This window comes from Hemitrygon akajei, chromosome 11 (assembly GCF_048418815.1).
Source record: "Hemitrygon akajei chromosome 11, sHemAka1.3, whole genome shotgun sequence".
Classification (NCBI taxonomy): Eukaryota; Metazoa; Chordata; class Chondrichthyes; order Myliobatiformes; family Dasyatidae; genus Hemitrygon; species Hemitrygon akajei.
In genome coordinates, this window is record NC_133134.1 from 76,972,300 (window position 1) to 77,260,657 (window position 288,358).

The window sequence follows — 288,358 nt, forward strand, 5'->3', positions numbered from 1 at the left end:
TCACAAAGATGCGGCAGGTTGTAAGGACTGTGGGGGGGTGGGGGGGGTTACAGAGAAAGGGAGAGATGTAGAGGCCTGGCAGAGTCACAGAAATGGAGAAGGGAGTAGGGGCCTGAGGGATAACTGACACGGGGATTATGGGGTAAATTGAGGATTGGGGTTATAGAGGGGTATAGGGTTGCAGAGGTCAGAGACGTGGAGGAGTGTGGGACTGGAGAGGTTAACAGAGATAGGGAGGGTGCAGGTACATGAGGGGATGACAGAGATGATGAAGGGTGTAGGGGTGGGGGCATTACAGAGATATAGGGAGGGGAGAGGAGCAGATCTGAGAGAGAGGGGCAGACAGACACCGGTCAGTGTACAGATCCCCCTGAGAGGGACTGAGAGATACTGGTCAGTGTACAGATCTCCCCTGAGAGAGAGGGACTGAGGGACACCGGTCAGTGTACAGATCCCCCTGAGAGAGAGGGAAAGAGAGACACCAGTCAGTGTACAGATCTCCCCCTGAGAGAGAGGGACTGAGAGACACCGGTCAGTGTACAGATCTCCCCCTGAGAGAGAGGGACTGAGAGACACCGGTCAGTGTACAGATCTCCCCCTGAGAGAGAGGGACTGAGAGACACCGGTCAGTGTACAGATATCCCCTGAGAGAGAGGGACAGAGAGACACCGGTCAGTGTGCAGATATTCCCCTGAGAGAGAGGGACTGAGAGACACCGGTCAGTGTACAGATCTCCCCCTGAGAGAGAGGGACTGAGAGACACCGGTCAGTGTACAGATCTCCCCCTGAGAGAGAGGGACTGAGAGACACCGGTCAGTGTACAGATATCCCCTGAGAGAGAGGGACAGAGAGACACCGGTCAGTGTGCAGATATTCCCCTGAGTTAAGAAACTCTACGGACAACTGTTATTACCTTACAGAATCCTGAACCAGCATGGGTAAATTCATAAACACACCTCAGAACTGTTTCTGCAACCTACAGACTCGCTTTCAAGGACACTTTACACTCTCAGTATTTTTGTTTATTTGCATAGTTTGTCTTCTTTTGCACATTGGTGCTTGTCAGTCTTTGTTTATATATAGATTTTTAAAGGAATTCTATTGCATTTATATACTTTCCTGAAACACCTGCAAGAAAATGGATTTCAAGGTAACATATAGGAGGATATACATACTTTAATCATAAATTTTACTTTGAACTTTGTTCTTGAAACTACAAGGGTAAAAAGACCCTGAAGGAAGTTATACACAGGCCTCTGAACAATAGCCAATATGTTAGGTACAAATTATAATGGGAGCTAGAAAAGGCAATCCTACAATAGCAATGGGGGATTTCAATCTGCACGTACTGTAACTCAGCAAAATCATGTTGACGCTGCATCCCAAGAGAAGGAATTTGTAGAATACCTACAAAATAGTTTTTTCGAGCAGATTGTATTTGGTCCCACCTGGAGAAAGGTAAGTCTGGATTGGGTGTTTGATTAGGGAGCTTAAGATAAAGGAACCCTTAGGAGGCAGTGATTATAATATGATAGAATATGATAGATTATGAGAGGGAGAAGCTGAAGTCAGATGTATCAGTATTACTGTGGAGTAAAGAGAATTACAGAGGCATGAGAGAGGAATTGGCTAAAGTTGATTGGAAGGGAACACTGGCAGGGACGATGGCAGAGCAGCAATGGCTGGAATTTCTGGGAGAAATTAGGAAGGCGCAGGATAGATTCATCTCAAAGAATAATAAAATCTCTAAAGGGAGGATGAAGCAACCATGGCTGATGAGGGAAATCAAATACAGAATAAAAGCAAAAGCAGAGGACATGTTGCGCATTCACTTCGAGAGGAATTGAATATAAAATTAAGGACATAACACTGAGGTTTTATACGTGGAATATTGACTGCAGAGCCGGCTGGTGATGCAGTGACATCAGCGCCAGACTCCGAAGCGAAGGTTCCCAAGTTCGAATGAGTGTCCAGTCCGACTGGGAATGTCCAGTCGGGCCGCTCCCAGACACACTTTCCATCCGTGCCGGGTTGAGTGTCGAGCTCACAACTCGGCCTCGTAACAAAAAAAACAACTGCGCTGTGAGAAGGACGTGGGGGACCACTCACAGAATCTTTCCTCCAAGACAACCACTTGAAAAAAATAAGTGGTGGCCGAGGCTGTGGCACAAAAAAAAAATTGGCTGAAAATTTGGGCTCTGTATCAGAATCTAGGAATCTGACAATGGAGAGGGTCCAGAGGTGGTTTACAAGAATTATTCCAAGACTGAAAGGGTTGATGTATGAAGGGCGTTTGAGGCCACTGAGCCTGTACTCACTGGAGTTTATAAGAATGAGAGGAGATCTCATTGAACCCTACCAAATATTGAAAGGCCAGGATAGAGTGAACATGGAGAGATATCCCCCTGAGAGAGAGGGACTGAGAGTCATTGGTCCATGTACAGATCTCCCCCTGACCGAGAGGGACAGAGAGACACTGGTCCGTGTACAGATCTCCCCCACCCTCAAGAGGGACAGAGAGACACCGGTCAGTGTACAGATCTCCCCCTGAGAGAGAGGGACTGAGAGACACCGGTCAGTGTACAGATCTCACCCTGACTGAGAGGGACTGAGAGACACCGGTCAGTGTACAGATCCCCCTGAGAGAGAGGGACAGAGAGACACCGGTCAGTGTACAGATCTCCCCCACCCCTGAGAGGGACAGAGAGACACTGATCAGTGCACAGATCTCCCCCAAGAGAGAGGGACTGAGAGACACCGGTCAGTGTACAGATCTCCCCCTGACCGAGAGGGACTGAGAGACACCGGTCAGTGTACAGATCTCCCCCTGAGAGAGAGGGACTGAGAGACACCGGTCAGTGTACAGATCTCCCCCTGAGAGAGAGGGACTGAGAGACACCGGTCAGTGTACAGATCTCACCCTGAGAGAGAGGGACTGAGAGACACCGGTCAGTGTACAGATCTCCCCCTGACCGAGAGGGACTGAGAGACACCGGTCAGTGTACAGATCTCCCCCTGAGAGAGAGGGACTGAGAGACACCGGTCAGTGTACAGATCTCCCCCTGAGAGAGAGGGACTGAGATACACCGGTCAGTGTACAGATCTCCCCCTGAGAGAGAGGGACTGAGAGACACCGGTCAGTGTACAGATCTCCCCCTGACCGAGAGGGACAGAGAGACACTGGTCAGTGTACAGATCCCCCCCACCCCCGAGAGGGACAGAGAGACACTGATCAGTGCACAGATCTCCCCCGAGAGAGAGGGACTGAGAGACACCGGTCAGTGTACAGATCTCCCCCTGAGAGAGAGGGACTGAGAGACACCGGTCAGTGTACAGATCTCACCCTGAGAGAGAGGGACTGAGAGACACCGGTCAGTGTACAGATCTCCCCCTGACCGAGAGGGACTGAGAGACACCGGTCAGTGTACAGATCTCCCCCTGAGAGAGAGGGACTGAGAGACACCGGTCAGTGTACAGATCTCCCCTGAGAGAGAGGGACAGAGAGACACTGGTCAGTGTACAGATCCCCCCCACCCCCGAGAGGGACAGAGAGACACTGGTCAGTGCACAGATCTCCCCCGAGAGAGAGGGACTGAGAGACACTGGTCAGTGTACAGATCTCCCCCACCCCCGAGAGGGACAGAGAGACAGCAATGTGTGTGTTGTAGGAGCTGTAGACATTGCTGAAGAATTCTCGGCTGCAGCCACCTGTCAGGGAGTGCAATGAGTGCGGTCGGAACTGATGTGGAATAAAGCACACACACACACACACACACACACACACGTCTCAGTAATCGATCGGGAGCGGACAGTTGATGGATAGGGCCAGCACGGCTATGAAGCAGACACAATGGACAAGGAGCTGAGCTCATCAGGATAAAAAAATCTGCAGTTTATATTGCGGGCAGTTGGTAAATAGTCAAACTTCAAAGATTATTGTGCTGGGTGTGCTTGACGGCCACTTCTCTTCTCTATCTGAGACGCTGGATTAACCCTTGCACGGCCAGAGAGCTCTTGCTTCCATAAGACCATCGGAGCAGAACTGGGCCCCTTGGCCCATCGAGTGTTCTGTGTTCCCAACATGCCTGATTCATTTTAACTCTCAACCCCATCCTCCTGACTTCTCCCCGTAAACTTTGACATCCCTACTAATTAAGAACCTATCGACCTCCACTTTAAATATATCAGGTGACTTGGCTTCCACAGACGTCTGTTGTAATGAATTCCACAGATTCACGCCCCGCCTCATCTCTCCTCTAATGAACTCTATTCTGAGGCTGTGCCCTCTGGTCCTAGACTATAGGAAACATCCTCTCCACATCCACGCAGTCCACGTCTTTCCCCCAGATTTGCCGCTGGAAATCTGAAAATAAAAAGTGCTGAAATTCGTGTAAATTCTAAGTTAGAATTTTATTGTGTTTTATATTAATTGTTTTTATTTAGTGATACAGCACGGTAACAGGCCCTCCAGGCCAACAAGCCCACCCACCCCGCCCAATTACACCCTTATGACCAATTAATCGAGTTGCCCGTACATCTTTAGAAAGTGAGGGAACCCCCCGTGGTCACAGGGAGAACGTGCGAACTCCGCACAGACAGCGGTGGGATTTGAACCTGTATCGCTGGCATGCTAACTGCTAGCCTACTGTGCCCCGCCCAGTAGCGTTAGTCCTCAGGATTAAGTTGGAGACGCAAGTTTAATGTGAGAGAGTAAAGATTTAAGGGCAATTCCTCAGACAGCGGCTGTTCCAGATACGGATCGAGCTGCAGTGGGGGTTAGCTGAGCTAGTTTGATCGATCTGAAAGTTAACTTGTAGGTTGAGTCGTTGGTAAGGAAGGTAAATGCAGTGTTGGCATTCATTTGGAGATACCAGGATATAAAAGCAAGGATGTAGTCTTGAGGATTTATAAGGCATTGGTCAGACCGCACTTGGAGTATTGTGAGCAGTTTTGGGCCTTATTTCTAAGAAAAGGTGTGCTGGCATTGGAAAAGGTTATGAGAACGATTCCAGGAATGAAAGGGTTAATGGATGAAGAGCATTTGATGGCTCTGGGCCTGTACTCACTGGAGTTTAGAAGAATGGAAGGGGATCCCATTGCAATTTATCAAATACTGAAGACCTTGATAGAGTGGACATAGAGGGGATGGTTCCTATAGTGGGGTAGTTTAGGACCAGAGGGCACAGCCTCAGATTAGAGGGACATCCCTTTAGAACACAGAAGAAATTTCTTTAGCCAGAGGGTGGTAAACCTGTGGAATTCATTGCCACAGACGTCTGTGGAGGCCAAGTCACTGAGTATATTTAAAGTGGAAGTTGACAGGTTCCTGGTTAGTAAGCTGCCAAAGGTTATGGGGCAAAGGAGAATGGGGTTGAGAGGGGTAACAAGTCAGCCATGATGCAATGGTGGAACAGAGTCAATGGGCCGAATGGCCTGATTCGGCTCCTGGGTCTTATGATCCTTTAAGCTTCCAGCCACTGTCTGCTTTCCCCTTCCGTTTGAAGTTAGACACGCTTATTTTGCTTAAACAGAGTTGCATAAAGCAGTTTACTTCATTAACTGAATTTAAACTTGTCGTCAGAGGACACAAACTCATAGCTCATCATTATTCTGCATCCCAGACCAGCAACACTCCGGTTTCAGCCATCTCTCCTGTTGGTCTGAGTGGAAATCGAACAAGTTATTACTCTTCACAACGAGGTCTTTTCTCTGAACTTTGATGAATAAATTATGCGTTAATCCCTTCATCTCCCTGTGGTTCACACTTTTCCTGAGTTAGAATCCGAAGCTTTTCTTTAACTGTTAGCAGGGCGCTCTGTGGCTAAGGGACAGTGAACGACGTCTGATCCTCTACTTCCTTCGATGCTGGGAAAGGGCCAGTATCTCAGTAACAAACTTTTACACAATCAGGCTTATGATCACGGACGGACACACACTCAGGGGTCACTTCATTAGGTACAGGAGTGGAACCCGGCATGGCCTTCTGAAACGTAGTCTGTCCATGTCGAGGTTCAACATGTTGTGCATTCAGAGATGCTCTTCTGCACACCACAGCTGTAACAGATGATTATTTGAGCTACTGTCGGATTGAACCCATCTGGCTGTTCTCCTCTGACCTCTCCCGTTTTCTGCCCACAGAATTGCCATTCACTGAACGATTTTGTTTTGGCTTTTCGCCCTGATCACCATGCTGTGTCATACGATGTGATGATCATGGTCTTCCACTGTCCCCTCTTCCCTTGACCATATTGTCCTTGGCTATCATTTTCTACAGAAGTGGGTTTGCCATTGCCTTCTCTGGGCAGTGTCCTTACAGGATGGGTGACCCCAGCCATTATCGATACTTTTCAGAGATTATCAGCCTGTCATCAGTGGTCCCATAACCAGGACTTGTGATATGCACCAGCTGCTCATATGACCATCCACCACCTGCCCCCAGGGTTTCATGTGTCCCTGATCGGTGGAGGCTAAACAGGTGCTACACCTTGTTCAAGGGTGACCTGCAGGCTAGCAGAGGGAAGGATCGCCTTACACCTCCCTTGATAGAGACGTATCTCCTCCCCACCTCTGTAAACTCTAGAGGCCGCCATGCATAAAAATCTCAGAAGATCAGCAGTTTCTGAGATACTCAAACCACCCCATCTGGCACCAACAGCCAATCCACATTCAAAGTCACTTAGATTACATTTCTTCCCCATTCTGATGTTTGGTCTGAACAACAACTGAACCTCTTGACCACGTCGGCATGCTTTAATGCATTGAGTTGCCGCCACATGATTGGCTGATTAGATATTTACTTTAACGAGCAGATGTACCTAATGAAGTGGCCACTGAGCGTGTGTCATGAGAATCATTGTTTTGAGGCAGCAGAACAGTGCAATACATAAAAATTACTACAGTTAGAATAAGAATGCATAGCAATCAAATACATTGTGCAAAAAGAGAGCTAAATGGTGAGGTAAAGTTCATGGGTTCATGCAGAAATCTGACGAGGAGGGAACGAAACAATTGCTAAAGCATTGGGAGCGTGTCTTCAGGCTCCTGTACCTCCTCCCGGTGGTACGAATGAGAAGAGGCCATGTCCTGGGTGATGGGGGCCCTTCAGGATGGATGGTGCTTTCTTGAAGCCTTGCCTTTTGAAGATGGTGGGGAGGCTGGTGCCGGCGATGGAGTAGCTAAGTTCACAAACCCCTTCAGCATCCTCCAGTCCCGCGCCGTGGACCTTCCATACCAGACAGTGCTGCTACCAGACAAAATGCTCTCCATAGTCAACCTGTAGAAATTCGCTAGTCTTTGGTGACATGCAAACATCTCCCCAAACTCCTCATAAAATATAGCCATTGGTGTGCCTTCTTTGTAAGTAAGTTGGGTCCAAGATAGATCATCCTAGAAGTTGACACAAGGAGCCTGGTGGTTGGAGGTAGTAACTGTTCCTGAACCTGGTGGTGTGAGATCTAAGGCTCCTGTCCCTCCTGCCCGATGGTACTAGCGAGAAGAGGGCACGGCCTGGATGGTGGGGAGCCTTGAAGATGGATGCTGCTGTCTATCTTGTAGTGTTCCGTGTAGATGTGCTCAGTGTTGGGGTGGACTTTGTCTGTGGTGGACTGGGCTGTATGTAGCCTTTTCCATTCCTGGCCATTGGTGTTTCCATCCAGTACTGAGGTGGCCTACAGGGAGGAAGTCATCTCTCTGACACAATGGTGTCAAGAAAACAACCTCTCCCTCAATGTCGCAAAAACAAAGGAGCGGGTTGTGGACTACAGGATGAATGGAGACAGGCTAACCCCTATTGACATCAATGGATCTGGGGTTGAAAGGGTGAACAGCTTTAAGTTCCTCAGCATAAACATCACCGAGGATCTCACGTAGTCTCTGCGTACTGTCTGTGTGATGAAAAAAGGCACAATAGTGCCTCTTTCACCTGAGACAGTTGAAGAAGTTTGGTATGGGCCCCCAAATCCTAAGGACTTTCTACAGGGGCACAATTGAAAGCATCCTGACTGGCTGCATCACTGCCTGGTATGGGAACTGTACTTCCCTCTATCGCAGGATTCTGCAGAGAGTGGTGCGGACAGCCCAGCGTATCTGTAGATGTGAACTTCCCACTCTTCAGGACATTTACAAAGACGGGTGTGTAAAAAGGGCCCGAAGGATCATTGGGGACCCGAGTCACCCCATCCACAAACTGTTCCAGCTGCTACCATTCAGAAAACGGTACCGCAGCATAAAAGCCAGGACCAACAGGCTCCGGGACAGCTTCTTCCACCAGGCCATCAGACTGATTAAATTGATTTGAATGTATTTCTATGTTACATCGACTGTTCCATTTATTATAAATTACTATGATTGTACATTTAGACGGAAACGTAATGTAAAGATTTTTACTTCTCATGGATGTGAAGGATGTAAGAAGTAAAGTCAATTCAAAACCAGTCAGGAAACCCTCCACTGTGCATCTATAGAAGTTTGACAAGTATAGATCTTGCTTTTCCACAGTCTTTTCCCTCTTCCCTGTCCTATATGATTTATATTCTGTGTGAGGTCTGTACCCCATGCCTGTGATGCTGCTTTTTCACTGCTTCTGCTCCTTGTCCTACCTGACAGTAAACTGGACTTGAGGGGATCACTGGATGCTCCAAAATACCTTCTGACTGAGCAGGCTGAAGTAGTTCCACAGAGCGATCGGCGATTCAGGTAAAGCACTCATATTGCGCTCGCTAAAGAGCGCCCCAGCGAAGGGGATTCGGCACGTCCCTCACCGGATTTCACCGGTGCATCCCGGCTCGGTACAGACACAGCTCTGCCCGTGACCACAAGAAATTGTGGGGAGTCGTGGACACAGCTCGGCCCTTCGCAGAAACCATCTCCCCCTCCATGAACTCTGTCTACACACCCCGCTGCCTCAGAGAAGACCCCCCCCCCCCCACCCCAGACATTCTCGTTTCTGTCTTCCCCTTTCGGGCAGAAGATACAAAAATGCTTGAAGCATGTAGTGCCAGGGTGAAGGTCAGCTTCTGTCCTGCTGATATCAGACTCCAGAATGGACTCTCAAATGCTGGAAGCTGATCTCCCAGTCGACTTCATCGTAACCCCTGCACTGTAACTGTGACGCCCGATTGCAGTGACCAGGGGACATAATTTTAAGGTGAGTGAGGGAAGTATACGGGAGGTCAGAGGTATGTTTTTCACACAGAGAGGAGTGGGTGTGCGGAACACCCCTGCCAGGGACGGTGGTGGAGCCGGATACACTTAGGGGCATTTAAGAGATAGGAAAATGGAGGACAGTGTGGGAGGGGAGGGTTAGATTGATCTTAGAGTGGGTTAAGAGGTTGGCAGAACATTGTGGGCCGAAGGGCCTGTACTGTTCTATGCTCGTCTTGTTTTCCTTTTGCCCTGCCTCGACGTACTGATGTACGGGCTGATCTGGCTGGCTGGCGCGTAGACAAGAGCCTCTGTACACGTGACGATTATAGGCCAATTATCAATTCCCGCTCCAATGGAAGGGGCTCAAGAACCAGACTCACAGCGACACTTATCTGAGACTGCCTGACCCGTGCTGCCTCCCAGCAGAACAACCCTGCCCACCCAACTCCGCTCGTTCTCTTCCTCCAAGCTGCACTTAATCTCTTCACCTTCATTGATCCTTAGAATCACGAGAGGCCCACCGCATGAGAGAAGCCCTTGAGTCAACCGTCCATGAGGCCGCAAGAGAGAGGAGCAGAGCTAGGCCACTCACACCATCGAGTCTGCTCCATCACGGCTGATTTATTTTCCCTCTCAACCCCATTCTCATCTTTGTCAATGTGCTCTGTTGCATTTTTTTGTTTTGTGGCTGCCTGCAAAGAGACAAATCTCAAGATTCTATGAAGTCTACATACTTTGATAATAAACGTACTCTGGAATACTCATGTCAAGGTGCTGCTTATTAACTACAGCTCAGAGTTTAACACCATTATCCCTACAGTCCTGAACGAAAAACTACAGAACCTGGGCCTCTGTACCTCCCTCCACAACTGGATCCTCGACATCCTAACTGAAAAAGCACAATCTGTGTGGATTGGTAGTCACACCAATCACCACTGGCGCACCTCAGGGGTGTGTGCTTAGCCCACTGCCCTACTCTCTCTACACCCATGACTGTGTGGCTAGGCATAGCTCAAATACCATCTATAAATTTGCTGATGATACAGCCATTGTTGGTAGAATCTCAGGTGGTGACAAGAGTGCGTACAGGAGTGAGATATGCCAACTAGTGGAATGGTGCCGCAGCAACAACCTGGCACTCAATGTCAGTAAGATGAAAGAACTGATTGTGGACCTCAAGAAGGGTAAGACGAAGGAACACATACCAATCCTCACAGAGGGATCAGAAGTGGAGAGAGTGAGCAGCTTCAAGTTCCTGGGTGTCAAGATCTCTGAGGATCTAACCTGGTCCCAACATATCGATGCAGCTATAAAGAGGTCAAGGCAGAGGCTATACTTCATCAGGCGTTGGAGGAAATTTGGTTTGTCACCTAAAACACTTGAACACTTAAACAGATGTACTGTGAAGAGCATTCTGACAGTCTGCATCACCGTCTGGTATGGAGGGGGCTACTGCACAGGACCGAAAGAAGCTGCAGGAAGTTGTTAAATCAATCAGCTCTGGATCCGTGGTATTCAGGGAGCGGTGTCTCAGAAAGGCAGCGTCCATTATTAAGGACTCCAGCACCCAGGGCATGCCCATTGCTCACTGTTACCATCAGGTAGGAGATACAGAAGCCTGAAGACACACACTCAGCGATTCAGGAACAGCTTCTTCCCCTCTGCCATTCGATTCCTAAATGGACTTTGAAGCTGTGGACACTACCTCAACAAGTAAAGGCCAGCATGCCATAAGCCTCCCGACCTGCTCAGGCACGTAGGTGTTTCCCAGAACACTGCTTGCATGAGAGGGTGTGAGTTAGAAGGGGAGGCTGGACAAACTTGGGTTGTTTTCTCTGGAGAGGCGGGGACCTGACCAACATTATCAGAGGCATAGATAGGGTGCACAACCAGAGTCGATTTTCCCCAGGGTAAAAATGTCAAATACAAGAAGGCACACATTTAACGGGAACCTGGGAATGTTTAAAGAAGATATGTACAGGTTTAATGTGAGAGGGGCAGAGGTTTAATACGAACCTGAGGGGTAACTTCTTCACCCAGAGGGTGCTCAGTCTATGGAACGAGCTGCAAGACAAACTGGTTGAGACAGGTACATTAACAGCATTTAATAGACACTTGGAAAGGTACACGGATAGGAAAGGTTTACAGGGATACGGACAGGTACACGTATAGGAAAGGTTTAGAGGGATACGGACAGGTACGCGGATAGGAAAGGTTTCGAGGGATACGGACAGGTACGCGGATAGGAAAGGTTCAGAGGGATACGGACAGGTACGCGGATAGGAAAGGTTCAGAGGGATACGGACAGGTACGCGGATAGGAAAGGTTCAGAGGGATACGGACAGGTACGCGGATAGGAAAGGTTCAGAGGGATACGGACAGGTACGCGGATAGGAAAGGTTCAGAGGGATACGGACAGGTACGCGGATAGGAAAGGTTCAGAGGGATACGGACAGGTACGCGGATAGGAAAGGTTCAGAGGGATACGGACAGGTACGCGGATAGGAAAGGTTCAGAGGGATACGGACAGGTACGCGGATAGGAAAGGTTCAGAGGGATACGGACAGGTACGCGGATAGGAAAGGTTCAGAGGGATACGGACAGGTACGCGGATAGGAAAGGTTCAGAGGGATACGGACAGGTACGCGGATAGGAAAGGTTCAGAGGGATACGGACAGGTACGCGGATAGGAAAGGTTCAGAGGGATACGGACAGGTACGCGGATAGGAAAGGTTCAGAGGGATACGGACAGGTACGCGGATAGGAAAGGTTCAGAGGGATACGGACAGGTACGCGGATAGGAAAGGTTCAGAGGGATACGGACAGGTACGCGGATAGGAAAGGTTCAGAGGGATAAGGACAGGTACACGGATAGGAAAGGTTCAGAGGGATACGGACAAGTACACGGATAGGAAAGGTTCAGAGGGATACGGACAGGGACACGGATAGGAAAGGTTTAGAGGGATACGGACAGGGACACGGATAGGAAAGGTTTAGAGGGATACGGACAGGGACACGGATAGGAAAGGTTTAGAGGGATATGAGGTTTAGTGGGCAAATGGGATGGGAATCTTGATCCATGCTAGCTGATGGGCTGAATAGCCTTTTCCAGAGCTGTGCTGTACTGCTCTATGTTTCATATTCTGCAGACGCCTGTGGGGGGGGGGGGGGGGCATGAGTGGGAGTGGGTGGGGAATTAAAGAGACAGGCATCTGGGATTTTACTAGCTATAAACAGGGTCAATGCAGATGGGTGCTAATTGGTCAGCACGGATTCAATTGTTCGATTGGCCTGTCCCTGTTCACAATACATTTCTCCATACCTTTCAGCTCAGGGTTTTAAGATTCAAACTTATTCAACTCTAATTATTTTGACGCAAACATTCAACAATTAAATTTTCTGCAGTTGCCACTTGCCTGGCCACAGTTTTGAAATTATATAATTATCGTGTTATAATGTGTCTGAGAATAAATTGTTGCCGTTAGTAACACCACTTCCACTAAATCTAATTAGTTCAGATCATTTCAATGCAAAGTAATGGCGCTAGCAATGAAAAATCTCAAATTGATACTCCAAAATGCAAGTGGGAATTTAATACCTGGCTAAGTGTTCACTGAAAGGAGTTTTAAATCGAGAAATTTGGGATTATCATCTAACTCAGCGCGCTGTGCGAGAGGCAGTGAGAGAGAGCGCTGGCTGCGGGAGGGGTAATGAGGGGGAGTGCGCTGGAGGGGCAGTGAGGAGGGAGTGCCGGAGGAGGGGCGGTGAGGAGGGAGTGCCACAGGAGGGGCAGTGAGGAGGGAGTGCCGGAGGAGGGGCTGTGTGGAGGGATCGCCGGAGGAGGGGCAGTGAGGAGGGAGTGCCGAAGGAGGGTCTGTGTGGAGGGAGTGCCGGACGAGGGGCTGTGTGGAGGGAGTGCCGGACGAGGGGCTGTGTGGAGGGATTGCCGGAGGAGGGGCGGTGAGGAAAGAGTGCCGGAGGAGGGGCTGTGAGGAGGGAGTGCCGCAGGAGGGGCTGTGAGGAGGGAGTGCCGGAGGAGGGGCAGTGTGGAGGGAGTGCCGGAGGAGGGGCAGTGAGGAGGGAGTGCCGGAGGAGGGGCTGTGTGGAGGGATTGCCGGAGGAGGGGCAGTGAGGAGGGAGTGCCGGAGGAGGGGCAGTGAGGAGGGAGTGCCGGAGGAGGGGCGGTGAGGAGAGAGTGCCGGAGGAGGGGCAGTGAGGAGGGAGTGCCGGAGGAGGGGCTGTGAGGAGGGATTGCCGGAGGAGGGGCTGTGTGGAGGGATTGCCGGAAGAGGGGCTGTGTGGAGAGAGTGCCGGAGGAGGGGCTGTGTGGAGGGATTGCCGGAGGAGGGGCTGTGTGGAGGGATTGCCAGAGGAGGGGCTGTGTGGAGAGAGTGCCGGAGGAGGGGCTGTGTGGAGGGATTGCCGGAGGAGGGGCTGTGTGGAGAGAGTGCCGCAGGAGGGGCAGTGAGGAGGGAATGCCGGAGGAGGGGCTGTGAGGAGGGATTGCCGCAGGAGGGGCAGTGAGGAGGGATTGCCGGAGGAGGGGCTGTGAGGAGGGAGTGCCGGAGGAGGGGCTGTGTGGAGGGATTGCCGGAGGAGGGGCTGTGTGGAGGGAGTGCCGGAGGAGGGGCTGTGAGGAGGGGCTGTGTGGAGGGAATGCCACAGGAGGGGCTGTGAGGAGGGATTGCCGCAGGAGGGGCAGTGAGGAGGGAGTGCCGGAGGAGGGGCTGTGTGGAGGGAGTGCCGGAGGAGGGGCTGTGTGGAGGGATTGCCGGAGGAGGGGCGGTGAGGAGGGAGTGCCGGTGGAGGGGCTGTGTGGAGGGAGTGCCGGAGGAGGGGCGATGAGGAGAGAGTGCCACTATGGAAGAAGCAGGCAGGAGGGGGTTCTGCACTGTGGGAGGGAGCACCATGGGAAAGATAGTGAGGAGAGTGCACTGGGAGAGTTCTGATGAGGAGGGAGCCCCGCACTGCGGGAGGAACAGGAGGATGGTATCTTGTCACAGTACTTAAACTTCCACCAGATCAGGAGGGACTCTCCCTGTGAATGAGATCCTCTCCGGCATCCAGTCGGGTGCTGTGGGTCCTTGGCAAGCCGTTGCTGCCATACCGACACCATTCTGTACACCAAGGTAACCCCCCCCCCCCCACCCCCCCAGCCCGTCCCACCGAGGGTTGGTTCTGCCCCAGCTTCAGCCATCTGAGACCAGGGCTGCCGATGACACAATGGCCTCAGGTTCTTCCTTCCAATTCACCAACCAAGGGGCAAGGGTCCCGGACTCCGCATGGAGGGCCAAGCCCAGCAAGCCAGCAGCCTTCTCCCGATGGAGCCCCGTCCTCAAACCCCCACCCACTGCCCCTCCCTGGCCTCTGGGACATGGAGCCAGCCCACGCTCACCGGGAAGGTTCCCGGAGGGCGTAAGAAACAGTGAGGCCGGAGAACGCCAAGCTCCTCTCCTGGACTGACTTACTGGAATTTTGTTTAATGTATCTCACTATACTGCTGCCACGAAAATAAAACACATTTCATGACAGATATGAGTGATGATAAACGGTCTCTATTGTAGACTGAGAGTGGGAAGGGGGCAGGGAGAGGGGAATCAGATCAGGCATGTGTTGTGAAATTTGTGGCTTTGCAGTAGCAGTTCAATGCAATACATAATAATTAAAAACTGCAATTCCCAGTAAGTATAAATATGTTAAATTAAATAAGTAGTGCATAAATAGAAACAAAGAAATAGTGAGGTGGTGTTCATGGGTTCATTGTCCATTCAGAGATCGGATGGCGGAGGGGAAGAAGCTGTTCCTGGATCACTGAGTGTGTTTCTTCAGGCTCCTGTACCTCCTTCCCAATGGTAGCAATGGGAAGAGGGCGTGTCCTGGGTAATGGGGGTCCTTAATGATGGACGCCGCCTTTTAGAGGCATCGCTCCTTGAAGATGTCCTGGATGCTGGGGAAGCTAGTGCCCATGATGGAGCTGACTGAGTTTGCAACCTTATGCAGCTTATTTCGATCCTGTGCAGTGCCAACTCCACACCCCCGCCCCCCCGGCCACCCACCCATACCAGACAGTGATGCAACCAATTCGAATGCTCTCCACGGTACATCTGTAGAAATTTGTGAGTGTCTTAGTTGAAGTACCAAACCTCCTCAAACTCCTAATGAAATATAGCCGTTGTCACGCTTCTTTGTAACTTCATCGACACGTTGGGCTCAGAGTAGATCCTCGGAAATGCTGACACTCAGGAACTTCAAATTGCTCACACTTTCTGCCTCTGATCCCTCGATGAGGTCTGGTGTGTGTTCCCTCGTCTTACCCTTTCTGAAGTTCGCAATCAATTCTTTGGCCTTACTGACAGTGAGGGCAAGGTTTTTGCAGAGACATCACTCAACCAGCCGATCTATCTTGTTCCTGTGCCTCTTCTTGTCACCACCTGAAATTCTGCCAACAATGGTTGTATCATCAGCAAATTTACACTGTGCCCAGCCACACAGTCATGGGTGTAGAGAGAGAGGAGCAGTGGGCTAGGCACACACCCCTGAAGTGCACCAGTGTTGATTGTCAGCGAGGAGGAGATGTTATTTCGATCCGCACAGATTGTGGCCTCCCAATGAGGAATCTGAAGATCCATTTGCGAGGGAGGTACAGAGGATCAGGTTTTGGAGCTTTTTGGTTAGAACTGTAGGAATGATTTTGTTAAACACTGAGCTGTAGTCGATAAGCAGCAGCCCGCCGTAAGTATTAGCTTTGTCCAGGTGATCCAAGGCCATGTGGATGGCCAATGAGATCGCAGCTGACATGGACCTATTGTGGCATTGGGCAAAGTGCAGTAGGTCCAGGTCCTTCCCGAGACAGGAGCTGATTCTAGCCATGACCGACCTCTCAAAGCATTTCATCACCATAGATGTAAGTGCCACTGGATGACAGACATTAAGGCAGCTCCCCCTGCTCTTCTTGGGCACTGATATCACTGTTTCCCTTTTGAAGTAGGTGAAAACTTCCGACTGCAGCAATGAGAGATTGAAAATGTCTTTGAGCACAGCAGCCAGTTGGTTGGCACAGGTTTTTCAGAGCCTTACCAGGTACACCATCAGGGCCTGTTGCCTTGCACGGGTTCACATTCTTGTCCTCCGTTGACCTCCAAGTCACAGGGTCAGCTGGTGCTGCAGGGACCCTCATAGCTGTAGTTGTATTCTCCCTTTCAAAGTGAGCATGAAAGGTGTTGAGCTCGTCTGGGCGTGAAGCTTCGCTGCCATTCATGACGTTGGGTTTCGCTTTGCAGGAGGTAGTGTCCTGCAAACTCTGCCAGAGTTGATATGCATCTGATTCTGCCACCGACCTCTACTGGAATTGTTCTTTTGCTTCCGAGCTATCCCTCCATAGTTCTTACCTGGCTTTCTTGTATAATCCTGGGTCACCAGACTTGAATGCCACAGATCAGGCCCTCAGCAGACTGCGAATCTCCCGATCCATCCACGGTTTTTGATTCGAGTATTACGATATGTTCTCGTAGCCACACACTCACCTATTCAGGTTTTAATGAAGTCAGGGACAATTGTGGCGTACTCATCTCGACTCAGAGATGAATTCTGAGAGCAGTCCTTCACCTCTCTTGTCCATATCTCCTTGGTCCTCTCTGCTGGTGCTGTAGTCTTTAGCCTCTGCCTATACTCGGACGTTACGGGCGTGGGCGTGGGATTGCTCGGTAAGTGCTCTCGATGCTGATATGACAGTGGTCCAGCGTGTCGATTCCTCTGCCTCCACCAGTGACATATTGGTGACAATTACTTAGAGACTTTTTCAAACTGGCCTGGCTGCAGTCCCCCAGAATGATGGGAATGGCGTTGGGACACACCGTTCCATGCCTGTGGATTACGTAGCTCAGTCCGTCTCGAACAAGGGTTCTCAAACTCTTTATGTCATGGACCAATACTATTAAACAAGGGGTGTTGTCCCCAGATTGGAAGCCTCTGGTCTAGAGCTTGTTTGACACGGGTCCGAGGTGGGATGTACACTACTACCAAGACAATGGTTCAGAACTCCCCAAAACACTCGACCATTAGGTGTTCCAGGGTGTGTGTGTGTGTGTGTGTGTGTGTGTGTGTGTGTGTGTGTGTGTGTGTGTGTGTGTGTGTGTGTGTGTGTGTGTGTGTGTGTGTGTGTGTGTGTGTGTGTGTGTGTGTGTGTGTGAGAAGCTGATGCACCATCAGTAACTCTCTCTGTGACGTAAAGGCAAGGTATCGGCTTTTATTGACTGGAAGAAGGAACAAGCAGTGGTTGACCACCACACTACATCCTGGAGACAGAGAGGCCAGGCTCAGACCTCCATCACCTTTATACCAGGGTCTGTGGGAGGAGCCACAGGAGCAGTCAGCAGAGGGGCATGTCCAGACAGGTATATGTAGTTCACCACAGAAGTGACTAGTGCAGTAGTGCTTGTAGTTAGTGCATGCTGTAGGCTGTAGGCCGCATAGTGCTCTCTGCTTACAGCTATTGCCACTGGCTAGCCTCCTCAACAGAGGGTGAAAAGAGGAGCCGAGTGTGTAAGCCTCCTCCTGCCAGTACAGAGCCTCTCCACCACCAAGACTCCTGCAGTGCCTCCTCGTGGCCACACGCGGAAACTGGGTATCTTACAGTCCCAGGCTAAACTACAGGGGATCTCGGAGCAGCAGTGGGCCCCAGAGACGCGGTGCGCAGGCCCACCACTGTGGGGATACACCCTGGTGCCCGTCAACCACTGTCCCAGCTATGGGTAAATAGCCCCACTGCCTTGTGGTAAGTCTGCAGAGACGAGGCTAAGGGAGCACATCCTGACAGAAAAGCAATGCGCTGGCAGCACGCAATAGGCGGGCCCTAACAGACCAAGGACCCGGCAGCCTCCTGCAGCTGAGATGTGGGACCGGTTGTCCTGGGTTCACCCTTGCCACCGGCATTTACCCCATCATCGAAATGGTCTGTTTCTATTCTGAGTGTCAATGACTCTACAGATGCCGTAGAAATGCCCCTGACGGGCCGTGCCTCAGCCCGGTACTCACCAGCCGCTCTGGTCTGCACTGAGGAAGCTGCAGAGAGCGGTAAAGCGTTGACACAAGATAGCCGGGCGGACGTGGGGGCTCTTTTAGAGTCAGCGCGATAGTGTCACGGTCAGCAAAACACTTTACCACCACAGCGTTTGTACGTTCTCCTTGTGACCGCGTGGGTTTACACCCACATTCCAAAGACACAGGGTTAGGGTTCGTACCTCGTGGGCATGCTATGCTGGTGGCAGAAGTGTGACGGCCCCAGCACATCCTCGGACGGTGTTGGTTGGCACATTCACTGTGTGACAAATAGAGCTCACCTTTATCTTTACCTTGAGCCAGCCCAAAATGTGCCAATTGTTTATTCCCCTCCAAAGATGCTGCCCAATGCCCACAGATCCCTGAAAGTTGCCTCACAGGTAGATAGGGTAGTGAAGAAAGCTTATGGGGTGTTAGCTTTCATAAGTTGAGGGAGAGAGTTTCAGAGTTGTGGAGTAATGATGCAGCTCTATAAAACTCTGGTTAGGCCACACTTGGAGTACTGTGTCCAGTTCTGGTCACCTCACTATAGGAAGGATGTGGAAGCATTGGAAAGGGTACAGAGGAGATTTACCAGGATGCTGCCTGGTTTAGAGAGTATGGATTATGATCAGAGATTAAGGGAGCTAGGGCTTTACTCTTTGGAGAGAAGGAGGGTGAGAGGAGACATGATAGAGATGTACAAGATATTAAGGGGAATAGACAGAGTGGACAGCCAGCGCCTCTTCCCCAGGGCACCACTACTCAATTCAAGAGGACATGGCTTTAAGGTAAGGGGAGGGAAGTTCAAGGGGGATATTTAAGGAAGGTTTTTTACTCAGAGAGTGGTTGGTGCGTGGAATGCACTGCCTGAGTCAGTGGTGGAGGCAGATACACTAGGGAAGTTTAAGAGACCACTAGACAGGTATATGGAGGAATTTAAGGTGGAGGGTTATATGGGAGGCAGAGTTTGAGGGTCAGCACAACATTGTGGGCTGAAGGGCCTGTACTGTGCTGTATTGTTCTATGTTCTAACTTGCTGAGTTCCTCCAGTACATTGCCTGCACTGTTGACAGAGCAATAAACACTGCCAGTCCTTCACAGGCTCAGCACCCCTCCCACCCGGTCCGTCTTCATGGAGCAGCACCTTGGGAAGGTATGACAGCCAGGCCATTCCTTTTCCTCCCTCCGGCCTTCTGGGAGGAGATACAGGAGCCAGGAAGCCCAGAGGGCTCCGCGACATTCGCTCGGCTCTGCGCGGAACTGGGGCTGAGGCTGTGGCCTGTTCCGTGTCTGTGGACTTACTTTGGGTCTGAACACTATTTATTTACTTCATTATTTGCGAGATTTGTCATTTTTTTCTCTCTGCACATTGGGTGTTTGACAGATCTTTTTAAAAAATGCGTTCTTTTGCGTTTCTTTGTTCTGTGGCTGCCAGTAAGGAGACGAATCATGTTGTATCATGTGTACATACTTGGACGACAGACAGACGGACAGTCTTTATTGATCCCGAGGGAAATTGGGTTTCGTTACAGTCGCGCCAACCAAGAATAGTGTAGAAATATAGCAATATAAAACCATAAATAATTAAATAATAATAAGTTAATCTTGCCCAGTGGCAATAAGTCCAGGACCAGCCTATTGGCTCAGAGTGTCTGACACTCCGAGGGAGGAGTTGTAAAGTTTGATGGCATCTCGGTGGAATGAGTCTCTGGCTGAATGTACTCCTGTGCCTAACCAGTACATTATGGAGTGGATGGGAGACATTGTCCAAGATGGCATGCAACTTGGACAGCATCCTCTTTTCAGACACCACCGTCAGAGAGTCCAGTTCCACCCCCACAACATCACTGGCCTTACGAATGAGTTTGTTGGTGTCTGCTACCCTCAGCCTGCTGCCCCAGCACACAACAAATGAACTCTGGATGAGTACAGTCCGAGGATATGCTGGCGGCAGCCCACGAGTGTCCCCATACTTTGAGTACCAACAGAACACGCCCACAACTCACCAATCCCAACCTGTGTGTCACCACGCTCAGAATTGGCCCAAGGGCGAAGCGGGTCGATAGTTCACAGACTTCAATGCGAACAGAGTTAGAGGAAAAGAAAACAATAAATGCCAGGTCAAACAGGGTCGTTGACTAAAACTCTCAACTGGAAAACGAAGCCGACACTGCAGCTGAAAGGGATAACTAAGTGTAAAATGTCTACCGCTAGTCTGCAGAGTCCATTGACTCGACAGTCCAGTTTCTCAGGCAAGGCCAGATGCAAGCGGGCAGCGAAACATTGCCGTGCTTATCTCATGCCTTGACAAGCACGACGACGCAAAAAATGGAGTTAAATACCCTCGCAATGAAATAATTAGCCGACACAAGCATATTCACGAGCGTAATTGCCGTTATCTGCTGTGCTGCCGAATCCGTGGTTGTAACACCGTGTGTCTTTGGAATGGGCGAGGAAACATGAGCACATGGCCACGGGGAGAAGGTAGAAACTCCTTAGAGACAGCGGTGGGCCTCAGACTCCTGTCTTGTGATTGCTGGCGCTGTAGAGTGTTACACTAACCACCGCATGACAGCAGCACCACTTTGTTGTTTTGCCCCGTTGCTGTATTTATCATCTTACTATTACCATCTACACCGTTTACTTTGTCAGCTTCACGCGAGCGAGGAGTTTCATTGCACCCTGGTGTATGTAATAAGCTAAATTAACTAACTTATCTAACTAACCAAGCCTGTCGGGAGCCAGACTGCTCAACGTGATCGACCCGCTTCCCGACCTCAGGAGAGATCAGACGCAGCGTGTTGTGGAACAAGCGTCTTATTCACCACTTCGAGGACGTGTGCCAATGCATTAGACTCCCGTCGCGATGTTTGTGCATCTAATTAACCTAATTGAGGGGATTTTTTTTCACTGCGCTATTAGCATATTTCTCCAGAAAATCCCATCAATCAGCCGCAAGGGGCTGTCGAGGGCGTTACCGTGGAGGCTACGGCCTTATTCACTCCATCCCTTCCCTCCTGCTGTTGTCAGGGTTTAACGAAGCAACAGCTACTGTCAACCTTCTAGGCTGGAGGGCCACGATTAACGAGATTGCTGGTTCCCTCTCCTGCCCCAAACATCTCTGTCCCCTCACCTCCACTCCATTCTTCCTCCCCATCCCTCTGCACTGTTTCCACTCACCTCTCACTCCCATCCCTCCCCTTTCCTTCTAACATTTCCCCTCACCTTCCCTCCCCTCCACATCCCCTACATTCCCTCTTCTCCCTCCTCAGTTCCTCTCTCCTACCCTCCTCACTTTTCTTCCCATCTCATCTCTTCCTCTCCCCTCCCCTTCCATCTCACTCATCCTACCTCTTCCCCCTCTGCCTGCTCATCTCCCTCCGCGCTCTCCCTCTGTAGAACGAGGGGAGAATGGGACCAGACTGTGCCAGGGATTCAGGGGATCAGGGAGTGGGATCAGACTGTGCCAGGATTTTGTGGAGTGGGATCGGACTGTGCCAGGGAGGGGTTTGGTGGATAAGGGGGGGGTGGAGTTTTCCGGGGAGTGAGATTAAACTGTGGCAGGTGTCCAGGAGTTCAGAGTGGAATTGGAGTGTGTCAAGGGTTCAAAGGGTCCGAGTGGGATTAGACTGTGCCAGGTGTTCAGGGCTCCGAGTGGGATTGGATTGTGTCGGGGTTTCAGACGGTGGGACTGGACTGTGTCGGGGTTTCAGACGGTGGGACTGGACTGTGTCGGGGTTTCAGACGGTGGGACTGGATTGTGTCGGGGTTTCAGACAGTGGGACTGGATTGTGTCGGGGTTTCAGACAGTGGGACTGGATTGTGTCGGGGTTTCAGACAGTGGGACTGGACTGTGTCGGGGTTTCAGACAGTGGGACTGGATTGTGTCGGGGTTTCAGACAGTGGGACTGGATTGTGTCGGGGTTTCAGACGGTGGGACTGGACTGTGTCGGTGTTTCAGACGGTGGGACTGGACTGTGTCGGGGTTTCAGACAGTGGGACTGGACTGTGTCGGGGTTTCAGACAGTGGGAGTGGACTCTGTCGGGGTTTCAGACAGTGGGACTGGACTGTGTCGGGGTTTCAGACAGTGGGATTGGACTGTGTCGGGGTTTCAGACAGTGGGACTGGACTGTGTCGGGGTTTCAGACAGTGGGAGTGGACTGTGTCGGGGTTTCAGACAGTGGGACTGGACTGTGTCGTGGTTTCAGACAGTGGGACTGGACTGCGTCGGGGTTTCAGACAGTGGGATTGGACTGTGTCGGGGTTTCAGACAGTGGGACTGGATTGTGTCGGGGTTTCAGACAGTGGGACTGGATTGTGTCGTGGTTTCAGACAGTGGGACTGGATTGTGTCGGGGTTTCAGACAGTGGGACTGGACTGTGTCGGGGTTTCAGACAATGGGAGTGGATTGTGTCGGGGTTTCAGACAGTGGGACTGGACTGTGTCGGGGTTTCAGACAGTGGGATTGGACTGTGTCGGGGTTTCAGACAGTGGAACTGGACTGTGTCGGGGTTTCAGACAGTGGGAGTGGACTGTGTCGGGGTTTCAGACAGTGGGAGTGGACTGTGTCGGGGTTTCAGACAGTGGGACTGGATTGTGTCGGGGTTTCAGACAGTGGGACTGGATTGTGTCGGGGTTTCAGACAGTGGGATTGGACTGTGTCGGGGTTTCAGACAGTGGGACTGGACTGTGTCGGGGTTTCAGACAGTGGGATTGGACTGTGTCGGGGTTTCAGACAGTGGGAGTGGATTGTGTCGGGGTTTCAGACAGTGGGAGTGGATTGTGTCGGGGTTTAAGACAGAGGTATTGGACTGTGTCGGGGTTTCAGACGGTGGGATTGTACTGTGTCGGGGTTTCAGACAGTGGGAGTGGATTGTGTCGGGGTTTTAGACAGTGGGACTGGACTGTGTCGGGGTTTCAGACGGTGGGACTGGACTGTGTCGGGGTTTCAGACGGTGGGACTGGATTGTGTCGGGGTTTCAGACAGTGGGACTGGATTGTGTCGGGGTTTCAGACAGTGGGACTGGACTGTGTCGGGGTTTCAGACAGTGGGACTGGATTGTGTCGGGGTTTCAGACAGTGGGAGTGGATTGTGTCGGGGTTTTAGACAGTGGGACTGGACTGCGATAGGGACTCAGGGAGTCGCGTGGTTGGGGGGAGGGTGGAACTGCACACTGCACCATCTATGAGACATTAAGTGTCACCTCACGGTGGAGCTGTCCTCACGCAATTCTGGCATCACAGGCGGATCGTGTCAACCTAAGTTGTGTCAGTGAGGGACTCTCAAGGGCAGCAGGACGTGCTGGAAAGTGTTGCCTATACAAGTACAAACAGAACACAGCCTCCGCTGTCGGCTCCTGAGGGCTCACTTAATGAGCAGAATCCCTCATGGACACCCACTCCCCACAGACCCAGCTCATCCAGCACTTCGTCACCCCCACACGCAGCCCAGAGTTATCCCTACATCCTCCCACCAGGTTAACAGGACGTTGTGGGGGAAGTTTCAATCTGTGTCTGACCCTGGGAGTGTGTGATGGGACAGTGTGGAGGGAGTTTCACTCTGTGTCTGACCCGGGAGTGTGTGATGGGACGGTGTGGAGGGAGCTTCACTCTGTGTCTGACCCCGGGAGTGTGTGATGGGACGGTGTGGAGGGAGCTTCACTCTGTGTCTGACCCCAGGAGTGTGTGATGGGACAGTGTGGAGGGAGATTCACTCTGTGTCTGACCCTGGGAGTGTGTGATGGGACGGTGTAGAGGGAGTTTCACTCTGTCTGACCCCGGGAGTGTGTGATGGGGCGGTGTGGAGGGAGTTTCACTCTGTGTCTGACCCTGGGAGTGTGTGATGGGACGGTGTGGAGGGAGCTTCACTCTGTGTCTGACCCGGGAGTGTGTGATGGGACGGTGTAGAGGGAGTTTCACTCTGTGTCTGATCCCGGGAGTGTGTGATGGGACGGTGTGGAGGGAGCTTCACTCTGTGTCTGACCCCAGGAGTGTGTGATGGGACAGTGTGGAGGGAGATTCACTCTGTGTCTGACCCTGGGAGTGTGTGATGGGACGGTGTAGAGGGAGTTTCACTCTGTCTGACCCCGGGAGTGTGTGATGGGGCGGTGTGGAGGGAGTTTCACTCTGTGTCTGACCCCGGGAGTGTGTGATGGGACAGTGTGGAGGGAGTTTCACTCTGTGTCTGACCCCGGGAGTGTGTGATGAGACGGTGTGGAGGGAGCTTCACTCTGTGTCTGACCCCAGGAGTGTGTGATGGGACAGTGTGGAGGGAGATTCACTCTGTGTCTGACCTCGGGAGTGTGTGGTGGGACAGTGTGGAGGGAGCTTCACTCTGTGTCTGACCCCGGGAGTGTGTGATGGGACGGTGTAGAGGGAGTTTCACTCTGTCTGACCCCGGGAGTGCGTGATGGGACGGTGTGGAGGGAGATTCACTCTGTGTCCGACCCCGGGAGTGGGTGATGGGACAGTGTAGAGGGAGCTTCACTCTGTGTCTGACCCCGGGAGTGTGTGATGGGACGGTGTGGAGGGAGCTTCACTCTGTGTCTGACCCCGGGAGTGTGTGATGGGACAGTGTGGAGGGAGATTCACACTGTGTCTGACCCTGGGAGTGTGTGATGGGACGGTGTAGAGGGAATTCACTCTGTGTCTGACCCCGGGAGTGTGTGATGGGACGGTGTAGAGGGAATTCACTCTGTGTCTGACCCCGGGAGTGTGTGATGGGATGGTGTGGAGGGAGCTTCACTCTGTGTCTGACCCCGGGAGTGTGTGATGGGACGGTGTGGAGGGAGCTTCACTCTGTGTCTGACCCCGGGAGTGTGTGCTGGGACGGTGTGGAGGGAGCTTCACTCTGTGTCTGACCCCGGCAGTATGTGAAGGGACGGTGTAGAGGGAATTCACTCTGTGTCTGACCCTGGGAGTGGGTAATGGGACGGTGTGGAGCGTGTTTCACTCTGTCTGACCCCGGGAGTGTGTGATGGGACAGTGTGGAGGGAGATTCACTCTGTGTCTGACCCCGGGAGTGTGTGATGGGACAGTGTGGAGGGAGTTTCACTCTGTGTCTGACCCCGGGAGTGTGTGATGGGATGGTGTGTAGGGAATTTCACCATATGTTTAATCAGCCAATCAGGTGGCAGCAACTCACTGCATAAAAGCATACAGACATGGTCAAGAGGTTCAGTTGTTGTTCAGACCAGATATCAGAATGTGGAAGAAATGTGATCTTAATGACTTTGACCGTGGAATGGTTGTTGGTGCCAGATGGGGTGGTTTGAGTATCTCAGCAACTGCTGATCTCCTTGGATTTCTCTGGAGTTTACAGAGAATGGTGTGAGAAATAAAAAACATCCAGTAAGTTCTATGTGTGAGAATGCTTTGTTAATGAGAGAGGTCGGAAGAGAATGGCCCGACTGGCTGAAGCTGGTAGCAAGACGACAGCAACTCAAATAGCCACGCGTTACAACAGTGGTGGGCGGAAGAGTGTCTCTGAATGTAGAACACGTTGAAAGTTTAAGTGGATGGGCTACAGCAGTGAAAGACCACGAGCCAGTGAGTATATCACTGAGTGGCCACTGAGTATATCTAAATAGAAAATTAAAATCTTGGAGAATTGTGCACGGCAAGTGTAGCCGTGCTTCCAGCAGCAACATAGCAAGCCCGCACGTCATCAACCCTTTGGACTGTGGGAGGAAACCGGATTAGCGGGAGGGAACCCATGCAGTCGTGGGAATAACATCCAAACTCCTTACCGACAGAGGCAGACATCGGCTCCCAATCTTCATCGGCACCGCGAAGCTTTGTGCTGACCGCTACGCCACTTTGCCACCCTACCTACCTGCTTGTTCAGAGCGGAGGGGAGGTTCCTCAGAAGCAGCGAGGAGAGAAAATCCAGTCAGCAACCCCTGATATTCAAGGTCATTGCTATCACTGTGACCCTCCAACAACGTGGACAGATTAAACCCATCCGGCACTTTGTCTTCCCTCTTGCCGATTCAAGTGCTCATAGAGAATCAGAATCAGGTTCATTATCACTGACATATGTCATGAAACTTGCTGTTTTAACATAAAATATACTTTAAATTACGATATCAGTGCCAACGTACTGAGGCGGTGTTCATTGGTTTATTGGCTGTTCATAAATCTGATGGCAGAGGGGAAGGAGCTGTTCCTGGATCACCGAGTGTGTGTCTTTTTCCCTGTGCCTCCTCCTCGATGGTAGCAACGGGAAGAGGGCCTGTCACGGGTGATGGAGGTACTTAATGACGGATCCCACCTTTTTAAGATGTCCTGAGGAGGCTGGTGCCGGAATGGAGCTGGCTGAATTCACAGACCTCTGCAGCTTTTCCTGACCTTGTGTAATGGTCCCTGCACACCAGACGCTGACGCAGCCAGTCAGAACACTCTCCACGGTACAGCTGCAGAAACTTGGTAGGATCTTTGGTGACATGCCAAATCTCTGCAAACTCCGAATGAAATATTGCCTTCTTTGTAATTGCATCAACATGTTGGGCCCAGGATGGATCCTCAGAGATGTTGACACCCAGGGATTTGAAGGTGTTCATCCTTCCCACCATTAACCCCTTCAACTGGTGCCTGTTCCCCTTCCTGAAGCCCACAATTAATTACTTGGGCAAACTGACATTGAGTGTGAGGTTGTTGCTCACACACCACTGAGTAAATATGAGAGCCCCTGCCTCCATCACCCCCTCAGGCAGTGCGCCCCAGATTCCAACCTTCCCCGCCCCCCCAGGGGAAATTACAGGGAAGGTTTGGAAAGAGCAATGTTTCAGATAGTATGGACGCAGGCCATTCGGCCCAAATGGTCCATGCCAACATTCCCATCTGTACCAGACCCATTTGCCTTTCCTATCCGTGTACCTGTCTGTATCCCTCTAAACCTTTCCTATCCGTGTACCTGTCCGTATCCCTCTAAACCTTTCCTATCCGTGTACCTGTCCGTATCCCTCTAAACCTTTCCTATCCGTGTACCTGTCCGTATCCCTCTGAACCTTTCCTATCCGTGTACCTGTCCATATCCCTCTAAACCTTTCCTATCCGTGTACCTGTCCGTATCCCTCTGAACCTTTCCTATCCGTGTACCTGTCCGTATCCCTCTAAACCTTTCCTATCCGTGTACCCGTCCGTATCCCTCTAAACCATTCCTATCCGTGTACCCGTCCGTATCCCTCTAAACCTTTCCTATCCGTGTCCCTGTCCGTATCCCTCTAAACCTTTCCTATCCGTGTACCTGTCCGTATCCCTCTAAACCTTTCCTATCTGTGTACCTGTCTGTATCCCTCTGAACCTTTCCTATCCGTGTACCTGTCCGTATCCCGCTAAACCTTTCCTATCCGTGTACCTGTCCGTATCCCTCTAAACCTTTCCTATCCGTGTACCTGTCCGTATCTTTCTAAACCTTTCCTATCCGTGTACCTGTCCGTATCTTTCTAAACCTTTTCTATCCGTGTCCCTGTCCATATCCCTCTGAACCTTTCCCATCCGTGTACCTGTCCATATTCCTCCGAACCTTTCCTATCCATGTACCTGTCCGTATCTCTCTGAACCTTTCCTATCCGTGTACCTGTCCGTATCACTCTAAACCTTTCCTATCCGTGTACCGGTCCCTATCCCTCTGAACCTTTCCTATCCGTATCCCTCTAAACCTTTCCTATCCGTGTACCTGTCCGTATCCCTCTAAACCTTTCCTATCCGTGTACCTGTCCATATCCTTCTAAACCTTTCCTATCCGTGAACCTGTCCATATCCCTCTAAACCTTTCCTATCCGTGTACCTGTCCGTATCCCTCTAAACCTTTCCTATCCGTGTACCTGTCCATATCCCTCTAAACCTTTCCTATCCGCGTACCTGTCCGTATCCCTCTAAACCTTTCCTATCCGTGTACCTGTCTGTATCCCTCTGAACCTTTCCTATCCGTGTACCTGTCCGTATCCCTCTAAACTTTTCCTATCCGCGTACCTGTCCGTATCCCTCTGAACCTTTCCTATCCGTGTCCCTGTCCGCATCCCTCTAAACCTTTCCTATCCGTGTCCCTGTCCGTATCCCTCTAAACCTTTCCTATCCGTGTACTTATCCATATCCCTCTAAACCTTTCCTATCCGTGTACCTGTCCATATCCCTCTGAACCTTTCCTATCCGTGTACCTATCCATATCCCTCTAAACCTTTCCTATCAGTGTACCTATCCATATCCCTCTAAACCTTTCCTATCCGCGTACCTGTCCGTATCCCTCTAAACCTTTCCTATCCGCGTACCTGTCCGTATCCCTCTAAACCTTTCCTATCCGTGTACCTGTCTGTTTTTTTTAAATGTTGCTAATGTATCTGTCTCAACCACACCATCCCATCACACACTCCCGGGGTCAGACACAGAGTGAAACTCCCTCTACACCATCCCATCACACACTGCTGGGGTCAGACACAGAGTGAAACTCCCTCTACATCGTCCCATCACACACTCCCGGGGTCAGACACAGAGTGAAACTCCCTCTACACTGTCCCATCACACACTCCTGGGGTCAGACACAGAATGAAGCTCCCTCCACACTGTCCCATCACACACTCCCAGGGTCAGATACAGAGTGAAACTCCCTCCACACCGTCCCATCACACATTCCCGGGGTCAGACACAGAGTGAAACTCCCTCTACACCGTCCCATCACACACTCTCGGGGTCAGACACAGAGTGAAACTCCCTCCACACCGTCCCATCACACACTCCCGGGGTCAGACACAGAGTGAAACTCCCTCCACACCGTCCCATGACACACTCCTGGGGCATGGGTTCAGTAAAAAGTTGTGAGAAAGAAAGATGGGGAAATAGAAAGTGAGACCTGAAGGAAGAGAGGAAGGGAAGGTAGAAACTGATTGAGGAAGAAAAAGGGAGGGAGGGAGGAAGGAGGTGTGAGGGCAAGGGTGAGAAATTGTGGAAGAAAGCCAAAGGAAGGAATAAAAAGAAGATGAGGAGAGAGGAGAGAGAGAATGTGGCAGAGAGAGATAAAGAGAAAAACAGAAACAGTGAGAGAGAAACAGAGAGAAAAACAGAAATAGAGAGAAAAGCAGAAATAGAGAGTGAGAGAAAAACATGGAAAGAGACAGACGGATAACCGGAAAGAGACAGACAGATAACCGGAAAGACAGAGGTACACAGGAAGACAGTAAAAGATAGAGAGAAAGCAAGTGAGAGTTGGAAAGCAGGTCTGAAACACAAAGACAGACAGAAAGGGGAAAATGGAGAGAGCAAGATACAGCACGAGTTCCCAGAATCTATCCAAGCTGATCTGACTGACAGCAGCTCAAGTCTATGCAAGTAAATCCCATTGCGAGACTCTCTTTAATTTCCTTTATTGAAATCCTTTAAAAAGAAATAGAACTGTGTACAAAAGTCACTGTGGTGAAGACCATCTCCGCGGCAGGGGTGCAATATCTTCTCAGAAGACAGAAGGCGAAGTTTTCACAGAAAGTAGAAATCCAAGAGGTACCTATGTTGACCTCCCATGCTCCCCCTCTATTTCTGCTGCCCCCTCACTCGAGGGAGCCAGTGGGAAGGTGGGGGGAGCTGGGCATGGAGGACTGGGCTGCATTCCCACTTTGGAGCAAGAAAGTGTAAGAGACACTTAAGGACATTGTCCCTGAGTAAGACCAACCATTGCTGCTAGTCCAACCAGCAAATTTTGAGCCTCGTCTCTTTTCTGATTGGTCCTGTTCGTGGCATTGGCTAATGCCAGAAATGTTCCTGGTTTGGTTGCTGGGGTGATAGATTACAGCACCGCCTCAGATTGGTCCATCTAGCGTTGTCATGGAAATGGGGCCTACTTGACAAGGCCTCCTTCCTCCCCCCGGCATTTTGCCATCATTGTCTTTAGGAGCTGAGGGCTTGGGGGAATCTCGCTGCCTCGGTGAAAGAGCCTGACTCGTGGCTGGGGTTTCAAGTCTTCGAAGCCAGGCAAGCCTAAGGTCCATTGACGTGAATGACCTCCAGCCATGCTGCCTTCTCATGGCCCGGCTCACAATGCTTCAAATCAACCGTGGTTGGCATTGAGCGGAATCCAGAGTCAGCAAGGATGAGGGGAACATGTCCTGAAACAAAACAATCAACAGGAAAAAAATCAGAATGCTCAAAGGATTAATTGTACATCCATTACAGCTAAGGTTGTAGATATTGTATGGAGGGGAGGGACTAGTTTAAGCATTGAATTAGCACATCAATCAGTTCAGCACAACACCCTGGGTCGAGGGGCCTGCCCTGTGTTGTGCTGACGAATGCTCTCTGTACCCTTCTACACGATCCACAATGCCACCAATCTCTGTATCGTCTGTGATGTTCCATACCAGCCCCCTCTCTCATGCCCCTGTTCTTGCCCCTCTACCACCTCTGCTTCCCATCCGAGCAACAAGCATGGGAGACCAAGCTGGTCACCAGGGAGACAATGGACAAGGTCTAGTGGCTGGAATCCCACCCAGCCAGGTCCTGCCCCTGGACCACCCCCGACAGAAGGCAGAGACTGGGAGAGTGAATCAAGGGTCCTTCAATAGCTTTTACCAAGCTCAATAGCAATTTAAGAATAAAAAAAATAAAAATCAATATGAATAAAAAATAGTTTGCTCTAGGTTCAATAGCTCATCAAAACGCTAAACTACGCGAAAACAAATCATTTGTCATCTTCCACAGGCAGGGAATTTCAATGGTGAACAACATTTCCCATGAAGCGCGTTAGAATTCCCAGAAGATGACAGGGCCTATGAGCAAATGGGGTCAAGCCCGAACGGTTCCCAAAATTCCCACATTAACATGGCTGCCCCAGCAATATTCCCACTGCTCCTCGAAAGCCAAGGTTCTCAGAGGGGAATTGAGGGAGAGATGCACTGTCTCGCTGCCCCTCCCTCAGCATGGCACTCCCTCCTCTAAAACTCTCCTACTGCACTCCTTCCTCATTGCCCCTCCAACAGCATAGCTTTCTCTCCTCTCCGCCTCTCCTACCGCACTCCCCCCTCACCACCCCTCCAACAGCATGGCTTTCCCTCATCTCAGCCTCTCCTACCACACTCCCTCCTCGAGCGCTGCGCTTACTCCTCACAGCCTCTCCCATGGGAGGGAGGTGGGGAGCAAGATGGGAAGAAATAGGGGAAGGAAGGTATGAGGGGGGAGAAAGTGGGAGAGCGAAGGAGAGAGGGATACAGAAGGAGGAGATCGAGGGGGCAGAGGGAGATGGAGAGGGCAAGAAAGGAAAGAGGGTATTGAAGAGGGCAGACAGAGAGGGAGAGGGGTTTGATGGGGAGAGAGACACCCACTACCCAGCGAGGGTGAAAGTTGACATGCCGGGAATGCAATGATCCTATGGTGTGGTTCCTGAATGGGTTGTGCATTTCCACCTCCTTGATTTACTTCCCCCCCCCCCCCCCACAATGATCCACCTCTCTCCTGTGCAAGGGGCAACAAACAATGTCGTACTGAAGCACCCTCTATTCCCGGAGCTTTTCAGGAAGGGAAGCATTTCCCCAACACGACAGACCCCTCAGCTAGCCTGGAAACCACACTAACCTCTATGTGTTGGGAGGGGAGGAGATCACCTACCTACTTTCAGGTGGTCCCGGGCGAGTCTATCCTTTCCTTGAAGCGAAACCTCCAGCAGTAGCCAGACTTTCTGAGAACTGTCAGGGAAGTGCAGCTAAGAACCTGTGCCATCCTCAAGGTGAAAAGCCTCTCCTGAAGAACACCATTTCTTGCTTGTGAATTCAGGAAACATGGCACATCGAACTTACAGAAGTTAAAATTAGTTGCGAGAATTAATGATAACTGTCATGACCTCCTCAGCTTCAAGGTGTCCACCGTTGAAAGTCTACTAAGCGGGTGACAGAAAAGCTTGTGACTTGGGAGAAACTTCTTCCCTCTTTGGCTCAGTCATCTTGGTGTCACCTGGAGTGAGAGGAGTCCAAGCTGAGAAGATTTGTGATCAAAACTAAAAACTTTGGGTCGATGGGGAAAGTCAAATACTTGTGGCCAGGGAGGGCAAAATTTCCTGGCCAGTTCAGTCGATGATTGAACTATTGGGCAGCCGTCTCTAAAGCCATGAGAGGCAGGAAGTGCTAAGCAAACTCAGCAGGCAGAGGAGCATTCCTGGGTACAGCTGCGATGCACCCCCTGTGTCCTTAGATTTGGAAGCATCTGTAAGGGGGAATAAAGGAAAGGTCATCTCATTTGAATCCACATTGCCACCCCATCTCACTGCCCTCCCACAAACAGATTCAGCTCTAACTCCATCTACGGTCTGCAGGTGAAACCAACCAAGTGGGCCAAATCTCAAATAATAATAGGTCAGAGTTCTGGAAGGAGACAGGGAGCCTAGGGGCTTGGTGTCATGACAACAAACTCACCAAGCTCACAAGAGCTGCTCACTGACTTCAGGAAGGGGCGTGGGGCAGCGTACACACTCCTGTCTACTTCAAGAGTGCTGAGGCTCAGGGGGCTGAGAGCTTCAAGCCCCTCGGAGTGAACATCACCCATAGTCTGTGCTGGCCGCGGCCAAGAGAGCTCACCAACGCCTCTACCTCCTCAAGAGGCTAAAGAAAGCTGACATGTTTGACTCAGGAAAACATAATCAACAACCCCACCCACCCCAGACATTCTCTCCTCTCCCCCTCCCACCAAAGCCTGAAAGCTCGTCCCACCAGGCTCGAGGACAGCTTCTACCCCGCTGTTAGAAGACTACTGAACGAACCTCCTGTACAACACGTCACAATCTAGCCTGGGTCCAGAGGAGATTTACAAGAATGATCCGGGTACGAAAGGCTTACTGTCATGTTGTGTCTGAGCCTGAACGCGAGGGCGTTCGTAAGGATGGGCGGCTCGGTTGGTAGAGTATCAGACTTTCAGCCCGAGGGTGCAGAGCTCAAGCCCCCGTGCAGACACTGCCTTTATATCCACACCTCAGCCGCAGCGCCAGGGTCCCAGGCTCAATTCCACCGCTCTCTGTCAGGAGCCTGCACTCTCTCCCCGCGACTGTGTGCATTTCCTCTTGGTGCTCCGATCTCCTCCCACATTCTGAAGACATATGGGCCAGCAGGTTGGTTGGTCGCGAGTGTAATGGCAGCGCGCGATCGGAAGGGCCTGCTGTACCACGTTGTATCTCTAAAGGGTGTAATTGGGCGGCATGGGTTTGTCAGGCTGGAAGGGACTGTTACTGTGCTGTATCTCTGAATTAATAAATAAAAAATACAAGAGAGTTGGGGCTGGGGCGGGGACGGGGGGGTCAATGAAACCCAGCAGACAGTGAAAGGCCTGGATGGAGTGGACGTGGAGAGGATGTTTCCGTCAGAGGGGGAGCCTACGACCAGAGGGTACAGCCTCAGAATAGAGGGAAGTCCCTTTAGAACAGAGAATTGAGGAAGAATTTCTTCTGCTAGAGGATGGAAAATCTGTGGAATTCGTTGCCACAGAGGGCAGTAGATACGGAATCATTGGCTGTATTTAAAGCAGAGATTGACTGCTTCTTCTTTGGTGAGGGGTTAGGGGTCATGGCGAGAAGGCAGGAGAATGGAGTTGAGAAGAGAAAGGTTGTGATGGAACGGCAGAGCTGATTCGGTGGCCCAACAGCCTAATTCTGCTCTCTCTGAAGTGGGCAACCCCGAGCCAGTCTCTCCCACAAGATACACGTGACATTACTAAACTAATATACCAGGGGAACACCTCGCCCTGTAGCTCCCCCCACTGCGCCCCCAACTCAGAAAGATATTGGCCCTTCTTCCACCATCGCCAGGTCCAAATCCTGGGAACTCCCTCCCGGACAGAGCCTTCCCCACACGGACCATAGCGGTTTGAGATGGGGGGGCGGGTGGTCCAGCCCACCCCCACTCCAGCCCCTCGAGGGACGGTCTGGCCTTGCCGAGGATGATAGTTTCAGACGTGGCAACACATGTCAGAAACCAACACTGCGAGAGCTTTGGCAAGCAATTGTCTCAGTGACTCACTGACGAGATGTCATTTTCTTGTCTGTTGACGAGTCTCCTCAGGCTATGCTGGAAGTTTCGGGGTGAGGTGGCAGCTGAGAATTTCTCAATGCCAAGCTTGTCACAGGGAAGCTGCTCTTTCTGACTCGGTTCCTAAACCTGTTGGAATAAGTTCCAACGGCAGGAGAAAACCGGTTTCCATGATAACACGCACGTAGTGCTGGAGGAACTCAGCAGGCCGGGCAGCATTTGTGGACTGAAATAAACAATCGACATTTCGGGCAGAGACCCTTCAGCTGTAACATCAACTGTTCAGTTCCCTCCATGGACGCTATCTGAGTCTCTCCGACAGAATCTCTTACATCAGGGTGCCGTTCAGATCAAAGGCCCTTGTGAGATTGGACAGACTTGGGCTGTGCTCTCCGCAACGACAGAGCTGAAGAGAGACTTGACAGGGGTTTGTAAGGTTATGAGAGGCATAGATAGATTAGACAGCAGGTCTAATGTCAGAGGGACATCATCAAGGGAGATGCTCCTGGAGTGTTTTGTGTATGTTGCTCAAGATTTCTAGTGTCTGCAGAACCTCGGGTGTCTCCCAAAATGTTCCCTGGCACTCCCTCAAGTATAAATTGTGGATACTTTGCCTCCATCTGGATATACAGTGGGATTCCTGGAGGTTTCAGCTGACAGAGATCCTTTCCCCTCTCTCCACACCCACTACCCCCTGTTACTCTGAGCGATAGGGGGATTATAGTGGGTAGAGCTGCCTTCTCATGACATCAGAGACCCAGGCTCGATCCCAGCCTCATGCGTGCGAGTGCAAGAGCCTGTGTGAGAGTGAGTGAGTGAGTGAGTGAGTGAGTGTATGTGTGTGTATCTCTTATGTGAGTGTGTGTATGTCTGTGTGAGTCTGTGTGTGTGTGTCTCTCTCTGTGACTATCTCTGTATGCCTGTGTAAGTGAGTCTGTGTGTGTGTCTGTGTTTATGTGCGTCTGTGTCTGTGCATGCGTGTGTCTCTGTGTGAGTGTGTCTGTGTGCGCATGTGTCTGTATGTTAATGCTGAGTTCCTCCAGCACTTTGAGTGTGTTCTCAAGATTTCCAGCATCTGCAGAATTTCTTGTGTATGGTTTCCTCGTGTGTGTATGTGAGAGAGAGTGTGAGTGTGTGTGTGTGTGTGGGTGTGTGTGTGTGGGTGAGTGTGTGTGCGTGAGTGTGCGTGTGAGAGTGTGTGTGTGTGAGTGTGTGTGTGTGTGTGTGTGTGTGTGTGTGTGTGAGTGCGTGTGTGCACATGTTACTCTGTGTGGTGTTTTCACATTCTGCCTGTGACCACAAGGGGTAAATGAGCTAGCATGGATGCAACGGGCAGAACAACCCCCAGGTGGAATAATGCAAGTTACAACAAACAGAAGCAGGGGAGGTTATTCAGCCCTTCTTGCTTGCCTGCTATCCCTGTTAGTAGAATCATGGCCTATCACCTTCCTGCACTGATCCACTTTAGATTATGAGGTAAAAGGAGGCCTTTCAGCCCATCAGGTCTACCTGCCATCCACCTCATTTTTCCTGTAAGCCATTCTCCGGCAGATTCTACCCCTCACCCTCACAGCAGAAGAGAAGTTTACAGCAGCTAGTTCACCCACCAAACCCACGCTTTCTGTGGAACACGGGATGGAAGCAGATCGCCCGGGGGAGGCCTGGAGGTCAGGGCTGAACCAGGATCACTCCGAGCTCTACCCCCTGTGCAGCATACAAACCCGTAACTCCCTCACGAAAAGCTGCTGTCATACAACAGGGGACGCCCTGGGAGCAAACTCCTCTGGTTTTGATTCCTGGCTCCACTGGCAGGGCAGAGTGACAAACAGCGCTCAGCCCTTCCTGCTGTTGCCCCTACCTTGTTGCGCCCTCTCCTTGGCAGGCTCCTGCGACATCTGAGTGACTGGCTTCAAGGCTACAAAGGGAGAAAGATGAGGAACAGTAAATAACCAAATCACATTTCACGCGGTCAACCTACGGACATCACGAGAGGCAAGTCATGACAAGAAGATCTTGATCTGTCTCGTTGTAACAGGGGTTGGTGCACAAGGATGGAGGAGGAGAGGTCAAATCCCCGAGTGGGTGTAAAAATCGCTAACAACTCGCCCTGGTCCAACCACGGACAAGATAGCTCGCCAACGCTTCTACTTCCTCGGGAAATCTGGCATGACTCCCACCGACCTTTAACAGATGCACCACAGAGGGCAGCCTACCCGGGTGCATCACAGCTTGGTAGGGCAACTGCCCCGCGCAAGAACGCAAGGGGGTTTTGCTGAGCTGTGTCCACGATACGAAACCCGTGGATTCTGCCTGCACTTCCCACCCGCTCAGCTAAGCAGCCAACATCGGCAGAGACCCTCCCACCCCAGGCTTCCTCCGTTCTCTCTCGTGTCCAGCGAAGGAGAAAACTGTATTCATGTGCCTGTAACCCTACACAACCAAATGAAACAACACTCCTCTGGACCACGGTGCACCCGCAAAACACAGCACAAAAATATCATCATAAATCCATTAATAAATTATAACTCAAAATGCAGGTAGTGCGTAGCACAGGTACACAGTAAACAGCTCCCTGTCCCAGTGACGAGACCTTGGTGGTGACAGGGTGTTCATTCGTCTCACAGCCTGAGGGAAGAAGCTGTTACCCAGTCTGGCAGTCCCAGTCCTGATGCTCCTGTACCTCCTTTCTGATGGTGGTGGGTCAGAGAGATTGTGGGATGGGATTGTGGGTAGGGGTTCTTAATAGTGTTTTGGCCCTTGGTCTAAAACACTCTTGGTAAACGTCACAACTGGGGAGAGGGGCAGGGAGACCCCAGTGATCCTCTCAGAGGCTTTTATTTGAGAACATGTACCACCAGGGTCAAGGTCAGCTTCTAAACTACTGAACGGACCTCTAATATGATAAAAGATGAACTCGATTTTCCCCAATTTCCCTCACTCTCTTACTCTCTCCTCTCTCCTTCCTCTTTCCTCTCTCTTTTTCTATTCTCACTCTCTTTCACTAATCCCTCCTCTCTCTTCTTTCTCCATCCTTGTCTCTGCCTCTCACTCCCTCTTTCTCTCTCCCCGTCTCTCTCTTTCTCTCTGACTCTGTCTCTCACTCTGTCTCTCACTCCCTCACTCCCTCTCTCTCCCCGTCTCTCTTTCCCTGTCTCTCACTCCCTCTCTCTCCCCATCTTTCTTTCTCTGTCCCTCACTCCCTCTCTCTCCTCGTCTCTCTCTTTCTCTGTCTCTGTCCCTCACTCCCTCACTCAACAACAAAGATTTTCTGCAGACTTTGTTCCTGATATGACCACCCCCGGTAGACACTCCGCTCCCTCCAGCACCCGGCAAAGGTGAAGGAAACGCAGATGCGTTCCCTGGTCGCGGAACCTGTGCAGGTGCTGCGTGTGATGGTTTTCACCTTGGCGGGAAGGGGCAGGCTCTGGAGGGGCTGTTGGCATTTCCCAGGCAAGTAAACATGATGTGCTTTGTAGACTGTGCTGGAGGGAGGGGAGTGTCTACCGGGGGTGGTGTTTTCGTATCAGGAACAAAGTCTGCAGAAAATCTTTGTTGTTGAGTGAGAGACAGAGGGAGTGAGGGAGTGAGAGAAAGAAAGAGGGGGACAGAGAAAGAGAGGGAGAGACAGAGAGGATGAAGAGAGAGAGAGAGGAGGGATTAGTGAAAGAGAGTGAGAGACAGAAAAAGAGAGGAGAGAGGAAGGAGCGGGAGGAGAGAAAAGAGAGTAAGAGAGAGAGGGATGGGGTTTACAGTAAAAGAGGCAGTAAAAGAGTGGCACAGAGAAAAAGAGTTAGGTAGATAGAGAGAGGGAAAGAGGGAGAAGGGAGGAGGAAGAGCAGAGAGAGGGTGAGGGGGTGTGAGTTGGAGGGGAAATGAGACAGAGACACGGAGGCAGACAGTCACAGCAAGAGCAAAGAGACAATAGTGGAGGTGAAACACTGTGACAAAGAGATTGCGACAGGCAGGCCGGCTTGTAGAATGGTTCTGCCAAGACACAGACCGTTTGTGAGGAGAATTGCTGTGCAGGAACCTCTGGAACCTGAGGAAAGGACTCACTGAGAGGACAAGGATCTCTCGCTCCTTGTGGCTGCCTCAGGGTGGTTGCTGACAACAGGGGACACAGTGCCACGCACCACCCAGGCACAGCTCGCAGGCAGACCGACATGATGGATGCTGTCTAGATAATGACTCCCGTCAGCTGAGGGAACTGGCCCTGGAATCACGGAGACACAGGGGAGGCTCCTTCTAAATGCCTCCCATTCCACTGTCTGCACGAGTGATGGACTTCCTACAGCATCCCATCACACATTCCCGGGGTGGCGGGTGAATATTGAAAAAGAACACGCTCAATCTACGGCGACCTTAGAGGAGTTTCGAGACCGTTGGGCTCCGCGGGGTGTAAATGCCATCGTGGATAGAGATGGCAACATTTTGTAATAATTTTTTAAAAAGAAGGAAAAAAAAGGGGTCAGACACAGAGTGAAACTCCCTCTACACCGTCCCATCACACACTCCCGGGGTCAGACACAGAGTGAAACTCCCTCCACACCGTCCCATCACACACTCCCAGGGTCAGACACAGAGTGAAGCTCCCTCTACACCATCCCATCACACACTCCCGGGGTCAGACACAGAGTGAAGCTCCCTCTACACCGTCCCATCACACACTCCCGGGGTCAGACACAGAGTGAAGCTCCCTCTACACCATCCCATCACACACTCCCGGGGTCAGACACAGAGTGAAGCTCCCTCTACACCATCCCATCACACACTCCCGGGGTCAGACACAGAGTGAAACTCCCTCTACACCGTCCCATCACACACTCCCGGGGTCAGACACAGAGTGAAACTCCCTCTACACCGTCCCATCACACACTCCCGGGGTCAGACACAGAGTGAAGCTCCCTCTACACCATCCCATCACACACTCCCGGGGTCAGACAGAGTGAAACTCCCTCTACACCGTCCCATCACACACTCCCAGGGTCAGACACAGAGTGAAACTCCCTCTACACCGTCCCATCACACACTCCCGGGGTCAGACACAGAGTGAAGCTCCCTCTACACCATCCCATCACACACTCCCGGGGTCAGACACAGAGTGAAACTCCCTCTACACCATCCCATCACGCACTCCCGGGGTCAGACACAGAGTGAAGCTCCCTCAACACCGTCCCATCACACACTCCCGGGGTCAGACACAGAGTGAAACTCCCTCTACACTGTCCCATCACACACTCTCAGGGTCAGACACAGAGTGAAACTCCCTCTACACCGTCCCATCACACACTCCCGGGGTCAGACACAGAGTGAAACTCCCTCTACACCATCCCATCACACACTCCCAGGGTCAGTCACAGAGTGAAACTCCTTCCACACCGTCCCATCACACATTGCCAGAACTAATAATCTACTCTGGCTAGAAGATCTCATTCTCCTGTCTCTGTAACCCACTCCATCCTCTACACTTTTCCCCCTCTTTCTGACCCCCTCCATATTCTTCCCTATCTCTGTAAACCCCTCTGGTCCCTATACCCCTCCCTGTCTCTGTAACCCGTCAGTTGCTACACCCTGCCCATCTCTGAAACCCCCTCCAGCTCCTACAGTCCTCCCATTCCTGTAATCCCCTCATGTCACTACACCCCTCCCCATCTATGTAACCTCCACTAGTCTCTGCACCCCTCCCAGTCTCTGTAACCTTTGCCTGTCCCTACATCAACCCTCCCCCCCAACAAAGAGGGTTTTAAAGATACAACACTCTTCAGGAGGCAATACTTAATCCTCAACAGGACCACCACCCCCTATACACAAGATCCATAGTAACAGACACAAAATGCTGGAGGAACTCAGCAGGTCAGGCAGCGTCTGTGGAGAGGGATAAACAGTTGATGCATCGGGCCAGGACCCTCATCAGGACTGGAAAGGAAGGGGGAAGATGCCAGAATAAGGAGGTGGAGGGAGGGAAGGAGGACAAGCTGGAGGTGATAGGTGAAGCCAGGTGGGTAGGAAAGGTAAAGGGCTGGAGAGGAAGGAGTCTGATAGGAGAGGAGAGTGGACCATGGGGGAAAAGGAAGGAGGGATACCAGGGGGAGGTGAGGAGAGGTAAGTGGCCAAGTGGGGAATGATAGAATAGGGAAAAAATTACTGGGAGGAGATATTGTGCCGTCATATTGAGGCTATCTAGATAGAATACGAGGTGTTGCTCCTCCACTCTCAGAGTGGCGAAGAGGAGGGCATGGATTGGTATGTTGGAACGGGATTGGGAATAGGAATTAAACTGGGAAATTCCCACGTTCTGTGGATGGAGCAGAGGTGCTTGATAAAGGGGACCCGCAATTGACATCGGTCTCGTCCCTGTAAAGGAGCCCACATCGGGAGCACCGGATACAGTAGATGACACCAACAGATTTGCAGGTGAAGCGTTGCCTCACGCGGAAGGAGTGTTTGGGGCCCGGAATGGAGGTGGGGGAGGAGGTGAACGGGCAGGTGTAGCATTTCTGTTGCCTGCAAGGATAAGGGTTAGTAGGGAGATTAGTGGGGAGGGATGAACGGACAAGGGAATCACAGAGGGAATGATTGCTGCAGAAAGTCGACATTGGAGGCAAAGATGTGTTTGGTGGTAAGGTCTTGTTGATAGTAGTGGAGGTCGCAGACAATGATGTGGAGGCTCATGGGGTGGTAGGTGAGGAGAAGAGGGACTCTGTCCCTGTGAAGGTGGCAGGAAGATGAGGTGGAAAGGAAAACCTCATCCTGGGAACAGTTTCAGTGGAAATGAAGGATCTGAGAAAATGGAATGGCAATTTTACGGGAAATAGTGTGGGACCAGGTACAGTCAGGATAGTGCTGGGAATTGGTAGGCTTACAAAAGATATCAGTAGACAGGTTATCTCCAGAGATGGCGAAAGAGAGATCAAGAAAGGAGAGACAGCTTTCTGAAATGGACCAAGCGAATTTGAGGGCAGGGTGGAAGTTAGAGGCAAAGTTGATGAAGTTGACAACACATGAGGCAACACCAATGCAGTCGGCGATGTGGCGCAGAAAGAGTTGGGGAGCGTTACCAGGTGAAGGCCTGGAACACGGACTGCTTTCTGTTTTACGTAGCCAACTAAAAGGCTGGCATAGCTGGGGCCCAAACGGGTGCCCATGGCCACCCCTTGAGTTTGGAGAAAGTGGGAGGAGCCCAAGGAGAAATTGTTGAGGGCGAAGACCAATTCTGCCCGATGGAGGAGGGTGCTGGTTGGGTCTTTAGTCAAGAAAGAAGCGGAGAGCTTTAAGGCCTTCTTGAGGGAGGATGGAAGTGTAAAGCAACTGAACCACCGTGGTGAAACCCAATGAAGAACCGCCCTTTCCACCCTCATTCCTCTGGGTCTCCTACGTTTCAGTCCCATCCCCTCACAAGCCCAGCCTGTCCAACCTGACCCCGCCCATGTCACTGAATTCAGCCGGTGCCTGGTCAAACGTTCCCTTGGCTGCTGGGTGGCTCGGGAACACGAGCTGATGACTTACTTGTGGCACAGCAGACTGATACCCTGAGCCGGAGGCATTTCTTGTCCTTTGGAGGTGGCAAGGCTGTGGAAAACAAAAGCAGTTCATTGTTCGGACATGAACGAGACACCCGGTGCAGAGATCCAGCATAGATATAAGCTCTTCAGCCCACCTCCTCCGTGCTGACCCTCAACCTCCCGATCTCTTTGTAGTCTCCCCACACCCCCAGATCCTACCACGGGAGGGTCAAATAACTCGCTGACCCTGCATAATCCAATTCTGACTGTTCAACGTCTTCCCCAACTTCTCCCCGCCCCGCCCCAGCTGAGTGGGGGTGGTTTTCTTTCTTCCTCACAAGAGTGACCCATTTAGGGATGCCTCCTCCCCCCGCCGTCCCCCACTCCCAGGGGGGCTGATTCCCCAACCCAGAGGCTGTTTTGTCCCTGAAACCAACAATGGGATTGCAAGACAATCGCTGCCTTTTGACTTCAACGAATGATTCTTCACAGACCCTCCTCCATGGGGGCAAAGTCCCATATTCTCCCCCCTCCCCACTAATGCACAACATCTTGCAAACCCCTTATATTTGGCTCCAATTTTACAGTAGGCCACTTGGGCCATTGGCTCAGTGCTGGCCCCCAGCAGAATGAACAGCGTCCCTCTCCCCCACTCTCCCCCGTCCAGCATTTTTGTGATCTAAGCTGAAACGGGGAAGATTTAAAAGGAACCAAAGGGGAAACTCTTCCCACCCAGAGAGGGGTCGGTGAATGGAACAAGCGGCCAGAAAAAGTGCTCGAGGCAGGGTCATCTACAACGTTTAAGAGGTACAAGAGCCACATACACAAAACGCTGGAGGAACTCAGCAGATCAGGCACGAAAGTCAAGGATTCAGGCTGAGGATCTTCATCAGGACTGGAAAGGAAGGGGGAAGAAGCTGGAACGGGGGCGGGGGGAGGAGGTGTACAAGCTGGCAGGTGATAGGTGAAGCCAGAAGAGCGGGCAATGAAGTGAGAATCTGGGAGGTGATAGGTGGAAGAGGTAAAAGGCTGAAGAGAAAGGAATCCGATGGGAGAGGAGAGTGGGAAGGAGGAGGGGAACCAGAGGGAAGTGATAGGCAGGTGAAAGAGGAGAAGAGAAGGGGTGAGAGGGGAACCAGGTGTAGAAAGAGGAGAAGGAGGAGAGGGAAGTAATTACTAGAAGTTTGAAAAATAAATCTATGTTCATACTCAAACACGAAGAAATCTGCAGATGCCGGAAATTCAAACAACAACACACACAAAATGCTGGTGGAACGCAGCAGGCCAGGCAGCATCTATAGGGAGAAGCGCTGTCGACGTTTCGGGCCGAGACCAGGAGTCCTGACGAAGGGTCTCGGCCTGAAACGTCGACTGTACTTCTCCCTATAGATGCTGCCTGGCCTGCTGTGTTCCACCAGCATTTTGTGTGTGTTGTTATGTTCATACTGTCATGGTTTAAAAGGCAGGTACAGGTTTGGAAAGGTGTTGAGGTATCTGGGCTATACACGGGTTAATGAGATGAACTCAAGGAGGCCATGTGGATGAGTTGGGCAATAGAGGAATACCAATAAATAAGGAAATCGATATCACACACTCTGCTCCAAATGTAAACCTAATCCCCTCAAACACAGGTCATTAAACAGCCCGCTAATCTGAGAGATCAGCCCAGTAAACCTTCTCAACACCGCCACCGATTAAAGTATCTCCCCCTCCAAATTCTCCACATAACTCCCCCAGTACCGCAAATTGTACAGATCAGTTTACAACAGATCAGACTCCAAACAAAAATACCTTGGCAAGTAAGAACTTGCCGGAACAACTAAAATCCAGTCTGAATGGAACTCCAGGGGAATCTTTCATGACCAGGGAGCCCACCCTAGCCCTCCAAAGAGATGTGGCCTGGTGCGCACAGGAGAGTTTGCAGATGCTGGAAATCCAGAGCCACACACGGGAAATGCTGGAGGAACTCAGCAGGCCAGGCAGCTTCGAAACAGGGGAATAATCAGATGATGTTTCAGACTAAGACGCGACCCTTCATCAGGACTGGAAAGGAAGGGGGCAGCAACTACAGATCAGCTCGACCTCCTCTCGCCTCCCCTACCTACTTGTTCTGGCTTCTAACCACTTCCTTTCCAGTCGTAACAAGGGGCCTCGGTCCAAAAGGGCTCGTTACTGCCTCCGTGACACCACGCACCCTGCTGAGATGCGGCCTCACCCTTGCCGCCCAAAATCCCCCATCCCAAGTCAGGCAGCTGTTGGCAGATTCCACACGGGAGGGTTGGGAATGTTTGCTTCTGCCCCACCCTTCCCCGTCCTTAACCCAGAGGGGCAATTAGAGGGAAAACAGAGCCATGGGACTGTTGTGCTGAGGGGAGAGGAAGGAGGAGGACGGAGGGAGATAGGGGTGTGAGGGGGGGTGAGAGTGGGGTAATTAGTTCAGGTTGTTGGAGTGTGTGTGCGTGCACGCCAGTGTGTACGTGATTCAGTGCGTGTGTGCACGTGTCTGTGTGTCTGCCTCTGTGTTTGTGTCCGTCTGTCCGGGTGCCTGTGTGTTTGAGAGAGAGAGAGCGCAAGGAGAAAGAGAGAGACAGTGTGAGAGAGGGCAGTAGCGACAGAGAAAGAGGTTTAATAGGGACCTGAGGGGCAACTTCTTCACCCCGAGGGTGGTCAGTCTATGGAACGAGCTGCCAGAGGAAGGGGCTGAGGCAGGTACATAAACAACATTGACAAAGAACTTGGATGGGTATTTGGAGGGGCGAGGTTTAGAGGGATATGGGGCGACTGCTGGAAATTGGGACTAGCTGGAAGGACATTGTCGTTGGCATGGGCTTGTTGGGCTAAAAGGCCTGTTTTCGAGAAATAGAGAAGGAGAGAAAAAGAGATCGAGAAAAGAAGGGGGAGGGGTGGTCTATATAAGGGTAAAACAGAGAGAGGGACAAAGGACATGGGGTTTGGGGGCAAAATAATGAAGGATTCTGTTGTGAATTCAATACTTCAGCAAAGTTGTAAATATGTTGTTTGATTAAGCATCCTTTGTTGTTTACATAATTGATTACAGATTATATGTAAAGATATGTGAATGACGTATGTCATCACAGCTCCGCATCGTATTGCTAAAGTAAAGCAATGAACCAACACAGTTATTCTTGGCTCCGCATTTTTCTTTCAATTAGTTTTTATGTTTTAGAATTCCAAAACAGACACAATTGTGACAGGGAGCAAGGGTGAGTGTGTAAGTGAAGCGAGCAGAGAGCGTGATGGCGATGGGGGGCTGAGTGTGATGGAGATGGGGGGCTGAGTGTGATGGTGATGGGGGGCTGAGTGTGATGGTGATGGGGGCTGAGTGTGATGGTGATGGGGGCTGAGTGTGATGGAGATGGGGGCTGAGTGTGATGGTGATGGGGGCTGAGTGTGATGGAGATGGGGGGCTGAGTGTGATGGCGATGGGGGGCTGAGTGTGATGGAGATGGGGGGCTGAGTGTGATGGAGATGGGGGGCTGAGTGTGATGGAGATGGGGGCTGAGCGTGATGGAGATGGGGGGCTGAGCGTGATGGAGATGGGGGCTGAGTGTGATGGAGATGGGGGCTGAGCGTGATGGAGTTGGGGGCTGAGCGTGATGGAGATGGGGGCTGAGCGTGATGGAGATGGGGGCTGAGTGTGATGGTGATGGGGGCTGAGTGTGATGGAGATGGGGGGCTGAGTGTGATGGAGATGGGGGCTGAGTGTGATGGAGATGGGGGCTGAGTGTGATGGTGATGGGGGGCTGAGTGTGATGGAGATGGGGGCTGAGTGTGATGGTGATGGGGGGCTGAGTGTGATGGAGATGGGGGCTGAGTGTGATGGAGATGGGGGCTGAGTGTGATGGAGATGGGGGGCTGAGCGTGATGGAGATGGGGGGCTGAGCGTGATGGAGATGGGGGCTGAGCGTGATGGTGATGGGGGGCTGAGCGTGATGGAGATGGGGGCTGAGCGTGATGGAGTTGGGGGCTGAGCGTGATGGAGATGGGGGCTGAGCGTGATGGAGATGGGGGCTGAGTGTGATGATGATGGGGGGCTGAGTGTGATGGTGATGGGGGCTGAGTGTGATAGAGATGGGGGGCTGAGTGTGATGATGATGGGGGCTGAGTGTGATGATGATGGGGGCTGAGTGTGATGGAGATGGGGGCTGAGTGTGATGGTGATGGGGGCTGAGTGTGATGGTGATGGGGGCTGAGTGTAATAGAGATGGGGGGCTGAGTGTGATGGTGATGGGGGCTGAGTGTGATGGAGATGGGGGGCTGAGTGTGATGATGATGGGGGCTGAGTGTGATGATGATGGGGGCTGAGTGTGATGATGATGGGGGCTGAGTGTGATAGAGATGGGGGGCTGAGTGTGATGGAGATGGGGGGCTGAGTGTGATGGAGATGGGGGCTGAGCGTGATGGAGATGGGGGCTGAGTGTGATGGAGATGGGGGCTGAGCGTGATGGAGATGGGGGCTGAGCGTGATGGAGATGGGGGCTGAGCGTGATGGTGATGGGGGCTGAGTGTGATGGTGATGGGGGGCTGAGTGTGATGGAGATGGGGGGCTGAGTGTGATGGAGATGGGGGGCTGAGTGTGATGGTGATGGGGGGCTGAGTGTGATGGAGATGGGGGGCTGAGCGTGATGGCGATGGGGGCTGAGTGTGATGGAGATGGGGGGCTGAGTGTGATGGAGATGGGGGGCTGAGTGTGATGGAGATGGGGGGCTGAGCGTGATGGCGATGGGGGCTGAGTGTGATGGTGATGGGGACTGAGTGTGATGGTGATGGGGGCTGAGTGTGATGGAGATGGGGGCTGAGTGTGATAGAGATGGGGGGCTGAGTGTGATGGTGATGGGGGCTGAGTGTGATGGCGATGGGGGCTGAGTGTGATGGAGATGGGGGGCTGAGTGTGATGGAGATGGGGGGCTGAGTGTGATGGAGATGGGGGGCTGAGCGTGATGGAGATGGGGGCTGAGTGTGATGGTGATGGGGGGCTGAGTGTGATGGTGATGGGGACTGAGTGTGATGGTGATGGGGGCTGAGTGTGATGGAGATGGGGGGCTGAGTGTGATGGAGATGGGGGGCTGAGTGTGATGGTGATGGAGGGCTGAGTGTGATGGAGATGGGGGGCTGAGTGTGATGGAGATGGGGGGCTGAGTGTGATGGAGATGGGGGGCTGAGTGTGATGGAGATGGGGGGCTGAGCGTGATGGCGATGGGGGCTGAGTGTGATGGTGATGGGGACTGAGTGTGATGGTGATGGGGGCTGAGTGTGATGGAGATGGGGGCTGAGTGTGATAGAGATGGGGGGCTGAGTGTGATGGTGATGGGGGCTGAGTGTGATGGCGATGGGGGCTGAGTGTGATGGAGATGGGGGGCTGAGTGTGATGGAGATGGGGGCTGAGTGTGATGGAGATGGGGGGCTGAGCGTGATGGCGATGGGGGCTGAGTGTGATGGTGATGGGGACTGAGTGTGATGGTGATGGGGGCTGAGTGTGATGGAGATGGGGGCTGAGTGTGATAGAGATGGGGGGCTGAGTGTGATGGTGATGGGGGCTGAGTGTGATGGCGATGGGGGCTGAGTGTGATGGAGATGGGGGGCTGAGTGTGATGGAGATGGGGGGCTGAGTGTGATGGAGATGGGGGGCTGAGCGTGATGGCGATGGGGGCTGAGTGTGATGGTGATGGGGACTGAGTGTGATGGTGATGGGGGGCTGAGTGTGATGGAGATGGGGGCTGAGTGTGATGGAGATGGGGGGCTGAGTGTGATGGAGATGGGGGGCTGAGCGTGATGGCGATGGGGGCTGAGTGTGATGGTGATGGGGACTGAGTGTGATGGTGATGGGGGCTGAGTGTGATGGAGATGGGGGCTGAGTGTGATAGAGATGGGGGGCTGAGTGTGATGGTGATGGGGGCTGAGTGTGATGGCGATGGGGGCTGAGTGTGATGGAGATGGGGGGCTGAGTGTGATGGAGATGGGGGGCTGAGTGTGATGGAGATGGGGGGCTGAGCGTGATGGCGATGGGGGCTGAGTGTGATGGTGATGGGGACTGAGTGTGATGGTGATGGGGGCTGAGTGTGATGGTGATGGGGGGCTGAGTGTGATAGAGATGGGGGGCTGAGTGTGATGGTGATGGGGGCTGAGTGTGATGGCGATGGGGGCTGAGTGTGATGGTGATGGGGGCTGAGTGTGATGGAGTTGGGGGCTGAGCGTGATGGAGATGGGGGCTGAGTGTGATGGTGATGGGGACTGAGTGTGATGGTGATGGGGGCTGAGTGTGATGGAGATGGGGGCTGAGTGTGATAGAGATGGGGGGCTGAGTGTGATGGTGATGGGGACTGAGTGTGATGGAGATGGGGGCTGAGTGTGATGGTGATGGGGGGCTGAGTGTGATGGCGATGGGGGGCTGAGTGTGATGGAGATGGGGGCTGAGTGTGATGGAGATGGGGGCTGAGTGTGATGGAGATGGGGGCTGAGCGTGATGGAGATGGGGGGGCTGCGTGCGGCGGCGATGGAGGGCTGAGCGTGATGACAATGGGGGGCTGAGCGCGGCGGCGATGAGCGAAGCAGCATAGAGATTGTCTCTGAGACTGTCAGTTCCCAGGGTTTGGGGGGAGGTCGCCTGTGTGTGAACCAGATATCAATCTCAGCCTCAAAACTGACAGAAGCATCCCCGACACTCGGTAGTCTAAAGGACGTCCAGACGTTTGCAGCCGTGACCGTTGTGCGGAATCTCATGTTTGGTGGCGGGTTCGGGAATGCAAGCTGTCACCGTTCTCCTGAACGTTGGAGGGGCGAGAAAGGGAGGGGGGGCCTGAGGGGGGGAGAGAGAGGGGGGAGAGAGAGGGGGGAGAGGGGGGAGAAGAAAAAATGAGAGAAAGGGTATTAGAAAGGGTGAGAAAAAGTTAGAGAGAAGAGAAAGGGATGGCGAGAGAGAAAAAGGGAATGAGATATAGAAGAGAGAGAGGGTGGGGAAGAGAAAGGGAGGAGGGAGGGAGAGAGAGAATAGTCTAATTCTCTCCTATTGTCTTACGGTTTTATGTGAGACTGAGAAGAGAAAGTGTGAGAGAAGGAGAGGAAGAGAGGGGGTGGTGGGGGGATAAAAGTGGAAAGAGACAGGAAGAGAGGGAGAGGTTATGATGGAGGGGGAGAAGAGACGAGAACCAGTACAGGAGTTGAGACAACAAAATAAAATCCTAACACACTGCAGCAACATTATTCATCGCAATAAAACACAATTGACAGGAGCTGGCAGGGAGAAGATTTGATTTTTTTCCCCTGTAGTCCAGTGGAGATGCGGCAAGAGATATGAGGAGTAAAATCAGATTGCACAGATACAGTGCCACCAGCCTCCATAAAAACACTCTCTCTGCCACTGACAGAGATGGATTAAAAACAACACAATAAACGCAGTTTTAATATCAGGCTGAGAATCACCGATCGGTGTTCCTGTCCTCAGGTAGAGGTTTAGTCTCACACACTGTTCAGAAAGAAATCTTTCAAAGTCCAGGTGAACCGTCCCAGTGCAGTGCGCGAGAGGGGCGACCTAACGGGGGAGCGTTGCGCGGGATGGGTGGCGACGGGGGAGTGTCGCGCAAGAGGGGTGGCGACGGGGAGGGGGCGTAGATGGGGGAGAGGGCAGTGACAGGGAGGGACGGGTAACGGGGGTGGGGATGGTGATGGGGAGGGGCGGGTGACAGGGGGTGGGGATGGTGATAGGGGAGGGACGGGTGACAGGGGGTGGGGATGGTGATGGGGAGGGGCGGGTGACAGGGGGTGGGGATGGTGATGGGGAGGGACGGGTGACAGGGGGTGGGGATGGTGATGGGGAGGGGCGGGTGACAGGGGGTGGGGATGGTGATAGGGGAGGGACGGGTGACAGGGGGTGGGGATGGTGATGGGGAGGGGCGGGGTGACAGGGGGTGGGGATGGTGATAGGGGAGGGACGGGTGACAGGGGGTGGGGATGGTGATGGGGAGGGGCGGGTGACAGGGGGTGGGGATGGTGATGGGGAGGGACGGGTGACAGGGGGTGGGGATGGTGATGGGGAGGGGCGGGTGACAGGGGGTGGGGATGGTGATAGGGGAGGGGACGGTGACAGGGGGAGGGGCAGAGACAGGGAGGGGTGGTAACGGGGGAGAGGGCGTTGACATGGGAGGGGCAGTGATGGGGGAGCTCTGTGCTGTGGGAAGGACAGATTATCTACAGCTCTGTGCCTGACCTTGATATGAACTGCAGGCCTCCTCTTCCAGGACTTATCTAACACCATTTCATCTTTATTATCTCAGAGGCACAAACATAATTGGACAAATTATTACGCAGAGAACAACAAAATACTAAATCGCTGACAGATTCTGTAGCAGAGAACCGATTTATAATTTCCAATGATACTGTACTTGCAAATACGGTTTTACAGGTGTTTGTACTTACTGTACTTGCAAATACTTGCAAGTATGCACACACCCCTGGGACCCCCTGTAAACACTGACACTCCCCGGGACCCCCGGTAAACACCGACACTCCCCGGGACCCCCTGTAAATAGTGACACACCCCTGGGACCCCCTGTAAACACCGACACTCCCCGGGACCCCCGGTAAACACCGACACTCCCCGGGACCCCCTGTAAACAATGACACTCCCCGGGACCCCCTGTAAACACCGACACTCCCCGGGACCCCCTGTAAATAGTGACACACTCCCCAGGACCCCCTGTAAACACCGACACTCCCCGGGACCCCCCTGTAAATAGTGACACACTCCCCGGGACCCCCTGTAAACACCGACACTCCCCGGGACCCCCTGTAAACACCGACACTCCCCGGGACCCCCTGTAAACACCGACACTCCCCGGGACCCCCTGTAAATAATGACACACTCCCCGGGACCCCCTGTAAACACCGACACTCCCCGGGACCCCCTGTAAACACCGACACTCCCCGGGACCCCCTGTAAACACCGACACTCCCCGGGACCCCCTGTAAATAATGACACACTCCCCGGGACCCCCTGTAAACACCGACACTCCCCGGGACCCCCTGTAAATAGTGACACACTCCCCGGGACCCCCTGTAAACAGTGACACACTCCCCGGGACCCCCTGTAAACACCGACACTCCCCGGGACCCCCTGTAAATAGTGACACACTCCCCGGGAACCCCTGTAAACACCGACACTCCCCGGGACCCCCTGTAAACACTGACACTCCCCGGGACCCCCTGTAAATAGTGACACACTCCCCGGGAACCCCTGTAAACACCGACACTCCCCGGGACCCCCTGTAAACACCGACACTCCCCGGGACGCCCTGTAAATAGTGACACACTCCCCGGGACCCCCTGTAAACAGTGACACACTCCCCGGGACCCCCTGTAAACACCGACACTCCCCGGGACCCCCTGTAAATAGTGACACACTCCCCGGGACCCCCTGTAAACACCAACACTCCCCGGGACCCCCTGTAAACACCGACACTCCCCGGGACCCCCTGTAAATAGTGACACACTCCCCGGGACCCCCTGTAAATAGTGACACACTCCCCGGGAGCCCCTGTAAATAGTGACACACTCCCCGGGACCCCCTGTAAATAGTGACACACTCCCCGGGAACCCCTGTAAACACCGACACTCCCCGGGACCCCCTGTAAACACCGACACTCCCCGGGAGCCCCTGTAAATAGTGACACACTCCCCAGGAACCCCTGTAAACACCGACACTCCCCGGGACCCCCTGTAAACACCGACACACCCCGGGACCCCCTGTAAACACCGACACTCCCCGGGAGCCCCTGTAAATAGTGACACACTCCCCAGGAACCCCTGTAAACATCGACACTCCCCGGGACCCCCTGTAAACACCGACACTCCCCGGGACCCCCTGTAAACACCGACACTCCCCGGGAGCCCCTGTAAATAGTGACACACTCCCCAGGAACCCCTGTAAACACCGACACTCCCCGGGACCCCCCTGTAAACACCGACACTCCCCGGGACCCCCTGTAAACACCGACACTCCCCGGGACCCCCTGTAAATAGTGACACACTCCCCGGGACCCCCTGTAAATAGTGACACACTCCCCGGGACCCCCTGTAAACACCGACACTCCCCGGGACCCCCTGTAAACACCGACACTCCCCGGGACCCCCTGTAAACACCGACACTCCCCGGGACCCCCTGTAAATAATGACACACTCCCCGGGACCCCCTGTAAACACCGACACTCCCCGGGACCCCCTGTAAATAGTGACACACTCCCCGGGACCCCCTGTAAACACCGACACTCCCCGGGACCCCCTGTAAATAGTGACACACTCCCCGGGACCCCCTGTAAATAGTGACACACTCCCTGGGAACCCCTGTAAACACTGACACTCCCCGGGACCCCCTGTAAATAGTGACACACTCCCCGGGACCCCCTGTAAACACCGACACTCCCCGGGACCCCCTGTAAATAGTGACACACTCCCCGGGAACCCCTGTAAACACCGACACTCCCCGGGACCCCCTGTAAACACTGACACTCCCCGGGACCCCCTGTAAATAGTGACACACTCCCCGGGACCCCCTGTAAACAGTGACACACTCCCCGGGACCCCCTGTAAACACCGACACTCCCCGGGACCCCCTGTAAATAGTGACACACTCCCCGGGACCCCCTGTAAACACCAACACTCCCCGGGACCCCCTGTAAATAGTGACACACTCCCCGGGACCCCCTGTAAACACCGACACTCCCCGGGAGCCCCTGTAAATAGTGACACACTTCCTGGGACCCCCTGTAAACACCGACACTCCCCGGGACCTCCTGTAAATAGTGACACACTCCCCGGGACCCCCTGTAAACAGTGACACACTCCCCGGGACCCCCTGTAAACACCGACACTCCCCGGGACCCCCTGTAAATAGTGACACACTCCCCGGGACCCCCTGTAAACACCGACACTCCCCGGGAGCCCCTGTAAATAGTGACACACTTCCTGGGACCCCCTGTAAACACCGACACTCCCCGGGACCTCCTGTAAATAGTGACACACTCCCCGGGACCCCCTGTAAACAGTGACACACTCCCCGGGACCCCCTGTAAACACCGACACTCCCCGGGACCCCCTGTAAATAGTGACACACTCCCCGGGACCCCCCTGTAAATAGTGACACACTCCCCGGGACCCCCTGTAAATAGTGACACACTCCCCGGGACCCCCTGTAAATAGTGACACACTCCCCAGGACCCCCTGTAAATAGTGACACACTCCCTGGGACCCCCTGTAAATAGTGACACACTCCCCGGGACCCCCTGTAAACACCGACACTCCCCGGGACCCCCTGTAAACACTGACACTCCCCGGGAGCCCCTGTAAATTGTGACACACTCCCCGGGAACCCCTGTAAACACCGACACTCCCCGGGACCCCCTGTAAACACCGACACTCCCCGGGACCCCCTGTAAATAGTGACACACTCCCCAGGACCCCCTGTAAACACCAACACTCCCCGGGACCCCCTGTAAATAGTGACACACTCCCCGGGACCCCCTGTAAATAGTGACACACTCCCCGGGAGCCCTTGTAAATAGTGACACACTCCCCGGGACCCCCTGTAAACACCGACACTCCCCAGGACCCCCTGTAAACACCGACACTCCCCAGGACCCCCTGTAAATAGTGACACACTTCCCGGGACCCCCTGTAAACACCGACACTCCCCAGGACCCCCTGTAAATAGTGACACAGTCCCCGGGACCCCCTGTAAATAGTGACACACTCCCTGGGAACCCCTGTAAACACTGACACTCCCCGGGACCCCCTGTAAACACTGACACTCCCCGGGACCCCCTGTAAACACTGACACTCCCCGGGACCCCCTGTAAATAGTGACACACTCCCCGGGACCCCCTGTAAATAGTGACACACTTCCCGGGACCCCCTGTAAACACCGACACTCCCCGGGACCCCCTGTAAATAGTGACACACTCCCCGGGACCCCCTGTAAATAGTGACACACTCCCCGGGACCCCCTGTAAATAGTGACACACTCCCCGGGACCTCCTGTAAATAGTGACACACTCCCTGGGAACCCCTGTAAACACTGACACTCCCCGGGACCCCCTGTAAACACTGACACTCCCCGAGACCCCCTGTAAACACCGACACTCCCCGGGACCCCCTGTAAACACTGACACTCCCCGGGACCCCCTGTAAACACTGACACTCCCCGGGACCCCCTGTAAATAGTGACACACTCCCCGGGACCCCCTGTAAATAGTGACACACTCCCTGGGAACCCCTGTAAACACTGACACTCCCCGGGACCCCCTGTAAACACCGACACGCAGCACAGAAGCTTCTGTAGATACTTTTTGTTTTTCCCTTAAGCCATGCTACACAGGAAATGTCAATTGTACTCAACTAATTAAACTAGTAATTAAACACCTAACGAAATCAATCCCAGCTGCCTGCACTATGTCCACTTCTCTCCATTTTCTGTCCATTTATTTGCCTTTGAAACAGCATCTTCGTCTCTTCCTCCACCATCATTGCCAGCAGCCCATTCCACGCTCTGTGGTAAAACAAACAACACTGCACATTCCTCACCCTCTGACCCTCCAGAGAAAACTACCCAAGTTTGTCCAACCTCTCCTATTCCTCACACCCTCGAATCCAGGCAGCCTCCTGGGGAATCTCTTCTGCACTTTCTCCAAAGCCTCCACATCCTTCCTGTAATGGGGTGACCAGAAATGAACACAATACTCCAGCTCCTGGCTGACCAGGGTTTTGTAAAGCTGCAACATAACTCTCCCAATTCCTTTACTAATAAGGCCAAACCCTTTCTTACTGTATGGCCAGCAGCTAAGAACTTGGATCCCAAGACCCCTCTGTACATTAGTGCTGTTAAGACTACAAGACCTTAAGACATAGGAGCATATTTAGGCCATTGAGCCCATCAAATCTGTTCTGCCATTCCATCTTGGTTGACTTATTATCCCTCTCAACCCCATTCTCCTGTCTTCTCCCTGTAACCTATGACACTTGGATTAAACAACCCCTGCTTTAAACATTCCCTATGATTTTGCCTCCACAGCTGCAGCCATCTGCAGCAACAAATTCCACAGATTCATTACCCTCTGGCTGAAGAAATGCCTCCTCATCTCAGTTCTAAAGGAACATCCTTGTATTCTGAGACTGAGGCCTCTGGTCCTGTCATTAACGGTTCCGAGACTGAGGCCTCTGCTCCTGTCATTAACGGTTCTGAGACTGAGGCCTCTGGTCCTGTCATTAACGGTTCTGAGGCTGAGGCCTCTGGTCCTGTCATTAACGGTTCCGAGACTGAGGCCTCTGGTCCTGTCATTAACGGTTCCAAGACTGAGGCCTCTGGTCCTGTCATTAACACTGTACGGCCCCTTTACATTTGACCCCCAAAGTGCAACACCTCCCACTTAGGACAGACTGAACTCCACCTGCCATTTCTTTGCCCATGTCTTCAAGAAACTGCGAGGTTCAGTATTGCCAAGGCAGCCGAGAGGAGGGGATAAGAGGGAGAGTACGAAGGCCGTCTCTGCTTCACTCTCACTCCCTGTGGACTGCTTATCCCAGCACTACTACCTTCGCTGGGGCACCCAAGCTGGGAATGGGAGGCTGGCCGAGGACGTTGGGAATATTGTCATTTAGTGGGGGTAAAGGGCAAAATCTCAGCTTCAGTCAAACCTTCAGAGCCAGACTCAGCGCCACTCCCACTGAGGTGGAAGGGCTTGCACTGGACTCCGACTGAAGAAAACTATTACCTCAAATGCAGTAAAACTTTGTTAATTGTTCTACTATGATCTATCTGCTCCTCCAGACCTTCGTGCGTCGTCTAATCCCGTCTCCACCCTTGTCTCCTAGCAACCAGGCCAAAGTTTGTTGTGAGCTGTGTTGTTGGACTCGATATCCAGAGGCAGGGATTAATTCAATATGATCCTGTCCTATGAGAGAGAGTGACCACCAGCTAAGATGGTACTTAGAAACATACCTGGCTCAGGAAACGTCCTACCTAGAGAAAGCTGGAGTGACTAAGTTACCTCGGCCCTTTTCTCGGTGGTAACAAGAGGCCTCCTGGTTGGTACTGTGGAGACTTGCAGGCTCAAACGCTCATTTAATATCAGAGAAAGAATGCAATAGTCAGCCTGAAATTCATAATCTCAGGTTGAGATTTAACCCTAATCCTGTCCAACGATCAAGGCTGATGAGGGTGTGCCTCAGTGGGAAAGTGAGGGTGTGGGGGCGGGGGGAGAAACATAGCCAAGGTTTGCTTCCAGACGGGTGTTTGAGGGAGGGAGGAGGGTTTCAGGTGTGTGTTGAGACTTTAAAATGCACTGGTGAGGCCTCACTTGGAGTATTGAGAGCAGTTTTGGGTCCCCTTATCTTAGGAAGGATGTGCTGAAACTGGAGAGGGTTCAAAGGAGGTTCACAAAATGATTCCAGGATTGAACAGCTTGTCGTATGTAGAGTGTTTGATGGCTCTGGGCCCGTTCTCACTGGAATTCAGAAGAATGAGGGATGACCTCATTGAAATCTATCGAATAGTGAAAGGCCACGATAGAGTGGAAGTGGAAAGGACTTTCTCTATGATGGGAGAGTCTAAGACCAGAGGTTGCAGCCTCAGATTAGAGGGACGATCTTTTAGAACAAAGACAAGGAACAATTTCTTTAGCCAGAGAGTGGTGAATCTGCGGAATTCTTTTCTGTGGAGGCCAAGTCTTTATGTACACTCGAGGCAGAAGTTGATATATTCCTGATTGGTCAGGGCGTGAAGGGTTACAGGGAGAAGGCAGGAGATGGGGCTGAGAGGGAAATGGATCAGCCAGGATGAAATGGTGGAGCAGACTCGATTGGACTAATGGCCTAATTCTGCTCCATATCTTATGGAGAGACGAGGGGAGGGAGAGAAATGAGGTGATTCCAGAGACGGGTGTGGTACAAGGCCCAGAGGGGCTGCAGAGATAGGGAGGGTGTTACCGAGATGGTGGGATGCAGGGGCCCATTCAAAGAATTCCCCTCCACTTGAAAACGAAAAGGCCCTGCTTCTCCCGACTCTACAAACATTGCCCGGACCTCCCCTGACCACTCACAGATATAGTAATAGTCCACACCAGGCTGGAACTCAAAGCCCAGCGTGAAGGGCGTGAAGAGCTGGATCTTCTCCGAGAAGCGGACAGGGGCGTAGGGGGCGAAAGGCCGGTTACACTCCCACCGCTTGAAGGCCTTGCCCTTGGAGTTGCAGTCACCGTAGCCCTCGGTATCCACCATGTAAAGATGGAACGACTCCGTCTGCTCCAGCGGCGTCTCGGCAGGGTAGTGAGGGCAAAAGATATCCAGGTAGTCGTTGATCGACACCTTCACCGTGTAATCGTCGACCTCAAACCTGCGGAGGAGACGGGAGTCAGTCAGAAACCGATACTACAAAACGTGGAACAGTACAGGCCCTTCGGCCAATCTGCTGGGGACGTCAGCAGCCCAGTGTCTGCGAGCCTCGATGCAACCTGGACACCGTCCAGTGCGACGTGCGGGATGCGTGCCTGTGGTAGGCGGGTGGGGGTGAGCAATGAAGCTTGTTTTGCTGTTGTTGTGTTTCGTGTTGCTCTGCCCGGGATTGTGGCCATGATACATCGGTGTCGGAATGTGGTGACATTAGCTGTCAGTCCCAGCACACCCTTGGGTGTGTTAGTTCCTAATGTCTATGATGTATTTCACTTACGTTTCAATGTACCCGTGATAAATAGATCTCCATATTGTTCCAAACTTGTCCCTCCTACACAACTCATAACCCTCCATCTTGCTTTCATCCACAAGAGTCTCCTAACGCCTGTGCCTCCAACACCACCCCCGACAGGGCTTTCCACACATTTCAGAACCAGGATCAGAGGCTATTCTAACCGGTTGTCTGACAGCCTGGTATGGAAACACCAATGCCCTTGAACAGAAAATCCCACAAAGAGTAGTGGGCATGGCCCAGTCCATCACGGGTAAAGGCCTCCCCACCAGTGAGCACAGCTACAGGGAATGTGGTCGCAGGAAAGCAGCGTCCATCGTCAGGGACCCCCACCACCAGGTTCAGGAACAGATATCACCCCTCACCCATCAGGCTCATTGATCCAGCGGGGATAACTTCACTCAACCCATCACCGAAGTGTTCCCGCAACCTCCGGGCTCATTTCAAGGACTCTTCATCCCGTGTTCTCAATATTTATAACATTATTATATCATTATTCCTTTCTTTTTGAACCAGAGGGTTCTTTTTGCATTTGCACAGTTTTATGGTCTTTTGCACGCTGGTTGGAGCGGTGATTCTATTGTGGTTATTGGAATTATTGAGTATGCCAGCGAGGAAAATGAACTCAGGGTTGAATATGGTGACATAAACGTACTTTGAGAATCAGAATTACTGACATACAGTGTGTGGTAGATAGACTGGAAGGGACGAATAGCCTACTGCCCCCATGCCCTGCGGCCTTAGGGTCTATGGACATTTGAAAGCTCTTTGGCAGGCCCCTGGATGAAAGAAGAACAGAGGCGTGCTGCAGGACAGAAGGGTGAGGTTCATCTTAGAGTAGGTTATGAGGTTGGCACATCGACGGCTGAAGGACCTGTACTTTACTGTAAGGTTCTATGGTCTATCGTGTAAAGAATCGGTTGTTTTATGGCACCAACACGGTACTCTACATAAAAACTTACGAGTTTCAATAAGAAATATTTTTTTTTAAATAGTGCTAAATAGCAAGGTAGTTAGTGTCCATGGACTTTGGCGGCAGAGTGGCTGTTGAGTGCGACTCCTCTCCAAGGAAGCTTGGCGAAGATCACTCACTCGTTTTGCCTTCACAGCCCACTGCCTTTTGAAGGCATCCTCGATGGGTGAGGGCTTACCACAACGTCACTGTAGCGCCCTCTATTACCGTCGTCATAATTGTTCTCCCGTGCTGAGTAACGATCTGATCTCTACGAACGGTGCACATACAAGAGAAAATCTGCAGACGCTGGAAATCCGAGCAACACACACAAAATGCCGGAGGAACTCAGCAGGCCAGGCAGCGTCTGTGGAGAGGAGTACAGTCGACATTCTGGGTTGAAACCCTTCGGCAGGACGCTGCCTGGCCTGCTGAGTTCCTCCAGCATTGTGTATGTGTTGGACGGTAAGCAAAACAAGCTTTTCACTGCATCTCGCTGCATGTGACAATAGCAAACCAATTCCAAGAGGGCTGTGAGTGCGCCCTTGGACACAGGTCCCGCGTTCAGGCGATCTGCCTGTGTTCGGTATACAGGCCTCATGTTGAGGGGGATCTGTGCGTGTCCGGTACGCAGCTGATATTCAGGAAGTATAAGATACCAACATAAAACCCACTGGAAGATGTTCTAGAAACAATTATTTTTTCTCTAATTTATTTACTGGCTTCTCACCCCTCCCTCACCACTCCTCAAAGGGTAGGTAGGAGGAAGGTGAGCCCACAGATACACAACACTCACAAATAAGCCTGAGTTAAAAATCAATTCTGCTAAATCTACACAAGAAAGATCACAACTAGAACAAAGACACAGTCCATTGTAGTGCAAAGAGGTCACAGTGTTTCTGTACCGAGGTGGTGATCGGGGTTGTGCCGGTCGGTTCAGGAACCGAATGGTTGAAGGGTGGTCGCTGTTCCTGACCCTGGTGGTGTGGGGCTTCAGGATTCTGTACCTCCTGCCGATGGGAGCTGTGATGATGGACGTTCCCTTTTTGAGGCAGCGTCCGATGGTAGGGAGGGGTGTGTCCAGGATGTAGCGGGCTGAATCCACCTCCTTCTGCAGCTTCTGACCAGAGACAGCATCCCATCACACACTCCCAGGGTCACACACAGAGTGAAACTCCCTCCACACCGCCCCATCACACACTCCCGGGGTCAGACAGAGTGAAACTCCCTCCACACCGTCCCATCACACACTCCCGGGGTCAGACGCAGAGTGAATCTCCCTCCACACCGTCCCATCACACACTCCCGGGGTCAGACGCAGAGTGAACTCCCTCCACACCGTCCCATCACACACTCCCAGGGTCAGACGCAGAGTGAAGCTCCCTCCACACTGTCCCATCACACACTCCCGGGGTCAGACACAGAGTGAAACTCCCTCTACACCATCCCATCACACACTCCCGGGGTCAGACGCAGAGTGAATTCCCTCTACACCGTCCCATCACACACTCCCGGGGTCAGACGCAGAGTGAATCTCCCTCCACACCGTCCCATCACACACTCCCGGGGTCAGAGTGAAACTCCCTCCACACCGTCCCATCACACACTCCCGGGGTCAGACGCAGAGTGAACTCCCTCTACACTGTCCCATCACACACTCCCGGGGTCAGACACAGAGTGAAATTCCCTCCACACCATCTCATCACACACTCCCGGGGTCAGACACAGAGTGAAGCTCCCTCCGCACTGTCCCATCACACACTCCCGGGGTCAGACACAGAGTGAAGCTCCCTCCGCACCGTCCCATCACACACTCCCAGGGTCAGACCAAGAGTGAAACTCCCTCTACACTGTCCCATCACACACTCCCAGGGTCAGACACAGAGTGAAACTCCCTCTACACTGTCCCATCACACACTCCCGGGGTCAGACACAGAGTGAATCTCCCTCTACACTGTCCCATCACACACTCCCGGGGTCAGACACAGAGTGAATCTCCCTCCGCACCGTCCCATCACACACTCCCGGGGTCAGACACAGAGTGAAACTCCCTCTACACTGTCCCATCACACACTCCCGGGGTCAGACACAGAGTGAATCTCCCTCCGCACCGTCCCATCACACACTCCCGGGGTCAGACACAGAGTGAAATTCCCTCCACACTGTCCCATCACACACTCCCGGGGTCAGACACAGAGTGAAATTCCCTCCACACTGTCCCATCACACACTCCCGGGGTCAGACAGCAAGTGAGTCTGATGTTGCTGACTGATTACAGGTCAGATCTCGCTGAGTATTTTGTTTATTGGAGATTAATAATATCCGTCTCATTATGTAAGCGGTTCAGGATGAGGGCTTTGGAGACATACTGTGCCGTGGTGAAAGTTGAGACGTTGTTTCCCTGTGAAATATGATTCTTTTGGTAATGGATTTGGACAAAATATCATTTGTAATGCGCAATAATTTTTTATTTTCAAACTGAGCTGTCAGCGGGGACGTGATTTTTCACTCTGAGATATGGACCCCCACCTCCCTAAACACCCCTCCCTCCACGGTGGCTGTAGTGTGCACTGTCCTCAAATCGCACCCTGGTTACTCGGCTGGGATACACCGTCAGCCTCACCTGACCCTGACCCCTCTTCCACCCGTAGGCTCCCCCTCCACCATCCCGACTGGGAGACACATCGGCCATTGCCCCACCATCGGAGGGGGGGGCAAATCCCAGAATTCCCTCCTCGACAGCACCGTTGGGTGCTCCCTTCCCCACACAGACTGTGGCGATTTGAGACCGTGACACCCCCTCTGCCCCCACCCCTCAAGGATTTGCGAGAGAGGGGCAATAAACGCTGGGCTTGTAGAGTGGCGGTGAGAAGGTTATCAGTTGCTGCAGGCACTCTTGATCAGCTGGGTAAGTGGGCAGCGGAGCGACAAATGGTGTTTGGAATACTCAAGTGCACTGCAGGAAGACGGACGAGGGTAGAACTTTCACAGTGACTGGCTGGGTTAGGGGAGAGCAGAGGGACTGAGGGCTTTGTCACCGTTCGACACGCTGGCCTCATCGAGTGTAGGAGTTGGAATCTTGTGCTACAGTACGTACAAGATGTTGGTGAAGCCACACTTGAGAGCATCATGTACCGTCTTGGTCACCCTGCTCTCGGAAAGACGTCACTACTACAGAGGAGATTTAAGAGTTTAACAGGAACTCGAGGGGAAACTTCCTCACTCAGAGGGTGGTCAGTACATGCAACGAGCCGACAGAGGAAGTTTTATGAGGCAGGTTCATTAGCAACATTGAAAGGACACTTGGACAGGTACATGGATAGGAAAGGTTCAGAGGGATACGGACAGGTACACAGATAGGAAAGGTTCAGAGGGATACGGACAGGTACACGGATAGGAAAGGTTCAGAGGGATACGGACAGGTACACGGATAGGAAAGGTTCAGAGGGATACGGACAGGTACACGGATAGGAAAGGTTCAGAGGGATACGGACGGGTACACGGATAGGAAAGGTTCAGAGGGATACGGACGGGTACACGGATAGGAAAGGTTTAGAGCGATACGGACAGGGACACGGATAGGAAAGGTTCAGAGGGATACGGACAGGTACACGGATAGGAAAGGTTCAGGGGGATACGGATAGGAAAGGTTTAGGGGGATACGGACAGGTACACGGATAGGAAAGGTTCAGAGGGATACGGACAGGTACACGGATAGGAAAGGTTCAGAGGGATACGGACAGGTACACGGATAGGAAAGGTTTAGAGGGATACGGACAGTACACAGATAGGAAAGATTCAGAGGGATACGGACAGGTACACGGATAGGAAAGGTTCAGGGGGATATGGACAGGGACACGGATAGGAAAGGTTTAGAAGGATATTTATGGGAATCTTGCATACACCAGGTGGGCCGAAAGATCAGTTTCCTTGCTGGGTGACTCTGACAAATCGACATGGATGTGAATGGGAGATTGACTACCAGCGCAGACCTGGGAGGCCGAAGGGCTGGTTTCACTGCTGGATCGCTGTGCTTTCAGAAGGAATGGTGACATTTATTAAGTTTTAATTTTACCTTACCCCAGGCAGTGATGGCAGAGAGAAGGGGGGAGGGGCAGAATTCATTGTTGCATCTGCACTGAAATCTGGTTGCTGGCATCTCACATCAGCTGGCAGCGTGTCCTTCCCCTGTGTCTGTACAGCCACAGATAGTGATTCCATTAACCCCCGGGCCCTTCAATATTCATCAGGCCAACTCCCTTCCACCCCGCTGCGGGGGCAGCAGCACTGCCGGCAACTCAGTCAAGGTTAGAGTCTCCTCACAGCTGTGAGCCGGGAGAGGAGCAGCACGCCGAGGGAGGGGTAGTGAGGAGGGAGTGCCATGTTGAGGGAGGGGAAGTGAGGAGGGAGTGCCATGCTGAGGGAGGGGCATTTTATTTATTTTAATTTGCGATACATCGCGGAATGTGCTTGCAGCACTTTGAGCCGCGTAGCCCAGCGACACCTGACGGCCCCTGATTTAACCCTGGCCTGATCACGAGGCAGCTTACAGTGACCAAGTCACCTACCGACCGGTGTTACTTTGGACACACGAGGCCGCGGGCTTAAAGAGGATGCCGGGACTGAACTGAAGGGCGGAGGAGGGAGGACCGGGCCGTGGGCAGCGGTGGAGGGGCAGCATTGGGCGGAGGAGGGAGGACCGGGCCGAGGGCAGGGTGGGGGGGAAGCACTGGGCGGAGGAGGGAGGTCCAGGCCGAGGGCAGGGTGGGGGGGCAGCACTGGGCGGAGGGCAGGGTGGGGGGGGGGGGAAGCACTGGGCCGAGGGCAGGGTGGGGGGGAAGCACTGGGCGGAGGAGGGAGGACCGGGCCGAGGGCAGGGTGGGGGGGAAGCACTGGGCGGAGGAGGGAGGTCCAGGCCGAGGGCAGGGTGGGGGGGCAGCACTGGGCGGAGGAGGGAGGTCCGGGCCGTGGGCAGCGGTGGGGGGGCAGCACTGGGCCGAGGGCAGGGTGGGGGGGGAAGCACTGGGCGGAGGAGGGAGGACCGGGCCGTGGGCAGGGTGGGGGGGAAGCACTGGGCGGAGGAGGGATGTCCGGGCCGTGGGCAGCAGTGGGGGGCAGCACTGGGCCGTGGGCAGCGGTGGGGGGGCAGCACTGGGCGGAGGAGGGAGGACCGGGCCGTGGGCAGGGTGGGGGGGCAGCACTGGGCCGAGGGCAGGGTGGGGGGGCAGCACTGGGCGGAGGAGGGAGGTCCAGGCCGAGGGCAGCGTTGGGGGGGCAGCACTGGGCCGAGGGCAGGGTGGGGGGGGAAGCACTGGGCGGAGGAGGGAGGACCGGGCCGTGGGCAGGGTGGGGGGGCAGCACTGGGCGGAGGAGGGAGGACCGGGCCGTGGGCAGGGTGGGGGGGCAGCACTGGGCCGAGGGCAGGGTGGGGGGGGAAGCACTGGGCGGAGGAGGGAGGACCGGGCCGTGGGCAGGGTGGGGGGGGCAGCACTGGGCGGAGGAGGGAGGACCGGGCCGTGGGCAGGGTGGGGGGGGCAGCACTGGGCCGAGGGCAGGGTGGGGGGGGAAGCACTGGGCGGAGGAGGGGAGGACCGGGCCGTGGGCAGGGTGGGGGGGAAGCACTGGGCGGAGGAGGGAGGTCCGGGCCATGGGCAGTGGTGGGGGGGAAGCACTGGGCCGTGGGCAGCGGTGGGGGGGCAGCACTGGGCCATGGGCAGCGGTGGGGGGGCAGCACTGGGCCGAGGGCAGCGGTGGGGGGGCAGCACTGGGCCGAGGGCAGGGTGGCAGGGGAGTGGGGGCGAGGGAGATCTGGGCCACGGGCAGTTGGGGGGGGGGTGTAGCACATTCATCACTCAGACTGAACCGTTGAAGATGGGGGCTCACTCTCACCCTCTCCAGATGTGGAGCCTTAACTCTGAAAGGGAAAAGGATGCCCCGTCACTACACCGAACGACAACTCTCCACCCCTGATCTCGGTGTTAGAGACTCACTCTAGTTCAGTAACACCTTTCACCATTCAGAGATGCACAGACAGACATTCTCCCCAGGGCCGGGGAACCTAGGACTGGAGGGCACGGGTTGAAGGTGAGAGGGGAGAGGTTTAATAGGAACCTGAGGGGCAATTTCTTCACCCAGAGGGGGTCAGTCTATGGAACGAGCTGCCAGAGGAAGGGGATGCAGCAGGTACATTAACAACATTTAAAAGACAAATGGACAATTGCTTTCGCGTTGTTATTTTATTTTGCGATACAATGCGGAACAGGCCTTTCCGGCCCTTTGAGCTGCGTGGCCCAGCGACTCCCGATTTAACCCCAGGACAATCTACAATGACGGATAACCTACCAACCGGACTGTGGAGGAAGACACAGCACCCAGTCACAGGGAGGACGTCCAGACGGAGTTGACAGTGAACTCCGAACTCCAACGCCACCCCAACCGCTACACCACCGCGGGGTTCGAGAAACTGCGGAGAGTAGCGGACAAGGCTCAGGCCGACGCACACGTCAGCCTCCTCTCCGCGTGGCCTTGGGAGAGCAGCCAACGTCATCACTGAGTCCTGTCCCACCACGGACACTCTCTCTTCTCCCCCCTCCTAATGGGCAGGAAATACACAAGTCTGAAAGCACGTACACCGGCTTCAAGGACGGCTTCTACCCCACGGTGCAATGCACACAACCTGAAATTCCTACTCTTCACAGACTCCCACAAAGCAGAAAAAAGCTCATGGATTGACAGAGACATCGGAATCCCAAAGCCCCCCCCCCCCTCCCCTTCCCACACACGACTGGCAGACCTCCCCCCACCCCCACCTGCTCCGGCAAAACCCACTCCCCCACCGACGCAAAGTCCCCAAAGAGGCCTTAATGTAGAGCCCGTCAAAAAACGAGTCCATCTCAACACTTCAGTCTGTCAAACAGGCTCCCAGAGAGAGCGCCCCTGCAGCAAGTGAGAGCGGGAGACCGTCTCGCTGTTACCACCCGCTGCACCGCATCTCCCAGCACCCCACCCCAGACCGACAGGCTCTCACTCACCGTCTAAAGAGCCAGCTTGAGTGTAGGGGCCTTCTTCCAACAGAAGCACCCCCCGCCTGCTGTCTAGACGTCTGACTTTTACCATACCACTGAACGGACCTCTCACACGCTAGAAGATGAACTCGTGATCTCTCAACCTACCCCGTCGTGACCCCTGCACCTCACTGCCCTCTCTCTGGAACTGTGACACTCTATTCTGCATTCTGTTTACCTCTTCCTACTTACGTTCCAACACGTGGACCGACCTGTGTGGATGGCACGCAGACAAAAGCTTCTCAGAGCATCTCGGCACATGTGACAATAATGAACCAATTACCAAGGAAACGGATGGGAAAAGGGAAAGGAAATAGGCCAAATGTGACCAACATCGTAGGGAACCTCGGTCAGCAAGGATCAGTTGGGCCAAAGGGCCTATTTCTGCCTCACAGAACTCGGTACAGAGTTGGGATAAGTGACAGGGGAGCATTTAAGGATACGGGAGAGCTAATTCAAAGTCAAAAGTCAAAGTAAATTTATTATCAAAGTACATAAATGGCACCGTAGACACTTCCTTGCAGGAAAATAGAAAACCATAAGACATAGGAGCAGAATTAGGCCATTCAGCCCATCAAGTCTGCTGTGCCATTCCACCATGGCTGACGAAGGGTCTCGGCCCGAAACGTTGACTGCTCATTTCAACGGATGCTGCCCGACCTGCTGAGTTCCTCCAGCTTGTTTGTACTTCTTGATTTGACCACAGCACCTGCAGTGTACTTTGTGTTTACTATTCTCCTGCCTTCTCCCCGGAACCCTCGATATCCTGACTAATCAAGATCCCATCAGCTCCACTTTAAATATACACAATCTTGGCCTCCAAGGCCGTCTTTAGAGATGAATTCCACAGATTCAGCACCTCCTGGCTCCTTATCTCTCTGGTCCTGGACTAAATACAAATATTTTACAAAAAACTATACACCAACAAAGGCTGCCGAACAACCAAATGTGCAGAGGGAGACAAACCACGCAGATCAAATAAATAAACAATACGGAGATGAGTTACAGTCCTTGAAAGCGATTCTGTGGGTGATGGAATCAGTTCAGAGTTGTGGGGAGTGAAGTTATCCACGCTGGTTCAGGAGCCTGATGGTTGTAGGGTAATAACTGTTCCGAAACTGGGGGTGTGGGACCAAAAGCTGCTTCCCGATGGTAGCAATGAGAAGAGAGCTTGGCCTGGATGGTGGAAGTCCCTGATGATGGATGCTCCTTGTAGATGTGCTGAGCAGTGGGGAGGGTTTACCTGTGATGTCCTTCACGCTGGAGAACGTAGTTACTTAGTGAGTGACGCCACATCGCGTGGGCCCCTTCCTGCTCTCCGATCCACGCCAGCAACCCCACCACCCTGACTTAACGATGGGACAATTTACAATGACCAAAACCTGCCCAGTATACCTCAGCTCCCACGGGAGGACGTACAGAGACTCCTGACAGAACGGCAGGGCAGGGGAACTGAACGTCAAATTCCACAACACACGGGGCAGTGGTAGAGTCACACCGACCGCTATGCCACCTTGCCGGATTTGGCGATGCGAGGGGGCACTGGCACGGGGGAGGCCTGAGGGGTGGGGATGGGACAGATCCTGATGCCAGGCCTCCCGACGCCCGCCTCTCCCTTTCAGGCTGACCCACTGCCGGCAAACAAGAATAGCCCGGTGAGATTTGTGTTCGCATTCGAGGCTGCTGTGAGCCACTAATTAAATCAACATGCTTCATCCCAGCATGAAGACTAATCCACAGAGCTAATCCGATCAAAGCACAATTAAGTGTTGGAATTATATCTGTTCGATGCACGCGTGGAGGCACAACACCAGGAAGGAGAGAATTCTGAGCTCCCAGCACCATTCCCGAGGACTGGATCCCTCAAATCCATCGCTGCTTTGCAACAGGAAGGGCCTCGGCTGACCGGCTCGTCACAAGTAGCGCTTCTCCCCCTGACGTCAGGGCAAGGGCCATACAGTGGGCATGGAACACAGAACAGTACTACACAGTACAGGCCCTTCAGCCTACAGGCTGTTGCCCTTAAACTAATCCAAGAGCATCCTTCTCTCCCACATAGCCCTCCATCTTTCTTTCATCACGGGCTGATCCAAGAGTCTCTCAGCTGCCTTACTCCACTCTCAGTGTAAAAACAAACCGTCTCTGATATCCTCCCTTACATCACCTTAAAATGCTGCCCTCCCATATCAGCCATTTCTGCCCTGGGAAAACAGTGTCGGCTGTCCACCCAGCTGCCTCCTATCTTGCCAAAATTCGCGGATGCTCAAGTCCCTTATTCAATGTGCTGATCCTTAGGACCCAGCGGAACCCCAGACATTATTTAACCTCTCTCAGTGGGGTGGACATTAGGACCCAGCAGAACCCCAGACATTATTTAACTTCTCTCAGTGGGGTGGACATTAGGACCCAGCAGAACCCCAGACATTATTTAACTTCTCTCAGTGGGGTGGACATTAGGACCCAGCGGAACCCCAGACATTATTTACCCTCTCTCTGTGGGGTGGACATTAGGACCCAGCAGAACCACAGACCTCATTTAACCTCTCTCAGTTGGGTGGACATTAGGACCCAGCGGAATCACAGACCTTATTTAACCTCTCTCAGCGGGGTGGACATTAGGACCCAGCAGAGCTCTGAATCTGCAGTGTTTCTGTTCACAAAAATAATCACAAACACGGTTGAAAATAAAGTGGAAATAATAAAGCGATCGGAAAGAGGTGAAAGGCCTTCGGTCAATCGAAAAGCGTTAGGCTACGTCAGTCAACAATCGGAACAATTTTAAAGGATAAAGTGAGAAAGGCTCTGCAGAGTCCTGAGGCGGAGAGTCGCCAGTCGCGTTCGAACGCACACCAGCGACTGTCCGCCCTCTCCCACTGGGAGACTCAAGACCGCTGCAGAGACCCAGTGTTTCCTGTTGCCCCAGAAGAAGTCCACTAACTTCCTCTGCATTCTTGCAACAAACGGGGCAGGAGGGGCCAAGGTGACCATCCGATACCACAACATGGAGGCCACCAGCTGGTTTATGACCGCCACCCTGCCTCGATAGGAAAGCACCCTGAGAAGGCCTGACCAGCGCCCCAGCCGGGCCATGACTTTCATCTCCAGGTCCTGCCAGTTCGCCAGCCAGGTCTCCCCAGAAGGACTCAGGTAGACTCCCAGATAGAGGAGACGTCTAGTGCTCCATTCAAAAGCTCTCATCTCCTCTGGCAGGGAGTCCACCTGCCACTGACCCAGAGTCCGGAACATTTCGCCCAGTTGATCCTAGCGGAGGATGCTGCCGAGAAAACTTCTTGGCACTCGTGCATCCTCCGCAGGTCATTGGGATCTGTCATCATGAGGAGTACATCATCGGCGTAGGCCGACAGGACGACCTCCATGTCCAGTTCACGCAGAACCAGACCCGTCAGCCTTCGCCGTAGGAGGCTCAGGAATGGCTCGACACAGATCGTGTACAATTGACCGGACATGGGGCACCCCTGACGTACTCCTCTCCTGAAGGGAATGGGCGCTGCCAGTGATCCATTGATCTTAACAAGGCACTCCACGGCAGAGTATAGGAGCCGAACTCGGGCCACAAAGTCTGGTCCGAGCCCAAAGGCCTGCAGAGTGCCCACCAGGAAACTGTGGTCTACCCGGTCAAACGCCTTCTCCTGGTCAAGAGAGAGAAACGCTGCCCGGGACCCAGTCTCCTGCTGTAGGTGGATCAGGTCCCGTACTAGGTGGACATTGTCCTGGATGGAGCGGCCCGGGACCGTGTAAGATTGGTCAGGGTGAATCACCTGTCTCAGTACTGAACCAAGACGGTTGGCCATTGCCTGGGCGAAGATCTTGTAGTCCGCGCACAAGAGGGTGACCGGGCGCCAGTTCTTAAGCAGGCGAAGGTCTCCCTTCTTGGGCAGCAGGACCACAACAGCTCACCACCATGAGAGGGGCAGTTCCCCGGTGGCTAGGCTCTCCCCTAGAACAAGGCTGTCATCGACCCCCAGGACATCCCAAAAAGCCTGATAAAACTCTACACTCAGACCATCTAAGCCAGGGGATTTACCCCTCCAGAGTTGCCGAAGGGCAGTAGACAGCTCCTCCCGAGTCAGGGGAGCGTCCAGACGCGCTGCGTCCTCTGGGCTGACCTTTGCTAAATCTTCCCAGACCTCACTGCACGCCCCTGCATTTGACGGATCTGGTGAGAATAAGGACCGATAGAAAGTGCGGACTTCTTTGATAATTTCGTCAGGATCCGTGATGGAGGAGCCATCAGCAGCCAGTAGCTCCACCAGCTGCTTTTGAACTCCCCGCCACTTCTCCAACGAGTAGAAGGGTGAGCCGCGGTCCAAATCTTGCAGCATTTGGATCCACGACTTCACATATGCACCTCGGGACTGCTGAAGCTGCAGATGCCTGAGTGCGTCTTTCTTCTCCTGGTATTCCTGCCACATTTGATGGTCTCCACCGGTCGGACCAAGACGGGACTCTAGGTCAAGCAACGCTCTCTCAAGCCGCTCAATCTCAGAGCCCTGCCTCTTTGTCGACCCCCTAGTGTACTCCCGACATAAAAACCGGATGTGGGCCTTGGGCCTTGCCCACATCCCACCACAGCCGTAGGGAGCTGAACTCTCTCCGTCTCTCTCTCCAGGTGGCCCAGAACGCTCGGAATGAATCCCGGAATCGTCTGTCCTCCAGCAGCCGGTTGTTAAAGTGCCAATACCCGGATCCCACCCGAGGGTGCAGAGGAGTAAATTCCATGCACACAAGGTGATGATCCGAGCACGACACCGGCCGCATGGAGGACGCCGACACGCGGGAGACATAAGCCCGAGAGATATACAGGTGGTCTATCCGGGAACCTCCCTCTCTAGATCTTCTGGAGAAGGCGCTAGACTCGGGGTGAAGATTCCGCCAGCTGTCCACCAAGTCAAAGGAGCCGACTAGCTCCTTTAACTTTTTCGCCGATGCAGGGTCGCGTTGGAGGCCCGAGCGGTCCTCCACCTCGAGGGTACAGTTGAAGTCTCCCCCGAGGATGAGGCAGTCCCCAGGATCGATGGAACTCAGCAAGGTGGACAGCTGACAGAATAGGCGCGTCTGCATCACCCCGCACCTCGGAGCATACACGTTGACAAAATGCAGCGGTACTCCATCCAGGCGCACAGCCAGGTGGAGCAGACGGCTGGGCACAACATCTTGGACTCCTACAATTTCTGGCCGGAAGGCTGGGGCCAACAGGATCGCCACCCCGCTAGAGTTGGAGCTGAGGTGACTCATGTAGACCCCGCCCTGCCACTCCAGGAGCCAAGCGGACTCGTCCCCCGGGGTGGTATGGGTTTCCTGCAGGAAACTCACCGCGTATCTCCCATCCCTGAGGACTGAGAGATTGTTATATCTGCGGAGAGAGCCCCTGCTACCATTTACATTAAGACTAGCTATGGTAAGTTTCATGTTGGGAGCACACTAGGCCTCAGCACCAGTCCCCTTCCCACTGAGAGCGGTGGCGCCCTCAGCCACACAATCCCGAAGAAAACCAAGAATATACTTTGCCTTCCGGGCCCGACTGCTACCATCGCTACCCTGTGACCCACCATCTCCCGAAGGAGCGAGGCTGCTTTCCACCCTGATGTCCCTCACCAGGTCATCCAGGAAGGATTTCAGCTGCCGTCTGTCATTCCCTGACACAGCATTCTTCTTCCCCTTCCCCTTCCGTCTAAGGATGACTCGCAGGGACTTCACCAGCCTCGGCACGCTAGGCCAGCGAAGCGAGGCCAGTTTAGGCCGATGCTTTGCACCCACGGAGGAGTGAATAAACTCTCTGATCTCCTCCACAGGTATCAATGGGAATTTTTCAGGAGGGGTGAGGATGTCCATTGTCTCACTATCAATAGATTCTCCCTCCAACCCCTCACTGCAGACAGATCCCCCATCTTCCTCCTCATGTGGTGCATAAGGTGGCTACACTTGTAACCCACACTGCACAGCGGGTACCTCCCTCATACCTTCCCGCTCCACCGTCGCATCAGTCTTATCCACAGTTACGACGATGGAGGGAAAATCCCCAGGGACTCCCTGCAGGCCATTAGTTGATGGGGTTGGCATGCAGGTTATATCACCCTCCCCAGGAGACAGGCATGAAGGGGACCCCAGCAGCTCTGGTCCAATGGATTCACCGGCAGCCTGATGCTGACAGTGAGAGAGCCTGGTCTCCTCTCCACTTGTCCTACTTAATACATTTGCCTCCAGGGAGGCGCTTACTGCTAAGTCCTGGGTGGAGGGCTCCAGGTCTGTTTTAGTTGTGCAAACAGGCCCAGCACTAGCTTCCTGCACAACCACACCACCCACCACAGGACTGGTGGCTACATCTGGGGATTCAGGGTTAGACACAACTTCCACCCGGATTCCCACCCCTATCTGGGACTCCCCCGCATCTACACTCTCTGCCCTCTTGGGGGAACATTCCCTTCTCCTCTTCAAGCCGGAGGAGCACACAGGTGCGGAATTCACCGATGGAGCGTTACTCTCCGCTTCCATCACCCCGTCAGCTGTGCACTTCCCCGAGCTTCCCGCTCCACTTCAGGGCAAATGGGCGTGAGCTCTGCGGTCTCGGGGGCCGATTTCTTAATGTGTTTGGATTTCTTCCTCACCTTCCTTCCCCGCACAGGCTCCACCCCGTCCCTCGCCTGAACCTCCCTGCACGTAGCCTCAGGATCACTCGCCTGAACCACAGGGGCAGGAGCAGAGACTGGAACAGACGTAGGAACAGGGACAGGGGTAGAGACAGGGTCAGGGGCAGGAGCAGGGGCCGGCACAGGTGTAGGAGCAGGAATGGGATCAGGGGCAGAGGTAGCTGGGGCACTAGTTCCCGAAGTGGACTCCCTGGGTTTTCGGGTGCTAGGACAATCCCTCCGAAAGTGCCCCACCTCCCCGCACGCATGGCACCGTGGGCACTCAGAGCTCCAATACACCTGATAATCTACCCCCTCGTGCCGGACAGTAAACCGGCCCTCAACTTCGTCCTCCTTTTCCAGCTGCATGAATACCTGTCGCCGGAAAGAGATTACGGTACAGAGGGTGCGTCTCCTGAATTTGTGCCTGATGGCAGTTATTTCCGACCGTACTTGCCCCAAGCGTGCTAGTGCGGGAAGCAGGTCCTCGTTGGGGATGAAAGGCTTTACGTGACCGAGGACGATGCATTGTGTGGGAGCTGTCACCAGCTCCATCTGTAAAAAGATGTTTTCCACCGTGATCCCTCTACTGAGAGCCCGATGCACCAACTCATCATTCCTCAGGTAAAACACCGCCTTCCCGAACTCTTTCTCGGTGGCCAAAACACTATCTCTCCCCAACAAGTCCTCCATAGCCTCCGCGCACTTTTCCAGGGTAGTTCCAGTTCGCAAAATACATTGCACCCCGCGTTCCACTTTCACCGACCGAAACAGGGCATTGTCCGAGGCTGGAGAGGCAGTCGCCTTTGCATAACTCCCCGAAGGCCTGCGACTCCCTGTAGACCGGTCCGGCATGTTGCTTCTGTGTCCGAATCGAGAAAAGGCTGGAAAAGTTTGTACTCGACGGTACCTTGCTGGCCTGGCGCCAGAAATTCCAATGCCAGGAAAGGCTCCGTTAGTCCTGCTGAACTTCCAGGCCGTGAGAGGTCGAGACGTCTCAAACGATGCTTCGGCTCCTACACCAAACGTGAGTCACGACGATAAAGATGGAAGGAGGTTATCCCGATGTCAGTGGGGGAACAACGGCGTTCACTCTGTGTCTGATCCCGGGAGTGTGTGATGGGACGGTGCGGAGGGAGTTTCACTCTGTGTCTGACCCCGGGAGTGTGTGATGGGATGGTGTAGAGGGAGTTTCACTCTGTGTCTGACCCTGGGAGAGTGTGATGGGACGGTGTGGGGGGAGTTTCACTCTGTGTCTGACCCCGGGAGTGTGTGATGGGACGGTGTGGAGGGAGTTTCACTCTGTGTCTGACCCCGGGAGTGTGTGATGGGACGGTGTAGAGGGAGTTTCACTCTGTGTCTGACCCCGGGAGTGTGTGATGGGACGATGTAGAGGGAGTTTCACTCTGTGTCTGACCCCGGGAGTGTGTGATGGGACGGTGTAGAGGGAGTTTCACTCTGTGTCTGACCCCGGGAGTGTGTGATGGGACAGTGTAGAGGGAGTTTCACTCTGTGTCTGACCCCGGGAGTGTGTGATGGGACGGTGTGGAGGGAGTTTCACTCTGTGTCTGACCCCGGGAGTGTGTGATGGGACGGTGTGGAGGGAGTTTCACTCTGTGTCTGACCCCGGGAGTGTGTGATGGGACGGTGTAGAGGGAGATTCACTCTGTGTCCGACCCCGGGAGTGGGTGATGGGACGGTGTGGAGGGAGTTTCACTCTGTGTCCGACCCCGGGAGTGTGTGATGGGACGGTGTGGAGGGAGTTTCACTCTGTGTCTGACCCCGGGAGTGTGTGATGGGACGGTGTGGAGGGAGCTTCACTCTGTGTCTGACCCCGGGAGTGTGTGATGGGACAGTGTAGAGGGAGCTTCACTCTGTGTCTGACCCCGGGAGTGTGTGATGGGACGGTGTAGAGGGAGCTTCACTCTGTGTCTGACCCCGGGAGTGTGTGATGGGACGGTGTAGAGGGAGTTTCACTCTGTGTCTGACCCCGGGAGTGTGTGATGGGACGGTGTGGAGGGAGTTTCACTCTGTGTCTGACCCCGGGAGTGTGTGATGGGACGGTGTGGAGGGAGTTTCACTCTGTGTCTGACCCCGGGAGTGTGTGATGGGACGGTGTGGAGGGAGTTTCACTCTGTGTCTGACCCCGGGAGTGTGTGATGGGACGGTGTAGAGGGAGATTCACTCTGTGTCTGACCCCGGGAGTGTGTGATGGGACAGTGTAGAGGGAGCTTCACTCTGTGTCTGACCCCGGGAGTGTGTGATGGGACAGTGTAGAGGGAGTTTCACTCTGTGTCTGACCCCGGGAGTGTGTGATGGGACGGTGTGGAGGGAGTTTCACTCTGTGTCTGACCCCGGGAGTGTGTGATGGGACAGTGTAGAGGGAGCTTCACTCTGTGTCTGACCCCGGGAGTGTGTGATGGGACAGTGTGGAGGGAGCTTCACTCTGAGTTTAGGGAGCTTCTGGGTGCAACATACAGAAACAACAATGTCAGGACAAATGCTGCCACTACTTTGAAGGCTTTAATGTGAGTGTCTCTCTGACATCGCGCTATCTTCTGTTCTCTCGATTACTGCTTCCCTCCTCATCGAGCAGATCATTACTAATCCAAGTCAGTGGGAGATCAGATCAATGAGTGTCCGGCCGGGTGGAATAGAAATCAATGTCTCGCTCTGAAGCAGGGATTCATCGACAACAATTTAATCAGGGCAGGGATTTCATCCTGCCTACTTTAACAGATGGGTGGGGACGGGGAAGAGAGTGAGGGGCGGGGTGTGTGGAGAGAGGGAGGAGAGAGTTGGTGTAGAGAGGGGGTTGGTGGGGAGCTGGGGGGTGAGGGAACGGGAGATGAGTGATGGCGAGGGGGTAGGGCAAGTGCGAGAGAGGACAGAGGAGCCTAAAACTGTACAGCACAGGAACAGTCCATTCAGCCCACAATTTTCTGTTGAACCATCTTAAATAAAAAACACCCTAACACTAATCCCTCCTCCCTACACCATGTCCGTATCCCTCCATCTTCCTCACATCCATGTGCCTGTCCAAACATCTCTTAAAAGCCTCTAAAGCACAAGCCTCACCAGGCATTGACGAACATCCACACTTCATCCGCCAGAACAAGCCTAGTGGCCATCCATTCTGTCGATCCAGGGTGTCCACCACCGTCGGGTTGGAGGAACAACACTTTATATTCTGTTTGGGTAGCCTCCAACCTGATGGCATGAACATCGATTTCTCAAACTTCTGGTCATGCCTCCCCCCAGTCCCCCACTTCACCATTTCCCATCCCCTTGTCCCTCTCTCCTGGCCCATCCCCTTGTCCCTCTCTCCTGGCCCACCCCCTTGTCCCTTTCTCCTGGCCCACCCACTGTCTCCCTCTCTCCTGGCCCACCCACTGTCTCCCTCTCTCCTGGTCCACCCCCTTGTCCCTCTCTCCTGGCCCACCCCCTTGTCCCTCTCTCCTGGCCCACCCCCCTTGTCCCTCTCTCCTGGTCCATCCCCCTTGTCCCTCTCTCCTGGCCCACCCCCCTTGTCCCTCTCTCCTGGCCCACCCACTGTCTCCCTCTCTCCTGGCCCACCCCCTTGTCCCTCTCTCCTGGCCCAGCCCCTTGTCCCTCTCTCCTGGTCCACCCCCCTTGTCCCTCTCTCCTGGCCCACCCACTGTCTCCCTCTCTTCTGGCCCACCCCCTTGTCCCTCTCTCCTGGCCCACCCCCCTTGTCCCTCTCTCCTGGCCCACCCCCCTTGTCCCTCTCTCCTGGCCCAGCCCCTTGTCCCTCTCTCCTGGCCCATCCCCTTGTCCCTCTCTCCTGGCCCATCCCCTTGTCCCTTTCTCCTGGCCCACCCCCTTGTCCCTCTCTCCTGGCCCATCCCCCTTGTCCCTCTCTCCTGGCCCATCCCCCTTGTCCCTCTCTCCTGGCCCACCCACTGTCTCCCTCTCTCCTGGCCCAGCCCCTTGTCCCTCTCTCCTGGTCCATCCCCTTGTCCCTCTCTCCTGGCCCACCCCCTTGTCCCTCTCTCCTGGCCCACCCACTGTCTCCCTCTCTCCTGGCCCAGCCCCTTGTCCCTCTCTCCTGGTCCACCCCCTTGTCCCTCTCTCCTGGCCCAGCCCCTTGTCCCTCTCTCCTGGTCCATCCCCTTGTCCCTCTCTCCTGGCCCAGCCCCTTGTCCCTCTCTCCTGGCCCAGCCCCTTGTCCCTCTCTCCTGGTCCATCCCCTTGTCCCTCTCTCCTGGCCCACCCCCTTGTCCCTCTCTCCTGGCCCACCCACTGTCTCCCTCTCTCCTGGCCCAGCCCCTTGTCCCTCTCTCCTGGTCCACCCCCTTGTCCCTCTCTCCTGGCCCAGCCCCTTGTCCCTCTCTCCTGGTCCATCCCCTTGTCCCTCTCTCCTGGCCCACCCCCTTGTCCCTCTCTCCTGGCCCACCCACTGTCTCCCTCCAGTGCTCCTCGCCCCTCTTCTTGCTTCCATGGGCTTCCGTCTCTCTCACCGATCAACTTCCCAGCTCTTTACTTCATTCCCCCCCACCCCCGGTTTCACCTATCGCCTGGCGTTTCTCTCTCCCTTCCCACATCTTTTAAATCTACTCTTTTTTTTCCCCCTCCATTTCTGCCAAAGGGTTTCGGCCCAAAATGTCAACTGTACTCTTTTCCTAGATCGACACGTGCAACACGCTGGATGAACTCAGCAGGTCGGGCAGCATCCGTGGAAAGGAGCAGTCAACGTCTCGGGTCGAGTCCCTTCGTCAGGACTAAAGATGGGGGGCAGGGGCCCCATAAAGAAGGTGGGGGGAGGGTGGAAAACCAATCAGAGGAAAGATCAGGGGGTGGGGGAGGGGAAGCAGGGAGGGGATAGGCAGGAGAGGTGAAGAAGGAATCTAAGGGGAAAACACTACAGGTAGTAGAAGAAGGCAGAGTCATGAGAGGTGATAGGCCCCTGGAAGAGGAGGCAGAGTAGAGGTGGGATGGGGAAGGGAGAGGGAGGGAATTACTGGAAGTTGGAGAATTCGATGTTCATATCAAGGGGCTGGAGACTATCCAGACAGTAGTTTGGCCTCCTCTGAGTTTGGAGAATTCCTCCAGCACGTTGAGTTGACCCCAGCATCCGCAGTGCACATTGTGTTTACTCTTTTCCGAGAAGCTGTCTGGCCTGCTAAGTTCTTCCAATAGTTTGTGTGCGTTGCTTGGACTTCCAGCTTCCGCAGATTCTCTCTGGTTTGTCTCGTGGTCCCTCCTGGCTTTCCTAATTCCCTTCTTTAGTTCTCTTCCGGGCTTCCTTCCACTCCTCAGGTGTTCCGTTTGATCCGGACTTCCGGAGCTTTACACACTTTTCCTTTTCCTTCTGGAATAAATTCAGCACCTCTCTGGACACCCAAAGTTCTCTTCTCTTTCCATCCCCATCCTTCCTTCTAACAGGAACATACCTTTCCTGTACTCTGTGCAGTTGATCTTCAAACACCTTCCACATGTCTGGTGTGGACTTCCCAGAGAAAAGGTGTTCCCAATTATCACTTCACAGTTCCTGCCTAATGCCCTACTCCAATTTAACACTCTCCCACAAGGACCGTGCCATCTCTATACTATCCGGAAAGTTAAGGAGTTATGGTCCTAAGCTGTCCACCCACAGAAAGTTCAGTCACCTGGCCAGGCTCATTACCCAACACCAGACCCAGAACACCCCACCGTCCACGAAACATTCAACAAATTCTGCCCCATCTAAACCTCTTTTACTTAGAAGGACCCAGTTTATAATAGGGAAGTTGAAATCCCCATGACATAAACTCTATTATTTTTCCTAGTCCCTTAATCTGATTACACATCTGTTCCTCAATGTCCTGGTGGAATTAGAGGGTCTGTAGGACAACCCCACCAGTGTGATTGCACCCTTCCTACTCCCGAGTTCCACCCAAACGGGCTTGGTGTCTGCCCCCCCCCATTATGTCTCTCTGAGTGTAGCTGTACCCCAGTGTTAGACAGTGACAGACCCGTCCCCACCGGTACCGTACCCCGGTGTTATACAGTGACAGACCCGTCCCCACCGGTACCGTACCCCGGTGTTATACAGTGACAGACCCGTCCCCACCGGTACCGTACCCCGGTGTTACACAGTGACAGACCCGTCCCCACAGGTACCGTACCCCGGTGTTACACAGTGACAGACCCGTCCCCACCGGTACCGTACCCCGGTGTTATACAGTGACAGACCCGTCCCCACCGGGACCGTACCCCGGTGTTACACAGTGACAGACCCGTCCCCACCGGTACCGTACCCCGGTGTTACACAGTGACAGACCCGTCCCCACCGGTACCGTACCCCGGTGTTACACAGTGACAGACCCATCCCCACCGGTACCGTACCCCGGTATTACACAGTGACAGACCCGTCTCCACCGGTACCGTACCCCGGTGTTACACAGTGACGGACCCGTCCCCACCGGTACCGTACCCCGGTGTTACACAGTGACGGACCCGTCCCCACCGGTACCGTACCCCGGTGTTACACAGTGACGGACCCGTCCCCACCGGTACCGTACCCCGGTGTTACACAGTGACAGACCCGTCCCCACCGGTACCGTACCCCGGTGTTACACAGTGACGGACCCGTCCCCACCGGTACCGTACCCCGGTGTTATACAGCGACAGACCCGTCCCCACCGGTACCGTACCCCGGTGTTATACAGCGACAGACCCGTCCACACCGGTACCGTACCCCGGTGTTATACAGCGACAGACCCGCCCCCACCGGTACCGTACCCCGGTGTTATACAGCGACAGACCCGTCCACACCGGTACCGTACCCCGGTGTTATACAGTGACAGACCCGTCCCCACCGGTACCGTACCCCGGTGTTAAACAGCGACAGACCCGTCCCCACCGGTACCGTACCCCGGTGATATACAGTGACAGACCCGTCCCCACCGGTACCGTACCCCGGTGTTAAACAGCGACAGACCCGTCCCCACCGGTACCGTACCCCGGTGTTACACAGTGACAGACCCGTCCCCACCGGTACCGTACCCCGGTGTTACACAGTGACAGTCCGGGTGGTTTGATATGTCAGGAACCGCTGATCTCCTGGGATTTTCACACACAGTCTGGAGTTTACAGGGAATGTCGTGAACAGTCCTGTGGGTGGAAACACTTTGGGAATGAGAGGGGTCAGAGGCGAATGGCCAGTCTGACAGGAAGTGAGAGTTGCTCATTACAACGGTGGTGTACAGAAGGACACATTGGAGCGGAGAAGACCAGGAACATACACTCAGTGGCCACTTTATTAGGTACAGGAGGTAAAGTGGCCACTGGCTGTATAGTTCTTTCTGTAATCGACAGTACTGTACATTTCATATATGGCTCTGCACTGCTGCCTCCAAACAACACATTTCACAACATGTGCCAGTGATGAAAAACCCTGTTTCAACAGCACATTGCCAGCTGGATTTGGGTCTTGGTGGATCTTTGATCTGCTGGGGTTTGGCTCCGACTGCAGAGGAACGTCGCTTCCCGAGGGAGACAAGTGGCAAAGATTACCACCACCGCCATTTGACAACCACCGACAACAATCAGTCCCTTTGTATCAAACGCAGTCAGACACTGTCTCTTTAAGAGCGCCTGAATTAACCACATTAAAACTGCCTTTGAATAGAGGTGAGTCAAGGCTGGGACAAGAACAATATTTACTTAACCCAACAAGAACACAAAGGTGTAAATATCTCGCTGAACAATAGCCTGAAACTGCAAACTAGGCGGTTCACATACAGACTTCCAAATCTGCAAGACGCCACACGCCTCGATATAATTTTCCACACATTTCCTTCTAGGCAAGTGTCTAAATATTTGAAGAAATGTAAAGTAAGCAAGGAGGTATCATCTGTTCCATGGTAAAACTTGCAGAAAGAAAAGCTGTGTTACTAACCCTGGCTAAAATGTTTTGTAACCAACTTTCTTTTAAAACTTTTTAACCAATTTTCTTTTTAATCTTAGTCACCAGCTTTCTGCAGAACTGTTTACAAACTTTCTTTTTAAACTTTTTAACCAGGCGATCTTAGTAACCAGTTTTCTGCAGAACTGTTTACAAACTTTCTTTTTAAACTTTTTAACCAACTTTCTGCTAAGTTTTTTAAAAAAAACCAAATTTCTGCTCAAACTTTTAAGCCAACTTTTGTGTTGATCCTTTTAGCCATGTTTCTGCAGAATCGTTTACAACATTACACAAGAACTTTCAGAGTTTTCTCGGGAAGGAAGTGCCGAGCGAGGGAGAGACTTTGTTCCACTTACCTTCGATTTGTGCTGTTCCAGTATACGGCGTGCCTGGCTGATAAAACCTTGTCAACTTCTTGCAGCAACGTGTAAAGCCACAGCGCACGTTGTAAGAACAAATCACAATGCATATCTGCGATTTTTCTCCTTTTCTCTGTCTTTTCCCCTCTCTCCCTCCCTCTGCCACACTCAATCACAGCTAGATGCTAAACTTGGATGTTTGTACTTTTTTTTAACTCCTGAAGACACGCCCCAGATATGTGTAACTTTAAACCTTTTGCTTGTGTGTGTGTGTGTGTGTGTGTGTCGGCGCGCAGGCAATTAAAATTGCAATGATGTCTTAAAGGGGCGATGCGATTTTTTTGTATTTCTGATTTGGCTGATTTTTGAAAGCTCCTTCATTTCTAAGATTCCCAGGGGAAATCCCACGGGCCAGCTTGAGGAGATTGGGAGAGGGATGAGAGGCGAGTGGATGAGGTCCAGATGACCCAGGGTCGGAGTTTGCCGGACCTGTTGCTTGTGGTGGGGCCAAGAGGGGGAGAGTGAGGAAGCAATAAGAGAGAAAGTGAAAGGGAGGGGACTGAAAGGGAGAGAGAGAAAGAGGGAGAGAGTTTGAGAAGATGGGAGGAGAGAGAAAGGAGGTAAAGAAAGAGGAGGGGAGAGATAGAGGAGGACAGAAAGAGAAGGAAAAGAAAGGGGGAGAGTCAGAGGGGGCAAAAGGGGAGAGAGAATGGAGAGAGGGAAGGAGAGGAGAGGTGGGAAAAGGGAGGAACGGGAAAAGCAGAGAGAGGAGGGACAATGTGGAGTCGGGGAGAGGGAGAGACAGACAGGGAAAGAATGGAGAGGAATGAGGGTGAGGGGAGAATGAGGAGTTTGAGACGGGGTGGTAAGATCACTACTTTCTGAAGGACTCAAGATCTCTTTTGGGGGCTTTTGCTATTGCTCTCATGGTGGGGGGAGCAGGTGGTTGAGGGGGCTTCGGGGTTCTGCTGTTTATCGTTCATTCTTTGGGGTTTTATTGTTTCGTGGGTCAGAATTTCAGGTTGTACACTGTATACATTCTCTGCTATTAAACAAACCATCTGGAATCACTTTGAAGATGCTGAGGGGGTGATGGAGGAGCCTTTGTTGAGGAACAGAGTGTGGGTTTAGTTTGGAAGGAGTGAGGAATTAAGGATTGGAGGTAAAAGGCTGGAGTGGCGTAAGGAAGGACAGGAGAGGTGGGTCATGGATAATGAGAGGTTGGCTAACAGCGGCCCACCACACCCCAGAAGTCCGACGGGGTTACCCGTCCCACTAGATGGAGTCTGACCCCGAAAGATAGTTCCCCTGGTGGGAGGCAGGGGGCCGGAGAAAGTCTAGGCCCCAGGAAATCCATGAATGAGATGCTGCTGAGTGCCGTGGAGACTTCTGCAGCCTGGGCCCTGATACTGACCCTGGTGGAGTGCAGGATGGAGTGTGGGGAGGCTCCCGGAGGAGGTGAGGTCTCCCTCGTAGGCTCATCTAGGCCTTTGAGCTGAAGTGAAGCCTCCCAGTCACTGCGGGCCGGACTTGGCACGCTCTGGGTTGCCAGGGTAACTGTGTGAGGTACTGCTCCGGTCAACGTGCTCTGACTTATTTACTTCCATATCAGCTGGATCTCCTGGGCTGTAATTTTGATGGAATGTATCCCCATACCGCAGCCTGAACCTTCAGTGCCCAGGGCAATGGCACTGACATCTCGGGGGGGTGGGGTGGGGGAGGGGGGACATGTCAGAGCACCAGCAGAGGTGGAGACTTCGCTCTGCGTCTGTGTCCTGGTGTCTATTCCTGAGAAAAACCCAGTGTCTCTGACTGTAGTGTATCTGTCTGTTGAGTGTTTGTGTCTGTGCCTGTGTGTAGCATGTCTCTCTGTTGTGTGCGTGTGTTTATCCAACTGCCAATTCCTGTACACATTTTGTGTTCAGGGTTTCAAGTACATTTATTATCAGAGTATGTGTCGGCCACTCCACACAACCCTGGCATTCTGTTTGTCCTGGCCTACTCAATAAACCCGATCACATTATAGAATCAATGGAAGACTGCACCAGTCTGCAAACGACAACAGATTACAAATACAAAAAGAAAGAAAGAAATGTTAATAATTTTAAATAAATAAGCAATAAATATCAAGAACATGAGATAAAGAGTCATTACCAAACAAGAGAAGAATAGACTCCAAAGAACCGTCAGGGCTGCGGAAAGGATTATTGGTGTGAAGCTGCCCTCGATCCAGGACTTATATGCATCTAGAGTCAGGAAGCGAGCAAGCAACATTATTGCAGACCCATCACACCCTGGACATCACCTGTTCCAACTCCTTCCTTCTGGTCGGCGCTTTAGATCACTGTCTGCCAGGACAAATAGGTACAAGAACAGTTTCTTTCCGTATGCCATCAGTCTTATGAACACTTGAATTTTAGTCTATTAGAAATCAAGTCCACCTGTACATTCAATGAGGGGGACCTCACAGTATATAGTTTATGATTATTTGCACTGTTGTTTTTGTTTGCTTTTAATTCTGTACAGAGAGAGCTCAGGGAAACCAGCATCAAATTCCCTGAATGTGTCCTCATACTCGGCGACAATAAAGGATTCTGATTCTGATTACGGTGTTGCTTTGCATTGTTGAAACTATGTGTTATAATTATGTGGTCTTTGTCAGTTAGTCTTTTTATCAATTATGGTATTGTCTGCACTGTTGAAACTATATGTTAACTATATGTAACTAGGTGGTTTTGTGTATGTATTGTAGCTTTAGGTTTGTCTGTCGGGTTTGTAGTTCCTTTCCAGGGAACGCGCTAAGACGGTAGCGTGATATCGATACGCAGCAGCCTCTCCGGACTCTGGATTGGGGATTACCAAACATTATGTGGTTTTTCTTGTGTGGTCTGTTTTGTGCTTTTTCGTGATATCATTCCGGAGAGCGTTGTCTCATTTTTTAAACTGCATTGCATTTGTGGTTTATAAATGACAATAAACTGAATCTGAATCTGATTCTGATTGAAAGTGAGTCTGTAGGTTGTGGGAACATTTCAATGATGGGGCAAGTGAAGTTGAGTGAAGTTATTCCCTTTCGTTCGAGAGCCTGACGGTTGAGAGGTAAATAACTGTTCCTGAACCTGGTGGTGGGGGACCTGAGGCTCCTGAACCTTTTTTCCCTGATGGCAGCAGCAAGAAGAGAGGTGGTCTGGGTGGTGGGGTCCCTGATGGTAGCAGTGAGAAGAGAGCGTGGCCTGGGAGGTGGGGGTTCCTGATGGTAGCAGTGAGAAGAGAGCGTGGCCTGGGAGGTGGGGGTTCCTGATGGTAGCAGTGAGAAGAGAGCGTGGCCTGGGAGGTGGGGGTTCCTGATGGTAGCAGTGAGAAGAGAGCGTGGCCTGGGAGGTGGGGGTTCCTGATGGTAGCAGTGAGAAGAGAGCGTGGCCTGGGAGGTGGGGGTTCCTGATGGTAGCAGTGAGAAGAGAGCGTGGCCTGGGAGGTGGGGGTTCCTGACGGTAGCAGTGAGAAGAGAGCGTGGCCTGGGAGGTGGGGGTTCCTGACGGCAGCAGTGAGAAGAGAGCGTGGCCTGGGAGGTGGGGGTTCCTGACGGTAGCAGTGAGAAGAGAGCGTGGTCTGGGAGGTGGGGGTTCCTGATGGCAGCAGTGAGAAGAGAGTGTGGCCTGGGAGGTGGGGGTTCCTGATGGTAGCAGTGAGAAGAGAGTGTGGCCTGGGAGGTGGGGGTTCCTGATGGTAGCAGTGAGAAGAGAGCGTGGTCTGGGAGGTGGGGGTTCCTGATGGTAGCAGTGAGAAGAGAGCGTGGCCTGGGAGGTGGGGGTTCCTGATGGTAGCAGTGAGAAGAGAGCGTGGCCTGGGAGGTGGGGGTTCCTGATGGTAGCAGTGAGAAGAGAGCGTGGCCTGGGAGGTGGGGGTTCCTGATGGTAGCAGTGAGAAGAGAGCCTGGCCTGGGAGGTGGGGGTTCCTGATGGTAGCAGTGAGAAGAGAGCGTGGCCTGGGAGGTGGGGGTTCCTGATGGTAGCAGTGAGAAGAGAGCGTGGCCTGGGAGGTGGGGGTTCCTGATGGTAGCAGTGAGAAGAGAGTGTGGTCTGGGTGGTGGGGGTCCCTGATGGTAGCAGTGAGAAGAGAGCGTGGCCTGGGAGGTGGGGGTTCCTGATGGTAGCAGTGAGAAGAGAGCGTGGTCTGGGTGGTGGGGGTCCCTGATGGTAGCAGTGAGAAGAGAGTGTGGTCTGGGTGGTGGGGGTCCCTGATGGTAGCAGTGAGAAGAGAGCGTGGCCTGGGAGGTGGGGGTTCCTGATGGTAGCAGTGAGAAGAGAGTGTGGTCTGGGTGGTGGGGGTCCCTGATGGTAGCAGTGAGAAGAGAGTGTGGCCTGGGAGGTGGGGGTCCCTGATGGTAGCAGTGAGAAGAGAGCGTGGCCTGGGAGGTGGGGGTTCCTGATGGTAGCAGTGAGAAGAGAGCGTGGCCTGGGAGGTGGGGGTCCCTGATGGCAGCAGTGAGAAGAGAGCGTGGCCTGGGAGGTGGGGGTTCCTGATGGTAGCAGTGAGAAGAGAGCGTGGCCTGGGAGGTGGGGGTTCCTGATGGTAGCAGTGAGAAGAGAGCGTGGTCTGGGAGGTGGGGTCCCTGATGGTAGCAGTGAGAAGAGAGTGTGGTCTGGGAGGTGGGGGTTCCTGATGGTAGCAGTGAGAAGAGAGCGTGGCCTGGGAGGTGGGGGTTCCTGATGGTAGCAGTGAGAAGAGAGTGTGGTCTGGGAGGTGGGGGTTCCTGATGGTAGCAGTGAGAAGAGAGCGTGGCCTGGGAGGTGGGGGTTCCTGATGGTAGCAGTGAGAAGAGAGCGTGGTCTGGGAGGTGGGGGTTCCTGATGGTAGCAGTGAGAAGAGAGCGTGGCCTGGGAGGTGGGGGTTCCTGATGGTAGCAGTGAGAAGAGAGCGTGGTCTGGGAGGTGGGGGTTCCTGATGGTAGCAGTGAGAAGAGAGTGTGGCCTGGGAGGTGGGGGTTCCTGATGGTAGCAGTGAGAAGAGAGCGTGGTCTGGGTGGTGGGGGTTCCTGATGGTAGCAGTGAGAAGAGAGCGTGGTCTGGGTGGTGGGGGTTCCTGATGGTAGCAGTGAGAAGAGAGCGTGGCCTGGGAGGTGGGGGTTCCTGATGGTAGCAGTGAGAAGAGAGCGTGGCCTGGGAGGTGGGGGTTCCTGATGGTAGCAGTGAGAAGAGAGCGTGGCCTGGGAGGTGGGGGTTCCTGATGGATGCAGTGAGAAGAGAGCGTGGCCTGGGAGGTGGGGGTTCCTGATGGTAGCAGTGAGAAGAGAGTGTGGCCTGGGAGGTGGGGGTTCCTGATGGTAGCAGTGAGAAGAGAGCGTGGTCTGGGAGGTGGGGGTTCCTGATGGTAGCAGTGAGAAGAGAGCGTGGCCTGGGAGGTGGGGGTTCCTGATGGTAGCAGTGAGAAGAGAGCGTGGTCTGGGAGGTGGGGGTCCCTGATGATGGATGCCGCTTCCCCGTGATGATATTTCACGTAGATGTGCTCAGTGGTGGGGAGGCTTTACCTGTGATAGACTGGGCTGAATCCACTATGTTTTGTAGGATTTTCCGTTCAAGGGCATTGGTGTTTCCATACCAGGCCGTGATGCAGCCAGTCAATATACTCTCCACTACACATCTACAGAAGTTTGTCAGAGTTTTAGATGTCACAGACATTTAAGGAAGTGGTGCAACTGCCTGGCTTTCTTAATAATCGCACTTCTGTGCTGGGCCCAGGACAGGCCTCTGGAATGAAAGTATTGAGGAATTTAAAGTTGCCGACCCTCCCCTCCTCTGATCCTCCGATGAGGACTGGCCCATGGACCTCCATTTCCCTCCTCCTGAAGTCAGTAATCGGCCCCTTGGTCTTGCTGGCATTGTGGCACCACTCAGCCAAATTTTCATCCCCCCCCCCCTCCTATTTGCTGATTGGTCACCACCTTCGATTCGGCTGACAACAGTGGTGTCGTCCGTGAACTTGAACATGGCGTTGGAGCTGTGCTCAGCCACACTGTCGGAAGTGTAGAGTGAGCAGAGCAGGGGACTAGGCACGCGGCCTTGTGGCGCCCCTGTGCTGATGGAGATTGTGGAGGAGGTGATTTTGCCAATCCAACTGACTGGGGTCTGCAAGTGAGGAAATCCGGGGTCCAATTGCACAAGGACATATCGAGACAAGGTCTCGAAGCTTATTGGTCAGTTTTGCAGGGCTGATATTAGTGAATGCTGAACGGTAGTTGATAAAGCATCTTTATGAGTCTTGGCTGTCCGGATGTCCAAGGATTGTGTGAAGAGTCAATGAAATGGCATCTGCCGTGGACCTGTTGAGCCGGCAGAGAAATTGGAGCAGATCCAAGATGCCTCTCAGGAAGGGTTTGATAGCTTTCATCATGTGTGTGTGTGTGTCCCAGTTTCTGTTCCTGCACACCCAGTATTGTGCTGTGTACGCTTGTACTGTGTGCATACACTCTGTGTATCAGTACAAAGTGGTTAGGGCTACATCCACTGTGCTCAGACACTCTCCGGTCCAGCACACAGATTCAGGAACATCCCGGGGTAGGTGCTGTACTCTCGGAGAAGATCAGCGTTCGTTCCCTGCACTGGGTGCCCTGGAGCCGGTGGAGTGACGGGTGCCAGTCTGTGGTCGATACATGCGGGAAGTGAAGCTGAAACAGCAGCAGGAGAGAAATTGAAATTATCGACACTCTGAATTGTCAATTTCACCAGCGGTCTCCAGCGATCTGACTGAAATTGCCTGTTAGTCTTTCATTAACACAGCTGTAAGGAGTCATACAAATGGACACAGTGGAGGTGACATTTACATATACATATATCCCTGGGATTAGGCTGCAGACTGGGATCTAATCCAGGGCTTTATACTGTATATAGAACAACAGATCTCTGGGTGTGGGTTACAGACTGGGATTAAATCCAGGGGCTCAGGGGGTTTATATATAGGATAATAGATCCCCAAGAGTGGGTTACACACTTAAACATTCTAAGGGTCAGATACAGAGTGAATTCCCTCTACAGCATCCCATTACAGTGAAGCTCCCTCGACACTGTCCCATCACACACTCCCAGGGTCAGACACAGAGTGAAACTCCCTCTACACCGTCCCATCACACACTCCCGGGGTCAGACACAGAGTGAAACCCCCTCCACACTGTCCCATCACACACTCCCGGGGTCAGACACAGAGTGAAGCTCCCTCCACACTGTCCCATCACACACTCCCGGGGTCAGACACAGAGTGAAACCCCCTCCACACTGTCCCATCACACACTCCCGGGGATAAGACACAGAGTGAAACTCCCTCCACAGTGCCCCATCACACACTCCCGGGGTCAGACACAGAGTGAAACTCCCTCCACACCGTCCCATCACACACTCCCGGGGTCAGACACAGAGTGAAACTCCCCCCACACCGTCCCATCACACACTCCCGGGGTCAGACACAGAGTGAAACTCCCCCCACACCGTCCCATCACACACTCCCGGGGTCAGACACAGAGTGAAACTCCCCCCACACCGTCCCATCACACACTCCCGGGGTCAGACACAGAGTGAAACTCCCCCCACACCGTCCCATCACACACTCCCGGGGTCAGACACAGAGTGAAACTCCCCCCACACCGTCCCATCACACACTCCCGGGGTCAGACACAGAGTGAAACTCCCCCCACACCGTCCCATCACACACTCCCGGGGTCAGACACAGAGTGAAACTCCCCCCACACCGTCCCATCACACACTCCCGGGGTCAGACACAGAGTGAAACTCCCCCCACACCGTCCCATCACACACTCCCGGGGTCAGACACAGAGTGAAACTCCCCCCACACCGTCCCATCACACACTCCCGGGGTCAGACACAGAGTGAAACTCCCCCCACACCGTCCCATCACACACTCCCGGGGTCAGACACAGAGTGAAACTCCCCCCACACCGTCCCATCACACACTCCCGGGGTCAGACACAGAGTGAAGCTCCCTCTACACCGTCCCATCACACACTCCCAGGGTCAGACACAGAGTGAATCTCCCTCTACACCGTCCCATCACACACTCCCGGGGACAGACACAGAGTGAAGCTCCCTCCACACCGTCCCATCACACACTCCTGGGGTCAGACACAGAGTGAAGCTCCCTCTACACCGTCCCATCACACACTCCTGGGGTCAGACACAGAGTGAAGCTCCCTCTACACTGTCCCATCACACACTCCCGGGGTCAGACACAGAGTGAAGCTCCCTCTACACCGTCCCATCACACACTCCCGGGGTCAGACACAGAGTGAAGCTCCCTCTACACCGTCCCATCACACACTCCCGGGGTCAGACACAGAGTGAAGCTCCCTCTACACCGTCCCATCACACACTCCCAGGGTCAGACACAGAGTGAATCTCCCTCTACACCGTCCCATCACACACTCCCAGGGTCAGACACAGAGTGAAACTCCCTCCACACCGTCCCATCACACACTCCCAGGGTCAGACACAGAGTGAAACTCCCTCCACACCATCCCATCACACACTCCCGGGGTCAGACACAGAGTGAAGCTCCCTCCACACCGTCCCATCACACACTCCTGGGGTCAGACACAGAGTGAAGCTCCCTCTACACTGTCCCATCACACACTCCCGGGGTCAGACACAGAGTGAAGCTCCCTCTACACTGTCCCATCACACACTCAATAGTTCAAACAGAGTGTAGCTCCCTCCAGAGGCAGTCGATGGAACTGCAATCCATTCCTTCCTCATTCACTCAGGCTGAAGCACTTGCCAATCACACACACCTCGCCTGACTCATCTAAAAGAAATTCTCATTTATCACACTGACGGAATGCTATTTAGCCCTCCTTGTTTATTAAATTTCCCTTGTCTAATAGATCTGCCCTCCTTCCTAATTCAGCGCTGAATTGTAATTACTTCACAACTTAAACAATCAGAGTTTGAGCCTAAACAGACGCTCGTTAAATTCCCGGTTGAATATTGCGTCTCTTCCTCCCAATCCGTCCATCCTCATCCGTTCGATCACCTCCGCAGACTCTGGCCGGTGTTTATCAGAACGTGACCCAGCACATCGAGGTAATCATGAAGAAGCCACAACAGTGGCAATTCTTCATTGGGAGTTTGAGGAGATTTGGAGGGAGGGAGGGAGGGAGGGAGGGTGAGGATCGACCACGGATACTGGGTGGTACAGAATGGAGAGCAAGCTGCCCCCACCCCTCCACGCAGCCAATGAGTCCAGAGGACCAGCGGAGACGATACTTTTGAGATTTGCTAGGTCATCAAAAACTGCAGCAAATCTCCACAGATGTGCATTCTAACTGGTTGCATCGCTGCCTGGTGTGAAGGCTCCAGTGCAGAGCATCGCAAGAGGCTGCACAAGGTTTCCGACTCAGCCAGTTCCATCAGCGGCATGGCCCTCCACCATCGAGGACATCTTCAAACGGCATCAGGTGCCTCAGGAAGGCAGCATCACTCAGGACCCTCACCAGCTGGTACATGCCCTCTTCTCAGTACCTCCAGGGAGGAGGTAGAGGAGTCTGACGACCCACACTCATCCTCTTCCCCCCCACCCCCACCATCGGATTCTGACCGGCCCATGACCCCCGCTCTCGTGTTCTGCACGCTTCCCTTCCAACTCATAGTCATGTGTTGCAAAGCCCTGTTGCCACAAAATAACAAGATGTATGGCCTACGCCACTGATAATAAACCTGATTCAGATTCTCAATTAAGCACTGATGCCCCACAAGGCTGCGTCCTCGGCCCGTAATCGGCTCCCCGTACCTGGCAACTCCATGCTAATGATAATGGGCCACATCTCAGATAACAACGGGAAGGAGATAGAGCCCAGTGGCGGGTTGTCACGGCCTCCCTCCGTGTCAGAGCTGGTCATTGACCTCGGGAAGGGGAGAGGGGAGGGGGTGAAGGCGCTGCCCACCCCCATGTCCTCACCTTGGGTTTGAGAACATCACTGTCCTGATCCAAGGGAGATCACCCGCGCCTGTCCTTCAGGAGGTCAATATAAATAATTTAGCTTGTTCCTGTTTTACTGATACACCACAGACAGTATCCTGTCCGGGTGCATCGCCGCTTGTTACGGCAACTGCTCTGCCCGGGACCGCCCGAGGTCACGGGAACCAGCCTCTCTTATGGGCTCCGTCTACACTTCACGCTGTCTCGGTAAAAGGTACCAACATAATCAAAGCAACACACACACACACACACACACACACACACACACACACACACACACACACACACACACACACACACACACACACACACACACAGACAGTGCTGGACGAACTCAGCATCTATGGAAGAGAATAAACAGTCGCCGTTTCGGGCCGAGACCCCTCTGCAGGACATGAAACGTCGACTGTTGACACTTTTCCATAGATACTGCCTGGCCTGCTGAGTTCCTCCAGCATCTTGCGTGTGTTGCTTCGGATCTCCAGGTTCTGCAGACTTTCTCGTGTTTGTGAACATACTCAAAGACCCCGCCCCACCCCGGACACTCTCTCCTCTCCTCCCTCCCACTGGGCAGAAGATACAAAGGCCCGAATGTGCGGAACACCAGGCTCGACAGCTCTGTCAATTGCACAGACCGCTTGCACTAGATATTGACTTCACACCCTACCTCGTCGTGACCCTTACACCTGCCTGCACCGCATTTCCCCCGCAGCTTACTCTGCAACCGTGCTACCTCGATGTGCCGAGCCCAGGACGCACCCTCCGGACCAGCTCAGTTTGTCGGACAACAGCGGCACCCGGTGGCCAGAGCCGGTACGACAACGGCGAGCGATCAGGCTCCCGGTATGTTCCGGTCAATCAGAATGCGTCCCTTGGAAACTTGGGAGCCGGACTGGCTGCATCACCGCCTGGTATGGAAACACCGATGCCCTCGAAGGGAAAACCCTACAGAAGGTCCTGGGTGTGGCCCAGTCCTTTTCTCCAATGAACGCATCTACCGGAGAGTTGGCCCAGAAAAGCAGCATCCACCATCAGGGATGCCAACCAGGCCACGCTCTCCTCTCGCTGCTGCCAACAGGATCCTCAGATCCCACACCACTAGGTCCATGCACAACTACCACCCCTCAACCTTCAAGTTCTTGAACCAGAGAGGAGGACTTCACTCTCCCCAACACCGACCTGTTCCCACAACCTATAGACTCACTTTCAAGGACTCTACAGCTCGCGTTCTCAATATTTATTGTTTGTTTATTTGTTGTTATTATTTTTGTATTTGTACAGTTTGTTCGCTTTTACACACTGATTGTATGTGTGGTTCATTCTCTCTTTCCAGCTATATAGTCTCTCAGTCTCTCTCCCACTCACACACTCACACTCTTCACCCCTCTCTACCTCATCTCTCTCACTCCCCCCTCCACTGATTCCATTATGACTCTTGGATTATTGAGCATGCTGGCAGGAAAATGCTTCTCGGGGGGGGGGGGGGTGGGGGGTCTCTGATCCAGTTACTCTCCTTTAGCGGAGTCCCTAGGGGAAGCGGTTGAGGTAGTCAGAGCTTGGATCTACAGCCCCCAGCATGGGGACAGGGGCAGAAGGATTGGGGGGGGGGGGGGAGAGACACAAAGCAGGGGAAGGCAGAGAAAAGGGAGAGAGGGAGTAGGGGAGGCAGTGAGTGTGGGAGGTGCAGAAAGGGGAGGAGGGAGTGAGAGGGGGAAGAGAGTGAGAGACTGGAAAGGGCGAAAGAGTAAGGAGGCGGGAGTAAGTGAAAGACAGGCAGGGACAATCAGACAGTGACAGAGGAAAGAGAGAATGAGAAAGACTCAAGAGTTTCTGCAGCTGCTAGAAATCCAGAGGAACAATCACCCGAAACATCGACTGTTTATTCCTCTCCAGGACCTGCTGAGATGGAGATGGAGAGAGGGGGGTAGGAGGCAGAGGGGGTGGTGGGTCAGAGATGGGGTGGTGGGGGAAAGAGGGGTGGTGGGAGACAGAGGGGGATGGTGGGAGAGAGGGGGGACGGTGGGAGAGAGAGGGGTACGGTGGGAGAGAGGGGTACGGTGGGGAGAGAGGGGGTACGGTGGGAGAGAGAGGGGTACGGTGGGAGAGAGAGGGGTACGGTGGGAGAGAGGGGGGACGGTGGGAGAGAGGGGGACAGTGGGAGAGAGGGAGCGGTGGGAGAGAGGGGGGATGGTGGGGGGTGCGGGAGAGGGGGGCAGGAGAGGGCGGTTGGGAGAGAGAGAGATACACACTCAAGTGAGACAGACAGACAGAGAAAGAGACAGAGACAGATAGTGTTCGGGGTTTTCGTGGATTCAGTAACCTGATGGTGGTGGGAGGAAGCTGTTGTTGAACGTTGAGGTGTGGGTCTTCAGGCTCCTGACAGCAGTATCGACGGTGGGGCCTCTGTGATGGATGTGGCCAGCCTGAGACGCTGCCTCCTGTAGATGTTCTTTGGCGGTGGGGAGCGGGGGAGCTGTGATGGAACAGGCCAAGCCTCTCGCAATCCTCTGTATCGATGCAACCAGTCAGAATGGCCTCCACTGTACAACTGTAGATGAGGTTTTGACGTCATATCAAATCTCCTTAAGCTTCTGAGAATGTATAGTGGCTGTCATGCCTCCTTCGTGATGGCACCAATATGTTGGGACCAGGCCGGATCCTCGGAGATTTCACTCCCAGGAGTTCACTCTGTCCACCTCAGTGAGGACCCGTGCACGTTCACTTGTCTTCACCTTCCTGAGGTCCACAACAATTTCCTTGGCATTGCTGGTGTCGTTGCTGTGACTCCACTCAACCAGCTCAGCTGTCTCACCCCTGTACACCACACTGCTACACTCTGCGATTCAGGCAACGACAGCCACCATGAGATCAGGCAGCATCTGTAGAGGTGCAAACACGCTGGAGGAACTCAGCAGGTCGGGCAGCATCCGTGGAAACGAGCAGTCAACGTTTCGGGCCGAGACCCTTCGTCAGGACTGGCCAAGTGTCCTGACCAGGGGTCTCGGCCCGAAACGTTAACTGTTCGTTTCCACGGATGCTGCCCGACCTGCTGAGTTCCTCCGGCTTGTTCGTACGTGTTGATTTGACCCCGGCATCTGCAGTGTACTTTGTGTTTAGCATCTGTAGAGGGATTGCCTGTCAGAGGGGACTGTGCAAAGGGAGTTTCACCCTGTGCCTGAGCCTGAACCCTGGCTAGAGCCGCTGTGAGAATGGGGTGACCAAGGCCCAGTGGTCGAATCCAACATCTAAGATTTACAAGGGGTCCCGGGGAGTGTTGTTATCCACCGGAGGCTGTCAGGATTTACAGGGGGTCCCGGGGAGTGTTGTTATCCACCGGAGGCTGTCAGGATTTACAGGGGGTCCCGGGGAGTGTTGTTATCCACCGGAGGCTGTCAGGATTTACAGGGGGTCCCGGGGAGCGTGTCGGTATTTACGGGGGGCGGGGGGGGGGTACCAGGGAGTGAGTCAAGGTGACCTGGTTAGGGTGTCTGTGTCCATCAATGTCTGAAACACAGTGGTTATGGCCAGCCCAGCACACACAGTTGTCAGTCTTATCATTCTCCGCAGGCAAGACTGAGCAGCTGGTACTGGAAACTATTGCTGGACCTGCATTTTATTAGAATACACAGACATACACTCACTACCAGTGATCATACAAACTCTCAGACACCCCAGCCCTCTGAGGTACTGGCCACAAACAGACCAGAGCGATGCCCAAAACATCATCAGGGGAGTGGGTTATACATGAACTACAGAACCTGCCCCCGTAGGGAGAGGGGGTTTGCTTCATTTGGTCGTAGAGTCAGATGATAACAAACTTGAACTGGAGGGGGAGCAGGAGAAAGAGCAGGCAGCGAGGGAGAGCGGGAATGACAGTGGGAGGGAGTGAGAAGGCAGAAGGGGTGGCGGAGTAGGATGGGAAGAGAGAGAGGGCGCGAGAGTGGGACAGGAATAGAGGGGGGCAAGTGTGGGAGGGAGGAGAGAGGGAGCGAGAGGGGGAGGGACTGAGCGAGGGGAGGAAGGGAGTGAGGGGAGGGAGGGAGCGAGCAAGAGGGGGAGAGAGGAAACGAGAGGGAGGGGGAGGGAGGGAGTGAGCGAGGGGAGGAAGGGAGGGAGCAAGTGGAGGGAGGGAGGGAGGGAGCGAACGAGAGGGTGGAGAGAGGAAACAAGAGGGAGGGGGAGGGAGGGAGCGAGGGAAGGAAGGGAGGGAGCGAGTGGAGGGAGGGAGGGAGCGAGGGGAGGGAGGGAGGGAGGGAGCGAACGAGAGGGGGGAGAGAGGAAACAAGAGGGAGGGAGCGAGGCCACACTGAAGTTGGAGCCGGAAGGTGTGATGACCCTTGCCAGCTGCCCCCAGTGCAGCCTAAGACTCAGACGCAAACGACACATTTCACTGTTTCTCGATGTACACATGATAAATAAATGAACCAGAATCTGAGAACCAGACCGACCGCCTCAGAGGTCATTCCTCTGTCTGCGATCCCCTCACTTCTGTCTGTAGACTTGGGCGAGGAGGGGCTACGACCTCAGTGACGAGACAAATTATACTAACGGTACCGAGCGGTCACTGGACAGGAGTGACAAACACCTGAATAGAATTTTATTCAAAAGGTACAGTGAGGAGATGGAGCCACTACCTCAGGGCTCCAGACAACAAACCGGGTTCGATCCCCGCCTCCGGTGCGCGAGCGCGGAGTCTATGCAGTTTGCACCTTTTCCCTGTGACCGCACGAGGTTCCCCCGGGTGCTCGGATTCCCTCCCACATCCCGACGACGCGTCGGCTGCAGCAAATTTGCTCCCCTGCGGGGGAGCGGATGATGCAGGGAGAATGGGGATTGGGGATAGGTGTGGTTTGATGGGCCAAACGGCCCATTCACACGCTAGATCTATTAGTTAGGCACAGCTTAAACCCCCCGGGTGTGCTAGGCTGTAGGAGGGAGGGGGAAGTTGTGGTCAGTCAGTTTAAGACGCTGCAAGTCCCCACAGTGACTCCTCCCACGATGACGTCACACTGTCCACCACTGCGTCCTGGCAACACGGCCACTGGCCGACCGACGTCCTCCTCCGTGTCCGGGCCCGAGCTCCCTTCCTCGCAAGGGTAGTGTGTGAGGACGTGCAGGCATCCTCTCCAATCTCTCTGTGCCCCGGCCCTGGTCACTGGGGGAGGGGGGCAGTGGTCAGCAGCTGGCCGAGGGCAGGGTAGGTGGGGGGAGATTCTTCCCCGGAGGGGGTGGTGGGGCTCTGTGGGGAGAGAGAGAGAGAGAGAGAGAGGGTTAGTTTGATCTGTGGGGGCAGGGAGGGCAACTGGCAGAACAGTGGGAGTCGAGGGAGGCTATAAAGGAGGGGTGGGGAAGGGAGAGGAGGACTGGGGAGGGAGGGAGGGGGAGAGAGTGAGGGAGGGAGGAGTAAGGTTGAGGAGTGGTCGGGGTGGGAAGGGGATGCAGGAGGGTTGAGGTCAGGGCAAGGTGGTGATCAAGAGGGGTGAGGTGGGGTGGGGTGTGGAGTTTAGAGGAAAGAAGAGGGAGATCTTCCGAAAACCGGGGGAGCACGGCGGAGTGATTCACCTGGTGGGGGGCCCACAGTGGTCAGGAATGAAATCTTCAAACTGTAACGCTGACCACTGGGTCACCGGTCGTGTTCCTGGGTCCCGCGGGAGGGGCTTCCTAGGGGGAGAAGGCTTCTGGACCAGCAGCGGCCGGGAGACAAGCTGAGGGGAAGAGAGCAGAGGTTACTAGACTAACCTGCGGGTGGATAGGAGGCCATTCTGTCCATCATTTCGCTGTAAATAGGCCCTCATCAGGAAATCACTGCCAAAGGGGATCGGTGATAACATGGCCTCACCCACATTCAACACCTAGCCCACTGCTCCACCATCTACACCGTGTGGCTAGGCACAGCTCAAACATCATGAGTTAACCGATGATACAACTGACGTTGGTGGAATCTTGAGATGGTAACAAGGAGGCAAACAGGAGTGAGATGGACCCTGTCCAGCTCAGTAGCGTAGCGGTTAATGCAAGCCTATTACAGCGTGAGGCAGAATTCTGAGTTCAATTCCAGCATCCTCTGTAAGAAAGGTTCTATATTCTACCTGTGAGTGCGAGGGTTTCCTCCCACATTCCAAACATGTACCGAATAGCAGGTTAACTGGTCATTGTAAATTGTCCTAAGAATAGGCTAAGCGTTTATACAGTAGGTGGGTTGCTGGGCCGTGTGGATCGTTAGGCTGGAAGGCCTGTTCCACGCTGTATGTCTAAGTAAATAAATATTGGCTGGTGGAATGGTGTCACAACAGCCAAGTGCTCAACGTCAGCAAGAACGAGGGATTGATTGTGGACTTCAGGAACGAGAAGCTGTGAGACCACACACCATCGGAAACACAGGAGATTCTGCAGATGCCGGAAATCCAGCGCAACACACACAAAGTGCGGGAGGAACTCAGCGGGTCGGGCAGCGCCTATGCAGAGGGATAAACAGGCGATGTTTCGGGCTGAGACCCTTCATCAGGACTGGGAAGGGAAGGGGAGTACAAAATGGCAGGTGATAGGTGAGACCAGGTGAGGGGGGAGGGTAAACACAAGGGATTCTGCAGATGCTGGAAATCCAAAACACACACACACACACACACACACACACACACACACACACACACACACACACACACACACACAAAGTACTGGAGGAACTCAGCAGGTCAGGCAGTATCATTGGAGAGGAATAAGCAGTTGGTGTTTCAGGATATGACCTTCCATCACGGTCTCAAACACCGACCTTTTTGGTCCTATTTATTTATATAAACTTCATGCCTTCACATTATATCGCTGCTGCAAAGCAACAAGTTTCAGCTGATCTGTCAGAGATAATAAGCCTGATTCTGATTCCTCGCCTGTCAACCTATCTTGCTCAGAGATAAGTCTGTCCTTTCAAGGAATTCCCAGGAGATCTGTGTCCTCTCCCCTCTTCCCACCTTCCAGGGACACCGGGAAGTCCCTCCCTGGAGAGGTTACACTTGCAGATGTACAGGTGAAAGTCCACTGCCCCCTGAAAACGGGAACTCAAGTCTATAGTGTGGTAAGGAAGGTATATAGCAAACTTGCCTTCTTCAGTCAGGGCGTTGCCTATAGAAGTCAAAAGGTCACTTTGCAAGGTCTTGTTTAGACCAGATTTGGAGTATTGAGAGTAGTTCAGGTCATCCCGTTAGAGGAATTCTTTTATTATTGTCAGTGTACTGAGCTACGATGAAAAGCTTTTGTTTGTGTCCCAGCCAGACACATCAGTCCGTACAGCAGTACGTCGAGGGGTTACAGAGACGGGCAGGAGTGTAGGGACTGGAGGGTGTTACAGAGACGGGCAGGAGTGTAGGGACTGGAGGGGGTTACAGAGACGGGCAGGAGTGTAGGGACTGGAGGGGGTTACAGAGACGGGCAGGAGTGTAGGGACTGGAGGGGGTTACAGAGACGGGCAAGAGTGTAGGGACTGGAGGGTGTTACAGAGACGGAGAAGGGTGTGGGGAAACAGAATGCAGAATAGAGTGTCACAGTTACAGAGAGAGTGCAGTGCAGGCAGACAAATAAAATGCAAGGGCCACAATGAGGTAGATCGGGAGATTACGAGTCTGTCTTTCAGCGTGTGAGAGGTCCGTTCGAGAGTCTGATTACAGCCGGACAGAAGCTGTCCTTGAGCCTGATGGTACACATTTTTAATCTTCTGACTGATGGGGGGGTGGGAGGGATCTATGACTATTTTGGGAGCTTTTCTGAGGCAGTGGGAGTGTTGACTACGTGACCGGAGGGGAGACTGGTTTGTCTGATAGTCCTGCTGAAGGTTTTGGCCAAAACGTTGACTGTATTCTTTTTCATAGATGCTGCCTGGCCTGCTGAGTTTCTCCAGCATTTTGTGGGCGTTACAGATTTTCTCTCAGTTGTGCCTGATGGACTGGGCAGTATCTCGTGGTCTGGCAGAGCAGGAGCAGTATTAAGCTGTGACGTGTCCTTGGAGAGGTTTACCAGGATTTGTCTGGTTTGGAGTGCATTACCTGCGAGGAGAGGTTGGACAAACTTGGGTTATTTAATCAGCTGATTGAAGTAGAAGGTTGAATATGAAGGCAGAATAAAATGTTAATGGCAGAATTCTTAGCTGTGTGGAGGAACAGAGGGACCTTGGGGTCTGTGTCCATAGATGTCTCAAAATTGCCATGCATTTTGACAGGGTGGTTAAGAAGGTGTATGGTGTGCTTGCATTCATTAGTCAAGAGATTGGGTTCAAGAGGCATGAGGTAATGTTGCAGCTCTATAAAACCCTGGTGAGACCACACTTGGAATATTGTGATCGCCTCATTTCAGGAAGGATGTGTATGCTTCAGAGGGCGCACAGCAGATTTACCACAGCAGAGGGCATGTCTAACGAGAACAGGCTGAGCGAGCTTGCGCTTTTCTTTGGGTGAGTGTGGAGGGTGTGCGAAACACTCTGCCAGGGTGGTGGTAGAGGAAGGTACTTCAGGGACATTTAGGAAACTCTTAGATAGGCAAATGGAGGGTAATGTAGGAGGGAAGGGTTAGATTGCCAAACACCCCTTGATGTCTCTGTGAAGCCCTCCTGCCCTGGAGGGGTGCAGGGGCCAGGGAAGAGTAGGGGTTGGAGAGGGGTTACAGAGACAGGGAGGGGTGTAGGGGCCGGAGGGGGTTACAGAGACAGGAAGGAGTGTAGGGGCCAGAGGAGGTTACAGAGACAGGAAGGAGTGTAGGGGCCGGAGGGGGTTACAGAGACAGGAAGGAGTGTAGGGGCCGGAGGGGGTTACAGAGACAGGAAGGAGTGTAGGGGTCGGAGGGGGTTACAGAGTCGGGGAGGGGTGTAGGGGCCGGAGGGGGTTACAGAGACAGGAAGGAGTGTAGGGGCCGGAGGGGGTTACAGAGACAGGAAGGAGTGTAGGGGTCGGAGGGGGTTACAGAGTCGGGGAGGGGTGTAGAGGCCGGAGGGGGTTACAGAGACAGGAAGGAGTGTAGGGGCCAGAGGAGGTTACAGAGACAGGAAGGAGTGTAGGGGCCGGAGGGGGTTACAGAGACAGGAAGGAGTGTAGGGGCCGGAGGGGGTTACAGAGACAGGAAGGAGTGTAGGGGCCGGAGGGGGTTACAGAGACAGGAAGGAGTGTAGGGGCCGGAGGGGGTTACAGAGACAGGAAGGAGTGTAGGGGTTGGAGAGGGGTTACAGAGACAGGAAGGAGTGTAGGGGTTGGAGAGGGGTTACAGAGACAGGAAGGAGTGTAGGGGCCGGAGGAGGTTACAGAGACAGGAAGGAGTGTAGGGGCCGGAGGGGGTTACAGAGACGGGGAGGGGTGTAGGGGCCGGAGGGAGTTACAGAGACAGGAAGGAGTGTAGGGGCCGGAGGGGGTTACAGAGACAGGGAGGAGTGTAGGGGCCGGAGGGGGTTACAGAGACAGGGAGGGGTGTAGGGGCCGGAGGGGGTTACAGAGACAGGAAGGAGTGTAGGGGCCGGAGGGGGTTACAGAGACAGGAAGGAGTGTAGGGGCCGGAGGGAGTTACAGAGACAGGAAGGAGTGTAGGGGCCGGAGGGGGTTACAGAGTCAGGAAGGAGTGTAGGGGCTAGAGGGGGTTACAGAGACAGGAAGGAGTGTAGGGGCCGGAGGGGGTTACAGAGACAGGAAGGAGTGTAGGGGCCGGAGGGGGTTATAGGGACAGGAAGGAGTGTAGGGGCCGGAGGGGGTTACAGAGACAGGAAGGAGTGTAGGGGCCGGAGGGGGTTATAGGGACAGGAAGGAGTGTAGGGGCTGGAGGGGGTTACAGAGACAGGAAGGAGTGTAGGGGCTGGAGGGGGTTACAGAGACAGGAAGGAGTGTAGGGGCTGGAGGGGGTTATAGGGACAGGAAGGAGTGTAGGGGCCGGAGGGGGTTACAGAGACAGGGAGGGGTGTAGGGGCCAGAGGGGGTTACAGAGACGGGAGGGGTGTAGGGGCCGGAGGGGGTTACAGAGACAGGGAGGAGTGTAGGGGCCGGAGGGGGTTACAGAGACAGGAAGGAGTGTAGGGGCTGGAGGGGGTTACAGAGACAGGAAGGAGTGTAGGGGCTGGAGGGGGTTACAGAGACAGGAAGGAGTGTAGGGGCTGGAGGGGGTTATAGGGACAGGAAGGAGTGTAGGGGCCGGAGGGGGTTACAGAGACAGGGAGGGGTGTAGGGGCCAGAGGGGGTTACAGAGACAGGGAGGGGTGTAGGGGCCGGAGGGGGTTACAGAGACAGGGAGGGGTGTAGGGGCCGGAGGGGGTTACAGAGACGGGGAGGGGTGTAGGGGCCAGAGGGGGTTACAGAGACGGGAGGGGTGTAGGGGCCGGAGGGGGTTACAGAGACAGGGAGGAGTGTAGGGGCCGGAGAGGGTCAGAGTTAGGAAGAAGGCTGAGATCGAACTACAGGACAAAGGATTTCAAAGGGGGTGTCCTGCCCTCTTGGGAGCTGGTGTGGGTTTGTTCAGTCAGAAGAGTTAACCCTCCCCATTCCAACTCTCCCTCACACCTCCGTGAACTTCCCTCCATCACATCCCTTCTCAGTTTCCTGGTCCGCAATCTGGGCTGAGCCGGGGTTGACTGGAGTGTAGATGGAGATAGGCGATTGGGAGAACGTAGGACTGTTCCAGCAGGTTACCTGGCTACTCCTGAGGTCTGGGTCCCGAGGCAGTGGCTTGCAGAGCGGAGGTGGTCTTCCTGGGACATCCCGCTTGGGCTGAAGAGAAACAATTTCAAGGGTTAATAAATGGGTAGACTATTCAAACATAACCCATTCACTCCATCCATTTTGCACAATTCATTGCAAAAATTCCTCCCAGCATCAATCCTAACTTTCCGTACTTACTGAACCTGTAAGATCATGAGACCATAAGATATAGGAGCAGAGTAGTCCTGCCATGTGCAGAAGTTCGCTGATGACACGGCCATAGTGGGGTGTGTCAGGAATGGACAGGAGGAGGAGTATAGGAAACTGATACAGGACTTTGTGATATGGTGCAACTCAAACTACCTGCGTCTCAATATCACCAAGACCAAGGAGATGGTGGTGGACTTTAGGAGATCTAGGCCTCATATGGAGCCAGTGATCATTAATGGAGAATGTGTGGAGCAGGTTAAGACCTACAAGTATCTGGGAGTACAGTTAGACGAGAAGCTAGACTGGACTGCCAACACAGATGCCTTGTGCAGGAAGGCACAGAGTCGACTGTACTTCCTAAGAAGGTTGGCGTCATTCAATGTCTGTAGTGAGATGCTGAAGATGTTCTATAGGTCAGTTGTGGAGAGCGCCCTCTTCTTTGTGGTGGCGTGTTGGGGAGGCAGCATTAAGAAGAGGGACGCCTCACGTCTTAATAAGCTGGTAAGGAAGGCGGGCTCTGTCGTGGGCAAAGTACTGGAGAGTTTAACATCGGTAGCTGAGCGAAGGGCGCTGAGTAGGCTACAGTCAATTATGGATAACTCTGAACATCCTCTACATAGCACCATCCAGAGACAGAGAAGCAGTTTCAGCGACAGGTTACTATCGATGCAATGCTCCTCAGACAGGATGAAGAGGTCAATACTCCCCAATGCCATTAGGCTTTACAATTCTACCGCCAGGACTTAAGAACTTTTTAAAAGCTATTATTAATGCTTTTTGAGATAGTGATTTAGATGCATATCATATTTTTTTACTGAGTTAAGTATTGTATGTAATTAGTTTTGCTACAACAAGTGTATGGGACATTGGAAAAAAGTTGAATTTCCCCATGGGGATGAATAAAGTATCTATCTATCTATCTATCTATTCAGCCTATCGAATCTGTTCTGCCACTCAATCATGGGCTGATCCAATTTTTCCAGTCATCCCCACTCCCCTGCCTTCTCCCCATACCCTTTGATGCCCTGGCTAATCAAGACCCTATCTATCTCTGCCTTAAATTGTTATGAATGTACCACAGCTCTGAGGGGCTGAAGGGTGAGGGGGTAGCCCCCTCCTTTGTGAGAATCGCAAGATCACTATTGAGTCAATTCAGGAGACACAGGAAATGAGAGAAAGACATACAGAATCCACAAAAGGGTTGGAATGTGTCCTGGCCTCCGAAAGGCAGACCCATTGATACCGGCTATTGTCTCTTGGAGACGGACTTGTGTATTGCATCCTGGATGATGCAATCAAAGCCCCAGGCAATGAACCAAGGAGGAAGTTGGTGGAGGGATTGCATCATCCCCAACCTGATTGACACCTGAGACCCTGTGAGTCAGGATAAAAAGAGGGTCTGTGGGAACAGCCCCTGAGACACACCAGAAGAAACGCTAGCGATCCCGTAATAGCGAAAGCCAGTGGAAGGCCACGTGCGTCCACTTCCATTTGCCCGGAATCGGTGACCTTTGCCACGGAAAAACGGTTTTTAGCTAAGAACGGGGATCTCAACTCTCAACTACTCTCGAAGGATTGACATCATAAACAGAATGGGCAAGTTTTAACCCGTCTCTATCTCTCCAACAATTGCCACACAGGGTCCCCAACGGCTGCAGCCTGTATGAACTGAACGAACCATATATTTCCATCGGACAATTCATTATCCCCAGACAACGATACAGCTTATTTCTTATTGATTATTATTATACCCGCGCTTTTAGATTTAGTATTGACGATGTATATTATCTGTGTGTTTGCATTGATATTATTTTTGTGTATTTCTATCAATAAATACTGTTAAAAATAGTACCATCAGACTTCAACGGACCTCTCTATCTTTGCTGGTAAGTGACCCAGTTACGGGGTACGTAACAAAATACACCCAATGACTTGGCCTCCAGCCACTCGTGGCAACAAATTCCACAGATTTACCATCCTCTGACTGAAGCAATTTCTCCGCATCTCTGTTCTAATTGGATGTCCTTCAATCTCTTTGGAAGAACTTACTCGTTAAGTAAGGATACACAAAAACGTACTGTATGCTTCACACGGCATCGGTGAGACTACATCTGGAGAACTGCGATCTGCTTTGCATCCAATATCTAAAGGAGGATGTGCTGCCATTGGAGAGGGTCCAGAAGAGGTTCATGGGAATGATCCCAGGGAGGAAAGGGTTAATGTATGAGAAGCGTTTGATGGCTCTGAATCTCTACTCACAGGAGTTTAGAAGAATGAAGGGGGGAATCTCATTGAAACCTGCCAAATATTGAAAGGCCTAGAGTGAGTGGATGTGGAGAGGATGTTTTCTATAGTTGGGGAGCTTCAGACCAGAGGGCACAGGCTCAGAATAGAAGGACATCCCGTTAGAACAGAGATGATGAGGAATGTCTTTATCCAGAGGGTGGTGAATCTGTGGTATTCATTGCCACAGGAGGCTCAGGAGGCCAAGTCACTGGATATATTTAAAGCAGAGGTTACGGGAAGATGGGAGGAGAATGGAGTTGAGAGGGATAGTAAGTTTTATTTTATTTTTATTTAGAGACATAGTGTGGAAAAGGCCCTTCCGTTCCAACAAGCCACACTGCCAGCAACTTGCCAATTTAACCCAAGTCTAATCACAGGACAATTTACAATAACCAATTACCCTACTAACTGGTGCATCTTGGGACTGTGGGAGGAAACCAGAGCACCCGGAGGAAAGCCACATGTTCCACGGGGAGAACACAGAAACTCCAAACAGATTGAACTGCGAGCTCCGATGCCCCACGCTGTAATTACAATGCGCTAACCACTACATTACTCTGGCATCCATTAACCATGATGTAATGGCGGACCAAATTTGACTGACCAAGTTGAATAATTTGGCTCCTATGTCTTACGTTAACACCTAGATCTATTCCTATGTGACTCAAAGTGATCGAATGAAGGGGGTTGGTGTTGGGGACTCTCATTTGAGTAGCGAGGTTCTTAAATTTAACCAGAGAGCAGCTGGGTCAGTAGTAAGAGGACATTACGGGCACCAGTTTCCAGCTGACCACACCAGGGCCCTTAACCAATGCGCAGAATGTGGTAGGACGTCCTCCCTCAAACATCCTCAACCCTGTCCCCCTCCAAGACTGAACTGGTGTTCCCCCGAGAGTAGGTGGTGGTAATCCAAACGGGAGGGGTTTACAATGAACTCAGCTTTGTAATTGGATCCCAGTTGAGGAAGGGGTGCGGATTTAGAGCTCTGCTGCCCTGAAGAGGTGAAGGTGGAGTTGCTGATTAACCTGTCAGATCTCTATCGGGGAAGGACATTAAAGAATTGCGGTAATGTTGGGGCTAGTTAGAGTTCCTCTGGACAGTAAGGGTCTTAATGGGCTGAATAGCCTCCCCCCACTCAGTGTTTCAACCACTGGTGAGGAAGGAACAGCAACAATGGCAGAATTGCCTCATGGGAGTCATACAGCTGGGAAGCAGTCCCTTCAGCCCATCTGGTCCCTGCCCCACACTAGCTAGACCCATTTGACCCTATTCATGTACTTATCCAAATGTTAATGTTCCTGCCTCAACCACATCCTCTGGCAGCTCGTTCCATGCACTGACCACCCTCGGGGTGAAGAAGTTGCCCCTCGAGCCCTCTTTTAAATTGCTCCTCTCACCTGTGCCCTCGAGTATTTGGTTCATTTTCCCTGAGACAAGACTGTGTGCTTTCACCCTATCAATGTCCCTCATGGTTAAGGTCACCCCTTGGTCTTCTACACTCCAAGGACTAAAGTCCCAGCCTGCACAACCTCTCTCTGTAACTCAATCCCGCTAGTTCTGGTAATATTGCTGTAAATCTTCTCTGCACCCTTCCCAGCTTAGCAACATCTTTATTGTAACCAGGTAGCCAAAACTGTACACAACAAGTGCCAACTCAATACCGAGTGATGAAGGCCAACATGCCAAGTGCCTTCTTCACTCCTCTGAGGTGGGACCACAGGATGAAACTGCACTGCAAAGGGGATCCAGGATCTTGTCTGGATTGGAGGACAGTAGGTATGGGTAGACAGAGATGCTTGCTGCAGTGAAGGAGGCTGATGGGTGACCTGATAGGGGTGTATAAGATTATTTCTTTGAGATACAGCACCAAGCAGGCCATTCAAACCACAACATTCAGCAATCCCGCATATTAACCCCAGTCTGATCACAAGACAATTCACAATGAACAATTAACCCACCATCCGGTACATCCTTGGACTATGAGGGGAAGTCAGAGCACCTGGAGGAAATGCATGTGGTAACAGGGAGAATGTACAAACTCCTTACAGGCTGCGGTGGGAATTGAACCCAGCTCACCTGTCCTGTAAAGTGTTGTGATAACAACTAAACTACCGTGCCAACCCATGAGAGGCTTTAAGAGGGAAGATGGCCAAATGTCTTTCCCCATGGTAGAGGATCATAACAACTTGTTACTACCACAGGGAAGAAGTGCAGAAGCCAGAAGACCAGCACTCAGTGATTCAGGAACAGCTTCTTCCTCTGTCATCAGATTTCTGACAGTCCATGAACACCACCTCACTATCCCTCTGTCATCAGATTTCTGACAGTCCATGAACACCACCTCACTATCCCTCTGTCATCAGATTTCTGACAGTCCATGAACAACACCTCACTATCCCTCTGTCATCAGATTTCTGACAGTCCATGAACAACACCTCACTATCCCTCTGTCATCAGATTTCTGACAGTCCATGAACAACACCTCACTATCCCTCTGTCATCAGATTTCTGACAGTCCATGAACACCACCTCACTATCCCTCTGTCATCAGATTTCTGACAGTCCATGAACACCACCTCACTATCCCTCTGTCATCAGATTTCTGACAGTCCATGAACACCTCACTATCCCTCTGTCATCAGATTTCTGACAGTCCATGAACACCACCTCACTATCCCTCTGTCATCAGATTTCTGACAGTCCATGAACACCACCTCACTATCCCTCTGTCATCAGATTTCTGACAGTCCATGAACAACACCTCACTATCCCTCTGTCATCAGATTTCTGACAGTCCATGAACAACACCTCACTATCCCTCTGTCATCAGATTTCTGACAGTCCATGAACACCACCTCACTATCCCTCTGTCATCAGATTTCTGACAGTCCATGAACACCACCTCACTATCCCTCTGTCATCAGATTTCTGACAGTCCATGAACACCTCACTATCCCTCTGTCATCAGATTTCTGACAGTCCATGAACACCACCTCACTATCCCTCTGTCATCAGATTTCTGACAGTCCATGAACACCACCTCACTATCCCTCTGTCATCAGATTTCTGACAGTCCATGAACAACCCCTCACTATCCCTGTCATCAGATTTCTGACAGTCCATGAACACCACCTCACTATCCCTCTGTCATCAGATTTCTGATAGTCCATGAACAACACCTCACTATCCCTCTGTCATCAGATTTCTGACGGTCCATGAACAACAGCTCACTATCCCTCTGTCATCAGATTTCTGACAGTCCATGAACACCACCTCACTATCCCTCTGTCATCAGATTTCTGACAGTCCCTGAACACCACCTCACTATCCCTCTGTCATCAGATTTCGGACAGTCCATGAACACCACCTCACTATCCCTCTGTCATCAGATTTCTGACAGTCCATGAACCCATGAACACCACCTCACTATCCCTCTGTCATCAGATTTCTGACAGTCCATGAACAACACCTCACTATCCCTCTGTCATCAGATTTCTGACAGTCCATGAACACCACCTCACTATCCCTCTGTCATCAGATTTCTGACAGTCCCTGAACACCACCTCACTATCCCTCTGTCATCAGATTTCTGACAGTCCATGAACACCACCTCACTATCCCTCTGTCATCAGATTTCTGACAGTCGATGAACAACACCTCACTATCCCTCTGTCATCAGATTTCTGACAGTCCATGAACCCATGAACATCACCTCACTATCCCTCTGTCATCAGATTTCTGACAGTCCATGAACAACACCTCACTATCCCTCTGTCATCAGATTTCTGACAGTCCATGAACAACCCCTCACTATCCCTCTGTCATCAGATTTCTGACAGTCCATGAACACCACCTCACTATCCCTCTGTCATCAGATTTCTGACAGTCCATGAACACCACCTCACTATCCCTCTGTCATCAGATTTCTGACAGTCCATGAACACCACCTCACTATCCCTCTGTCATCAGATTTCTGACAGTCCATGAACACCACCTCACTATCCCTCTGTCATCAGATTTCTGACAGTCCATGAACACCACCTCACTATCCCTCTGTCATCAGATTTCTGACAGTCCATGAACACCACCTCACTATCCCTCTGTCATCAGATTTCTGACAGTCCATGAACACCACCTCACTATCCCTCTGTCATCAGATTTCTGACAGTCCCTGAACACCACCTCACTATCCCTCTGTCATCAGATTTCTGACAGTCCATGAACACCACCTCACTATCCCTCTGTCATCAGATTTCTGACAGTCCATGAACACCACCTCACTATCCCTCTGTCATCAGATTTCTGACAGTCCCTGAACACCACCTCACTATCCCTCTGTCATCAGATTTCTGACAGTCCCTGAACACCACCTCACTATCCCTCTGTCATCAGATTTCTGACAGTCCATGAACACCACCTCACTATCCCTCTGTCATCAGATTTCTGACAGTCCATGAACACCACCTCACTATCCCTCTGTCATCAGATTTCTGACAGTCGATGAACAACACCTCACTATCCCTCTGTCATCAGATTTCTGACAGTCCATGAACCCATGAACACCACCTCACTATCCCTCTGTCATCAGATTTCTGACAGTCCATGAACAACACCTCACTATCCCTCTGTCATCAGATTTCTGACAGTCCCTGAACACCACCTCACTATCCCTCTGTCATCAGATTTCGGACAGTCCATGAACACCACCTCACTATCCCTCTGTCATCACATTTCTGACAGTCCATGAACCCATGAACACCACCTCACTATCCCTCTGTCATCAGATTTCTGACAGTCCATGAACCCATGAACAACACCTCACTATCCCTCTGTCATCAGATTTCTGACAGTCCATGAACACCAGCTCACTATCCCTCTGTCATCAGGTTTCTGACAGTCCATGAACCCATGAACAACACCTCACTATCCCTCTGTCATCAGATTTCTGACAGTCCATGAACAACACCTCACTATCCCTCTGTCATCAGATTTCTGACAGTCCATGAACACCACCTCACTATCCCTGTCATCAGATTTCTGACAGTCCATGAACAACACCTCACTATCCCTCTGTCATCAGATTTCTGACAGTCCATGAACACCACCTCACTATCCCTCTGTCATCAGATTTCTGACAGTCCATGAACACCACCTCACTATCCCTCTGTCATCAGATTTCTGACAGTCCATGAACAACCGCTCACTATCCCTCTGTCATCAGATTTCTGACAGTCCATGAACAACACCTCACTATCCCTCTGTCATCAGATTTCTGACAGTCCATGAACACCACCTCACTATCCCTCTGTCATCAGATTTCTGACAGTCGATGAACAACACCTCACTATCCCTCTGTCATCAGATTTCTGACAGTCCATGAACCCATGAACACCACCTCACTATCCCTCTGTCATCAGATTTCTGACAGTCCATGAACAACACCTCACTATCCCTCTGTCATCACATTTCTGACAGTCCATGAACAACACCTCACTATCCCTCTGTCATCAGATTTCTGACAGTCCATGAACACCACCTCACTATCCCTCTGTCATCAGATTTCTGACAGTCCATGAACAACACCTCACTATCACTCTTTTACACTATTTATTTATTTCTGTAACTTGAGGCAATTTTTATGTATTGCATTGTACTGCTGCCATAACACAACATGCTTCATGGCATATGTCAGTGACAGTAAACCCGATTCTAAAGGAAGGAAGTTTTTCCCACACTGGGTTGTGTTATCCGGAACTTGCTGCCAGTGGAGGTACTGGAATCACTACATTTTAGAGGCTTTTAAATAGATGAGATATTAAGATTATGGACCTAATGAGAGAAGATGCAGTTGGTTTTGATGGACAACAATGGACATGATGGGCCTGTTTCTGTGCCATCCCACTCCATCCTGATGTTGCCAGGAATTTGTTTATAAGCAGAGATTGGACAAGCTAGGACTCAAGCTCTCAGTTTTTTTAAATTAATTGATTAATTTGCATATTTATGTACCTGTTTATGCATGTATTTACCAATTTATTTATGTATTTATCTGATTATTTATTTATTACTTTGTTTCCTTTCAAGGAGGCAGGTCTCGTCACGGTTGGCAGCCCATCTAGGAGAAGGAAAACTCTGATCTCAAACCTCTGCTGCCTTGTGGCCATACACACTCCTGAGGAGGGCTTCAGGAGTAAACCGTGAGGAAATATCCGGAGCCGGAGTCCCCAAGGCAGTCCTACGTCGACTTCACTGCTGACTGACAACTCCTGCGATGCCAATGGTGCCAACCTGTATCGTCTCTGATGTTCCTTTGGATTCATCAGCTGTGGAGAGGGGGAGCCCGCTGCGTGGGGAGCAGCTCGCTCTCCATATTGTACTGCGCTGACTTCGACAGCTGGGACCCAACATCCATGGTCGACCCCGGCCAACGGAGGGCCTGACTTCCCCCCTCCTTTTTGTATTTGCACAATTTGTCAGTCTTTGTAGTTTCTCATTGATTCTATTGTACTTCTAATGTGAATGCCTGCAAGAAAATTAATCCCAGGGTAATATTTGGTGACATATACGTACTTTGGTAATAGAATTAACTTTAGACCTTGTACTTTGTTCCTTTAAGTGTAGGAGACTAAGGGGTGACTTTATAGAGGTGTATAAAATTATGACGGGCACAGATAGAGTGAATTCACTATTTTATCCAGTGATGGGGAATCAAGAACAGGGTTCAGGTGAGAGTGGAGAGATTTATTTACACACACACACTGGTGAGTACACCTTCAGGCAACCACATCCTGTAGCCCAGGGGTTCCCAACCTGGGGTGCCTGCACCCCCAGGAAGTGCGAGATGGAATTTCAGGGGGTGCAACAAAGAGTGGCTTGTGTCCTTGAGTGATGAGCCAGTGTGCCTTGAGAAGTGGTAGTAACGTTTGTCCCAAGCACACTCCAGTCTCCCGCTGCCCGAGTCAGCATTGAGGATTCTCATCACTGTTACCTGGGAAGTTACCCTTCAGAGTTGAGGAGTCTCATCAGTGTTAGCTAGAAGGTTACAACTCAGAGTTAAGAATCATCTCATAATGCCAAAATCTTTGTACATCCCGAATCAGCCATTGAGTGATGACTTCGTGTTAAAACCAAACCCGCAGACAGTAGGCAAACTATTCAATTATAAAAATTTTTAAAGCCACATTTTGATAAAAAGCAGCTGAAGTCGTTCATTCGTATTTGTCTCAATGCATTAAAGAAGTTTTTGAATTTCAAAGGTTTTTTTTCTCTTAAAAGGTTTTTTTCTTGAATCGTTGATAATTTTAAATTGTGTTAGTTGAGGAGGTATCATGGTTAACACCGAGGACTTTGAATTGTGTGATGGGAGTTCATATCTCTGGTAATCATCAGAAATAGGTGTGTAAATTCAGTAGCGAGTAGCCTAATAAGTCGCGTCGCGTCCCCGTAGCATTTCCACCTGACGATTTATCTTTGCGTAACCGCAGATATTGTCGTAATATAATATTCAAAAGCGTATTTCTCGTGATACTTTGCTATAAGCGTGTCTGGTTGAGTAAAGCGGTCATCCCTGACTTAGTCAGATAGTTTTTCTCATATTGGCTCATATTTTTCTCTTTACCCTTAACCCGTCATTAACCCTTCAGCGTGTCAAAAAGAAGGAAATGGAATGATGACTATGTGTGCTTTCGTTTCACTTGCACAACAGGAAATGATGGCTTGCAAAAACCCCAGTGCATTCTTTGTAGCGTTGTGTTTTCCAACTCAAATCTGAAGCCATCCAAGCTTCAAGAGCACTTCAAGAACAAGCATGGCGGAGCTGATGTTGAATGACATGATGTTGGGTCATTGAAAATCAAAAGAGCTCGTTTTGATTCACAAGGAACTCTTCCAAAATTAGGTTTTGTTTCTGATAAAAAACCACTACTTTTCTTTGAAAATGCTGGCTTACTTAGCTGACATTTTCACTTGTATGAATGACCTGAGTGTTTCTCTTCAAGGAAAAGGGATAAACAGTTGAATGCCTTCAAAGAAAAGTTACGTCTTTGGTGAAGGATGGAAAGAGGCAGTCTGTCAAATTTTCCTTCACTAGAAGAGATGGTTGATGATGCTGGATCCATAACTCCTGCTGTGCATGAAGAATTGTGGCTCATTTGGAAATGCTGTCAGAATCGTTTGATGGATATTTTGTTGCTGGAGACCTGAAGATTTCAGAAGAATGGATCATGAATTTATATACCTACAATTTGGAGAAAATGTCAGATGATGAAGAGCTGAAGGAAGATCTTATTGATTTGCGGACAAATCGAGCTCTTGAAATGCAATTTGAAAGCAAGACTTTGGAGGAGTTTTGGCGTGCAACACTGGATATGTTCCCAAGACTTGGTGGAAAAGCACTCCGTGTCCTCATTCCATTTGCAACAACATACTTGTGTGAATCTGGATTCAGTTCTCTTTTGTCAATCAAGACAAAATCTAGGAATCACCTGAATCCACAGGCAGACCTGCGGATCGCAGTCAGCAAGAAAGTTTCACGTTTTGACAAAATCATGAATGAGAAGCAGCAGCAAAGAAGTCATTGAATTTTATGTTCACAAATGAGATTGATTTTACTGTTTACAATTTTTTCTGAATAAATTACAATCTAATTGCTCAATTTATATTTGTATTTTATGCACTGAGTTAAAAGCTTTTTTTTTTAAGTTCAATTTGTTCACCCGGAGTATTGTATGTGGTTCAAAAATTCTTCATCTTCAAATGTGATATTACTTTTGTAGGGGGTGCGAACATTAATCAAACATTTCCTAGGGGTGTGGGGCATAGAAAAGGTTGGGAACCACTGCGGTCGTCCCATCTCACAAGAGCGACAAGGATGCTTGGCACGCTGGCCTTCAGCGGTCAGGAGTTGGGATGTCGTGACTGCACTTGGGAGAGTCGTACACAGATTTGGTCACAGGATGTCATTAAGCTGGAAAGTGTGCAGAGGAGATGGAAAGTAAATTTATTATCAAAGTACGTATACACTACACTGAGATTCATTTACTTGCTGGCGTTCACAGTAGAACAAAGAACTATAGAATCAATGAAAACCCACACACAACAGAATTTACGAGGATATTACCAACGCAAAGGTTTGAGTTTAGGGAGAGGTTGGACTTTACTCCTCTATGAATGATCTTACAGAGGTCATGAGGGGTATGGATAGGGAGACGCACTCAGTCTTTTTTCCTAGGGTAATGGAACCAAATGGCAAAGGGCACAGGTTTGAGTTAAAAGATGAAAGATTTTAAAGGGGACCTGAGGGGCAACTCCTTCACCCAGAGGGCAGATTGTGTAAGTAACGAGCTGGATGAGCAGGTTCATTCAACCTTTCCTATCCGTGTACCTGTCCAAGTGTTGATTAAATGTTGTTAGAGGGGTATGGGCCAAGCACAGGAAAATGGGACTAGCTTGGATGGGAATCTTGTCTGGATGGGTTGAGTTGGGCCATAGGCCCTGTTTCTGTGCTGGGAGTCATGGCTGCTGGGTCAAAAGGTCTGTTTCCATTCTGTATGACACCACATCTATTGAAAACGCAATCCTGTTTCACCTCGTCATGGGATCCATCTAAAGTCAACAAGCAACCTCAGATGGTGGATTCATCCACTTCTCCTCAAGATATCCTGAGTGCCACATCTGGCTCCCTCCCCAGATGTGCGCACACAACCAACAGTGCTAGAGGGAGGTGGAAGTGTGTTCCGGGCACCTCAGTGAGCGAGGCATCTGAAAACGCTAAGGACTTCCCTCCAACCCTCGCTATCTTGGCTTGTTCATCCCCACAAAAACCCCACTCACCTCCCTTCCCCAGCCCCTCTCATCCAATCAAACGCACCCAGTGAGTCACATGGTGGTTACCTGGCGAGCATTCACCATAGGGTCAGGCGGAAGAGGCATTGTAGGTGGAGCAGATCTTGAGGGTGGTTGAGGGACAGGCTGTGAGGAGGGAAAGAGAAATAACACTAAAGCACACGGACAGGGGAAAAAACTAGAAAAGACTGCCTCATGGAGGACTTGGTTAGACAAGCAACATTAATGATCTTACACAATCAATGGCAGGTGAGGGAAAGACAAGCAAATAGAAGCAAGCGGACACTTATCGCCCCCTTAAGAGGGTGTGGGAAGTGACCCATCATCTCCGGCCACAGTCCATGTGGGGCGAGGACTCCCATTGTGCTGTTGGGGAGAGATCTCTGGGATTCAGACCCGGAGATGGTGAAGGAACTGCTGATGTATTTCCCAGTCGGGATGGTGGGGGGTGGGGGGGAACCTGTAGGTGGTGGCGTACCCCTTGGCGGGAGAGGTGGCGGGTTCAGGAGTAGCAGTCAGAGTATGCCGGGAGAGAAACACAGTGTGTTTAGTAGACGGTGAACACTACACCCACTGTGGTGGAGGGAGGGAATAACTGGGGTGGGTGGGGGGGGGGGGGGGTTGGGTTTTGCCAGATGCTGATCAAGTTGGTTGTTTTGTACCAGATAGTGTCAAGATTCCTGAGAGCTTGGAACCACACTCACCCAGGAAACTGGGGAATGTCCCATCACACTCCTGACCTGTGCCTTGTAGATGGGAGGGGAGGGGGTAATGTGGCGGATTCTATCCCCCACCTTAGTCTATCTTCCTCCCCCTTCCCTTCCAGTCCTGATGAAGGGTTTCGGCCTGAATTGTTGACTGTTTATTTATTTCCATAGATGCTGCCTAACCTGCTGAGTTCCTCCAACATTGTGTGTGTTGCTCTGGATTTCCAGCATCTGCAGAATTTCTTGTGTTTATAATGTGGCAGATGTTGAGTGCATGGACTAGCTCCACCCAGGGAAGTGGGGAGAGTTGCTTCACACTCCTGATCTGTGCCTTGTAGATGGGGAGAGGTAATGTGGTGGATGTTGAGTGCATGGACTAGCTCCACCCAGGGAAGTGGGGAGAGTTGCTTCACACTCCTGATCTGTGCCTTGTAGATGGGGAGAGGTAATGTGGTGGATGTTGAGTGTATGGACCAACTCCACCCAGGGAAGTGGGGAGAGTTGCTTCACACTCCTGATCTGTGCCTTGTAGATGGGGAGAGGTAATGTGGTGGATGTTGAGTGTATGGACTAACTCCACCCAGGGAAGTGGGGAGAGTTGCTTCACACTCCTGATCTGTGCCTTGTAGATGGGGAGAGGTAATGTGGTGGATGTTGAGTGTATGGACTAACTCCACCCAGGGAAGTGGGGAGAGTTGCTTCACACTCCTGATCTGTGCCTTGTAGATGGGGAGAGGTAATGTGGTGGATGTTGAGTGTATGGACTAACTCCACCCAGGGGATTGGAGAGTGTCCTGTCACAATGCTGACCTGTGGCTTGTAGACAGGGGAGAGATCTTGGGGTGTCAGGTGAGTTACTCACCCATGGCATCTGTTCTTGAGCCATTAGCTGGACTTGGAGTTGGAGGGAACACGTGGATGCTCTCATTCCTTGTCAGGACTGTGTGGGACCTGGGGGTGGTGGGGGTTGATGTTCACCTGCAGTACTACCTCAGTGGGATAGATCGCTTTTAGGCAGATAGGGCCACCCTGACACCCAAATGTCCTCATTCACATCGAGACAAACCAACTAATAAGCAACCTTCCAATAAAGATTAACTTTATTTGTCACCTACGTTGAAAGCTACAGTGAAATGCTTCATGTGCGTCATTTCAAATCAGCAAGGATGTGCTGGGGGCAGCCTACAAGTGTCACCACGTTTCTGGTACCAACATAGCATCACTAACTCTAATTGTACGTCTTTGGACTGTGGGAGAAAACCAGAGCGCCCAGCGGAAACCCACACGGTCACGAGGAAAATGTAGCAACTCCTTACAGACGGCGGCAGGAAATTGACCCCAATCGTGAGCTGTGTAAAGCAATTGCGCTAACGGCCACGGCGTCGTGCCGCCTTACCTTGACCGTAAGGGCTGGCCTCAGTTCTGTCTGTATTCGGTCAGGAGGTTCATACCGCATTCGGGCCACAGGAGGCGCCCAACTCCCATTTTCCACTCTGGAATCCCTGGAATAAGGGAAGGCAAAGGTCAAAGCGAATGTAACAGCAGGGTTCAAATCAAAAACTAATAAAAATGCAATCGAAAGCACTTCGATTGTACCAAACGAGGACAGGAAGTATAAAAGAGTACAGCACAGTACAGCCCTTTCACTCCACGATGTGCCGACCCTTCAACCTACTGTAAAATCACGATAACCCTTCCCTCCAACATAACCATTTTGCTTTCATCCATGTGAATATCTGAGACTTTTAAACGTCCCTAATGTACAGTACCTGCATCTACTACCAATTCTAGAAGGGCATTCCATGCTCCCACCACTCTGCGTCAAAAAAAACCTACCTCTGACATACCCCCCTCTTAAAATTCTGCCCTCTCATACGAGCCATTTCTGCCCTGGGAAAACAGTGCTGGCTGTCCACACTACTAATGCCTCTTATCTTATACACCTCCAACAAGTCACCTCTGATCCTCCTTCACTCCAAAAGCTCTAGCTCACTCAATCTATCCTCATAAGACTCCAATCCAGGCAGCATCCTGGTAAATCTCCTCTGCACCCTCTCTAATCCAGGCAGCATCCTGGTAAATCTCCTCTGCACCCTCTCTAATCCGGGCAGCATCCTGGTAAATCTCCTCTGCACCCTCTCTAATCCGGGCAGCATCCTGGTAAATCTCCTCTGCACCCTCTCTAATCCAGGCAGCATCCTGGTAAATCTCCTCTGCACCCTCTCTAATCCAGGCAGCATCCTGGTAAATCTCCTCTGTACCCTCTCTAATCCAGGCAGCATCCTGGTAAATCTCCTCTGCACCCTCTCTAATCCGGGCAGCATCCTGGTAAATCTCCTCTGCACCCTCTCTAATCCGGGCAGCATCCTGGTAAATCTCCTCTGTACCCTCTCTAATCCGGGCAGCATCCTGGTAAATCTCCTCTGCACCCTCTCTAATCCAGGCAGCATCCTGGTAAATCTCCTCTGCACCCTCTCTAATCCAGGCAGCATCCTGGTGAATCTCCTCAGCACCCTCTCTAATCCAGGCAGCATCCTGGTAAATCTCCTCTGTACCCTCTCTAATCCGGGCAGCATCCTGGTAAATCTCCTCTGTACCCTCTCTAATCCAGGCAGCATCCTGGTAAATCTCCTCTGCACCCTCTCTAATCCAGGCAGCATCCTGGTAAATCTCCTCTGCACCCTCTCTAATCCAGGCAGCATCCTGGTAAATCTCTTTCTTTCTTTTTCCATCTTTTTATTATCATTATTAATAACAACAAAATAAAACTGGTACATAGATAATGGGATTACAAACATACATATTTCAACTAACTATAAAAGATTACAAGAACAATGATTACAGTATAAATGAGTATTCCCACATCATAAATGATACAATATACAAACAGACAAGGCAAACCTAAGTGTATCATAATATAAAATAAAAAGAAATAAGAAAAAGGAAAAAAGAAAAAAATCATTATGCAAAAAAAAAAACTAATCTAAAAATCTAATAACTAATAGAAGAAAAAAAAACAAAAAAGAGAAAAAAAAGAAAAAATAAAAAAGAGGGGAAAAAAAGGGCTGGTAAATCTCCTCTGCACCCTCTCTAATCCAGGCAGCATCCTGGTAAATCTCCTCTGCACCCTCTCTAATCCAGGCAGCATCCTGGTAAATCTCCTCTGCACCCTCTCTAATCCAGGCAGCATCCTGGTAAATCTCCTCTGCACCCTCTCTAATCCGGGCAGCATCCTGGTAAATCTCCTCTGCACCCTCTCTAATCCAGGCAGCATCCTGGTAAATCTCCTCTGCACCCTCTCTAATCCAGGCAGCATCCTGGTAAATCTCCTCTGTACCCTCTCTAATCCAGGCAGCATCCTGGTAAATCACCTCTGCACCCTCTCTAATCCGGGCAGCATCCTGGTAAATCTCCTCTGCACCCTCTCTAATCCAGGCAGCATCCTGGTAAATCTCCTCTGCACCCTCTCTAATCCAGGCAGCATCCTGGTAAATCTCCTCTGCACCCTCTCTAATCCAGGCAGCATCCTGGTAAATCTCCTCTGCACCCTCTCTAATCCAGGCAGCATCCTGGTAAATCTCCTCTGCACCCTCTCTAAAGCTTGCACACACTTCCTATAATGAGGCAACCAGAACTGAACACAGTACTCCAAGTTTGGTCCACTCCTACTGGGGCATCACCTACATTGGTCCATCACCCCTACTGGGGCATAAACCACCAACAGCAGCTCAACAGAATCCTGGCTCGTTCAATGTTTCCTCATAAGTTGGGATGTCACTTCATAAAACTTGGCTCAAACCACACTTGGAGTATTGTCTTTAGTTCTGGTTGCCGTAAGTTGTGTTCGCAGTGAAGAGGGTGTAGAGGAAGTTCACCAGGATGCTTGGATTGGAGAACTTTAGTTACAGGGAGAGATCTGATGGCCTGGGCTCAATTTCCCTGGAGTGAAAGAGGCTGAGGGGTGACCTGACAGCGATAGGAGAGGCATACGTAGGAGTGGGTGGGCAGATTCTGCTCTCCTTGGTGGGAAGGGCATTAAAAACAAGGTGGTGTGGCTTTAAGGAGAGAGGGAGAAGATCTAAAGGGGATCTGAGGGGTGAATGTTTCACACGAAGAATCAGGTTGTTGTCATGACAACAACCTTCCCTCAATGTCAACAGAAGAGCTGATCATTGACTTCAGAAAGTGGGGCTGTGCACGTGCTCCTCCCCACATCAACAATGTTGAGATTGTGAGGTCGAGAGCTTCAAGGTCTTAGGGCTGAACATCACCAGCCACATTGATGTCACAGCCAAGAGAGCTCACCAACGCCTCCACTTCCTCAGGAAGCTAAAGAAACTCAGCACGTCCCTGTCAATCCTTACAAATTATTAAATCGATTGACAATAAACAGAATTCCGTCTGGACGCATCATGGCTTGGGTCGACATCTGTTCTGCCATTAACACGAGAATCTGCAGAGAGTTGCGGACACAGCTTGGTACATCACAGGAACCAGACCCTCTCCGTGTCTACACTTCACTCTGCCTCAGTAAAGCAATCAGAGAGCCCACCCACTCTCCTCTCCTCGCTACCATCAGCCAGAAGATGCGAGAGGTACCAAAGTCTGAAAGCACGTCCCACCAGGCTCTAGGACAGCTCAGCTTCTGTCCACTGTTATTATATTGTTAAACGGACCTCTTGTATGATAAGATAGACTCCTGGCCTCACAATCTACCTCATTTACCTGCACTGCACTTTCTCTGCAGTTTTTACACTTTATTCTGCATTGTTACACACTGTTATTGTTTTACCTCGTTCTACCTCAACGCACTGTGTAATGATCTGACCTACAAGACAAGCTTTTCACTGCACACATGACAGATACCTTTTAAGTATCTCTCTAAGTGTCTCTTAAAGTGTAGAATAATACATTCTAAATGCAGACAAACAGGGATGGGAGATACGGTCAGTATGAACAAGGTGGGCCGAAGGGCCTGTTTCTGTACTGTACAATGCTGAGGCTCCACAAATACCGCCCACATGGGTATGCTGAAGGGCTTGGAAAACGTTTTTCCACTGGAAGGCGGGATTTATCGCCCATCCTGTGGTCTAAATCTGGCTGGGCCGTGGAAGGTGGTCTTTGAGAATCAATAGTGAACTTGCAAATTGGACTGACAACCCAGATATACTAACTAGTTGCATCACAGCCTGCTATGGAAACACCACTGCCCTTAAACAGAAAATCCTACAAAAAGTAGTGGACGTGGTCCAGTCCATTGCAGGTCAAGCCCTCCCCACCATTGAGCACATCGACATGGAGCGTTATCACAGGAGGGCAGCAACCATCATCATCAGGGACCCCCACCACCCAGGCCACGCTCTCTTCCCACTGCTACCATCAGGAACCCCCACCTCCCAGGCCACGCTCTTTTCTCACTGCTGCCATCAGGAACCCCCACCTCCCAGACCACGCTCTCTTCTCACTGCTACCATCAGGGACCCCCACCTCCCAGACCACACTCTCTTCTCACTGCTACCATCAGGAACCCCCACCTCCCAGGCCACGCTCTTTTCTCACTGCTGCCATCAGGAACCCCCACCTCCCAGACCACGCTCTCTTCTCACTGCTGCCATCAGGAACCCCCACCTCCCAGACCACGCTCTCTTCTCACTGCTGCCATCAGGAACCCCCACCTCCCAGACCACGCTCTCTTCTCACTGCTACCATCAGGAACCCCCACCTCCCAGGCCACGCTCTCTTCTCACTGCTACCATCAGGGACCCCCACCTCCCAGACCACACTCTCTTCTCACTGCTACCATCAGGAACCCCCACCTCCCAGGCCACGCTCTCTTCTCACTGCTACCATCAGGGACCCCCACCTCCCAGACCACACTCTCTTCTCACTGCTACCATCAGGGACCCCCACCTCCCAGACCACACTCTCTTCTCACTGCTGCCATCAGGAACCCCCACCTCCCAGGCCAGGCTCTCTTCTCACTGCTACCATCAGGAACCCTCACCTCCCAGGCCACACTCTCTTCTCACTGCTACCATCAGGAACCCCCACCTCCCAGGCCACGCTCTCTTCTCACTGCTACCATCAGGAACCCCCATCTCCCAGACCACGCTCTCTTCTCACTGCTACCATCAGGAACCCCCACCTCCCAGGCCAGGCTCTCTTCTCACTGCTACCATCAGGAACCCCCATCTCCCAGACCACGCTCTCTTCTCACTGCTACCATCAGGAACCCCCACCTCCCAGACCACGCTCTCTTCTCACTGCTACCATCAGGAACCCCCACCTCCCAGGCCACGCTCTCTTCTCACTGCTACCATCAGGGACCCCCACCACCCAGGCCATGCTCTTTTCTCACTGCTGCCATCAGGAAGGAGGTACAGGAGCCTCAGGACCCACACCACCAGGTTCAGGAGCAGTTATTACCCCTCAGCCATCAGGCTCAAGAACCAATGGGGATAACTTCACTCACCCCATCACTGAACTGTTCCCATAACCTATGGACTCACTTTCAAGGACTCTTCACCTCATGTTCTTGATATTTATTGTTTACTTATTTATTATTATTTTTCTTTTGTATTTGCACAGAGGTTCTGTGTCTGTCTGTTGGCGTGGTCCTTCATTGATTCTATTATGTTTTGGATCTACTGAGTGTGGAAGAAAATGACTATCAGGGGTGTATATGGTTACACATACAGCACTGTGCAAAAGCCTGAAGCACATAACTAGGGGGCCTAAGGACTTTACACAGTGCTGCATTTGTCAACATGGAGCAGAGGGCAAGTTTGCAAATCTGGCGGGAGCAAAGGGTTCTGGAAATGGCGAGGGTGGAGTGTCGTGGAAAGGGGTGCGGGACACTGGGAAACCCACAGGGAGACAAGCTCACATCCATCCTCAGTCACTCTCGCACTCGATCACTCACTTGCCCTCACACTCCCTCACACACACACCCGCCCCTTGCTCTCCCTTGCCCGCACTCACTCGCTCGCATTCCCCCATACAGTGTCTGAGGTCAGGACCGAACCCCGGCTCTCTGGAAGCTGAAAGACACCAGCTCTGCCCACTGCGTCACTGGGAAGTGGAGTGAAGAGAATCAGGAGGAGAGGGGAAGCATTTCTGCACACGAGGAGCTGGCAACCAGCATAAGCTTCCTCAGAAAGAAGAGTGCCCCGAGGGAAGAACGTGGGGTCAGGAAGGTTAAATGCAGAGCTCACTCAATCAGGCGACAAAGAATTGGCTCAATTTCCCTTCCTTCCGTCACCTGCGCCAGCTCAGCAGGCAGGAAGTGATGTCACACGCCTGAGTGGAGTGACGGCGCCCTGCAATGCCTGTTAGCAGAAGGCAGATTGCCCAGATCACAAACCTTACCTTTCAAGATTCAAGTTTGTTCAGTGTCATTTCCAGCACACGAGTGTAAAGGAGAATAAAATAAATGTCTCTCCGGATCCAATGCAGCATTAAAAATAAAGTGACAGGCATGACGAACATACTTTTAAAACACAATAAATAAAATATAAAAGCAATCCTATTAAACAGTGTACAAGTCACTGCTGCATACACTGGCTGTATACACATTATTATCTCATATACATAGACTGATAAAGTGATAGCAGCTGCAGGAGTATCTGTACATGAGGTGACTGACAGAAAATGATGAAATGACGGGAGAAAACTCAAAAACCATTGTTCTTTCCGGGAGCTGTGACACAAGAACTTGGAGTCACATTCTGCTGAATCAAAGTCATTCCACGCTCCCAGGGCAGGGTCGTCAGATGGTGAATGCATTAGCGTGAAGGTGGATACAGGGCCATAGGAAAAGAGTGGGGTGGCGGGATTAGTTTTAGGTTTTTCACAGGGCTGTGGAGAGAGGGGACAGTGGGATTAGTGTGGGGACTGATACAGTGCTGTGGAGAGAGGGGACAGTGGGATTAGATTGGGAACTGATACGGGACTGTGGAGAGAGGGGACAGTGGGATTAGTGTGGGGACTGATACGGGACTGTGGGGACAGAGGGACAGTGGGATTAGTGTGGGGACTGATACAGTGCTGTGGAGAGAGGGGACAGTGGGATTAGATTGGGAACTGATACGGGACTGTGGGGAGAGAGGGACAGTGAGATTAGTGTGGGGACTGATACGGGACTGTGGGGAGAGAGGGACAGTGGGATTAGTCTGGGGACTGATACAGTGCTGTGGAGAGAGGGGACAGTGGGATTAGATTGGGAACTGATACAGGACTGTGTGGAGAGAGGGGACAGTGGGATTAGATTGGGAACTGATACAGGACTGTGGGGAGAGAGGGACAGTGGGATTAGTTTTGGGACTGATACAGGACTGTGGAGAGAGAGGGGGACAGTGGGATTGGTTGGGGACTGATACAGGACTGTGGGGAGAGAGGGGGACAGTGGGATTGGTTGGGGACTGATACAGGACTGTGGAGAGAGAGGGACAGTGGGATTGGTTGGGGACTGATACAGGTCTGTGGGGAGAGAGGGACAGTGGGATTAGTGTGAGGACTGATACAGGACTGTGTGGAGAGAGGGACAGTGGGATTAGTTTGGGGACTGATACAGGACTGTGGGGAGAGAGTGGGACAGTGGGATTAGTATGGGGACTGATATGGGGCTGTGGGGAGAGAGGGGGGCAGTGGGATTGGTTTGGGGACTGATACGGGGCTGTGGGGAGAGAGAGGGGCAGGTGAAGGTGGATACAGGGCCATAGGAAAAGAGTGGGGTGGCGGGATTAGTTTTAGGTCTTTCACAGGGCTGTGGAGAGAGAGGACAGTGGGATTAGTGTGGGGACTGATACAGGACTGTGGGGGGAGAGGGACAGTGGGATTAGTTTGGGGACTGATACAGTGCTGTGGAGAGAGAGGACAGTGGGATTAGTGTGGGGACTGATACAGGGCTGTGGGGAGAGTGTGGGACAGTGGGATTAGTGTGGGGACTGATACAGTGCTGTGGAGAGAGGGGACAGTGGGATTAGTGTGGAGACTGATACGGGACTGTGGGGGGAGAGGGACAGTGGGATTAGTCTGGGGACTGATACAGTGCTGTGGAGAGAGGGGACAGTGGGATTAGATTGGGAACTGATACGGGACTGTGGAGAGAGAGGGACAGTGGGATTAGTGTGGGGACTGATACGGGACTGTGGGGACAGAGGGACAGTGGGATTAGTTTGGGGACTGATACAGTGCTGTGGAGAGAGGGGACAGTGGGATTAGATTGGGAACTGATACGGGACTGTGGAGAGAGAGGGACAGTGGGATTAGTGTGGGGACTGATACGGGACTGTGGGGACAGAGGGACAGTGGGATTAGTCTGGGGACTGATACAGTGCTGTGGAGAGAGGGGACAGTGGGATTAGATTGGGAACTGATACGGGACTGTGGGGACAGAGGGACAGTGGGATTAGTCTGGGGACTGATACAGTGCTGTGGAGAGAGGGGACAGTGGGATTAGATTGGGAACTGATACGGGACTGTGGGAAGAGGGGGACAGTGGGATTAGTGTGGGGATTGATACAGGACTGTGGAGAGAGGGGGTCAGTGGGATTAGATTGGGAACTGATACGGGACTGTGGGAAGAGAGGGGGACAGTGGGATTAGTGTGGGGATTGATACAGGACTGTGGAGAGAGGGGGTCAGTGGGATTAGATTGGGAACTGATACGGGACTGTGGGGAGAGAGGGACAGTGGGATTAGTTTGGGGACTGATACAGGACTGTGGGAAGAGAGGGGGACAGTGGGATTAGTTTGGGGACTGATACAGGACTGTGGGGAGAGAGGGGAACAGTGGGATTAGTTTTGGGACTGATACAGGACTGTGGAGAGAGAGGGGGACAGTGGGATTGGTTGGGGACTGATACAGGACTGTGGGGAGAGGGGGACAGTGGGATTGGTTGGGGACTGATACAGGACCGTGGGGAAAGAGTGGGACAGTGGGATTAGTTTGGGGACTGATGCAGGACTGTGGGGAGAGAGGGACAGTGGGATTAGTTTTGGGACTGATACAGGACTGTGGGGAGAGAGGGACAGTGGGATTAGTTTGGGGACTGATACGGGGCTGTGGGGAGAGAGGGGGGCAGTGGGATTGGTTTGGGGACTGATACAGGACTGTGGTAATGGGATTCGTATCAGGATTGATTCGGGGCTATGGGGAAACAGTATGGTTTCCAGAGGAGGCAGTCAGCATCATCACTCGCAGACACCCCTCCCCGGTCACCGTTCGTCCACACCGCCTCACCTGTGCCGCTGTGGACGTCTGCGTAGTTTCTGAAGCTTGCTCCGCACCACATCTCTTTTCAGATAACACAGGAGGCCAACGACGATGGCAAACAGGAGGATTAGGACTAAAGCCACCACAACGGCATGGCTCTCTGTGGTGAAGAGTGGAAAATCCATACATTCGTCACGTCAGAACATTCACCTGTCACCACTGAACACAACCTGCCTTCCCCTTCCCCTCTCCCGCTCACACCCCTTCGATTTATATCTGCCTCCATTTACAGAGCCGACTGGGCTCAGTCAGTACGGGGGGGAAGAAATTTTCCACATGGAGGGGGTGGTCGGACTGTTTTCCCAGTCGGTAAGGATAGGCGACAACACCCCCACTACAATTATTCTAAACACTGGTGTTCCACAAGCACGTCCTCAGTCCCAACTCCACTTGCGACTCCATGGCTACGTTCTGCTCTTAGTCCATCGAAGAGTTTTCAAACGATACTACCATAGTGGGATGTATCTCAAATAATGACAGGTCAAACTACAGGAAGGAGATAGAGAGATTATTAACGGTGTCCAGACAACAACCTTTCTCTTAACGTCAGCAAAACTACAGAGCTGGTCATTGACTTCTGGGAGGATGGGGGTGGGGTGGTTCACGTGTTCCTGTCTACATCAATGGTGCGGAGGTTGAGAGGGCGGAGAGCTTCAAGTTCCGAGGAGTGAACATCACCAATATCCTGTCCCGGTCCAACCTCAGCCAGGAAAGCCCGCCAGTATCTCTACTCCCTCAGGAGGCTAGAGAAATCCAGCAGGTCCCCATCGACCCGCACAGATACACCCCAGAACGCATCCTAGCCAATTGCATCATGGCTTGGTAAGGCAACAGCTCTGCCTGAGGTCACAAGAAACTACAGGGAGTTGTGGACACACCTCAGCACGTCACAGAAACCAGCCTGGACTCCGTCTGCACTTCTCGTTGCCTCAGGAAAGCAGTTAGTATCATCAAATACCCCCACCCATCCTGGAAATTCTGTTTTACCCAGTCCTATTGGACAAAAGATACAAAAAACCTGAAAGCACACACCGCTAGGCTCAATGGCAGCTTCTGTTGTTACAAGACTATCGAACCGCTCCCTTGTACTATCAGGTAGATTTTTGACCTCACAGCCTACCTTGTCATGACCCTGCACATTTCCATCAACCATTCGGTTCTTGAACCAACGGGCACAACCCCAATCGCTACCTCAGTGTAACAACACCGCGACCACTTTGCATTAGAGTGTAGATTTTTTCATGGCGCTCAATCCAGCGAGTCTGAGGCGGATTTTGGGAAGGCAAACCAGAGTGGGTCTGGAACACCGCAGTAGCGTGGCATTTAGCACGATGTTATTAAAACTTGGGGCAGAGTTCAGAGTTCAGTTCCACCGCCATCGGGAAGGAGAAGGCATTTGGCACACTGGCGCACGTAAAGGTTGGGGTGTGATGTTACAGTTGTATAAGACGATTGGAGGCTGCATCTGGAGTAAAATTGTCCTGCTCACCCCGTGATAGAAAATACATCATTCAGCTGGAAGGACAGCAGACAAGGATCTACGAGGATGTTGCCAGAACTCAGACTGAGTTACAGGGAAGGTTTGAGCAGGCTGGGAATGGAGTGCAGGAATCTGGGGAGAGTGACTAATAGAGGGTATAAAATCTCGAGATAGGGTGAATGCACACAATCTTTTCCCCAGGCTTGGGGAATCAAGAACTAGAGCCCACAGGTTGAAGGTGAGAGGGGAGAGGTTTAATAGGAACCTGAGAGACAACTTCTTCACCCAGAAGGTGGTCGGTAGATGGAACAAGCTGCCAGAGGAAATGGTTGTGGTGGGTACATTAACAACATTTAAAATACACTTAGGGATGATCTAGAGGGCAAATGCAGGCACTGGGACTAGCTTGAATTGACATGATGGGCCGAATGGCTGTTTGTGGGTTGGGCTGTATCCCACGTTAGATTGTATCACAGGCTTTCACCTACCTTGTGCCACCTGCACAGGCCCACTGTCGATGCTCCCTCCGTACCCTGCACTTGAACAGAGGGGTGGTGCCCACCCTGCATCGCAGTGACAGTTGTCGTTGCTGTTGCAGACCTGAGGAGGAGGAGGAGAGGAAGATCCCAGTGAGAGCAGGGGAGCCCTGGTACTGATCCTAGTCAATGAGGGCAGTTTCGCCACACCTCTCTTGCTTCCGGGGTCCAGAGTCCCTCCCACTGGAGGCTCCCAAGGTCATAGAAACATTGAAAATCTACAGCACAATACAGGCCCTTCAGCAGCACTTAATTCCACAGGTCAAGTCCAATGCAGGCGTGGACAGTGGAGTGAATGGGAAGGGGTGGGGTCCCATTGGGAGTGTGGACGGTGGGAGTGAATGGGAAGGGGTGGGGTCCCATTGGGAGTGTGGACGGTGGGAGTGAATGGGAAGGGGTGGGGTCCCATTGGGAGTGTAGACGGTGGGAGTGAATGGGAAGGGTGGGGTCCCATTGGGAGTGTAGATGGTGGGAGGAATGGGAAGGGGTGGGTCCCATTGGGAGTGTGGACGGTGGGAGTGAATGGGAAGGGGTGTGGTCCCATTGGGAGTGTGGACGGTGGGAGTGAATGGGAAGGGGTGGGGTCCCATTGGGAGTGTGGACGGTGGGAGTGAATGGGAAGGGGTGGGGTCCCATTGGGAGTGTGGAGGGTGGGAGTGAATGGGAAGGGGTAGGGTCCCATTGGGAGTGTGGACGGTGGGAGTGAATGGGAAGGGGTGGGGTCCCATTGGGAGTGTGGACGGTGGGAGTGAATGGGAAGGGGTGCGGTACATTGGGAGTGTGGACGGTGGGAGTGAAGGGGAAGGGGTTGGGTCCCATTGGGAGTGTGGACGGTGGGAGTGAATGGGAAGGGGATGGGTCCATTGGGAGTGTGGACAGTGGGAGTGAATGGGAAGGGGTGGGGTCCATTGGGAGTGTGGACAGTGGGAGTGTGGACGGTGGGAGTGAATGGGAAGGGGTGGGGTCCATTGGGAGTGTGGACGGTGGGAGTGAATGGGAAGGGATGGGGTCCATTGGGAGTGTGGACGGTGGGAGTGAATGGGAAGGGGAGGGATTCCATTGGGAGTGTGGATGGTGGGAGTGAATGGGAAGGGGTGGAGTCCCATTGGGAGTGTGGACGGTGGGAGTGAATGGGAAGGGGTGGGGTCCCATTGTGAGTGTGGACGGTGGGAGTGAATGGGAAGGGGAGAGATTCCATTGGGAGTGTGGACGGTTGGAGTGAATGGGAAGGGGTGGGGTCCATTGGGAGTGTGGACGGTGGGAGTGTGGACGGTGGGAGTGAATGGGAAGGGGTGGGGTCCATTGGGAGTGTGGACGGTGGGAGTGAATGGGAAGGGGTGGGGTCCATTGGGAGTGTGGACGGTGGGAGTGAATGGGAAGGGATGGGGTCCATTGGGAGTGTGGACGGTGGGAGTGAATGGGAAGGGGTGGGGTCCCATTGGGAGTGTGGATGGTGAGAGTGAATGGGAAGGGGAGGGGTCCATTGGGAGTGTAGACAGTGGGAGTGAATGGGAAGGGGTGGGGTCCATTGGGAGTGTGGATGGTGGGAGTGAATGGGAAGGGGTGGGGTCCCATTGGGAGTGTGGACAGTGGGAGTGAATGGGAAGTGGAGGGATTCCATTGGGAGTGTGGACGGTGGGAGTGAATGGGAATGGGAGGGGTCCATTGGGAGTGTAGACAGTGGGAGTGAATGGGAAGGGGTGGGGTCCATTGGGAGTGTGGATGGTGGGAGTGAATGGGAAGGGGTGGGGTCCCATTGGGAGTGTGGACAGTGGGAGTGAATGGGAAGGGATGGGGCCCATTGGGAGTGTGGACGGTGGGAGTGAATGGGAAGGGGTAGGGTCCCATTGGGAATGTGGACGGTGGGAGTGAATGGGAAGTGGTGGGGTCCATTGGGAGTGTGGATGGTGTGTGTGAACGGGAAGGGGTGGGGTCCATTGGGAGTGTGGACGGGGGAGTGAATGGGAAGGGGTGGGGTCCATTGGGAGTGAATGGGAAGGGGTGAGATCCATTGGGAGTGTGGACGGTGGGATTGAATGGGAAGTGGTGGGGTCCCATTGGGAGTGTGGACGGTGGGAGTGAATGGGAAGGGGTGGGGTCCATTGGGAGTGTGGACGGTGGGAGTGAATGGGAAGTGGTGGGGTCCATTGGGAGTGTGGATGGTGGGAGTGAATGGGAAGGTGTTGGGTCCATTGGGAATGTGGATGGTGGGAGTGAATGGGAAGGGGTGGGGTCCCATTGGGAGTGTGGACGGTGGGAGTGAATGGGAAGGGGTGGGGTCCATAGGGAGTGTGGACGGTGGGAGTGAATGGGAAGGGGTGTGGTCCCATTGGGAGTGTGGACGGTGGGAGTGAATGGGAAGGGGTGGGGTCCATTGGGAGTGTGGACGGTGGGAGTGAATGGGAAGTGGTGGGGTCCATTGGGAGTGTGGATGGTGGGAGTGAATGGGAAGGTGTTGGGTCCATTGGGAGTGTGGACGGTGGGAGTGAATGGGAAGGGGTGGGGTCCCATTGGGAGTGTGGACGGTGGGAGTGAATGGGAAGGGGTGGGGTCCCATTGGGAGTGTAGACAGTGAATAGCTCAGGAAGACGAGGGTTGTCCTTCAAGGGGATTCTCACTAGCTCTACTGCCCAGACAGAACCCCCTCACTGGACGATCCCATTCTGCGTTGGGATAGAACAACTTACCCCATGGTTGTTACACTTGCTCAGGCACTGTTCCACCCCAAACACAGCCACATCCTGGCACTTCCTGTCAATGCAAGCCTGGAGCAGAGAGACAGAAATTCTTGGAATTAGTATCATGGAGATACCTGCACCAGGAATCGGACTTGGGCAAACGAGAAACAGACCCTCCTGCCCAATTGGTCTATGGCAATCAAAATGCCCATTGGCCCATGTTTGGACCATATTCTACACCTTTCCCCTCCACGTACCATCTAAATGTCTTTTAAATGTTGTTAGTATACCTACCTCAACCATTTCCTCCAGCAGCATGTTCCAAATACTGAAAAAGTTGCCCCTTCTCTCCCCTCTCACCTTAATCCTGTACCCTTTAGTTCCTAATTCCCCAACCCTGGGGAAAGACTGTGCTTTCACCCTATTGCTGCCCCTTATTATTTTATACACCTCTACAAGGTCACCCCTCAGTTTCCTACACTTTGAGGAATATAGTCCCTGCCAGTCTAACCTTTCCCTGTAACTCAGACCCTCGTGTTCTGGCAATATCAGACTTAATAGAGTCACACAGAACCTCAAGACCGCTTCTCCCACAGCCTTCCCTCCTCACTCCCCCTCCCGCAGCATACCCTCCTCACTCCCCCCCGCAGCCTTCCCTCCTCACTCCCCCTCCCGCAGCCTACCCTCCTCACTCCCCCTCCCGCAGCCTACCCTCCTCACTCCCCCCCACAGCCTTCCCTCCTCACTCCCCCTCCCGCAGCCTACCCTCCTCACTCCCCCCCGCAGCCTTCCCTCCTCACTCCCCCTCCCGCAGCCTACCCTCCTCACTCCCCCCCACAGCCTTCCCTCCTCACTCCCCCTCCCGCAGCCTACCCTCCTCACTCCCCCCCGCAGCCTACCCTCCTCACTCCTCCCCCGCAGCCTTCCCTCCTCACTCCCCCTCCCGCAGCCTACCCTCCTCACTCCTCCCCCGCAGCCTTCCCTCCTCACTCCCCCTCCCGCAGCCTACCCTCCTCACTCCCCCTCCCGCAGACTTCCCTCCTCACTCTCTCCCGCAGACTTCTCTCCCCACCGCCCCCTCCGCAGCCTTCCCTCCTCACTCCCCCTCCCGCAGCCTACCCTCCTCACTCCCCCCGCAGCCTTCCCTCCTCACTCCCCCTCCCGCAGCCCACCCTCCTCACTCCTCCTCCCCCCGCAGCCTACCCTCCTCACTCCCCCTCCTGCAGCCTACCCTCCTCACTCCTCCTCCCGCAGCCTACCCTCCTCACTCCCCTTCCCGCAGCCTACCCTCCTCACTCCCCCTCCAGCAGCCTACCCTCCTCACTCCCCTTCCCGCAGCCTACCCTCCTCACTCCCCCTCCGCAGCCTACCCTCCTCACTCCCCCTCCCGTAGCATTCCCTCCTCACTCCCCCTCCCGCAGCCTTCCCTCCTCACTCCCCCTCCAGCAGCCTACCCTCCTCACTCCCCCTCCCGCAGCCTACCCTCCTCACTCCCCCCGCAGCCTTCCCTCCTCACTCCCCGTCCCGCAGCCCACCCTCCTCACTCCTCCTCCCCCCGCAGCCTACCCTCCTCACTCCCCCTCCTGCAGCCTACCCTCCTCACTCCCCCTCCCGCAGACTTCCCTCCTCACTCTCTCCCGCAGACTTCTCCCCACCGCCCCCTCCCGCAGCCTTCCCTCCTCACCGCCCCCTCCCGCAGCCTACCCTCCTCACTCCCTCTCCCGCAGCCTACCCTCCTCACTCCCCCTCCGCAGCCTACCCTCCTCACTCCCCCTCCCGTAGCATTCCCTCCTCACTCCCCCTCCCGCAGCCTTCCCTCCTCACTCCCCCTCCAGCAGCCTACCCTCCTCACTCCCCCTCCCCCAGCCTACCCTCCTCACTCCCTCTCCCGCAGCCTACCCTCCACACTCCCCCTCCCGCAGCCTACCCTCCACACTCCCCCTCCCGCAGCCTACCCTCCTCATTCCCCCTCCCGCAGCCTACCCTCCTCATTCCCTCTCCCGCAGCCTACCCTCCTCACTCCCTCTCCCGCAGCCTACCCTCCTCATTCCCCCTCCCGCAGCCTTCCCTCCTCACTCCCCCTCCAGCAGCCTACCCTCCTCACTCCCCCTCCCCCAGCCTACCCTCCTCACTCCCTCTCCCGCAGCCTACCCTCCACACTCCCCCTCCCGCAGCCTACCCTCCTCATTCCACCTCCCGCAGCCTACCCTCCTCACTCCCCCTCCCGCAGCCTACCCTCCTCACTCCCTCTCCCGCAGCCTACCTGCCACACTCCCCCTCCCCCAGCCTTCCCTCCTCACTCCCTCCTCCCGCAGCCTTCCCTCCTCACCGCCCTCTCCTGCAGCCTACTCTCCTCACTCCCCCTCCTGCAGCCTACTCTCCTCACTCCCCCTCTGCAGCCTTCCCTCCCATAGCATTCTCTCCTCAATCCCCTCCCACTGTGCTCCCTCCTTACCTCCTTCCTCACTGCCTCCTCCCACAGTGCCCCTAACTTGCCAACGCTCCCTCAGTACCTCTCTTGCCTCACTACCCCACCCTCATTCTCACCCCTGCCCGTACCTTGCCCTGCCCGCACACGGTGCCAGGCATGACCAGGGCAGGGTCAGCGATGTCGTCGCCGAGGTTGAAGTGCGTGCCCCGGCAGTTCACTTCCTGCTCGCCCCGTCGCACCTTGGTCACCAGGATCTGAGCGTTGGAGCCCAGCACCGGCCGGTCGCTGCCCCCCTCGCATTGCAGCTTCCCACACCGGCTGTCCCTGTGGGGCGAGGGAGGCGGGTGAGGTCTGCCCAAAGTCTCCCCCCTCCCACACCAACCACGACCCTCGCCCGGCCGCGGGGGGGAAGAGATGGGAGCGCCCGGGGTGCTGGAGAGGGGGAGAAGGTCATCCATGGTTGGAGTGTAGGATCGGGAGATCAGAAGGTCAGAAAGAAAGGGATGGGGAAGGGGAAAATGGAGGGAGTCGGGGAGAGGAAAGCTTGGGGTTAGATGATGAGGCGGGAATCAGAGGGGAAGATGAGGGGCAATGGAGTTTTATCTTGGGGTAGGAGCTGAGTGTCGGGGGTTAGGAGAGGTCAGAGGAACAGAGCGAGAGGGAAGAGTTGGGATGGTTGTGAGGCGACAGGGATCTTCCCGAGGATAGAGTGGATTTCCAGGGATCAGAGATCAGAGGTGATGGGTGGAAGTTCAGAGGGTAGGATCAGAGGTCGAATGGGAGAGGTCAGGGGTGACAGAAGGGGAATGTCAGGGGCCAGAGGGGGACAATGTATCATCAAAAGCATGGTCTCCAAGCTGCAAGAGACATATTCAAGCTCAGTTCCTGCTAAGATTTTCTGGTGAAACAGGGGAATCAGGGGTTAGGCGTCAGGAGTCAGATGGTGGAGGGGAATGTTGGGATTGGAGGTCAGAGGCATCGGGGGAGGGGGAGGAGACCGGAGGCATCGGGATGTGAGGGAGTGATCCAAGGATGACCCACCCCCCACCGGTACTCACTCCACGGAGCAGCGGAGGAAGGTGCCGTTGGGTGTCTCCCCGCAGTTGCCGTAGATATCGCCCTTGGTGTTGATGGAGAAGCAGATGTCAGGGGCCTGGACCGAGCCTGGGGAGGGAAGGAGCCATCACCAAGGTCATGGGGCAAATCCACAAGAACCCCCTCCACCTTCCAAATACCATCCCTCCATTCCTCTCAACCCCACCCCAACTCATCCCTCTAGCCCCTCCCCCTCATCACAGCCGCTCCTCCCCAACTCATCACTCCAGCCCCTCCCCCCTCGTCATAGACACTCCTCCCCAACTCATCCCTCCAGTCTCCCCCCCACCCCCGTCAACAGCCACTCCTCCTCTCCAGCCCCCAGCCCAGAGGCTGGGCTCACCTGGACCCCAGAGGACCTGGCACTGGGCCGGGAGAGTGAGGCAGGCTCCGTTGTAGCAGTAGGCCGTCCCCCCATCACAGGACAGGCCGTTGCGCAGGAAGACGTTGGGCGGGCAGTAGGGCGACAATCCCGTGCAGTACTCGGGGAGGTCACAGTCCCCCAAGGGTGGACGGCAAAGGGTGGCTGCTTTCTTCAGCTGAGGGTGGGCAAACAGAGAGAAGATGTCACCTGGCAATGCAATAAGGCTACTCGCCCCATCTGGCCCTTCCTAGCCTACCCACAATTCCTTGAGCACATCCTGCGCGGGATCCAGTCTGCACAGAAACAAGCCCTTCGGCCCAGTATGTCTCATTTCCCCGTCCACAGTTTCCCATGCATGGGGGTCGGGGAGTATGTGTAATGGGGTCAGAGGGCTGCTCACACTCCAGCTCCCACTCCTGGTGGGGCCCGTGTCCTGGAGACCATGGCAAATTCATTCCCCAGTACCACCAATTCCCCCCACCCCCACCAAGGTGATACCTCTCCACTCAGGCCAAAGCACACACCCCACACCCCTGACAATGGGCAATGCATAATGTACCCCCAACCTCATGGGATCTCACTCAGCACCACTGTGAGCAAGATTGAGACACAGATGTTGGGAGAAAGGGAATGGAGGTAGCTGGGGGTGGGGGGGGGTGCAGTAAAGTGGGCTCCAGTTCCAGAAATCTCCCCCTCCAACTCAACGCATGTCGTCATGGTTCACCTGTCTGAGAGACATCCGCTGTACACCAGCTCTCCTGCCATAAAGGATGAGGAGGACACAACCCAAACTCATCATGGGAATGAAAGGGTTAACACGTGAAGGGTGTTTGACATCTCTGGCCTCGTACTCAGTGGAATTCAGAAGGATCAGGAGGGGAATCTCAATGTGGATACTGAAAGGCCTAGATAGAGTGGATGCAGAGAGGATGTTCCCTATAGCGGGGGAGTCTAGGATTGGAGGGCACAGCCTCAAAATAGAGGGACGGCCATTTGGACAGAGATAAGAAGGAATTTCTTCAGCCAGAAGATGTGAATCTGTGGAACTCATTGCCACTGAAGGCTGTGGAGGCCAAGTCGTTGGGTAAACTTAAGGCAAAGATTGAAGGGTTCTTGAGTGATAAGGAGGTTTAGGGGTATGGGGGGAATGGGGTTGACAGAGAAACAATCTAGGCCACGATAGAACAGTGGAACAGAATCAGTGGGCCGAATAGCCCAATTCCACACTTCTGTCTCATGGTCTAATCTTCACTGGTTCCTCCAAAACCTCCCTCCCTGACATCATCTCTGCCACATGGAGGGAAGGAATTCAAAATGGCAGACAAGGGGTGACCAACAAATGCTGGTCTTGAGAGCTCTTGGGAGGGTGGGGTAGCCAGAAAGATCCCGTGGGCTCTCAGTTGGGGAGCAGGGAAACTGGAAATGTCCCTGTGACTCTCGAGGCATGCAACTGACAAGGGGACAAACCGCGGCGGCTGCTCCTACCTGACAGTTTTCACAGCAAGCTCCATCGGAAGGACACTGGGCACCGGGCACCAACTTGCAGGTGGTGGCATTGCAACAGGGGTCCCTGCACTCCTAGGAGAGGGGGAGACAGGAGGGCATTACAGACATCATTTCAGGGAGGTAGCACCACCACCCCCACCCCTCACAACCCCATATCCCACCACCCCCCGGTCAACCTCCAAGGGTGTATGAATACGGGACATTTGATTATGAAAGAACACAACAATTTATTTGATCACATATTGAAACTATTTACACATACATATACATACAATTTTGCAGACAAAATTCGGCGTTAGAAGGTTGCAAAGGAACATCTAAACAAGCCTGTTGCATTTTTGAAACAAGTCCTTTGGACTGATGAAGTTAAAATAGAACTTTTTGGCCGCAATGTGTGTATGTTTGGAGAAAAAAAGAGTGCAGAATTTCAAGAAAAGAACACCTCTCCAACTGTTAAGCGCGGGGGTGGATCGATCATACTTTGGGCTTGTGTTGCAGCCAGTGGCACGGGGAACATTTCACTGGTAGACGGAAGAATGAATTCAATTAAATACCAGCAAATTCTGGAAGCAAACATCACACCTTCTGTAAAAAAAAAGCTGAAGGTGAAAAGAGGATGGCTTCTAGGCTTCTACAACAGCATAATGATCCTAAACACACCTCAAAGTCCACAATTTTGCCTTGGCCCTCACAGTCCCCCAAACTAAACATAATCGAAAATCTGTGGATAGACCTCAAAAGAGCAGTGCAAGAATCTCACAGAACTAGAAGCCTTTTGCAAGAAAGAATGGGCGAAAATCCCCCAAAGAAGAATTGAAAGATTCTAAGCTGGCTACAAAAAGCGTTTACAAGCTGTGATACTTTCCCAAGGGGGGAGTTACTAAGTACTGAAAATGCAGGGTGAACAAACTTTTGCTTCAGGCCCTTTTCCTTTTTTGTTATTTTGAAAGTGTAAAAGATGGAAATAAAAAAATATTCTTGCTTAAAATATTAAAGCAATGTGTCATCTTTAGCTTCATGCCTTTTGGAAATCAAGTCATCTTTTACTAGCTTAGCTATTCACGGTATCAGAAATTTTGACCGGGGTGCCCAAGTATTTGCAGCCTGATAGCTAAATGCTAATGCAAATAGCTCTTCTATTTCTTTTGTAAACTTTCCTTGTACTGTGATGTGGCTTGCTGGGCAGATTTTGCCAGAAGTCTCAACCTCATAGCAGTCTGGGTCAATGAATTTGTTAATTTTGCAAGACATCAGATTCACAAGTGTTTTGTGAGAGAGCTGACTTCTGAATTGTCTTAATGTGACGCACTGTGCTGAATGCCCTTTCTACATCACAGTTAGAATTTGGCAGCACCAAAAGCAGCTTCATCAACTGGCAGAACTCTTTGAATCTCAACTGCCCGGTGCTCACAGATTTTACTTTGGGCAGCTTCCGACAGAACTCACCAACTGGCAAACTTTTGTAGTTTGGCACCAGTGCTTCAAGGTTGGTTACCTTGGTTGGTTCCTTCAAGGAATAGAGTGTTTGGGAATACAGAGTTTAGGAATATAGAGAAGAGAGAGCATGAAATGGGGTTACAATGAAATAATTAAGAAAGCAGGAGTCTGTATATAGAGTATCATCAATAGAGTAGCTCCTTAGCAGCTAGCCAAGCTAGTTTAAATAACGTTAGCTATGCTAATGAATGAATGACACCTGTTAAACTCACCTCAACATGTCTTTTACAGTCATTTAACCAACCATGGGCAAGAAAAGTCACTGTTGCAAACAGTGCAGCGAGCAACACTGTCATTATCTTTGACCTCTATTAGGCAGGGGTACACTTTAGTGTAGTCTGGGGTGAAGTATGTTTTATATTTTCTTTTTTTGGAACACTCTGCCATGGCGCTGCAGGACACTAAACTGAACTGATGGATAATGAAAGAGAGAGAGAGAGAGAGAGAGAGGGGTCAACTGTAAAGCCCGCCCACAGAGAAAACTGATAGGTCTACTTAGCACAAAGAGTGACCAATCAGGATGCTCTCTCTGTCACTTGCTCACTATGTCTGTCTGTCTCTCTCTCTCTCTCTCTCTCACTCTAAAAAAAATCGATTTCCAGGATATTGTATATAATTTGCGGAAATCAGGGAGCCGCTATCAATATGCGGGAGACTCCCAGAACTTCTAGGAGAGTTGGGATGTCTGCCATTACATCGCCCAGGCCACTGCGGCCTACACGGTCACCATGGTGACACTGAAGCCTGGCATGGCCAGAAACACTGATCACGGGTCCTCACCAGTGCCCGATTAAGGTCGCAGCTCTTGTATCCTCATCCCTCCCCTGACTTCTTTTTTTGAAGAAAATTTGGCATGTCCCCTCACCAATTTTTACCGATGCACCACAGAAAGTATCATGGTTTGGTATGGCAACTGCTCTGTCCAAAACCACAAGAAACTGTAAGAGTTGTGGCCTGCACTCAGTAAGCAGCCAGCACAATATAACATCTGCCCACCCCAGGTATTCTCTCTTCTCCCGTCTCTCATCAGACAGAAAATACAAAAGCCTGAAAGCATGTACCAGCCACCAGGCTCAAGGACAGTTTCTATCCCCTTAGCAAACTCCTGAACACCTCTCCTACACTAAAAGATGAACTCCCGATCTCCCAACCTCCCTCGTTGAGGCCCTTGCACTTTATTTATCTGCCTGCACTGCACTCTCTCTGTAACTGTGACACTCTTTACTGCATTCTGTTTCACAACAGGTTCTGCAGATGCTGGAAATCCAGAGCAACACGCACAAAATGCTGGAGGAACTCAGCAAGTCAGGCAGCGTCAATGGAATGGAATAAACAGGGTGATGATGGGTCTTGGCCTGAAATGCTGACCGGTTATTCCCCTCCGTGGATTATGCCTGACTTGCTGAGTTACTCCAGTATTTTATGTGGGATTCCGCATTCTGTTTACCGCTGTACTACTGCAATGTGCTTACAGTATGCATGGACCGGTCTGACAGGTTGGTACATAAAAGCTTTTCACTGTATCGAGACGTGACAGTAATAAATCAATTGTCAACATCTTCCAAATCCGAGACGTCCACCCACAGGCCCATCCCCGATTTCTGCCACACTGCCACCATTGGCACCTCACATGGAAACCACTCGTCTCGAGGTTCTCCCCTAGCCCAAGACAATGATAACCAACAGAAAATCCCCCGGAGAGTCTGAAATGTCAACTGTCTGTTTCCCTCCTGACCTGCTGAGCTCCTCCAGCAGGTTGTGAGCATTGCTCCAGATTTCCAGCATCTGCAGAATCACTGGGTGAGGGGCCTCTTTGACTGCCTGGAACTAAAACCAGCCCACGAGGTTGCTCCCACCCAACCCCCAGCCACTGCCACCCCCCGCTCCCCCCCAGCACTCACGTCTGCCAGCCCACAGTCACACTCCTCGCCCTTCTCCAGGTAGAGGTTGCCGCACCTCTGGTCCCCGAACAGACTTCCAGAGGTGGGGAAGTTGAAGAGGCACATCGCCTCTCCGTGTCGCAGGCTGTGCTCCAGGTCGCTCCGACTGCAGCTGCTGAAGACCTGGCCTGGGAGGAACCTGCCAAAGAGACAGAGGCCTCAGATATCTCACCGGAGTGGTGCAGTGCTCCCTCCACACTGACCCTCCCTCCCTGCTGGTACTCCCAAACCTCTCCCTCCCACGGCACTCCCTCCTTCACCACCCCTCCCAGCCGACCATCCATGCTCCCTCACTCATTCCCTCCTTCCGCACTTCCTCCTTGCTGTCCCGGCCACAGCGTGCCCTGCCTCAGCTCTCCCTCCCTCCTCGCCGCTTCTCCCCAGCCTGCCCCACCCCTCCACAGCATACGTACCCCGTGGACGGCTCCATGATACACCCGCCCAGTCTCCGCGGATTCTGACAGTCACAAAGCCGGTCGGCCGTATCGTGGCTGATGCCCAGATTGTGGCCCAGCTCGTGGGCAACCGTGGAAGCCACGGCCAGCACACTAACAGAGTGGTCCTGAGGCCAAGGAAAATACCATCAGGGCTTTATTGCAGAACTCTAGAACAACCAATACCTCCCACCCATTCCATTCGCTGTAGGCCAAAAGCTAGTTCTTTCTCACAATGTGACTCTTGCAGAGTAATCCCCAGGGAAAAGGGGACATCTGTCCCATTCTGCAGCAGACCCAATCCTGGACTCTTCCCGTCACTCACCCCCGGAAACCATTCCTCTCCGATCAGTGTGACTGATTCCAACTGCGAGGACACCGTGGCTGCTCACAAGCATCCCCACATCCCTCACCATTTTACCCCCTGGTCCCCGAACGAGAAGCACACCCCTGCCGTAACAAGAGATAGCGCATCAACAGGCCCTCCCCTTGAGCCACCGATTCCGTGCTGACCACCAAATACTCATCGACAGTGGAAAGTCTGCGCGTGCTAGAGCGAGCCACTGCATGTCACCACACTATAGGAAGGATGTGGAAGCTTTAGAGAGGGTGCAGAGGAGATTCACCAGGATGCTGCCTGGATCAGACTGGTTGGGCAAATTAGCAAAGGAAGATGAGATGTGGCTTGATAGAGGTGCAGAAGATTATGAGAGGCACAAATATCGTGTCCTATTGCCAGGGCAGCAATGGCCAACACCCGAGGACATCTGCTTAAAGTGAGTGGAACAACGCTTAGGGATGCCAGAGGTAGTTTGCTTTTCGATTCTACACAGAGAGTGGTGGGCACCTGGAGTGCCCTGCTGGAGGTGCTGGTAGGGGCGGAATCATTTGGGACATTCAAGAGTCGCTTTGACAGAAAAATGGAGGGCTATGGGGTGTGTAGGAATGAATGGTTAGATTGATCGTGGAGTAGGTTAAAAAGGTTGGCACAACATTGTGGGCCGAAGGGCCACTGTTTTATGTACATTGATCCCAGTTCACTTTTCCCAGATCCCTACCACCACCCATCGTGGGTACCAGAGCACCGATGTCTCCCTTCTCCGGAACTCTCCCAGTAAACCTTGACCTCTCCCGTGAGTTTCTCAGGGCTGGAGGATGCACTCAGTGCCCTTCAGACAGCTAGGCCTCAGGGCCACGTCCCAACATCCCCTCTCTCTCACCACGGTGACGCCTCCTGAACGATCCTTAGAGCACATGGAGCTTTGGGATGCCATGCCAACTGTTTCACCCGGAAACGAGCTCCCTCTGGGGGGGTGAAAAGAGAATAAAGTTCTCAAGGAAACTGCCTTGTTCAATGTTAAGACAGAGTAGACAGCCAGTACCCTTTTCCCCCAGAATCAAAGTACCAGGGTACATGCATTTAGGATGAGAGTTGGAGTCTGATGGAGATGCGGGGCAAATTTGTTTTTACTCAGAGAGCAGCGGGTGCCAGGAATGTGCTGCCAGAGGTTGTGGTGGAGATGATCTGTCAGACAAACCTGGGTTGCTTTCTCTGGAGTGTCAGAGGCCGAGTGGAGACTCGATAGAGGTTTATAGCATCATGAGAGACACAGGTAGGGTAAACAGCCAGTATCTTTTTCCTAGACTTGAAATGTCTAATACCAGAGGGTGGGAATGTTTAAGTTCAAAGGAGAAACAAGAGAAAGTCTGCAGATGCTGGGAATCCGAGCGACACACACAAAATGCTGGAGGAACTCAGCAGGCCAGGCAGTTTCTGTGGAAAAGAGAACAGTCAACGTTTCAGGCCTGTTGCATGGATCTTCAGCATCTGCAGATTTTCTCGTTTCTGATCTAGCTTCATTATGTTCATATTTTATCTTGTAAGTTATGTATACTTTCTTAATTTAAGTTTATGCTAACTTATGTTTGCAATGTAAATGCCCACAAGATAATGAATCTCAGGGTTGTATATGGTGACAAATATGGGGATAAGTTGGCTGGCTGAGTGGTGTAACAACCTCACATGCAAAATAAGCAAGACAAAGGAAATTAACCTGGACTTCAGGAAGTCAGGGAGACGTGCGCGGGAACTCACTGAGGGGAGAGCAGTGGCAAGGGTGAGCAGCTTGACGTTCCCGGACATCAACATCTCAGAGGATCGACTCTGGACCCAGCACACTGGGGCAGCCATGAAGGCGGCACACCAGTGGCTCTGATCCGTTGCGAGTTTGAGCAGCTGCACGCTGACCGGTCGCATCACCGCCTGGCCTGGAGCTTCCGATGCTCAGGATCACAAGAGGGTTGTAGGCTCAGCCGGCTCTCGCGTCTCAAGCCACAATGCTCTCCACCATCGAGAACATCTTCAAAGTACGAAGTAAATTTATTATCAAAGTACATACACGTCACCACATACTGGACAACCCTAGGATTCGTTTTCTTGTGGACACGCACCGAAAATTCAAGAAGCACAACAGAATCAATGAAAGACAGCACTCAGCAGGCAAACAACAAACTATGCAAATACAAAAATAGAAATAAATATTGAGAACATGAGATGAAGAGTCCTTGAAAGCAAGTCCATAGGTTGTTAGATCAGTTCAGTGCTGGGGTGAGTGAAGTTATCCCTTTGCTTCATGAGCCTGATGGTTGAGGGGTAATAACCTGGTGGTGGGGGGTCCCGAGGCTCCTGTACCACCTTCCTGATGGCAACAGCGAGAAGAGAGCGTGGCCAGGGTGGGCAGAGCCTCTGATGATGGATGCTACTTTCCAGGGACAACACTCCGTGGGGATGTGATGGGGAGGGCTTTACTCGTGATGGTCTGGGCCGTGCCTGCTACTTTTTGTAGGATTTCCGTTCAAGGGCATTAGTGCTTCCATACCAGGCCGTGATGCAGCCAGTCAATATACTCTCCACTACACATCCGTGGAAGTTTGTCAAAGTTTAGGTACTGTGCTGACCCTTTGCAAACTTCTAAAGAAGTTGAAGTAACACACACAAAATGCTGGTGGAACGCAGCAGGCCAGGCAGCATCTGAAGGGAGAAGCGCTGTCGACGTTTCGGGCCGAGACCCTTCGTCAGGACTTGACGAAGAAGTTGAAGTGCTGCCATGCGTTTTTTGTAATTACGCTCAGCAACCCCTCAAAGCACTTCACTACTGTGGGTGTAAGTGCTACTGGATGATAGTCCTTCAGGCAGGTTACCATGCTTTTCTTAGGCACGGGTGTAACTGAAGCCTACTACAAGCAGGTGGATACCAAAGTAAGAGGTTTATCGGTGAACACTCCAGCCAGCTGATCTTTAGTACTTGGCCAGGTACCCCATCTGGGCCGGATGCTTTCAATGGGTTCGCCCTCCTGAAGGATGCTCTCGAGTCGGCCTCAGAGACTGAAATTACAGGGTCACTGGGGGCCCTGCCAGTTCATGAAGGTTCCTCCATGTTTTGGCAGTCAAAGTGAGGGATAAAAGGAATTGAGCTGACCTGGGAGTGAAGCCTTGTCGTTATCTCTGTGACTGGGTTTCACCCTGTCGGAGGTGATAGCATTCAAGCCCTGCCACAGATGTCGAACATCCTTCCGTGATTCAGCTTTGGTCTGGAATTGCCACTTTGCCCGTGAGGTGACTTTCCGGAGATCTCCCCTAGACTTACTTAATCACCAGATCTGAATGCCTCTGATCTGGCCTTCAGGAGATTACAGATCTTATGATTCATCCAGGGCATCTGGTTGGGGAAGTTGCCAAATGATGTTGTGGGGCACACTTGTCTAAGTGTTTATAAAGTCTGTGACTATCTGGGTATATTCATTCAGATGAGCCCTTGATCCCGACCCAGTCCACTGACTCGAAGCAATCCCATAGCCACTCCTCTGCCTCCCACGGCCACCTTTTTATTGTCCGCATCTCTAGAGCCTTGCTCTTTAGCTTCTGCCTGTATGCGGTGGGAGGACAGCTCAGCAATCACAGGCTGACAGCTCTCACTAAGGACCCTCACCATCCAGGACACGCCTTCTGTATCACTACCTTCAAGGAGGAGCTACAGGAGCCTGAAGAGCCACACTCCATGTTTTAGAAACAGCTCCTTCCCCTGTGCCATCAAATTTGCAAATGGGCACAAACTCGTGAACAATATCTCACTATTCATCTTTTACATTATTCATTGCAACTCATAGTGGATTTTTTGTTAAATGTAATTCTAACTCTGCTGTGGACAGTCCCAAGCCTGGCTGTGGAAGGAGGAGGGTTGGACATGGGGCTAACAGCCCCATCCTGTAAAAACCCAGAGCAACAGAAACACCAACAAAGACCTCAAACCTGGGAGAGGGAGGATCCTCGAAGGTGGGCTCCACCTGGGGACAACTTAAAAGACCACTGTGGTGAGCTGCGGTCAGCAGCCTACGTACGCCCCAGCGGGGGAGCTGAGCTAAAGTAAGCATGTAAACACGTCACTTTGCAATTACATGTTCCCGGCAGTTCCAGCTCGCCTCTCCCGGACACCTCGGACTAGGCCCACTTCCTGCTGGGAAATGCCAAGGCCAGGAGTAGCTCCACTTACATCAGCAGCTGAGCGTTGTCATGGTGGATCCTGGGAACAAGGTGCGTTTCCCTCCATTTCAGGAAGCGGTTCAAGGTGTCTCCCGGGCTGCTGCTGATCTCAAAAGGGTTCTCCTGGGTCCAAACCTCCACCCCTACCAACGCCACGCGGATACTGAGTGGTCTGTAGAACTGGACAAAACAAAAAATGGAAGGCAAGAGAACTCAAGAGGGCGACACGACAACACAGCAATCAATGTAACACTGCTACAGCGACAGACCCAGGTTCAATCCCCGCTGCTGGCTGAAAGGAGTCCGCCCGTGATCCAGGGCATTTCTTCCGGGTGTTCCGGATTCCTCCCAAATGTTAGTCGAGTAATTAGTCACATGGGTGTGAAAGAGCAGAGGTGGCTCACTGGGTCAAAAGGGTCTGTTACCGGGATGTATCATTAAATCAAATAAAGTTAATAAAAATAAGACACAAGGGAAATCAGAAAATGCTCCGCGAGTCAGGCAGCGTCTGTGGAGGGGAGCAATGATTGGGATCGAGACCCTTCACCTAGACTGAGAGGAGATCGCCGGTGAAGAGAGAGAAGGGATGGAGCAAGAACCAGGAGGTGGTGGGTGGATCCAGGTGAGGAAGGGCGATAGGCAGAGGGAGGAGGGGAGAGTGGAGGCTGGGAGGTGACGGGTGGATCCAGGTGAGGAAGGGCAATAGGCAGAGGGAGGAGGGGAGTGTGGAGGCTGGGAGGTGACGGGTGGATCCAGGTGAGGAAGGGCGATAGGCAGAGGGAGGAGGGGAGAGTGGAGGCTGGGAGGTGACGGGTGGATCCAGGTGAGGAAGGGCAATAGGCAGAGGGAGGAGGGGAGAGTGGAGGCTGGGAGGTGAAGGGTGGATCCAGGTGAGGAAGGGCAATAGGCAGAGGGAGGAGGGGAGAGTGGCTGGGAGGTGACGGGTTTATCCAGGTGACAAAGGGCTATGGATGGTAGAGTTTGATTGGGAGAAGAATGTGAAGCACGGAGTTGTAAATTGTTGCACAATTTATAACACAACCACCCAACTTTGATACTCAATGACCTAACCCATGATTTGCCTGCTATCCCCTGCGTTACTACTTCTATGATGCAGCTCAAGGTCCCTCTGTATAGGAGCACACCCACGGGTCCTGTACTATAATCCTTCCGCTTGTGTTGGACCTCCCAAAATGCATGACTGTCCCCAATTAAACTCCATCTGCCATTCCCCTGCGCACATTTCCATCTGGTCAGTATTGAATGAATTAGTTTATTATTGTCACATGTATTGAGATGCAGTGAAAAGCTTGTCTTGCACACCTTTTATACAGATCAGGTCAGATCATTACACAGTGCATTGAGGTAGAAGGTAAAACAATAACAGAATGCAAAATAAAGTGTAACAGCTACAGAGGAAGTGCAGAGCAGGCAGACAACAAGGTGCAAGATCATAATGAGGTAGGTTGCAAGGTCAAGAATCTATCTTATTGAACTAGGGAACTATTCAATGAACTTATAACAGCCGTCCCTGAGCCTGATGGTACATGCTTTCAGACTTTTGTATCTCGTGCCCAATTGGATTGTTCTGTCTCCTTCGATAAACTCGCTCAGGCATCCATAACCCATCAGTGTCATCTACAAACTAACTGATCCGAGCACCTACACTTCATCCAGAATGCTTACGTATAAAATCACAAGCTGCAGAGGTTGCAACACGAATCCTTACAGAACACCACACTCTCTCTGGACAAAGCCCAGAGAAGACACAGCACCAAAGTTTGATACTCACTGCATCAACTTGGTTAGCGATTTCCATCATCCGCATCTGTATAGTCTTGAGGTCGTATCCGTATCGGTGATACTATGGGAAACGGAAGTTATTTCAAGGAAGTTCACCCAATTCCGGACAGTGGAAGTCCACGTCTGTCACTCAGCTTAGATCCCAGACCCACCGAGAGAAGGACTCTCCAAATGTGTCCGTCTCGCTAACAAGAAACTCAGCAGGTCAAGCAGCATCTGTGGAGGCTGAAGGAGGGTCACGATTCCGAAATGTTGATTATCCATTTCCCACCCACAGGGGCTGTTCGATCTGCTGAATTCCTCCAAGAGTCTGTTTATTGAGACAATTTCTTGTGTCTCTATTGTAGGGGCTGTTGTTTTACAGACTAGTCTCTGTTCACCCCACCCTACACCCCTCCCTATCTCTGTGACCCCCTCCAGCCCCAATACTCCTCCCTGTCTCTGTGACCCCCTCCAGCCCCTATACTCCTCCCCGTCTCTGTGACCCCCTCCAGCCCCTACACCCCTCCCCGTCTCTGTTCACCCCACCCTACACTCCTCCCCGTCTCTGTTCACCCCATCCTACACCCCTCCCCGTCTCTGGTCACCCCACCCTACACCCCTCCCCGTCTCTGTGACCCCCTCCAGCCCCAATACTCCTCCCTGTCTCTGTGACCCCCTCCAGCCCCTATACTCCTCCCCGTCTCTGTGACCCCCTCCAGCCCCTACTCCCCTCCCCGTCTCTGTTCACCCCACCCTACACTCCTCCCCGTCTCTGTTCACCCCATCCTACACCCCTCCCCGTCTCTGGTCACCCCACCCTACACTCCTCCCCGTCTCTGTTCACCCCACCCTACACTCCTCCCCGTCTCGGTGACCCCCTCCCTGTCTCTGTGATCCCCACCCTACACCCCTCCCAGTCTCTGTTCACCCCACCCTACACCCCTCCCCGTCTCTGTGACCCCCTCCAGCCCCTACACCCCTCCCCGTCTCTGTGACCCCCACCCTACACCCCTCCCCATCTCTGTTCACCCCACCCTACACCCCTCCCTGTCTCTGTGACCCCCTCCAGCCCCTATACTCCTCCCCGTCTCTGTGACCCCCTCCAGCCCCTACACCCCTCCCCGTCTCTGTTCACCCCACCCTACACTCCTCCCCGTCTCTGTTCACCCCATCCTACACCCCTCCCCGTCTCTGGTCACCCCACCCTACACTCCTCCCCGTCTCTGTTCACCCCACCCTACACTCCTCCCCGTCTCGGTGACCCCCTCCCTGTCTCTGTTCACCCCACCCTACACCCCTCCCTATCTCTGTGACCCCCTCCAGCCCCAATACTCCTCCCTGTCTCTGTGACCCCCTCCAGCCCCTATACTCCTCCCCGTCTCTGTGACCCCCTCCAGCCCCTACACCCCTCCCCGTCTCTGTTCACCCCACCCTACACTCCTCCCCGTCTCTGTTCACCCCATCCTACACCCCTCCCCGTCTCTGGTCACCCCACCCTACACCCCTCCCCGTCTCTGTGACCCCCTCCAGCCCCAATACTCCTCCCTGTCTCTGTGACCCCCTCCAGCCCCTATACTCCTCCCCGTCTCTGTGACCCCCTCCAGCCCCTACTCCCCTCCCCGTCTCTGTTCACCCCACCCTACACTCCTCCCCGTCTCTGTTCACCCCATCCTACACCCCTCCCCGTCTCTGGTCACCCCACCCTACACTCCTCCCCGTCTCTGTTCACCCCACCCTACACTCCTCCCCGTCTCGGTGACCCCCTCCCTGTCTCTGTGATCCCCACCCTACACCCCTCCCAGTCTCTGTTCACCCCACCCTACACCCCTCCCCGTCTCTGTGACCCCCTCCAGCCCCTACACCCCTCCCCGTCTCTGTGACCCCCACCCTACACCCCTCCCCATCTCTGTTCACCCCACCCTACACCCCTCCCTGTCTCTGTGACCCCCTCCAGCCCCTACACCCCTCCCCATCTCTGTGATCCCCTCCAGCCCCTACACCCCTCCCTGTCTCTGTGACCCCCTCCAGCCCCTACACTCCTCCCTGTCTCTGTGACCCCCTCCAGCCCCTACACCCCTCCCCGTCTCTGTGACCCCCTCCAGCCCCTACACCCCTCCCCATCTCTGTTCACCCCACCCTACACCCCTCCCTGTCTCTGTGATCTCAAATTCCCAGGCCAACAGCACAGTAACAACTCTCCAGCGACACCTCCCCAGCACCCAGTTGCCCCCCCATCCCTCCCACTACTCCCCCCAGCCGACCAATTCACCCACCTCGTTGCTGTCAGCCACCATCATTAGCTCCACGTACTTGGATTCCGTCAGGATACGGCGTCTCCACTGGAGAGGGTAGAGACCAGCAGAGCGATCAGCGAAGCTCGGGGGAGGGCACCTAATGAAGCCCCTCACCCAGAATCTCATCCTCCCCCAACCCACCCATCCTCCTACAACCTCCCTCCCGTCTCCCCCCACCGACTCACAGCCCCCCCTTCCAAAGTCCCTTAGCCGCCAGAGAGTCCTCCCCTGAAACCACAGCCCAGGATGGCAGCCTTTCTCCATCTGTAGCCCCTGACCTCCAACCCCCCGTCCCCTCACAAACCCGTCAGCCCCACCCTCCCATCCCAGTTGAAGACCTTCACTCCCTCTCCCTCCCTCCCGCTGCCCCTACCCGGTGTGCTGCCTCCTCGGGTGGCGGGTCTGTGGTCTTCTCCGGAGGGTCCTTCCCCACTGCACAGCGCTTGGTGTTGAAGTGGACCCCCTCCATCCTGTAAACCAGGTGCTCCCCGCCGGGGTCTCCAGACAGCGTCTCAATCCCATACGTCCAGCTCGGAGTCAACTCCAGCAGGCCCCTGGGAAACAGGAGGGCAAGTACTGAGGGCCCGAGGGAGGGAAGGAGCTGTTGCAGGGCTTTCCGAAGGGTGAAAGGTCAGAAGGGGTAGAGGCTCCAGTGAAACGGTAAGAGGTCAAAGGGAGGGTGACTGGGTCAGGAAGGAGAGGCTTCAATGGGTCAAATGGAAAAGTGAAAAGAGAGGAGACTTCAGTTTGCAAGGGGCCAGGAGGGACTCTCCAATGGGCAAAGGTTACCTTCCATCAGCAGGTCGATGGAAAGGAATAAACAGTCGGTGTTTCAGGCTGAGACCCTTCACTGTGAGCAATGCAGGCGTCAGGGTCTCAGTGCAGACTGGACGGGGTGGGTGGGAAGACAGAAGACCGGGTCTCAGATTGTTGGAGCGGGTATGCAAGCTCCGAGAGGGCAGCACAAACTGTTGGGAGAGGGGCAAGGCATCCAGCTCGGGAGGGGGGGGGTGGGGGGTGAGCAGGGAGGGGTCACAGTCCATACCTCATACCCGAGCAGATGCTGACACTGACCCGGGACCGGGAGAAACCTTGCACTGTCCCATGGTAGTAACAGTTCACCTGTAACAGAGCAGAGGAAGGTGAAAGGAAGGAACTCCACACAGGCCCCTGCACAATCATGCTCTGTAACTAACACACACACAAGGATCACACTTCTCGGTAATTCATATACATGGAGGGACAATCAGAACATGCACATCAATTCCCCTTCAAACACACACTCACAGTGGGACTGCCATTCTCTGTAACATACACGCAAAGGGACCAACGTTATCTGTGATGCATCTATTTCCTCGGGAGACAGAGGAAATTTGGCCCCCACCGATTCTGACAGACGTATTACAGAAAGCATCCTATCCGAATGTACCATGGCTCAGTACGATAACTACTGTACTCTGTCCGTGACTGCAGGAAACTACGGAGAGTTGTGGACATAGCTCAGTCCATTGCACAAACCAGCCTCCCCTCCATGGACTCTGTCTGCACTTCTCACTGCCTCAGTAAAGCAGCCCCCACCATGGACATTCTCGCTTCTCCCCCCATAAGATACAAATGATTGAAAGCACGTACCCCCCAAGCTCAAGGACAGCTTCCATTAGACTCTTGAATGGACCTTTTACACACTACTCCCGACCTCCCAGTCTACCTCGTTGAGACCCTCGCATGTACTCTCTCTGTAATTGCAACACTCTGTTCTGCAATCTGTTTCCTTTTTCAACCACCTCGATGTACTGATGTGTGGACTGATCTGTCTGGATGGCACACAGACAAAAGCTTTTCACAGTGTCTCAGTAAACACGACAATAATGAACCAATTGCCAATGCATTTAGTGGTTGCTATTTCCCACAGTGCATGTGACAGCGATGAAGACCAAGTCAGTTGGAGTATACTTTGGATCTGAGTTGGGTAATAGGGAGGGTAGACAGGGTGGGTAATGTGCCGATGATCTGCATGGATTTATGGTAGGTCTGACCCTTTCCTAAATCTACCCAGTGCAATGAATCTCACCCAGAAACTATCTCCTACTTTCTTTTAACCTTCTGACAACCCTCCTCCACCGGAAGCCACAGTCCTTTCCACTGCTCCTGGATCGAAACACTCCCCCTTTCCACACCCACTCGGTAAGGACAGTCAACACTAGAGATTCTGCAGATGCTGGAAATCCACAGCACACACACACACACACACAAAATGGTGGGGGTACTCAGCAAGTTGGGCAGCACCTATGGAAAGGGGGAATTGCTGACGTGTCTCAGCCTGAGACATCGACTGTTTACTCCTCTCCCCATGGATGCTGCCCCATCTACTGAGTTCCTTCAGCACTTTGTACGTGTGGCTTGGGAAAGGGTTAAATTTGCCAGAAGCCTCATCCGGTACCTCCTGGCATGCCTGGGAAGTTTGCAACATGGTGGGGGTGAGAGAGAACGGCGCCAGCTTGGAGCGTGTCAATGTTCTGAAAACAGCGCCGGCCCACAGCCCGAAGAGAAGGTGAAAACGGAAAACGTGCCCGTCAGGGAAAGGAAAGATGGCGTGTGCAGGTAGGTACCACTGGTGCCGAACCACGAGACATTACTGGGGTGAGGCGGCTTGTAAGGTGAGGAGCTTCTCTCTCTTCAGGCCGGAGACGTGACCGGAGCTGGGAGGTGGACTTGGTTCTGGTTGTAACTCAGGCCTGAAGCAAGAGTAGCTTACGGAAGAGAGGAGCAGGGGGCTGAGCAATGTAAGCATCTGTCAGACATCCCTCTGGCACTGTGTACATCAGTCAATGGTCAATAAGTATTCTTTGTCTGTACTTTATGATATAGTTAATGAGCTTTTTTTCCAAATCATTCTAATAATGTCTGTAACCTTTAATGCGGATAAATGCTAATACCGTGGATTCAGGCTAATTGAGTCATCAGTTAATCGTGACAGCCACTTATTCGGGCTCTTAAAGAACAAAATCTATTCAAGAAAATAGCCGGGATTCCCTTCGTTTATTTGGGACACTCTCCGCTTAATTGGGACAGCAGACTTGCCGAAACAGTTTATAACTAGCATCGGTCAAGTGCCCTCGTGTGGCCATAAGACACCACACTGTGCTTAAAGTGAACAGTTTTCAAAATAGCATCAGGGACGTGAAGGTTAAAGGGGCAGTGATTTTTTCCCACGGATAGTTGGTGAGAAATAAGCAATAAGACAATCAGAACCGTTTGCTCTCTGCGATCTCAAGCATTCATAAATGGCCAGGAGTGAAAATGAAACAATTTCACTACTTCAGCAAGTTAGAAAGTATCAACAATCATCTTGAACGTTAAAATGGAATTAAAGATGTGGAGGATGCAATCATCGAAAGCATCTGGTGAAGGCAGTCCGTTGATTCTCATTACTCACAGCCAGTGAGCTCTGGATGATTGCCTCCGTCGATAACCATCAGGAAGTTTTACAGTACCGTACTATTATTGGAAGTATCCTAATTTGTTCAGTATTTCATTTATACTTTTACTCAGTTAAATGGTGGTTTGTCATTTTGTATACCTTTTTAACTATTTCCATGAAATTTCGGCTAATTGGTGCAGTTGTTTAATTGGACCAAAATGTACTGGTCCCGATGTGTCCCAGTTAACTGGAATTCACTGTACCTCTTGCTGCTCAGTCAGAAATTAGGATGAATTTTAAAATATTTTCCTTACAGCCACCCCCTCCCTCCTCACCCATTCCCCGACTCTGCCTCCTTACAGTATTGCTCTCAGGGTCAGCGATGACCGTTCCATTGGGAAGATAAAACATCAGGCGGTGGGAGTCTGGGAGTAGGTTCCTGGGGAGAGACACGGAGATCAGAAATTAATGCCGCTGGCAGAAACACACCCCCCCATCTTTCCTTGGTCACTTCATTGTCATTACAGGGTGGCATCCCAACCCCCCTCTAACCCATTGTCCCTTCTTCCTTTCCCTCAAACCATCTTCCTTCGAACTTGCCCTGTTTCTGTCTTCCTCGTGCCCAACCTACTGCCCTTTCCCTACTTCCTTCCCATTATCACCCCACCAACTTCCCCTTCCTCTGCCCTCCCCTTCCCCTCCCTCCTCCTCCTCCCACACCCTCCTCCCCACTACTCCTTTTAATCTGTCACTTCCCTTCTCCTCTGCCCTGCCTCGCCTCCCCTCCAGCCCACCTCCTCCTTTCTCCGAATGGGATAAGGGAATCAAGAACTAGAAGTCATGGGGTTGAAGGTGAGAGGGAAGAGATTTAATAGGAACCTGAGGGGCAACTTCTTCACTCATAGAATGATCAGTAAGTGGAATGAGCTGCCAAGTACACGGATAGGAAAGGTTCAGAGGGATACGGGCAGGTACACGGATAGGAAAGGTTTAGAGGGATACGGGCAGGTACACGGATAGGAAAGGTTTAGAGGGATACGGACAGGTACACGGATAGGAAAGGTTTAGAGGGATACAGACAGGTACACGGATAGGAAAGGTTTAGAGGGATATGGACAGGTACACGGATAGGAAAGGTTGAGAGGGATACGGACAGGTACACTGATAGGAAAGGTTTAGAGGGATACGGACAGGGACACGGATAGGAAAGGTTTAGAGGGATATGGACAGGTACACTGATAGGAAAGGTTTAAAGGGATATGGGACAAACATGGGCAAATTTGATTAGCTTAGTTGGGATTTTGGTCAGCACGGATCAGTTGGGCTGAAGGGCCTGTTTCTGTGCTGGATGGAAACTATGACTCCAAGAGCAAATGGTAAGGAGGGAGCACCACAACATCAAAGATATACCCCCATCAGTTGATTAAACCCCCTGTCGAAGGACGCAGTGGACAGAGCTGGATATGGCTGCTGGTTTCTGGGGAGAGTCATTGCAATGGACTTCTTTGGACAAAGTGGGATCTGTGGAGTCCCAGAGTCTGAATGTCTGGTCGTGCAGCAAGCCCCATACAAGAGTCTCTCACGCTGACGGTAGACTGCTTGGCAATGAGGTAGCACAGTGAACATCGTAAGGAATACTGTAGGGTAATGTAATTGATGGAAGTCTGTAACTACCCCCACAGCATGCTATGAATGAAAAGTGAAGTTGGACGAAGTATTGCTTGTTTCATGGTTCTATTGAATTCGTGGTGCGTTGGGTCGGGTCGATCCGCCTTTGACAGTAGGATCGGGGCAATTTATGGGAACACGGGGAGCAGAGGGTTACAGACAAGCAAAGTCGAGCAAGGCAAGAGCCAGTATAGTCTGGACGTGCTGAAGGTATTCCAGTCTCCCAACACCTCCCGAACCTGCCACCCCTCCTGCCAAGGGGAACACCACCGCCCACAGGGTCTCCGTCCACCATCTTCGGCTGTTCCTTCACTGTTGCCGGGTCTGAATCCTGGAACTCTCTCCCCCACTCAGACCGCAGCGGTTCGAGATGGCAGCCTCCTGAGGGATGGTGAGGGAGAGGGGACTAAACACTGAAGGCGTTGCTCCTCCATTTGACTTACTCGTTCTGCTCCAACTCCAGTGTCAGCCTCCGGCCTCCGAGCTGGATCTCACACTCCAGTCTCATCGGGGGGTTATCCTGTTAAAATAGAATAAAATAAAATACAAGTTGACTCAAACCAACAAGTGCTGTTGTGTGTTTTTTTAGGGGGGGGGGATTTTAATAAACATCACTAATTGCATATCCCCAGGGTCGGACACAGAGTGAAGCTTCCTCTACACCGTCCCATCACACACTCCCGGGGTCAGACACAGAGTGAAACTCCCTCCACACCGTCCCATCACACACTCCCGGGGACAGACACAGAGTGAAGCTTCCTCTACACCGTCCCATCACACACTCCCGGGGTCAGACACAGAGTGAAACTCCCTCCACAACGTACCATCATACACTCCCGGGATCAGACACAGAGTGAAGCCCCCTCCACACCATCCCATCACACACTCCCGGGGTCAGACACAGAGTGAAACTTCCTCCACACCGTCCCATCACACACTCCAGGGGTCAGACACAGAGTGAAGCTCCCTCCACACCGTCCCATCACACACTCCCAGGGTCAGACGCAGAGTGAAGCTCCCTCCACACCGTCCCATCACACACTCCCAGGGTCAGACACAGAGTGAAGCTCCCTCCACACCGTCCCATCACACACTCCCAGGGTCAGATGCAGAGTGGAGCTGTTCTGATTGCGCTGGGAGAAATCGGGGAAAAACTGCTTTATGAAGGTCTTGAATTACTTGGAAATTGGTTTGGAACGTCTCTAGAACATCTAAGTGAGCTGCCGGTTTAGAGTGGAAGCTTCGTTTGGAGTTTTTCTGCCAGTTTGGACGGGGTTCGTTGACGGCTTCGAACTGCGTAGCTCCCAGCTGTGGCCGCCGGCAACTCGCCGGGAAGCCGGGTCGCTCTAAAAACCGGAGACAAACAACGTTGTTTCTCCCCACTGACATTGGGACAACCTCCTTCCATCTCTATCGTCGGGATTCTCGTTCAGTGTAGGAGCCAAAACATCGTTTGAGCCGTCTCGACCTCTCACGGCCTGGAAGTTCTGCAGGACTAACGGAGCCTTTCCCGGCGTTGGAATTTCTGGCACTGAGTCAGCAAAGTACTGTCAAGTACAAACTTTTCCAGCCAGTTACTCAACTCGCTCCAGGACTTTATAACCAGCACCACCGTATCATTCTCGATTCGGACACAGAAGCAACATGCCGGACCGGTCTACAGGGAGTCGCAGGCTTTCGGGGAGTTATGCCAAGGCGGCTGCCTCTCCAACCTCGGACAACGCCCTGTTTCGGTCGGTGAAAGTTGAACGCGGGGTGCAATGTATTTTACGAACTGGAACTACCCTGGAAAAATGCGCGGAGGCTATGGAGGACTTGTTGGGGAAAGATGGTGTTTTAGCCGCTGAGAAAGAGTTCGGGAAGGCGGTGTTTTACCTGAGGAATGATGAGTTGGTGCATCGGGCCCTCAGTAGAGGGATCACGGTGGAGAACATCTTTTTACAGATGGAGCTGATGACAGCTCCCACACAACGCATCGTCCTCGGCCACGTAAAGCCTTTCATCCCCAACGAGGACCTGCTTCCCGCACTAGCACGCTTGGGGCAAGTACGGTCAGAAATAACTTTCATCAGGCACAAATTCAGGAGACGCACCCTCCGGACCGTAATCTCTTTCCGGCGACAGGTATTCATGAAGCTGGAAAAGGAGGACGAAGTTGAGGGCCGGTTTACTGTCCGGCACGAGGGGGTAGATTATCAGGTGTATTGGAGCTCTGAGTGCCCACGGTGCCATGCGTGCGGGGAGGTGGGGCACTTTCGGAGGGATTGTCCGAACACCCGAAAACCCAGGGAGTCCACTTCGGGAACTAGTGCCCCAGCTACCTCTGCCCCTGATCCCATTCCTGCTCCTACACCTGTGCCGGCCCCTGCTCCTGCCCCTGACGCTGTCTCTATCCCTGTCCCTATTCCTACGTCTGTTCCAGTCTTTGCTCCTACCCCTGTGGTTCAGGTGGGTGATCCTGGGGCTACGTGCGGGGAGGTTCAGGCGAGGGACGGGGTGGAGCCCGTGCGGGGCAAGAAAGCGAGGAAGAAGTCGAAACACATGAAGAAGTCGGCCCCCGAGACCGCAGAGCTCACGCCCATTTGCCCTGAGGTGGAGAGGGAGGCTTGGGGAAGCGTACGGTTGGACGGGGCGATAGAAGCGGAGAGTACCGCTCCAACGGTGAATTCCGCACCTGTGTGCTCCTCCGGCTTGAAGAGGAGAAGGGAATGTTCCCCCAAGAGGGCAGAGAATGTAGATGAGGGGGAATCCCATCCCAGGAAGGGGTGGGAATCCGGGTGGAAGTTGAGTCTAACCCTGAATCCCCAGATGTAGCCACCAGTCCTGTGGTGGGTGATGTGGTTGTGCAGGAAGCTAGTGCTGGGCCTGTTTGCACAACTAAAACAGACCTGGAGCCCTCCACCCAGGACTTAGCAGTAAGCGCCTCCCTGGAGGCAAGTGTATTAAACAGTATGAGCGGAGAGAAGACCAAGCTCTCTCACTGTCAGCATCAGGCTGCCGGTGAATCCCTCGGACCAGAGCTGCTGGGGTTCCCTTCATGCCTGTCTCCTGGGGAGGGTGATATACCCTGCATGCCGACCCCATCGACTAATGGCCTGCGGGGAGTCCCTGGGGATTTTTCCTCCATCGTCGCAACTGCGGGTAAGACTGATGCGACGGTGGAGCGGGAAGGTATGAGGGAGGTACCCGCTGTGCAGTGTGGGTTACAGGGGCAGCCACCTTATACACCACATGAGGAGGAAGATGGGGGATCTGTCTGCAGTGAGGGGTTGGAGGGAGATTCTTTTGATAGCGAGACAATGGACATCCTCACCCCTCCTGAAAAGTCCCCATTGATACCTGTGGAGGAGATCAGAGAGTTTATTCACTCCTCTGTGGGTGCAAAGCATCGGCCTAAACTAGCCTCGCTTCGCTGGCCTAGCATGCCGAGGCTGGTGAAGTCCCTGCGAGTCATCCTCAGACGGAAGGGGCAGGGGAAAGGGAAGGGGAGGAAGAATGCTGTGTCGGGGAATGGCAGACGGCAGCTGAAATCCTTCCTGGATGACCTGGTGAGGGACATCAGGGTGGAAAGCAGCCTCGCTCCTTCGGGAGATGGTGGGTCACAGGGTAGCGATGGTAGCAGTCGGGGCCGGAAGGCAAAGTATATTCTTGGTTTTCTTCGGGATAGTGCGGCTGAGGGCGCCACCGCTCTCAGCGGGAAGGGTACCGGTGCTGAGGCCTAGTGTGCTCCCGATATGAAACTTACCATAGCTAGTTTGAATGTAAATGGTAGCAGGGGCTCTCTCCGCAGATATAACAATCTCTCAGTCCTCAGGGATGGGAGATACGATGTGAGTTTCCTGCAGGAAACCCATACCACCCCGGGGGACGAGTCCGCTTGGCTCCTGGAGTGGCAGGGCGGGGTCTACATGAGTCACCTCAGCTCCAACTCTAGCGGGGTGGCGATCCTGTTGGCCCCAACCTTTCGGCCAGAAATCGTAGGAGTCCAAGATGTTGTGCCCGGCCGTCTGCTCCACCTGGCTGTGCGCCTCGATGGAGTACCGCTGCATTTTATCAACATGTATGCTCCGAGGCGCGGGGTGATGCAGACGCGCCTATTCTGTCAGCTGTCCACCTTGCTGAGTTCCATCGATCCTGGGGACTGCGTCATCCTCGGGGGAGACTTCAACTGTACCCTCGAGGTGGAGGACCGCTCGGGCCTCCAACGCGACCCAGCAGCGGCGAAAAAGTTAAAGGAGCTAGTCGGCTCCTTTGACTTGGTGGACAGCTGGCGGAATCTTCACCCTGACTCTAGCGCCTTCTCCAGAAGATCTAGAGAGGGGGGTTCCCGGATAGACCGCCTGTATATCTCTCGGGCTTATGTCTCCCGCGTGTCAGCGTCCTCCATGCGGCCGGTGTCGTGCTCGGATCATCACCTTGTGTGGATGGAATTTACTCCTCTGCACCCTCGGGTGGGATCCGGGTATTGGCACTTTAACAACCGGCTGCTGGAGGAGAGCCGATTCCGGGATTCATTCCGAGCGTTCTGGGCCACCTGGAGAGAGAGACGGAGAGAGTTCAGCTCCCTACGGCTGTGGTGGGATGTGGGCAAGGCCCACATCCAGTTTTTATGTCGGGAGTACACTAGGGGGTCGACAAAGAGGCGGGGCTCTGAGATTGAGCGGCTTGAGAGAGCGTTGCTTGACCTAGAGTCCCGTCTTGGTCCGACCGGTGGAGACCAACAGCTGTGGCAGGAATACCAGGAGAAGAAAGACGCACTCAGGCATCTGCAGCTTCAGCAGTCCCGAGGTGCATATGTGAGGTCGCGGATCCAAATGCTGCAAGATTTGGACCGCGGCTCACCCTTCTTCTACTCGTTGGAGAAGTGGCGGGGAGTTCAAAAGCAGCTGGTGGAGCTACTGGCTGCTGATGGCTCCTCCATCACGGATCCTGACGAAATTATCAAAGAAGTCCGCTCATTCTATCGGTCCTTATTCTCACCAGATCCGTCAAATGCAGGGGCGTGCAGTGAGGTCTAGGAAGATTTAGCAAAGGTCAGCCCAGAAGACGCAGCGCGTCTGGACGCTCCACTGACTGGGGAGGAGCTGTCTACTGCCCTTCGGCAACTCCGGAGGGGTAAATCCCCTGGCTAAGATGGTCTAAGTGTAGAGTTTTATCAGGCTTTTTGGGATGTCCTGGGGGTTGATTACAGCCTTGTTCTAGGGGAGAGCCTAGCCACCGGGGAAATGCCCCTCTCATGGCGGAGAGCTGTTGTGGTCCTGCTGCCCAAGAAGGGAGACCTTCGCCTGCTAAAGAACTGGCGCCCGGTCTCCCTCTTGTGCGCGGACTACAAGATCTTTGCCCGGGCAATGGCCAACCGTCTTGGTTCAGTACTGAGACAGGTGATTCACCCTGACCAATCTTACACGGTCCCGGGCCGCTCCATCCAGGACAATGTCCACCTAGTACGGGACCTGATCCACCTGCCGCAGGAGACTGGGTCCCGGGCAGTGTTTCTCTCTCTTGACCAGGAGAAGGCGTTTGACCGGGTAGACCACAGTTTCCTGGTGGGCACTCTGCAGGCCTTTGGACTCGGACCACATTTTGTGGCCCGAGTTCGGCTCCTATACTCTGCCGCGGAGTGCCTTGTTAAGATCAATGGATCACTGGCAGCACCCATTCCCTTCGGGAGAGGAGTACGTCAGGGATGCCCCATGTCCGGTCAATTGTACACGATCTGTGTCGAGCCATTCCTAAGCCTCCTACGGCGAAGGCTGATGGGTCTGGTTCTGCGTGAACCGGACATGGAGGTCGTCCTGTCGGCCTACGCCGATGATGTACTCCTCATGATGACAGATCCCAATGACCTGCGGAGGATGCGCGAGAGCCAAGAAGTTTTCTCGGCAGCATCCTCCGCTAGGATCAACTGGGCGAAATGTTCCGGACTCTTAGTGGGTCAGTGGCAGGTGGACTTCCTGCTGGAGGAGATGAGAGCTTTTGAGTGGAGCACTAGACGTCTCCTCTATCTGGGAGTCTACCTGAGTCCTTCTGGGGAGACCTGGCTAGCGAACTGGCAGGACCTGGAGATGAAAGTCATGGCCCGGCTGGGGCGCTGGTCAGGCCTTCTCAGGGTGCTTTCCTATCGAGGCAGGGTGGTGGTCATAAACCAGCTGGTGGCCTCCATGTTGTGGTATCGGATGGTCACCTTGGCCCCTCCTGCCCCATTTGTTGCGAGAATGCAGAGGAAGTTAGTGGACTTCTTCTGGGGCAACAGGAAACACTGGGTCTCTGCAGCGGTCTTGAGTCTCCCAGTGGGAGAGGGCGGACAGTCGCTGGTGTGCGTTCGAACGCGACAGGCGGCTCTCCGCCTCAGGACTCTGCAGAGATTCCTGGATGCCGAGCACCCTCCCAGGTGGCACGTGTTGGCGACTTTCTTCCTCCAGAGGGGCTGCTGTCTTCACGAAGACATGGGGCTACCACCGGCGGGCGTCAGCCGTACTGCTTTGCGGAGTCTGCCCGGCTTCTATCAGGACCTACTGAGAGTCTGGAACATGGTCGCCTCAGGCCGGGAATCCCCTCCTCAGGCGGAGGGCGGGGTCCTGTCTGACCCTTGCCCTACCTCAGTGGATGTCAGTGCGGCTCAGTTGTGTGGACCGACTCAGGCCGAGCTGCTTGTCGGGCCCAGACCCCGCAATCTTCTCCGGGAGCCGTGTCCACACAACTTGAGCCGTCTCTCATCGATACCCACAGTCCCATTCAGGGATGCAAGTAGGAGGTATCTGTATGGGCTGGTGCTCCAGACCCACCACTTTCTTGCCCTTGTCCACCGTCCCGACACGCCATGGCGATCGGTCTTTCCACCCGGAGGTGAGGCGGGTCCCCACTGGAAGTCCCTTTACGAGGGGGTTCTTCCCATGCACCTGGGGGATCTCGGCTGGAGGGTGCTGCACAGAGCGGTGCCCTGCAATAAGTTCTTTAGTTTGTACATGGATCTCCCACCCGCATGCCACTTCTGCAGGCTGGAGGAGACCGAGTATCACATGTACATGGAGTGTGCGAGGCTGTAGCCTCTTTTTGCGTATTTGCGTGGGCTGCTTCTCGCCTTCTGGCTGCATTTTAGCCCCACCCTGTTTATATATGGTCATCCAGTAAGGAAGGGGGCATGGAGGGATGAGGATGTCCTAGTCAACTTGCTCCTGGGGCTGGCGAAATCCGCCATCCGAGGGTCTTGGAAACGGGTGTCGGGAGGATCTCCCGGGCAGACTGCCTGGCAATGTTTAGAGGGTATGTTCGGGCCCGGATAAATATTGAAAAAGAACACGCGCAGTCCACGGCGACCTTAGAGGAGTTTCGAGACCGTTGGGCTCCGCGGGGTGTAAATGCCATTGTGGATAGAGATGGCAACATTTTGGTGTAATGTCTATTGTCTATTTGTAGTGAAGTAACTGTGTTTGCCACTGGTTTGTATATATTGTATAGCATCAATATTTGTAATAAAGGATTTTGTAATTAAAAAAAAGGGGTCAGACACAGAGTGAAACTCCCTCCACACCGTCCCATCACACACTCCCGGGGTCAGACACAGAGTGAAATTCCCTCCACACCGTCCCATCACACACTTCCGGGGTCAGACACAGAGTGAAACTCCCTCCACACCGTCCCATCACACACTCCCGGGGTCAGACACAGAGTGAAACTCCCTCCACACCGTCCCATCACACACTCCCGGGGTCAGACACAGAGTGAAGCTCCCTCTACACTGTCCATCACACACTCCCAGGGTCAGACACAGAGTGAAGCTCCCTCTACACTGTCCATCGCACACTCATGGGGTCAGACACAGAGTGAAGCTCCCTCCACACCGTCCCATCACACACTCCCGGGGTCAGACACAGAGTGAAGCTCCCTCTACACTGTCCATTGCACACTCATGGGGTCAGACACAGAGTGAAGCTCCCTCTACACTGTCCATTGCATACTCCCGGGGTCAGACACAGAGTAAACCTCCCTCTACACCGTTCCATCACACACTCCCGGGGTCAGACACAGAGTGAAGCTCCCTCTACACTGTCCATCACACACTCCCGGGGTCAGACACAGAGTGAAGCTCCCTCTACACTGTCCATCGCACACTCATGGGGTCAGACACAGAGTGAAGCTCCCTCTACACTGTCCATTGCACACTCATGGGGTCAGACACAGAGTGAAGCTCCCTCTACACTGTCCATTGCATACTCCCGGGGTCAGACACAGAGTAAACCTCCCTCTACACCGTCCCATCACACACTCCCGGGGTCAGACACAGAGTAAACCTCCCTCTACACCGTTCCATCACACACTCCCGGAGTCAGACACAGAGTGAAACTCCCTCCACACCGTCCCATCACACACTCCCGGGGTCAGACACAGAGTGAAACTCCCTCCACACCGTCCCATCACACACTCCCGGGGTCAGACACAGAGTGAAGCTCCCTCCACACCGTCGCATCACACATTCCCGGGGTCAGACACAGAGTGAAACTCCCTCTACACTGTCCCATCACACACTCCCGGGGTCAGACACAGAGTGAAGCTCCCTCCACACCGTCCCATCACACACTCCCGGGGTCAGACACAGAGTGAAACTCCCTCCACACCGTCCCATCACACACTCCCGGGGTCAGACACAGAGTGAAGCTCCCTCCACACCGTCCCATCACACATTCCCGGGGTCAGACACAGAGTGAAACTCCCTCTACACTGTCCCATCACACACTCCCGGGGTCAGACACAGAGTGAAATTCCCTCTGCACTGTCCCATCACACACTCCCAGGGTCAGACACAGAGTGAAACTCCCTCTACACTGTCCATCGCACACTCATGGGGTCCTGCCCTGATCACACCATTTCCCAGCTGGCAACCAACGGTGTTTCCACCATTCCCACACCCATGGCACAACACTCCCAGCCTTCTCCTACACAAATTCTTCAGCAATGTTTTCCAATCTCATCTGTATCCTGAGAAGGAGAGAGTGCGAGGGAGACGGGCAGCGAGAGATTTAGTGACCCTCACTGATTCTCCAACCTCCAATCATTCCCATTGCTCAGCCTCCATTTCTAACTCTCATCTCACTGGCTCTCCACTCAGCTTCGGATCACCTGGTCAAAAGCAATACCTAATGTTTCCTGATAACTGCTCATCGCTCAATACAATCATACCCTCAGTACTAATAAACAAATTCCAAACCTGTACCTCCCTCGGAAAATGGATCTTCCACTTCCTCATTGGGAAACCTGTTCGGAAATACCATTTCCTCCTAGCTGACAGCCAATTCCTCAAGGACACGCTCTCAGCCTTTTGCTCTACTCTCTCTATATTCATGACTGCATGGCTAGGCACGGCTCAAAAGCCATCCTGGAATTCACTGATGACACCACTGTTGTTGGCAGAGTCTCAAACGGTGACGCAGAGGTGGTTTTGCAACAACTTCACGATCAGCATCAGCAAGAACAAGGAATTGGCTGTGGACGTCAGGAAGGGGAAGTCGAGGGAACTCATACCAGTCCTCATCAAGGGATCAGCTGTGGAAAGGACGAGCAGTTTCAAGTCTCTGAGGATTTGTCCTTCCTGGAACACATCAATTCAATTCCAAAGAAGGCACGCCAGTGTCTCTAGTTCATCAGGAGTTTGACAAGATTCGGTTTGTCATGGAAGGCATGTAAATTTCTATAGCTGTACCGCAAAGTGCATTCGGTATGGTCCTATCGCCGCCTGGTGTGGAGCTACCAATGCACACGATCACGGGAGGTTTGCAGACTCAGCCAGGTCCATCGTGGGCACAACCCTCCCCACCTCGAGTCGATCTTCATGAGGTGGCGCCTCGAGTAGGCGGCATCCATCATGAAGGACTCTCGCCATGCGAGAAATACCCTCTTCCCATTACAGTCGGCCCTCCTTATCCGCGGGGGATTGGTTCCGGGACCCCCCACGAATACCAAAATACACGGATGCTCAAGTCCCTTATTTAACCAGTCTAAGTCGACGGTCTTTAGGACCCAGCGGAACCCCGGACCTTATTTAACCTGCCTCAGTGCAGTGGACTTTAGGACCCGGCGCAGCTCTGAATCCGCAGTGTTTCTGTTCACGAAAATAATCACGATTACAACTGAAGATAAAGTGGAAATAATAAAGCATTTGGAAAGAGGTGAAACACCATCGGTCATTGGAAAGGCGTTAGACTACAGCCGGTCAACAATCGGAACAATTTTAATGGAGCATTTGAAAGGACCTTCCCCGATGAAAGCTACAATTATTACTAAGCAATGCAGTGGTTTAATTATTGAAATACATATGTTTCTTAAGTGTTTTATATGCATAGAAAGGTAAAATATATACTATATACTAAGACAAACATTTTACTAACTGACGCTACATAATACTGGATGTACCAGTTCCGACATCAAATCCGACTTAAAGACGGACTCAGGAATGGAACTCATTCATAACCCGGGGGCTGCCTGTACTTTTAAGTCATCTCTGGATTACTTATAATACCTAATACAATGTAAATGCTATGTAAATAGTTGTTATACTGTATTGTTTAGGGAACAATGGCAAGAAAAAATAGTCTGTACATGCTCAAACAACGAGCGCTGGAGAGAGAACTTCCGGGTTTTCCCGATCCGTGGTTGGTTGAATCTGCGCATGCAGAATCCCCGGATAAGGAGGGCCTACTGTACTACTGTACCATCGGGGAGAAAGTACAGGAGCTTGAAGACTCACAAAATGTGTTTGGAAAAGATTCTTGTCCTCTGCCATCAGTTTGAAGAATCGTCCTATATATTCCTCTTTTATTTGTTTATTTATAACTCAAAGGCCTTTCTGTGCATTCCACAGTACTGCTGCTACAAAACGACAAATTTCATGACAGTCACTGATAAAAAACCTGATTCAGTCTAACCGTTCCCAAATCTCCACTCCTAAAAGAACGATTTCAGTTCCTCCAGTTCAGCAGAGTCAAAATACCTCAACAGGCCCTTTGGCCCATCTTGTCTTTGCCAACCAGGATGTCCACCTGAGGTAGTTCCACTTGCTTGCATTTGTCCCACATCCCTCTAAACCTTTCCTATCCCTGTACCTGTCCGTATCCCTCTAAACCTTTCCTATCCATGTACCTGTCCATATCCCTCTAAACCTTTCCTATCCCTGTACCTGTCCGTATCCCTCTAAACCTTTCCTATCCGTGTACCTGTCCGTATCCCTATAAACCTTTACTATCCGTATCCCTCTAAACCTTTCCTATCCCTGTACCTGTCCGTATCCCTCTAAACCTTTCCTATCCGTGTACCTGTCCGTATCCCTATAAACCTTTCCTATCCGTATCCCTCTAAACCTTTCCTATCCGTGTACCTGTCCGTATCCCTCTAAACCTTTCCTATCCGTGTCCCTGCCTGTATCCCTCCCTCTAAATCTTTCCTATCCGTGTACCTGTCCGTATCCCTCTAAACCTTTCCTATCCGTGTCCCTGTCCGTATCCCTCTAAACCTTTCCAATCCGTGTACCTGTCCGTATCCCTCTAAACCTTTCCTATCCGTGTACCTGTCCGTATCCCTCTAAACCTTTCCTATCCGTGTACCTGTCCGTATCCCTCTTAACCTTTCCTATCCGTGTACCTGTCCGTATCCCTCTAAACCTTTCCTATCCGTGTACCTGTCCGTATCCCTCTAAACCTTTCCTATCCGTGTACCTGTCCGTATCCCTCTAAACCTTTCCTATCCGTGTACCTGTCCGTATCCCTCTAAACCTTTCCTATCCGTGTACCTGTCCGTATCCCTCTAAACCTTTCCTATCCGTGTACCTGTCCGTATCCCTCTAAACCTTTCTTATCCGTGTACCTGTCCGTATCCCTCTAAACCTTTCCTATCCGTGTACCTGTCCGTATCCCTCTAAACCTTTCCTATCCACCTGTCCGTATCCCTCTAAACCTTTCCTATCCGTGTCCCTGTCCGTATCCCTCTGAACCTTTCCTATCCGTGTCCCTGTCCGTATCCCTCTGAACCTTTCCTATCCGTGTCCCTGTCCGTATCCCTCTGAACCTTTCCTATCCGTGTCCCTGTCCGTATCCCTCTAAACCTTTCCTATCCGTGTAGCTGTCCGTATCCCTCTAAACCTTTCCTATCCGTGTAGCTGTCCGTATCCCTCTAAACCTTTCCTATCCGCGTACCTGTCCGTATCCCTCTAAACCTTTCCTATCCGTGTACCCGTCCGTATCCCTCTAAACCTTTCCTATCCGTGTACCCGTCCGTATCCCTCTAAACCTTTCCTATCAGTGTACCCGTCCGTATCCCTCTAAACCTTTCCTATCTGTGTACCCGTCCGTATCCCTCTGAACCTTTCCTATCAGTGTACCCGTCCGTATCCCTCTAAACCTTTCCCTCCGTGTAGTTGTCCAAGTGTCTTTTAAAATATTGTTAATATACCTGCTCAGCACTTCCCCCGGCTGCTCATTTCACATACTGACCACCCTCTAGTTGGAAAAGTTGCCCCTCAGACCTTTAAATCTTTCCTATCATTTGAACCCATGGCCCCTAGTTTTGGACTCACTTACCCAGCCTGTGCAGCCTCTGCTTACGGCTCTAGTCCCAGCCACATCCTCAAATCTTTTCAGCACCCTCTCAGCTGAACAACATCCTCCCTCTAGCTGGGCAAGCAGAGCTGCACACGGTACTCCTAGCGTGATCCGACAAGGGTCTGGTACAACTGTGATATGACACCCCAACTCTGAGCCAGAAGACCAGCGTACCAAATGATTTCTTCACCCTGTCGACGGGGGATTTGACCTGAAACTTTGACAATTCCTTCCCTCATACAGATGCTGCGTGACCTGATGGGTTCCTCCAGCAGATTGTTAATCTCCCCTGCTTCACCACCGTCTACTTGCGTTGTCTCATTCAGACAATCACGTACCCGTGCCCCAAGGTTTATCTGTTCTACAACACTCCCCAAGGCTCCTACCGTCCACTGTGTGAGCCTCACCCTGGTATTCACAGAACGCTGGACAGTTTAGCATAGGATCATGCCCCTCGACCCAAACTATGTAAATCAGTAATTCAATACCCAACTGAACTCATCTCTTCTGCCTACCCAATACCCATATCCACTTACGAAGAAAGCATGGCAGCACAGCTTTATTAGAAGTTTACAAAAGTTTGGCATGTCATCTAAAACTTTGACAAACGTCCATAGCTGTGTAGTGGAGAGCACACTGATGGGCTGCATCACAGCCTGGTACGGAAACACCAATGCCTTTGTATTGGATACGGCTCATGTGTAAAGCCCTCCCCAGAGCTGAGCACATTTACTCAGAGCACTGTTTCGGGAAAGCAGCATCCGCCATCAGGAACCCCCACCTCCCAGACCACGATCTCTTCTCACTGCTGCCATCAGGAACCCCAACCTCCCAAGCCACACTCTCTTCTCACTGCTACCATCAGGAACCCCCACCTCCCAGGCCACGCTCTCTTCTCACTGCTACCATCAGGAACCCCCACCTCCCAGGTCACACTCTCTTCTCTCTGCTACCATCAGGAACCCCCACCTCCCAGGCCACGCTCTCTTCTCACTGCTACCATCAGGAACCCCCACCTCCCAGGCCACGCTCTCTTCTCACTGCTACCATCAGGAACCCCCACCTCCCAGGCCACACTCTCTTCTCACTGCTGCCATCAGGAACCCCCACCTCCCAGGCCACACTCTCTTCTCACTGCTACCATCAGGAACCCCCACCTCCCAGACCACGCTCTCTTCTCACTGCTACCATCAGGAACCCCCACCTCCCAGGCCACACTCTCTTCTCACTGCTACCATCAGGAACCCCCACCTCCCAGGCCACACTCTCTTCTCACTGCTACCATCAGGAACCCCCACCTCCCAGGCCACGCTCTCTTCTCACTGCTACCATCAGGAACCCCCACCTCCCAGACCACACTCTCTTCTCACTGCTACCATCAGGAACCCCCACCTCCCAGGCCACACTCTCTTCTCACTGCTACCATCAGGAACCCCCACCTCCCAGGCCACACTCTCTTCTCACTGCTACCATCAGGAACCCCCACCTCCCAGGCCACGCTCTCTTCTCACTGCTACCATCAGGAACCCCCACCTCCCAGACCACACTCTCTTCTCACTGCTACCATCAGGAACCCCCACCTCCCAGGCCACGCTCTCTTCTCACTGCTACCATCAGGAACCCCCACCTCCCAGGCCACACTCTCTTCTCACTGCTACCATCAGGAACCCCCACCTCCCAGACCACGCTCTCTTCTCACTGCTACCATCAGGAACCCCCACCTCCCAGGCCACACTCTCTTCTCACTGCTGCCATCAGGAACCCCCACCTCCCAGGCCACACTCTCTTCTCACTGCTACCATCAGGAACCCCCACCTCCCAGACCACGCTCTCTTCTCACTGCTACCATCAGGAACCCCCACCTCCCAGGCCACACTCTCTTCTCACTGCTACCATCAGGAACCCCCACCTCCCAGACCACGCTCTCTTCTCACTGCTACCATCAGGAACCCCCACCTCCCAGGCCACACTCTCTTCTCACTGCTGCCATCAGGAACCCCCACCTCCCAGGCCACACTCTCTTCTCACTGCTGCCATCAGGAACCCCCACCTCCCAGGCCACGCTCTCTTCTCACTGCTACCATCAGGAACCCCCACCTCCCAGGCCACGCTCTCTTCTCACTGCTACCATCAGGAACCCCCACCTCCCAGGCCACGCTCTCTTCTCACTGCTACCATCAGGAACCCTCACCTCCCAGGCCACACTCTCTTCTCACTGCTACCATCAGGGACCCCCACCTCCCAGACCACGCTCTCTTCTCACTGCTACCATCAGGAACCCTCACCTCCCAGGCCACACTCTCTTCTCACTGCTGCCATCAGGAACCCCCACCTCCCAGGCCACGCTCTCTTCTCACTGCTGCCATCAGGAACCCCCACCTCCCAGGCCACACTCTCTTCTCACTGCTGCCATCAGGAACCCCCACCTCCCAGGCCACACTCTCTTCTCACTGCTACCATCAGGAACCCCCACCTCCCAGGCCACACTCTCTTCTCACTGCTACCATCAGGAACCCCCACCTCCCAGGCCACGCTCTCTTCTCACTGCTACCATCAGGAACCCCCACCTCCCAGACCACACTCTCTTCTCACTGCTGCCATCAGGAACCCCCACCTCCCAGGCCACACTCTCTTCTCACTGCTACCATCAGGAACCCCCACCTCCCAGACCACGCTCTCTTCTCACTGCTACCATCAGGAACCCCCACCTTCCAGACCACGCTCTCTTCTCACTGCTACCATCAGGAACCCCCACCTCCCAGACCACACTCTCTTCTCACTGCTACCATCAGGACCCCCCACCTCCCAGGCCAGGCTCTCTTCTCACTGCTACCATCAGGACCCCCCACCTCCCAGGCCACGCTCTCTTCTCACTGCTACCATCAGGAACCCCCACCTCCCAGGCCACACTCTCTTCTCACTGCTGCCATCAGGAACCCCCACCTCCCAGGCCACGCTCTCTTCTCACTGCTACCATCAGGAACCCCCACCTCCCAGGCCACGCTCTCTTCTCACTGCTACCATCAGGAACCCCCACCTCCCAGGCCACGCTCTCTTCTCACTGCTACCATCAGGAACCCTCACCTCCCAGGCCACGCTCTCTTCTCACTGCTACCATCAGGGACCCCCACCTCCCAGACCACGCTCTCTTCTCACTGCTACCATCAGGAACCCTCACCTCCCAGGCCACACTCTCTTCTCACTGCTGCCATCAGGAACCCCCACCTCCCAGGCCACGCTCTCTTCTCACTGCTGCCATCAGGAACCCCCACCTCCCAGGCCACACTCTCTTCTCACTGCTGCCATCAGGAACCCCCACCTCCCAGGCCACACTCTCTTCTCACTGCTACCATCAGGAACCCCCACCTCCCAGACCACGCTCTCTTCTCACTGCTACCATCAGGAACCCCCACCTCCCAGGCCACACTCTCTTCTCACTGCTACCATCAGGAACCCCCACCTCCCAGGCCACACTCTCTTCTCACTGCTACCATCAGGAACCCCCACCTCCCAGGCCACGCTCTCTTCTCACTGCTACCATCAGGAACCCCCACCTCCCAGACCACACTCTCTTCTCACTGCTACCATCAGGAACCCCCACCTCCCAGGCCACGCTCTCTTCTCACTGCTACCATCAGGAACCCCCACCTCCCAGGCCACACTCTCTTCTCACTGCTACCATCAGGAACCCCCACCTCCCAGACCACGCTCTCTTCTCACTGCTACCATCAGGAACCCCCACCTCCCAGGCCACACTCTCTTCTCACTGCTGCCATCAGGAACCCCCACCTCCCAGGCCACACTCTCTTCTCACTGCTACCATCAGGAACCCCCACCTCCCAGGCCACGCTCTCTTCTCACTGCTACCATCAGGAACCCCCACCTCCCAGGCCACACTCTCTTCTCACTGCTACCATCAGGAACCCCCACCTCCCAGACCACACTCTCTTCTCACTGCTGCCATCAGGAACCCCCACCTCCCAGGCCACACTCTCTTCTCACTGCTACCATCAGGAACCCCCACCTCCCAGACCACACTCTCTTCTCACTGCTACCATCAGGACCCCCCACCTCCCAGGCCAGGCTCTCTTCTCACTGCTACCATCAGGACCCCCCACCTCCCAGGCCACGCTCTCTTCTCACTGCTACCATCAGGAACCCCCACCTCCCAGGCCACACTCTCTTCTCACTGCTGCCATCAGGAACCCCCACCTCCCAGGCCACGCTCTCTTCTCACTGCTACCATCAGGAACCCCCACCTCCCAGGCCACGCTCTCTTCTCACTGCTACCATCAGGAACCCCCACCTCCCAGGCCACGCTCTCTTCTCACTGCTACCATCAGGAACCCTCACCTCCCAGGCCACGCTCTCTTCTCACTGCTACCATCAGGGACCCCCACCTCCCAGACCACGCTCTCTTCTCACTGCTACCATCAGGAACCCTCACCTCCCAGGCCACACTCTCTTCTCACTGCTGCCATCAGGAACCCCCACCTCCCAGGCCACGCTCTCTTCTCACTGCTGCCATCAGGAACCCCCACCTCCCAGGCCACGCTCTCTTCTCACTGCTACCATCAGGAACCCCCACCTCCCAGGCCACGCTCTCTTCTCACTGCTACCATCAGGAACCCCCACCTCCCAGGCCATGCTCTCTTCTCACTGCTACCATCAGGAACCCCCACCTCCCAGGCCAGGCTCTCTTCTCACTGCTGCCATCAGGAACCCCCACCTCCCAGGCCACACTCTCTTCTCACTGCTACCATCAGGAACCCCCACCTCCCAGGCCACGCTCTCTTCTCACTGCTGCCATCAGGAACCCCCACCTCCCAGGCCACGCTCTCTTCTCACTGCTACCATCAGGAACCCCCACCTCCCAGGCCACGCTCTCTTCTCACTGCTACCATCAGGAACCCCCACCTCCCAGGCCACGCTCTCTTCTCACTGCTACCATCAGGAACCCCCACCTCCCAGGCCACGCTCTCTTCTCACTGCTACCATCAGGAACCCCCACCTCCCAGGCCAGGCTCTCTTCTCACTGCTGCCATCAGGAACCCCCACCTCCCAGGCCACACTCTCTTCTCACTGCTACCATCAGGAACCCCCACCTCCCAGGCCACACTCTCTTCTCACTGCTACCATCAGGAACCCCCACCTCCCAGGCCATGCTCTCTTCTCACTGCTACCATCAGGAACCCCCACCTCCCAGGCCACGCTCTCTTCTCACTGCTGCCATCAGGAACCCCCACCACCCAGGCCACGCTCTCTTCTCACTGCTACCATCAGGAACCCCCACCTCCCAGACCACGCTCTCTTCTCACTGCTACCATCATGAACCCCCACCTCCCAGGCCACACTCTCTTCTCACTGCTACCATCAGGAACCCCCACCTCCCAGGCCACACTCTCTTCTCACTGCTACCATCAGGAACCCCCACCTCCCAGGCCACGCTCTCTTCTCACTGCTACCATCAGGAACCCCCACCTCCCAGACCACACTCTCTTCTCACTGCTACCATCAGGAACCCCCACCTCCCAGGCCACGCTCTCTTCTCACTGCTACCATCAGGAACCCCCACCTCCCAGGCCACACTCTCTTCTCACTGCTACCATCAGGAACCCCCACCTCCCAGGCCACACTCTCTTCTCACTGCTACCATCAGGAACCCCCACCTCCCAGGCCACGCTCTCTTCTCACTGCTGCCATCAGGAACCCCCACCTCCCAGGCCACGCTCTCTTCTCACTGCTACCATCAGGAACCCCCACCTCCCAGGCCACGCTCTCTTCTCACTGCTACCATCAGGAACCCCCACCTCCCAGGCCACGCTCTCTTCTCACTGCTACCATCAGGAACCCCCACCTCCCAGGCCACGCTCTCTTCTCACTGCTACCATCAGGAACCCCCACCTCCCAGGCCAGGCTCTCTTCTCACTGCTGCCATCAGGAACCCCCACCTCCCAGGCCACACTCTCTTCTCACTGCTACCATCAGGAACCCCCACCTCCCAGGCCACACTCTCTTCTCACTGCTACCATCAGGAACCCCCACCTCCCAGGCCACGCTCTCTTCTCACTGCTACCATCAGGAACCCCCACCTCCCAGGCCACGCTCTCTTCTCACTGCTGCCATCAGGAACCCCCACCACCCAGGCCACGCTCTCTTCTCACTGCTACCATCAGGAACCCCCACCTCCCAGACCACGCTCTCTTCTCACTGCTACCATCATGAACCCCCACCTCCCAGGCCACACTCTCTTCTCACTGCTACCATCAGGAACCCCCACCTCCCAGGCCACACTCTCTTCTCACTGCTACCATCAGGAACCCCCACCTCCCAGGCCACGCTCTCTTCTCACTGCTACCATCAGGAACCCCCACCTCCCAGACCACACTCTCTTCTCACTGCTACCATCAGGAACCCCCACCTCCCAGGCCACGCTCTCTTCTCACTGCTACCATCAGGAACCCCCACCTCCCAGGCCACACTCTCTTCTCACTGCTACCATCAGGAACCCCCACCTCCCAGGCCACACTCTCTTCTCACTGCTACCATCAGGAACCCCCACCTCCCAGGCCATGCTCTCTTCTCACTGCTACCATCAGGAACCCCCACCTCCCAGGCCACGCTCTCTTCTCACTGCTGCCATCAGGAACCCCCACCTCCCAGGCCACGCTCTCTTCTCACTGCTACCATCAGGAACCCCCACCTCCCAGGCCAGGCTCTCTTCTCACTGCTACCATCAGGAACCCCCACCTCCCAGGCCAGGCTCTCTTCTCACTGCTGCCATCAGGAACCCCCACCTCCCAGGCCACGCTCTCTTCTCACTGCTGCCATCAGGAACCCCCACCACCCAGGCCACACTCTCTTCTCACTGCTACCATCAGGGACCCCCACCTCCCAGGCCACGCTCTCTTCTCACTGCTGCCATCAGGAAGTGGTACAGGAGCCTCAGGACCCACATCACCAGGCTCAGGAACAGTTATTACCCCTCAAGAGGGGATAACTTCACTCCCCCCATCACTGATCTGTTCCCACAACATATGCAGTCACTTCGAGGACTCTACCACACAAGTTCTCGATATTTACTGCTTGTTTATTCATCATTATCATTACTTTTCTCTTCTTTCATTTGGTATTTGTCGTTTGCTGGTACTTTTGCACGATGGTTGTTGTCTGTCCTGATGGGGGCAGGTCTAACATTCTCTTAAATGTCTCTCTTGTATCTGCCTCTCCACCACCCCAGGCAGCGCATTCCAGGCACAAACCACTCTCTGTGTAAAAAACTTGCTCCACACACCCCCTTTGAACTTACTCACTCTCACCTTAACACGTGCAGGTCGGTATCGGATACTTGTGCCCTGGGGAAGGAAAAACACTCACTGTCTACCTCTCATGACATTACAAACCATGATCAGGTCTTTCTTCAGCCTCCAGAGAAAGTTTGTCCAGCCCCTCCTCATTAACTCTAATCCAGGCAGCATCTCTTCTGCACCCTCCCCAAAGCCCCCACACCCTTCCCGTTATGGGATGGCCTGAACTGAACACAATGCTCCGAGTGTGGCCTAGAGTTTTAGAAAGCAGCAACATAACTATCAGAGATAGGAACAGAATTAGGCCATTGGGCCCATCGAGTCTGCTCCGCCATTCCATCACAGCTGATTTATTACCCCCTCAACCCCATTCTCTTGTCTTCTCCACGTAACCTTTGACACCCTTACTAATCAAGAACCTATCAACCTCCACTTTAAATACACCCAAAGACTCGGCCTCCACAGCATCTGTGGCAATGAGTTCCCAGATTCACCACCCACTTCAGTGCCTTGCTGTACCCCTCCTTTACCACCCTATGAACCAGAACTGAATGCAATACTGCAGATGCAGCCTGATTTTATAAAACTGGAACTTAACCATTCCTTGAATTTGTCTGACTTGCGTCCGACCCGCCATTCCTAGGCCCATACCTGGCTTCAAGCTGACCCTCCCGACTGGCTGCCTCATCCCGGTTCGAATCCACGCTCCAGACAACCGACTCAGCAGCCCTCGCGTCTCGGGAAAATGGGAGGAACCAGAACGGGGGAGGGGTGGTGGAGGAGGGTAGAATCCGCGGCCTGGACTCGCAAATCCGTGCACTGGGGTCCATGTTGAATCCAGAGCGATGAGACAGCTGATCGCTCAATGTTGGGGACCGGCGGGAAATGTCGACCATAACCCACTGCCTGTCACCCCAATATGTCGAACCTCTGCCGCAGAGGGAGAGGGCAGAAAACACATTACCCACCTGCAGCGCTGCATCCAGCCTGCGACGTTTCCCAGCCAGCCACAGGTATGGGACAGTCACCTGGGAGCCCGGCGGTAGACGCCGCTGCCTTGCCTGGTTCTCCCGCGGGGCTGGTGACAAAGCAGACAGCACAGTACCGGTGAGAACTACCCCCAGTTCCCAACGCCACGTCACCCGCTGCCCCTCCCGGTTCCTCCCCACACACACCCCCCACGGCACCGGTGAGAACTATCCCCAGATCCCAACGCCACGTCACCCGCTGTCCTTCCCGATTCCTCCCCACACACACCCCAGGGACCGGTCTAAACCACCCCCAGATCCCAACACCACGTCACCTGCTGTCCCTCCCGATTCCTCCCACACACACCCCAGGGACCGGTCTAAACCACCCCCAGATCCCAACACCAAGTCACCCACTGTCCCTCCCGGTTCCTCCCCACACACCCCAGGGACCGAACCACCCCCAGATCCCAATGCCACGTCACCCGCTGTCCCTCCAGGTTCCTCCCCACACACACCCCAGGGACCGGTCTAAACCACCCCCAGATCCCAACACCACGTCACCCACTGTCCCTCCCGGTTCCTCCCCACACACCCCAGGGACCGAACCACCCCCAGATCCCAATGCCACGTCACCCGCTGTCCCTCCCGGTTCCTCCCCACACACACCCCAGGGACCGGTCTAAACCACCCCCAGATCCCAACACCACGTCACCCGCTGTCCCTCCCAGTTCCTCCCCACACACACCCCAGGGACCGGTCTAAACCACCCCCAGATCCCAACACCACATCACCCGCTGTCCCTCCCGGTTCCTCCCCACACACACCCCAGGGACCGGTCTAAACCACCCCCAGATCCCAACACCACGTCACCCGCTGTCCCTCCCGGTTCCTCCCCACACACACCCCAGGGACCGAACCACCCCCAGATCCCAACACCACTTCACCCGCTGTCCCTCCCGGTTCCTCCCCACACACACCCCAGGGACCGGTCTAAACCACCCCCAGATCCCAACACCACATCACCCGCTGTCCCTCCCGGTTCCTCCCCACACACACCCCAGGGACCAAACCACCCCCAGATCCCAACACCACTTCACCCGCTGTCCCTCCCGGTTCCTCCCCACACACACCCCAGGGACCGGTCTAAACCACCCCCAGATCCCAACACCACGTCACCCGCTGTCCCTCCCGGTTCCTCCCCACACACACCCCAGGGACCGGACTAAACCACCCCCAGATCCCAACACCACATCACCCGCTGTCCCTCCCGATTCCTCGTACACTCACCCCATCACCTGTTTCCTTCCTCCACACATTCCATCTGTCCATCACCCACACACCCTCACACTCCCCCCACAGGCCCCCACCCTACCAACATTCCTACTACCCTCCCCACCTTCCTTGTCTAGCTCCACACTCCACCTTCATCTCAATTCAGATTCCAGCATCCATTGCTCTTTGTCACCTCCACCCATCACCCCCGAGCCTCAGTTACCAACTGTACTCCCCCCTCCTCTGTCTCCCTATCACCCCTCAGCCTCAGTTACTGACTGTACTCCCCCCGTCTCTCCATCACCCCTTCTTGCCTGGATCCTCCCATCACCTCCCAGCCTCAGTCACTCTCCTCCACCATTTGCCTATCCTCATTTGAACTGACCTTTCACCTCTGAGCTGCCATCACTATCCCCACTCCCTCCACCTGCCTTTTGTCACCTCCACCAATCACCTTCTGCCCCACCTCCTTACAGGCTGTCTCTCCTTTACTTGCAGATAAAGGGTCTCGGCCTAGAACATCAGTTCCCTTCCTCAAAGATGGATGCGGCCTTTTGGTGAACCGTTAGGTGGTGGAACGTAGTGGGAAGCTGCAGATGATAAGTGGAGGAGATAAAGGGCTGAAGGAGTTGGAGTGATCTGAAAGGAGGGGAGAGGAGTCACAGGAGAAAGGCTCATTTCCAGCTTCCCTTCTCCCCGAAGGAGGCAACATCAGTGACTGTGGGAACACCAGCCCTCTGAAATTGCCACTGGAAACTCCTGTCACTCACTGGTGGGTGAGGTCTGGGAAAGGTCCCGGGAGCGTTCACTCTCTCCACAGAAACGCCAAGAATTCAAAGCACGTGGAGTCTCGTAAAAATATAGACGGGTCAAAGGGTCACACCGTACAGCAACAGGCCCTTCACCCCATCGCGTTCCTGCTGACCCATTTCCCAGCATTCACCTGTACCCTGTTCCGCCTCAGTGATCCACACGCTGAGGGTCTCCCTTCCACCACTCCCTCTTGGCAGTGTCACAGATTCCACCCTCCCCAGGCAGAGGATTCCCCCTCAGGTCCCCGTCCTCTCACCTCAAACCTACAGCCTCCAGTTTTGAATACGTTAGCTCGTTGCCCACGGCCCAGTCCCACCTACACAGGGGCTGTCTGACCCACTGAGTTCCCGGTGTGTTTCTGTCCACATAACACCTCACACCTCCGTGGAGAAACACACCGGGAACTCAGGGGTGAGGGTGAGAGGGGGAAGAGGGGGTAAAGGAGGGATGGGAGATAGGTTCAACGCCGTCCCGATCGGATCCGGGAGTTGCTCACCTCCAACCTGCACTCGGTGCCGTCCCCAAGGTCTCGGCTGCGGGCTCGGGGTGGGCTCCGACCCGGCGCTGCCGGCTGCCCGAGCCCCCAACAGACAGCCGTAGAGGAAGATTAGGCTCCAGAACCGCCGGCAACACTCGTTCATCGTCCCGACCGGGGCATCGCCCGCCCGCTTGGACCGTCCACTCTGGTCCCAGGCTCCTGCCTCTCAGCGCCGTCCCAAATTCGCACACGGTGCCACCACCTCTGCCCGATGCCCTCTTTCACGATATATCGCGGGCTGCGATACCAAGCGTCCTAGTCAGCCCCGCTTTTCTTTAGTGGTTACACCGTATCGCAGACACAATGTAAGGCAGAGTTTTAAAATGTTTCGTAAGAATTGGCATGTATCCTAAACTCGCGACGCAACGCAAGTTGTTACAATCTGTTCATAAAGGGTTACAAAGTGCCGTGGGCTGTTGCGATTGCTTGTTTAAAAGGATTGCAATGTATCGTCGGCTGTTGGGACGAATCGTAAGACATTATAACGTTGCGATGCGATAGTCAAGTACCGCAGTGTATCGCCGGCTGTTGTAATAGTCCGTTACGGCCTTTTAACCCACTGCAGGCGCTCAGTGCAGCCTGTCAGGACGCTTTCATAAGAGGTTGCAATGTACCTCGGGCTTTAACGGCTTCACTTTAAAGCACCAGACTGGCTGGACGGGGTCCCAGAGTGCCGGGCGGGATGGCGCAGTCTATCCGTATCCAGGCCCCGCTCTCAGTTCCTTTCTCCTTGCACTGCGGTCCCCGCCTGGATCTACAACCAGGGCCGGCTGTGATTTCATTCCCTCTCGCAGGAAAGGGGAGAGAGTTTCCTTCGCTTCCGCCTTTCTCTCTGGCGGGGTAACTCCTTCCCTGCCGGATACAAGTGGCGAGAGGCAGAGCGGCAGGCGACGGAAAGTGAAGAGAGAGGGTCGAGCCGTTCAGCTCCCCTTTCACGTGAGCCATGTGGCGGGAGAGGTAGGGGATTCCCCGGTCATTTTTAGTGTCTGAAGTCCGTGAGGTGTTTTCAAATATGAACGGGGAAGACAGGCTTGTCGCTAACGAGGGCTGGGTCACGGTCTTCGCGCTGAGTGGGATCTTGCTGTGCATAGACTGGCCGATTCGCTCCCTCCTGCTTTGTGGGGGGGGGGGGGGGGTTCAAAAAGTAACACACAATCTCACACACACACACGCATTCGAGATTCTGCAGATGCTGGAAATCTAGAGCGACACACGCAAAGTGCTGGAAGAATTCTGCAGATCAGGCGGCATCTATGGAGAGAAATGAAGATAGTTAACCTTTCGGGCTGAGACCCTTCATCAAGGACCCGATGAGTTCCAACAGTTCGTTGTATATGTCTTACATACATGGGCACAAAGATGCACATACACAGGCATCACACACAAAATAGTGGAGGAACTCAGCAGGCTGGGCGGCATTTCTGGAAAAAAGTATCGTTGATGTTTCGGGCCGAAAAGTCTTTTCCATAGATGCTGCCTAGCCTGCTGAGTTCATCCGGCATTTTGTGTGTGTTGCTTGGATTTCCAGCATCTGCAGATTTTCTCTTGTTTGTGATTGGACATAAGCAGGCATATTCGCACAATCTCTCTCTTACACACACGGGCACATAAACACACACACACAGGCAGTCACACACATGTCCATACTTAAATATCCTCACTCACACATATACATATGTTCGCGCACACTCCAACATATGTCCACACATGTACTGATGTGCACACGTCCTCACACACACACAGAGTGAGCCAGCCATTCCCTCAGTAACTAATAGCCTCCACACTGCATCAGTGTCTCCAAGACATTATCAGGGCTGTGAATGCCAGCGGAAAGACAAGCCCCAGGCATGTGGAACACAGCCCTCGGCCCATCCCAAACAGGAGATGGAGTTCCATTGTGATTAACAATTTCCTTGTGGCTCCAAGTCCAGAGCGACGAAATCAGGAAACGGCAAAGCCTGTGTTGAGTTAACATTAAGGAACTGATCAGGATGCACCCCGCAGTGAATGACTGGAGACAGATTTGTTAGAAGATGCACAGTCATCAAAGATGCTTTTCTGAATAAAATGTTTGGGCTGTGGACGTTCCAGGAACATCCAGAAATTTACTTCCCCCAAAAGAGCGCACTATTCATGAAACAAACTGTAACACACACAAAATGCTGGTGAAGGGTCTCGGCCTGAAATGTCGACTGTACGCTTTTCCATAGATGCTGCCTGGCCTGCTGAGTTCCTCCGGAGTTTTGTGGGGGGGTGTTGCTTGGATTTCCAGCATCCGCAGGTTTGCTCTTGTTTGGGAATAATGCAAGGTGTTGTCCTCAATTTCCGTACATTTATACTTTCCAAAAGTACATTTGGCCCATCTAGACAATACTGGCTCTCACAGCTATTTCATACCTCAGCTTTGGACAAGAAATTCCAGGAGCAGGATTAGGCCACTAGGCCCATCAAGTCTGCTCTGCCATTTGATCATGGCTGATATATTTTCCCTCTCAATCTCATTCTCCTGCCTTCTCTCTGCAACTTTTGAGGCCTTACTAGTCAAGAACCTGTCAACCTTTGCTTTAAATGATTTGGCCTCCACAGCCATCTGTGGCAATGAATTCCACAGATTCACCATCTTCTGGCTACAGAAATCTCAGTTCTAAATGTACGTCCTTCTACTCTGAGACTGCATCCTCTGGTCCTGGCCTCACACACTTTAGGAAACATCCTCTCCATGCCCACTCTATCTAAACCTATCAATATTCAAAAGGTTTCAATGAGATTCCCCCCCCCCCATTCTACTAAACTCCAGCCAGTGTCATCAACACTCCTCGTACATTAATGGGATCATTCTGGTGAACCTCCTCTGGACCCTCTCCAATGCCAGCACATCCTTTCTTAGGTACAGGGCCCATTACCGCTCACAGTACTCCAAGTGTGGTCTGAACAATGCCTTCTCTGTAACCTTATTCTCCCCACATTCCCTTGAACTCCCCTCCCATCCCAGATTCTACCCCTAACCCACACTCTACCTAGCTCACCGACCCCGCATGTCCCTGGGAACTGGGAAGGAATGAGAGCACCCGGTCACAGGGAGAACATGCAAACACGCACAATGCCGAGGCCGGGATTGAAACCGGATCTCTGGGGTTGCAAGATGTACTGTGCTGGGCATTCTGATTGGCTGTATCGCAGCCTGGTGTGGGGAATCCAAGGGGCTACAGAAAGTGATGGGACTCGGTCAGTTCCATTACAGGTACCGTTCTTCTCACCATCCAGGAATCTCGACGAGGAGATGTCTCAGGAAGGTGAGATCCATCACAGCCATCCCGTCATGCCCCCTTTCTCGATCAGAAAAAGGCACAGGAGCCTCAGGACTCACACCACCAGGTTCAGGAACAACTATTAACCCTCAACCATCGGGCTCTTGAACCAGAGGGGATAACTCCATTCGCTCCATCACTGAACTGTTCCCACTTTTCAAGGGTTCTTCATCTCATGTTCTCAATATTTATTGCTTATTTATTTATTTTTCTTTTCCCTTGTATTTGTGCAGTTAGGTGTCACTTGCACATTAGTTGTCTGTCTGTCTTGTAATGTACGGCCTTTCATCGATTCCTTTGTGCTTCTTAGTATTTACTGTGAATGCCCACTAGAAAATGAATCTCAGGGTTGTATATGATGACATAAGTTCTTTGTTAATAAATTTTTCTTTGAACTTTGAACAACAGCTCTGTCCCTGTGCATATCAAGCTCTTGAACCCAGCTGAAAAACCCCAAGCCCTCCTCAGACTAGATTTCTATTTCTCTTTCTCAATTTTGCACTAGTCTCATTCTATCCACTTTCGCTTTTTATTTTGCTCACGTGTGATTTATGTTGACTTAAGTTTAAGTTAACTTGTGTTTGTCTTTTTAAAACGTACCAAACAGCTGCTACAAAAAGCTAATTTTCATGACATTGAGACTCTGGGTATGAGTGCCCATGACCATAATTGGACACCATGGTGGCGTCACAGAACAACACTATTACAGTTTGGGGTGTCAGAGTTCAGAGTTCAATTCCAACCTCACCTGTAAGGTGTTTGTATGTCCTCCCTGTGAACTGCATGGGTTTCCTCCCACAGTCCAAAGATGCACCAGTTGGTAGGTTAATTGGTCATTGTAAATTATCCTGCGATTAGGCTTGGGTTAAATCCGGGATTGCTGGGTATCGTGGCCCAAAAGACTGGACAGGCCTGTTCCGTGTTGTATCTCAATAAATAATCTTGACCTTCTCTCAGAAGATAGAAGGGGATGGCAGAGGTCCTTGGCCATACTGTCGGTCTGCTTGAAGGTGTACTGGATACAGGGAAGCTCAGAACGGAGTATGTTCTGGGAGTGTGGGGTCAGCCAGGTAACCTGTGACATCCAGCCGAGAGAAGACACTGGCCTTAGTGTGCCTGACCTCCCACTGGGCCTGGGGAGTTACCAGAAACAGGATCTTCTCCTAGGCCAAAGACAAGATTGGAGCTGCTTTTCCCCACAGAAACTTTGTGACTCACGCACCAAACTTTGAGGCCCCCATCCCACACAGTCCTGCATCTCAGAGTTTGTCAGTCGACAGCAGAGTGAAATTCCGATCATCTGCCATTCATCACGGCGCTTGCTCCTCGCCGCCTCTCCCACAGCGCAGCGATCCCTCCTCGCCCCTCCATCCTCACTACCCCTCCAGCAATACGACAATCCCTCCTCACCAGTCCTCTTCAGACTTCTCTCCTTGCTGCTCCTCCCACAGCTCAGAGCTCCCTCCTCACCACTTCTCCCACAGCTCAGCACTCCCTCCTCACTCCTCCATCCTCACTACCCCTCCAGCAGTATGACTGCCCCTCCCACAGAACAGCACTCTCCCTTCTCCACTTCTCCCACAGCTCAGCGCTCCCTCCTCACCACCTCTCCACAGCGCAGCACTCCCTCCTCACCCCTCCATCCTCACTACCCCTCCAGCAGTATGACTGCCCCTCCCACAGAACAGCACTCTCCCTTCACCACTTCTCCCACAGCTCAGCGCTCCCTCCTCACCACCTCCATCCTCACTACCCCTCCAGCAGTATGACTGCCCCTCCCACAGAACAGCACTCTCCCTTCTCCACTTCTCCCACAGCTCAGCGCTCCCTCCTCACCACCTCTCCACAGCGCAGCGCTCCCTCAGTACAAGTTGTGAAGTATTGTTGCTTCTCTTAAATGAGGTTTAAACCAATAACCCCTGTCCTGCCCACACGCCTACCTACGTGTGCAGTTGTCCGTCCGCTTGCAAAGCTTTGTCACCCTTCACGCCGAAGAAATGGAGCAGACAATCAACTCTTGTGACAATCCACTGGTTTATTCATTGACGTTGAACAGTGATGGGGTGGGTGGTGGGTGTGTGGGGAGGGGAGACTCTGCCCTGCCACCCCTGGAGGAACACTAGGGTTGGCTGTACCTTTGCCCATTTGTTTTGTGAAGATCACACAATGATGGGTGACGAGGATGTCAATAGGGGGTGGGACACACTTCCATGTCTCGAGTCCCCTCGTGGGTATCAGACAGTGGGAGGTGGAGACCACTTGGTATCAATAGATCAGGAAGCATGAAGTTTGGATGCAATTCCTTGGAGGCCTTTTCTGACCCGTAAGTTTGTTGAAATTTCCTGTCCAATTTTGGAGAACCTCCAGGTCCTTCCCCTAATCATGGTCCAGCTCTCCCTTTGACTGATGGCCTTCTCAGTAATGGAGAGTGTAAGTGACTGCATTTCATGGAACCCTGGACTCTCCTGCACCTCCATGTCTACTCAAATGTCCTTTATGGATTTAGCTGGAGACTGAGATGGTTCGGTGCCTCCTTCTGCTTATACGGCCCAAGTGAATGCTCCCTCCTGCACTTCCAGGCCATCTTCCCCATGGTTGCTATGGGTTACTGGAGCTCCCCACTCTCCTAGGCCGCACGTTCAAGTTCCCCATCTCTTCCCGTTGACCCAGTGTTTGTGCTTTCAGTTGCAGGTCTTCATAGGTTTAATGCGCTCTCTCGGGAGTTGGTTTAAGATATGACGAAGTCCTCCCGTGCATCAATCTCTCTGTCCCTGCTTGATAAGGCCCCAGGATTTGTGCTCTGTGAATGCATCCTGTCCCCTAAGGCACTATTCTCCCAGTTACTGTGCATAGTCAGTCCATCCAATCTTCCCAGTCCCCAATCTCCGTTTTACGATGGGTAACCAATCTAACCCATCCTCCCAGTCCCACCCTCCTGTTTACTATGGGTAACTAATCCATCCCATCCTCCCAGTCCCCAATCTCCTGTTTACTATGGGTTACTAATCTATCCCATCCTCCCAGTCCCACCCTCCTGTTTACTATGGGTAACTAATCTATCCCATCCTCCCAGTCCCACCCTCCTGTTTACTATGGGTTACTAATCTATCCCATCCTCCCAGTCCCACCCTCCTGTTTACTATGGGTTACTAATCTATCCCATCCTCCCAGTCCCACCCTCCTGTTTACTATGGGTAACTAATCTATCCCATCCTCCCAGTCCCACCCTCCTGTTTACTATGGGTTACTAATCTATCCCATCCTCCCAGTCCCACCCTCCTGTTTACTATGGGTAACTAATCTATCCCATCCTCCCAGTCCCACCCTCCTGTTTACTATGGGTTACTAATCTATCCCATCCTCCCAGTCCCACCCTCCTGTTTACTATGTGTTACTAATCTATCCCATCCTCCCAGTCCCACCCTCCTGTTTACTATGGGTTACTAATCTATCCCATCCTCCCAGTCCCCAATCTCCTGTTTACTATGGGTTACTAATCTATCCCATCCTCCCAGTCCCCAATCTCCTGTTTACTATGGGTTACTAATCTATCCCATCCTCCCAGTCCCACCCTCCTGTTTACTATGGGTTACTAATCTATCCCATCCTCCCAGTCCCCAATCTCCTGTTTACTATGGGTTACTAATCTATCCCATCCTCCCAGTCCCCAATCTCCTGTTTACTATGGGTTACTAATCTATCCCATCCTCCCAGTCCCACCCTCCTGTTTACTATGGGTTACTAATCTATCCCATCCTCCCAGTCCCACCCTCCTGTTTACTATGGGTTACTAATCTATCCCATCCTCCCAGTCCCCAATCTCCTGTTTACTATGGGTTACTAATCTATCCCATCCACCCAGTCCCACCCTCCTGTTTACTATGGGTAAACTAATCTATCCCATCCACCCAGTCCCACCCTCCTGTTTACTATGGGTTACTAATCTATCCCATCCTCCCAGTCCCACCCTCCTGTTTACTATGGGTAACTAATCTATCCCATCCTCCCAGTCCCCAATCTCCTGTTTACTATGGGTTACTAATCTATCCCATCCTCCCAGTCCCACCCTCCTGTTTACTATGGGTAACTAATCTATCCCATCCTCCCAGTCCCCAATCTCCTGTTTACTATGGGTTACTAATCTATCCCATCCTCCCAGTCCCCAATCTCCTGTTTACTATGGGTTACTAATCTATCCCATCCTCCCAGTCCCACCCTCCTGTTTACTATGGGTAACTAATCTATCCCATCCTCCCAGTCCCCAATCTCCTGTTTACTATGGGTTACTAATCTATCCCATCCTCCCAGTCCCCAATCTCCTGTTTACTATCGGTTACTAATCTATCCCATCCTCCCAGTCCCACCCTCCTGTTTACTATGGGTAACTAATCTATCCCATCCTCCCAGTCCCCAATCTCCTGTTTACTATGGGTAACTAATCTATCCCATCCACCCAATCCCACCCTCCTATTTACTATGGGTTACTAATCTATCCCATCCTCCCAGTCCCCAATCTCCTGTTTACTATGGGTTACAAATCTATCCCATCCTCCCAGTCCCCAATCTCCTGTTTACTATGGGTAACTAATCTAACCCATCCTCCCAGTCCCCAATCTCCTGTTTACTATGGGTTACTAATCTATCCCATCCTCCCAGTCCCACCCTCCTGTTTACTATGGGTAACTAATCTATCCCATCCTCCCAGTCCCCAATCTCCTGTTTACTATGGGTTACTAATCTATCCCATCCTCCCAGTCCCCAATCTCCTGTTTACTATGGGTTACTAATCTATCCCATCCTCCCAGACCCCAATCTCCTGTTTACTATGGGTAACTAATTTATCCCATCCTCCCAGTCCCACCCTCCTGTTTACTATGGGTAACTAATCTATCCCATCCTCCCAGTCCCCAATCTCCTGTTTACTATGGGTTACTAATCTATCCCATCCTCCCAGTCCCCAATCTCCTGTTTACTATGGGTTACTAATCTATCCCATCCTCCCAGACCCCAATCTCCTGTTTACTATGGGTTACTAATCTATCCCATCCTTCCAGTCCCACCCTCCTGTTTACTATGGGTAAACTAATCTATCCCATCCACCCAGTCCCACCCTCCTGTTTACTATGGGTAACTAATCTATCCCATCCACCCAGTCCCACCCTCCTGTTTACTATGGGTAACTAATCTATCCCATCCTTCCAGTCCCCAATCTCCTGTTTACTATGGGTTACTAATCTATCCCATCCTCCCAGACCCACCCTCCTGTTTACTATGGGTAACTGATCTAACCCATCCTCCCAGTCCCCAATCTCCTGTTTACTATGGGTAACTAATTTATCCCATCCTCCCAGTCCCCAATCTTCTGTTTACTATGGGTAACTGATCTAACCCATCCTCCCAGTCCCACCCTCCTGTTTACTATGGGTAACTAATCTATCCCATTCTCCCAGTCCCACCCTCCTGTTTACTATGGGTTACTAATCTATCTCATCCTCCCAGTCCCCAATCTCCTGTTTACTATGGGTTACTAATCTATCCCATCCTCCCAGTCCCCAATCTCCTGTTTACTATGGGTTACTAATCTAACCCATTCTCCCAGTCCCCAGTACTGTAGGTAACTAATTTATTCCATCCTGCCAGACCCCTATCCTCTGGTTGCTCTAAGTATCCAATCCATCAATTGCTATGGGGATTAAATTCCTACCATTCTCCAGGCTCCATAACCAATCTTCCCAGAACCCATTCCCCTGGTGTGTATGATTCACCAAAACATCCTACACCTTGGACCCCAGCCGACTTTCCTAGGCCCCATTCCCAATAAGAGTCAGTTCCAACACCCTGAGGTTTAATTCCTACCTGGTTTTGCCCATCCCTCATAACCTCTCAAGTGACCTGCCCACAAACTTCTACACAGTCTAATGGGAACAAAAATAAAACAGGGTGGAGAATTCCACTTCAGAAGATGGACCCCAGTAGGTTTGGCAGGACAGGCCTTGGAACCCAGTGGAAGACCTAATTCCCTTCCCTTCAGGCCTGGATGCCTTGGTGAGTTTTCTCATTTGCACTGGACAAGACCTCCTCAGTCTGTTCTTAGATAAATTCTGATAAAGGTCATCCTTCACCGGTTCTCAGTGAATATTAATATATTTATTTTTACAGAATACATAATGCATTACATTTTCCTCTCAGAAAAACCTATCAGCTCTGTTAAGTAGCTGAAGGAAGTAATGTGTGAGTAAACAGGGCAGAGAGCAGATTCAGAAAATCTGCCGCATGTCCTTCACGGTGAATCACAGTGGATTTTGACCAAGTACATCGATACTCGAAGGGGTGAGCCACCACTTCAGAGAGGGATGTCCAAAAGCAGCGAAGTCCAGGGAGACAATGTCTGGAGTGATGGGCCAGAAGCAGGATGCTGAGAGAAGGGGCAGGAAAGGAGATTTGGAAGCAACTTGTGGAAATCTTTTCCCTAGAATAGAACAGGGAAAGCTGGGAAGAAAGATATCCTGCAGACGAGTTCTGTGAGAGATCTGATGAGTTAAGTGCCCCCCCCCCCCCCCACCGTCTTGATCCTTGTGGGACTGGGGCTGGGTAAAGGCAGCAGGAAGGGGAAGATTCTTCATTATCTCTGGCTCAGCTGGCGTAGGTAGGGTTGTTCTCAACGTCACTGCCCTCAGAGACAAAATCCTCGAAGGGCAGGCAGTTAAAACAGAAGCGCCTGACGTCTTTCCAGCAGATCTCGCAGTACATGGCCCCACAGCCGGGGTTGGGGCAGTGGTAGGAGGTGTTCGTGGGGCCCTCTTTGCATACCAGACACCACTTGCGGATGAACCTCTGCAGAAAGGGGAACAGGCGGTGCAGGGTCCCAGCAAACCCTCTCAGTTGCTGCCGAGGTGCGGGTGGTGGGGAAGAAATGAGCAAGTTCACTGTCTCTGGAACACCAGGCACATCCAGAATCCAGCCCACCCTAGCAAACTACCCCTTTTTCCTGCCTAAAAGGCCCCCACACACCACCCAGTCTACATAATCTGATCCTCCTTAATTATCCGCAGTCCGTTTAAATATCACACAAGCATACACACCCCTCACCAGCTTAAATACCCACCTTAATTACCACCAGCCCACATTAAACACCAGTTTCAATACCCACCTTAATTACCACCAGCCCACATTAAACACCAAACAAGCAACAAATCCTGACCAGTTTCAATACCCACCTGAAGCACCTGCAGTCCACCCTAATTATCCCAGTTACTGTTAAATACTCCACTGACACCTGAAATACCCTCACTAACTTGTTGTAATTATTTACAGCTCCCTTAAATGCTACAATCATTATTAAACATTCCTGACCACCTTAAAGCCCCTCACAGACCTTTGTATCTTCAGCCCTCCTTAAATACCACCAGCCTGCCTTAAACTGCCCTAGATTCCAGAATTGGTCAAATATTCCCTCTGGCCACCAGAAATGCCTCCACTCACCTACCTAAATATGCCCTTAACAATCCACAGCCACCTTAAATCCCACAATCATAATCAGTTTAAATAACACTGCATTCAATACACTCACCAGTCCACCTTAAATACCCCAAGCCATCCTAAATGCCGATATATCCAGCTAAATTAAATTCTGCAAATATACACACACACACTTTACATCAGTCGGTTAACAGTAGGGGTCCATGGCATAAAATAGGTTGGAAAACCCTGCCTTAAATAGACCCTCTGCCCACCTTAAATACCCCTGCTCCGCAGATTGTGAAACATTGCCACAACATTATCCACTCAAATAGCAACCCCCCCCCCCTCTCACTTCCACTTTTCCATCCACCTCAAATACCCATTGTTGGCCCATCTCAAATACTCTTAACCCACTCCATTCCCCATGTCTCCTGGGAAAACCTGCTTGAAAAGGATCATTACTTTCCCCCATGTACCTGCTCTCCGACACACTTTTCCCCCACCCCACTCAGCACACAGGAGCATCACATACACACACCTTCTGTTCTCAGCTTGTAATCTACCAGAGCCAGAGCCGCTGTTACTGAGTCCACACACTCAGAGTCCCACTTGCCAGGCAGTTAAACAAAAATAACACATCATATGGAAGGTAAATCAACTAGACCACAGATTACAGATTTCTTAAACTAAACATTGCTGTTAGAACAGTGTAGAATATAAATATACTTGAGAGTGAATTACAGGCTGAGGTCTAATACAGAGGTTCAGGGGGGTTATATATAGAATAACAGATCTCCAGGAATAGGTTACAGGCTAGGATCTAATCCAGGGATTTAGAGTGTTTATATAGAGAATAACAGATCCCTAGGAGTGGGTTACAGGCTGGGATCTAATCTAAGGATTCAGTGGGTTTATAAGAACTTAAGAGATAGGAGCAGGAGTCGGCCTTCTGGCCTGTCGAGCCTGCTCCGCCATTCAATAAGATCATGGCTGATCTGGGCATGGACTCATCTTCACCTATCTGCCTTTTCCCCATAACCCTTATGCAAAAATCTATACAACCTTGTCTTAAATATATTTACTGATGTAGCCTCCACTTCATTGAGCAGAGGATTCCACAGATTCACTACTCTTTGGGAAAAACAGTTCCTCCTCATCTCCGTCCTAAATCTACTCCCCCGAATCTTGAGGGAGTAGTCTAGTCCCCTAGTTCTAGTCTACCTATCAGTGGAAACAAAGTTTTGTGCTTCTATCTTTTCTATTCCTTCCATAATTTTATATGTTTCTATAAGATCTCTCTCATCCTTCTGAACTCCAGTGAGTACAATCTCTCCTCATAGTCTAACCCCTCATCTCTGGAATCAACCTGGTGAACCTCCTCTGCACTGCCTCCAAAGCCAGTATATGCTTCCTCAAGTAAGGAAACCAGAACAGCATACAGTACTCCAGGTGTAGCCTCACTAGTACCCTGTACAGTTGCAGCATAACCTCCCTGCTCTTAAATTCAATCCCTCGAGCAATGAAGGCCAACATCCTATTTGCCTTCTTGATAGTCTACAGCAACTGCAAACCAACCTTTTGTGATTCATGCACAAGCACTCCCAAGTGTCTCTGCACAGCAGCATGCTGCAATTTTTACCATTTAAATAATAATCTGATCTTTCATTTTACTTTCCAAAGTGGATGACCTCACATTTGCCAAATTGTACTCCTTTTGACAGACTGTTGCCCACTCAAACCTATCTATATTTTTCTGCAGACTCTCCATATCCCCATACATAATTTGCTTTTCCACTCAATTTAGTATCATCAGCAAACTTAGATACACTACACTCGGTCCTCTCTTCCAGATCGTTGTTATATCGTGAATAGTTGCGGACCCAGCACCGACCCCTCAAGCACACCGCTCACCACTGATTGCCAACCAGAGACACACCCATGTATTCCAGCTCTTTGCTTTCTATTGGTTAACCAATTCTCTAACCATGCTAATACATCACCCCAACTCTATGCATAGTTATCCTATGGAAAAGTCTTTTATGTGGCACCTTATCGAATGCCTTCTGGAAATCCAAGTAAATAATGTCCATCTGTTCCCTCTATCCACTGCACTCGTTATATCCTCAAAGAACTCCAGTAAGTTTGTCAAACACGACCTGCCTTTGCTGAATCCACGCTGCAACTGCCTGATGGATCCATTTCTTTCCAGATGCCTCGTTATTTCTTCTTTAATGACAGCTTCAAGCATTTTCCGAATGACAGATGTTAAACTAACTGGCCTATAGTTACCTGCCTTTTGCCTAAATTTTTTTTTTTGGAATAGTGGCGTGACATTCGCCTTCTTCCAATCCGCTGGTATCTGCCTAGAGTCCAGAGAATTTTGGTAAATTATCACCAGAGCTTCAACTATAACCTCTGCCATTTCTTTCAGTACCCTGGGATACGTTCCATCGGGGCCAGGGGACTTGTATATCTTAAGACCCACAAGTTTGCTCAGCACTACCTCTTTAGTGATAGTTACTGTATTGATGTCCTCACCTCCCATCGCATCCATAACATCTCTCTTTGGCATGTTCGATGTGTCCTTCACTGCGAAGGCTGACACAAAATAGTCATTCAAAGCCTCAGCCATTTCCTCATTACCCAATATCAATTCCCCCTTCTCGTCCTCCAAGGGTTCACTTTGGCCATCCTTTTCTGTTCATATAATTATTTACTATCCGTTTTTATATTTTGTGCTAGTTTATTTTCATAATCTCTCTTCCCTTTCTTCATTGCTCACTTACTGGTTCTTTGTTGCTTTTTGAAGTTTTCCCAGTTTTCTAGTTTCCCACTACTCTTGGCGACTTTGTACGCACAAGCTTTTAGTTTGACGTCTTCTTTTATTTCCTAAGTTGTCCAAGGCTGGTTCTCCCCACCCTTACTGTCCTTGCTTTTAACTGGAATATACTTTTGTTAAGCACCTTGAAAAATCTGTTTGAAAGTCTTCCACTGTTCCTCAACCATCCCACCATATAGCCTGTGTTCCCAGTCTACCCTATTCAACTCCTCCCTCATCTCATTGTAGTCTCCCTTGTTTAGGCATAATACACTGGTTTTAGATTGAACTATTTCACCCTCCATTTATGTGAAGCTCAATCAGCTCACTTTTTCCAAGAGGATCCGTAGCCACAAGGTTGCTCATTTTACCTGTCTCTTTGCACAGGACCAGATCTAAGATAGCACGTTCCCTTGTTGGTTCAGTAACAAGCTGTTCAAGAAAGCCATCACATATGGACTCTATGAAGTCCTCCTCAAGACTGCCTCGACCAACTTGATCAAGTTGAATAACGGATATAGATATATTTAGAATAACAGATCCCTGGGAGTGGGTTACAGGCTGGGATCAAATCCAGGGATTCAGGGGTTTAAATATAGAATAACAGATCCCTGGGAGTGGGTTACAGGCTGGGATCAAATCCAGGGATTCAGGGGTTTAAATATAGAATAACAGATCCCTGGGAGTGGGTTACAGGCTGGGATCAAATCCAGGGATTCAGGGGTTTAAATATAGAATAACAGATCCCTGGGAGTGGGTTACAGGCTGGGATCAAATCCAGGGATTCAGAGGTTTAAATATAGAATAACAGATCTCTGGGAGTGGGTTACAGGCTGGGATCAAATCCAGGGATTCAGAGGTTTAAATATAGAATAACAGATCCCTGGGAGTGGGTTACAGGCTGGGATCAAATCCAGGGATTCAGAGGTTTAAATATAGAATGTCAGATCCCTGGGAGTGGGTTACAGAGTTGAGGGTAAACTTTTCTGGCCATCACTTACCGGTAGTTGTTTCATGCGGGCCTGCATAATGATTTTCTTGCGTTGGGTCTCAGCATACGTGATCCGCTTACGCAGCCACTCATTATAGAGGAACAGTACTCGCTTCTTCTCGCGCTGTGTGGAAAGCATCCAGCAGTCGTCAATACCCACACATGGCAGCAGACTGACGCTCCCATACCTGGCACACATCAGTACGCCACGGAGGTGGGGAAGGAAGCGGCTATTCTGCCTATCCGTATCTGATCCACCAGTGTCCCATCACACTCTGACCTGCGTCTGGTAGCTGGGGAGAGGTAATGAGGTGGATGTGGAGTTCATGGACAGCATCATCCAGTCAAGTTATGGGTATCCCGTCACACTCCTGATCTGTACTTTGTAGCAGGGGAGAGGCAATGTGTTGCTTGTTAAGTCCACCAAGAGAAATGAAGAGTGTTCCGTCACAGTGTGACATTTGCTGTGTACGTGGGTGTAATGTTCTGGTTCACATCTTTACGGTTATGCTGTAGGTATTTCACTTTAGCAGTTCTGTAAGAGCTGTTTGTTCTGCTGTCAGCCTGTTTGGGTTATTGTTGAAGATAAGGGATGATGAGGAATGTGTGTGCTATCCAATTAGGATGCTGGAACTGGGGGGGTGGGGAGCTTCTTTCTGGTGAGGGACACTAAGGTCGGTCTCGGGGCTTTTGTTCAGCGGGAGATGAAGAGAGAAGACACTGGAGAGAACCGGTCGTAGGATACGACCCAGCAGGAGCCCCACTTGTTTGAGATGGACTGTGTGCAACGTTCGGAAGGTGGTGTGGGTGTTCATGTTAACCAAGGGCCCAGCGCGTGAGTGACAGAGAAGTTCAAGCTGAGCTCCAACTTGTGCACATTTGACTGTTTCATTAGAATGGGCCCTTTTCTTTTTGTTTTCTTTACTTTCCCTTATTGCCCTAATGTTGTCTCATTTTCACTATGCACTGTACCAGCAGTTATGGTCGAAATGACAATAAAAGTTGACCTGACCTGACTTGACTTGACTTAATTTAAGATGCATAAATGTAATTCCTTTAATCATAAGCAGTGCACTGTCTGCTATTTTGTGGCACCAATTTGTAACAGGGTAGCAAATGACACAGCATCCACACAACCGGGGTTTGGGGTGGGAGAGCTGTCTCAGTCTCACGAGTTTTGCGGGACCGGACAGTGTCTTCCCCAGACTTACACAGCCAAGGAAAGCAGTTGGGGTTTCATGTGGTAAAGGCTTTGGGGTGTCCAGAAGTGTGTCACCCACAGCAGGAACTCCCATCTCCTGTGCTCATGCCAATTGATCTGGTCCAAGACCGAAGGCGACAAAATGGAAGTCAGGACTTGGGGCAGGAGGGCTCCGAACGATCTGAAGTTTACAGGGATGGGAACGGCTTTTACCTGACTCTTACTGGCCCCCCACGGGGAAAAGGGGGATTTACCTTGGGAAAGCAGAAAGCGGCAATAACTCTGCGTAGTCGGAAGCTGTAGACCTGCAGGAAGCAGAAGAGGATGATCCCGCCCATGGGAAGTAAGGTGATGTATATACTGGACTGCTTCATCTTGTGTGGCTTGGGAAGACACTCTGGGAAGCAAGGAATGCATTATCAATATAGATCCGAGGCTCTCAACCAGGAGGTCGATCCTGTTCTTGATCTTCGACGGCCGGAGTTCAGCAGTTTAATGTCCCCATTTCTTCTACTGGGTTATGGGGGATGGGAGGGTCAGGGGGCTGGGAGGAGGGGCCTCAGTGGGGTTGGAACTAAAGGGAAGAGAAGGGGGCCATTGTGGTGTGAGGCTGGAATGAAGGACCTCAGTGGGGCAGGAGTTGAGGAAAGGGGCATCACTAGGGTGGGAGTTGCAAGGAAGGGGCTTCAGAAAACAAATCTCATGACATATGCCAGTGACATTAAACCTGATTCTGATTCTGGAGTGAGGGCTAGAGGAAGGTGCTTCAGTATGGAAGGAGCAGGAGGGACAATGGGGGAAAGGATAAAGGGACAGGACTGTCTGGAGGAGGGTCAGTGGGCGAGGAGTTGGAGGGACAGGACTGTCTGGAGGAGGGTCAGTGGGGGTAGGAGATGGAGGGACAGGACTGTCTGGAGGAGGGTCAGTGGGTGAGGAGATGGAGGGACAGGACTGTCTGGAGGAGGGTCAGTGGGGGTAGGAGATGGAGGGACAGGACTGTCTGGAGGAGGGTCAGTGGGGGAAAGGATGAAGGGACAGAACAGTCTGGAGGAGGGTCAGTGGGGGTAGGAGATGGAGGGACAGGACTGTCTGGAGGAGGGTCAGTGGGGGTAGGAGATGGAGGGACAGGACTGTCTGGAGGAGGGTCAGTGGGGGTAGGAGATGGAGGGACAGGACTGTCTGGAGGAGGGTCAGTGGGTGAGGAGATGGAGGGACATGACTGTCTGGAGGAGGGTCAGTGGGGGTAGGAGATGGAGGGACAGGACTGTCTGGAGGAGGGTCAGTGGGGGTAGGAGATGGAGGGACAGGACTGTCTGGAGGAGGGTCAGTGGGGGTAGGAGATGGAGGGACAGGACTGTCTGGAGGAGGGTCAGTGGGGGTAGGAGATGGAGGGACAGGACTGTCTGGAGGAGGGTCAGTGGGGGTAGGAGTTGGAGGGACAGGACTGTCTGGAGGAGTGTCAGTGGGGGTAGGAGATGGAGGGACAGGACTCTCTGGAGGAGGGTCAGTGGGAGAGGAGATGGAGGGACAGGACTGTCTGGAGGAGGGTCAGTGGGGGTAGGAGATGGAGGGACAGGACTGTCTGGAGGAGGGTCAGTGGGGGTAGGAGATGGAGGGACAGGACTGTCTGGAGGAGGGTCAGTGGGGGTAGGAGATGGAGGGACAGGAATGTCTGGAGGAGGGTCAGTGGGGGTAGGAGATGGAGGGACAGGACTGTCTGGAGGAGGGTCAGTGGTTGAGGAGATGGAGGGACAGGACTGTCTGGAGGAGGGTCAGTGGGGGTAGGAGATGGAGGGACAGGACTGTCTGGAGGAGGGTCAGTGGGTGAGGAGATGAAGGGACAGGACTGTCTGGAGGAGGGTCAGTGGGTGAGGAGATGGAGGGACAGGACTGTCTGGAGGAAGGTCAGTGGGGGTAGGAGATGGAGGGACAGGACTGTCTGGAGGAGGGTCAGTGGGTGAGGAGATGAAGGGACAGGACTGTCTGGAGGAGGGTCAGTGGGTGAAGAGATGGAGGGACAGGACTGTCTGGAGGAGGGTCAGTGGGGGTAGGAGATGGAGGGACAGGACTGTCTGGAGGAGGGTCAGTGGGTGAGGAGATGAAGGGACAGGACTGTCTGGAGGAGGGTCAGTGGGTGAGGAGATGGAGGGACAGGACTGTCTGGAGGAGGGTCAGTGGGGGTAGGAGATGGAGGGACAGGACTGTCTGGAGGAGGGTCAGTGGGTGAGGAGATGGAGGGACAGGACTGTCTGGAGGAGGGTCAGTGGTTGAGGAGATGAAGGGACAGGACTGTCTGGAGGAGGGTCAGTGGGGGTAGGAGATGGAGGGACAGGGCTGTCTGGAGGAGGGTCAGTGGGGGTAGGAGATGGAGGGACAGGACTGTCTGGAGGAGGGTCAGTCGTTGAGGAGTTGAAGGGACAGGACTGTCTGGAGGAGGGTCAGTGGGGGTAGGAGATGGAGGGACAGGACTGTCTGGAGGAGGGTCAGTGGGGGTAGGAGATGGAGGGACAGGACTGTCTGGAGGAGGGTCAGTGGGTGAGGAGATGGAGGGACAGGACTGTCTGGAGGAGGGTCAGTGGGGGTAGGAGATGGAGGGACAGGACTGTCTGGAGGAGGGTCAGTGGGGGTAGGAGATGGAGGGACAGGACTGTCTGGAGGAGGGTCAGTGGGTGAGGAGATGGAGGGACATGACTGTCTGGAGGAGGGTCAGTGGGGGTATGAGATGGAGGGACAGGACTGTCTGGAGGAGGGTCAGTGGGGGTAGGAGATGGAGGGACAGGACTGTCTGGAGGAGGGTCAGTGGGGGTAGGAGATGGAGGGACAGGACTGTCTGGAGGAGGGTCAGTGGGGGTAGGAGATGGAGGGACAGGACTGTCTGGAGGAGGGTCAGTGGGGGTAGGAGATGGAGGGACAGGACTGTCTGGAGGAGGGTCAGTGGGGGTAGGAGATGGAGGGACAGGACTGTCTGGAGGAGGGTCAGTGGGGGTAGGAGATGGAGGGACAGGACTGTCTGCAGGAGGGTCAGTGGGTGAGGAGATGGAGGGACAGGACTGTCTGGAGGAGGGTCAGTGGGGGTAGGAGATGGAGGGACAGGACTGTCTGGAGGAGGGTCAGTGGGCGAGGAGATGGAGGAACAGGACTGTCTGGAGGAGGGTCAGTGGGGGTGGGAGATGGAGGGACAGGACTGTCTGGAGGAGGGTCAGTGGTTGAGGAGATGAAGGGACAGGACTGTCTGGAGGAGGGTCAGTGGGGGTAGGAGATGGAGGGACAGGGCTGTCTGGAGGAGGGTCAGTGGGGGTAGGAGATGGAGGGACAGGACTGTCTGGAGGAGGGTCAGTCGTTGAGGAGATGAAGGGACAGGACTGTCTGGAGGAGGGTCAGTGGGGGTAGGAGATGGAGGGACAGGACTGTCTGGAGGAGGGTCAGTGGGGGTAGGAGATGGAGGGACAGGACTGTCTGGAGGAGGGTCAGTGGGTGAGGAGATGGAGGGACAGGACTGTCTGGAGGAGGGTCAGTGGGGGTAGGAGATGGAGGGACAGGACTGTCTGGAGGAGGGTCAGTGGGGGTAGGAGATGGAGGGACAGGACTGTCTGGAGGAGGGTCAGTGGGGGTAGGAGATGGAGGGACAGGACTGTCTGGAGGAGGGTCAGTGGGTGAGGAGATGGAGGGACAGGACTGTCTGGAGGAGGGTCAGTGGGGGTAGGAGATGGAGGGACAGGACTGTCTGGAGGAGGGTCAGTGGGGGTAGGAGATGGAGGGACAGGACTGTCTGGAGGAGGGTCAGTGGGGGTAGGAGATGGAGGGACAGGACTGTCTGGAGGAGGGTCAGTGGGGGTAGGAGATGGAGGGACAGGACTGTCTGGAGGAGGGTCAGTGGGGGTAGGAGATGGAGGGACAGGACTGTCTGGAGGAGGGTCAGTGGGGGTAGGAGATGGAGGGACAGGACTGTCTGGAGGAGGGTCAGTGGGGGTAGGAGATGGAGGGACAGGACTGTCTGCAGGAGGGTCAGTGGGTGAGGAGATGGAGGGACAGGACTGTCTGGAGGAGGGTCAGTGGGGGTAGGAGATGGAGGGACAGGACTGTCTGGAGGAGGGTCAGTGGGCGAGGAGATGGAGGAACAGGACTGTCTGGAGGAGGGTCAGTGGGGGTGGGAGATGAAGGGACAGGACTGTCTGGAGGAGGGTCAGTGGGAGTAGGAGATGGAGGGACAGGACTGTCTGGAGGAGGGTCAGTGGGCGAGGAGATGGAGGGACAGGACTGTCTGGAGGAGGGTCAGTGGGGGTAGGAGATGGAGGGACAGGACTGTCTGGAGGAGGGTCAGTGGGGGTAGGAGATGGAGGGACAGGACTGTCTGGAGGAGGGTCAGTGGGGGTAGGAGTTGGAGGGACAGGACTGTCTGGAGGAGTGTCAGTGGGGGTAGGAGATGGAGGGACAGGACTCTCTGGAGGAGGGTCAGTGGGAGAGGAGATGGAGGGACAGGACTGTCTGGAGGAGGGTCAGTGGGGGTAGGAGATGGAGGGACAGGACTGTCTGGAGGAGGGTCAGTGGGGGTAGGAGATGGAGGGACAGGACTGTCTGGAGGAGGGTCAGTGGGGGTAGGAGATGGAGGGACAGGAATGTCTGGAGGAGGGTCAGTGGGGGTAGGAGATGGAGGGACAGGACTGTCTGGAGGAGGGTCAGTGGTTGAGGAGATGGAGGGACAGGACTGTCTGGAGGAGGGTCAGTGGGGGTAGGAGATGGAGGGACAGGACTGTCTGGAGGAGGGTCAGTGGGTGAGGAGATGAAGGGACAGGACTGTCTGGAGGAGGGTCAGTGGGTGAGGAGATGGAGGGACAGGACTGTCTGGAGGAAGGTCAGTGGGGGTAGGAGATGGAGGGACAGGACTGTCTGGAGGAGGGTCAGTGGGTGAGGAGAGGAAGGGACAGGACTGTCTGGAGGAGGGTCAGTGGGTGAAGAGATGGAGGGACAGGACTGTCTGGAGGAGGGTCAGTGGGGGTAGGAGATGGAGGGACAGGACTGTCTGGAGGAGGGTCAGTGGGTGAGGAGATGAAGGGACAGGACTGTCTGGAGGAGGGTCAGTGGGTGAGGAGATGGAGGGACAGGACTGTCTGGAGGAGGGTCAGTGGGGGTAGGAGATGGAGGGACAGGACTGTCTGGAGGAGGGTCAGTGGGTGAGGAGATGGAGGGACAGGACTGTCTGGAGGAGGGTCAGTGGTTGAGGAGATGAAGGGACAGGACTGTCTGGAGGAGGGTCAGTGGGGGTAGGAGATGGAGGGACAGGGCTGTCTGGAGGAGGGTCAGTGGGGGTAGGAGATGGAGGGACAGGACTGTCTGGAGGAGGGTCAGTCGTTGAGGAGTTGAAGGGACAGGACTGTCTGGAGAAGGGTCAGTGGGGGTAGGAGATGGAGGGACAGGACTGTCTGGAGGAGGGTCAGTGGGGGTAGGAGATGGAGGGACAGGACTGTCTGGAGGAGGGTCAGAGGGGGTAGGAGATGGAGGGACAGGACTGTCTGGAGGAGGGTCAGTGGGTGAGGAGATGGAGGGACAGGACTGTCTGGAGGAGGGTCAGTGGGGGTAGGTGATGGAGGGACAGGACTGTCTGGAGGAGGGTCAGTGGGGGAAAGGATGAAGGGACAGGACTGTCTGGAGGAGGGTCAGTGGGTGAGGAGATGGAGGGACAGGACTGTCTGGAGGAGGGTCAGTGGGTGAGGAGATGGAGGGACAGGACTGTCTGGAGGAGGGTCACTGGGGGTAGGAGATGGAGAGACAGGACTGTCTGGAGGAGGGTCAGTGGGTGAGGAGATGGAGGGACAGGACTGTCTGGAGGAGGGTCAGTGGGCGAGGAGATGGAGGGACAGGACTGTCTGGAGGAGGATCAGTGGGGGTAGGAGATGGAGGGACAGGACTGTCTGGAGGAGGGTCAGTGGGGGAAAGGATGAAGGGACAGGACTGTCTGGAGGAGGGTCAGTGGGGGTAGGAGATGGAGGGACAGGACTGTCTGGAGAAGGGTCAGTGGTTGAGGAGATGAAGGGACAGGACTGTCTGGAGGAGGGTCAGTGGGGGTAGGAGATGGAGGGACAGGGCTGTCTGGAGGAGGGTCAGTGGGGGTAGGAGATGGAGGGACAGGACTGTCTGGAGGAGGGTCAGTCGTTGAGGAGATGAAGGGACAGGACTGTCTGGAGGAGGGTCAGTGGGGGTAGGAGATGGAGGGACAGGACTGTCTGGAGGAGGGTCAGTGGGAGTAGGAGATGGAGGGACAGGACTGTCTGGAGGAGGGTCAGTGGGTGAGGAGATGGAGGGACAGGACTGTCTGGAGGAGGGTCAGTGGGGGTAGGAGATGGAGGGACAGGACTGTCTGGAGGAGGGTCAGTGGGGGTAGGAGATGGAGGGACAGGACTCTGGAGGAGGGTCAGTGGGGGTAGGAGATGGAGGGACAGGACTGTCTGGAGGAGGGTCAGTGGGTGAGGAGATGGAGGGACAGGACTGTCTGGAGGAGGGTCAGTGGGGGTAGGAGATGGAGGGACAGGACTGTCTGGAGGAGGGTCAGTGGGGGAAAGGATGAAGGGACAGGACTGTCTGGAGGAGGGTCAGTGGGTGAGGAGATGGAGGGACAGGACTGTCTGGAGGAGGGTCAGTGGGTGAGGAGATGGAGGGACAGGACTGTCTGGAGGAGGGTCACTGGGGGTAGGAGATGGAGAGACAGGACTGTCTGGAGGAGGGTCAGTGGGTGAGGAGGGAGAACAGGACTGTCTGGAGGAGGGTCAGTGGGCGAGGAGATGGAGGGACAGGACTGTCTGGAGGAGGATCAGTGGGGGTAGGAGATGGAGGGACAGGACTGTCTGGAGGAGGGTCAGTGGGGGAAAGGATGAAGGGACAGGACTGTCTGGAGGAGGGTCAGTGGGGGTAGGAGATGGAGGGACAGGACTGTCTGGAGGAGGGTCAGTGGGGGTAGGAGATGGAGGGACAGGACTGTCTGGAGGAGGGTCAGTGGGGGTAGGAGATGGAGGGACAGGACTGTCTGGAGGAGTGTCAGTGGGGGTAGGAGATGGAGGGACAGGACTGTCTGGTGGAGGGTCACTGGGGGTAGGAGATGGAGGGACAGGACTGTCTGGAGGAGGGTCAGTGGGCGAGGAGATGGAGGGACAGGACTGTCTGGAGGAGGGTCAGTGGGGGTAGGAGATGGAGGGACAGGACTGTCTGGAGGAGGGTCAGTGGGTGAGGAGATAGAGGGACAGTGTCTGGAGGAGGGTCAGTGGGTGAGGAGATGGAGGGACAGGACTGCCTGGAGGAGGGTCAGTGGGGGTAGGAGATGGAGGGACAGGACTGTCTGGAGGAGGGTCAGTGGGCGAGGAGGGAGGGACAAGACTGTCTGGAGGAGGGTCAGTGGGTGAGGAGGGAGGGACAAGACTGGAGGAGGGTCAGTGGGGGTAGGAGATGAAGGGACAGGACTGTCTGGAGGAGGGTCAGTGGGCGAGGAGATGGAGGGACAGGACTGTCTGGAGGAGGGTCAGTGGGCGAGGAGGGAGGGACAAGACTGTCTGGAGGAGGGTCAGTGGGTGAGGAGGGAGGGACAGGACTGTCTGGAGGAGGGTCAGTGGGTGAGGAGATGAAGGGAAAGGACTGTCTGGAGGAGGGTCAGTGGGGGTAGGAGATGAAGGGACAGGACTGTCTGGAGGAGGGTCAGTGGGCGAGGAGATGGAGGGACAGGACTGTCTGGAGGAGGGTCAGTGGGGGTAGGAGATGGAGGGACAGGACTGTCTGGAGGAGGGTCAGTGGTTGAGGAGATGGAGGGACAGGACTGTCTGGAGGAGGGTCAGTGTTTGAGGAGATGAAGGGACAGGACAGTCTGGAGGAGGGTCAGTGGTTGAGGAGATGAAGGGACAGGACTGTCTGGAGTAGGGTCACTGGGGGTAGAAGATGGAGGGACAGGACTGTCTGGAGGAGGGTCAATGGGGGTAGGAGATGGAGGGACAGGACTGTCTGGAGGAGGGTCAGTGGTTGAGGAGATGGAGGGACAGGACTGTCTGGAGGAGGGTCAGTGTTTGAGGAGATGAAGGGACAGGACTGTCTGGAGGAGGGTCAGTGGTTGAGGAGATGAAGGGACAGGACTGTCTGGAGTAGGGTCACTGGGGGTAGAAGATGGAGGGACAGGACTGTCTGGAGGAGGGTCAGTGGGGGTAGGAGATGGACGGACAGGACTGTCTGGAGGAGGGTCAGTGGGTGAGAAGGGAGGGACAGGACTGTCTGGAGGAGGGTCAGTGGGGGTAGGAGATGAAGGGACAGGACTGTCTGGAGGAGGGTCAGTGGGTGAGGAGATGGAGGGACAGGACTGTCTGGAGGAGGGTCAGTGGGTGAGGAGGGAGGGACAAGACTGTCTGGAATAGGGTCAGTGGTTGAGGAGATGGAGGGACAGGACTGTCTGGAGGAGGGTCAGTGGGGGTAGGAGATGGAGGGACAGGACTGTATGGAGGAGGGTCAGTGGGGGTAGGAGGGAGGGACATGACTGTCTGGAGGAGGCTCAGTGGTTGAGGAGATGGAGGGACAGGACTGTCTGGAGGAGGGTCAGTGGGGGTAGGAGATGGAGGGACAGGACTGTCTGGACGAGGGTCAGTGGGGGTAGGAGATGGAGGGACATGACTGTCTGGAGGAGGGTCAGTGGGGGTAGGAGATGGAGGGACAGGACTGTCTGGAGGAGGGTCAGTGGGGGTAGGAGATGGAGGGTCAGGACTGTCTGGAGGAGGGTCAGTGGGTGAGGAGATGGAGGGACAGGACTGTCTGGAGGTGGGTCAGTGGGTGAGGAGATGGAGGGACAGGACTGTCTGGAGGAGGGTCAGTGGGGGTAGGAGATGGAGGGACAGGACTGTCTGGAGGAGGGTCAGTGGGCGAGGAGATGGAGGGACAGGACTGTCTGGAGGAGGGTCAGTGGGGGTAGGAGATGGAGGGACAGGACTGTCTGGAGGAGGGTCAGTGGGCGAGGAGATGGAGGGACAGGACTGTCTGGAGGAGTGTCAGTGGGGGTAGGAGATGGAGGGACAGGACTGTCTGGAGGAGGGTCAGTGGTTGAGGAGATGGAGGGACAGGACTGTCTGGAGGAGGGTCAGTGAGGGTAGGAGATGGAGGGACAGGACTGTCTGGAGGGGGGTCAGTGGGGGTAGGAGATGGAGGGCCAGGACTGTCTGGAGGAGGGTCAGTGGGTGAGGAGATGGAGGGACAGGACTGCCTGGAGGAGGGTCAGTGGGGGTAGGAGATGGAGGGACAGGACTGTCAGGAGGAGGGTCAGTTGGGGTAGGAGATGGAGGGACAGGACTGTCTGGAGGAGGGTCAGTGGGGGTAGGAGATGGAGGGACAGGACTGTCTGGAGGAGGGTCAGTGGGCGAGGAGATGGAGGGACAGGACTGTCTGGAGGAGGGTCAGTGGGCGAGGAGGGAGGGACAAGACTGTCTGGAGGAGGGTCAGTGGGTGAGGAGGGAGGGACAGGACTGTCTGGAGGAGGGTCAGTGGGTGAGGAGATGAAGGGACAGGACTGTCTGGAGGAGGGTCAGTGGGGGTAGGAGATGAAGGGACAGGACTGTCTGGAGGAGGGTCAGTGGGCGAGGAGATGGAGGGACAGGACTGTCTGGAGGAGGGTCAGTGGGGGTAGGAGATGGAGGGACAGGACTGTCTGGAGGAGGGTCAGTGGTTGAGGAGATGGAGGGACAGGACTGTCTGGAGGAGGGTCAGTGTTTGAGGAGATGAAGGGACAGGACTGTCTGGAGGAGGGTCAGTGGTTGAGGAGATGAAGGGACAGGACTGTCTGGAGTAGGGTCACTGGGGGTAGAAGATGGAGGGACAGGACTGTCTGGAGGAGGGTCAATGGGGGTAGGAGATGGAGGGACAGGACTGTCTGGAGGAGGGTCAGTGGTTGAGGAGATGGAGGGACAGGACTGTCTGGAGGAGGGTCAGTGTTTGAGGAGATGAAGGGACAGGACTGTCTGGAGGAGGGTCTGTGGTTGAGGAGATGAAGGGACAGGACTGTCTGGAGTAGGGTCATTGGGGGTAGAAGATGGAGGGACAGGACTGTCTGGAGGAGGGTCAATGGGGGTAGGAGATGGAGGGACAGGGCTGTCTGGAGGAGGGTCAGTGGGGGTAGGAGATGGAGGGACAGGGCTGTCTGGAGGAGGGTCAGTGGGGGTAGGAGATGGAGGGACAGGACTGTCTGGAGGAGGGTCAGTCGTTGAGGAGATGAAGGGACAGGACTGTCTGGAGGAGGGTCAGTGGGGGTAGGAGATGGAGGGACAGGACTGTCTGGAGGAGGGTCAGTGGGGGTAGGAGATGGAGGGACAGGACTGTCTGGAGGAGGGTCAGTGGGTGAGGAGATGGAGGGACATGACTGTCTGGAGGAGGGTCAGTGGGGGTAGGAGATGGAGGGACAGGACTGTCTGGAGGAGGGTCAGTGGGGGTAGGAGATGGAGGGACAGGACTGTCTGGAGGAGGGTCAGTGGGGGTAGGAGATGGAGGGACAGGACTGTCTGGAGGAGGGTCAGTGGGTGAGGAGATGGAGGGACAGGACTGTCTGGAGGAGGGTCAGTGGGGGTAGGAGATGGAGGGACAGGACTGTCTGGAGGAGGGTCAGTGGGGGAAAGGATGAAGGGACAGGACTGTCTGGAGGAGGGTCAGTGGGTGAGGAGATGGAGGGACAGGACTGTCTGGAGGAGGGTCAGTGGGGGAAAGGATGAAGGGACAGGACTGTCTGGAGGAGGGTCAGTGGGGGTAGGAGATGGAGGGACAGGACTGTCTGGAGGAGGGTCAGTGGGGGTAGGAGATGGAGGGACAGGACTGTCTGGAGGAGGGTCAGTGGGGGTAGGAGATGGAGGGACAGGACTGTCTGGAGGAGGGTCAGTGGGGGTAGGAGATGGAGGGACAGGACTGTCTGGTGGAGGGTCAGTGGGGGTAGGAGATGGAGGGACAGGACTGTCTGGAGGAGGGTCAGTGGGCGAGGAGATGGAGGGACAGGACTGTCTGGAGGAGGGTCAGTGGGGGTAGGAGATGGAGGGACAGGACTGTCTGGAGGAGGGTCAGTGGGTGAGGAGATAGAGGGACAGTGTCTGGAGGAGGGTCAGTGGGTGAGGAGATGGAGGGACAGGACTGTCTGGAGGAAGGTCAGTGAGGGTAGGAGATGGAGGGACAGGACTGCCTGGAGGAGGGTCAGTGGGGGTAGGAGATGGAGGGACAGGACTGTCTGGAGGAGGGTCAGTGGGCGAGGAGGGAGGGACAAGACTGTCTGGAGGAGGGTCAGTGGGTGAGGAGGGAGGGACAAGACTGGAGGAGGGTCAGTGGGGGTAGGAGATGAAGGGACAGGACTGTCTGGAGGAGGGTCAGTGGGCGAGGAGATGGAGGGACAGGACTGTCTGGAGGAGGGTCAGTGGGCGAGGAGGGAGGGACAAGACTGTCTGGAGGAGGGTCAGTGGGTGAGGAGGGAGGGACAGGACTGTCTGGAGGAGGGTCAGTGGGTGAGGAGATGAAGGGACAGGACTGTCTGGAGGAGGGTCAGTGGGGGTAGGAGATGAAGGGACAGGACTGTCTGGAGGAGGGTCAGTGGGCGAGGAGATGGAGGGACAGGACTGTCTGGAGGAGGGTCAGTGGGGGTAGGAGATGGAGGGACAGGACTGTCTGGAGGAGGGTCAGTGGTTGAGGAGATGGAGGGACAGGACTGTCTGGAGGAGGGTCAGTGTTTGAGGAGATGAAGGGACAGGACTGTCTGGAGGAGGGTCAGTGGTTGAGGAGATGAAGGGACAGGACTGTCTGGAGTAGGGTCACTGGGGGTAGAAGATAGAGGGACAGGACTGTCTGGAGGAGGGTCAATGGGGGTAGGAGATGGAGGGACAGGACTGTCTGGAGGAGGGTCAGTGGTTGAGGAGATGGAGGGACAGGACTGTCTGGAGGAGGGTCAGTGTTTGAGGAGATGAAGGGACAGGACTGTCTGGAGGAGGGTCAGTGGTTGAGGAGATGAAGGGACAGGACTGTCTGGAGTAGGGTCACTGGGGGTAGAAGATGGAGGGACAGGACTGTCTGGAGGAGGGTCAGTGGGGGTAGGAGATGGACGGACAGGACTGTCTGGAGGAGGGTCAGTGGGTGAGAAGGGAGGGACAGGACTGTCTGGAGGAGGGTCAGTGGGGGTAGGAGATGAAGGGACAGGACTGTCTGGAGGAGGGTCAGTGGGTGAGGAGATGGAGGGACAGGACTGTCTGGAGGAGGGTCAGTGGGTGAGGAGATGGAGGGACAGGACTGTCTGGAGGAGGGTCAGTGGGGGTAGGAGATGGAGGGACAGGACTGTCTGGACGAGGGTCAGTGGGGGTAGGAGATGGAGGGACATGACTGTCTGGAGGAGGGTCAGTGGGGGTAGGAGATAGAGGGACAGGACTGTCTGGAGGAGGGTCAGTGGGCGAGGAGATGGAGGGACAGGACTGTCTGGAGGAGTGTCAGTGGGGGTAGGAGATGGAGGGACAGGACTGTCTGGAGGAGGGTCAGTGGTTGAGGAGATGGAGGGACAGGACTGTCTGGAGGAGGGTCAGTGAGGGTAGGAGATGGAGGGACAGGACTGTCTGGAGGGGGGTCAGTGGGGGTAGGAGATGGAGGGCCAGGACTGTCTGGAGGAGGGTCAGTGGGTGAGGAGATGGAGGGACAGGACTGTCTGGAGGAGGGTCAGTGGGGGTAGGAGATGGAGGGACAGGACTGTCAGGAGGAGGGTCAGTTGGGGTAGGAGATGGAGGGACAGGACTGTCTGGAGGAGGGTCAGTGGGGGTAGGAGATGGAGGGACAGGACTGTCTGGAGGAGGGTCAGTGGGCGAGGAGATGGAGGGACAGGACTGTCTGGAGGAGGGTCAGTGGGCGAGGAGGGAGGGACAAGACTGTCTGGAGGAGGGTCAGTGGGTGAGGAGGGAGGGACAGGACTGTCTGGAGGAGGGTCAGTGGGGGTAGGAGATGAAGGGACAGGACTGTCTGGAGGAGGGTCAGTGGGCGAGGAGATGGAGGGACAGGACTGTCTGGAGGAGGGTCAGTGGGGGTAGGAGATGGAGGGACAGGACTGTCTGGAGGAGGGTCAGTGGTTGACGAGATGGAGGGACAGGACTGTCTGGAGGAGGGTCAGTGTTTGAGGAGATGAAGGGACAGGACTGTCTGGAGGAGGGTCAGTGGTTGAGGAGATGAAGGGACAGGACTGTCTGGAGTAGGGTCACTGGGGGTAGAAGATGGAGGGACAGGACTGTCTGGAGGAGGGTCAGTGGTTGAGGAGATGGAGGGACAGGACTGTCTGGAGGAGGGTCAGTGTTTGAGGAGATGAAGGGACAGGACTGTCTGGAGGAGGGTCAGTGGTTGAGGAGATGAAGGGACAGGACTGTCTGGAGTAGGGTCACTGGGGGTAGAAGATGGAGGGACAGGACTGTCTGGAGGAGGGTCAGTGGGGGTAGGAGATGGACGGACAGGATTGTCTGGAGGAGGGTCAGTGGGTGAGAAGGGAGGGACAGGACTGTCTGGAGGAGGGTCAGTGGGGGTAGGAGATGAAGGGACAGGACTGTCTGGAGGAGGGTCAGTGGGTGAGGAGATGGAGGGACAGGACTGTCTGGAGGAGGGTCAGTGGGTGAGGAGGGAGGGACAAGACTGTCTGGAATAGGGTCAGTGGTTGAGGAGATGGAGGGACAGGACTGTCTGGAGGAGGGTCAGTGGGGGTAGGAGATGGAGGGACAGGACTGTATGGAGGAGGGTCAGTGGGGGTAGGAGGGAGGGACATGACTGTCTGGAGGAGGCTCAGTGGTTGAGGAGATGGAGGGACAGGACTGTCTGGAGGAGGGTCAGTGGGGGTAGGAGATGGAGGGACAGGACTGTCTGGACGAGGGTCAGTGGGGGTAGGAGATGGAGGGACATGACTGTCTGGAGGAGGGTCAGTGGGGGTAGGAGATGGAGGGACAGGACTGTCTGGAGGAGGGTCAGTGGGGGTAGGAGATGGAGGGACAGGACTGTCTGGAGGAGGGTCAGTGGGTGAGGAGATGGAGGGACAGGACTGTCTGGAGGTGGGTCAGTGGGTGAGGAGATGGAGGGACAGGACTGTCTGGAGGAGGGTCAGTGGGGGTAGGAGATGGAGGGACAGGACTGTCTGGAGGAGGGTCAGTGGGCGAGGAGATGGAGGGACAGGACTGTCTGGAGGAGGGTCAGTGGGGGTAGGAGATGGAGGGACAGGACTGTCTGGAGGAGGGTCAGTGGGCGAGGAGATGGAGGGACAGGACTGTCTGGAGGAGTGTCAGTGGGGGTAGGAGATGGAGGGACAGGACTGTCTGGAGGAGGGTCAGTGGTTGAGGAGATGGAGGGACAGGACTGTCTGGAGGAGGGTCAGTGAGGGTAGGAGATGGAGGGACAGGACTGTCTGGAGGGGGGTCAGTGGGGGTAGGAGATGGAGGGCCAGGACTGTCTGGAGGAGGGTCAGTGGGTGAGGAGATGGAGGGACAGGACTGTCTGGAGGAGGGTCAGTGGGGGTAGGAGATGGAGGGACAGGACTGTCAGGAGGAGGGTCAGTTGGGGTAGGAGATGGAGGGACAGGACTGTCTGGAGGAGGGTCAGTGGGGGTAGGAGATGGAGGGACAGGACTGTCTGGAGGAGGGTCAGTGGGTGAGGAGATGGAGGGACAGGACTGACTGGAGGAGGGTCAGTGGGGGTAGGAGATGGAGGGACAGGACTGTCTGGAGGAGGGTCAGTGGGGGAAAGGATGAAGGGACAGGACTGTCTGGAGGAGGGTCAGTGGGTGAGGAGATGGAGGGACAGGACTATCTGGAGGAGGGTCAGTGGGTGAGGAGATGGAGGGACAGGACTGTCTGGAGGAGGGTCACTGGGGGTAGGAGATGGAGAGACAGGACTGTCTGGAGGAGGGTCAGTGGGTGAGGAGATGGTGGGACAGGACTGTCTGGAGGAGGGTCAGTGGGCGAGGAGATGAAGGGACAGGACTGTCTGGAGGAGGATCAGTGGGGGTAGGAGATGGAGGGACAGGACTGTCTGGAGGAGGGTCAGTGGGGGAAAGGATGAAGGGACAGGACTGTCTGGAGGAGGGTCAGTGGGGGTAGGAGATGGAGGGACAGGACTGTCTGGAGGAGGGTCAGTGGGGGTAGGAGATGGAGGGACAGGACTGTCTGGAGGAGGGTCAGTGGGGGTAGGAGATGGAGGGACAGGACTGTCTGGAGGAGGGTCCGTGGGTGAGGAGATGGAGGGACAGGGCTGTCTGGAGGAGGGTCAGTGGGTGAGGAGATGGAGGGACAGGACTGTCTGGAGGAGGGTCAGTGGGTGAGGAGATGGAGGGACAGGACTGCCTGGAGGAGGGTCAGTGGGGGTAGGAGATGGAGGGACAGGACTCTCTGGAGGAGGGTCAGTGGGGGTAGGAGATGGAGGGACAGGACTGTCTGGAGGAGGGTCAGTGGGGGTAGGAGATGGAGGAACAGGACTGTCTGGAGGAGGGTCAGTGGGTGAGGAGATGGAGGGACAGGACTGTCTGGAGGAGGGTCAGTGGGGATAGGAGATGGAGGGACAGGACTGTCTGCAGGAGGGTCAGAGGGTGAGGAGATGGAGGGACAGGACTGTCTGGAGGAGGGTCAGTGGTTGAGGAGATGGAGGGACAGGACTGTCTGGAGGAGGGTCAGTGGGGGTAGGAGATGAAGGGACAGGACTGTCTGGAGGAGGGTCACTGGGGGTAGGAGATGGAGGGACAGGACTGTCTGGAGGAGGGTCAGTGGGTGAGGAGATGGAGGGATAGGACTGTCTGGAGGAGGGTCAGTGGGCGAGGAGATGGAGGGACAGGACTGTCTGGAGGAGGGTCAGTGGGGGTAGGAGATGGAGGGACAGGACTGTCTGGAGGAGGGTCAGTGGGCGAGGAGATGGAGGGACAGGACTGTCTGGAGGAGTGTCAGTGGGGGTAGGAGATGGAGGGACAGGACTGTCTGGAGGAGGGTCAGTGGTTGAGGAGATGGAGGGACAGGACTGTCTGGAGGAGGGTCAGTGAGGGTAGGAGATGGAGGGACAGGACTGTCTGGAGGGGGGTCAGTGGGGGTAGGAGATGGAGGGCCAGGACTGTCTGGAGGAGGGTCAGTGGGTGAGGAGATGGAGGGACAGGACTGTCTGGAGGAGGGTCAGTGGGGGTAGGAGATGGAGGGACAGGACTGTCAGGAGGAGGGTCAGTTGGGGTAGGAGATGGAGAGACAGGACTGTCTGGAGGAGGGTCAGTGGGGGTAGGAGATGGAGGGACAGGACTGTCTGGAGGAGGGTCAGTGGGTGAGGAGATGGAGGGACAGGACTGACTGGAGGAGGGTCAGTGGGGGTAGGAGATGGAGGGACAGGACTGTCTGGAGGAGGGTCAGTGGGGGAAAGGATGAAGGGACAGGACTGTCTGGAGGAGGGTCAGTGGGTGAGGAGATGGAGGGACAGGACTGTCTGGAGGAGGGTCAGTGGGTGAGGAGATGGAGGGACAGGACTGTCTGGAGGAGGGTCACTGGGGGTAGGAGATGGAGAGACAGGACTGTCTGGAGGAGGGTCAGTGGGTGAGGAGATGGAGGGACAGGACTGTCTGGAGGAGGGTCAGTGGGCGAGGAGATGAAGGGACAGGACTGTCTGGAGGAGGATCAGTGGGTGAGGAGGGAGGGACAGGACTGTCTGGAGGAGGATCAGTGGGGTTAGGAGATGGAGGGACAGGACTGTCTGGAGGAGGGTCAGTGGGCGAGGAGATGGAGGGACAGGACTGTCTGGAGGAGGGTCAGTGTTTGAGGAGATGAAGGGACAGGACTGTCTGGAGGAGGGTCTGTGGTTGAGGAGATGAAGGGACAGGACTGTCTGGAGTAGGGTCATTGGGGGTAGAAGATGGAGGGACAGGACTGTCTGGAGGAGGGTCAATGGGGGTAGGAGATGGAGGGACAGGGCTGTCTGGAGGAGGGTCAGTGGGGGTAGGAGATGGAGGGACAGGGCTGTCTGGAGGAGGGTCAGTGGGGGTAGGAGATGGAGGGACAGGACTGTCTGGAGGAGGGTCAGTCGTTGAGGAGATGAAGGGACAGGACTGTCTGGAGGAGGGTCAGTGGGGGTAGGAGATGGAGGGACAGGACTGTCTGGAGGAGGGTCAGTGGGGGTAGGAGATGGAGGGACAGGACTGTCTGGAGGAGGGTCAGTGGGTGAGGAGATGGAGGGACATGACTGTCTGGAGGAGGGTCAGTGGGGGTAGGAGATGGAGGGACAGGACTGTCTGGAGGAGGGTCAGTGGGGGTAGGAGATGGAGGGACAGGACTGTCTGGAGGAGGGTCAGTGGGGGTAGGAGATGGAGGGACAGGACTGTCTGGAGGAGGGTCAGTGGGTGAGGAGATGGAGGGACAGGACTGTCTGGAGGAGGGTCAGTGGGGGTAGGAGATGGAGGGACAGGACTGTCTGGAGGAGGGTCAGTGGGGGAAAGGATGAAGGGACAGGACTGTCTGGAGGAGGGTCAGTGGGTGAGGAGATGGAGGGACAGGACTGTCTGGAGGAGGGTCAGTGGGGGAAAGGATGAAGGGACAGGACTGTCTGGAGGAGGGTCAGTGGGGGTAGGAGATGGAGGGACAGGACTGTCTGGAGGAGGGTCAGTGGGGGTAGGAGATGGAGGGACAGGACTGTCTGGAGGAGGGTCAGTGGGGGTAGGAGATGGAGGGACAGGACTGTCTGGAGGAGGGTCAGTGGGGGTAGGAGATGGAGGGACAGGACTGTCTGGTGGAGGGTCAGTGGGGGTAGGAGATGGAGGGACAGGACTGTCTGGAGGAGGGTCAGTGGGCGAGGAGATGGAGGGACAGGACTGTCTGGAGGAGGGTCAGTGGGGGTAGGAGATGGAGGGACAGGACTGTCTGGAGGAGGGTCAGTGGGTGAGGAGATAGAGGGACAGTGTCTGGAGGAGGGTCAGTGGGTGAGGAGATGGAGGGACAGGACTGTCTGGAGGAAGGTCAGTGAGGGTAGGAGATGGAGGGACAGGACTGCCTGGAGGAGGGTCAGTGGGGGTAGGAGATGGAGGGACAGGACTGTCTGGAGGAGGGTCAGTGGGCGAGGAGGGAGGGACAAGACTGTCTGGAGGAGGGTCAGTGGGTGAGGAGGGAGGGACAAGACTGGAGGAGGGTCAGTGGGGGTAGGAGATGAAGGGACAGGACTGTCTGGAGGAGGGTCAGTGGGCGAGGAGATGGAGGGACAGGACTGTCTGGAGGAGGGTCAGTGGGCGAGGAGGGAGGGACAAGACTGTCTGGAGGAGGGTCAGTGGGTGAGGAGGGAGGGACAGGACTGTCTGGAGGAGGGTCAGTGGGTGAGGAGATGAAGGGACAGGACTGTCTGGAGGAGGGTCAGTGGGGGTAGGAGATGAAGGGACAGGACTGTCTGGAGGAGGGTCAGTGGGCGAGGAGATGGAGGGACAGGACTGTCTGGAGGAGGGTCAGTGGGGGTAGGAGATGGAGGGACAGGACTGTCTGGAGGAGGGTCAGTGGTTGAGGAGATGGAGGGACAGGACTGTCTGGAGGAGGGTCAGTGTTTGAGGAGATGAAGGGACAGGACTGTCTGGAGGAGGGTCAGTGGTTGAGGAGATGAAGGGACAGGACTGTCTGGAGTAGGGTCACTGGGGGTAGAAGATAGAGGGACAGGACTGTCTGGAGGAGGGTCAATGGGGGTAGGAGATGGAGGGACAGGACTGTCTGGAGGAGGGTCAGTGGTTGAGGAGATGGAGGGACAGGACTGTCTGGAGGAGGGTCAGTGTTTGAGGAGATGAAGGGACAGGACTGTCTGGAGGAGGGTCAGTGGTTGAGGAGATGAAGGGACAGGACTGTCTGGAGTAGGGTCACTGGGGGTAGAAGATGGAGGGACAGGACTGTCTGGAGGAGGGTCAGTGGGGGTAGGAGATGGACGGACAGGACTGTCTGGAGGAGGGTCAGTGGGTGAGAAGGGAGGGACAGGACTGTCTGGAGGAGGGTCAGTGGGGGTAGGAGATGAAGGGACAGGACTGTCTGGAGGAGGGTCAGTGGGTGAGGAGATGGAGGGACAGGACTGTCTGGAGGAGGGTCAGTGGGTGAGGAGATGGAGGGACAGGACTGTCTGGAGGAGGGTCAGTGGGGGTAGGAGATGGAGGGACAGGACTGTCTGGACGAGGGTCAGTGGGGGTAGGAGATGGAGGGACATGACTGTCTGGAGGAGGGTCAGTGGGGGTAGGAGATAGAGGGACAGGACTGTCTGGAGGAGGGTCAGTGGGCGAGGAGATGGAGGGACAGGACTGTCTGGAGGAGTGTCAGTGGGGGTAGGAGATGGAGGGACAGGACTGTCTGGAGGAGGGTCAGTGGTTGAGGAGATGGAGGGACAGGACTGTCTGGAGGAGGGTCAGTGAGGGTAGGAGATGGAGGGACAGGACTGTCTGGAGGGGGGTCAGTGGGGGTAGGAGATGGAGGGCCAGGACTGTCTGGAGGAGGGTCAGTGGGTGAGGAGATGGAGGGACAGGACTGTCTGGAGGAGGGTCAGTGGGGGTAGGAGATGGAGGGACAGGACTGTCAGGAGGAGGGTCAGTTGGGGTAGGAGATGGAGGGACAGGACTGTCTGGAGGAGGGTCAGTGGGGGTAGGAGATGGAGGGACAGGACTGTCTGGAGGAGGGTCAGTGGGCGAGGAGATGGAGGGACAGGACTGTCTGGAGGAGGGTCAGTGGGCGAGGAGGGAGGGACAAGACTGTCTGGAGGAGGGTCAGTGGGTGAGGAGGGAGGGACAGGACTGTCTGGAGGAGGGTCAGTGGGTGAGGAGATGAAGGGACAGGACTGTCTGGAGGAGGGTCAGTGGGGGTAGGAGATGAAGGGACAGGACTGTCTGGAGGAGGGTCAGTGGGCGAGGAGATGGAGGGACAGGACTGTCTGGAGGAGGGTCAGTGGGGGTAGGAGATGGAGGGACAGGACTGTCTGGAGGAGGGTCAGTGGTTGACGAGATGGAGGGACAGGACTGTCTGGAGGAGGGTCAGTGTTTGAGGAGATGAAGGGACAGGACTGTCTGGAGGAGGGTCAGTGGTTGAGGAGATGAAGGGACAGGACTGTCTGGAGTAGGGTCACTGGGGGTAGAAGATGGAGGGACAGGACTGTCTGGAGGAGGGTCAGTGGTTGAGGAGATGGAGGGACAGGACTGTCTGGAGGAGGGTCAGTGTTTGAGGAGATGAAGGGACAGGACTGTCTGGAGGAGGGTCAGTGGTTGAGGAGATGAAGGGACAGGACTGTCTGGAGTAGGGTCACTGGGGGTAGAAGATGGAGGGACAGGACTGTCTGGAGGAGGGTCAGTGGGGGTAGGAGATGGACGGACAGGATTGTCTGGAGGAGGGTCAGTGGGTGAGAAGGGAGGGACAGGACTGTCTGGAGGAGGGTCAGTGGGGGTAGGAGATGAAGGGACAGGACTGTCTGGAGGAGGGTCAGTGGGTGAGGAGATGGAGGGACAGGACTGTCTGGAGGAGGGTCAGTGGGTGAGGAGGGAGGGACAAGACTGTCTGGAATAGGGTCAGTGGTTGAGGAGATGGAGGGACAGGACTGTCTGGAGGAGGGTCAGTGGGGGTAGGAGATGGAGGGACAGGACTGTATGGAGGAGGGTCAGTGGGGGTAGGAGGGAGGGACATGACTGTCTGGAGGAGGCTCAGTGGTTGAGGAGATGGAGGGACAGGACTGTCTGGAGGAGGGTCAGTGGGGGTAGGAGATGGAGGGACAGGACTGTCTGGACGAGGGTCAGTGGGGGTAGGAGATGGAGGGACATGACTGTCTGGAGGAGGGTCAGTGGGGGTAGGAGATGGAGGGACAGGACTGTCTGGAGGAGGGTCAGTGGGGGTAGGAGATGGAGGGACAGGACTGTCTGGAGGAGGGTCAGTGGGTGAGGAGATGGAGGGACAGGACTGTCTGGAGGTGGGTCAGTGGGTGAGGAGATGGAGGGACAGGACTGTCTGGAGGAGGGTCAGTGGGGGTAGGAGATGGAGGGACAGGACTGTCTGGAGGAGGGTCAGTGGGCGAGGAGATGGAGGGACAGGACTGTCTGGAGGAGGGTCAGTGGGGGTAGGAGATGGAGGGACAGGACTGTCTGGAGGAGGGTCAGTGGGCGAGGAGATGGAGGGACAGGACTGTCTGGAGGAGTGTCAGTGGGGGTAGGAGATGGAGGGACAGGACTGTCTGGAGGAGGGTCAGTGGTTGAGGAGATGGAGGGACAGGACTGTCTGGAGGAGGGTCAGTGAGGGTAGGAGATGGAGGGACAGGACTGTCTGGAGGGGGGTCAGTGGGGGTAGGAGATGGAGGGCCAGGACTGTCTGGAGGAGGGTCAGTGGGTGAGGAGATGGAGGGACAGGACTGTCTGGAGGAGGGTCAGTGGGGGTAGGAGATGGAGGGACAGGACTGTCAGGAGGAGGGTCAGTTGGGGTAGGAGATGGAGGGACAGGACTGTCTGGAGGAGGGTCAGTGGGGGTAGGAGATGGAGGGACAGGACTGTCTGGAGGAGGGTCAGTGGGTGAGGAGATGGAGGGACAGGACTGACTGGAGGAGGGTCAGTGGGGGTAGGAGATGGAGGGACAGGACTGTCTGGAGGAGGGTCAGTGGGGGAAAGGATGAAGGGACAGGACTGTCTGGAGGAGGGTCAGTGGGTGAGGAGATGGAGGGACAGGACTATCTGGAGGAGGGTCAGTGGGTGAGGAGATGGAGGGACAGGACTGTCTGGAGGAGGGTCACTGGGGGTAGGAGATGGAGAGACAGGACTGTCTGGAGGAGGGTCAGTGGGTGAGGAGATGGTGGGACAGGACTGTCTGGAGGAGGGTCAGTGGGCGAGGAGATGAAGGGACAGGACTGTCTGGAGGAGGATCAGTGGGGGTAGGAGATGGAGGGACAGGACTGTCTGGAGGAGGGTCAGTGGGGGAAAGGATGAAGGGACAGGACTGTCTGGAGGAGGGTCAGTGGGGGTAGGAGATGGAGGGACAGGACTGTCTGGAGGAGGGTCAGTGGGGGTAGGAGATGGAGGGACAGGACTGTCTGGAGGAGGGTCAGTGGGGGTAGGAGATGGAGGGACAGGACTGTCTGGAGGAGGGTCCGTGGGTGAGGAGATGGAGGGACAGGGCTGTCTGGAGGAGGGTCAGTGGGTGAGGAGATGGAGGGACAGGACTGTCTGGAGGAGGGTCAGTGGGTGAGGAGATGGAGGGACAGGACTGCCTGGAGGAGGGTCAGTGGGGGTAGGAGATGGAGGGACAGGACTCTCTGGAGGAGGGTCAGTGGTGGTAGGAGATGGAGGGACAGGACTGTCTGGAGGAGGGTCAGTGGGGGTAGGAGATGGAGGAACAGGACTGTCTGGAGGAGGGTCAGTGGGTGAGGAGATGGAGGGACAGGACTGTCTGGAGGAGGGTCAGTGGGGATAGGAGATGGAGGGACAGGACTGTCTGCAGGAGGGTCAGAGGGTGAGGAGATGGAGGGACAGGACTGTCTGGAGGAGGGTCAGTGGTTGAGGAGATGGAGGGACAGGACTGTCTGGAGGAGGGTCAGTGGGGGTAGGAGATGAAGGGACAGGACTGTCTGGAGGAGGGTCACTGGGGGTAGGAGATGGAGGGACAGGACTGTCTGGAGGAGGGTCAGTGGGTGAGGAGATGGAGGGATAGGACTGTCTGGAGGAGGGTCAGTGGGCGAGGAGATGGAGGGACAGGACTGTCTGGAGGAGGGTCAGTGGGGGTAGGAGATGGAGGGACAGGACTGTCTGGAGGAGGGTCAGTGGGCGAGGAGATGGAGGGACAGGACTGTCTGGAGGAGTGTCAGTGGGGGTAGGAGATGGAGGGACAGGACTGTCTGGAGGAGGGTCAGTGGTTGAGGAGATGGAGGGACAGGACTGTCTGGAGGAGGGTCAGTGAGGGTAGGAGATGGAGGGACAGGACTGTCTGGAGGGGGGTCAGTGGGGGTAGGAGATGGAGGGCCAGGACTGTCTGGAGGAGGGTCAGTGGGTGAGGAGATGGAGGGACAGGACTGTCTGGAGGAGGGTCAGTGGGGGTAGGAGATGGAGGGACAGGACTGTCAGGAGGAGGGTCAGTTGGGGTAGGAGATGGAGAGACAGGACTGTCTGGAGGAGGGTCAGTGGGGGTAGGAGATGGAGGGACAGGACTGTCTGGAGGAGGGTCAGTGGGTGAGGAGATGGAGGGACAGGACTGACTGGAGGAGGGTCAGTGGGGGTAGGAGATGGAGGGACAGGACTGTCTGGAGGAGGGTCAGTGGGGGAAAGGATGAAGGGACAGGACTGTCTGGAGGAGGGTCAGTGGGTGAGGAGATGGAGGGACAGGACTGTCTGGAGGAGGGTCAGTGGGTGAGGAGATGGAGGGACAGGACTGTCTGGAGGAGGGTCACTGGGGGTAGGAGATGGAGAGACAGGACTGTCTGGAGGAGGGTCAGTGGGTGAGGAGATGGAGGGACAGGACTGTCTGGAGGAGGGTCAGTGGGCGAGGAGATGAAGGGACAGGACTGTCTGGAGGAGGATCAGTGGGTGAGGAGGGAGGGACAGGACTGTCTGGAGGAGGATCAGTGGGGTTAGGAGATGGAGGGACAGGACTGTCTGGAGGAGGGTCAGTGGGCGAGGAGATGGAGGGACAGGACTGTCTGGAGGAGGGTCAGTGGGGGAAAGGATGAAGGGTCAGGACTGTCTGGAGGAGGGTCAGTGGGGGTAGGAGATGGAGGGACAGGACTGTCTGGAGGAGGGTCAGTGGGGCTAGGAGATGGAGGGACAGGACTGTCTGGAGGAGGGTCAGTGGGGGTAGGAGATGGAGGGACAGGACTGTCTGGAGGAGGGTCAGTGGGTGAGGAGATGGAGGGACAGGGCTGTCTGGAGGAGGGTCAGTGGGTGAGGAGATGGAGGGACAGGACTGTCTGGAGGAGGGTCAGTGGGTGAGGAGATGGAGGGACAGGACTGCCTGGAGGAGGGTCAGTGGGGGTAGGAGATGGAGGGACAGGACTGTCTGGAGGAGGGTCAGTGGGGGTAGGAGATGGAGGGACAGGACTGTCTGGAGGAGGGTCAGTGGGGGTAGGAGATGGAGGAACAGGACTGTCTGGAGGAGGGTCAGTGGGTGAGGAGATGGAGGGACAGGACTGTCTGGAGGAGGGTCAGTGGGGATAGGAGATGGAGGGACAGGACTGTCTGGAGGAGGGTCAGTGGGTGAGGAGATGGAGGGACAGGACTGTCTGGAGGAGGGTCAGTGGTTGAGGAGATGGAGGGACAGGACTGTCTGGAGGAGGGTCAGTGGGGGTAGGAGATGAAGGGACAGGACTGTCTGGAGGAGGGTCACTGGGGGTAGGAGATGGAGGGACAGGACTGTCTGGAGGAGGGTCAGTGGGTGAGGAGATGGAGGGATAGGACTGTCTGGAGGAGGGTCAGTGGGTGAGGAGATGGAGGGACAGGACTGTATGGAGGAGGGTCAGTGGGTGAGGAGGGAGGGACAAGACTGTCTGGAGGAGGGTCAGTGGTTGAGGAGATGGAGGGACAGGACTGTCTGGAGGAGGGTCAGTGGGGGAAGGAGATGGAGGGACAGGACCGTCTGGAGGAGGGTCAGTGGGCGAGGAGATGGAGGGACAGGACTGTCCGGAGGAGGGTCAGTGGGGGTAGGAGATGGAGGGACAGGACTGTCTGGAGGAGGGTCAGTGGAGGTAGATGGAGGGACAGGACTGTCTGGAGGAGGGTCAGTGGGGGTAGGAGATGGAGGGACAGGACTGTCTGGAGGAGGTCAGTGGGGGTAGGAGATGGAGGGACAGGACTGTCTGGAGGAGGGTCAGTGGGGGTAGGAGATGGAGGAACAGGACTGTCTGGAGGAGGGTCAGTGGGTGAGGAGATGGAGGGACAGGACTGTCTGGAGGAGGGTCAGTGGTGGTCGGAGATGGAGGGACAGGACTGTCTGGAGGAGGGTCAGTGGCTGAGGAGATGGAGGGACAGGACAGTCTGGAGGAGGGTCAGTGGTTGTGGAGATGGAGGGACAGGACTGTCTGGAGGAGGGTCAGTGGGTGAGGAGGGAGGGACAGGACTGTCTGGAGGAGGGTCAGTGGTTGAGGAGATGGAGGGACAGGACTGTCTGGAGGAGGGTCAGTGAGGGTAGGAGATGGAGGGACAGGACTCTCTGGAGGAGGGTCAGTGGGCGAGGAGATGGAGGGACAGGACTGTCTGGAGGAGGGTCAGTGGGCGAGGAGTTGGAGGGACAGGACTGTCTGGAGGAGGGTCAGTGGGGGAAAGGATGAAGGGACAGGACTGTCTGGAGGAGGGTCAGTGGGCGAGGAGATGGAGGGACAGGACTGTCTGGAGGAGGGTCAGTGGGTGAGGAGATGGAGGGACAGGATTGTCTGGAGGAGGGTCAGTGGGTGAGGAGATGGAGGGACAGGACTGTCTGGAGGAGGGTCAGTGGGTGAGGAGATGGAGGGACAGGACTGCCTGGAGGAGTGTCAGTGGGGGTAGGAGATGGAGGGACAGGACTGTCTGGAGGAGGGTCAGTGGGCGAGGAGATGGAGGGACAGGACTGTCTGGAGGAGGGTCAGTGGGGGAAATGATGAAGGGACAGGACTGTCTGGAGGAGGGTCAGTGGGGGTAGGAGATGGAGGGACAGGACTGTCTGGAGGAGGGTCAGTGGGGGTAGGAGATGGAGGGACAGGACTGTCTGGAGGAGGGTCAGTGGGGGTAGGAGATGAATGGACAGGACTGTCTGGAGGAGGGTCACTGGGGGTAGGAGATGGAGGGACAGGACTGTCTGGAGGAGGGTCAGTGGGCGAGGATATGGAGGGACAAGACTGTCTGGAGGAGGGTCACTGGGGGTAGGAGATGGAGGGACAGGACTGTCTGGAGGAGGGTCACTGCGGGTAGGAGATGGAGGGACAGGACTGTCTGGAGGAGGGACAATGGGGGAAAGGATGAAGGGACAGGACTGTCTGGAGGAGGGTCAGTGGGGGTAGGAGATGGAGGGACAGGCCTGTCTGGAGGAGGGTCAGTGGGGGAGGGAGATGGAGGGACAGGACTGTCTGGAGGAGGGTCAGTGGGGGTAGGAGATGGAGGGACAGGACTGTCTGGAGGAGGGTCAGTGGGGTAGGGAGATGGAGGGACAGGACTGTCTGGAGGAGGGTCAGTGGGTGAGGAGATGGAGGGACAGGACTGTCTGGAGGAGGGTCAGTGTGTGAGGAGATGGAGGGACAGGGCTGTCTGGAGGAGGGTCAGTGGGTGAGGATATGGAGGGACAGGACTGTCTGGAGGAGGGTCAGTGGGGGTAGGAGATGAAGGGACATGACTGTCTGGAGGAGGGTCACTGGGGGTAGGAGATGGAGGGACAGGACTGTCTGGAGGAGGGTCAGTGGGTGAGGAGGGAAAGGACAGGACTGTCTGGAGGAGGGTCAGTGGTTGAGGAGATGGAGGGACAGGACTGTCTGGAGGAGGGTCAGTGGGGGAAAGGATGAAGGGACAGGACTGTCTGGAGGAGGGTCAGTGGGCGAGGAGATGGAGGGACAGGACTGTCTGGAGGAGGGTCAGTGTGGGTAGGAGATGGAGGGACAGGACTGTCTGGAGGTGGGTCAGTGGGTGAGGAGATGGAGGGACAGGACTGTCTGGAGGAGGGTCAGTGGGTGAGGAGATGGAGGGACAGGACTGTCTGGAGTAGGGTCAGTGGGTGAGGAGATGGAGGGACAGGACTGTCTGGAGGAGGGTCAGTGGGGGTAGGAGATGGAGGGACAGGACTGTCTGGAGGAGGGTCAGTGGGCGAGGAGATGGAGGGACAGGACTGTCTGCAGGAGGGTCAGTGGGGGTAGGAGATGGAGGGACAGGACTGTCTGGAGGAGGGTCAGTGGGGTAGGAGATGGAGGGACAGGACTGTCTGGAGGAGGGTCAGTGGGGTAGGAGATGGAGTGACAGGACTGTCTGGAGGAGGGTCAGTGGGGGTAGAAGATGGAGCTACAGGACTGTCTGGAGGAGGGTCAGTGGGGTAGGAGATGGAGGGACAGGACTGTCTGGAGGAGGGTCAGTGGGGTAGGAGATGGAGAGACAGGACTGTCTGGAGGAGGGTCAGTGGGGTAGGAAATGGAGAGACAGGACTGTCTGGAGGAGGGTCAGTGGGGTAGGAGATGGAGAGACAGGACTGTCTGGAGGAGGGTCAGTGGGGTAGGAGATGGAGGGACAGGACTGTCTGGAGGAGGATCAGTGGGGGTAGAAGATGGAGGGACAGGACTGTCTGGAGGAGGGTCAGTGGGGTAGGAGATGGAGGGACAGGACTGTCTGGAGGAGGGTCAGTGGGGTAGGAGATGGAGGGACAGGACTCTCTGGAGGAGGGTCAGTGGGGGAAAGGATGAAGGGACAGGACTGTCTGGAGGAGGGTCAGTGGGGGTAGGAAATGGAGGGACAGGACTGTCTGGAGGAGGGTCAGTGGTTGAGGAGATGGAGGGACAGGACTGTCTGGAGGAGGGTCAGTGGGCGAGTAGATGGAGGGACAGGACTGTCTGGAGGAGGGTCAGTGGGGGTAGGAGATGGAGGGACAGGACTGTCTGGAGGAGGGTCAGTGGGGGTAGGAGATGGAGGGACAGGACTGTCTGGAGGAGGGTCAGTGGGCGAGGAGATGGAGGGACAGGACTGTCTGGAGGAGGGTCAGTGGTTGAGGAGATGGAGAGACAGGACTGTCTGGAGGAGGGTCAGTGGGCGAGGAGATGGAGGGACAGGACTGTCTGGAGGAGGGTCAGTGGGGGTAGGAGATGGAGGGACAGGACTGTCTGGAGGAGGGTCAGTGGGGTAGGAGATGGAGGGACAGGACTGTCTGGAGGAGGGTCAGTGGCTGAGGAGATGGAGGGACAGGACTGTCTGGAGGAGGGTCAGTGGGTGAGGAGATGAAGGGACAGGACTGTCTGGAGGAGGGTCAATCGGGGTAGGAGATGGAGGGACAGGACTGTCTGGAGGAGGGTCAATGGGGGTAGGAGATGGAGGGACAGGACTGTCTGGAGGAGGGTCAGTGGGCGAGGAGATGGAGGGACAGGACTGTCTGGAGTAGGGTCAGTGGGTGAGGAGGGAGGGACAGGACTGTCTGGAGGAGGGTCAGTGGTTGAGGAGATGAAGGGACAGGACTGTCTGGAGGGTCAGTGGGGGTAGGAGATGGAGGGACAGGACTGTCTGGAGGAGGGTCAATGGGGGTAGGAGATGGAGGGACAGGACTGTCTGGAGGAGGGTCAGTGGGCGAGGAGATGGAGGGACAGGACTGTCTGGAGTAGGGTCAGTGGGTGAGGAGGGAGGGACAGGACTGTCTGGAGGAGGGTCAGTGGGGGTACGAGATGGAGGGACAGGACTGTCTGGAGGAGGGTCAGTGGGCGAGGAGATGGAGGGACAGGACTGTCTGGAGGAGGGTCAGTGGGCGAGGAGATGGAGGGACAGGACTGTCTGGAGGAGGGTCAGTGGGTGAGGAGGGAGGGACAGGACTGTCTGGAGGAGGGTCAGTGGTTGAGGAGATGAAGGGACAGGACTGTCTGGAGGAGGGTCAGTGGGGGTAGGAGATGGAGGGACAGGACTGTCTGGTGGAGGGTCAGTGGGTGAGGAGATGAAGGGACAGGACTGTCTGGAGGAGGGTCAATCGGGGTAGGAGATGGAGGGACAGGACTGTCTGGAGGAGGGTCAGTGGGAGAGGAGATGGAGGGACAGGACTGTCTGGAGGAGGGTCAGTGGGCGAGGAGATGGAGGGACAGGACTGTCTGGAGGAGGGTCAGTGGGTGAGGAGGGAGGGACAGGACTGTCTGGAGGAGGGTCAGTGTTTGAGGAGATGAAGGGACAGGACTGTCTGGAGGGTCAGTGGGGGTAGGAGATGGAGGGACAGGACTGTCTGGAGGAGGGTCAATGGGGGTAGGAGATGGAGGGACAGGACTGTCTGGAGGAGGGTCAGTGGGCGAGGAGATGGAGGGACAGGACTGTCTGGAGTAGGGTCAGTGGGTGAGGAGGGAGGGACAGGACTGTCTGGAGGAGGGTCAGTGGGGGTACGAGATGGAGGGACAGGACTGTCTGGAGGAGGGTCAGTGGGCGAGGAGATGGAGGGACAGGACTGTCTGGAGGAGGGTCAATGGGGGTAGGAGATGGAGGGACAGGACTGTCTGGAGGAGTGTCAGTGGGAGAGGAGATGGAGGGACAGGAGTGTCTGGAGGAGGGTCAGTGGGTGAGGAGGGAGGGACAGGACTGTCTGGAGGAGGGTCAGTGGTTGAGGAGATGAAGGGACAGGACTGTCTGGAGGAGGGTCAGTGGGGGTAGGAGATGGAGGGACAGGACTGTCTGGTGGAGGGTCAGTGGGTGAGGAGGGAGGGACAGGACTGTCTGGAGGAGGGTCAGTGGTTGAGGAGATGGAGGGACAGGACTGTCTGGAGGAGGGTCAGTGGGTGAGGAGGGAGGGACAGGACTGTCTGGCGGAGGGTCAGTGGGTGAGGAGGGAGGGACAGGACTGTCTGGAGGAGGGTCAATGGGGGTAGGAGATGGAGGGACAGGACTGTCTGGAGGAGGGTCAGTGGGCGAGGAGATGGAGGGACAGGACTGTCTGGAGTAGGGTCAGTGGGTGAGGAGGGAGGGACAGGACTGTCTGGAGGAGGGTCAGTGGGGGTACGAGATGGAGGGACAGGACTGTCTGGAGGAGGGTCAGTGGGCGAGGAGATGGAGGGACAGGACTGTCTGGAGGAGGGTCAATGGGGGTAGGAGATGGAGGGACAGGACTGTCTGGAGGAGTGTCAGTGGGAGAGGAGATGGAGGGACAGGAGTGTCTGGAGGAGGGTCAGTGGGTGAGGAGGGAGGGACAGGACTGTCTGGAGGAGGGTCAGTGGTTGAGGAGATGAAGGGACAGGACTGTCTGGAGGAGGGTCAGTGGGGGTAGGAGATGGAGGGACAGGACTGTCTGGTGGAGGGTCAGTGGGTGAGGAGGGAGGGACAGGACTGTCTGGAGGAGGGTCAGTGGTTGAGGAGATGGAGGGACAGGACTGTCTGGAGGAGGGTCAGTGGGTGAGGAGGGAGGGACAGGACTGTCTGGCGGAGGGTCAGTGGTTGAGTAGATGGAGGGACAGGACTGTCTGGAGGAGGGTCAGTGGGTGAGGAGGGAGGGACAGGACTGTCTGGAGGAGGGTCAGTGGGTGAGGAGGGAGGGACAGGACTGTCTGGAGGAGGGTCAGTGGGCGAGGAGATGGAGGGACAGGACTGTCTGGAGGAGGGTCAGTGGGGGAAAGGATGAAGGGACAGGACTGTCTGGAGGAGGGTCAGTGGGGGTAGGAGATGGAGGGACAGGACTGTCTGGAGGAGGGTCAGTGGGGGTAGGAGATGGAGGGACAGGACTGTCTGGAGGAGGGTCAGTGGGGGTAGGAGATGAAGGGTCAGGACTGTCTGGAGGAGGGTCACTGGGGGTAGGAGATGGAGGGACAGGACTGTCTGGAGGAGGGTCAGTGGGCGAGGATATGGAGGGACAAGACTGTCTGGAGGAGGGTCACTGGGGGTAGGAGATGGAGGGACAGGACTGTCTGGAGGAGGGTCACTGGGGGTAGGAGATGGAGGGACAGGACTGTCTGGAGGAGGGTCAGTGGGGTAGGAGATGGAGAGACAGGACTGTCTGGAGGAGGGTCAGTGGGGTAGGAAATGGAGAGACAGGACTGTCTGGAGGAGGGTCAGTGGGGTAGGAGATGGAGAGACAGGACTGTCTGGAGGAGGGTCAGTGGGGTAGGAGATGGAGGGACAGGACTGTCTGGAGGAGGATCAGTGGGGGTAGAAGATGGAGGGACAGGACTGTCTGGAGGAGGGTCAGTGGGGTAGGAGATGGAGGGACAGGACTGTCTGGAGGAGGGTCAGTGGGGTAGGAGATGGAGGGACAGGACTCTCTGGAGGAGGGTCAGTGGGGGAAAGGATGAAGGGACAGGACTGTCTGGAGGAGGGTCAGTGGGGGTAGGAAATGGAGGGACAGGACTGTCTGGAGGAGGGTCAGTGGTTGAGGAGATGGAGGGACAGGACTGTCTGGAGGAGGGTCAGTGGGCGAGTAGATGGAGGGACAGGACTGTCTGGAGGAGGGTCAGTGGGGGTAGGAGATGGAGGGACAGGATTGTCTGGAGGAGGGTCAGTGGGGGTAGGAGATGGAGGGACAGGACTGTCTGGAGGAGGGTCAGTGGGCGAGGAGATGGAGGGACAGGACTGTCTGGAGGAGGGTCAGTGGTTGAGGAGATGGAGAGACAGGACTGTCTGGAGGAGGGTCAGTGGGCGAGGAGATGGAGGGACAGGACTGTCTGGAGGAGGGTCAGTGGGGGTAGGAGATGGAGGGACAGGACTGTCTGGAGGAGGGTCAGTGGGGTAGGAGATGGAGGGACAGGACTGTCTGGAGGAGGGTCAATGGGGGTAGGAGATGGAGGGACAGGATTGTCTGGAGGAGGGTCAGTGGGAGAGGAGATGGAGGGACAGGACTGTCTGGAGGAGGGTCAGTGGGCGAGGAGATGGAGGGACAGGACTGTCTGGAGGAGGGTCAGTGGGTGAGGAGGGAGGGACAGGACTGTCTGGAGGAGGGTCAGTGGTTGAGGAGATGAAGGGACAGGACTGTCTGGAGGAGGGTCAGTGGGGGTAGGAGATGGAGGGACAGGACTGTCTGGTGGAGGGTCAGTGGGTGAGGAGATGAAGGGACAGGACTGTCTGGAGGAGGGTCAATCGGGGTAGGAGATGGAGGGACAGGACTGTCTGGAGGAGGGTCAGTGGGAGAGGAGATGGAGGGACAGGACTGTCTGGAGGAGGGTCAGTGGGCGAGGAGATGGAGGGACAGGACTGTCTGGAGGAGGGTCAGTGGGTGAGGAGGGAGGGACAGGACTGTCTGGAGGAGGGTCAGTGGTTGAGGAGATGAAGGGACAGGACTGTCTGGAGGGTCAGTGGGGGTAGGAGATGGAGGGACAGGACTGTCTGGAGGAGGGTCAATGGGGGTAGGAGATGGAGGGACAGGACTGTCTGGAGGAGGGTCAGTGGGTGAGGAGATGGAGGGACAGGACTGTCTGGAGTAGGGTCAGTGGGTGAGGAGGGTGGGACAGGACTGTCTGGAGGAGGGTCAGTGGGGGTAGGAGATGGAGGGACAGGACTGTCTGGAGGAGGGTCAGTGGGCGAGGAGATGGAGGGACAGGACTGTCTGGAGGAGGCTCAATGGGGGTAGGAGATGAAGGGACAGGACTGTCTGGAGGAGGGTCAGTGGGGTAGGAGATGGAGGGACAGGACTCTCTGGAGGAGGGTCAGTGGGGGAAAGGATGAAGGGACAGGACTGTCTGGAGGAGGGTCAGTGGGGGTAGGAAATGGAGGGACAGGACTGTCTGGAGGAGGGTCAGTGGTTGAGGAGATGAAGGGACAGGACTGTCTGGAGGAGGGTCAATGGGGGTAGGAGATGGAGGGACAGGACTGTCTGGTGGAGGGTCAGTGGGTGAGGAGGGAGGGACAGGACTGTCTGGAGGAGGGTCAGTGGTTGAGGAGATGGAGGGACAGGACTGTCTGGAGGAGGGTCAGTGGGTGAGGAGGGAGGGACAGGACTGTCTGGCGGAGGGTCAGTGGTTGAGTAGATGGAGGGACAGGACTGTCTGGAGGAGGGTCAGTGGGTGAGGAGGGAGGGACAGGACTGTCTGGAGGAGGGTCAGTGGGTGAGGAGGGAGGGACAGGACTGTCTGGAGGAGGGTCAGTGGGCGAGGAGATGGAGGGACAGGACTGTCTGGAGGAGGGTCAGTGGGGGAAAGGATGAAGGGACAGGACTGTCTGGAGGAGGGTCAGTGGGGGTAGGAGATGGAGGGACAGGACTGTCTGGAGGAGGGTCAGTGGGGGTAGGAGATGGAGGGACAGGACTGTCTGGAGGAGGGTCAGTGGGGGTAGGAGATGAAGGGACAGGACTGTCTGGAGGAGGGTCACTGGGGGTAGGAGATGGAGGGACAGGACTGTCTGGAGGAGGGTCAGTGGGCGAGGATATGGAGGGACAAGACTGTCTGGAGGAGGGTCACTGGGGGTAGGAGATGGAGGGACAGGACTGTCTGGAGGAGGGTCACTGGGGTAGGAGATGGAGGGACAGGACTGTCTGGAGAAGGGTCAGTGGGGGTAGGAGATGGAGGAACAGGACTGTCTGGAGGAGGGTCAGTGGGGGTAGGAGATGGAGGGACAGGACTGTCTGGAGGAGGGTCAGTGGGTGAGGAGATGGAGGGACAGGACTGTCTGGAGGAGGGTCAGTGTGTGAGGAGATGGAGGGACAGGGCTGTCTGGAGGAGGGTCAGTGGGTGAGGAGATGGAGGGACAGGACTGTCTGGAGGAGGTTCAGTGGGGGTAGGAGATGAAGGGACATGACTGTCTGGAGGAGGGTCACTGGGGGTAGGAGATGGAGGGACAGGACTGTCTGGAGGAGGGTCAGTGGGTGAGGAGGGAAAGGACAGGACTGTCTGGAGGAGGGTCAGTGGTTGAGGAAATGGAGGGACAGGACTGTCTGGAGGAGGGTCAGTGGGGGAAAGGATGAAGGGACAGGACTGTCTGGAGGAGGGTCAGTGGGCGAGGAGATGGAGGGACAGGACTGTCTGGAGGAGGGTCAGTGGGGGTAGGAGATGGAGGGACAGGACTGTCTGGAGGAGGGTCAGTGGGTGAGGAGATGGAGGGACAGGACTGTCTGGAGGAGGGTCAGTGGGTGAGGAGATGGAGGGACAGGACTGTCTGGAGTAGGGTCAGTGGGTGAGGAGATGGAGGGACAGGACTGTCTGGAGGAGGGTCAGTGGGGGTAGGAGATGGAGGGACAGGACTGTCTGGAGGAGGGTCAGTGGGCGAGGAGATGGAGGGACAGCACTGTCTGCAGGAGGGTCAGTGGGGGTAGGAGATGGAGGGACAGGACTGTCTGGAGGAGGGTCAGTGGGGTAGGAGATGGAGGGACAGGACTGTCTGGAGGAGGGTCAGTGGGGTAGGAGATGGAGTGACAGGACTGTCTGGAGGAGGGTCAGTGGGGGTAGAAGATGGAGCTACAGGACTGTCTGGAGGAGGGTCAGTGGGGTAGGAGATGGAGGGACAGGACTGTCTGGAGGAGGGTCAGTGGGGTAGGAGATGGAGAGACAGGACTGTCTGGAGGAGGGTCAGTGGGGTAGGAGATGGAGAGACAGGACTGTCTGGAGGAGGGTCAGTGGGGTAGGAGATGGAGAGACAGGACTGTCTGGAGGAGGGTCAGTGGGGTAGGAGATGGAGAGACAGGACTGTCTGGAGGAGGATCAGTGGGGGTAGAAGATGGAGGGACAGGACTGTCTGGAGTTGGGTCAGTGGGGGTAGGAGATGGAGGGACAGGACTGTCTGGAGGAGGGTCAGTGGGGTAGGAGATGGAGAGACAGGACTGTCTGGAGGAGGATCAGTGGGGGTAGAAGATGGAGGGACAGGACTGTCTGGAGTTGGGTCAGTGGGGGTAGGAGATGGAGGGACAGGACTGTCTGGAGTTGGGTCAGTGGGGGTAGGAGATGGAGGGACAGGACTGTCTGGAGGAGGGTCAGTGGGGGTAGGAGATGGAGGGACAGGACTGTCTGGAGGAGGGTCAGTGGGGGTAGGAGATGGAGGGACAGGACTGTCTGGAGGAGGGTCAGTGGGGGTAGGAGATGGAGGGACAGGACTGTCTGGAGGAGGGTCAGTGGGGTAGGAGATGGAGGGACAGGACTCTCTGGAGGAGGGTCAGTGGGGGAAAGGATGAAGGGACAGGACTGTCTGGAGGAGGGTCAGTGGTGGTAGGAAATGGAGGGACAGGACTGTCTGGAGGAGGGTCAGTGGTTGAGGAGATGGAGGGACAGGACTGTCTGGAGGAGGGTCAGTGGGCGAGGAGATGGAGGGAAAGGACTGTCTGGAGGAGGGTCAGTGGGGGTAGGAGATGGAGGGACAGGACTGTCTGGAGGAGGGTCAGTGGGGGTAGGAGATGGAGGGACAGGACTGTCTGGAGGAGGGTCAGTGGGCGAGGAGATGGAGGGACAGGACTGTCTGGAGGAGGGTCAGTGGTTGAGGAGATGGAGAGACAGGACTGTCTGGAGGAGGGTCAGTGGGTGAGGAGATGGAGGGACAGGACTGTCTGGAGGAGGCTCAGTGGGGTAGGAGATGGAGGGACAGGACTGTCTGGAGGAGGGTCAGTGGGGGTAGGAGATGGAGGGACAGGACTGTCTGGAGGAGGGTCAGTGGGTGAGGAGATGGAGGGACAGGACTGTCTGGAGGAGGGTCAGTGGGTGAGGAGGGAGGGACAGGACTGTCTGGAGGAGGGTCAGTGGTTGAGGAGATGAAGGGACAGGACTGTCTGGAGGAGGGTCAGTGGGGGTAGGAGATGGAGGGACAGGACTGTCTGGTGGAGGGTCAGTGGGTGAGGAGGGAGGGACAGGACTGTCTGGAGGAGGGTCAGTGGTTGAGGAGATGAAGGGACAGGACTGTCTGGAGGAGGGTCAGTGGGTGAGGAGATGGAGGGACAGGACTGTCTGGAGGAGGGTCAGTGGGTGAGGAGATGGAGGGACAGGACTGTCTGGAGGAGGGTCAGTGGGTGAGGAAATGGAGGGACAGGACTGTCTGGAGGAGGGTCAGTTGGTGAGGAAGGAGGGATAGGACTGTCTGGAGGAGGGTCAGTGGGCGAGGAGATGGAGGGACAGGACTGTCTGGAGGAGGGTCAGTGGGGGAAAGGATGAAGGGACAGGACTGTCTGGAGGAGGGTCAGTGGGGGTAGGAGATGGAGGGACAGGACTGTCTGGAGGAGGGTCAGTGGGGGTAGGAGATGGAGGGACAGGACTGTCTGGAGGAGGGTCAGTAGGGGTAGGAGATGAAGGGACAGGACTGTCTGGAGGAGGGTCACTGGGGGTAGGAGATGGAGGGACAGGACTGTCTGGAGGAGGGTCAGTGGGCGAGGATATGGAGGGACAAGACTGTCTGGAGGAGGGTCACTGGGGGTAGCAGATGGAGGGACAGGACTGTCTGGAGGAGGGTCACTGGGCGTAGGAGATGGAGGGACAGGACTGTCTGGAGGAGGGACAATGGGGGAAAGGATGAAGGGACAGGACTGTCTGGAGGAGGGTCAGTGGGGGTAGGAGATGGAGGGACAGGACTGTCTGGAGGAGGGTCAATGGGGGTAGGAGATGGTGGGACAGTACTGTCTGGAGGAGGGTCAGTGGGGGTAGGAGATGGAGGGACAGGACTGTCTGGAGGAGGGTCAGTGGGGGTAGGAGATGGAGGGACAGGACTGTCTGGAGGAGGGTCAGTGGGGGTAGGAGATGGAGGGACAGGACTGTCTGGAGGAGGGTCAGTGGGGGTAGGAGATGGAGGGACAGGACTGTCTGGAGGAGGGTCAGTGGGGGTAGGAGATGGAGGGACAGGACTGTCTGGGGGAGGGTCAATGGGGGTAGGAGATGGTGGGACAGTACTGTCTGGAGGAGGGTCAGTGGGGGTAGGAGATGTAGGGACAGGACTGTCTGGAGGAGGGTCAGTGGGTGAGGAGATGGAGGGACAGGACTGTCTGGAGGAGGGTCAGTGGGTGAGGAGATGGAGGGACAGGACTGTCTGGAGGAGGGTCAGTGGGTGAGGAGATGGAGGGACAGGACTGTCTGGAGGAGGGTCAGTGGGTGAGGAGATGGAGGGACAGGACTGTCTGGAGGAGGGTCAGTGGGGGTAGGAGATGGAGGGACAGGACTGTCTGGAGGAGGGTCAGTGGTTGAGGAGATGTAGGGACAGGACTGTCTGGAGGAGGGTCAGTGGGGGTAGGAGATGGAGGGACAGGACTGTCTGGAGGAGGGTCAGTGGGGGTAGGAGATGAAGGGACAGGACTGTCTGGAGGAGGGTCAGTGGGGTTAGGAGATGGAGGGACAGGACTGTCTGGAGGAGGGTCAGTGGGTGAGGAGATGGAGGGACAGGACTGTCTGGAGGAGGGTCAGTGGGTGAGGAGATGGAGGGACAGGACTGTCTGGAGGAGGGTCACTGGGGGTAGGAGATGGAGGGACAGGACTGTCTGGAGGAGTGTCAGTGGGCGAGGACATGGAGGGACAGGAATGTCTGGAGGAGGGTCAGTGGGTGAGGAGATGGAGGGACAGGACTGTCTGGAGGAGGGTCACTGGGGGTAGGAGATGGAGGGACAGGACTGTCTGGAGGAGGGTCAGTGGGCGAGGACATGGAGGGACAGGACTGTCTGGAGGAGGGTCACTGGGGGTAGGAGATGGAGGGACAGGACTGTCTGGAGGAGGGTCAGTGGACGAGGAGATGGAGGGACAGGACTGTCTGGAGGAGGGTCAGTGGGGGTAGGAGATGGAGGGACAGGACTGTCTGGAGGAGGGTCAATGGGGGTAGGAGATGGTGGGACAGTACTGTCTGGAGGAGGGTCAGTGGGGGTAGGAGATGTAGGGACAGGACTGTCTGGAGGAGGGTCAGTGGGTGAGGAGATGGAGGGACAGGACTGTCTGGAGGAGGGTCAGTGGGTGAGGAGATGGAGGGACAGGACTGTCTGGAGGAGGGTCAGTGGGTGAGGAGATGGAGGGACCGGACTGTCTGGAGGAGGGTCAGTGGGTGAGGAGATGGAGGGACAGGACTGTCTGGAGGAGGGTCAGTGGGGGTAGGAGATGGAGGGACAGGACTGTCTGGAGGAGGGTCAGTGGTTGAGGAGATGTAGGGACAGGACTGTCTGGAGGAGGGTCAGTGGGGGTAGGAGATGGAGGGACAGGACTGTCTGGAGGAGGGTCAGTGGCTGAGGAGATGGAGGGACAGGACTGTCTGGAGGAGGGTCAGTGGGTGAGGAGATGAAGGGACAGGACTGTCTGGAGGAGGGTCAATGGGGGTAGGAGATGGAGGGACAGGATTGTCTGGAGGAGGGTCAGTGGGAGAGGAGATGGAGGGACAGGACTGTCTGGAGGAGGGTCAGTGGGCGAGGAGATGGAGGGACAGGACTGTCTGGAGGAGGGTCAGTGGGTGAGGAGGGAGGGACAGGACTGTCTGGAGGAGGGTCAGTGGTTGAGGAGATGAAGGGACAGGACTGTCTGGAGGAGGGTCAGTGGGGGTAGGAGATGGAGGGACAGGACTGTCTGGAGGAGGGTCAGTGGGGGAAAGGATGAAGGGACAGGACTGTCTGGAGGAGGGTCAGTGGGTGAGGAGATGAAGGGACAGGACTGTCTGGAGGAGGGTCAATCGGGGTAGGAGATGGAGGGACAGGACTGTCTGGAGGAGGGTCAGTGGGAGAGGAGATGGAGGGACAGGACTGTCTGGAGGAGGGTCAGTGGGCGAGGAGATGGAGGGACAGGACTGTCTGGAGGAGGGTCAGTGGGTGAGGAGGGAGGGACAGGACTGTCTGGAGGAGGGTCAGTGGTTGAGGAGATGAAGGGACAGGACTGTCTGGAGGGTCAGTGGGGGTAGGAGATGGAGGGACAGGACTGTCTGGAGGAGGGTCAATGGGGGTAGGAGATGGAGGGACAGGACTGTCTGGAGGAGGGTCAGTGAGCGAGGAGATGGAGGGACAGGACTGTCTGGAGTAGGGTCAGTGGGTGAGGAGGGAGGGACAGGACTGTCTGGAGGAGGGTCAGTGGGGGTAGGAGATGGAGGGACAGGACTGTCTGGAGGAGGGTCAGTGGGCGAGGAGATGGAGGGACAGGACTGTCTGGAGGAGGGTCAATGGGGGTAGGAGATGAAGGGACAGGACTGTCTGGAGGAGGGTCAATGGGGGTAGGAGATGGAGGGACAGGACCGTCTGGAGGAGTGTCAGTGGGAGAGGAGATGGAGGGACAGGAGTGTCTGGAGGAGGGTCAGTGGGTGAGGAGGGAGGGACAGGACTGTCTGGAGGAGGGTCAGTGGTTGAGGAGATGAAGGGACAGGACTGTCTGGAGGAGGGTCAGTGGGGGTAGGAGATGGAGGGACAGGACTGTCTGGTGGAGGGTCAGTGGGTGAGGAGGGAGGGACAGGACTGTCTGGAGGAGGGTCAGTGGTTGAGGAGATGGAGGGACAGGACTGTCTGGAGGAGGGTCAGTGGGTGAGGAGGGAGGGACAGGACTGTCTGGCGGAGGGTCAGTGGTTGAGTAGATGGAGGGACAGGACTGTCTGGAGGAGGGTCAGTGGGTGAGGAGGGAGGGACAGGACTGTCTGGAGGAGGGTCAGTGGGTGAGGAGGGAGGGACAGGACTGTCTGGAGGAGGGTCAGTGGGCGAGGAGATGGAGGGACAGGACTGTCTGGAGGAGGGTCAGTGGGGGAAAGGATGAAGGGACAGGACTGTCTGGAGGAGGGTCAGTGGGGGTAGGAGATGGAGGGACAGGACTGTCTGGAGGAGGGTCAGTGGGGGTAGGAGATGGAGGGACAGGACTGTCTGGAGGAGGGTCAGTGGGGGTAGGAGATGAAGGGACAGGACTGTCTGGAGGAGGGTCACTGGGGGTAGGAGATGGAGGGACAGGACTGTCTGGAGGAGGGTCAGTGGGCGAGGATATGGAGGGACAAGACTGTCTGGAGGAGGGTCACTGGGGGTAGGAGATGGAGGGACAGGACTGTCTGGAGGAGGGTCACTGGGGGTAGGAGATGGAGGGACAGGACTGTCTGGAGAAGGGTCAGTGGGGGTAGGAGATGGAGGGACAGGACTGTCTGGAGGAGGGTCGGTGGGGGTAGGAGATGGAGGGACAGGACTGTCTGGAGGAGGGTCAGTGGGTGAGGAGATGGAGGGACAGGACTGTCTGGAGGAGGGTCAGTGTGTGAGGAGATGGAGGGACAGGGCTGTCTGGAGGAGGGTCAGTGGGTGAGGAGATGGAGGGACAGGACTGTCTGGAGGAGGTTCAGTGGGGGTAGGAGATGAAGGGACATGACTGTCTGGAGGAGGGTCACTGGGGGTAGGAGATGGAGGGACAGGACTGTCTGGAGGAGGGTCAGTGGGTGAGGAGGGAAAGGACAGGACTGTCTGGAGGAGGGTCAGTGGTTGAGGAAATGGAGGGACAGGACTGTCTGGAGGAGGGTCAGTGGGGGAAAGGATGAAGGGACAGGACTGTCTGGAGGAGGGTCAGTGGGCGAGGAGATGTAGGGACAGGACTGTCTGGAGGAGGGTCAGTGGGGGTAGGAGATGGAGGGACAGGACTGTCTGGAGGAGGGTCAGTGGGTGAGGAGATGGAGGGACAGGACTGTCTGGAGGAGGGTCAGTGGGTGAGGAGATGGAGGGACAGGACTGTCTGGAGTAGGGTCAGTGGGTGAGGAGATGGAGGGACAGTACTGTCTGGAGGAGGGTCAGTGGGGGTAGGAGATGGAGGGACAGGACTGTCTGGAGGAGGGTCAGTGGGCGAGGAGATGGAGGGACAGGACTGTCTGCAGGAGGGTCAGTGGGGGTAGGAGATGGAGGGACAGGACTGTCTGGAGGAGGGTCAGTGGGGTAGGAGATGGAGGGACAGGACTGTCTGGAGGAGGGTCAGTGGGGTAGGAGATGGAGTGACAGGACTGTCTGGAGGAGGGTCAGTGGGGGTAGAAGATGGAGCTACAGGACTGTCTGGAGGAGGGTCAGTGGGGTAGGAGATGGAGGGACAGGACTGTCTGGAGGAGGGTCAGTGGGGTAGGAGATGGAGAGACAGGACTGTCTGGAGGAGGGTCAGTGGGGTAGGAGATGGAGAGACAGGACTGTCTGGAGGAGGGTCAGTGGGGTAGGAGATGGAGGGACAGGACTGTCTGGAGGAGGGTCAGTGGGGTAGGAGATGGAGAGACAGGACTGTCTGGAGGAGGGTCAGTGGGGGTAGGAGATGGAGGGACAGGACTGTCTGGAGGAGGGACAATGGGGGAAAGGATGAAGGGACAGGACTGTCTGGAGGAGGGTCAATGGGGGTAGGAGATGGTGGGACAGTACTGTCTGGAGTAGGGTCAGTGGGGGTAGGAGATGGAGGGACAGGACTGTCTGGAGGAGGGTCAGTGGGGGTAGGAGATGGAGGGACAGGACTGTCTGGAGGAGGGTCAGTGGGGGTAGGAGATGGAGAGACAGGACTGTCTGGAGGAGGGTCAGTGGGGTAGGAGATGGAGAGACAGGACTGGAGGAGGATCAGTGGGGGTAGAAGATGGAGGGACAGGACTGTCTGGAGTTGGGTCAGTGGGGGTAGGAGATGGAGGGACAGGACTGTCTGGAGGAGGGTCAGTGGGGTAGGAGATGGAGAGACAGGACTGTCTGGAGGAGGATCAGTGGGGGTAGAAGATGGAGGGACAGGACTGTCTGGAGTTGGGTCAGTGGGGGTAGGAGATGGAGGGACAGGACTGTCTGGAGTTGGTTCAGTGGGGGTAGGAGATGGAGGGACAGGACTGTCTGGAGGAGGGTCAGTGGGGGTAGGAGATGGAGGGACAGGACTGTCTGGAGGAGGGTCAGTGGGGGTAGGAGATGGAGGGACAGGACTGTCTGGAGGAGGGTCAGTGGGGGTAGGAGATGGAGGGACAGGACTGTCTGGAGGAGGGTCAGTGGGGTAGGAGATGGAGGGACAGGACTCTCTGGAGGAGGGTCAGTGGGGAAAGGATGAAGGGACAGGACTGTCTGGAGGAGGGTCAGTGGTGGTAGGAAATGGAGGGACAGGACTGTCTGGAGGAGGGTCAGTGGTTGAGGAGATGGAGGGACAGGACTGTCTGGAGGAGGGTCAGTGGGCGAGGAGATGGAGGGAAAGGACTGTCTGGAGGAGGGTCAGTGGGGGTAGGAGATGGAGGGACAGGACTGTCTGGAGGAGGGTCAGTGGGGGTAGGAGATGGAGGGACAGGACTGTCTGGAGGAGGGTCAGTGGGCGAGGAGATGGAGGGACAGGACTGTCTGGAGGAGGGTCAGTGGTTGAGGAGATGGAGAGACAGGACTGTCTGGAGGAGGGTCAGTGGGTGAGGAGATGGAGGGACAGGACTGTCTGGAGGAGGCTCAGTGGGGTAGGAGATGGAGGGACAGGACTGTCTGGAGGAGGGTCAGTGGGGGTAGGAGATGGAGGGACAGGACTGTCTGGAGGAGGGTCAGTGGGTGAGGAGGGAGGGACAGGACTGTCTGGAGGAGGGTCAGTGGTTGAGGAGATGAAGGGACAGAACTGTCTGGAGGAGGGTCAGTGGGGGTAGGAGATGGAGGGACAGGACTGTCTGGTGGAGGGTCAGTGGGTGAGGAGGGAGGGACAGGACTGTCTGGAGGAGGGTCAGTGGTTGAGGAGATGAAGGGACAGGACTGTCTGGAGGAGGGTCAGTGGTTGAGGAGATGAAGGGACAGGACTGTCTGGAGGAGGGTCAGTGGGTGAGGAGATGGAGGGACAGGACTGTCTGGAGGAGGGTCAGTGGGTGAGGAAGGAGGGATAGGACTGTCTGGAGGAGGGTCAGTGGGCGAGGAGATGGAGGGACAGGACTGTCTGGAGGAGGGTCAGTGGGGGAAAGGATGAAGGGACAGGACTGTCTGGAGGAGGGTCAGTGGGGGTAGGAGATGGAGGGACAGGACTGTCTGGAGGAGGGTCAGTGGGGGTAGGAGATGGAGGGACAGGACTGTCTGGAGGAGGGTCAGTAGGGGTAGGAGATAAAGGGACAGGACTGTCTGGAGGAGGGTCACTGGGGGTAGGAGATGGAGGGACAGGACTGTCTGGAGGAGGGTCAGTGGGCGAGGATATGGAGGGACAAGACTGTCTGGAGGAGGGTCACTGGGGGTAGCAGATGGAGGGACAGGACTGTCTGGAGGAGGGTCACTGGGCGTAGGAGATGGAGGGACAGGACTGTCTGGAGGAGGGACAATGGGGGAAAGGATGAAGGGACAGGACTGTCTGGAGGAGGGTCAGTGGGGGTAGGAGATGGAGGGACAGGACTGTCTGGAGGAGGGTCAATGGGGGTAGGAGATGGTGGGACAGTACTGTCTGGAGGAGGGTCAGTGGGGGTAGGAGATGGAGGGACAGGACTGTCTGGAGGAGGGTCAGTGGGGGTAGGAGATGGAGGGACAGGACTGTCTGGAGGAGGGTCAGTGGGGGTAGGAGATGGAGGGACAGGACTGTCTGGAGGAGGGTCAGTGGGGGTAGGAGATGGAGGGACAGGACTGTCTGGAGGAGGGTCAGTGGGGGTAGGAGATGGAGGGACAGGACTGTCTGGGGGAGGGTCAATGGGGGTAGGAGATGGTGGGACAGTACTGTCTGGAGGAGGGTCAGTGGGGGTAGGAGATGTAGGGACAGGACTGTCTGGAGGAGGGTCAGTGGGTGAGGAGATGGAGGGACAGGACTGTCTGGAGGAGGGTCAGTGGGTGAGGAGATGGAGGGACAGGACTGTCTGGAGGAGGGTCAGTGGGTGAGGAGATGGAGGGACAGGACTGTCTGGAGGAGGGTCAGTGGGTGAGGAGATGGAGGGACAGGACTGTCTGGAGGAGGGTCAGTGGGGGTAGGAGATGGAGGGACAGGACTGTCTGGAGGAGGGTCAGTGGTTGAGGAGATGTAGGGACAGGACTGTCTGGAGGAGGGTCAGTGGGGGTAGGAGATGGAGGGACAGGACTGTCTGGAGGAGGGTCAGTGGGGGTAGGAGATGAAGGGACAGGACTGTCTGGAGGAGGGTCAGTGGGGTTAGGAGATGGAGGGACAGGACTGTCTGGAGGAGGGTCAGTGGGTGAGGAGATGGAGGGACAGGACTGTCTGGAGGAGGGTCAGTGGGTGAGGAGATGGAGGGACAGGACTGTCTGGAGGAGGGTCACTGGGGGTAGGAGATGGAGGGACAGGACTGTCTGGAGGAGGGTCAGTGGGCGAGGACATGGAGGGACAGGACTGTCTGGAGGAGGGTCAGTGGGTGAGGAGATGGAGGGACAGGACTGTCTGGAGGAGGGTCACTGGGGGTAGGAGATGGAGGGACAGGACTGTCTGGAGGAGGGTCAGTGGGCGAGGACATGGAGGGACAGGACTGTCTGGAGGAGGGTCACTGGGGGTAGGAGATGGAGGGACAGGACTGTCTGGAGGAGGGTCAGTGGACGAGGAGATGGAGGGACAGGACTGTCTGGAGGAGGGTCAGTGGGGGTAGGAGATGGAGGGACAGGACTGTCTGGAGGAGGGTCAATGGGGGTAGGAGATGGTGGGACAGTACTGTCTGGAGGAGGGTCAGTGGGGGTAGGAGATGTAGGGACAGGACTGTCTGGAGGAGGGTCAGTGGGTGAGGAGATGGAGGGACAGGACTGTCTGGAGGAGGGTCAGTGGGTGAGGAGATGGAGGGACAGGACTGTCTGGAGGAGGGTCAGTGGGTGAGGAGATGGAGGGACCGGACTGTCTGGAGGAGGGTCAGTGGGTGAGGAGATGGAGGGACAGGACTGTCTGGAGGAGGGTCAGTGGGGGTAGGAGATGGAGGGACAGGACTGTCTGGAGGAGGGTCAGTGGTTGAGGAGATGTAGGGACAGGACTGTCTGGAGGAGGGTCAGTGGGGGTAGGAGATGGAGGGACAGGACTGTCTGGAGGAGGGTCAGTGGGGGTAGGAGATGAAGGGACAGGACTGTCTGGAGGAGGGTCAGTGGGGTTAGGAGATGGAGGGACAGGACTGTCTGGAGGAGGGTCAGTGGGTGAGGAGATGGAGGGACAGGACTGTCTGGAGGAGGGTCAGTGGGTGAGGAGATGGAGGGACAGGACTGTCTGGAGGAGGGTCAGTGGGTGAGGAGATGGAGGGACAGGACTGTCTGGAGGAGGGTCAGTGGGCAAGGAGATGGAGGGAGAAGACTGTCTGGAGGAGGGTCAGTGGGGGGTAGGAGATGAAGGGACAGGACTGTCTGGAGGAGGGTCAGTGGGGTTAGGAGATGGAGGGACAGGACTGTCTGGAGGAGGGTCAGTGGGGGTAGGAGATGGAGGGACAGGACTGTCTGGAGGAGGGTCAGTGGGGGTAGGAGATGAAGGGACAGGACTGTCTGGAGGAGGGTCAGTGGGGTTAGGAGATGGAGGGACAGGACTGTCTGGAGGAGGGTCAGTGGGTGAGGAGATGGAGGGACAGGACTGTCTGGAGGAGGGTCAGTGGGTGAGGAGATGGAGGGACAGGACTGTCTGGAGGAGGGTCAGTGGGTGAGGAGATGGAGGGACAGGACTGTCTGGAGGAGGGTCAGTGGGCAAGGAGATGGAGGGAGAGGACTGTCCAGAGGAGGGTTAGGTGTTTGGAGTGGCTTATACAGAGCACAGAATTAGGCCCTTGCCCCACATCGGATATGCCTACCACTGAGCCAAACTGAAGAGACATTCAGGGGACAAGCTCTCTGTAAGTATTTTGACAACTGCCTCCACAACACAATTTCAAGAATACCTCAATCTTTTCTCCGCCTCCAGCTGCAGCCTGTTCTTCCTGCAAAGGACCACCCTTTCCCCATGACCTCACACTGGACTGTGGGCAATCAGACTTACGCAAGTTGTTGGACACTGTCTGGATGTCAATGGTGTTGTTGAAGGCGACAACGGCTCTGCGGATTAGATTGGCCAGGACGGAGTTCCCACGAACCTTGATCTCCAAATGGTGGCTCTCTGCATAAGGGAAAGCAAGAGCAGACTGTCTTCTCAAATACCATCATTACACCATGGTTCATTTGAACCTTTACTCCCTCGTCCTCATATCCAAATAAACCCCTGCCATTACAAAGTCAAACTGCTGGAGAAACTCAGCAGGTCAGGCAATGTCTATGAAGGGAACTGGGCCGTTGACATTTGAGTTCGAGACACTCATCTGGACTGAAGGAGTCGAGGGGAGATAGCCGGTATAAAGTGCTGAGGGGAAGGGGTGGGGCAAGGGCTTGCAGGTGACAGGTAGATCCAGGTGAGAGGGAGGGAATAAACAATTTGAGAAGGGAAGAGTGAAGATAATAACAGATGCTGGGAGGAATTTTGTGGAGGGAATAATGTCTACTTTGAACATTTTTCTCTTTTGCGAGAGTTCTATGAGACATTTTCTCACAGGATTTCTACAGATGTACCATGGAGAGCATTCTGACTGGCTGCATCACCGTCTGATATGAAGGGGCCAATGCACAGGATTGACAGAGGCTGCAGAGGGTTGTAAACTTAGCCAGCTCCATCATGGACACAAGTCTTCCCACTTAAAAGAACAATTAAAGGACATCTTTAATTGGTGATGCCTCAAGGGGGCCTCCATCATTCAAGATCCTCAGCATCCAGGAGATGCTCATTACTCTTGTCATTACTGTTATCAGGGAGGAGGTACAAGACCCTGAAGGCCCACATTCAAGGTTTCAGGAACAGCTTCTTTTCATCCGCCATCAGATTTGTGAATGGACCATGAACCAATGAATGCTACCTCACTTTTTGCTCACTTTCTGCACTCCTTATTTATCTTTTTATATATTTCTTATTGTAACCTTTAGTGATTTTTATGCATTACACTGCACTGCTGCTGCAAAACAACAAATTTCACGACGTATGTCAGTGATAATAAACCTGATTCTGATTCTATTTCCCCCTTTTCCACTCCTCTCCTGATGTCCACCTATCACCATCCCTTTAAATTCACCAGGGCCTGTTTCCCAAGCTCCCTTTAAACACACTGGTTCCCTGGAATATTTGTATTCAACTGTGTATCATCTTAAAACCAGTGAATTGAAAGTCTGTTGGAATGTTAGTTATAAGGAAAGGTTGGACAAACTGGGGTTTCTTTCTTTGGAGTGTTGGAGGCTGAAAGAAGGTCTGATATAGTTCATAAAATGATGATAGGATAAAGTCTTTCCTCCCAGAGTGGAAATGTCAAATACTAGAATTTGTATCTTTAACGTGAGAGGGGAGAAGTTTAAAAGAGATGTGCAGGACAGGTTTCTTTTTATGCAGAATGGTGGGCAGGTTCCTGGAATGGGCTGTCGGGGAGATGGTGGAAGCGGATATGATAGTGATATTTATGTAAGGGAAGAAGAAGAATAGTCCTTAACTCAGCAGTGGAGTTATCGGAGCACCCTCTTTTGAAGGTGTTTCCGTAGCAAGCTATTCTTGTTTTTATGAGGCCGAGTTGCTAGCTCGATGCTCAACCCAACTTGGATTCAAACTCGGGAACCTTCACTCTGGAGTCTGGCGCTGATATTATTGCGCCTCCAAGCGGGGACATTTATGAGAGGCGTGGAGCACCATACTGTGGTAGGGCCAGTGAAGAGGGAGCGCTGCACTGTGGGAGGGGTGTTGAGGAAGGAGCATCGTACAGCGGAAGGGGCAGTGAGGAGGGAGCGCCGCACTGTGGGAGGGGTGTTGAGGAAGGAGCATCGTACAGCGGAAGGGGCAGTGAGGAGGGACCGCCGCACTGTGGGAGGGGTGTTGAGGAAGGAGCATCGTACAGCGGAAGGGGCAGTGAGGAGGGAGCACTGCACTGTGGGAGGAACTATATTGAAGAAATATTACATCATTGTGAGATGTTATATTTTGAACAACACATCGTACCCCTCCATCCCATCCTCTCTATGGTATAAACGATCCAAATGGAAGAAGACTTTTCCTTGGAGTCTTGAGACCACCAATTATCCCAACTGTCAGGATATTCCCAGTAAGATCTTACTTTGCAACAAACTCTCAGATTAATTTAAAATGCCTCATTGGCTGATGAGCATTTTGGTAGTTAAAAAGTCATTGAGAAAATATCAGTCAACTTTCTACATTGTCTACTAATCCTTCTTGGAATTGGATGGACCCTCTACCTCATCCCAGGATAAACAACAACAAGATTGTTTATCTCCTCCTGGTGAACATCAGCAGAAACCAGAGCGTTTCTTGGAGTTACCTACATTTGAAGAGAACTTAATTCAATAGCTTACACTGGATAACAAAGATTTTGCTTCCTGAATACTTTTGGGTGAACCTTATGGATTTTGGGCTGCAGATCACGAGAATCACTATGAATTTTCCCTACCCTACACCATTTTTTTGAAATTGCCTGTATTTGTTATTTCAATTCATAATTCAAGTCAGAATAACTGATGCCAAGTTTAGGGAAGGCATTTCTTGAGGGTCCACAAATCAAACAGGTAATCTGAAGAACTTATAGTGGGACCGGAGAAAACCACATTGAAGGCATTCAAGGACGTTGTTGAAAATTTTCTTGGCAACTACAGAGCACCAAACTACATGCAGTCAGTTGACAACGTGCTTCCAGCATACAAAACCATGAAGTGCAACATGTCACTAAAGATTCATATCCTGCAGTCCCATTTAGACTTCTTCCCTGCAAATCTTGGCGCCGTCAGTGATGAGCACGGTGAAAGGTTTCACCAGGACATTGTGGACACAGAGAAACAGTATCAGCGCAAATGGAATCCATCAACGCTGGCTGATTATTGTTGGACACTTAAACGAGAAGCCTCAGACACCGAGTACAAACGAAAATCATCAACTAAACCTTTTCAGCTTCGATGAATTATTGCAAAGCATCAGCATTGTTATTTAACACATGGAAGTTAATTTCATGTTTCTCCAAATTCCTATATGATAGAAGTAGTCTGAAATTATATTTGTGTTCAATTTCAAGTGGTGTGTTATAAACAAAAACAATTCTGAGGAAGCAACACTTCCAAAAAAATTTGTTGTCCAATGTTATTAGAGTAGTGTTAGACCAAGACTCACCACTGAAGTTGTATTCCAAGTAACTGTGCCTCTGAATGATGTCCAGCATTGTGAACAGCAGCCAGTCAAGGACAAAGAGCGTGATCAGAACCAGGATTATTGGAATATACTGTATAATTCCCAATAGCTGTGGGGTACAAATGCACATAGGGAAGGATTAGACCCTGAAGCCTGGCAACCCTCAGGAGGCAGAGCATAGAATTTACTTCAGCTGTCAGTAATGGTTGTGTGTCTCAAGTTCAAGTTTATGGTCATCTGCTTGTACATACTGTATATAAAACCAAATGAAATAACGTTCCTCTGGACCACAGTGCACCCAAAAACATACCTCACACAGAGCACATAAAACAAAATATTACCATAACGAGACCTCATTGGCGACAGGGTATCCATTAATCTCTCAGCCCAAGGGAAGAAGCTGTTACCCAGTCTGGCAGTCGAGTCCTGACGCTCCTGTACCTTCTTTCTGACGGTAGTGGGTCAAAGCGATTACAGGCTGTGCGGTAGGGATCCTCAACAATGCTTCATGCCCTTCATCTACGACCCTCTCAGTAAATGTCACAAGTAGTGGGGAGGGAGTCCCTGGTGATCTCGGCCGCTTTTATATCTATTTTATTATCTCATGGCCTCTCACCACCCGTCACATGCCCACAGGTTTGCTATGGACATTTAACAGCAAAGTTAAGGACAATTCTCCAAATGCCACTGCTGAGGGAGTGCAGCACTCAGGAGGGGGCGCCGTACTGTGTGATACAGTGGCTAGGGAGTGTTGCACTATGGGGAGGGGGCTGAGAGACAGAGAGAAACAGACAAAGAGAGAGATGGCGAGATGAATGGAGAGGAGGAGGGAGAAAGGGAGGGGCAGTGAGTGGGAGAAAGAAAGATTTGTGGGAGAGTTGTGCAGAGAGAGAGGGTGAGTGAGGCAAATGGGAGAGGTAAAGGAAGAGGGACTGGGGCACAGAGATAGTGTGACTGGGTCAGAGGGTGGGACAATTAAGAGTGGCTATTATGTCCATGAGCTCAGTGAGTCTCTGGTGCTTTGTGATAAACACCTGGGGCTAAGCATTGACCCCACCTCAGATCATCACTCACCAGGGTTCTCAACTCTTCAGAGTGGAATTTCAGTTGCCAGGGGAATATCACATCACATTGTTCCGCCTTCCTCAAAGGCAGCAGGTATCTCCGATCCTGGAGCAAGAAGTACAGGACATGAACCATGGACGTTAGCGTCGCTACACAGCCCTGTATCAGTCCCACAATAATCCCACTGCCTTGCACACTCAGCAAAACTCTGTATCAGTCCCCAAACTAATCCCACTGCCCCACTCTCTCCCCACAGCCCTGTATCAGTCCCCAAACTAATCCCACTGCCCCACTCTCTCCCCACAGCCCTGTATCAGTCCCCAAACTAATCCCACTGCCCCACTCTCCCCACAGTCCTGTATCAGTCCCCAAACTAATCCCACTGCCCCACTCTCTCCCCACAGCCCTGTATCAGTCCCCAAACTAATCCCACTGCCCCACTCTCTCCCCACAGTCCTGAATCAGTCCCCAAACTAATCCCACTGCCCCACTCTCCCCACAGCCCTGTATCAGTCCCCACACTAATCCCACTGTCACACTCTCTCCCCACAGTCCTGAATCAGTCCCCAAACTAATCCCACTGCCCCACTCTCTCCCCACAGCCCTGTATCAGTCCCCAAACTAATCCCACTGCCCCACTCTCTCCCCACAGTCCTGTATCAGTCCCCACACCAATCCCACTGTCCCCCTCTCCCCACAGCCCTGTATCAGTCCCCAAAATAATCCCACTGCCCCACTCTCCCCACAGCCCTGTATCAGTCCCCAAACTAATCCCACTGTCGCCCTCTCTCACCACAGTCCTGTATCAGTCCCCACACCAATCCCACTGTCCCCCTCTCCCCACAGTCCCGTATCAGTCCCCAAAATAATCCCACTGCCCCACTCTCCCCACAGACCTGTATCAGTCCCCACACTAATCCCACTGTCCCACTCTCTCCCCACAGTCCTGTATCAGTCCCCAAACTAATCCCACTAATCTGTTCTCCCCCACAAAGATCAAAGTTCAAAGTAAATTTATTATCAAAGTACATATATGTCACCTTATACAACCCTGAGATTCATTTTCTTGTGGGCATACTCAATAAATCTATAGAATAATAACCATAACAGAATCAATGAAAGACTGCCCAACTAGGATTTGCACAAACTGTGCAAATACAAAAACAAGAAACAATAATAATCAGTAAATAAGAAATAAATACTGAGAACATGAGATGAAGAGTCCTAGGAAGTGTGTCCATTGGTTGTGGGAACATTTCAATGATGGGACAAGTGAAGTTGTCCCCTTTTGTTCAAGGTTTGAGGGGTAATAATTGTTCCTAAACCTGGTGGCGCAAGTATCATTTTCCAAACTAATTCCACTGCCCCACTCTCTCCTACACAGCCCTATATCATTCTCCAAACTAATCTCACTGGCACCACTCTGCAATTCTCTCTGTTCATGACCCCTGCAGCCTCCTGCCTCTCTATCCTTTGTTACAACTGACTGCTCCTCACCAATGGCATTGTAAAGTGAACATCAAACATCACGGCTCTCCATGGGAGGTGTTCACCTGTTCAATCTGACTTAACCCTACACTCTCTCAACTGAATCCCTTGTTTTTGTCACTCCCCCACTAGTGGAAATAGCTGCCAGTAGCCATAAAGTTGATGGTTAAGTTTAGAAACAAGAGTCAGGAGACACCAGCCTTATTCACTGTCAAACAGAAAAGGTTAGGAGGAAATTCAAGGTAAATCAACGATGAGTTTATTGTCGTAAACACAAATATATATCTGCACATGTGCAACGCAAAAGTTCAAAGTAGATGTCCGAATCCCGAGTTTCAGTTTCTTGCAGACATTCATAGTCATTGTCAGCATCCAAACGTCTCGAGAGATGATGGTTCCGGAGCTGCAGCCTTGGGGCTATTTGTATTTTCTAGAGTGGCTGTACAGCCCCACTCTGGAGTGACCGTCTCTTTCACAGCGGCTACAGGTGACGGAGGAAGGTGCTCTGGGTGATGCAGCTCTGGCTTTTCTTCTGGCTCTCTCATTGATGAGCATTTTGGTCCTTGCTGCCTCAGTATGTCGCACACCGCTGGTCTAGTATTCAGCTGTTTCCTCCCACGTGTTGAGGTCGATGCCTGACAGCTTCACGTCGCGCTCGCAGGCATCCCTGTAGCGGTGGCATGGTCCTCCTTGTGGGCACTCAGCTCGCCTTGCAGCATCTCCTTGGGAGTACGTCCCTGGTCCATCCGTTTAACATGGCCCAACCATCTCAGGCATCTGTGGCTGAGTAGTGCATGGATGCTGGTGGTGTCAGTCTGCTGCAGAACCTCTGTGTTGGTGATTCTGCCCTGCCAGGAGGTGTGCAAGATGTGCCTGAGGCAGCGTAGGTGGAACGAGTTTGGCCTCTTCTCTTGGCTGATGCATGGTGTCAAAGACTCGCTGGTGTAGAGGAGTTTGCTGGGCACCGATGCCTGGTACACACGCAGCTTGGTCTTTGTCAGCTGTCTGTGTTCAGTCTAGCCATGACACCTGCAGCTTTGGAAATCCTGCTGTTTACCTCTGCTTCTAGGGACAGGGAATGGTGATGGTTGACCCAAGGTAGGTGAAGGAGTCGACTGCAACCATTGATGGTGATGTTTGGGGGAGATTCTGCACCCTAGGTCATGATGTTTGCCTTCTTAGACTGATGGCTAACCCAAACTCCTTGCAGGCATGGGCGAAGTGGTTCAGCAGTTGCTGGAGTCCGCCTTCAGTGTGTGACGTCAATGCTGCACCGTCTGCAAACAGCACCTCATGGATGAGGGCTGCCCTAACTTTGGTCTTGGAGCACAAGGGAATGACGTTGAACAGCCTGCCATCAGCTCTCGTGCGAAGGGAGATGCCTTCAGTGCAGTCTGTGAAAGTATAATGAAGGAGCATGGAGAAGAAGATTCAAAGAGTTCGGTGCCCGGACACAACCTTGTTTCACTCCACTGCTCACTGGAAAGGCATCAGAAGCTGCTCCACTGAAGCAGGCAGTGCTGTGCGTGTCCTTATGGAAGGATGGTATACTGCTGTGCAGTCTTGGGGGGCAGCCAACCTTTAGCAGGAGCTTGAAGAGTCTGCCTCTGCTGATGAAGCAGCACCTCCTCTCCCCATAAACGAATCACTCAGTGCCGAACTACTTCCCCAAGTACATTCCACACAATCTGACTCCCTTCCCCACCGGGTACCGACTGCTGACAGACGAACTGGCTTTCTAGTCTGGGCCTGCCCTGCCGCGAGGTCTCCATACCCTCCTGCCCGCATCCGAGGTCAGCGCCGCACCCGCTGCCTGGGCCTGCAGGCCGACCCAAGCGCCCCACACCCATTCGGTGGTGCCAGCGCCATTTCCTTAGCACACACAGAAACAAACAAGACCAAATGTGCCAAAAACAAAAGATACAATAATAATAGTGATAAATAAATGGTAAATAATTAATAGTGAGTCCTTGAAAGTGAGTCCATAGTTTGAGGAATCAGTTCAGTACTGAGGTGAGTGACGTTACCCACAACAGTTCAGGAGCCTTATGGTTATAGGCTTAGAGTGATTAATTGTTAGTCTATAACCATAAGGCTCCTGAACCAGCAAGCCTTATCATCCAGCAGCACTTACATCCACCGTGATGAAGCACTTTGAGAGGTTGGTGATGATTCCTGCAATGGAAGTGACTTGGATCAGCTTCAGTTTGCCTAACAGCACAAGTCTGCAGCAGATGCCAATTCACTGATTCTTCGCTCAACTCTGCAACATCTGGATAGCATAGATGCATACATCAGGATGCTCGTCATCGACTTCAGCTCAGCTCAGCTCTGTCACCTCCTCAAAACTAATCAATAAGCTACAAGTCCTAGGTATCAGCAGCTCCTCAGTCAGTTGGATTGACAACATCTACTCCACAATCTCCACCAGCACACATACACCACAAAGCCATGTGCTGAGGCTCCACACACTTCATATTTTTTGACTGTGAGGCTAAGCACAGCTCCACTACCAAATGGAAGTTTGCTGACAACACCACTGTTATTGGCTGAATCAATGACAATTGATCAATCAGCACATAGGACGGAGATTGAACATTGGCTGAACAACAACCTCTCATTCAATGTCAGTAAGACCAAGGAACTGATGATTGACTCCAGGATGAGGAAACCAAAGGTCCCATGAGCCAACCCTCAACAGGATATTGGAGGTGGATAGAGTCAGCAACTTTAAATTCCTCATTGTTATCATTTCAGAGGATCTGTCGTGGGTGCAGCACACAAGTACAATAATGAAGAAAGCACAGCAGCGCCTCTACTTCCTTAGAAGTTTGAGAAGATTTGGCATGACATCTAAAACTTTGACATCACTGCCCTTGAAAGGAAGATCATGCAAAAAGTAGTGAAGGTGACCCAGTCCATCACAGGTAAAACCCTCCCCACCAGAGTGCTATCACAGGAAAGCAATGTCAATAATCGAATACCCCCAGCATCCAAGCCATGCTCTCTTCTTGCTGCTGCCTACAGGCAGGATACACAGAAGCCTCAGGACCAACACCACCAGGTTTAGGAACAGCTATGACCCTTCATATCAAAGTCAAAATTCAAAGTAAGTTTATTATCAAAGTACGTACAGTGTCTATAAAAAGCATTCAACCCCCCTTGGAATTTTTCATATTTTATTGTCTTACAGCATTGAATCACAGTGGATTTAATTTAGCTTTTTGACACTGATCAACAGAAAAAGACTCGTTCATGTCAAAGTGAAATCAGATCTTTACAAAGTGATCTAAATTAATTAGAAATATAAAACACAAAATAATTGATTGCATAAGTATTAACCCTCCACCCTTTAATATGACACACCAAATCATCACTGGTGCAACTAAACGGTTTAGAAGTCACATAATTAGTTAAATGGAGATCACCGTGTTCAGACAAGTAGTAAAAATATACTGTATCTGGAAGGTGCAACTGCTGGGTGAGTCAGTATCCTGGCAAAAACTACACCGTGAAAACAACAGAACACTCCAAGCAACTCCGCGAAAAGGTTATTGAAAAGCAGAGGTCAGGAGATGGATACAACAAAATTTCCAGTATCTCTTGGAATACAGTTCAGTCAATCATCAAGAAGTGGAAAGAACATGGCACAGCTGTAAATCTGCCTACAGCAGGCCGTCCTCAAAAACTGAGTGACTGTGCAAGAAGGGGACTAGTGAGGAAGGCCACCAAGAAACCTATGACAACTCTGGAGGAGTTACAAGCTTCGATGACTGAGATGGGAGAGACTGCGCATTCAACAACTGTTGCCCAGGTGCTTCACCAGTTGCAGCTTCATGGGAGAGTGGCAAAGAGAAAGCCACTGTTGAAAAAAAACTCATGAAATCTCAGCTGGAGTTTGCCAGAAGGTGTGTGGGAGACTCTGAAGTCAGCTGGAAGAAGGTTCGAGGATCTGATGAAACCAAAACTGAGCTTTTTGGCCATCAAACTAAATGCTATGTTTGTTGTAAGCCAAACACTGCACATCATCAAAAACACACCATCCCTACCGTGAAACAGGGTGGTGGCTGCATCATGCTGTGGGGATGCTTCACTGCAGCAGACCCTGGAAGGCTTGTGAAGGTAGAGGGTAAAATGAATGAAGCAAAATACAAGGAAATCCTGGAGCAAAACCTGATGCAGTCTGCAAGAGAACTGCGACCTGGGAGAAGGTTTGTTTTCCAGCAAGACAGTGACCCCAAGCATAAAGCCAAAGCTACACTGGAATGGCTTAAAAACAATAAAGTGAATGTCCTGGAGTGTTCAAGGCAGAGTCCAGACCTCAATCCAATTGAGAGATTGTGGCTGGACTTAAAAAGGACTTGACCACACACAATCCCAATGCAATCTGACAGAGTCTGAGCAGTTTTGTAAAGAAGAATGGGGAAAAATTGCAGTGTCCAGATGTGCAAAGCTGATAGAGACCGATCCACACAGACTCAAGGCTGTAATTGCTGTCAAAGGTGCGTCTACTAAATACTGACTTGAAGGGGGTCAATACTTATGCAATCAATTATTTTGTGGTTTATATTTGTAATTAATTTAGATCACTTTGTAGAGATCTGTTTTCGCTTTGACATGAAAGAGTCTTTTGTTGATCAGTGTTAAAAAAAAGCCAAATTAAATCCACTGTGACTCGATGTAAAACAATAAAACGCGAAAATGTCTAGGGATGGGGGGGCGAATTTGAATACCTTTTATAGGCACTGTATATGTCACAATATACAACCCCAAGATTTGTTTTCTTGCCGGCATACACAGTAAAGCCAAGAAACACAATAGAATCAATGAAAGACTGTGTCCAACAGGACGGACAAACAATCAATGTGCAAAGGACAACAAACTGTGGAAATACAAAAGAGAATAAAAATAATACCTGGACCTAAACTTGATGGTGTGGTGTGGGTGCAAAGGCTTCTCTACCTTCGTGCTAATGGCAGCAGTGAGAAGACAGCATGGTTTGCATGGTAGGGGCCATCGATGATGGATTTTGCCTTCTTGAGGTACACACACACACACGTGCAGAGTTCACACGTTCTCCCTGTGAAACCATGGGTTTCCCCAGGTGCTTTGGTGTCCTCCCACATACCAACAATAATTGCACACTACAAATTGCCCTCAAATCAGGTTAGTGGTTAAAAAAAAATGGGTGTTGCTGAGCAGGTGTGAGAGAATATGTTGGAGTAGAGGGAAATATGGCTGGTGGGATTGGTGCTCTGGATTCAAGTACGGAAGCAATGGACCAAAAGGCCTTCACTATCCTTATACAGTACCTATTCTCCATCTCTATTTGTCCTTGGGACTGTGTCCCAGCAGGGTACTTTAGGGTTGTTAAGAAGTTGAGTGTAGTGTATAGTGCAGGTGCTAGAGGTACACAGCGGGTGGACCAGCTTCTGTGGGAAGAGAAGTAGTGTTTTCAATTTTGTGTCGAAGATCAGACCTGCCAAGTATTCCCAGAATGTATTGTTTTCATTGCTGGTTTAAATGGTCCACTCTTGTGTTTATGATTTGCAATCTAAACCATGTGTCGTACAACTACAACAATAGCAATACTTTCCGGACACATCCCTCCCTACTATCAGTCGTATCTACAGAAGGCGCTACCTCAAAAAGATCATCAAAGACCCCCAACATTCAGCCCATGCTATCTTCTCACAGCTCCCATCGGGCAGGAGGTACAGAAGCCTGAAGTCCCACACCACCAGGTTCAGGAACAGCAACCACCCTTCAACCATTCGGTTCTTGAATCAACAGGTACAACCCCGATCACCACCTCGGTACAGAAACACTGTGACCGCTGCTTTGCACCACAATGGACTTTATTTTTGTTCTAGTTGCCTTCTTTCTGGTACAAATTGTGTCTGATTCATGTATAGTTGTGTATCAATTTTGTTCTATATTTTGTTTAGTTTAGTTAGCCATTTGATTACTAATTGAATCAGTTCAATACAAAATTGTGGGCCGAAGGGACTGTCTGAGTGCTATACTGTTGTATGTTTGATTTCTGCTTTTCTTGTAAATGCCGCTTTTCGATGCTATGCGCCGGTGATGCTTTTGCAAGTACGATTTTCATCACACCTGTACTCGGGCAGATAACAACAAACCCGACTTTGATTTTGACCTTGCAGAAACTTCACTCCAGCATGCTTACCATGACCCTGCGCCTGGCATCGATCTGTCGAAAGTACGTACTGATGTAAATATTGTCATAACGGATGTCCTTGTTGAAGTTATAGATGTACAGAAAGGCTCTGGGCACAGAGAATGATTCTGATTATATCCAGTCAGAGAAACAAGTTCAAGTTCAAGCTTACATTTAGTTGTCATCAACCAAGTATGAATATCCTTGAATACACAGCCAAACAAAACAGCATTCCTCCAGGGCCAATGCACAAAACACGAAACCAACAGTCATACACAGCACAATGCACACGCAGCATGTATATGACAGTCACATAAAACATAGAACAAGAACATGGACTATGGAACAGTACAGCACAGGCACAGACCACTCAGCCCACAATATTGTGCCGAGCCAGCTAAAACGCAAATCAAAAACACCCAAACTCTAATCCATCCTACCTACACAATGTCCATATTCCTCCATCTTCCATACATTCATGTGCCTATCCAAACATCTCTTAAAAGCCTTTAATTCACCTCCATCACCACACCAGGTAGTGGCAGCCACCACTGAGTAAAAAACTTACCCCTCACATCCCCCTTGAACCTACCCCCCTTTCACCTTCAATGCATTCCCTCGGGTATCAAACATTTCAACCGTGGGAAACAGATGCACCCTGTCTACCCATACCTCTCATAATCTTGTAAACCTCTAAAAGGTCTCCCCTCAGCCTTCGACGCTCCAGATAAAACAATCCAAGTTTATCCAGCCTCTCATGCCAGCACATGCTCCCTAAACCAGGCAGCATCCTGGTAAACTTCTTCTGCGCCCTCTCTAAAGTCTCAACACCCTTCCTATAGTGGGATGACTAGAACTGTACACAATACTTCAGACGTGGCCTAACCAGAACTTTATAAAGTTGCAACATAACCTCCTGACCTTTGAATTCAATGTCTTAACTAATAAAAACCTTCTTAACCACCTTATCAACCTGTATAGCCACTTTCAAGGAGCTATGAACTTGGATCCCAAGATCTTTCTGCTCAGCAACACTGTTAAGGATCTTGCTCTTAACAATGTACTGTCTCCTTGCATTTGCCCTACCAAGGTGCAACACCTCACATTTATCTGGGTTAAACTCCAACTGACTTTTCTCAGCCCATATCTGCAACTGATCCATATTGTGCTGTATTCTCTGCCAGACTTCTACACTATCCTCAACTCCACCAATCTTGGTTTTATCCACAAATTTACTAACCCACTGTGGTGAACTACCTATACCTGTCTGGACTGCTCCTGTGGCTCCTCCCACAGACCCCTGCTGACTCCTCCCACAGACCCCTGCTGACTGCTCCTGTGGCTCCTCCCACAGACCCCTGCTGACTGCTCCTGTGGCTCCTCCCACAGACCCCTGCTGACTCCTCCCACAGACCCCCTGCTGACTGCTCCTGTGGCTCCTCCCACAGACCCCTGCTGACTCCTCCCACAGACCCCCTGCTGACTGCTCCTGTGGCTCCGCCCACAGACCCCTGCTGACTGCTCCTGTGGCTCCTCCCACAGACCCCTGCTGACTGCTCCTGTGGCTCCTCCCACAGACCCCCTGCTGACTGCTCCTGTGGCTCCTCCCACAGACCCCTGCTGACTGCTCCTGTGGCTCCTCCCACAGACCCCTGCTGACTCCTCCCACAGACCCCCTGCTGACTCCTCCCACAGACCCCCTGCTGACTGCTCCTGTGACTCCTCCCACAGACCCCCTGCTGACTGCTCCCACAGACCCCTGCTGACTCCTCCCACAGACCCCCTGCTGACTGCTCCTGTGACTCCTCCCACAGACCCCCTGCTGACTGCTCCTGTGACTCCTCCCACAGACCCCCTGCTGACTGCTCCCACAGACCCCTGCTGACTCCTCCCACAGACCCTGCTGACTGCTCCTGTGGCTCCTCCCACAGACCCCTGCTGACTCCTCCCACAGACCCCTGCTGACTGCTCCTGTGGCTCCTCCCACTGACCCCCCGCTGACTGCTCCTGTGGCTCCTCCCACAGACCCCTGCTGACTGCTCCTGTGGCTCCTCCCACAGACCCCTGCTGACTGCTCCTGTGGCTCCTCCCACAGACCCCCTGCTGACTGCTCCTGTGGCTCCGCCCACAGACCCCTGCTGACTGCTCCCACAGACCCCTGCTGACTGCTCCTGTGACTCCTCCCACAGACCCCCTGCTGACTGCTCCTGTGACTCCTCCCACAGACCCCTGCTGACTGCTCCTGTGGCTCCTCCCACAGACCCCTGCTGACTCCTCCCACAGACCCCTGCTGATTGCTCCTGTGGCTCCTCCCACAGACCCCTGCTGACTCCTCCCACAGACCCCTGCTGACTGCTCCTGTGACTCCTCCCACAGACCCCTGCTGACTGCTCCTGTGGCTCCTCCCACAGACCCCTGCTGACTCCTCCCACAAACCCTGCTGACTGCTCCTGTGGCTCCTCCCACAGACCCCTGCTGACTCCTCCCACAGACCCCCTGCTGACTTCTCCTGTGGCTCCTCCCACAGACCCCCTGCTGACTGCTCCTGTGGCTCCTCCCACAAACCCCCCTGCTGACTGCTCCTGTGGCTCCTCCCACAGACCCCTGCTGACAGCTCCTGTGGCTCCTCCCACAGACCCCTGCTGACTCCTCCCACAAACCCTGCTGACTGCTCCTGTGGCTCCTCCCACAGACCCCTGCTGACTCCTCCCACAGACCCCCTGCTGACTTCTCCTGTGGCTCCTCCCACAGACCCCCTGCTGACTGCTCCTGTGGCTCCTCCCACAAACGCCCCTGCTGACTGCTCCTGTGGCCCCTCCCACAGACCCCTGCTGACTCCTCCCACAAACCCTGCTGACAGCTCCTGTGGCTCCTCCCACAGACCCCTGCTGACTCCTCCCACAGACCCCTGCTGACTGCTCCTGTGACTCCTCCCACAGACCCCTGCTGACTGCTCCTGTGGCTCCTCCCACAGACCCCTGCTGACTCCTCCCACAAACCCTGCTGACTCCTCCCACAGACCCTGCTGACTGCTCCTGTGGCTCCTCCCACAGACCCCTGCTGACTGCTCCTGTGACTCCTCCCACAGACCCCTGCTGACTTCTCCTGTGGCTCCTCCCACAGACCCCCTGCTGACTGCTCCTGTGGCTCCTCCCACAGACCCCTGCTGACAGCTCCTGTGGCTCCTCCCACTGACCCCTGCTGACTGCTCCTGTGACTCCTCCCACAGACCCCTGCTGACAGCTCCTGTGGCTCCTCCCACAGACCCCCTGCTGACTGCTCCTGTGGCTCCTCCCACAGACCCCTGCTGACTGCTCCTGTGGCTCCTCCCACAGACCCCTGCTGACTGCTCCTGTGGCTCCTCCCACAGACCCCTGCTGACTGCTCCTGTGGCTCCTCCCACAGACCCTGCTGACTGCTCCTGTGGCTCCTCCCACAGACCCCTGCTGACTGCTCCTGTGGCTCCTCCCACAGACCCCTGCTGACTGTGGCTCCTCCCACAGACCCCTGCTGACTGCTCCTGTGGCTCCTCCCACAGACCCCCTGCTGACTGCTCCTGTGGCTCCTCCCACAGACCCCTGCTGACTGTGGCTCCTCCCACAGACCCCCTGCTGACTCCTCCCACAGACCCCCTGCTGACTGCTCCTGTGGCTCCTCCCACAGACCCCTGCTGACTGCTCCTGTGGCTCCTCCCACAGACCCCTGCTGACTGCTCCTGTGGCTCCTCCCACAGACCCCTGTCTGACTGCTCCTGTGGCTCCTCCCATAGACCCCCTGCTGACTGCTCCTGTGGCTCCTCCCACAGACCCCTGCTGACTGTGGCTCCTCCCACAGACCCCTGCTGACTGCTCCTGTGGCTCCTCCCACAGACCCCTGCTGACTGTGGCTTCTCCCACAGACCCCTGCTGACTGCTCCTGTGGCTCCTCCCACAGACCCCTGCTGACTGTGGCTCCTCCCACAGACCCCTGCTGACTGCTCCTGTGGCTCCTCCCACAGACCCCTGCTGACTGTGGCTCCTCCCACAGACCCCTGCTGACTGCTCCTGTGGCTCCTCCCACAGACCCCTGTCTGACTGCTCCTGTGGCTCCTCCCACAGACCCCTGCTGACTGCTCCTGTGGCTCCTCCCACAGACCCCTGCTGACTCCTCCCACAGACCCCCGCTGACTGCTCCTGTGACTCCTCCCACAGACCCCCGCTGACTGCTCCTGTGGCTCCTCCCACAGACCCCCCGCTGACTGCTCCTGTGGCTCCTCCCACAGACCCCCTGCTGACTGCTCCTGTGGCTCCTCCCACTGACCCCTGCTGACTGTGGCTCCTCCCACAGACCCCTGCTGACTGGTCCTGTGGCTCCTCCCACAGACCCCTGCTGACTGCTCCTGTGGCTCCTCCCACAGACCCCCTGCTGACTGCTCCTGTGGCTCCTCCCACAGACCCCTGCTGACTGCTCCTGTGGCTCCTCCCACAGACCCCCTGCTGACTCCTCCCACAGACCCCCTGCTGACTCCTCCCACAGACCCCTGTCTGGACTGCTCCTGTGGCTCCTCCCACAGACCCCTGCTGACTCCTCCCACAGACCCCTGCTGACTGCTCCTGTGGCTCCTCCCACAGACCCCTGCTGACTGCTCCTGTGACTCCTCCCACAGACCCCTGCTGACTGCTCCTGTGGCTCCTCCCACAGACCCCCGCTGACTGCTCCTGTGACTCCTCCCACAGACCCCTGCTGACTCCTCCCACAGACCCCTGCTGACTGCTCCTGTGGCTCCTCCCACAGACCCCCGCTGACTGCTCCTGTGACTCCTCCCACAGACCCCTGCTGACTGCTCCTGTGGCTCCTCCCACAGACCCCCGCTGACTGCTCCTGTGGCTCCTCCCACAGACCCCCTGCTGACTGCTCCTGTGGCTCCTCCCACAGACCCCCGCTGACTGCTCCTGTGGCTCCTCCCACAAACCCCTGCTGACTCCTCCCACAGACCCCTGCTGACTCCTCCCACAGACCCTGCTGACTGCTCCTCTGGCTGCTCCCACAGACCCCTGCTGACTCCTCCCACAGACCCTGCTGACTGCTCCTCTGGCTCCTCCCACAGACCCCTGCTGACTCCTCCCACAGACCCCCTGCTGACTGCTCCTGTGGCTCCTCCCACAGACCCCTGCTGACTCCTCCCACAGACCCCTGCTGACTCCTCCCACAGACCCTGCTGACTCCTCCCACAGACCCCCTGCTGACTGCTCCTGTGGCTCCTCCCACAGACCCCTGCTGACTCCTCCCACAGACCCCCTGCTGACTGCTCCTGTGGCTCCTCCCACAGACCCCTGCTGACTCCTCCCACAGACCCCCTGCTGACTGCTCCTGTGGCTCCTCCCACAGACCCCCTCTGGCTCCTCCCACAGACCCCTGCTGACTGCTCCTGTGGCTCCTCCCACAGACCCCCTGCTGACTCCTCCCACAGACCCCTGCTGACTCCTCCCACAGACCCCTGCTGACTGCTCCTGTGGCTCCTCCCACAGACCCCCTCTGGCTCCTCCCACAGACCCCTGCTGACTGCTCCTGTGGCTCCTCCCACAGACCCCCTGCTGACTCCTCCCACAGACCCCTGCTGACTCCTCCCACAGACCCCTGCTGACTCCTCCCACAGACCCCTGCTGACTCCTCCCACAGACCCCCGCTGACTGCTCCTGTGGCTCCTCCCACAGACCCCCGCTGACTGCTCCTGTGGCTCCTCCCACAGACCCCTGCTGACTGCTCCTGTGGCTCCTCCCACAGACCCCCTGCTGACTCCTCCCACAGACCCCTGCTGACTGCTCCTGTGGCTCCTCCCACAGACCCCCTGCTGACTGCTCCTGTGGCTCCTCCCACAGACCCCTGTATAAAGGCGATTGAGGCCTGATGCCCGGCCTCATTCTCCAGGATGTAGTGTTGTTCATTCTTCCAGTCAATAAAAGCCGATATCTCGCTTCTTACGTCTCAGAGTGAGTTATTGATGGTGCATCACCCACCCAAGTACATATTCATCCAGGTCACTTATAAACATCACAAACAGCTCAGATCCCTGTGGAACTCCACTAATTATAGACCTTCAGCTCTAACAGGTCCCTTTAACCCACCCCTCTGTTGTCTTATGCACAAGCTAGTTCTAAATCCAAACAGCCAATTTGCCGCGGACCACATGCATCTTAATCTTCTAGGTTAGCTCCCATGAGGGACTTTGTCAAATGTCAAATCTCTCTCGTCACATTATCAAAAAAACTCTATCTAGTTGGCAAGGCATGCCCTGCCTCGCACAAAGCCATGATAGCTCTCCCTAAATAAGCCATGGGTTTCCAAATGTTCATATCCCATCTCTAAGAATTTTCTCCAGCAATTTCACTACAACTCACTAGTGTATAGTTCCCAGGATCTTCCCTTGTTCCCTTCTTAGGTAGTGGTACAACCTTGGGCCTCTAGTTTTACTATAGTTCTACTATAGGTAAGCCTATAGTTTCGGCCTGCTCCTGTCCCACCAAACTTGTATCTGCCTTCCTCGACTCAAATTTGTCACCCATAGTTCAGTCCCTCCCTACCTACATCCGGGATACATCCCATGCCCTCCACCTCTTCAATAACTTCCAGCTCCCCGGTCCCGACCGCTTCATTTTCAACATGGATGTCCAATCCTTATACACTTCAATTCCCCATCAAGAAGGCCGTAAAGCCCTCTGCTACTTTCTGAACAATAGACCTCACCAGTTCCCCAACACCACCACACTCCTCAGGTTGGCGGAACTGGTACTCACACTTAATAACTTCTCCGTCGGCTCTTCCCACTTTCTTCAGACCAAGGGTGTAGCAATGGGCACTCACATGGGCCCCAGCTATGCCTGCCTCTTCGTGGGTTATGTGGAACAGTCTATGCTCCTTCTATACTGGTACTGCTCCCCAACTTTTCCTTCGATACATTGATGACTACATTGGTGCTGCTTCCTGCACACATGCTGAGCTCGTCAATTTCATCGACTTTGCCTCTAACTTTCATCCAGCCCTCAAATTCACTTGGTCCATCTCGGACACTCTTGGGACATCTCTCCCCTTTCTTTATCTCTCGGTCTCCATCTCTGGAGATAGACTGTCCACTGACATCTTCCATAAACCCACTGACTCCCATAACTACCTTGATTATACCTCTTCCCACCCTGCCAAATGCAACAATTCTATTCCCTATTCCCAGTTCCTCCGTCTCCACCACATCTGCTCCAAGGATGAGGCTTTCCGTTCCAGGACATCCCAAATATCCTCTTTCTTTAAGAATCATGGTTTCCTTTCTGCCGTCATCAATGATGCCCTCACCCACATCTCCTCCATTTCCCGCACTTCAGACCTCACCCCATCATCCCGTCACCACAACAGGGACAGGGTTCCCCTTGTCCTCCTACCAGCCTCCGGATCCAGCATATTATGCTCCGCAACTTCCGCTACCTTCAACAGGACCCCACCACTAAGGATGTCTTTCCTTCTCTACCCCCTCTGCTTTTCACAGGGATCGTTCCCTCCGCAACTGCCTGGTCCACACATCCCTCCCCACGGATCTCCCACCTGGTACTTATCCCTGCAAGCGTAAGTGCTACACCTGTCCCTACACCTCCTCTCTTACCACCATTCAGGGTCCCAAACAGTCCTTCCAGGTGAGGCAACACTTCACTTGTGAGTCTGTTAGGGTCATCTATTGCATCCGGTGCTCCCGGTGCGGCCTCCTCTACATCGGCGAGACCCGACGCAGATTGGGGGACCGCTTCGCCGAGCACCTCCGCTCCGTCCGTCACAATAGACAGGATCTCCCGGTTGCCACCCACTTCAACTCTCCTTTACATTCCCATTTGGATATGTCCATACATGGCCTCCTCTACTGCCATGATGAGGCCAAACTTCGGTTGGAGGAACAACATCTCATATACTGTCTGGGTAGTCTCCAGCCCCTTGGTATGAACATCGAATTCTCCAATTTCCAGTAATTCCCTCCCTCTCCCTTCCCCATCCCACTTTCACTCTGTCTCCTCTTCTAGCTGCCTATCATCTCTCACGACTCTGCCTTCTTCTACTACCCATAGTGCTTTCCCCTTATATTCTTTCTTCACCTCTCCAGCCTATCCCCTCCCTGCTTCCCCTCCCCCACCCCTTGATCTTTCCTCTGATTGGTTTTCCACCCTCCCCCCACCTTCTTTATAGGGCCCCTGCCCCCCTTCTTTAGTCCTGACGAAGGGTCTCGACCCGAAACGCTGACTGCTCCTTTCAACGGATGCCCAACCTGCTGAGTTCATCCAGCTTTTTTGTACATCTTGATTTGACCACAGCATCTGCAGTACAACCTTAGCCATTCGCCAGTCCTCCAGGACATTGCTGTGGCTAGAGAGGACATGAAGATACTGGTCAAGGGCCCAACAATCTCTTCTTTTGCCTCCTTCAACAACCTGAGGTAAATCCAGTCAGGCCCTAGGGACTTCTCCACCTTCATACACCTTATGAGATCTAACACCTCCTTCTCCATGACCTCTTAATGTCCTAATGTATTTATACAGTCAACACTGATTTCCTGGTCCCCCATTTCCTTTTCCTTGGCAAATACTGAAGCAAAGTACTCATTATGTACCTCATACACCTAAGCAAATAATCCCCCCTTTATCCAACTCCCCCTCCCCTCTTTTACTTTCTCCTCTATATTTTCTAAAACTTCAAAAACCTGGTACATTAAACACCCATTCCTGAGTGGTCCCACCCTCTCCCTAGTTGCACTCTTGCTCTCGATGTATATATAAATGCCTTGGGATTCACCTTAATCCTGCTCACCAAGGACTTTTCATGGCCCCTCCTGGTTTTCCTCATTCCGTTCTTTCATTCTCTTCTGGTTTCTTTATACTCCTCATGTGCCCCGTTTGATCCTGACTTCTGAAGCTTTACACACTTTTCCTTTTCCTTCTGGACTAAATTCAGCACCTCTCTGGACACCCAAAGTTCTCTTCTCTTTCCATCCCCATCCTTCCTTCTAACAGGAACATACCTTTCCTGTACTCTGTGCAGTTGATCTTTAAACACCTTCCACATGTCTGGTGTGGACTTGCCAGAAAAAAAGTTGTTTCCAATTAACGCTTCTTAATTCCTGCCTAATGCCCTTGTTATTTGCCTTACTCCAAGTTAAAACTCTCCCACAAGACCATACCTATCCTTATCTACAGCTGTCCTGAAAGTTAAGGAGCTGTGATCTCTGTTCCCTAACTGTTCACCCGGTGAAAGGTCAGTCAGCTGGCCAGGCTCAGTACCCAACACCAGGCCCAGTATGGCCCCTCCTCTCATTGAAAAGTTCACATGTTGATTTAAGAAATCTTCCTGGATGCACTTAACCCATTCTGCCCCATCTACACCCCTTAGTCTAAGGAGGACCCAGTTTATATTAGGGAAGTTGAAATCCCCATGACATAAACTCTATTATTTTTTCACATTCCCTTAATCTGATTACACATCTGTTCCTCAATGTCCTGGTGGAATTAGAGGGTCTGTAGGACAACCCCACCAGTGTGATTGCACCCTTCCTACTCCTGAGTTCCACCCAAACGGACTTGGTGTCTGCCCCCCCCCCCCCATTATGTCTCCCCGAGAGCTGCTGTCATATTGTCCCTGATCAGCAGTGCAACTCCCTCCCCTCTTCTACCTTCTCCTCCATCTTTTCTAAAACTTCAAACACCTGGTGCACTCATTCCTGTTATATCATACCTACTATTTCGATTTTGCCTTTCTCCTTTCTGTCCCCCTAACTACTGAGTCCCCTATAACAACTGCACTACCTAACTTTCATTTCCTTCGAGTCTCGGAGCCGGCCACAGTGCTAAGCTGCTGCTGTCATGATCTAATAGGTTCACCCCCCCCCCCCCCCACAGAAGTATCCAAAAGGTATACTTGTTACTGATAGGAATGGACACAGGGGAACCCTGCATTGGCTTCTTAATCCCCATACCTCTCCTGGTGTTCACCCATCTACTGTCCAAAGCCTGCAGTATAGGTGTTTCTACAATAACATCTTAAAAACTGACATTATATTATCAAAAATATAATACATCCCAAGCCCCTGAGTGTCACGTTCTGTAGATTGATGATGTATGGATGCTGTCAGCACAGGGAAATATAGAAAGGGAATAGTACGGATGGGTTGCTTGGAAAATTCATATATCAGCTAAATTACTTCCTTGTAAATGGTGTATAAAATCATTGTGTTTAACCATAGTGAACGGTTGTTTGACAGGAGGGGTCATTTCAAACAGACTACTGTGTAACCTTAATCTTGTTAACAATCAAAATTGGTAGTAGTCCAATACTGTATTCGCAATGGTTATAGGATAGACTTCGCCGGCACAAAACTACTGGGCCACGCCAATGGCTTTGGGACTGCTTGGTAAAGGAAGCCATTGAAATACAACTAGAGGAAAAGAATTTTAACAAAGAAGTATGTCTTGCTCTATGTAAGAACTAGAATTCAATTGTAAGCAAGGTGGGAGAGTGGAAACCTGATTGGATGAGGACTAACCATCAGGAGGGATGGCCTATGGGGGTATAAATACCACTGGACTAGACTTAATTGGGCACCATCCCTGAAGAAGATGGCAGAGTTTGTCATTGAAATGTCGGTTATAATTGATACATGCATACACACAAATAAAATACACACATGCATACACACTCAAATTCACATATAGACATACATACACTTTCAAATGCAGACACACACATGCCTGCACACTCACACACACATGCATACATACAGTCAAACTCACACTTACATACACACTCAAACTCACATCTACATGCATACAGATACACAGACACACACAAGACACGTGCAAGGCTCTCAAGAAGATACACACACACACACACACACAGACGCAGGAAGACAGACACACACACACACTCACACACAGACGCAGGAAGACAGACACACACACACACACACACACACACACACACACACACACACACACACACACACACACACACACACACACACACACACACACACAGTGCTGGAGATCAATAGATCAATATTGAACTCAGATCTCTGGAGAGATGAGGCAGTGGATTCTACCTCCTGCACTGGGCCACCCCACTCCTCCTCGCCCTGGGCTGAGGACAGTTCCTCTCCGTCTGACCTCATGGGCTTTAAACAATTTTGTTGTAGAAACGAGGCCACAACAGTACACTTACGAGATAAAGAGGATGAAAAAATAGAACGATATCAATAGCTTGATCACAGAAATGAATTTCTCCAAGAGGGTTCTCTTCTTCAATAGCTCTTCATGCACAGTCTGAGTAATTTCAGCCCTGGTTAGATTGGCTCCAATTACAGACTCCTGCTCTGTTTTCTAAATGGTGGAGAGGAGATGAACAGAGTACAATCTTATGTCAGGAGATCTATGCAAGGTGTCCATAAATCATCAAGAGGCATGCTGGGAAGAAAGACAAACAGGAAGGAGGCCAATTTATCCATTGCCTGCATAGCTAACATGGTGGAGGAGGTCAATAAAGTTCTGATGGAAAGTCCTGAATCTGAACCATAGATTCTGTTTCATTTTCTGTTTTGCTTTTTTTCATTGGTTTAGCTGAGAAGTGGACTAAGTTCCATTGGGACTGAGTTCAGTAGGAGCGAATGGGAAGGAGTGGGGTCCATTGGGACCGAGTTCAGTTGGAGTGAATGTGAAGGAGTGGGGTCCATTGGGACTGAGTTCAGTTGGATTGAATGTGAAGGGGTGGGGTCCATTGGGACTGAGTTCAGTTGGAGTGAATGTGAAGGAGTGGGGTCCATTGGGACTGAGTTCAGTTGGAGTGAATGGGAAGGGGTGGTTTCATTGGGACTGAGTTCAGTAGGGGTGAATGGGAAGTGGTGCTCCCATTGGGACTAAATTCTGTAGGAGTGAATGGGCAGGGGTAGGGTCCATTGGGTGTGTGGACTTTGGGAGTGAATTGGAAGAGGTGGGATCAATCAGGAGTGTGGGTAGTGGGAGAGAGTGGTGTCTCATTGGGAGTGTAGCTGATGAGAGTGAATGAGAAAGGGTGGGGCCTATTGGGAGTGCGGACAGTGGGAGTGAATAGATAGGGATGGGATTCCATTGAGACTGTGGATGATGGGATGTGAATGGCCATTTTTTTCCACAATAATAATAATAAATTATTTATAGTGTAGTGTTCATACAAATGATGTAGTTAGAAGTACTTTATAATGGAATAAAGAAATAAATGACCTCATACCCTGTAGCTCCCTTTATTTCACTATAATGCTGATGCATCTGATTTTGCCTTCATCCTCTCAAACTGCATGGAGAATTCTATCAGATCATGATCACTACCTCCAAAGGATTCCTTTACCTTAAACGCAGGATAGATCCATCCCAAAGAAGTATTTAACAGGAGAATGATGCAACTAAAAGCAGCATTAAAGGAAAAGAAAGGGTATATAATGGTACAAAATTTACTGGGAAGTTAGGGGATTGGGAAGCTTTTTAACAAAACACCAGAAGGCAACTAGAAAAGCCATGAGGAGAGAAAAGAACTAAGAAGATAAGCAAGTCAATAATATCAAAGAGAAGACCAAGGGTTTTTTTTCAGATAAATCAACAGTAAAAGAAAGGCGAGAGTGGACATTGGACTGTTGGAAAATGGCACCAGAGAGGAATTAATGGGGGACAATTTCAGTAAGTATTTTGCATCCGTCATCACTGTGGAAGACAGCAGCAGTATGCCAGACATTCGAGATTGTCAGGGGGGCAAAGTGAGTGTGGGTGCTGTTACTAAGGAGAGGGTGCTTGGGAAACTGAAAGGTCTGAAGGTAGATAAGTCACCTGAACCAGATGGACTACAACCCAGGGTTCTGAAAGAGGTAGCTGAAGAGATTGTAGAGGCATTAGTAATGATCATTTCAAGGATCACTAGATTCTGGAATGGTTCTAAAGGAAAAATACAAATGTCACTCCACTCTTTAAGAAGGGAGGGAGGTAAAACACAGGAAACTATAGGCCAGTTAGCCTGACCTCAGTGGTTGGGAAGATGCTGGAGTCCATTATTAAGAATGAGGTTTCTGGGTACTTGGAGGCACATAAGGCCATAAGATACAGGAGCAGAATTAGGCCATTTGGCCCATTGGGTCTGCTCTGCCATTCATCATGGCTGATCCAATTTTCCTGCCAGCCCCAATCTCTTGCCTTCTCCCCTCATCCCTTCATGCCCTGACCAATTAAGAATTTATCATCCTCTGGCTTAAATATACATAAAGACTAAGTCTCCACAGCTGCTTGTGACAAAGAATTCAACAGACTCACCTCCCTTTGGCTAAAGAAATTCCTCCTCGGATTTGTTCTAAAAGGATGCCCCTCTAATCTGAGTCCTCTGGTCTTAGACTCCACTACCATAGGAAACATCCTTTCTACATCCACTCTGTCAAGGCCTTTCACCATTCGATAAGTTTCATTGAGATCACCCCTTGTTCTTCTGAATTCTAGTGAATACAGGCCCAGAGCCATCAAACGCTCTTTATATGACAAGGCATTCAATCCTGGAATCATTTTTGTGAACCTTCTTTCAACCCTCTCCAGTTTCAGCACATCCTTTCTGAGATAAGGGGCCAAACCCTGCTCACAGTGCTCCAAGTGAGGCCTCACCAGTGCTCTGTAAAGTCTCAACATCACATCCTTGCTTTTATATTCTAGTCCTCTTGAAAGGAATGTTAACATTGCATTTGCCTTCCTCACCACACACTTAACCTTCAAAATAACCTTTACAGAATCCTCCAGAATGACTCCCAAGTCCCTTTGCACCTCAGTTCTTGTATTTTCTCTCCATTTAGAAAATAGTCAATTCTTTCATTTCTTCTACCAAAGTGCATGACCATACACATCCCAACACTGTATTCCACCTGCCATTTCTTTGTCCATTCTCCTAATCTGTCTAAGTCTTTCTGGAGCCTCTCTACTTCCTCAAAACTACCTGCCCTTCCATCTATCTTCCAATCACCTTCAAGCTTTGCAACAAAACCAACAAGTCCATCATCCAAATCATTGGTATATAATGTAAAAGAAAAATCGGTCCCCTGTGAACACCACTAGTCACTGGCAGCCAACCAGAAAATACTCCCTTTATTCCCACTCTTTGCCTCCTGGCAATCAGCTACTGCTTTATTCATGCTAGAAACTTCCCTGTAGTACCATGGTCTCATAGCTTGTTAAGCAGCCTCATGTGTGACACCTTGTCAAAGGCTTTCTGAAAATCCAAGTGAACATCATCAATCAATTGTCCTTTCTCTATCGTGCTTACTATTTCTTCAAAGAATTCCAACAGATTTGTCAGGCAAGATATTCCCTTGAGGAAACCATGCTGACTACAGCCTATTTTAACATGTGCCTCCAAGTACCCTGACACCTCATCCTTAATAATATGGTAACTTCACAAACTTCATCACTCTAATACCTGGAACTTCCACCATACTGATAGTGTCTTCCACAGTGAAGACTGACACAAAATACTTATTCAGTTCATCACCATTTCGTTCTCCCCCATTACTACCTTGTCAACATCATTTTCCTGTGGTCTGATATTTACTCTTGCCTCTCTTTTATACTTTATGTATCTGAAGAAATGTTTGGTATCCTGTTTAATATTATTAGCTAGCTTACTTTCATATTCTGTCTTTACCTTTTTTTAGTTGCCTTCTGTTGGTTTTTTAAAACTTCTTAATTTTCTAACTTCCCACTAATTCTTGCTCTATTATATGGTATTTGGCTTTTATGTTGGCTTTGACTTCTCTTGTTAGCTACAGTTGTGTCATCTTTCCTTTAGAATACTTCTTCCTCTTTGGGATGTACATATCCTGTGCCTTCCAAATTGCTTTCAGAAATTCCAGCCATTGCTGTTCTGCTATCATCCCTGCCGGTGTCCTTTTCCAATCAATTCTGGCCAGCTCCTCTGTCATGCCTCTCTAATTCCTTTCACTCCACTGTAATACTGATACATCTGGCTTCAGTTTCTAATTCTCAAATTTCAGGGTGAATCCCCTAAAGGTTCTTTTACCTTAAGCTCTCTAATCAATTCTGGTTCATTGCACAACACCCAATCCAGAGTAGCTGATCCATTGGTGGGCTCAACCATGAGCTGCACTAAAAAGCCATCTCATAGGCACTCTAGAATCCAGCACCAACCTGATTTTTCCAATCTACCTACATATTGAAGTCCCTCATGACTATCATGCATTTTCTATCTCCCATTATAATTTGTATACTACATCCTTACTACTGTTTGGGGATCTGTATACAACTCCCATCAGGGTCTTTTCACCCTTGTAATTCCTTAGCTCTAACCACAATGATTCAACATCTTCCGACCATATGTCACCTCTTTCTAATGATTTGGTTTCATTTTTTACCAACAGAGCATCGCTGTTCCCTCTGTCTTCCTGCCTGTCCTTTCAATACAATGTGTATCCTTGGACATTAAGCTCCCAGCTATAATCTTCTTTCAGCCGCGATTCAGTGATGCCTACAACATCATACCTACCAATCTGCAACTGTGTTTCAAGTTCCTCTATCTTATTCTGTATACTGCACACATTCAAATATAACACCTTAGTCCTGTATTCACCTGGTTTTAATTTTGATCACCTTTTACTTTGCAACTCATCCTGTTTGCCCTATCAACAGCCTCTCCTCACTACACACTGCCTCTGTCTGTAAACCAGCTACCTCATCTTCAGCTCTATTATCCACCTTTCCTGAGCTTTCTGCATTGAAATACAGGCAGTTCAGGACACTAGCCGCACCATGCTCAACCGTTTGATTCCCAACTTTGTCTGAGGTCTTACCAACATCTGCCTCTACAACCGCTCCACGAACTGTTCTGGTGCTCTGGTTCCCATCCCCCTGCAACTCCAGTTTAAACCCGACCTGCTGAGTTCATCCAGCTCTTGTATGTGTTGATTTGACCACAGCATCTGCAGTGTACTTTGTGTCTAGTTTAAACCCCACTGAGCAGCATTAACAAACCTTACTACTAGAATATTACTGCACCCTCCAGTTCAGGGGTAAATTGTACCTTCTAAATCAGTCCCACCTTGCTTGGTAGAGAGCCCAATGATCCAAGCATCTTTTGCTCTCCCTCCTACACCAACTCCTTAGCCACATATCACACTGTTTAATCTTCCTAGGTCTGAACTCACTAGCACGTGGCAGAGGTAACAATCCTGAGATCACAACCCTGGAGGTCCTGACCTTTATTTAGCACCTAACTCCATAAACTCCCTATGCAGAACCTCATCCTGCCCATATTACTGATAGGAACATGAACCATGACTTCTGGCTGTTCACCCACCCACTTAAGAATGCTGAGGACTTGATCCAGAACACCTGTCACCTGGGAGGCAAGATACCACTTGAGAATCTCATTCTTGCCCACTGAATCTCCTGTGCGTTCCCCTAACTAACAAATCCCCTATCCACTTCTTCCCCCTTCCCATCTGAGTCAGAGGTAGACTCGGTGCCAGAGACCTAACCACTGTGACTTTCCTCTGTTAGGTCAATTCCCCCCCCCCCCCCAACAGTATCCAAAGGTTGTTGAGGGGGAGAGCCATAGAGGTACTCTGGACTGGCTCCTTGACCCTTTTTCCCTTCCTGACTCAGTCTCAGCACGTGATAAATAGGCAAAAGTAGACAAGGTTTCCTTCAGGAGAAATGTTTTCTGACAAGTTTGTTGGAATTCTTTGAGGAAGTAACAGGCAAGGTAGACAAAGGTAGATGCTCTTTACCTGGATTTTCAGAAGGCCTCTGACAAGGTGCCACACAAGGGTGCTAAACAAGTTAAGATCCATGTATTACAGGAAAGATAGCTGCTAGTGACTAGTGGTGTTTCACAAGGGTTGGTGTTGGAACTGTTTCTTTTCACATTATATGTCAATGACCTGGATGATGGAATTGAATGACTTTGTGGCCAAGCTTGCAGACAATACAAAGATAGGTGGAGGAGCAGGTAGTGTTGAGGAAGCAGGGAATCTGCAGAAGAACTTAGACAGATTAGGAGATTGGGCGAAGGAGTGGCAGATGGAATACAGTGGAGGGAAGTGTATAGTCATGCACTTTGGTAGAAGGTGTAAAGGTGTGGAGTATTTTTTAAACTGGGAACAAATTCAGAAATCAGAGGTGCAAAGAGACTTGGGAGACCTTGTAGAGCAGGGGTTCCTATCCTGGAGTCTACAGACCCCTCAGTTAATGGTAAGGATCCGTGGCATAAAAAAAGATTGGGAACACCTGATATAGAGAATTTCCTAAAGCAGCTGTTCCCAAACTGGAATCCATGGACCCCTTGCTTAATGGCATTGGTCCGTGGCATAAAAAAGGTTGGGAACCCCTGCCCTAAAGGTTAACTTGCAGGTTGAGCCAGTGATAGAGAAAACAAATGCAATGGTAGCATTCATTTCAAAAGAACTAGAATATAAAGCTGAAGTTTTATAGTAAGACCACACTTAGAATATTGTGAGAAGTTTTCAGCCCCATTTCTAAGAAAGGATGAGTTGGCATTGACAAGAGTGCAAAGGAGGTTTACGAGAGTGATCCCCAGGAATTAAAATACGAGGGGCATTTGATGACTCTTGTCCTGTACTCACTGGAGTTTAGAAGAATGAGGGAGGATGTCATTGGAACCTATCGAATATTGAAAGGCCTATACTGAGTGGACGTGCAGAGGATGCTTCCTATAGTGGGGGAGTCTAGGGTTAAAGGACACAACCTCAGAATACAAGGATGTCCCTTTAGAACAGAGATGAAGAGGAATTGCCTTAGCCAAAAAGTGGTGAATCTGTGCAACTTATTGCCATGGACAACTGTGGAAGCCGATTTATTGGGTGTATTTAAAATGAAGATTGATTAGTCAGGGTTTTAAATGTTGCAGGGAGAAGGCAAGAGATTAGGGTTGAGAGGGTTTATAAATCAGTCATGATGGAATGGTGGAGCATACTCAATGGGTCAAATGACCTAATTCTGGTCCTATGTCTTATGATCTTAAAAATGAAAGTAAGCTACGCCTGGACAAGCAGTAGAATCACCAAGGCACAGATGGCCAAGGACCCAACATGAGGTAAATGGGGTTAGTATAGGTGAGTGAAATGGTCAGCATGGACAATGTGGGCTGAATGGCCTGTTATTGTGCTTATCTCTGTGACCATGACACCATTGTTCCAAGGGTGGACAATAAATGTTGGGCTCCTTGGCAACCCTTATGTGATGACTGCATGACTGGTGATGGGAGTTGTCCACCCACACATTTCAGATGCAAACAATACGTACATTGACAGCCATTTCAGCAGTGAAGTCCTGGTTTAGCTTCTCCACTGAGCCATTAACTTTATCATAGAGTTGGCCAAAGTTAGAGTCCACTGGGATCCGGTCCTTGCACCAAGGGTTCATCACTGCAACAGGAGAGTCAGCACAATTACTCCCAGGACAACACACTCAGATAATGCTCAGCTGTGGACTGAAATTCCCTCTAAAAACACACTCCTGCAGTCAGGCACAGAATGAAACTCTCTCTACACTGTGCCCATCACATATTCCTGGAATCAGAGATGAGTGAAGCTCCCTCCACACAGTCCTGTCACACACTCACAAACAAGAGAAAATCTGGAGATGCTGGAAATCTGAGCGACACACACAAAATGCTGGAGAAACTCAACAGGCCAGGCAGCATCTAGGAAAAGTGCACAGTTGACGGTCGACTGTATTCTTTTCCTAGATGCTGCCTGACTGGCTGAGTTCCTCCAGCATTTTGTGTGTGTTGCCCATCACGCACTCCCGGAGTCAGACACAGATTGAAGATCTCTCCACACCGTCCCATCACACATTCCCAGGGTCAGTTACAGAGTGAGGCTCTCTCCACACTGTCCCATCACACACTCCCGGGGTCAGACACAGAGTGAAACTCCCTCCACACTGTCCCATCACACACTCCCGGGGTCAGACACAGAGTGAAGCTCCCTCCACACCGTCCCATCACACACTCCCGGGGTCAGACACAGAGTGAAACTCCCTCCACACTGTCCCATCACACACTCACTACTGGGGCTGGTGGGTCCTGGAGATTGGTGGCGGAGGGATCTGGCCAGGCAGACCGTCTGGCAATGTTTAGGGGTATGCCTGTGCCTGGGTAACCATTGAGTGGGAACACGTGCTGTCCACAGCGACCATAGAGGTGTTCTGGGACCGTTGGGCTCCGCGGGGGATTAGTGCCATCATTCACAGAGATGGAAACATTTTAGTTTAATGTGGTATGTCTAGTGGTTGTGCAGTAATTGTGTTCGTCACTGGATTGTATATATTGGAACACTGAATTTGTAATAAAAGAACATGGCATTTTGCAAAATCGCACATGGTAGGCTGGTTCAGGTGGTTTATATATATATCTGGGATCCATGGCAAGCTGGCAAATTTGATCCAAACTTGGTTTGATGATAGGAGGCAAAGGGTGGTATGGAAAGAAGTTTGTCTGTTTTCCTGTAACTACAGATATTGGTGTCAGAACCGTGTGGTGTGTGATATATATTAATGACTCAAGTGTGAACATAGGAAGTAGCATTGGTAAGTTTGTAAATGACACAAAGGTTGTGGGTGTTGTGGATCACCGAGGAACATTGTCCAAGGTAACAACAGAAAATGGACCAGGTAGAAAGTTGAGTGGAGTGTTTGCAGATGGAATTTATTGCTGACAAATATGAGGTGATGCACATCGGGAAGTCTGATAGTAGTCAGCCAAGTACAGTGAATGGTGGGGTGCTACTGTATGTTGATGAACAGAGAGACCTCAGAGAGTCCATAGTTCCTTGAAAGTGCCAAACACCAATAGACAGTATGGTGCTTTTTGGGTTGGTTGAGGCCCTGGTTAACCATAAGTGTTGCGTCCTATCTGCCTACGTGATACACAAGCCAGGGCAATACGATATGGAGAGCAAGCTGTTGCCCACGCAGCAGGCTGCCCCTCTCCACACAGCTGATGAATCCAAAGGAATGGCTGAGATCGATACAATTTGACACCAGTGGTTTTGCAGGAATTGCCAAACAGCATTGATCTCAATGTAGGACTGCCATAGTGACTCCAGTTTGATTTTTCGCTCGAGATTTACTCCCGAAGCCTTCCCCATGAGTGGGCATAGCTGCAAGGCAGCGGAGGTTTGAAGTTAGTTTTCTTTCTCCTAGATGAGCTTCAACCATGGCTGACGAGCCCCCTCTGTCAAAAGTGACCAGTTTCAAGGCACCAGTAGCCCACCTTGCCCCTTCTCCTGTCAACAGAAATGGTTCCATTGGCTTTAGTAGCTAAACCATACTGAAGGTATTGGAGTATAAAAGTTGCATTGTTTGCTGTGTAACCAAAACTATGTAGTCAGCTTTGAACTTGCTATTTGCTATGCATGTATCCAATTTAGTAGGAGAATGAAATCTTAAGAATGTAGATTATAATGGTGTGTTAATGAGAGGTAGCTAAGAGATGTAGATTAGAACATGATTAAGTCAATGGATAGAAACAATAGGGACAATGATGTACGTGAGGTACGTGTAATATGCAACTATAGATCAATTACATATGCTAATGCAACTGGACCAGGAGATTGCTATAAAAAATGCTATGTACAAGGATCGGTGGGCAATCAGCGACTAGCTCAATGACTGTCTCAGCTTTGATTTGCAAATTAAAGTTTAACCCTTCTTGAAGAATCTTCTGCGTCTCCTGGTCATTTGTGAGGCACGAAAAACCACGACAAAGGCCAGTAGCTGGACAACCTAAACCTGAACGTGGAGAAGACAAAGGAAATCATTGTGGTCTTCAGGAAGGTGCAGACAAAACATCTCCCTCTGCAAATACATGGCTCCTCCATAGAGAGAGTTAAGTGCACCAAGTTCCTGACACTTCACATCACAGGTGACCTCATGTGGTCCCTTAATATCACCTCCCTGAACAAGAAGATACAGCAATACCTCCACTTCCTAAGAAGATTGAGGCAAGCAAGGCTACCACCTCCCCATCACAGAAGCTCCATTGAGAGCATCTTGACAAGTTGAATCTCCATCTGGTATGAGAGCAGCCAAGTGATGGACCAGAAGTCCCTACAAAGGGCTGAGAGGATCATAGGGGTCTCCTTACCATCCATCGGGGATATTTATCAGGCACACTGTGTACGCAGGGCCCTTAGCATTACTAAGGATCCCGCCCATCCATCCGGCATTCTCTTTAACTTCCTACCATCAGACAGGAGACTCTGATGCATAAAAACAAGAACGGTCAGGATGGGTAACAGTTTCTTCCCTCAGGCTATTGGGCTTTTGAACTCTCTGCCAAAGTGTCACTGGTTAATCTGTTCTGTACCTTACAATATTGAATACTACACACTTTAGTTTGTTATTTGTGTGTGATTCAGGTGCAGGTTTTACCGTAGCTTCACAAGTTATTGTGTGTTATGTGCTTTACACCTAGGTTCAGAAAAATGTTATCTTGTTTCTATATACATTGTATGGTTATTCAGTATATGTTAAATGTCAATAAACTTGGCTTGACAGTTATCAGAGGCTATTTGAGGCCCACACTAATGGGAACATTTAATAAGTAGTAGGAGCTTGACCCCACAACCACCACTCCCCCAACGCACCAGCTACGACACCTTAAGAACTATCTTATATTGAAGCATACAATATACGAGTTGGGGCGTTATATTGCTACTTTACAAAATTCTGGTTAGGCTGCACTTGGATTATTGTGTGCAATCTTGTCACCACACTATAGGAAGGAGTGGAAAGAGTGTAAAGAAAATTCACTAGGATGGTGCCTGGATCAGAGGAGGCTTGGGAGTGATCAATAGGGGTATATAAGATTATAAGTGGTATACATGTAAGAATAGAGGCATATAAAAGGCAGATTGTTAGAATCTTTTTCCTGTGGTAGGGTATCAAAATTAGGAGGCATAGCTTTAATGTAACTTCTCCATTGACTGTCCCAAGCCCGGCAAAGAAAGGACATGGGGCTACCAACCCCGTCCCATAAAAGCCCAGACTCCAAACACTTGTAAGGGGTTTCTTCTTTTATGTTACTGCTAAGGCTAATAAAATGGCTTATTTGTTATGTTAATAGTAAAAATGCTTCTTTGTTATGGTAACTGGTGAGAGAGTGCTTTCTCTCGCAGCTTGTTTGGCTTATAATTGTTGATAACGAAAATTGTATTCACTTGTTAACCAATTGGGATAGATGTTATTCTTTCTTGTGGGGCTATAAGCTTGTGTTGTGCGGCCTTTTGGGGAAACGGCGCGAGGGGGGTTAGAGGGAGAAGACGCGATGTTGTAAGCTGGGCAACCCCGAGTGGGGGGGGGGGGGGGGTCTGAGGCCCAGGGTTTTCGGCGAGGAGAGGAGACGAGGACAGATTCGTGTGGAGCGTCTGGTCGATCACCGTGGTTGGTCCCAGGCGGTGGGTCGAGGAGGTCAGAGGAGATTAAATGGTGGCAAGAAGACTTCGTTAACTGAGCTCCAACGGTTGTGCACAAAGTGGTTGTACTTTGATAAATTTGGCACCTTTTACTTTTTCCTTTTATGTTGTATCTCTATTAAGTACATAGCTCCAGTAAGATCTATAAAGTGTAATCATTTAATCACATATGGTGTACTGTCTGTTATTGGGCGGGGTGGGGACGTCACACAGCATCCACACAAGCTGATTACCCAGTTTGGCGGGGCCGAAGGCTGCTCCCCATAGACGGAAGCGAGCTGAGCGAACCTGAGGCGACCCAGGGGGTTACACACTAATAGACTCCAAAGGCTCATCCCTAGGAGAGGAGGCATCTTTGAAGATGGGCTACACCCGGGGACAACTTGAAAGACTGGCCCAGGACAGAGGACTCTGTTGAGCTGCTGAGTAGGGGTGATGGCTTAAGTAAGCAAGCATAGGTTTAAGGTTCAATTTACTTTACAGAGAAAAATGTTGATATCTGGAATCAACTGCCAGAGGTGATGTTAGATTTAGATGCAATTGCTGTGTTTAAGAAACATTTACACAATTACTCAAATAGGCAAGGTAGAGAGGAAGACATGAGGAAATCTGCAGATGCTGGAAATTCAAGCAACACACACAAAATGGTGGTGGAACGCAGCAGGCCAGGCAGCATCTATAGGAAGAAGTCCTGACGAAGGGTCTCGGCCCAAAACGTCGACAGCACTTCTTCCTATAGATGCTGCCTGGCCTGCTGCGTTCCACCACCATTTTGTGTGTGTCGGTTGAAGGTAGAGAGGATGCAAAATTAATGGCGACAGGAAGGAATAGTGTAAAGGTTTAAAAAGGTCAGCATGGTTGTGATGGGGCAAAAGGCCTGTTACCACTCACATGCCAGGAGTACGCAAGGTGGTGATTGGAGAGGTATTGGTGATAAAGCTGATGGTAACCTTACCTTTCATGATGTTACACATAAAATCGAATACCATCGGGACGCAGAAGAGGTGGTTGAAGATAGGGATAGGTATTTTGTCGAGGCACGCTATGTGTTTCGTCTCGAACCACAGCTTGCAACGACGGATCGCTTTTGTAACAATGACTGCAGTGAAAGAAAGATTGCATTTTACTCTCTGCTGCCCCTCCAAACCCCGGCTTGTGCACTGAGAGTAGACGACAGTCTAAACACAGCAGGATGCCAGGAGGAGCAAAATTTTGTTCCTTGACCAATTTTTGTTGGGGGGAGGCGAGTGTTATAGCCCCAGGAGAAACACCCCTCCCTGCTTGTCTTCTTGCAGTTTATGGGATCACACTCTCCCAGCTTAGAGGGCTTGTGGTTCAAAGTCATTCCCTTCCTCAAGTCCTCCCCTCCCACTGTGGTGCTCCACCCTCACTACCCCTCACACTGTAATGCACTTCTTTCTCATCACCCATCCCATAGCGTGGTGTTCCTCCCTCACCACCCCTCCCACAGTGTGGAGCTCCCTGCTCACTACCCGTCCTGTAGCGCAGTGTTTCCTCCTCATTGCCCTCCCCACATAGCACACCTCCTTCATCTCCCCTCCAGTGACTTTCCCTCCTCACTGCCCCTCCCTGTCATACAGTCATTCAGCATGGAATCAGGCCCTTTGGCCCACCAAGTCCATGCTGACCATCAACCACACACTTATGCAACCACCCGCCCACATTCCAGCATCTACAGTTGATAAAGGATACTTTATGGACCGCACACATTTACATCTGTTACAATTTGCCATCGTGTACTGGTCTGGGCTGGACAACATTCTACAGCTGTGCTGAGGAGAGCATTCTAACTGGCTGCGTCACCGTCTGGTATGGAGGTGCCACTGCACAGGGTCGGAAAAATGCTGCAGAAATTTATAAACTCAGCCAGCTCCGTTATGGGCATGAGCCTCCCCACCATTGAGGACATCTTCAAAAGGTGATGCCTCAAGAAGGCACTGCCCATCATTAAGAAACCCCTTCACCCAGGACATGCCATCTTCTCATTGCTACCATCAAGGAGGAGGTATTTATAGGGCCACTCAGTCTCCTACACTCGTGGTAGCGAGTCCCAGTTTGCCCAACATCTCCCTATAACACACATCCTCAAGTCCTGAGTAAGCCGAAATCAGAGCTGGAGAACCTTTCTGAGAGCATGTGCCCTAATAAGTAATAATCTTTTAAACTATTTTCTCACGTGGCAGGGTAATTTTCAGCAAAGATTACCACTGATTGATGAATTCATAACAATAATTATGGACTTTTTTCAAGGAAAAAAGGATGTTGCTTATTTACATGTATTATTAGTTAATAGAAGTATATTACAGTTCATATAACAATGACACAGAAATAAATGAAGCATTTTAGAAAACTTGTTCAAAAATAATTATTACTATTCTTTTAAAGAGACAATTGAAAAATAACATCATTTCTAAATAGTATTGTTATTGTAACCTTTTACTATCTAAATGCAGATGTATGCATCAGGTCTGTGAGGATTCTAAAACGTGTCATCCAACGTCATGTGTTCTGACCACCGTCTAGCTAGCACCAAGCCGGCCGGCGTGAGACGTTTAATGTGAAACATCCCACTGCTGTCAGGTTGGACAAAAGTCATTCGCTGCTTTATTTGGCAGTGACGATAGTGATTATGTATCTTATTTTATGGGAGTGGTTTTAAAGAATCGAGGGGCAGCACTGCATGCCACGTGCCAATAAAACTGTTGTGCGTTGCCATATGTTCACCTCTCTTCTTTGCACTGCTCAAAGTACAAACTTCAAAGTAAATTTATTATCAAATACGTACATCAGAATTGAAATCAGGTTTAATATCAGCAGCATATGTGGCGAAATGTGTTAACTTTACTGCAGTGGGACAACAAAATACATGATAAATAGAGAAAAGACTGAACTTCAGTAATTATATACACAGTGCATGCATTAGTTAAGATAAAGTAAGTAGTGCAAAAAACAGAAATAAATTTTAAAAAAGTAGTGAGGTAGTGTTCATGGGTTCAGTGTCCACCTCCTTAAAGATGCCATATACCATATACTAGCTTGGGATTCATTTTCTTGCAGGCATTCACAATACAACCAAAAGTACAATAGAATCAAGGAAAAACTACACAGAAAGACTGACTGATGTGCAAAGTAAGACAAACCATGCAAATACAAAATAATAATAAATACATAAATAATACCGAGAACATGAATCGTAAAGTCCTTGAAACGGAGTCCATAGGTTGTGGAATCAATCCAGTGTTAAGGTGAGTGAAGTTATCCATGCCGGTTCAGGCGCTGGACTTCCCAGTTCAATTCCAGTGCAGTCTCTAACGAACACTGTGCGTCCTCCCCATGGAACAAATGGGTTTTCCCCGAGTGCTCTGGTTTCCTCCCACAGTCCAAAGATGTACCGGCTAGGTTAATTGATCATTGTAAATTATCCTGTGATTAGGTTAGGGTTAATCAGGGTCATCAGGGGGTTGCTGAGGCACGGTGGTTCGGAGAACTGGAAGACCCCGCTCCATGCCATATTGCTAAATAAATACCTGACGGATGAAGGGTAAGAACTGTTCCTGAGCCTGCTGGTGTGGGACCTAAGGCTGCTGCACCTCCCACCTGATGGCTGCAGCGACAAGACAGCATGACAGAATGGCGGTCGTTCTTGATGATGGATACTGCTTTCTTGCGGCAGCGATCTGCTCAATGGTGGAGAGGGCTTTACCGGTGATGGGCTGGGCTGTATCCACCACTTTATGAAAATATTCTGTTTTGAATTGAATGACATGTTATGGCAGGGTGATGAAAACTGAACATAATACTCCATGTAAACATGAGAAAATCTGCAGATGCTGGAAATTCAAGCAACACACACAAAATGGTGGTGGAACGCAGCAGGCCAGGCAGCATCTATAGGAAGAAGTACAGTCGACATTTTGGGCCGAGACCCTTTATTAGGACTAACGGAAAGAAGAGATAGTAAGAGATTTGAAGGTGAGAAGGGGAGGGGGAGATCTGGAATGATAGGAGAAGACAGGAGGGGGAGGGATGAAGCTGAGAGCCGGAAAGGTGATTGGCGAAAGGGATACAGAGCTGGAGAAGGGAAAGGATCATGGGACGGGAGGCCTAAGGAGAAAGAAAGGGGGAGGGGAGCACCAGAGGGAGATGGAGAGCAGGCAAGGAGTGATTGTGAGAGGGACAGAGACAGAGAAAAAAGGGGGGGAGAAATAATAAATAAGGATTGGGTAAGAAGGGGAGGAGGGCATTAACAGAAGTTAGAGAAATCAATGTTCATGTCATCAGGTTGGAGGCTACCCAATCAACGTCTTGTACATCTGCAACATAACATCCCAAATCCTATAGTCAGTGCCCTGACTGGCGAAGGCCAGCGTGCCAACAATAAAATGGGGAAAGTGACTCACATTCACAACGCATCTTTGTGTTCCGCTCGAAGAGCTTCTGCGTGGTGAGGTTTCTTTCCTTGTCGCTCTGCGCCTTGGAGATATCATAGCCTTCCTTTGAGATGATCTGGTTGTTGACCTCATTGAAAGATGATTTTACCTGCATGGTGCCTTTGCCAAATTTCTGGCTGTCATCCTGAATGGAGCACAGAAAAGATGTTAAACTGCCCCTCCTACAGCCTGATGCTCCCTCCTGTGGCACACCCCCTCATCATTCCTCCCTCCCCAGTGATTCCACCTCCCCACAATGCTCTCTCCTCACTGCCCCTTCCGCAGTGCGGCAGTCCCTCCTCACCACCCTCCATGGCTCACCCTCCTCAACACTCCTTCCACAGTGCTCCCTTCTCAACACCCCTCTCACATCGCGGAACCCCCTCCTCGCTGTCCCTACTCCTCGTTCCTCCCACCGCGTGGCATTCCCTCATCCTGCATGTCAGCACACCCCTTGCTGACCCTCACAGGGTGATACTGACACTCCTGCAGCACGGTATTCCCTCTTCACTGCCCTCCCACAACGCAGTGCCCCCCCTCCTCTGCGCCTCTCATGGCGATCTCTCTCCTTTCTCACCACCCTACGGTGCAACGCCCGGAAGGTATGAGGAGAGGATGAGTCCCAGGATGGGAAACAATGCACGAACAGTGAGGAGGCCGAGAGAGAAAGGAGCAGGGAGAGGAGGGCAGAGGAGATTAGCTGAAGGAGGAAAAGGACAGGGAGTGGAATGAGGGATGTGGAACAGGTAGGGATGTGAAGATAAGGTCAGGGAAAGGGAGAAGGAACATAGGAAATGTGTGTTAAATGGGAAAGTGGAGTGAGATACGAGGAAGGGGCTTGGGCAGAATGGTGAACTAGGTGGGAAGAGGATGATACAGTCACAGAGAGGCAAAGCGTTTTTATCTTTATTTATTTAGAGATAGAGCACAGAACAGGCCCTTTGGGCCCAATGAGTCACACTGCCCAGCAACTCACCTACTTAAACCCAAGCCTAATCACAGAACAATTTACAATGGCCAATTAACCTACCAACTGGTACAGCTTTGGACGGTGGGAAGAAAGCCCAACGACCCGAGCTGTAACAGTGTCACATGACTCACCAGAGCAAGGGGGATGGAGAGGGAGATGGGAAGATGGAGAGAGGGAGGGAGGTGAGATGGAGAGGGGGAAAGAGGATGGGATGAAAGGGTGTGGACAAAGGAGATGTTCCCTCCACTCTTCTCTCCCTGCTCCTTTCCCTCTCCACACTCCTCAGCACCTTCTGTGTTGTTTACTCTCCTCACTCTCTTCCTCATCTGGGTACTGCACTGGAGGGTGGTAACGTAGGAGCACTACCCCGTGGGTGGGTGGTAAGGAGGGAGTACTACCCCGCAGGCAGGTGAAAACGAGGGAGCACTACCCCGTGGGTGGGGTGGTAAGGAGGGAGTACTACCCCGCGGGCAGGTGGTAACGAGGGAGCACTACCCCGCAGGCGGGGGTGGTAAGGAGGGAGCACTATCCCGTGGGTGGGGTGGTAAGGAGGGAGCACTACCCCGCGGGAGGGTGGTAAGGAGGGAGCACTACCCCACGGGAGGGTGGTAACGGGGAGCACTACCCCGTGGGTGGGGTGGTAAGGAGGGAGCACTACCCCACGGGAGGGTGGTAACGGGGAGCACTACCCCGTGGGTGGGGTGGTAAGGAGGGAGCACTACCCCGCGGGAGGGTGGTAACGGGGAGCACTACCCCACGGGTGGGGTGGTAAGGAGGGAGCACTACCCCGCGGGTGGGGTGGTAACGGGGAGCACTACCCCACGGGTGGGGTGGTAAGGAGGGAGCATACCCACGGCTGGGGTGGTAAGGAGGGAGCACTACCCCGTGGCTGGGGTGGTAACGGGGAGCACTACCCCACGGCTGGGGTGGTAAGGAGGGAGCACTACCCCGTGGGAGGGTGGTAACGGGGAGCACTACCCCACGGGTGGGGTGGTAAGGAGGGAGTACTACCCCGCGGGCAGGTGGTAACGAGGGAGCACTACCCCGCAGGTGGGGTGGTAAGGAGGGAGCACTACCCCACGGGTGGGGTGGTAACGGGGAGCACTACCCCACGGGCGGGGTGGTAAGGAGGGAGCACTACCCCACGGGAGGGTGGTAAGGAGGGAGCACTACCCCACGGGAGGGTGGTAAGGAGGGAGCATACCCCGCGGGCGGGGTGGTAAGGAGGGAGCACTACCCCGTGGGAGGGTGGTAACGGGGAGCACTACCCCACGGGTGGGGTGGTAAGGAGGGAGCACTACCCCACGGGCGGGGTGGTAAGGAGGGAGCACTACCCCGTGGGAGGGTGGTAACGGGGAGCACTACCCCGTGGGTGGGGTGGTAAGGAGGGAGCACTACCCCACGGGCGGGGTGGTAAGGAGGGAGCACTACCCCGTGGGAGGGTGGTAACGGGGAGCACTACCCCACGGCTGGGGTGGTAAGGAGGGAGCACTACCCCGTGGCTGGGGTGGTAAGGAGGGAGCACTACCCCACGGGCGGGGTGGTAAGGAGGGAGCACTACCCCGTGGGAGGGTGGTAACGGGGAGCACTACCCCGTGGGTGGGGTGGTAAGGAGGGAGCACTACCCCACGGGCGGGGTGGTAAGGAGGGAGCACTACCCCGTGGGAGGGTGGTAACGGGGAGCACTACCCCACGGCTGGGGTGGTAAGGAGGGAGCACTACCCCGTGGGAGGGTGGTAACGGGGAGCACTACCCCACGGGTGGGGTGGTAACGGGGAGCACTACCCCACGGGTGGGGTGGTAAGGAGGGAGCACTACCCCACGGGAGGGTGGTAAGGAGGGAGCACTACCCCACGGGTGGGGTGGTAAGGAGGGAGTACTACCCCGCGGGCAGGTGGTAACGAGGGAGCACTACCCCGCAGGTGGGGTGGTAAGGAGGGAGCACTACCCCACGGGTGGGGTGGTAACGGGGAGCACTACCCCACGGGCGGGGTGGTAAGGAGGGAGCACTACCCCACGGGTGGGGTGGTAACGGGGAGCACTACCCCACGGGAGGGGTGGTAACGGGGAGCACTGCCCCACGGGCGGGGTGGTAAGGAGGGAGCACTACCCCACGGGCGGGGTGGTAAGGAGGGAGCACTACCCCGCGGGAGGGTGGTAACGAGGGAGCATACCCCGCGGGCGGGGGTGGTAAGGAGGGAGCACTACCCCGCGGGTGGAGTGGTAACGGGGAGCACTACCCCACAGGTGGGGTGGTAACAGGGGAGCACTACCCCGCAGGTGGGGTGGTAACGGGGGAGCACTACCCCGCAGGTGGGGTGGTAACAGGGGAGCATACCCACGGCTGGGGAGGTAAGGAGGGAGCACTACCCCACAGGTGGGGTGGTAACGAGGGAGCATACCCCGTGGCTGGGGTGGTAAGAGGGAGTATTGTGATATGGTAGGGACATGGAGAAGGGGTAGGTTGATAGTGGGAAGATGGGGGGGCGGTTGGAGGTGTGGAATTGGTTGGAGTCAAGTATGAAGTGGAGACGGAAGAGAATAGAGGGGGTAATGGAAAGAGGGGGTGGAAGGGGGTGCAGAGAGTGGAGGGGAGAGGAGCAGAGGAAGGGAGGATGAGGGGTGAAGAAAGAGAATTGGGAGAGAGCGAGGAGGGTGAAGAGTTGTGGGGAATGGGGTGAGAGGAGAGCACTGGGTTGGGACAGGACAGATGATGGGAGGGTTGGGAAAGTGGGAGGGGTGGGGACAGAGGAGTAGGGGAAGGGAGGGTGAGGGCTGAAGGGAGAAGAATGGGAGGAGAGCAGTGGGAAGGGCAAGGAACGATGGGGGAGGATCAGGGGAAGGGGTGAGGAGAAACAGGAAGGGGAGAGGGATGGGATGGTGAGGGGTGGGGGCGGGGAAGGGCAAGTGCTGTGGGTCCAGACCATCATGTTGAGGATAATGTTCTTCATGGGCAAGAGCATCATCTTCCACAGCAGCTTGGTGTGGTTAATCTGAAGCTCTACGGTGCAGCTCACGGACTCACTCACCACCTCGATGTTCTTCTCGATGTTCGACATGGGCCCTAACACCAAATTGTTTGGTGGGGAAAGAGAAGGTGGAACACTTCACACAAATAACAACGAATGGAATCACCTCATTACAACCATCACAGCCTCAGCAGCCCCAGCCAACAGACCATCTGCGCCTCGTGCGAGTTAACTGTTGGAACTTCACTGGTATTGATAATTAGTTTATTATTGTCGTGTTTCGAGATACAGTGAAAAGTTTCTGTCTGCCTGCCACCCAGAAAGATCACGCCACACATAAACACATAAGATTCTGCAGATGCTGGAAATCCAATGTAAAATACACAAAGTCTGGAGGAGCTCAGCAGGCCGACAGCGTCTGTGGAGGGAACAGGACACGGGTTCGGCACAAAATGTCAGTTGTTTATTCTCCTCCACAGATGCTGTCCGACCTCCCCAGTTCCCCCATCACTTTGGATTTGTTATTCCATATATAAGTACAGAAAACAGAATGAAGAATAAAATGTTACAGTTAACGAGCAAGAGTAGTGCAGACAGACAATAAAATGCAAGGACCACGATGAGCTAGATTGGGAGGTCAAGAGCCCACTGTGTGGGGTCCATTCAAGAGTCTGATAACAGTGACTCTTGAGGCAGCCCTTGACTATGGTGGTACATGCTTTCTGGCTTTTGTATCTGCTGCCCAAAGAGAGAAGTTTGGGGTGGGTGAGGTCTTTGATTCTGCTGCCTGCTTTACTGAGGCAGCAAGAAGTGCAGACAGAGTCCATGGAGGCCTGTCAACACACAGGCCTGCGCTGAATCCCAGCAGAGAAACCTTGTTTGTCCCAGACTCCCTGAAGCAGGAAATCTGTGCACAGCAAGACCCACAATCAGGAGAGGGATGTTCATGGGTGGTGAAATAGCAGTGGCTCTGAATGCCAGTGGCACCTGCACTTTTTACTCCCACCCGAGATACAGGGCCTTGGCTTGACGTCACACCCGAGGGGCAGCTCCTTCCATAATAAAACACATGCTCATCATTAACTCTGCCACCGCACAGCGCTCCTTCCTCACTGCCTCTCCCACGGCCTGGCTCTCCCTCCACGTCGCCCATCCCACAGCCATTCTGAGCTCCAAGCCGGCCTCATTGTCCCACCTCAACATTCAAAATAAATTTATTACCAAAGTAACATATATGTCACCTTACACTACCTTGAGATTCATTTTCTTGCAGGCATTCACAGGAAAGAAAAGAAATACAACAGAATTTATGACAAACTATACATAAACAGACGAAGAAAGACAATCAGTGTGCTGAAGACAACAAACTGGTGCAAATAAAAATGATACGGAAACACGAGTTGTAATGACTCCTTGAAAATGGATTCTGTACGTCATAGAATCAGTTCAGAATAGTGTGAATGAAGTTATCCTCGCTGTTTAAGGAGGCTGATCGTTGAAAGGTAATAACTGTTCCCGAACCCAGTGGTGTGGGGCCTGCCTTATGTACCTTCTGCCCAATGGTAGTAGCAAGTATAGAGCATGGCATACCAGGCCCTGAAGTAGCCGATTATTTCCCACCGCTGCCTGTAAGGAGTTTGTGATATTGTGGGTCTCCTCCGGATTCCTCGCACAGTCCAAAGACGTACCGGTTGGTAGGTTAACTGATCATTGTAAAGTGTCCCATGATTAAACTGGGTATTGCTTGGTGACACAGCTCGAAGGGCCAGAAGGGCCTGTTCGGTGCTGAACCACAATAAATAAATAAATCGAAAGGATACTCTCCACCGTGCATCTATAGAGGTTTTCCAAAGTTTTTGGTGACATGCCAAATCAACACACTTGTAAGAAATTAGAGGATTTTTGTGTCTTCTTTGTAATGGCATTTACGTGCTGGTCCCAGGACAGATCCTCTGATATTTTGACACCAAGCAACTGAGCCTCTCTACTTCTATTCCCCTAAAGAGTACTATCTCATGTACCTCCTTCCTGTAGTTGATAATCAGCTCATTGCAAACCCTCACATTCCACCTCCCCACACAGACAGGATCCTAATTGGCACTGTCCCACTTTCATAGTTCTCACACTTGCAATCAAATCCACCACCAGTAACACCTACCCGCCCACCGCCCCCCCACACACAACCCCCTTCTCTATAACTACCTATACCTAACCCATCTCTGTAACCTCCTCCAGCCCGTACACTCTTCCCCATTTCTGTAACCCCCTCCAGCCATACACGCCTCCCTGTCTCTGTAACCACTCCAGTCCCTACACGCCTCCCTGTCTCTGTAACCCCCTCCAACCCCTACACCCTTCCCTGTCTCTGTAACCACTCCAGTCCCTACGCCCTTCCCTGTCTCTGTAACCACTCCAGTCCCTACACGCCTCCCTGTCTCTGTAACCACTCCAGTCCCTACGCCCTTCCCTGTCTCTGTAACCACTCCAGTCCCTACGCCCTTCCCTGTCTCTGTAACCACTCCAGTCCCTACACCCCTCCCTGTCTCTGTAACCACTCCAGTCCCTACGCCCCTCCATGTCTCTGTAACCACTCCAGTCCCTACACCCTTCCCTGTCTCTGTAACCACTCCAGTCCCTACGCCCTTCCCTGTCTCTGTAACCACTCCAGTCCCTACACGCCTCCATCTCTGTAACCACTCCAGTCCCTACACCCTTCCCTGTCTCTGTAACCACTCCAGTCCCTACACCCTTCCCTGTCTCTGTAACCACTCCAGTCCCTACGCCCTTCCCTGTCTCTGTAACCACTCCAGTCCCTACGCCCTTCCCTGTCTCTGTAACCACTCCAGTCCCTACACGCCTCCATCTCTGTAACCACTCCAGTCCCTACACCCTTCCCTGTCTCTGTAACCACTCCAGTCCCTACACCCTTCCCTGTCTCTGTAACCACTCCAGTCCCTACGCCCTTCCCTGTCTCTGTAACCACACCAGTCCCTACGCCCTTCCCTGTCTCTGTAACCACTCCAGTCCCTACGCCCTTCCCTGTCTCTGTAACCACTCCAGTCCCTACGCCCTTCCCTGTCTCTGTAACCACTCCAGTCCCTACACCCTTCCCTGTCTCTGTAACCACTCCAGTCCCTACACCCTTCCCTGTCTCTGTAACCACTCCAGTCCCTACACCCCACTCTGTCTCTGTAACCACTCCAGTCCCTACACCCCTCCCCGTCTCTGTAACCACTCCAGTCCCTACACCCTTCCCTGTCTCTGTAACCACTCCAGTCCCTACACCCTTCCCTGTCTCTGTAACCACTCCAGTCCCTTCCCTTCCCTGTCTCTGTAACCACTCCAGTCCCTACACCCTTCCCTGTCTCTGTAACCACTCCAGTCCCGACACCCTTCCCTGTCTCTGTAACCACTCCAGTCCCTACACCCTTCCCCATCTCTGTAACCACTCCAGTCCCTACACCCCTCCCTGTCTCTGTAACCACTCCAGTCCCTACACCCTTCCCTGTCTCTGTAACCACTCCAGTCCCTACACGCCTCCCTGTCTCTGTAACCACTCCAGTCCCTACGCCCTTCCCTGTCTCTGTAACCACTCCAGTCCCTACACCCTTCCCTGTCTCTGTAACCACTCCAGTCCCTACGCCCCTCCCTGTCTCTGTAACCACTCCAGTCCCTACACCCTTCCCCATCTCTGTAACCACTCCAGTCCCTACACCCCGCCCTGTCTCTGTAACCACTCCAGTCCCTACACGCCTCCCTGTCTCTGTAACCGCTCCAGTCCCTACACCCTTCCCCATCTCTGTAACCACTCCAGTCCCTACACCCCGCCCTGTCTCTGTAACCACTCCAGTCCCTACACGCCTCCCTGTCTCTGTAACCGCTCCAGTCCCTACACCCTTCCCCAGCTCTGTAACCACTCCAGTCCCTACACCCTTCCCTGTCTCTGTAACCACTCCAGTCCCTACACCCTTCCCTGTCTCTGTAACCACTCCAGTCCCTACACCCTTCCCTGTCTCTGTAACCACTCCAGCCCCTACACCCTTCCCTGTCTCTGTAACCACTCCAGTCCCTACACCCTTCCCTGTCTCTGTAACCACTCCAGTCCCTACCCCTCCCTGTCTCTGTAACTACTCCAGTCCCTACACCCTTCCCCATCTCTGTAACCACTCCAGTCCCTACACGCCTCCCTGTCTCTGTAACCACTCCAGTCCCTACACCCTTCCCTGTCTCTGTAACCACTCCAGTCCCTACCCTTCCCTGTCTCTGTAACCCCCTCCAGCCCCTACACCCTTCCCCAGCTCTGTAACCCCCTCTGGCCCCTACACCCCTCCCTGTCTCTGTAACCACTCCAGTCCCTACACGCCTCCCTGTCGCTGTAACCACTCCAGTCCCTACACCCCTCCCTGTCTCTGTAACCACTCCAGTCCCTACACCCTTCCCCAGCTCTGTAACCTCTCTTGTCCCTACACCCTTCCCCAGCTCTGTAACCACTCCAGTCCCTACACCCTTCCCTGTCTCTGTAACCCCCTCCAGTCCCTACACCCCTCCCTGTCTCTGTAACCACTCCAGTCCATACACGCTTCTATCTCTGTAACCCCTCTCCTTTTCCCTGATACCCCTTTCAGCTCCTATACTCCTCCCCATCTCAGTAAAACCCCGATCTCTACATCCATCCCTGCTTCTGTAAACCCTATCCAACCCCAACGTCCAGCCCCATTTCTGAGACCCCTTCCAGCCTCTACACTTCTCTATTTCTGTAACGGTCCCTACATCTCTCCCCATCTCTGTAACTCCATTTGGCCGCCACCGATCCCTATTGCTGTAATCCCTCTCCATCCCCTGCACCTCTCCCTGTCTGAGACCCCTTGCTGCCTGTGTACCCCTCCCTGTCTCCATGACTTCCCCCAGCCATCACCAGCAGCACCTACACCTGCCTTCAACCCCTCCAACCAAGCTTCCGGTCATTGCAGCAAACATCCCACAATATTGTCACTGCTGAAACTGTTCCTATTGATGTTACAATAAAGCAGGGCAGAGAGAGACTGGAGATATTATTTAATCCTCTATGTGTGGTTTATCAGTAAATGAGATCTCGCTTGGTCAAAACATTATCCATATCCAGCAGGCAACACGAGTGAATCTGCAGATGCTGGAAATAAATAAAAACACAAAATGCTGGCAGAACTCAGCAGGCCAGACAGCATCTATGGGAGGAGGTAGTGACAACGTTTCGGGCCGAAACCCTTCACACGTCGTCCCATAGATGCTGTCTGGCCTGCTGAGTTCTGCCAGCATTTTGTGTTTTTATCCAGATGTCCTATACCTGGTATGAAAACACCAATACCCAGGAGTGGAAAAGTCTACAGAGAATGGTGGCTGCAGCTCAGTCCGTCATTGGCAAAGGGCCCTCCCCACCATTAAACACACCTACAAGGAGCACCACTGCAAGAAAACAGCATCCACCATCAAGGATCAGCACCTCTTCATCTTTGGAAAGCTCTCTTCTCACTACTACCATTAGGTCCCACACCACCAGCTTCAGGAACAGTTATTACCCTTTAACCATCGGGCTCCTGAATCGGCATGGATAACTTCATTCACCTCAATACTGAATGGATTCCATAACCTATAGACTCACTTTCGATGACTCTACAACTCAGTATTGTTTATATCTGTACAATTTGTCTTCTTTTGGACATTGGTTGTTTGTCAGTCTTGTTTTTCATAACTTTTATTGTATTACTTTATTTTCCTGCGAACGCCTGCAGAAAATCAAATCTCAGGGTAGTATATAGTGACGTACAAGTACTTTGATAATAAATTTACTTTGAACTTTGACTATTAATGAAATCTTAACTAGTACATTACCAACTGGAGATCAATCAATGAGTTATTTTCAAGCCTATTACACCTTTCCACCAATCAATGAAATCTTGTTAGGTATTTTAGCCCTGTCCATCAATAAATCAACCAATGAGATCTGGTCTGGTCTAAATATTACTGCCACCCACTAGCTCCAATTGGTCCCCAACGAAAGTCTACCAACATTAAGTATTGGTATTCCCAGTCAGCTCCAGTGCCCAACATCTCCTGAATGGGGAGAAAATCCCAATCTGTTTATAGTCTGCTCAGTGATTCTCTATGACAGTAGCTCTCCCTTAACCCAGACCGCTGGACCCCGAACGCTGTGGATCGCTGACTCTTACCTTCCATGATGGCGCTGATGAGAAGCAGCAGCAGGATCCCACGGCCTTCCCCACCCAGCATGTTCGGCAACATGACCAGAATGGCACACCGGTAGTATGCTGAGATACTCCAGCCCAACGCCATGACACCTGAACACACAATGAAAGTCACGGAAGGAATGATTCCGCAAAGCCTGCTGCAGGGGCAGATGGTAAACTGCCTGTGACTGCACTCGGCCCGTAGAAGAAGAGAAGATTCAAAAGGAAGAAAGAAGCATACTTAAGGTTTAGGAAGCAAAAAATCAGACAGAGCTCTGGAGAGGTACAAGGTAGCCAGAAAGAAGGGACTGAGGAGATCTAGGAGAAATAAGAAGGCCCTGGAAAATAGCATTAATTAAAATCTCGAGGTGTTCTACACGTGCATGAAGAACAGGGACAGTGAGGGTAGAACTGCTCAGGGATAAAAGGGGAAACATGTTGGAGGACATGGGGATGCCCTTAATGAATACTTTGTTTCAGGGTTCACCAGTGAAAGGCACTTTGACAAACGCGAGATCAGCATAGAGCAGGCTAAAGTACTGGAGCATGTCAAAGTTAAGGCTTTGAAGACATTGGGATAGATGTGTCTCTGAGGTCGGACAGATATACCTCAGGTTAGTACGGGAAGTGAAGGAAGAGATTGCTAGGGGTTTGACAACAATTTTTGCATCCTCACTGGCCTTAGAAGAATCGCCTGAAGACTGGAGGATGGCAAATGTTGTTCTGTTTTTCAAGAAAGGTAACAGGGATATAGGGATAATGCTGGGAATTACAAACCAGTGAGTTTTATGTAAGTGGTGGGCCAACTAATGGAGTAAGTTCTTAGACGCAGGATTTACGAGCATTTGGAGAATCATAATCTTATTAGGGGCTGTCAGCAAGGGCAGCACCCATCACGAAGGACCCCCATGCCCACTTTTCATGACTACCGTCAGGGAGAAGGTACAGGAGCCTAAAGACACACAATGTTTAAGGAACAGCTTTCTGAATAGTCCATGTAACGATGAACACTATGTCACTATTTTTATACTATATATTGAAATACTAATTATGTTTTTGTATGTTCCATATACGGTGGATTTCAGTTAACTGCAACATATCAGGACCATTTTGGCCCAACTAAGAGCTGCCTCAATTAGACAAAGTTTCATGGAAAAAGTTTTAAAGTATAGTAAAGACAAACTGAGGAACAAATTAATGAACTATTGAAAGTATATGAGAGTACTAAAAAGGATAATGTATAGTACTTTGCAGTGTACTGCTGTCACGAAACAATAAGTTTCAGAGTTGGTAAACTTGTTACTGATTCTGATGCATCACGTACTGGACAATCCATAGAGGATATAAATCTTGTGCTCCTCGTAAAGGTCCAGCCGGTCCACGACAAGGAAGTAGAAACCTGAAACACATAATTAGTTTTGCAGTGGGTGGTTGTCCTTCATTTCTGAGAAGGTTGTGTGTTCGAGTCTCACTCCGGCCAACTCTACTGCCGTGGCACGGAGAGAGCTCCACAGGGATGGAGAGACTACTTATCAATTACGGCATGGCTCAGTTAATTGGGCTATTAACCATGGAGGTCATTTCCAAGAGGGGGGCTAGGGATGTTTGGGGAGCAGTCCAAGAGGTATTCTTCCAGGGTCCTGAGGACAATAGAATCCTAGTCATACAACAGTACAGCATGGATAAGGCCCTTCGGCCCTACTAGTGTATGCCAAATACAGTGCCCACCAAACTAGCCCCAGTTTCCTGCATTTCACTCACATCCCTCCAAGCCCTGCCCTCCACATACCTATCCAAGTGATTCTGAACACCTGCCTCAACCACTTCCTCTGACAGTTCGTTGCATACACTCACCACCCGCTGGGTGGGAAATTAATGTGGAAGGCAGCCTTTCCTGACTGCATTTACTGAGAAAATGAATATAAAGTTTAATCCAGAAATTAAAAATGAAAACACAGCGTCCCTCTGCTGGGAGTGTGTGATGAGATGGAGTAAGAGGAGTTTCACTCTGTGTCTGACCCCGGGAGTGTGTGATGGGACGGTGTGGAGGGAGTTTCACTCTGTGTCTGACCCCGGGAGTGTGTGATGGGACAGTGTGGAGGGAGATTCACTCTGTGTCTGACCCCGGGAGTGTGTGATGGGACGGTGTGGAGGGAGTTTCACTCTGTGTCTGACCCCGGGAGTGTGTGATGGGATGGTGTGGAGGGAGTTTCACTCTGTGTCTGACCCCGGGAGTGTGTGATGGGACGGTGTGGAGGGAGCTTCACTCTGTGTCTGACCCCGGGAGTGTGTGATGGGACGGTGTGGAGGGAGTTTCACTCTGTGTCTGACCCCGGGAGTGTGTGATGGGACAGTGTAGAGGGAGTTTCACTCTGTCTGACCCTGGGAGTGTGTGATGGGACGGTGTAGAGGGAGTTTCACTCTGGGTCTGACCCCGGGAGTGTGTGATGGGACAGTGTAGAGGGAGTTTCACTCTGTCTGACCCTGGGAGTGTGTGATGGGACAGTGTAGAGGGAGTTTCACTCTGTGTCTGACCCCGGGAGTGTGTGATGGGACGGTTTGGAGGGAGTTTCACTCTGTGTCTGACCCCGGGAGTGTGTGATGGGACAGTGTGGAGGGAGTTTTACTCTGTGTCTGACCCCGGGAGTGTGTGATGGGACGGTGTGGAGGGAGTTTCACTCTGTGTCTGACCCCGGGAGTGTGTGATGGGACAGTGTAGAGGGAGTTTCACTCTGTCTGACCCTGGGAGTGTGT

The 288,358-nt window shown here is 53.3% G+C and overlaps 3 protein-coding genes across 4 annotated transcripts in view; all 3 read right to left on the reverse strand.

Annotated features, from left to right (window-relative positions):
* Nucleotides 1–29,532: 29,532 nt before the first annotated feature.
* On the reverse strand, nt 29,533–80,604 carry LOC140735737 (ephrin-A2-like). Its single transcript, XM_073061175.1, has 6 exons — nt 80,352–80,604; nt 56,783–57,075; nt 41,683–41,745; nt 36,035–36,091; nt 31,775–32,365; nt 29,533–30,279 (listed from the first exon to the last, which is right to left on the reverse strand). The coding sequence occupies exons 1-5, from the start codon at nt 80,462–80,464 to the stop codon at nt 32,262–32,264; spliced, it is 630 nt and encodes a 209-aa protein (XP_072917276.1). The 5' UTR covers nt 80,465–80,604; the 3' UTR covers nt 29,533–30,279; nt 31,775–32,261.
* A 14,296-nt stretch (nt 80,605–94,900) lies between these two features.
* adam15 (ADAM metallopeptidase domain 15) lies at nt 94,901–176,353 on the reverse strand. Of its 2 annotated transcripts, XM_073061184.1 has the most exons (24): nt 175,428–176,347; nt 172,844–172,953; nt 152,425–152,501; nt 150,674–150,752; nt 147,938–148,014; nt 147,266–147,446; nt 146,872–146,937; nt 144,606–144,677; nt 142,824–142,993; nt 139,494–139,578; nt 138,253–138,401; nt 137,801–137,978; nt 134,382–134,474; nt 132,876–133,071; nt 132,496–132,601; nt 131,566–131,761; nt 129,016–129,093; nt 126,281–126,392; nt 124,280–124,412; nt 115,433–115,538; nt 113,378–113,455; nt 100,982–101,059; nt 95,898–96,040; nt 94,901–95,574 (listed from the first exon to the last, which is right to left on the reverse strand). In XM_073061184.1, the coding sequence occupies exons 1-24, from the start codon at nt 175,570–175,572 to the stop codon at nt 95,511–95,513; spliced, it is 2,772 nt and encodes a 923-aa protein (XP_072917285.1). In that variant the 5' UTR covers nt 175,573–176,347; the 3' UTR covers nt 94,901–95,510. The 2 variants fall into 2 exon arrangements, with proteins under 2 accessions (XP_072917285.1, XP_072917286.1); XM_073061185.1 differs by lacking the exon at nt 113,378–113,455 and having other exon boundaries at nt 175,428–176,353.
* Nucleotides 176,354–184,977: 8,624 nt separating this feature from the next.
* Nucleotides 184,978–288,358, reverse strand: part of dcst1 (DC-STAMP domain containing 1) — a 109,266-nt gene continuing 5,885 nt past the window's right edge. Inside the window, exons 3-16 of the mRNA XM_073059915.1 lie at nt 286,929–287,003; nt 285,587–285,715; nt 279,336–279,475; nt 275,412–275,586; nt 271,946–272,089; nt 266,816–266,937; nt 259,704–259,861; nt 248,493–248,592; nt 240,824–240,919; nt 239,732–239,858; nt 236,531–236,647; nt 191,503–191,645; nt 190,058–190,171; nt 184,978–185,662 (exon numbers count right to left, since the gene is read on the reverse strand). Of these exons, the coding sequence (XP_072916016.1) occupies nt 185,411–185,662; nt 190,058–190,171; nt 191,503–191,645; nt 236,531–236,647; nt 239,732–239,858; nt 240,824–240,919; nt 248,493–248,592; nt 259,704–259,861; nt 266,816–266,937; nt 271,946–272,089; nt 275,412–275,586; nt 279,336–279,475; nt 285,587–285,710 (1,812 nt within the window). The 5' untranslated portion in view covers nt 285,711–285,715; nt 286,929–287,003 and the 3' untranslated portion in view covers nt 184,978–185,410. The remainder of the gene's footprint in view (nt 185,663–190,057; nt 190,172–191,502; nt 191,646–236,530; nt 236,648–239,731; nt 239,859–240,823; nt 240,920–248,492; nt 248,593–259,703; nt 259,862–266,815; nt 266,938–271,945; nt 272,090–275,411; nt 275,587–279,335; nt 279,476–285,586; nt 285,716–286,928; nt 287,004–288,358) is intronic.

Coding starts and splice junctions, on each gene's coding strand:
- LOC140735737 (XM_073061175.1), bottom strand. CDS start 80,464: ATGCATTGTGATTTGTTCTTACAACGTGCGCTGTGGCTTTACACGTTG. Junction 41,746..56,782: donor TGTGGACTATTACTATATCT/GTGAGTGGTCAG, acceptor TGTTTTCCACAG/CCTTGCCACCTCCAAAGGAC. Junction 36,092..41,682: donor ATCAGTCTGCTGTGCCACAA/GTAAGTCATCAG, acceptor CTCCCTTTGTAG/CCTTGAAGCCAGTCACTCAG.
- adam15 (XM_073061184.1), bottom strand. CDS start 175,572: ATGAACGAGTGTTGCCGGCGGTTCTGGAGCCTAATCTTCCTCTACGGC. Junction 132,602..132,875: donor CCAGGTCCTCTGGGGTCCAG/GTGAGCCCAGCC, acceptor TTCCCTCCCCAG/GCTCGGTCCAGGCCCCTGAC. Junction 115,539..124,279: donor AGACGTCCACAGCGGCACAG/GTGAGGCGGTGT, acceptor CCCTTATTCCAG/GGATTCCAGAGTGGAAAATG.